This window comes from Pseudoliparis swirei, chromosome 1 (assembly GCF_029220125.1).
Source record: "Pseudoliparis swirei isolate HS2019 ecotype Mariana Trench chromosome 1, NWPU_hadal_v1, whole genome shotgun sequence".
Lineage (NCBI taxonomy): Eukaryota > Metazoa > Chordata > Actinopteri > Perciformes > Liparidae > Pseudoliparis > Pseudoliparis swirei.
In genome coordinates, this window is record NC_079388.1 from 3,299,810 (window position 1) to 3,549,682 (window position 249,873).

General features: G+C 44.4%; 18 protein-coding genes, 2 long non-coding RNA genes and 1 pseudogene across 31 annotated transcripts; 4 read left to right on the plus strand and 17 right to left on the minus strand.

Annotated features, from left to right (window-relative positions):
* Positions 1-7,960: 7,960 nt before the first annotated feature.
* On the minus strand, positions 7,961-14,782 carry ak2 (adenylate kinase 2). Its single transcript, XM_056419021.1, has 7 exons — positions 14,604-14,782; positions 12,950-13,075; positions 12,294-12,404; positions 11,089-11,183; positions 10,016-10,088; positions 9,407-9,626; positions 7,961-8,133 (listed from the first exon to the last, which is right to left on the minus strand). Exons 1-7 carry the CDS (start codon positions 14,700-14,702, stop codon positions 8,126-8,128), a joined length of 732 nt encoding a protein of 243 aa, XP_056274996.1. The 5' UTR covers positions 14,703-14,782; the 3' UTR covers positions 7,961-8,125.
* A 686-nt stretch (positions 14,783-15,468) lies between these two features.
* illr4 (immune-related, lectin-like receptor 4) lies at positions 15,469-19,572 on the plus strand. Of its 2 annotated transcripts, XM_056433385.1 has the most exons (8): positions 15,469-15,532; positions 15,913-15,981; positions 16,976-17,110; positions 17,262-17,327; positions 17,468-17,530; positions 17,728-17,879; positions 19,034-19,158; positions 19,246-19,572. In XM_056433385.1, exons 1-8 carry the CDS (start codon positions 15,469-15,471, stop codon positions 19,421-19,423), a joined length of 852 nt encoding a protein of 283 aa, XP_056289360.1. In that variant the 3' UTR covers positions 19,424-19,572. The 2 variants fall into 2 exon arrangements, with proteins under 2 accessions (XP_056289360.1, XP_056289408.1); XM_056433433.1 differs by lacking the exon at positions 17,468-17,530.
* An 831-nt stretch (positions 19,573-20,403) lies between these two features.
* On the minus strand, positions 20,404-57,602 carry LOC130205516 (uncharacterized). Of its 5 annotated transcripts, none has more exons than XM_056433129.1 (50): positions 57,534-57,602; positions 56,570-56,683; positions 55,731-55,890; positions 55,401-55,593; positions 54,674-54,745; positions 52,436-54,335; positions 52,240-52,332; positions 51,877-51,990; positions 50,383-50,539; positions 49,900-50,092; positions 49,127-49,198; positions 46,882-48,676; positions 46,383-46,460; positions 45,548-46,051; positions 45,334-45,404; positions 44,886-45,050; positions 44,260-44,420; positions 43,336-43,495; positions 43,041-43,232; positions 42,005-42,164; positions 41,059-41,111; positions 40,894-40,940; positions 40,240-40,420; positions 38,676-38,861; positions 36,614-36,764; positions 35,907-35,977; positions 33,753-33,851; positions 32,593-32,825; positions 32,302-32,482; positions 32,029-32,046; positions 31,740-31,934; positions 31,360-31,510; positions 31,039-31,154; positions 30,066-30,206; positions 29,805-29,955; positions 29,539-29,711; positions 28,735-28,870; positions 28,291-28,413; positions 27,069-27,191; positions 26,916-26,953; positions 26,067-26,184; positions 25,778-25,890; positions 24,290-24,422; positions 23,863-24,167; positions 23,638-23,779; positions 23,421-23,554; positions 22,197-22,311; positions 21,816-22,064; positions 21,224-21,347; positions 20,404-20,738 (listed from the first exon to the last, which is right to left on the minus strand). In XM_056433129.1, the coding sequence occupies exons 2-50, from the start codon at positions 56,676-56,678 to the stop codon at positions 20,528-20,530; spliced, it is 10,560 nt and encodes a 3,519-aa protein (XP_056289104.1). In that variant the 5' UTR covers positions 56,679-56,683; positions 57,534-57,602; the 3' UTR covers positions 20,404-20,527. The 5 variants fall into 5 exon arrangements, with proteins under 5 accessions (XP_056289104.1, XP_056288954.1, XP_056289169.1 ...); XM_056432979.1 differs by having other exon boundaries at positions 26,916-26,974; XM_056433194.1 differs by lacking the exon at positions 49,127-49,198 and having other exon boundaries at positions 26,916-26,974.
* Positions 57,603-57,903: 301 nt separating this feature from the next.
* On the minus strand, positions 57,904-78,454 carry LOC130192687 (zinc finger MYM-type protein 4-like). 2 transcript variants are annotated; one of them, XM_056412802.1, is made up of 28 exons: positions 78,241-78,454; positions 78,035-78,097; positions 73,218-73,974; positions 72,786-72,917; positions 72,496-72,536; positions 71,530-71,682; positions 71,024-71,262; positions 70,324-70,540; positions 69,453-69,656; positions 68,210-68,360; positions 67,975-68,090; positions 67,628-67,810; positions 66,906-67,056; positions 66,656-66,828; positions 66,438-66,582; positions 65,505-65,576; positions 65,375-65,406; positions 64,645-64,783; positions 63,906-64,018; positions 62,803-63,025; positions 62,099-62,281; positions 61,890-61,993; positions 61,441-61,603; positions 61,043-61,194; positions 60,641-60,755; positions 60,258-60,506; positions 59,472-59,598; positions 57,904-59,198 (listed from the first exon to the last, which is right to left on the minus strand). In XM_056412802.1, exons 2-28 carry the CDS (start codon positions 78,065-78,067, stop codon positions 58,949-58,951), a joined length of 4,617 nt encoding a protein of 1,538 aa, XP_056268777.1. In that variant the 5' UTR covers positions 78,068-78,097; positions 78,241-78,454; the 3' UTR covers positions 57,904-58,948. The 2 variants fall into 2 exon arrangements, with proteins under 2 accessions (XP_056268777.1, XP_056268769.1); XM_056412794.1 differs by having other exon boundaries at positions 78,035-78,454.
* An 8,417-nt stretch (positions 78,455-86,871) lies between these two features.
* sfpq (splicing factor proline/glutamine-rich) lies at positions 86,872-105,197 on the minus strand. 2 transcript variants are annotated; one of them, XM_056416050.1, is made up of 12 exons: positions 104,249-105,197; positions 103,476-103,664; positions 102,959-103,260; positions 102,775-102,870; positions 102,168-102,364; positions 101,962-102,046; positions 101,701-101,812; positions 101,491-101,593; positions 100,962-101,059; positions 87,347-87,395; positions 87,150-87,236; positions 86,872-87,003 (listed from the first exon to the last, which is right to left on the minus strand). In XM_056416050.1, the coding sequence occupies exons 1-10, from the start codon at positions 105,089-105,091 to the stop codon at positions 87,369-87,371; spliced, it is 2,052 nt and encodes a 683-aa protein (XP_056272025.1). In that variant the 5' UTR covers positions 105,092-105,197; the 3' UTR covers positions 86,872-87,003; positions 87,150-87,236; positions 87,347-87,368. The 2 variants fall into 2 exon arrangements, with proteins under 2 accessions (XP_056272025.1, XP_056271963.1); XM_056415988.1 differs by having other exon boundaries at positions 87,347-98,248.
* A 1,043-nt stretch (positions 105,198-106,240) lies between these two features.
* Positions 106,241-123,075, minus strand: lypla2 (lysophospholipase 2). Its single transcript, XM_056415615.1, has 10 exons — positions 123,035-123,075; positions 114,925-115,018; positions 111,427-111,458; positions 110,231-110,296; positions 109,949-109,996; positions 109,731-109,801; positions 108,964-109,037; positions 108,745-108,846; positions 108,468-108,638; positions 106,241-108,392 (listed from the first exon to the last, which is right to left on the minus strand). Exons 2-10 carry the CDS (start codon positions 115,000-115,002, stop codon positions 108,342-108,344), a joined length of 693 nt encoding a protein of 230 aa, XP_056271590.1. The 5' UTR covers positions 115,003-115,018; positions 123,035-123,075; the 3' UTR covers positions 106,241-108,341.
* A 957-nt stretch (positions 123,076-124,032) lies between these two features.
* pithd1 (PITH (C-terminal proteasome-interacting domain of thioredoxin-like) domain containing 1) lies at positions 124,033-127,952 on the minus strand. Its single transcript, XM_056413152.1, has 6 exons — positions 127,676-127,952; positions 126,749-126,792; positions 126,360-126,437; positions 126,166-126,270; positions 125,523-125,631; positions 124,033-124,737 (listed from the first exon to the last, which is right to left on the minus strand). The coding sequence occupies exons 1-6, from the start codon at positions 127,859-127,861 to the stop codon at positions 124,636-124,638; spliced, it is 624 nt and encodes a 207-aa protein (XP_056269127.1). The 5' UTR covers positions 127,862-127,952; the 3' UTR covers positions 124,033-124,635.
* Positions 127,953-130,073: 2,121 nt separating this feature from the next.
* Positions 130,074-143,137, minus strand: eloa (elongin A). The gene is made up of 12 exons (XM_056417264.1): positions 142,980-143,137; positions 140,310-140,366; positions 139,923-140,032; positions 137,854-138,398; positions 136,131-136,486; positions 135,585-135,696; positions 134,672-134,824; positions 134,141-134,238; positions 133,393-133,573; positions 133,169-133,298; positions 131,978-132,167; positions 130,074-131,885 (listed from the first exon to the last, which is right to left on the minus strand). The coding sequence occupies exons 1-12, from the start codon at positions 143,049-143,051 to the stop codon at positions 131,871-131,873; spliced, it is 2,019 nt and encodes a 672-aa protein (XP_056273239.1). The 5' UTR covers positions 143,052-143,137; the 3' UTR covers positions 130,074-131,870.
* Positions 143,138-144,654: 1,517 nt separating this feature from the next.
* Positions 144,655-160,029, plus strand: klhl43 (kelch-like family member 43). Of its 2 annotated transcripts, none has more exons than XM_056418908.1 (7): positions 144,655-144,889; positions 152,957-153,524; positions 154,825-154,973; positions 155,378-155,724; positions 157,058-157,357; positions 157,437-157,612; positions 158,080-160,029. In XM_056418908.1, the coding sequence occupies exons 2-7, from the start codon at positions 153,172-153,174 to the stop codon at positions 158,804-158,806; spliced, it is 2,052 nt and encodes a 683-aa protein (XP_056274883.1). In that variant the 5' UTR covers positions 144,655-144,889; positions 152,957-153,171; the 3' UTR covers positions 158,807-160,029. The 2 variants fall into 2 exon arrangements, with proteins under 2 accessions (XP_056274883.1, XP_056274890.1); XM_056418915.1 differs by lacking the exon at positions 144,655-144,889 and adding an exon at positions 149,219-151,021.
* A 1,509-nt stretch (positions 160,030-161,538) lies between these two features.
* rpl11 (ribosomal protein L11) lies at positions 161,539-164,329 on the minus strand. Its single transcript, XM_056411674.1, has 5 exons — positions 164,162-164,329; positions 163,638-163,744; positions 163,182-163,313; positions 161,839-161,949; positions 161,539-161,618 (listed from the first exon to the last, which is right to left on the minus strand). The coding sequence occupies exons 1-5, from the start codon at positions 164,283-164,285 to the stop codon at positions 161,589-161,591; spliced, it is 504 nt and encodes a 167-aa protein (XP_056267649.1). The 5' UTR covers positions 164,286-164,329; the 3' UTR covers positions 161,539-161,588.
* A 5,771-nt stretch (positions 164,330-170,100) lies between these two features.
* Positions 170,101-174,523, minus strand: LOC130192479 (elongation factor 1-alpha-like). The gene is made up of 8 exons (XM_056412541.1): positions 174,505-174,523; positions 173,896-174,046; positions 173,005-173,184; positions 172,631-172,927; positions 172,389-172,539; positions 172,052-172,308; positions 171,243-171,477; positions 170,101-170,471 (listed from the first exon to the last, which is right to left on the minus strand). The coding sequence occupies exons 2-8, from the start codon at positions 174,037-174,039 to the stop codon at positions 170,347-170,349; spliced, it is 1,389 nt and encodes a 462-aa protein (XP_056268516.1). The 5' UTR covers positions 174,040-174,046; positions 174,505-174,523; the 3' UTR covers positions 170,101-170,346.
* Positions 174,524-174,930: 407 nt separating this feature from the next.
* On the minus strand, positions 174,931-183,234 carry LOC130194378 (elongation factor 1-alpha). The gene is made up of 7 exons (XM_056415373.1): positions 183,049-183,234; positions 182,113-182,292; positions 181,749-182,045; positions 181,490-181,640; positions 179,629-179,885; positions 179,018-179,252; positions 174,931-175,301 (listed from the first exon to the last, which is right to left on the minus strand). Exons 1-7 carry the CDS (start codon positions 183,190-183,192, stop codon positions 175,177-175,179), a joined length of 1,389 nt encoding a protein of 462 aa, XP_056271348.1. The 5' UTR covers positions 183,193-183,234; the 3' UTR covers positions 174,931-175,176.
* Positions 176,069-177,262, minus strand: LOC130194390 (uncharacterized). Its single transcript, XR_008831836.1, has 2 exons — positions 176,778-177,262; positions 176,069-176,424 (listed from the first exon to the last, which is right to left on the minus strand). It is a non-coding gene; the product is annotated as an uncharacterized LOC130194390 (long non-coding RNA).
* Positions 179,854-189,159, plus strand: LOC130194396 (uncharacterized). The gene is made up of 2 exons (XR_008831837.1): positions 179,854-180,216; positions 188,922-189,159. It is a non-coding gene; the product is annotated as an uncharacterized LOC130194396 (long non-coding RNA).
* On the minus strand, positions 184,075-187,399 carry LOC130194387 (elongation factor 1-alpha). Its single transcript, XM_056415385.1, has 8 exons — positions 187,299-187,399; positions 186,360-186,514; positions 185,854-186,033; positions 185,477-185,773; positions 185,235-185,385; positions 184,897-185,153; positions 184,581-184,815; positions 184,075-184,480 (listed from the first exon to the last, which is right to left on the minus strand). Exons 2-8 carry the CDS (start codon positions 186,501-186,503, stop codon positions 184,359-184,361), a joined length of 1,386 nt encoding a protein of 461 aa, XP_056271360.1. The 5' UTR covers positions 186,504-186,514; positions 187,299-187,399; the 3' UTR covers positions 184,075-184,358.
* A 2,901-nt stretch (positions 189,160-192,060) lies between the features above and the next one.
* On the minus strand, positions 192,061-206,624 carry si:ch1073-513e17.1 (sialin). 4 transcript variants are annotated; one of them, XM_056415103.1, is made up of 12 exons: positions 206,407-206,624; positions 204,258-204,333; positions 203,858-204,013; positions 202,847-203,064; positions 201,786-202,019; positions 201,313-201,487; positions 199,528-199,646; positions 197,679-197,840; positions 196,663-196,795; positions 195,148-195,295; positions 194,593-194,675; positions 192,061-193,390 (listed from the first exon to the last, which is right to left on the minus strand). In XM_056415103.1, the coding sequence occupies exons 3-12, from the start codon at positions 203,940-203,942 to the stop codon at positions 193,254-193,256; spliced, it is 1,494 nt and encodes a 497-aa protein (XP_056271078.1). In that variant the 5' UTR covers positions 203,943-204,013; positions 204,258-204,333; positions 206,407-206,624; the 3' UTR covers positions 192,061-193,253. The 4 variants fall into 4 exon arrangements, with proteins under 4 accessions (XP_056271078.1, XP_056271070.1, XP_056271092.1 ...); XM_056415095.1 differs by having other exon boundaries at positions 194,593-194,683; XM_056415117.1 differs by lacking the exons at positions 204,258-204,333; positions 206,407-206,624 and adding an exon at positions 203,212-203,286 and having other exon boundaries at positions 194,593-194,683; positions 203,858-203,876.
* Positions 206,625-206,718: 94 nt separating this feature from the next.
* On the plus strand, positions 206,719-208,196 carry mycbp (MYC binding protein). Its single transcript, XM_056415129.1, has 5 exons — positions 206,719-206,999; positions 207,295-207,367; positions 207,504-207,552; positions 207,793-207,922; positions 208,007-208,196. The coding sequence occupies exons 1-5, from the start codon at positions 206,784-206,786 to the stop codon at positions 208,049-208,051; spliced, it is 513 nt and encodes a 170-aa protein (XP_056271104.1). The 5' UTR covers positions 206,719-206,783; the 3' UTR covers positions 208,052-208,196.
* A 5,343-nt stretch (positions 208,197-213,539) lies between these two features.
* LOC130210102 (gap junction alpha-9 protein-like) lies at positions 213,540-218,522 on the minus strand (annotated as a pseudogene).
* Positions 218,523-218,604: 82 nt separating this feature from the next.
* Positions 218,605-223,695, minus strand: LOC130210011 (serine/arginine-rich splicing factor 10-like). Its single transcript, XM_056440030.1, has 6 exons — positions 223,562-223,695; positions 222,289-222,395; positions 221,166-221,267; positions 220,316-220,487; positions 220,181-220,234; positions 218,605-219,912 (listed from the first exon to the last, which is right to left on the minus strand). The coding sequence occupies exons 1-6, from the start codon at positions 223,624-223,626 to the stop codon at positions 219,702-219,704; spliced, it is 711 nt and encodes a 236-aa protein (XP_056296005.1). The 5' UTR covers positions 223,627-223,695; the 3' UTR covers positions 218,605-219,701.
* Positions 223,696-224,428: 733 nt separating this feature from the next.
* On the minus strand, positions 224,429-225,291 carry LOC130195719 (fatty acid-binding protein, liver-like). The gene is given in 5 exon segments (XM_056417401.1): positions 224,429-224,479; positions 224,601-224,690; positions 224,954-225,064; positions 225,066-225,127; positions 225,225-225,291. Coding segments are annotated over 5 exon segments (381 nt in total).
* Positions 225,292-225,469: 178 nt separating this feature from the next.
* On the minus strand, positions 225,470-241,683 carry LOC130196188 (Na(+)/H(+) exchanger beta-like). The gene is made up of 12 exons (XM_056418092.1): positions 241,124-241,683; positions 233,413-233,873; positions 232,557-232,807; positions 231,332-231,549; positions 231,056-231,252; positions 229,837-229,926; positions 229,628-229,698; positions 229,204-229,377; positions 227,761-227,875; positions 227,556-227,654; positions 227,277-227,349; positions 225,470-226,908 (listed from the first exon to the last, which is right to left on the minus strand). The coding sequence occupies exons 1-12, from the start codon at positions 241,425-241,427 to the stop codon at positions 226,583-226,585; spliced, it is 2,379 nt and encodes a 792-aa protein (XP_056274067.1). The 5' UTR covers positions 241,428-241,683; the 3' UTR covers positions 225,470-226,582.
* Between the last annotated feature and the right edge of the window lie 8,190 nt (positions 241,684-249,873).

Below are 249,873 nucleotides of genomic sequence, written 5' to 3' on the forward strand. Positions count from 1 at the left end.
AAATGGGCCCTGTGGTAAGTTTAATTTGTTAACTATAATTTGAAATATTCATATTAAATCAATGGTTTATTATACTGATATATTAACCCGTAAGAAGCTGTCTTATAAAACATATATACACTTAACTGTTGTTGCTGCGATATCAATGCTCTGAATGAATAAAGAAAACATTTAATATTAACCTTTAATACAATAAAGCTTTTATTTTAAAGTAAAATGTGAATCCCAAACGTAACTTGAGTTGCTAAACGTGGTGTAAGGAAGAAACTGTATTTCATGAAGTGAAGTAGAAGTAAGTACTGGATGAATGTACATAAGTAATACATAAGTGCAGTACTCCATAGTGGTACAGTGACGCACTGCAGGTACCACGTCACATAACCACCGTTATGTTTCTCCTCATTCTTCCCAACTCATTATTTATTAAGTGTCCCGAGGCCGAGAACTTTACCGCTGTTGTTGATTCCGGGGAAGTTCTTCTTCTTCTTCTTTCCCTTCTCGCCGCTGAATCGATGTGTCGCAACATGTTTTATACAAATAAACCAAACGCACAAGAGACATAAACACTTGTGTTCAAACACAGCTTACTGCAGCCACACGGAAGCAACAACATCACCGAGGAACACCGCTGTGTCCTCTCAGTGTTCTCATAAGGATCTACTACTCTGGGTGAAGTGTGACTGACGACACAGAGACACAGACACAGATCTACAGATCTACAGAGAGACACAGAGACAGAGACACAGAGGCACAAAGACACAGAGACACAGAGTCACAGAGTCACAGAGACAGAGCCACAGAGAGCCACAGAGAGACAGAGACAGAGACACAGAGGCACAAAGACACAGAGTCACAGAGACAGAGACACAGATCTACAGATCCACAGAGAGACACAGAGACAGAGACACAGAGGCACAAAGACACAGAGAGACAGAGCCACAGATCTACAGAGAGACACAGACACAGATCTACAGATCTACAGATCCACAGAGAGACAGAGACAGAGACACAGATCTACAGATCCACAGAGAGACAGAGACAGAGACACAGATCTACAGATCCACAGAGAGACACAGACACAGATCTACAGATCTACAGATCCACAGAGAGACAGAGACAGAGACACAGATCTACAGATCCACAGAGAGACAGAGACAGAGACACAGATCTACAGATCCACAGAGAGACACAGACACAGAGAGACAGAGACAGAGACACAGAGGCACAAAGACACAGAGTCACAGACAGAGATACAAAGACACAGAGACACATACACAGATCCACAGAGACACAAAGACACACAGACACACAGAGACACAGAGATACAAAGACACAGATCCACAGAGAGACAGAGACACAGAGAGTCTTATGAGGCCGACTGAAACCATGAGAGCCGGGGGCCGAACAGGTGCTCCCCTCATCAACACTGGAGCTAATAATGTAGTGGGTGTGTGTGTATGTGTTTGTGTATGTGTGTGTGTGTGTATTTATGTGTGTGTGTGTGTGGGGAGCAATGAGCTAGTTAAACCAGGACCCTCTTGTAAAGACGCACCTGTGTCTAATTCTCATTCTTCTCCACTTCAAAAAAGATTTGAAATTTAAAAAAAGACAAATGTGCTGCTTGATTAGATGAATAATAAAACTTCTTGTTTTACCAGCCGGAAGAAGTTTTCAGATGATATATTCTGAATCTTGAACTTAAAATGTACACAAGTACAACTTTCTACTGGTCTCATTTTAATCCTGAGGCCTCAGGAGACAAGACAGTCGGCCAGAAGATCGGCTATTCATCGTTAACGGTTATCACGAGAAATCAGACCAATTGGTTTACGGCGAGTTCACTGGAAACCTCTTCAGCTCAGACTCCAGCGGGGTCTCCAGCTCCTGCTGCTCCACCTGTACCCCCCGAGAGAACCAGAACCAGAACCAGAACCAGGACCAGGACCGCTCGGGGACACATCACAGGCCTCGCTGCGGTAAACTAGAGGTTTCCTAAAAGGGACTCTGGTGCTTTTCTCCTCTGGGACCGCAAAAAAGGAAAAAAGGAAAGTTCTGCACTGGCAAACTATCAGGTAACGCCCACTTATTGAACAGCACTGCAGTAACGGGAGCACAGACGCAGGTAGTTACCACGAGAAGTATTCTGCATACCGACTGTATTACACGTAAAACACTGACGGCTTGACGTGCTTCAAACAGCCGTTTTCAGGGGGAACAAAAATCCTCAAACCTCTGCAGTCGGATCGTAACCCTTTAACGAGAGGCTCGCATAAATGTTGCTGAAGATGCTCTTTCAGAAGCTCTGGGGAGGAGGCCAGCGTGACGGGGACGCAGGGAACCGATTTCTATCTTCATCTGTACGAGTTGCCGATGTCCAGAGGCCGTCGAGACCGCGGAGGGACCCTCGTCTCCACGGCAGCCGATGTTCTCGAGGATTCAGTTGTTTCAGCTGGAGGAGCCGTGGTTCTGCTCGGCCCGCAGCACGGGCTGCACATCCTCATTGTTATGAGAGGCTCAATGTTCCTTCTCTTAGACGCAGAGAGATCAAGCGGAACGTCACTTTAGAGGAACTCTGTGGGAACGTTTGGTCCGGGAAGAGAAAGAACAAAAAACACACACACACACACATGGAGATGCACAGCGTTCAAGTGCGTCAGAGGAAGTCAGGGCTCCTTCCAGTGAGCAGACGGACCGGCTGAGTCACACAGATTATATATCGCGGCTGATGAACCGGGTTCTAATGACACACGGAGAACCACGTGTTGACGCTCGGCGCGCCGGGTGACCTCGCCGCCACCTCCTCCCACGCAAATTAGGAACGAACGTTTAATTAAATCGCTCGAAGAGGCCACGCCTTCTGTCTTTCGTCATCCTTCAGAGACCTCACGTCAAAGGGTGGTGGGAGTAATATAATAAGGGAGAGTGAGAACCAGAACTTAAGGAGGAACTCAACCCCAGAGTTTAGGCCGATGGTCCTGAGCCACTTCCACCTGTCGGGTTATTCAGAACAATCACAGAACAAAACGTTTCTCTTTCCTGTGGCCTCGACATCGAGCCGTTAGTCGTCCCTCCACGTAGCTCATGCTCATGATCACCACGAGCATGCTGAAAAGTGGACCGATGAAACTAAATGCGAAAGAACATCTGCAGAGAAAGAAACTGAAAACAAAACCGTTAGCTTCAGCCAGCAGACTGTTAGCTTAGCTTAGCGCAAAGACTGTAAACCGCTAGCTGGTTCTATCCAAAAGTAATCCAATCTAGCGAACAGCACCGTAACAACAACAGGACGCTAGATCTCCTGTCTTTTATCCATACAGGCCTTTATGCTAAGCTAAGCTAACCAACTGCTGACTGTAGTTATATACCGTCAGAAAATACTGAAATGGTGATATTAATGAGATTCACACCATGTTTGTTGTGTTGCTTTGTACAAAGAAGATGTTCTGAGTGTAATACATGTTCACAGTGGCCCAATAAGTTAATGGCGGACTCACAAAAATGAAAATAATGACGTGTAGGCCTACACTTAAAACCTTTTTGTTCAAAAGAAGAATCAACAGCCTGAACGCGGCCCGAGGAGAGATGAAGTTACCGTCACGCAGAACATGAAGTACTTTTTGTTCAGTCAATATTTCACACGTCGACACATGAAACACTTTACGAACAGCAGCCGGGCGCCCACGTACAAAACGCTGCGCCGCGTTACTTGGGAGGCAAAGAGGTCGATGTGAGGGGGCGGCGAGGTGAGAGCAGGGACAATGGAGGCAGCTCCGTGGAACAACACTGCGTCAACTACACGGCCAGGAATCCAGCTCTCAGACTGGAGACCACACCGTCTCTGTGTGTGTGTGTGTGTGTGTGTGTGTGTGTGTCTGTGCCATTTGCATAATCCTCTTCCCTAGAAATTCATCCAAACATTTGGTTAAGTGTTGCTCACCATAAAACGTTGGCTTCCCTGTGTGTGCGTGTGTGTGTGTGTGTGTGTGTGTGTGTGTGTGTGTGTGTGTGAGAATATGTTTTTATCTATTGATGATGTTTGCACAACATTTTCCGAGGAAACGAACCACACGGTTGGACAATGTCTACGTCACAGGAACTGTGTTCTTGGCTGGTTTTAGTTATCATGAAGTAAGCAGATGTAAAGCTGCTATAATCAATATAATAAACAAACAAGAGGCTGAGAACATGTGAACAAGACCTGAGAAGACCTTTGAGGCTCCCTACTGCTACTACTACTTATACCACTGCTACTGCTACTACTACTATTATTACTAATATTACTACTATTACTACTACTACTATTATTGCTAATATTACTACTATTACTACTACTACTATTATTACTAATATTACTACTATTACTACTACTACTATTATTACTAATATTACTACTATTACTACTACTATTATTACTAATATTACTACGATTACTACTACTATTATTACTAATATTACTACTATTACTACTACTATTATTGCTAATATTACTACGATTACTACTACTACTATTATTACTAATATTACTACTATTACTACTACTATTATTGCTAATATTACTACTATTACTACTACTACTATTATTACTAATATTACTACTATTACTACTACTACTATTATTACTAATATTACTACTATTACTACTACTATTATTACTAATATTACTACTATTACTACTACTACTATTATTACTACTATTACTATTATTACTATTATTACTACTACTACTATTACTACTATTACTACTACTATTATTACTACTATTACTACTATTACTACTATTACTACTACTCCTATTATTACTACTATTACTATTACTACTATTACTACTATTACTACTACTATTATTATGACTATTATTACTACTACTATTACTACTTCTGTACTTAACTGTAGGGTTGCACAGTTGAGCAAACAGTGACTTTACACCATTGGCTTTAACTAAATTCAACATGTTCTCTCTTCCTCTTTCAAAGGTTTGGATGTTGTCACAAAAACAGTGAAAGATGCAAGTTGACGGTCTTCACCTGAAGCCCACCATGATAACCACGACAACCACGACAACCACGACCTCCTCCGGACGAGGCAACGGTCTAACCCCAGTGACCAGAGAGAGAGAGAGGTGATTGGACCTTACATCTGTTAAATCCGTTCAGGGTCACCTTCCAACTGAATGCCGTTTGCTGCTTTTGTTTGGCTACAGTCATATGAGGGGGTTCAGATCCCAGAGGTGATGCAGGGTCGCCCTCACATCTGAACTCCCCTGTCAGAGGAGCTGTACCTGTGGGACCTTGTGGTTTGGTTTTCTTTGCTCAGCTTCAGTGGATAGAGGAGGAGACGAGGTGTCGATACAGACGCCAGGGTGTGAGGTTAGTTTAGAGTCCAGCTCTCAAACAGCTCTTCAGTGTTCTATGTTCTCCAATCAATAACGTAGTTCTCAGAGCGATGCCGACAATCAGAACACTGGGAGCTTTTGACTGGTCGTAGTGGGATAAGTGCGGTGACATTAACGACGGCTCAGACAGCACGCTCACCAGCAGGGCTTTCCCCCACTGCAAGTGAATGCATCATCAATGTTATCAGACACACCTGGACTTCATACTATGACGTGTCAAAATGTGATAAAAAGGTTTATTAATGTGAACAATGTATTCTTGTTTTCACATGAATGCATAACTAATGGAACATGTATGATGAGGATGCATTATAAACGCATAGTGACCGATGGACGATGTCATACTGACAATCTGTGGTGAGACGTCTCCCTTATGGCAGACTGTCTATCAATATGATTATGATTGGTTCTCTCTCTCCCAGGGAGCAGCAGCTGGGTGGAGTTTACCGTCAGTCGTGTAATAACATCGACCTTTCCTTTTAGAATGAGGTCATAGCTCCAAAACAAACATAAGAACCATTACTTGCCATTTCCCTCAGTTATGCTTGTTTTCTTAGAAATACACTGACAACATCCCCCACATCCAGCCCCGTGGAGACAGAGCATCGTACCTCAGGGACTACAACTGTACTACACATCCAGCCCCGTGGAGACAGAGCATCGTACCTCAGGGACTACAACTGTACTACACATCCAGCCCCGTGGAGACAGAGGAGCTCAGAGGGATGACAACTCCCAACTTCACAGCCTGGAGCACCTCCTCAGAGCCCTGCAGCATTCAGCTACTGCTCCTCCAACACACATGTAAAGGCGAGACGTTAGGATGCTGGAGGCCACGCCTCATGCACGCCGAGAGACATCATGACAATAAATAAAAATATATCAACAAACACAAAACAACACACAAATGGTGACTTGGACAATGACTGGACAAGCTGCTGACGCTGTAGACATTTAGTTTTTAGAGTTGAGGATGATGCAGCGGACACCGGCTCGTTTCCTCCCCGTCATGCAATACGGAGAGACCGGAGATGACAGTCCGGTTCCGGTCGTTCCGACTCGACCCTCCGGTGACCGTCACGCTCGTTTATAACCACAGACGCGTCATGGCGGTAACCCTCTGAAGCGGCATCGCCTCTCTCTCTCTCTCTCTAACTGCCGCACGTCTCGCCACTTACCGCAGAGCACCGGCTCTTGTCGACGGGAGATGCGTCCGGCTCCTCTCCGTGACGCCGGAGGTAGAAACACACCTCGGCTCTCGCGCTCAGGTGACGCTCCCCGCAGGTGACCGCGGCCCTTTTCACGTTCTTGCGCCTCGCGAGCGCAGAAAAACTCCAAGTTAAATCTCCGCAGCTCGCCTCGTTCCCCTCTCTACCCTCTGACGTCATGGAGGAAAGCCCCGGTCGGTGACGTGACGCCGGCCACCATGCGGAAACCCCACCCCGTGTCGTCACCGCCCCTCAGGACCTTCAGCTGGCGTTTACGGTGATAATAAAAAACATAAACTCAAGACGCGTTCATGGGAACCCGGAGACAAGGAAACCAAGAGGGAAGGGTTTTGTTTTGGTAGTGAAGGAAACAAAGGGCATTGTGTTCCACTCCAGGTCGCCATTGTTTCATCACAATCATATCTGAGAGCCCTCTGATGGTTGTCATAAGTCCACCTATTAGTCTGATGTCACCCCGTCTGCTCAGACATGTCCTCAAGTACTGAGTTACTAAAGTACAAGTATGCAAGTACAGGTTTGAGGTACTTTTACTTTACTATTCCATTTTTTCCTCTGGTCACATTTCACAGGGAAATTCTGAAATGTGTTCTCTATTATTTAACAGCTTCAGTTAACATTACAGATTACTGAAGAAAGAACAGAAATCAAATTATACAACTTCAGAAATGTACAGTCTAATCTAAATAATGACTGAATGGTCAAACTCAAACAATAAAGCTTTCCAAAGTAGAGTTTTCTTCACAGGGTCCCAGAACAGAGGCTGGAACCACTGGACAGAAGAGTATTTAAAACTTGACTCCACCTGGAGCAGCTACAACATCAACATGCTGCTTATGAGTAATTATATCACTAATGGTGATGATTTTCTGCAAAACACTCGTTTACTGTAAATTAAAGTCATTCTAAAATCTCCCTTCACCTCTAATTGAGAAGGAACAACTGTAGGTAATGGACGTTAACAATGCACTTAATGCAACTTCTGAATTTAGTCATGCAGTAAAGTAAATGAAAATTATTTCCAAGCCATTTGATGCATTTGTCTTTGACTATAAAATCTAAAACCGACTTTATTTAACAGATGTTTGACTCATCTGCTGTGATTTTTTTAATGTATATGACCCCCACATTATTATTTTTCTCCCATTTGGGTTTCATGTCTTTTTAAATGTTCCACACAAGCTGTATTCATCTGGTTAAAGACCCAAACCAACACTTCTTTATTTACCGGGGCAACGTCAGCCATCCTGACGTCATTTGACTGAAACAGAAGAAAACCCAACAGGTATATTAAGACTTCTCATCTCCAAACGAAAAGAAACAAAAGCTGCACAGAACGGGATGATTGTACTGTAGGAAAGCATGATTTATTCAAAGGAGCAACACAAGCCCCACAGCAACCTCCAAAGCCTAAGGACTCCTCCATCTTCTGAAGCCCCTCCCCCTTCCTCTGTCCACCCACCGAGCTTTTGGCAAATCCAAGCCGTCACTTGGGGCAGGACAGCTTTCAACCAGCTGGAAGAGAACAGGAGAGAGAGAAGTTGTGGGTGAATTAGAGAAACTTAAACACGACGAATAACATTATTTTAGGGTGAACGCAACGGCAAGGTTTCCCCAGGTGTCTAAATCTAAACATTCACAGCTTTCAATGAGCAATAAATACACAATAAACAAATAAATCAGTGAACACAAGATGGAATATCTTTCCTTTCTTTTTGAAAAAGGAAAATATGGCAAAGGAAATTGTCTCGTTGGGCTGAAATCTGGCTCCTGGGCCTCCCTGAACATCTGCTGTTGTTTTCCATCAACAACCCAGAGAGAATACAAACACACAAGTATTCAAGGGGAAAGGTGCAGGTGACACGGCGGGCACGCAAGAAGTTTCCACTGAACAGCAGCAGCAGCAGGTGACCAGAGCAGAGGCACCGATAGGTCAAGAGGACGCGGGGATCGACTCAGATGGTGATGATGGAAACATGTCTATGGAACAAAGTGCGATGGCACTGTGGGTCAGAGAGAAGGTCCAGGACACGCCCTCGGGGAGCAGCAGGACCTAAAGCCTCGACTCAGAAGGAAACTTCAGGAACACTTTGGAAGTCACGTGCACGACGACGATGAAAGTTTGAAAACAACTGAACTAACATTTCATATTCTTCTATAATTAACTAGTAGCCAAGCTGCAAATGTTGGCTTTGAGGTTTCATTAAGTGGCATTTCCTCCGTCCCGTCTTTTAGATAATTAAAGGTAACCCCAGGCATCGGGTTCTTTTCAAACACGCAAAGGGACGTTGGCAGTTTTACGACACTCCAAAAACAAAACCGCTTTCTCTCTCAGCGCCACAGATTTAAGGTCAAAACGGACGTGCATTGTCCAACTGGCCGGTCTAATGTATTTCTACCTTCGAGGGAATTCAAAGAGCAGGACATGCAGCTGAAGGGAGGAAGAGGAGAGACTCGGAGGGAAAAGGGCAAAGTCATCGATTAAACAAGAGCGAAGCGGTCCCGCAAAGGGCAACGAGACACACAGAGCGTCTATGTGACCGACCGGCTAAATGTCACGAAAAGGCTAAAGCATCGATTGTTTTGCGTCTACGCCAGAACAACAACAACAACTTGAAACCGTTCTGTTTCTACAACAGGGATCTCTCTGGTGGACCAGTCCAGCTCTTGAGCTGCCACAGGGCAACACGTTGCAGCCTCTGACCTTCGATGGACTCTCGTGTGACCTCCAGCCTCGAAGAGGAGAAAGAGGAAGGTGTTTGTTAAATGAAGAACACTCGGTCTTTACAGGCGACGGCCCGGGCGGGGATTTCCGTGGCGTCGGCGAAGGCGGCCACGATGGAGGCGAAGACGAGGTCGGGGCTCTGGGCGGCGTTGACGGCCGCGTGCAGCCCCCGGGCGCTGTAGTAGTCGACCAGCGGCACCGTCTGCCGGTGGTAGGCCTCCAGGCGAGAGTTAAGCGTCTTCTCGTTGTCGTCGCTGCGCCGCATGAGCGGCTCGCCGGTCAGCTGAGGGGGAGGAGCAGAGGAGACGGAGAGGAGGGAGAGAGAAAGAAAACAGAGAGGATAAAGTAAGAAAACAGAGGAGAGAGTAAGAAAACAGAGAGGCCAGGACCCTGAGCTGCCCCCCCCCCCCTCTATCTTTTCTCACTTTCTCTTCTCTTATGTCCAAAATAAGGGAAAACTTCTTCTCGACTCCTTTGAAGTTTTTCCAGATTAAATCAAATGAACTTAATAGAAACACCTCACCGTATTAAATGAGTAAACACTAATACATTCACATGGAGTCAACAGGCACTTCAGTCTGAAGGTGGCTGGTTGTTCAGCGTCGCCATGACGCCAGGTCGCTGGCACTCGAGCCACAAGTGGTTTTAAGGGCCGATGGTGAAGCTACTCACGTCGTCCTTCATGGCCTCTTTGGGGGGGTTGAACTCCTCGTGGTACGAGCGGCCGCTCGGCTGATGGATCAGTCTGAGGAGACAGAAGAGGAGTCGGAGAACACATCAAGGGCGACGAAGGGCGGCCGTCCAGTGACTCACTGCTCGACCGTCCTCTTCACGTCCCACATGACACCCTCGGCCTCCTCGCCCTCACAAACAGGACCCCGGCGGACAAAAAGACGCCTCTTTGAAAACTGCTTCAGTCTAACGGGAATTAAGAAAAGATTTCACACGGTTTCCTAAAGCGCCGACACGAAGGACTGAACACAAACGTCTGGCTGCAGTGACGAGCTGACAGACAGCACCACTTGTTTCTGTTTCTTCCAGAAGGTCAACACACACACACACAAACATGTCGTGAGTCGGAGTGTCCAGCTAACAGAAAGCACCGTGTGGATTTACCGATCGTGGCCTTTGAGCTTACATTTTGCTTTTATGAACTCTGGTGTGGCAGAAATATGAATTAAAACATCAAAATAATGTTCAGGTAGAACTGCATGACCTCAGACAGCCCGCAACACTTTTGGGGTTTCTAGCACCGAAAAGTGAGATCACCTTTCTTAATGATGACAATAAAGCTTGACCATAAAACCCTGAGTGTGTGTGTGTGTGTGTGTCACTAATAAGCTGGATCTCCATTCCAATACACACACGTTTCCCTTTGGAGACTCGTGATGAAGTATCATTTAAAAATCTAGCGAGGTGTTCGGACACGTGGCGTCTTTAAGGATTCGACCCGCCGGCTGCAGGACGCTCTCGACCCCCTCCGGCCTTCCCGGTTAAACCGCACACTTCCATGCGTGCGCGCACACACCAGTTCTTGTCCTCCAGAGCAACATCAACAGACCCGGCTTCATCTCAGTTACACGCTGCTGTACTTCTGACTCTGACACACTGACACACACACGCACACACACGCTCCTCAGCCTGAAGGGGAACTCATAAACTACTGTTTTGCCCGGCAAATAAAAAATCTGATTGAATCCCCCCTTCAATACTTGGACCATTCCTTCCTCCCAGGCTCCTCCTACCTGCCACAGATCCTGCGGACCAACAGAGAGTCGTCGACGGCGAACTCGATCACCGAGTCCAGGTTCTCGTGTCTCTTGTCCAACAAGTCGTCCAGCTGCAACGCACAGACACGGGAATTACTCGTACGACGTGACTGACGTTCACTACCAGGCCCTCTTAACCTTCCTGTGACCTTCAAATGTACTAACAGCTTTTACCCTTGGGGTCAATTTGACCCCAGCAATTAAAACCTCCAGAAAATTAGAATTCATATTTTCCCCAAGTTCAGGTGTGAGGTACTTTATGGTTGTTTGTTGACTACCTAAATAGCCCTTTAAATAAAAAGCCCCCCCCATACATCCAGACTATTTGTTCACGACGATGGCGAAATATGCAGATCACCATTAAAGTCTCACTGATTGACCTCAAATTGGAAAGATATATCTTTTTGGTGTTTTAATGGCTTTATATTACTTCCAAGTACATATTTTTTATATCAAATTGACCCCAAAGAACCGATGCGTACAAGTTGTGTTCAGGACATTGAAAACATATCATGTGAATTTTATGTTTACCCAGTCATCCCCAATAAATGAAGAGAAAAGTCATGAAATGTGAAGCAAAAAAGCTGATGTCAATAATTTGTTTAGAGATGTTAAACATTGAATGGGGTCAAATTGACCCCAAAGGTCACAGGAGGGTTAACAATATTATGACGAATAATACAATTCTGAATGGTTAAATTATAACTAGAACGGGCACTCGGTAGAGCGCATACCTTCACATATCACAAGATTGGGCATTGAATTATGAACATTTTGGCATTAGTTGCATGCCAATTGGATAAAAATTGACCGTGCTATAGTAAAAAGAAGAATTTGACCTTTTCATGACCTTGACCTTGATCTTTGACCCGATCGATCCCAACATCTAATCAAATGGTCCCCGGATAATAACCAATCATCCCACCAAATTTCATGCGATTCAGTTTAATACTTTTTGAGTTATGCGAATAACACGCATACAAATAAATGGCGATCAAAACATAACCTTCCACATTTTCAATGCGAAGGTAAAAATACCGACAGGGTGTATGCATCAGTTTTGTTAAATGTGCCCACAAGACAGAAACGTCCTAAAACAAGGTCTACAAGGTATTCGTGCTGCGCTCCATCTGGATTAAATCATCTCCTCCGTACGGTTGTGTGCGTCACATGACACCAACCATCTCCGCCTGCTTGACCGTGCGAGGGAACCCGTCCAGCAGGAAGCCCTTCCTGCAGGGCGCCGTGTCCAGGTTCTTCTCTATGAGCTCCACCACCATCTCATCGCTGACCTGCACAACAAAAGACCATTTTATTAAATGATGACATCATGCTGTATAGAAGAAGACTTGAAACCAGAGACTGGGACATAAACTCATGTTTACAATGTTTACTGAGGGAATACATCAAGAGAAGTAGAGTCACTATATAGACTTCTATACAACCAGAGGAGTCGCCCCCTGGTGGTCAGGAGAGAGAATGCAGCTTCAACACATGAAGCATAGACTTCTATACAACCAGAGGAGTCGCCCCCTGGTGGTCAGGAGAGAGAATGCAGCTTCAACACATGAAGCATAGACTTCTATACAACCAGAGGAGTCGCCCCCTGTGTATTTTCCATGCAGAAGCAGAAACGGTGTTACTTTACTCCGTATATGGCCGAGCTCCGTCTTAGAAGGAATGCATTTCCTCCTCAGGGAGATTTGCTCTGCCGTCTACACTTGTTGCTCCGCATGTTTGTGTTCAAGACATTTTCAGCCGAACATGAAGGCTCGGCCTCCAGAAGAGGTCAAAGGGCACGGAGAGAGACACGGAGAGAGAGCGTGAGGAGCGTTACCAGCTTGCCGGCGTCCATGGTGCTCTTGAGCTTCTTGCCGAGCTCCGAGCCCGAGGCCACCATGGCCCTCAGCATGTCTCCGGTGGCCAGGTGGCAAACGCAGTACTGCTCCGCCAGCCGAGGGGCCTGCGGGGGAGGAGGAGGAAGAGGAGGATTATTTTATCATTAAAAGAGTTACATGATCACCACCGACCAGACGGGAGAGCCAACCGCCTGCGGTGTCGGCCGTCAGAACCAGTTTGTGTATTTTGGCTGCGAGACCAGGAGCAGAGATGTACCAGCCACCTTTCTGGTTTGATCGGTTGTCATGACGACATCTCGATTTATTAGGAAGGAACGCCGCTCCACTAATGGAGGTGGAAGCTCAGTGCATACAAGTTAAGATATGAGGACGAGTTACAGCACAGGTTGTGGAATTAGAGGACACACCTTAAAAATGTTCTCTGAACACGATTTAAATAACCGAATAGAAACTTCAATTTTCTGCATACATGCAAGACGGCATTAAAATAAGGACTACTCTGAAAGTTAGGACAAATATGTCGTCGAACAAAAGTAGTTGACGGGCCTAAATTCAGGATGAGATGATTCATCTCAACCAAGTGCAAAGACAGTTCACTTGAATACAAGACACACACACACGAGTAAGAGATTCCTGACATAACTTTATTATATATATATAGAAAATTGAAGAACAATAGTTGCCAATTTCATTTTGAAGACTGATGACGTGAATCTTCAGAACACTTAGTACAGGGGATTACCACAGAGCACTTTACTGAGATCTCAAGACTCCAACCAGCTCTGGTGTAAAAGAAACAAAGACACCACACACACACACACACCATCATCATCATCATCATCATGTGATGATGTCTCACACACACACACTGAAGGAGGTCATGGTGAGACTTATTATTTCAGCTGGAAATCTCGATCCCATCAGCACAGTGTTCCTTCAAGGAGGAGCTCGTTCTCTAGTTATCTTAAGATGTTCTACAGATGTGTAGATCATTACATTTATATACGTTTAGAACATCACACAATGCATCAAACAGCTTTACAATAGAGGGTGCTACACCCACTTCAGCCCATTCAGAGGAGACCGGCTCGTCCACCTGAAGCTCTGGTCTGACTGGATCCCAGTGACTTTCCACCTGCACATAGCTGTCAAACTACGAGTGATCACACAACGGAGCAAAGAACCCTCACACCTGAGGTGCAGGAACCAGGCACTCAAAATAGGGTCAAATGTACAGATACAGATTGATGCCTTCTTGTATTAAATCAACTTCACATGGTGGAGACAGCTCTTACTGGACAGACAGACACTCACACACAGACAGACAGACAGACTCACACACACACACACAGACAGACTCACACACACACAGACAGACAGACAGACAGACAGACAGACAGACAGACAGGCGCTCACTTTAAGCTTTTAAAGTAGCTCATGTCAGAGTGAACCCAGAGGAACATGCATATCCCTCCATGAAGGGTCCCCAAGACTCGCGCGGCTGTCACAGTTCATTATGAAGCGGACACACCATCAACAGTCCCGACCGGAACCAGGGGACCTGGAGCCGGGCGGTTAGCATTAGCACTGAGCCACGCGCTAACGGCTAGCTCCGTTAGCTCCCCCTCTCACCTGAGTCCCCTTGCCGGCTCCGGGTGGCCCGAGCAGGATGGCACGGATCCCCTCGTGCACGTCGGCTATCGCCTCCTTGAGTCGCGCGCTGGGGGCCATGTCTAGAGCAGGAGACCACCGCGGCGGGAACTTTCGTGAAGACTGTCCGTCGCGTCCCGGTGACACTTCAGCGAAGTTCACACAGAAAGGGAAACGCCTCCGTCTCTTTTTTCTGTTAACACCGGTTAAGCCCCGCCCCTGATAGAAAGTACGGCGTTCTGATTGGCCGCCCAACTGTTCTGTCAGAAATTGAACGCGTTGATTGGCTGTCATCTGAGTGACGCTACGTTGTGTAATATCCGAAAGGACATATTGACTCTGAATCAAATTATTATTCAAGGTTCAACTATTGAGAAATATGATGACAAGAGGTGGAAAGTTTATTTTTTGATGTTGGAAAGAGTGTTTGAGTTTAATATTTATTGGCAACAATTATTTATCTTTCCTAAAAATGAAACTGCTTTTATATTACATTATGCAATAATTGTTCCCCTGCAACACATTTTAGTTGACTTTAACAACTATAGGATGGTATGTTTAGTATTACTACATAACACGTCTTCATAAGTCTAACTTGTATTGTTATTAACACTTCCATTTTGTTTAATGGTGACTAATACAAAGTAAAGTAATGATGGGAGTTTCTAGTTTCTTTCCTTTTTCTGGCATTTTTTAAAAACCATTTTCTTCCAAAACAACAGTTACAACACAGACTGTAGCCACATCACTTCCTATATGAAATACTCAAACAAGACACAAAAAGAAGAAGATCAAATCCCGACTTCCCCGTTACATCTTTTAAGTCACTGATGATCACAGCGGTAACATGTCTGAGGCTGAGGTCGTGTACTCTGAAGTCAAGTTCCAGAGTCAGAGGGGAAACACTGATGGTGAGAACCTTTATTATTGTTTATTATTATCTTTATTTAAAAGGGACCATGTACAGTTTAAAAATAAATGTCATCATTTGATGCTCTTTACCAGATTGTAGCTTCAGCTCATTTGCATATGTGGTCCCTTGACAGACAATAATAAACATAAACAATAACAAACATAAAACAATAACAAACAGTCCAGGATGAGACGCACTACAACTGTATATGTGGTAAGAAGAACACAGAATACACACAATGCAAAGCTACAGTGCATTATAAGTAAGTAATACATATTATTAAAAGTAAGTAATTAAAAACATCTGTCCGTCTTTTCCTTGACAGAGTGGAAGTGGAATATGAATGTTTGAATTGAAACAGAATGTTTGGTGTTGCAGGGCCGGCCTCCTCCCCTCAGAGCTCTGAGGTCCGGGTCTCGGGCCCTCAGCCATCCTCAAAGCTGCCTGGTGGGTGCAATGAAAAACAAATTTTATGAGGATATTTGTTGTCATATAGTGAAAACGTGTATTCTTCAACACAGAGCGAGTGCTCGGTCGTGGAAAACAAAAACTGTATTAAAAGTAGAAAAATAAAAACTTACTTTCTTTGAAAATATGTGTGCAACCACATGTCGAACAGTGAAACCACAATGTGGATTCTTCCTTTGAAATGTTGCGTCCTCATGTGACTTTGAGCTTTGAACCCACATTCAATGTCTGCACTTTAAATACGCAGTAATATCAGGAGAATACGTCACATGTGAGAGGTTAAAAGGACCAAACCGTGATCTTTAAATACATAGTCACTTTACATCAGATATATAAATTATTACATTTGAGATGCAGTGAAGGGAAAGTTCTCTACGGCCGTGTGAACAGACTTCAGTGTGACCACACGCCACTGCAAAGACGCTTCTTCCTGTTGAGACACTGAGCTGCTTGAGAGGAGAGGAAACAAGGAAACAACCCTGAAGAGGAGCCACAGTACAACAGTGTGTCTGTGATGACATGAGGAATCATGTGTGTATATATTATACATGTCACACAGCTACAGGGAGAAACTCAGGGTTAAGTGTCTTGCTCAAGGACATGTCAACCAAGGCGGGGATTGAACCGTCAACCTCCTGATTGACGACCTGCTAACCACTGACCCACAGTCGCCCATATATATATATTATAACTATATTGTTCCATTGTTATTCCTTTGATGGATTTACATTTGTTTACCTAAACAGCGTTTTTAGTCTTCAATTACTTATTTAATTTCTTTCCTATATTTTACATTTATCAAAATATATTTCTCTTATTGCGAAGTCCACAATACAATTTTTTATTAGAAAAAAAATACTTCATGCGCAAACATGAACTCGTCTATATGTTACGATATAATATACTACATGGTTTCATATGATGAGAGCCTGAATGACAGAAACCAGGACGCTGTACTCTGGTGTTCCAACAGCTTCTCAACAACAACAACAACAACAGCCGGCATCGAGCGGACGGTCCAAATCCAGGCCGGAGAGAGCGACCTTCGTGACCTTCGTGGTCCTCGGCGTCCTCGTGGCGGCGGCCATCGTCGCCCTCGGCCTGACCTGTGAGTCTGGACATTCAGCCTGGCACACTTGTTTAGGACCTGGAGCTCTCCAGATCAAGACCCACCACACAGCTGATCCTGGATCGATTTCCTCCTGATGAACAAACTGCTGCGATGCGATCTTTACTTTTACCTCCTTTGTTTTAATCAGGTTATCAAATGATGCATCTCCAAAAGCTGACGGATGAGCTCGATGCTGTGGAAAGAAATCTCACCGGTGAGCTTCATCGTACCTGGTGCTCTGCATATCAATACCCATCATTGAGTTCATCTTCAAATGATTTTCTTCTGATGAACACGGCTTCTGTTATACAAGTTATAATTAATTTGTTCTTCGTTTCTTTAAAAAAAAATCAGTTTATAAAGAAATTCTCCAAAATGTGATGGATAAGCTTGAGGGACAGGGAGACAAAGCCACAGGTGAGCTCCTTCATCAGCTGCTCCGTCACTTTACTCTGTTACGTTTCCATCTGGTATCCAGATGTGAGGAATGGAAATGTAACGCAGTGTCCACATCTTATACTGTGAGGTAAAACTATGCAACACATCACGTTTGCATCTTCTGATGATGATAAACGTGTGTGTGTGTGTGTGTGTGTGTGTGATCTCTTCTCAAGAGGACTCATGTGCAGAGTGTGAAGACGGCTGGGAGCAGCGTGGAGCAGAGTGCTATTATTTCTCCAACAACCAGTTGACCTGGGAGCAGAGCCGTCGAGCATGTGGCTGTCGAGGAGGAGCTCTGGTCCGCATCGGCAACAGAGCGGAGCAGGTACGGCACGGAGTGACGTCATCACGTCCTCTCATTGTCTTGAAAAGATATTCAGTGCAGAACAGGTTGATCGCAGCCACAATAAGCTATTTTTTTGCCAAATATTAGTTGTTATTTGTATTCTGAGAAAGTGATTGAAAACTTGAATTAGTTTTTGTCTGATGGAGCAACATGTTTAAATTAAAAGTGAGTGCAAAGTAATTCTATAAAAAAAAAAAGCAGATGCAGGAGTCACAAAACTTTGTTATTTCAATAATATTTCAGCATGCTTGTTTAAAGATAGATTGCCTACATTTAATACAATTAATTAAAAACCCGACGTCCAAAATGTATATATATATATATACCTACACACACATTTCAAAATAAAATTATTCTATTTAAAGGATAATGAAAAAAGCAGGGTTGTCATATTTTGTTTGGCTGTAAAAATACTTTACAGTGAATAATTGGAGTAAACTCATGAGCAAGAACAGCTGATGTGACGTCATCTTGTCAGCTGCTGTTCCAATCCTCTGGAGTCTGGACTCCAAGGACCAAACTCCAAAGTCTGGACTCGGTGTACTTGGTATTGATAACTGGCCGTAGTTTCTTTTGTCACGTGACTTGGGGGCGGGACTTGATAGTAACTCGTTTTGCACCGGAAACGGTCCCTCGAGTGACGTCAGTCAGCGTGGTGAGGAGTTCACGGTTGACTCTTGCGCAAGAAAATTTCACAACGGTTTACTTCTCGGTCCACATCGTAGCCAGGTCTTTACTTATTTAACTTTTAAATGTCTTGTTTTAAATTAGAAATGTCCCGTCTTAATGTTTTTATACATGTTTTACCTGTCGCTGATGAGTCGCCAACTTAATTGCGTTGTATGTTTTTACAATGACAATAAACTTCCTTACGTCACTTTTCAAAGAAACATTAATCTGCATTGTCCTGGCATTGTTTAGTAATTTTTTTATTATTATTATAATTCCTACCCCATTTTACCTTTTCTATCCAGATTCAACATTCTTAAATTCTATTTAGTAAATACCAAATAAAATAAATAAAATGCCGAGAAGCACTTTTTCAAGATTTCCCAAACTTTCTCCAGTCTTGTAAATTGTATTTTTTTAAACTCCTCAACCCGTTTCATGACCTTGTGTTTTCCCCCTTAAAGGAATACCTGGCGGGGCAGCTGAGAGGGAAAGGGAACCAGCCTGATGACTTGTTCTGGATCGGACTGACGGACTCCGAGCAGGAGGGGGCGTGGCTGTGGACCGACGGCTCCCCGCTGGACTGGAGGTGTGGTGACCACCATCGCCGGGTCAATGCACTTTATCAAAGTCACTGGTTCTATTGAACCACTTCTTTCTGTCCCCAACATCTCAGTGAGTCCTTCTGGAGCCGCTCGGAGCCGGACAACTTCCTCGGGAAGGAGGACTGTGCAGCGACAAAGGTTCAAGCCGCCGGAGGCAACGTGCGGCGCTGGGTCGGCCTGCCCTGCGGAGCGGCGAACGGACACATCTGTGACAAACCGGCACGAACCAGACGCTCCGAGTGCGTCTGAAGAGGCGGAGAGAGCTTGAGGTGAAATGTACCGGAGAGCATCGACATGCACGTGAGCGTCACAAACGAGCCGCGCAGGAGGGATCCGTCAACGTCTTCTTATTTATGAGATGTGACAAAATAAAATAAAAAACAATAATTACTTTTCAATGTTTGTTTTTTCTTTTTAGTGAATCTCGAGCGTCGACTGAGAAAACCAAAGACTTGATCGTAAAAACAATAGTTACATTATTCTCAGGCACTGGAACACGGCTCAGGAGGTCAGAAGGTCAGGGGGTCAGAAGGTCAGGAGGAGGAGTCAGGTCAGGAGGGCCGAGGAGGAGTCAGAAGGTCAGGAGGTCAGAAGAGTCAGAGGGTTAGGTCAGAAGAGGAGTCAGAAGGTTAGAGGAGGTGTCAGAAGGTCAGAAGGTCAGAGGAGGAGTCAGAAGGTTAGAGGAGGTGTCAGAAGGTCAGAAGGTCAGAGGAGGAGTCAGAAGGTTAGAGGAGGTGTCAGAAGGTCAGAAGGTTAGGAGGTCAGGAGATCAGAGGAGTCAGAAGGTTAGGAGGTCAGAGGAGGAGTCAGAAGGTTAGGAGGTCAGAGGAGTCAGAAGGTTAGGAGGTCAGGAGATCAGAGGAGGAGTCAGAAGGTTAGGAGGTCAGAGGAGGAGTCAGAAGGTTAGAGGAGGTGTCAGAAGGTCAGGAGGTCAGTAGGTTAGGTCAGAAGGTCACCTTTTCTTCTCCCTTTGTATTGAATCCTTAAAGTCCTCTCTTGTAAATTTGTCAAATCAAAATAATTCTATTCATCTAAAAAAGAAGAAAAAAAGAACTGAAGAGGCAGCAGCTGCTTCCACGTGTTATGCAAGTGGAATTTTTTTTGTAAAGTTAAACAAACGAGAACGTCCCGATGAAAGAGGGAAGGAACCGAGCGGCTGGATTGGCTCCTTCCCTCCTTAGGAACGAGGATGAATTCAGACGACAGAAATCCTGAAACATGGACGTGAGAACATTTAAATATCCGATCTCAATCAAGCGGAATGTATTTCCCTTTGTACAAATCCTTAAAAAGACAAAATTTAACAGTTCTCTCAGAAGAAAAGAACAAAAAGAAGAAGAAACATGTCCATTGTCATTGCTCCTCCTCCTCCTCCTCCTCTTCCTCCTGTCGGGGCGCGGCTCCTCCATCCGGATCCCGCAGCTCTCGGAGGGCCATGATCCGGACCAGCATGGCCTCCATGGTGCCGGCGTCCAGCGGGGCGCAGCAGAACCACACGGCGCTGCTGGACACGCAGCCGCGGGCCGGCAGCAGGTAGAACCGGTCGGGGCGCGGCCGCACCGCGCTGGAGGGAGAGAGAGAGAGAGGGAGAGAGAGAGGGGGAGAGAGAGGGAGAGAGGAGAGAGAGAGGGGGGGGAGAGAGAGGGAGAGAGGGAGGGAGGGAGAGGGAGAGAGAGAGAGAGAGAGAGAGAGAGGGGAGAGAGAGAGGGGGGAGAGAGAGGGAGAGAGAGAGAGGGGGGGGGGAGAGAGATGGAGAGAGAGGGAGAGAGAGAGAGAGACAGAGAAAGGGAGAGGAAGAGACAGAGAACGAGAGAGAGGGGGAGAGAAAGAGAGATGGAGAGAGAGAGATAAAGAGAGGGAGAGAGAGAGACAGAGAGGGAGAGAGAGAGAGATTAAAGATGAAGGACGAGTGGAGACCCACAGCGTGAGGACACGAGACACGTCTCCTCGTCTCCTAGAGGCTCACTCAGAGACACGTCTCCTCGTCTCCTAGAGGCTCACTCAGAGACACGTCTCCTCGTCTCCTAGAGGCTCGTCTCTACAACGCACCACTTGGAGAGGTAGAACTCGTAGAGGCGGACCGGGCAGCGCAGAGGGTTCTCCGTGTTCTCCGTCATCTCCAGAACCTTCTGCTTACTCCGGTCTCGCTTACGCTTCTTGGCAGGAACTCCGTCTGCAACACACACACACACACACACACACAAACGCACACAATACATACACACACACAACAAATACACAGATACACACACACACGCACACACACCTTGTGTTAGTGCAGCATAGCATCCCCACGGCGTGTGACCAGGATGTTGACGCCTTCATCCTGGTTTCACTTCATTTGGTTTCCACAGTGTTTCCCTGACAACTCATTTACTGCATCAACAATAACTAATAATCAATAAAAACTAATAATCAATAATAACTAATAATCAATATTAACTAATAGTCAATAAAAACTAATAATCAATAACTAATAATCAATAAAAACTAATAATCAATAATAACTAATAATCAATAATAACTATTATAGATACACAATCGTTTCTCTGACGGTCTCGTGTACTCGTGCAGGTTGTTAGCATGTTAGCATGTTGGCTTCAAGCGGTTTCATTTCCTGCTCGCCAACTGCCCCCCGTACCCGTCTCTGCCCGGTCCGTGGGGGTCGGCGGGTGGAGGCGCAGGAAGGTGGTCTTGGTGTTGTCGGGGTCGGTCTTGGTGCAGCGCATGACGTGGGCGAAGGACAGCTGGCGGTGCTGCTCCACCGTGGTGAAGCCAAAGTACTTGCAGCAGAAGAAGAGCAGCGTGTTGAGCAGCACGATGGGGGAGTACGCGCCCAGCTGCTTGCAGTCCCACAGGAAGCCCTCCTCCACTCGGGAGTGGATGTAACCTGGAGAGAGGGGGAGAGGGAGAGAGAGGGGGGAGAGAGAGAGAGAGAGAGAGAGAGAGAGAGAGGGAGAGAGGCCTGTTGGGTACCTGGCCGCTCAGAGGTCAGACTGACCTGAACATCTCGGTGACTCACCTCCGCCTGCAGTCGAGGGTTTGGAGGTCTTGAGCATCCTGGTGAATCTGGTGACGAACTTGTTGTAGGTCAGATCGCTGAAGATGTTCTCCAGACGGCCGTTATCGAACAGGTGCTGAGGAGAAACGACAACATGACAGTCAGGCACAACAACAACAACAACAACCACCACCACCGTGTGACCAGACACATTGTTGCTGCACCCTCAGTCTGCAGAGGCCGAATTCAATTCAGTTTATTTTGCCCAATATCACAAATTACGAATTTGCCCCAGAGGGCTTTACAGTCTGTACACATAGACATCCCTGACCTTTGACCTTTGACCTCACATCGGCTCAGGAACAACAAGAAAACAGAAAAAAGTCTTTCAGGGGAAAAAAAAGTAAGAACCTTTCAGGAGAGCAACAGAGGAGGATCCCTCTCCTGGATAGACAGAACAATAGACGTCATGTGACCACCCTGACCCACCCTGACCCCCATCACATGCACTCTTCCATGGATGAGAAGTGAAACTAGAGATATAATGAGTCTCATTCCGTTTATAGGATGGTGGATAATAGGGATGCACCGATCTGATCGGCGCCGATCCATATCGGCCGATATTCCCATTATCGGTTTTGATCGGCGTTCTCAAAACGGCCGATCAGATGACGTAACATCTGCGAGAACTATCAGACGTTTCAATCGCGGCGCACCTCAACGGAGACTATGCGCCCGGCGAGGGCCGCAGAGTGAGAGGTCCACGAGGGGATCCTCACCACCGAGCGGCGTCTGAAATCCCCTACAATAGCAATCAAACTATTTTAATGTATCAATTAGGACATTTTTCAAAGTAAAAGTCCTAAATGTTTAAAGAAATCTGTAATTTCTTTAATGTTTGAGGTGCTTTATATATGTATTTCCTCATAGTCCTAGGCAATAATGCTACACAATAAATAGAATGCTTCAATCAACACCGTGATCGGTGATCGGTATTATCGGATCGGCAGATACTGATTTCAGTGATCGGCACAAAAAACCTGATCGGTGCATCTCTAGTGGATAACATCTTCCACCCCTTGGGTTTCATCACACCTCAAAGTTTAACTACATTTCTCCCTGCCCCTCCCCAAAAAGGACTTAAACGCCCCCCAAAAAGATCAAGAGGGTCCCCATGTGAACCCAGATGTGTGTGTGACAGGTGAGTGTGTGAGTGTGTGTGTGTGTGCGTGTGGCTCGTCTTGCCTGCTGAATGCCCAGACACAGGTAGAACAGGTGGTCGGGGGAGTACGGCGCTCCGTCCGGTCGCTTCACTTCTCCGATGAAGCAGCGGAGGCCGTCGCTCAGCTCGCTGGCGGAGCAGCGGAGGACATCTTTGTCTAAAGGAAAGAGCCCAAAACCCGTTAGGACCGGCTCTTCCTCCCGTTAACAACGGCGTGTAAACAAAGGGAGAACGACGTACAGGGGAGGAGGTGTGTTTGCGTTTCCCTCCACCGGCTCCATCGCTTCCAGGCGTCGACGCCACACTGACTCTTCAGTTTGCGGCGCCTCCTCGACGCGGCCTCCTCCGGAGCCGCTCGGGGCGAGCGCTGCGGTCGAGGAGCCTTCGGCGAAGAGGAGAGACGAGGTTACGCAACAGGCGGGCGAGCGCACGGCCGCCACGCTGGTTCCCCGGGGGCGTCGTTACCTTGTTCTTGTTGTGGACTTTCCCCGAGGCGTGTTGTGAGGGAGGAGGGGCCGACTCAGGGCCCGGCGGGCTGGAGGGATCCCCGCTCTTCTCCGGAGGAGGAGGAGGAGCTGGTTCATTGTGGGTGTGTGGTCGGCCCGGCGATCTCGAGGGATCCCCGCTCGTCTCCAGAGGAGTAAGAGGAGGAGCTGGACGCGTTTCTTCGAGGGTGTGTGGTCGGCTGGCGTCAGAGGAAGAGTCGTCCTGGGTTCTGAACGTGGGCCGACGGTCTGAATCCAAGTCATCGCTCCAGTTTCTGCCGTGGTCTGTAAGTATTGAGATAAGCAGTAGATATAGATCAATATATGAAATACAGAGCTCGATGATGAAGCTCTTCCTCAATCACAACGGCATCAACTCTGCCCTTCATCTTCATCACGCCGCTCACCCGACGGCGCCGGGCTCTCTGGTCTTCGTCCCCGCGTCGTCGCTCCGCCCGCGCTCTTCATCTCGGACGTGAAGCCGAGCTCTTCCTCCGCCGGGTTCACGGTCGGGGTGGGAAGGAACACCGGCACCGGCAGCTGAGGCAGGGACAGGAAGACAAGTGTGTGAAAACAACAACAACAACAACAACCAGACGTTCTTTTTAGGACTTTTAATATTTGCTTTCACAGAACAATTCTCAAGAGAGACAAAGAGAGACTCCAGAAGATGAACACTGATGGAAACAGAGTCGTCGTGTTTGAGTTTTCCGACCCGCTTGTGAAAGCTGTGGTGCTGCTCCTTCTTAACTAGTGATATTATGGTCTGGGTTATTATGGTCTGGGTTATTATGGTCTGGGTCATTATGGTCTGGGTTATTATGGTCTGGACGGCCTCTCAGGGTGTTCACACCGAAAGCTACGCGTTTATTTTGCGTGACGAGATCCCATCCAAAGTCAACGTACAAACGCATTTTGCTGCAATAGACGCAACAATGTTCAGGGCGAGTTTGGGGCGATTTGGGCGACACGATTTTCACCCCAAGTTGAAATATTTCAACTTTGAGTCGATAATTTCGCAACTCGTGCCGATCAACTCTTGAGTTCCTTCGCGCGTCACCGCCGTCCCGCCGCTGTTGAATCAGAAAACTTATCATTGCGGTTTGCGGGCACCCGGAGCTTTTTAATACCTCGTATGAGTACCTGACTCGCAGAGGATAAAACGGGCACGGTGATGTCATGTATAAATATATATATATATATTCAAAAATGTTATGAACCCAAACACGAGGGCGTTAAATGTTCCGCTCTCCTAGCGCTGGAAGCGGAAGTCCTTCAGACGTAACAGTAACTTCATCGGTGAAAGTCACCGAGCTGTGTGAGCCTACGGGTGATGTCATGTATAAATATATAAATATATATATTTATATGATATTAATGTATGAACCCAAACACGAGGGCGTTTGATGTTCAGACGTTTGTGGGACGTCCTCAACACGTATGAAGCAGAACTAGTGGTTAGTTCTTCATGGTGGATGAAGGAGATGATAACTGTTTCCACTGAGATAAGCCCCGCCCCTCACAGAGCGTTGCAACGTTTTTGGTGTGAACACGCCAAATAGCTCCGCGAGTGAACACACGCGATTTGGGCGACGCGACAAATGGTGTTGCTTTTGGTGTGAACGTAGCGTTACAGTCGCAACCACACATCTAGATGCCCCCAAATGCCACGTACTGTCCCTTTAAGGAAAGGACACCAGCACAGGGAGAGCGAGACTCTGTTCTTAACCCCGTGTCGTTCTAGATACCTGAGCTTCTGATTGAAGTCTCTTCACAGTTCTTCCGACGGCGTAACATGAATAATAACAAAGTGCCATTTCAGGAGATCCATGCATGTAAAGAACGAGAGCTCCTGCTATGCGTCTGATCAGGGCTGGAGGGGTGTGCGTACGTACCGGTAGGGGCAGGCACAGCGGCACCGGTGTGTACTGGCTGTACATGCTCATGGGCAGAGGAACGTACAGCGGCACTGGGATGGGCAGCACGATGACTTTAGGGCCAACGGTGTCTACAAAGGAAGCAGAAGCAGAGCCCTTAGTCCTAGAAGGAGGGCACTCGTCATGTATTCCACCATGATGGACCTTGCTGGTATTTGGCTGAACGTACCCAGAGGGCACCTGGAGAACTTTCACTGCATCACAAGGAGGACAAAAAAGCACGTACAAGTCCTGCTGTTGTTCGTACCTGTCTGTGTCTCGGTGTCGACGGTCTGCGGCGCACAGGAGACGCCTTTGTTGTGGACCAGCGGGGTGCACAGAACCGACTTGTTCTTCAGCTCCCTGGAGACCGTTTGAACTCCGGCCTGAAGAACACGGGCGGTCACAACATGAGCGGAGGAGGAGGAGGAGGAAGAGGTAGAGGAGGAGGCGGAGAAAGAGGAGGAAGAGGCAGAGGAGGAAGAGGTAGAGGAGGCAGAGGAGGAGGAGGAAGAGGTAGAGGAGGAGGAGGAAGAGGCAGAGGAGGAGGAGGAGGAGGTAGAGGAGGAGGAAGAGGTAGAGGAGGAGGAGGAAGAGGCAGAGGAGGAGGAGGAGGAGGAGGATAGCTGTTGGAGCTATTTAACTTGGCATTTGTATTTAGTTTTATTGTAAAGTAATATTGATTAATAATTGACAATTTATGTTATATTTTGATACGTTAGAAGAGCTTTTTTCTTATGATATTTTTAGTTTAGTTCGTTGTGATTGTTGTTTAAATATATTTAGTTTTTTGACTGGTTCCCTGATTGGGTAACACTGGGGTTACATGAAGGTGTGGGTAGCTTCAGGACCAGCATGCACCTGGGTGGCCGATGGTTTTTTACCAGCACACGAGAGGCAGTGTCAACATTTTGTTTGTTCTTTTTGTTTGTTTGTAAATAAATGATCAGAATAAGGGAATAATAATGGACATTACTTTCTTTTGGCTGCGTCAACTCCAAAACCCCCACGGTGCGTCAGAGGCAATTAGATTTATATATTGATTTGATTTATTGGACAAATGGCCACAACAGAAGTAACAAACAGAGGGATGATAAACGCACGGAGGGAGACTTACATGTCCAACGACCTTTATTTGAATGTCCGGCTCAGAGTCTGTGGAGACATGACTCGAGTCTATTGAAGATAATCAAAGATAAAATTCAAGATCAAAACATCGTATAGACGAACGTGTATAAATCAGTGTCTGGCTTCTCTACAGGATGCATACCGAGCTGTGTATCCTTGGCGGAGGCACTGCGGTACTTAGCCAACGCGCTAGCGAGCGACATGACGTTAGCGATGATGGGCGAGGAGGTCTCCACAGTCTCTGAAGAGCTAGGAGGAGGAGACACTGGAGGAAGGAGACGAAGGAGGAGTCACCAGGAGGGATTGAACATCTCATACCAGAGAAACAAAAACATAGTAGTATAGTATAAATATTAGGGCTGTCAATCGATTACAAAAAATTAACTAATTAATCGCACATTTTGAAATTCATTAATCGCGATTAAAGGTTAAAAGTAAAAAGTTCATTCTTTTTAAAGACCAAACTTCACACAGAGCTGTGTTTTCAAAGAGGCTCCTACCTATAAAGTGCCAGCGAGGTATTTAATATTGTGGATGATAAATTGTTTCTTCAGTGAAACATCAGATTCGTAAAAAAAAAAAAAGTATATTGAGACCCCATTGGTCCTGTCATCTTTAACACTGAACAGCAGCAGAACCAGTGAACTTGGTGACTGACTGACATTCACATATGTCACGTTAACCCTCTGGAGGCTGGGGGCATTTTATACATTTTACAAAAACATGTAAATTCACCTTTTAAAGTCTTTTGCATATGACACATACCCACGTGTTATACATCAAACATTCCAGAACAATCTCAGCTCTATTCAATGAGGCTCAGTTGTCCTCGCGCCGTGTTCTCTGCTCTCTGACTGACAGGCTGCTATAGAGCCTCACCTGTGAGGTGGGAGGTCCTTTGTGATTTACTGAGTGTTCAATGGTTGTTTTTTCCCCAAAATGTTGACAGACAAACGGATTGACCAATGACGGTGAAGGTTTCGTGTGACGAGTTATTTCCGCGCCGCGTCACCCGACACGTCGCCCTCCGTTCCTCTGTGTATCGGAGGGGGAGACGGGAGGAAGGAGGCGCAGGAGGAAACCCGACTGATTCATCCACGAGTTAAACTGATTTCTGATCCTTATTTTCGCGGAGAAATAATTGTTTTAAAAACGGAAACAGTGTCAAACCGTACTGCCGCGGTTTGACACTCGGTTTGAGTGTAAAAACTTCAACGAACACCGGAAGTAAACAAAGTTGCGTTAAAATATTTTAGTGCGTTAACGCGGCCAAATTAATCGCATAGATTAACGCGTTAACGCTGACAGCCCTAATAAATATATATCTCAAAATGTCTAACTGTTCCACAGCATGGGGTTCATACCGAGCTGTGTATCCTTGGCAGAGGCTCTGCGGTGTTTAGCCAGAGCGCTAGCCAGCGACATGACGTTAGCGATGATGGGAGAGGAGGAATCCACTGTCTCTGAAGAGCTAGGAGGAGGAGACACTGGAGGAAGGAGACGAAGGAGGAGTCACCGATTGATCTCACGGCATCTTAATACTCGGGTTACTGTAAACCGGCGGCTCAGACGGACAGTGACTTAGTGGAGACAGATGTGTCCCTCAGGACTTAATGGAGAGCAAAGACGGAGCAGAAAGAGAGAATATTAGATGCATCAGGTGGAAACAAACACACTCCTGATGAGTCATCAAGTCACTGTCACAAAGTGTAAACGATGTGTAAATAAGACAACAAGACTCCTGATGTTCTAGACGTGGAGCACCACGTCGGACGTCAACAGAGTTGAGGGAAATAAAACGAGCATACCGGTGTGGACCGTCTGGACCTTTTGATTGCAGAAGTGGAGGAGACACCTCAGGAAGCAGAAGTGCTTGACCTCGCCCTGCATGGGGAGACTCTGCCTCAGCTTCCCGTGGTGACCGCAGGTGTCACACGGTGCCACCTGAGGGGCAGCAGAGAGGAACTGTGTGGTCAGCATACAGAGGAACCCCATGGCTGCCATTAAGGGGAGGAGCTTATTTAGGAGTCTGACAACTTCAGCTGCATCTGACGATTGTTTTAATTGTTGGTTTATCTGCTGATTATTCAGAGTTCATACACATGTTGCTGGATTAAAGGACTTTAAACCAAATGTCCATGACCAAACATGTGAAATCTTGGCGTATACATGAGTATAACCTTAATGAGAGACAATAATTTGATTAAAAGAATAAATGTGGATAAATGTTTCTTCTTTTAATCAAACTACATTTAAATATTTTATTAATACTCTAATGTGCACTCGCTGCTGTGATCCTGAAATGTCCCAACTGTAAAGGAATATCTAATCTAAATTAAAATATGAATATAACAAATTTTCAAGACTTTTTCAAAACATTTGGGATTTAAATTTCTTCAAGGACTTTTCCAGGCCAGGAAATAAACATTTTAAAATTCCAGAACTTTTCCAGGTTTTCCACGACGTACAAACCCTGATTATTGAATTAACAAATGACTTGGTCTATCACCATTTCTGAGAGCCAAACGTGTCCAAAACGTCGTTCACATGAGAAGCCGTGAGCTACAGGAATCAGCCGATAAGACCCCCCCCCCCCCCGTGGCTCTACTCACGCGGCTGAGCAGCATGTTGTAGTTCAGGCTGCAGTCCTCCGAGCAGAACTCCCGGGTGGTGCCTTCGTACTTCGCCGTGACGCGCGTCTTGGAGACGCTCAGGCAGTACGCACACGAGCCGCAGTGCTCCCCCCACTCCTGCTTCAGCTCCTGGCGAAAGAGCATCTTGCAGCCTGGGGGAGGAGCCAGAGGAGGGTTAGGGTGTGTGGAGGCTCGGTATCCGATGACGACGAGACGATCGGGGGGGGGGGGGGGGGTCCTCTTACTGTTGCTGCAGAAGAAGCACACTTTGCCTTCGACCTTCTTCACGTCTCTCATGATCTTTTCATTCTCGCAGTATTCACACTTAGCCGTGATGTTGTTGTCCGTTTTAAACTTTTGAGAACAGGCCAGGCTACACACAAAATGGATCTGGTCCTGCACACAAACACACACACACCCACACCCACAATTAAAGAAACAGTACATTGCATGATATTTCATCCTTCCAATGTTAAGTGACACAACACATAATAAAACACACACACCTGTTTCTGGATGACTTTGGGCGTCGCCTTTATAAAGCGCCGACACTGGGCGCATGGCAGCTTCTCGGGCGGTTTGAGGAGGTCGCGTTGGCTCTGCTCTGCTCTGCAGCTCGCGGACGCATTCGTGTATTTCTGGTTCTCCTGCGGCACAAAACATTAAAAAAAGGTTTTGAGCGTGTATAATATAAACAGGGTATGTAGTCTCTCATATGACGTGGACATAAAGTATGTGAAGTCCGTGACACAGTGTGGCTCGATTAGGTTTCACCAGGACTAGTGTAGCTGCGTGGCCTCCTCTGGGGTCAAGAGGGTCAGAGGTCAAACAGCTGACTAGCACGAGTTTGTTTCCATCCCTTCGAGTTTAATTGTGGATTATTTGCTTTAATTTAAGTTAAACGTCCATCATCCATCCCCACTGTTTTCTAATGTTGTTCTGCATTTCTCCTTTACACTACAGAATGCCATTCTTCATCCGAGGGGAGCTCCAACCTCGTCAAAACCTCTCAAAGAAGGACAAAGTTTTAAAATGAAAAGACCAAAACAAACAATAAGAATCCACTTCCTGTCCCTCTGCAGCCCAGAGCCCACTCCTACTGAAGACGTCAAGGCTTTAAAACCGGCTACTCCTCCAACATGTCGTTCTTAAACTCTTTAGAAGAAAGCCACCGTGGAGCGCTGCAGAGCGTCACTCAAACAGGAGTTAAAGGTTTGATGGTGTCTGTGGATTACGACACGTCAGAGCACTGGGAGTATCTGACTGAATGTGGGATTGACTCAAAAGGAACTGCTGTCCATGGCCCACTGGGCCTTGTAGTGCATCAACATGGTGGGACGGGTCAGAACTACATTCCTGTTAGCAGAACGTAGTGCAGAACATTCAAGCTCCTCCTTCCCTAAATTCTAACTTAACTCAATACCCAATATTCTGCTAAAGCACAGGCTACAATTGAGAGTTGTCGTATGTTGTATTTACCTTAAAGGACATGGCACAGGTTAGAGTGCAAAAGTTTGTGAGGGAGGCGTCTGCCATGGCGAGGTGGCAGGCCGGTAACGTGGTCTGACCACATTGGTCACACGCCAACGGAGCACCTGAGGAGGTTTGAGGAGACGTTAGGGACGAGGCATTCAGGGACATCACGTCATGAACCACTTCGGCAAGGCTGAGGAGGAAGAGGCGACCAACTCCTCGGCATTAAAACAACAGCAGGTGACGTGAGCTTCCATCTACACTTGATTCATGGAGGGCTGGCGTAAATATTGAGAGAGAGAGAGAGAGAGAGATTGAGAGAGGCACCTGACGCGCTCATGGCCTGGATCTTGAAGGCCATCACACAGCTGCTGGAGCAGAAGAGCTCCACGGCGTCCTCGCCGGTCTTGTTCTCCAACATGTCCGCCATTGAGCGGGAGGCGCGGCACATGGCGCACGGCTGCGGCGCTTTGATTTTCTGCGTCAGAAAAAACAGCACAGAGAAAATATAAGGTGAGCTCACGAACTCCGTGAGAGAGGAAGAGGAAGAGGAGATTTCTTTAGGTGGTTGGAAGGTGAGTAGGAGGCACCACTGGGAGGATTTATACGTTCTCTGTGATATGGTCATTAGAGCCAACCCGAAAGAGTCCCGTACGCCGGTTCTCTCAGAACAACCTGTGGACCCGTGTGACCCGAGCCGCCCTCACCTGTTTGAATTGGGCCAGACACTCGGCGCCGCACAGCTTCTTGCTGCCGTCGGCCGTCTTGAGCGCGAGCGGCGCGTCGCAGCCGGAGCGGCAGTTCTCGCAGACGGACAACTTGTTCAGGGCGCAGAAGCGGAGGAAACACGGGTCGCTGCAGATCTTGTGGACGACTTCCTGCTGGATGACCTCCCGTTTGCTCTGCGGGAGAGACGACATGTCGGTTCAGAGGTCAGCCCTCGCATGAGGAACGGCGAGGGGAGCAGGTCCTGTGTTCTACTTCTGTTCTGCTTACTACTTTATATCCTGTCATCTGACGTGGGAGAGACAGGAGGAGGAGTCAGACTCGTCTCACTGTGTAGCCACACCGCGAGATAAAGATTTTAGTTGTTTTTTATGCAATAGATATTCAAAGTTTGTAACTATAACTCTGGATTAAAAAGGATTGAGATCATTTGTTTCTTATAATCAGTAAACAGCCATTACCCCAAAACAGTAGTTATTTCAAAAGATGTTCATGGTTTTTAATTCTTCAGTGTTTAATGGGATCCGTTCCCTCGTCACTCACGATGCAATATCTTCTGCACATGCTGCATTGAGACTGCGGCGCCACGGGCACCAGGGGCATTTTGGTGGACGCGATGCTCATGTAGTGGGAGGACGACAGGCAGGCGGCGCTGCAGAAGTCCTTCGCCGTGCCCGCGTCGTCCACCGGGGCCTGGACGGCGCCCTGAGGCTGCGTGATCTCCCTGAGAGGAGGAAGCGTGAGATCAGGTCAAAGGAACGTGTAGATGCAGCTGTAATATAGTTAAAATCAATTCAAGAGAGACGTCGTTGGGACGACTCTGGGATGACTCACTGGAGGCAGTAGTGGCAGGACTTGTTGACTGGCTTCGCCTGGTAGAACCTCAGCAGGCAGGGGATGGCGCAGAAGATGTCGGCATGGCCCTTCCTCTGGTAGCCGCTGTCTCCTTCCACCAGGAGGCGTTTGCAGTTGGAGCACGCCAACGGGTTCAGGCGGGCGCCGGTGGGCGCCGGAGACGTGGAGGAGTCCGCCGTCACGGAGAAGACCGAACCGATCTTCAAGTCCTCCTGTCGGGGAACCAGGCGGTGAGATGATGCACGGGGGGGGGGGGGGGGGGGTCTGCTGTACATGTCTGCTCGTGTGACCACTCAGTGATGACATCATCCGCAGTGCTTTCCACTGAGGTCATCCTGGACCAGAGGAATTCTCAGTCGACTAACATTCAGGAGAACTCAGGTAACAGGATGTTTGGCTCTTCAATGTGATGATGTCATTTCAGGGAACACCGTCCTGGAGCACGAGGGGCATTCAAGTGCTTGTACTGGCTAATAAAGCATGAAATAGCTATATATACACTACCGTTCAAAAGTTTGGTGTGATCCAGACAATTTCGTGTCTTCCATGAAAACTCACTTTTATTTATCAAATGAATTGAAAATTGAATAGAAAATATAGTCAAGACATTGACAAGGTTAGAAATAATGATTCATATTTGAAGTATTCATTTTGTTCTTCAAACTTCAAGCTCAAAGGAAGGCCAGTTGTATAGCTTATATCACCAGCATAACTGTTTTCAGCTGTGCTAACATAATTGCACAAGGGTTTTCTAATCAGATATTAGTCTTCTAAGGCGATTAGCAAACACAATGTACCATTAGAACACTGGAGTGATAGTTGCTGTAAATGGGCCTCTATACACCTATGGAGATATTTCATAAGAAACCAGACGTTTCCACCTAGAATAGTCATTTTCCACATTAACAATGTAGAGAGTGTATTTTTGATTAATGTTATCGTGATTGAAAAAACAGTGCTTTTCTTTGAAAAATAAAGACATTTCTCAGTAACCCCAAACTTTTGAACGGTAGTGTATATATAAATATAAATATGTATAATATAATATATAAATAAATATAATATATATACACATATATATATAAATATATATACATAAATAAATAATATATACATATATACTGTATATAACGTCCTACCTTCGCCAGGTCATCTTCTGCCTTCAGCTCATCTTTGATGCCCTCTGTGCAAATGGAGAGATTCTGGTCGTACTCCTCGTCAACGGGCTCTTCTTTGATCTTGAGGAGCGAGGAGAGAGACACACATGAGCTAATGAACATTTACAAGTCTGTGTCGAGGACTGGGGCAACTGGCGTGCAATTCATGTTATTGACTCTATATTGATATTACCAACCAGGGCTCCAGACTGCGACCAAATGGTCGCATTTTGCGCCTAAAATTAGACACAGTGCGAGTAAATTTTTCATCAACTCGCGCATGCGCGACCAGTAAATTAGCAGATTTCTTTTTTTTGTTATTAAATATTTTTGTTGTTTACAAACTTGTTCTACACTTCAGCCCACTATAGTTAGCGGTAATGCCTGAATGACTGGTTTGCTGACCGACATTAACTCCAGAAGAAGAAGAAAGGAGACGAAAACCGAAGAAGAAGAAGGCTGGCCTGTGTGTGTGGGGGGGGGGCTAATGTGTGAAAAGAGGCGCACCGCAGCGGAGACGCAACGAGGGCGAGGGCCGCAGAGTGAGAGGTCCACGAGGGGATCCTCACCACCGAGCGGCGTCCCCGTCCCCCGAGTTGAATCTCTGGGTCAACTCAGCCGACTCTCACATGTCTGCCCCTAGAGACTGATGTTCACGGTAAACGCATTCGATCTGGAGCGCGCGAGGATTTTGATAACGTTAGCGGAAAGATTTAAGTGACAACATCCGGTTTTGCAAAGTTAGCGGAAAGAACCACGTGAAACAACATCCGTTTATCAAAATAAGATGTCGACAAATCATACACTAACATATAAAAGTAAACAATGAACTGATGTTGTATCTTTATAGATAGTTTCTGAGATTTAGCTTAAATTATGCTAACATTAAAAATGTTTACTGTACCAAGGAAGAGTTTATAAAAATTAGTCAGTCTTTTGTATGTTAAGAAAAGTCCTGTATATAGATTTCCCCAAGAGTTCCAGGAAATGAATGATGCAGATGTGTTCCATACATATCTGAAATCCCCTACAATAGCAATCAAACAATTTTAATGTATCAATTAGGACATTGTTTAAAGAAATCGGTAATTTCTTTAATGTTTGAGTTGCTTTATATATGTATTTCCTCATAGTCCTAGGCAATAATGCTACACAATAAATAGAATGCTTCAATCAACACCGTGATCGGTGATTGGTATTATCGGATCGGCAGATACTGATTTCAGTGATCGGTGATCGGTATTATCGGTGATCGGCAGATACTGATTTCAGTGATCGGTGATCGGTATTATCGGTGATCGGCAGATACTGATTTCAGTGATCGGCACCAAAACCTGATCGGTGCATCTCTAGAAACCAACAAATGTTTTGATTGGCCACATCAAGTGCAACATGCACATGCTCAAGGTATGTTTTCTCTTCAAATATGTTTAAACTCAATACAGTAACTTCTGAAGAGTTCTCTGTTGTGAATGTTTTGCAGTTCATGAAGGCAAACAGGCATAAGATTGTATATTGTCAAATTATTTATCAGTAATACAGTAAAAATGATGGGAAAACTTTGCAAGTCGATTTATAGTGTGTCAGGGTTTTTCCTGCAGAGAAAATTTGGGCGCGCCTAAGCCGTTTTCCCGAGCGCCTATGACAAATCCCGAGCGCCTAAGGCAAAAAAAAGTCTGCGTTGAAAAAACAAAAAACAACTGTGTTCATCAGGTTCATGTCAGCGAATATGTTCTCAATAGTATGTTTCAAGGAGGTGTGCTCACCTGTGTGCGCGTATCACGGCAGAGCGGCCAGCTGCTGATCACGCACTCAATAGCTCGACTGCATGAATAGAAGGTGCGCGCATAGCGCGCAAAAAAATTTTTTGGGACCACCCAAGACCCATTTTGACCCAGGAAAAAGTGCGCCCCTAAATTTTCTGCTGCGCCCCTAACATTTTAAGTTAGGAGCGACTGTGCTCCTAGTTAAAAAAGTTAGTCTGGAGCCCTGCCAACTCTATATTAATACTACTTCAAAGGAATAACGTCTGTCAGGTTGCTTTACTGTGTATCAAATGCAGAAATCTGATACAAGCTGCGATATAAAATGGTGCCGTGACTTATGAGTGAGGGCGTGATGACACGTCATACTCACACAGGGCAGATACGGCAGCGCTGGCTTCACTTCCTTGACGTCCATCTCTTCAGACGCTGCGCTCTTCATTTCTATAAAGACATGTTCAAAATGTGTCAGAGAGACGGTTTATTTCCGAGACGGAGTACGCCTCCACTTGGTCATGTGGACTTATGACACCAATAACGATGTCACCGGAAAGATATTCCTTCAGTGATCCCGTCCGTGCTCTTCTTTTTAACCGCGATTATTTCACAGATCTTTGAACTGCGAGCTTTTCAGGGACAGAATTGGTGATTTTGAAGTCTTGCTTTACTTAAACATCCTAAATTTATCTGAGAATATTGGTAATAGCAGTGGTAGAAGAAGAAGGCAACACACACACAAACGTCTATTACGAGTAAAACGGTCACTCTAAAAGTCCTGCATTGACGTGTTTACATCGAGTGAAAAGTGAGACCCACAGAGTGTTTATTTCTGTTCAAATTGGAGTTTCCATTCTATTATAATTCTGTATGTCATGGCGCGTGTGTTGCTGAGGACCAGAGGAAGAAGTTGTCACTAGGGGGATGTTTGTATGTTTGTATTCAGGGTTCTTGAGAAGAAGGAAGAGATAGGAACATGAGACAACAAGTCTCTGGTTTTATTGTCATTACTTAGCAGATGCATACGCAGGCAGTGAAGAGTAAAGGGTAGAGAGACAGATTAGTATGAAAGAGTTGGTCTACCTGACACGGTGGAGGACTGAGCGTTGTGCACCAGCATGCATCTGATGCTGCAGAAGAAGTCCAACGTGCCCTCGTTGTTTTTATTTTCCACCATGTCTGACAACCGGTGGGGCGTCCGGCACATGGGGCACGGGCGAGACGCCTCCACTCCCTGAGGAGGTAGAACAGAGGGAAGCCGTGTGAGGTCCTGGCTGTCGTCAGGCGGGAGTCTCCATGAACACTGGCCCTTACATGATCCAACATCATTATTGATTTTATCAAACACTTACCACGTACACTTGGCAAGGCTTCATAGTACAAAAACACAGGAACAAAAACAATATCATAATCGAATGATAATCATTCTTCCACCAAGCAGAATGTAGTAACTCAAAGCTGCTAAAAGATTGGGGTGATTATTAATATGTATTTTGTACTGTGGACCAGCTCCAATCACTTCATTTAATGTCTTTCCAGAACATATTCACGAAAAACCAATCATTAATGAGTATGTTCCATATTTAAAAAACAAAAAGACACTTTTCTTGTCTCTCACACACACATGTGTATGTATGCATGTATATATGCACACATACATGTGTATGTATGCATGTATATATGCATACATACATGCATGCATACCAGGGGCGTTGTTGGGGGGGCATTCTGTTTTTAATTTTTTCTCCCCCTTCAAATTACAATCCAATAGCATGTCATCATACTTATATTAATAATGCCCGGGCACTAGGACCTTGGGGAGGATGCTCTGCCAAGTAACGTCTCATCAACAACCGCCAGGATTACAGCCAATGAGGTCAGCTCAAAATAAATGATGGACTGAGTGACCTGTAAGTCCAGGTAGTTTCAGTATGTGATGTTATCGAGTGTTACCTGCTTACATCCAGCAAACGAAAGGGAATAACTTACAAACGTTCTCCAGTGAGCGAGACTGAACGAGCGAATTCGAAATACCACAAATAACTATCGACTTCTCTCTATTCTTTGCATTAATATACATCTCTTGTATTTTGAAACAGCAATATCAGTCCCTACAGAATGTTATTCTTTATAATGAGTTAATGCTCGTGAAAACTAAATGTCATAATATCCCTCGTGACGCTATTGTACCGGTAAATCATCCATTTCAATGAGCAGAGGGATATGAGAAGCTTCTTTCGGAGCGATGGCAGCTCCGCCCAGTCAGAGCAGAGAAGCAGGGCTGAAGGTGTGATGGAGGTTAGTGGTCTTCAGGCCTTCTAATGTTCTACTGTGGTAGAAATGTATCGGCATTTGTTGTTAGGCCAGGAGGCAGACGGGCAACTTTCTTGTATGCATTGAACTTTTGAAGGAGTTTGATCCTTTCCCTTCATATACAGGACTGTCTCAGAAAATTAGAATATTGTGATAAAGTTCTTTATTTTCTGTAATGCAATTAAAAAAACAAAAATGTCATGCATTCTGGATTCATTACAAATCAACTGAAATATTGCAAGCCTTTTATTCTTTTAATATTGCTGATTATGGCTTACAGCTTAAGAAAACTCTAAAATCCTATCTCATAAAATTTTAATATTTCCTCAGACCAAGTAAAAAAAAAGATTTATAACAGCTGAGTGTTTGTCAAGGCTCAGGAAACCCTTGCAGGTGTTTCGAGTTAATTAGACAATTCAAGTGATTTGTTTAATACCCTACTAGTATACTTTTTCATGATATTCTAATATTTAGAAATAGGATATTTGAGTTTTCTTAAGCTGTAAGCCATAATCAGCAATATTAAAAGAATAAAAGGCTTGCAATATTTCAGTTGATTTGTAATGAATCCAGAATGCATGACATTTTTGTTTTTTTAATTGCATTACAGAAAATAAAGAACTTCATCACAATATTCTAATTTTCTGAGACAGTCCTGTATATGCCTCCCTCAAACGCTACCTATAGCTCGCCAACATCTCAGAATGAGATGGTTGAGTTGTGTTCTGCCTGTGCAGACCCCCACAGCTGGGCGGCCGACGGTGTATTGGCAGTACGAGAGGTCGTACACGGTGTTGATGTGGAAGTTGTAGATGTGGCGTTCTGGTTTCACCTCTTTGAACTTGACCAGACATTCCTCGCTGCAGAGCGTCTTGCCGCCGTCCTCCGCCTTCAGCGTGTAGCGCGCGTCGAGGCCGACGGGGCCGCAGACGCAGCAGGTGACCACCGGCAGCTTGCTGAGCCGGTGGTAGTGGAGGAAGCAGGCGTCGCTGCACAGCCGCTGCGTGTGGAATTTGCACTGAGGACGACAAAGGAGTGGACCGAGTGAAACGATTATTTAAAGAACAAGCAGTGATGCTCATTATGTTCATACTTTACTTAGAGACGGATTTAAGTCGTCCATTTAACCCCGAATGGACTACCAGCCCAGAGTCCCTGAACACCACACGGTTACAACGGATGACGGGCTCCATCTTAAAGGACGACTCCACCCTGTGCACAGGGAGCTGCAACTTCCTCCTCTAGACCACAGGTGTCAAACACAAGGCCCGCGGGCCAAAGACGGCCCGCCGCATCATTTTACGTGGCCCCTGACGGCTTGAAAGATGTGTGATCCCCTTTTCTTAAAGAAATTGAAGACAAATTTCCTGTGCTTTTATTTTGAAGGTTTCAAATTAAATGGATTTATGTTGTAATATAAGAGACATGTTCTCATGTACAATATTTCTACACTGAAATAAACAATAATCAAATGCAAAGAGAGTTATTTAACAATATGTTCGAGGAGTTTATAAAGTGTTTCCGGCCCTTTAAGAGGGCGGTCATGATGCTGATGTGGCCCACGGTGAAAATGAGTTTGACACCCCTGCTCTAGACGAAGTGTTTAGATCCACGGTGCAGAACAACGTATAAAAACAGCTTTCGTCCAGCAGCCGTCACTCAGGTGAACATATGAGTAACTAGAACGGGCACTCGGTAGAGTGCATACCTTCGCATATCACAAGATTGGGCATTGAATTTTGAACATTTTGGCATTAGTTGCATGCCAATTGGATAAAAATTGACCGTGCTATGGTAAAAAGAAGATTTTGACCTTTCCATGACCTTGACCTTTGACCCAATCAATCCCAAAATCTAATCAAATGGTCCCCGGATAATATCCAATCATCCCACCAAATTTCATGCGATTCGGTTTAAAACTTGTTTTCTTCTGCGAATAACACGCGTACAAATAAATAAATAAATACACGGCGATCAAAACATTACCTTCCGCATTTTCAATGCGAAGGTAATAACATGATGTGTGGCTTTGTGACCTCTTATCATCTCGTCTGTTGTTGATTGTGATGCGAGTCGAGATGAATGCTTCACTTTCCAGATAAAGTAACCTGAGCCTGAGCTTACTGACATTAATGTTCGTTTCAATGCGAGTCACACTGGCATGTTTCTATATTATTTCTTAAGCTTTAATTTGAGTCAATTGGAACCACAACCCCCAACATGTGTAATACATGTGAGACAGTTGAAGAATAGTCCGGTTTTGCTGTATAAACTGTACGGTGTATTTGGAAGGCCTCGAGATGAAAAATATAGACAACCTTTTACATCCAGACAACTTTAAAAAGACACAACGAGAAGTCTAAAAAAACAGTCAGTGTCTTGTTTTTCTTTCTTACATTGCAAAACTTGGCGCACATCCTGCACTTTGAGCGGAGGTCTGGAGCCGGGTGTTTGGCGGCGGCGGCTGCGTTCCTCTTGGAGTTGACGGAAGCGAGGCAGGCGTCGCCGCACAGTTCCCTCATCGCTCCAGAGTCGTCCACCGGAGCCAGGATCACGCTGCAAGGCCGCTCGATCACCCTGAGGAGAGGAGGGGAGGAGAGGAGAGGAGAGGGTCACCGTTGGCACTAGATGTCGACTAAATCTTTCCCAAAAACACACATAGGTGATCTCAACGTTTGTGTTTGTCAACAAAACCCCAAAGATGTTCAGTTTATGATCACATGACACGAAGAAAAGATCATTCTCACAAATGAGAAACTGGAAGAAGAAATGTTTTTTTTGTTGAAAAATGACCCAAAAACTAAACTTGGTCACTGCCATGTGTATATATTTAGTTTCCTCTGTATATTTAGTATTGTGTTTTATTTTCTATTAATGCTCTAATGTGCACCCGCTGCAGTGATCCTGAAACGTCCCCACTGTGGGACTAATAAAGGAATATCTAATCTAATAGGTTTAACCGGCCGTCGGAATCGACGCAGATCGTGAACGTGGTTAAATAACGTGACCGCGATGCATTCTGGGTTGCAAACGGAACATGCTGGACTTACTGGAAGCAGTTGTAGCAGCTCTTGGTGACTGGCGTGACGTCGGGATGCTTCACCCGGAAGAAAGATCCATGAAAAGAAAAGCGTGAGCAGGAACATCATGTCTGCCGTATGGAGCGCAGGGAACTCGTTTTCAACTTGTTTTCATTCACTGGATGAAATACTCACAGCAGACACGTTTTGCCTCGTTTGCTTGGCTCTTTTCTTCTTCTTCGACTCCTCTGTGAAGGGAGGAAGAAGAAGAGCGGTCGGATTTAGGTAAACGACGACTTCATCGTCTCTAATACGAAGCATTTATAAGCTGCGTAAACATTTCACAAGCGGTTTGTAACACCCAGTAACTGTCAGCACAAAGTGATCAATGGATTTGTGCTTGAAGACATGTTGGTGTCTAAACGCATTAATTAACTAGAACGGGCACTCGGTAGAGCGCATACCTTCACATATCACAAGATTGGGCATTGAATTATGAACATTTTGGCATTAGTTGCATGCCAATTGGATAGAAATTGACCGCGCTATGGTTAAAAGATTTTGACCTTTTCATGACCTTGACCTTTGACCTTTAACCCGATCGATCCCAACATCTAATCAAATGGTCCCCGGATAATAAGCAATCATCCCACCAGATTTCATGCAATTCGGTTTAATACTTTTTGAGTTATGCGAATAACACGCACGCACGCATACAAATAACACGGCGATCAAAACATCACCTTCCGCATTTTCAATGCGAAGGTAATTAATACTTCAATCTGCTTAAAACTACATACGGAGTGTTAGAAACATTTTATTACATGTGTATAAACTGCTGATGAAAGCCAAATAGAAGCAGGGAAACATTTCCTCTTTGCTGCGTCAGCATCTATTTTGAGGCCTATTGCACGATGAATGTTTCAACGCCCCGTTGGTCCGTGTCGTCTCTGATGTGTTCTCACAGGTGTGAGGACTCTGGTAAATGGTGTGCAGGTGTTTCATTACCAGCAGATGCACAGCCCCCCCCCCCACCCCCCACACACATACAAAAGAGGAGGACAGAGGGGAGTGAACAGAGTAGGAAGGATCTCCAGAGGAGGAACAGAGACATCTTTTTTCTAAACTATCTGTCGGGTACCTAGAAAGTCCAGTCCGCCGGCGGGCCGCAGCTTGTAGGACGTCACGCAGAACCTGGTGCAGAAGAGCCGCACCACGTTCTCGCCGCTTTTCAAAGCCACCATGTCCGAAACCGGCAGAGACGCGGGGCACATGGTGCACAGGTGGGGCGTCAAGATACTCTGCACAGCAACAGAGAGAAGGACACGGAACGTAAGACCGGAGGAAGCGTGGGGATCCGATTGAATGCAGCAGACAGGGGGGGGGGGGGGGACCAGAATCAATGATACATGTATTATACTAACAAAGCCATGCTTGTGTAGCATCATCAGGAATATCGTACAGCTTATTCCTCTGCGCCAAATAAAGATATTTTCTATCCACTGACTGACGTGTTCCTCCGAATATAATAGAGACGTCCGTTTCATCTCGGGGGCTATTTCTGTGCCCTGAAATAAAAACGTCCCTTTGAGCTGGATTTGTAAGTGTGCCGTTATGAAATGCAGTGCCAGAAGTATTCAAGACCGTTAAACACGACATACGTCAAATCATTTGAGCTTGAAGAGTCGAACAGAGTATTTATTAGGTCGGTGACTGGTTTTGCCTTTTTACTGAGGAACTTTTCATTTTGTGGTTTCTTTGCTTCGCTCAGGACAGGAAAGGTTTATCTTTCAAGAATATTCAACCCTATTCCCATAGTGATACTGTGCTGGTTATCATAATATCTATATATTAACGCTATATCTATATTTTGATATCTACAGTATTTCCAGTTTCATGTTTCTGGTACATTGCCCGAGAATTTAGAAATAAACTTCAGTGGAACCAAACTGAAGATGATGAACGGTACATGACTCAGGTTCATGACGCCATCGCCTCTCCACCTGTAACTGGACAGAGACTAAAGACTGAGGATGAAACCTCTTGGAGTCCCGGTCCTCGGGCACTACACCATGATTTTGGACCTGTACGATGTGTACGCAGCGTTTCCATAACCAAGCCGGACTGTCTTTCCGTCTTTGACACCCTAAGTGACGTTCATCTTGAGACCTCAGCACCTCTTTGAGCTGGTCCAGACATTCCTGGCTGCAGACGGTCTTGTCCTCCTCGAGCTTCAGCTTCAGCGGTTCGTGGCAAAAAGTGGCGCCGCAGTGCTCGCAGTCGGCCATGTTGTCCCTGCGGAAGTCGCCCAGGCAGGAGTTGCCGCAGAACGTGTGGACGGATTCGTTCAGAGTCAACTGGCACATGGTCTGAGGAGGAGGAGGAGGAGGAGGAGGATGAAGGGGCAGTGAGTGCATGGAGTAGGTTGTAGCTTGAATGAACACGTTTTAGAATGTGTCGTCTTTTGCTGACCGTGCAGGCGGCGTTGCACCGGCTGCAGAGCCGCCGGGGCGCCTGGGTGGACACGGCGTCGGACTTGAAGGACAGCAGACAGGCGGGGCTGCAGAAGTCCTTCATGGTCCCCTTGACGTCCACTGCAGCCATGATGAGGTCCAGAGGCTGAGCGATGGCCCTGAGAGGACGAGGAGAACGCATTCAGACATGTTTTGAATACATTGCTTTACTAAGATAACGCTCAGTGTGTCGGGTGAAAGTTCAAAATAAACTGGAGGGCAATCCGGGCTCTTTCAAATCTTTGAACAACGAGGAAGAACATATTAAAAAGACTTTATTACAGTGGCTCAACTATTAAAAAAGGCCTTGTGTAATAACGATGATGAGGTTAGAAACTTCACATGTTTTCACAGATTAAAAACACTGGTACCGATGCTGACTTGATTTGATGATGTCACCTTAAAGATGTACTTATGTCAGACTCGAGATGTGCGAATGTGCCGTTTGCTGTGGTTTTTCTAATTATTTTATATCTATTTGTTGTCGTTCTTTACCCTTTTATTTCTCCTTTCCCTTTGTATTGTATCCTAATCTTTGTAAAAATCAAAATAAATATTTAAAAAAAGAAACCACATGTTTTCTGTCATTTTCTCTGTTTTTCTTACAGGCCATGTTAAAGATCTCTGGGTTCTTATCTTCCATGTATTTGTTATGCCATCATGCCGCGTCACTATCCGGGTCATGTGATCGGCTCCCATTGGCCACAGCCGATTGGTGCGTTTGTTAATGCCCTGGTGAAGACATACCGAGGTGTAAACACAGAGGCTCTATTCGGGATTCTGCCACTATAATAAAAAGACTTTTGAACATTTCCTTATTGTTTTTCCTTAATTACTTGCTGACTACTTCAACAAATAGAAGATGTGTTTTCCTCAGGCTCACTTGAGGCAGCGGTGGCACGTCTTGGGGACCGGTTTGTTGACGGGGAACATTTCGAAGAGGCAGCTTTTGGAGCAGAAGATGTCCGTGAAGCCTTTCTTCTGGAAGGCCGTCTGGCCCTTCCTCATGGTCTTCCTGCAGCGGGAGCAGTTCATCTCCGTCGCCTGAGGAACACACACATTACGGGATTGATCTTTGTTGGTCGGGTAAGGTTTATGCAAATTAAGTCAAGCAATTGCCTATTGTTACGACCAAATGAGTGAATACAGCAAGATTCACACGTGTGTTTCAGATTGCACATAAGAAGGCGACATAACTGAGAATAAAAACAATCCATTATATGTTGATCACTCAGGAAAAATAAAAGTAAATCTTCAAAAAAGGTCAATATAACTTTATATTCATATAAAATGCTTGTTGTACAGAGGAACTTATTCGTCCTTTGACCCTCTAAAGTGAGATCTGAATGAAGCTTCATAGACTGTTTGATAATCCAGACGGCATTCCCTCAGACGGTTTCATCTTTTTACATGTTGTCATCCATAGAACGTGACTGAACACTTAATACTCAACACTTGTGTGAGTGCGGTGATCACTGGGTGAACAGCACCTTCTTTGTGTTGCCTCACCTTTGCGTCGCTCGGCTTGTCTTTGCATTTCGTGAATCTTGAGGATGTTCGACTACGGCCGTCATCTTGGATGGGCGGCGACCCGACAGTGTTACACTGGGACGATAACTGGGACGATAACTGGGACGATAACTGCGACACCTGGACCGGAGCCAGAAACTTCTCCTGGGGGAAAAAACAACAACGACAAGGAAAAACAACATTGACACTCAGGAAATAAACGTGACGGTGGTTTCGCGAAAGATTAAACTTTGATAAAAGGAAAAATCCAATATTCTGGTCATTTATCATTTCTGGTCTTTTTATAAATAAATAAAAAAGAACAATAAATGAACAACGTCTCAGCAGCCATGATGAAGCAGAAGAGGGTTGTGGTTGCCAAAAATTTGAATATTCAGTATTATTTTTTCGACTGGTTTTTAAATTTGATGTAAAATGTGATACTCACAATGTCCAATTTGGGGATTAATATCTTCACTTCTTTCATTCCAGTCACAGCAGCTGATGATTTCTTCTTTTCTAGAAAGAATGAAGTATGGGTGTAAAAACACATTTTTGTTATGCAGGTGGCCAAAGTTTAAATTTATTTTGACATAATCCAGATGGATTAGGACACAATTCTGCTGACTTTCGTGTTTCCCAGGTGACTTCAGTGAACCGACCTTCCACTGGAGCCCCCAGATGCATTTGATCTTCTTCCTCCACACTGTTCTCTGTGTCGGTGTCCATGGTCTCTTCGCAGTCCGGGACACCGGGGCTCTGGTCGGGCGAGCCGTCCTCCTTCCAAGCATCACGGCTGCCGTTGTCCTGCTCCGTCACCTCCGGTGTCCGAGGCGTTGCTGCTGAACCGCTCGGGTCACCATCTCCTTCATATCCCTCGTTCCTGACATCCTCATCCGTGTCCGCGTCAAAGTCCACGTTCATATCTTCGTCGCCATCGCTGAAGGACACGCGTGTCGTGTCTTCATTGCCTCGAGTCGGCGTTCCCTCCGGTGCGTCGACAGCGCGGCTCGGAGGCGGTTCCTCCTTCTCGGAAGTCGCCTCTTCGTGTTGCGCCTCCTCGTCCAGCTCAGATTCCTCCGTCTCAGTCTCTTGCCTCTTCCTCCGGCCTCGGCGACGTTTCTTAGACAAAGACCCTCGAGCTTTTCTTTTGGTTATGGGAGAAGCTGGAGCAGAAACAGGTCGAGTCATGTGAGAAGAGGATCAAACATTTACCTCTCCATTTGGTTCTATTGGGGTTCTTATAAATCCATAATCACTTTTTAAAAAAAAATCTTTTTCACTGTTCACCAGGTGGCAGATGAGTTTGACTCTCAGTAAGTTTAACATAACTTGAATATATCTTTAAACTTTCACAGCTCAAACGGCAGCTGGCCATGGAGAGTAATCTTGTGCCAGTGGAGGAAAATGTCGTAATGCTTTATTACCAGCTTGAATGCCACTGAACATGTAAACCTACTGTAAACACAGGTCATTGAGGAGGAGGAGAGTACATACTGCTTTCGGGTTCTCCATTGTCCTCCTCAGCGTCACCTTTCACACGGTTGTCCTGCTCAAAATCCGGCTCCAATTCATCTTCAAAAGGAAAGCAAGAAAACATTTACGTCACGGTGATATGCCTTCAATTAACTTGAAGGAAGCAACACAAAAACTTGTATAATTAATGTTATATTACAATCTGATTTGAATCATGCAGTTTAGATAGATCATTCCATTGGCCTTTTGTCGAGTAAAACATACTTCAATGTGCAGGTTAGACTATTTTAGTTGAGCGTTGACATTTTCTGCCAAAGAAACACAGAAATGTGCCAGAAAGAGGCAGAGAAGAAGAAGAAGAAGAAGGCCGCTGGCAAGTAAACATGGATGTAAACACAAGTTCCGATATGTAAAATAAAAGAAAGGTCTGCGAATATTGCATTTTTCGAGTAACTCTCAATGCAAAAAAGAGATAATAATAAGAGAGTTTCACACCTTTAACTTTTAACTAAACACTCACCTGGAATCTCAATTTCTTCGAAAGATTTCCCTTCGAGCCGCTTCAGAGATCCGTCCTGCAGCGCCGACAGCAACTCAGAGATTTTTGCAATGTCGCCGGCCGCCTCCGGAGTCCGGTAATACTCCCTGTCGGTCGGAAGGTCCCGCCCCACAAGCTTGGCCAGCCGCTCCAGATTGTCGCCCGTGAGGCCGAGAATCTGGAAAAATCTCTCAATGTGCCTGAGGAAATACAGCGAGCGCAGCGGCGCCTTGTTCTTCGCGCCGCAGCGAGTCACGTAGGTGAGGGTGCACCGGTGTCCGTGGTAGACGCTCGTGCACGAGGCCTCCGGGACCCCGAATAAGAAGGGGTTGTTTTTATGCACGCAGCATTCTCCTCTCTTGCTCACGAGCAGCGTTATGGCAGCGAGCAGTTCAGGGGTCAACGCCACGGTCACCTTTTGGCCCCTGTTGCTCTCCAGGTTGATCCTCACTGTGGCTTCGGAAAGGATTTGCTCCAACGGCGACCGGCCGCCGCCGGCGGCGGGGTCGCGATCCTGAAGGTCGGCCCGGATCCCCTTTTCGAACGACTCGAGCGTTGCGCGTGAAACTTGGGCGATGTTCCTGTTCAAGACGAACACCTGCGCCGCGGTCACCCTGAGAAGCGCGCTGTAGACCGGAGGGCTTCCGTACAGCGTCAGGCTTTCCACCGCCGACGCTGCGGTCTTCTCCATGCACCGATGTAGAAGCTGCACGTCGCGTATGAACGGTGCGGTCGGCGTGTTGCCCTTCGATTCCGACGGACGGACGGCGGCCCATTCTTTCGCGCACAACTTCATGAAAGTATCCGCATCGTTTATCGCCTTGCTGCCGGCGTTCTCTTGCCAAGCTCTGGCAAAGTTGATCTCGCTGATTTTCTTGAGCGAATTCCCCATAATCCTCAGGAAGCTTGGTTTCTCGCAGGACTTTGTCTTCTCGTTGTAGCCGGCGATCTCTCTCACGGCTTCGACAACTTTGCCGAAGTTTTGAAGTTTCACGGCGTCTTCGAAGCTACACATCGACTTCTTCCTCAACGCCAACAGGAGCCGTCCCATGTGCCTCAGCCTGAGTTTGATCAATTCCAAATTGTTGGCTTGCGTGTCTCTCCTGGGGTACACGCACTGTGCCAGCCGCAGTAACAAGGAGTCGTTCAAGACCGCGGCTGAGATCTCATCTTTCTTCAGTGAGCTCAACATCGTCCTCACATCCAGTGAGAGGTTTTGGGGGTTTGACTCCGCAGCAGCAACCAGATTTAAGACTCTAGTCTTCACCGATGGAGGTTTGGAGAGCATCTTGGTCGGACACCTCCGCATGTGCCGCCACAGTTCCTTACGATAGAGCATGCTTTTACAATACAGACAGGTCGCGAATGCTTTCGCAGTGGTGAGCACGTTTGAGTTTATTCTTTTCACTTTCAGCTCTCCGCAGCGAGTCTGCAGAACCTCTTGATTGTGCCGGTTATTCCCCCTGCTTCGTAACATCTCCAGGTACCGTTTTCGCTCTTTCGAATTCTTGCGTATCTTCAATATCGCAGCGATATCGGGCTCTTCATTTCTATGTGTTAAAAGGTGACGGGAAATTTTGGACTGCGGTTGCCCGCAAACGTAACAGTAATTTTTGTTGGTGAGGTAGTGGTCGTTGACCTCTTCATCAGAGGTAAAGTCATCAGGAGTGTAGTCAGACTCGACCTCCTGCTTGATCCATGAGGCGTCGATGGGTTGCTGCTCAAACATCAGCTCGTCGTTGCCCCTTCCAGAAGGTACGTTGTCTTCTTCATCAGCCTGCAATACAGGACAAACCAATGCTTAATTAGTAAACATCCCAGGTAGGCCATACTGCAGCAGTTTCTAAACTTCCAGAAACATCTCTAAGAGCCCAGATCCTAGACATTACCATCCCAGTTCTGATGGTAAGTTTGTGAATATCGGCATCGAGAAAAACAATCGCCAAAAGCCTGATAACAATCTTCACCGGCATTGGAAACTCACAGCCGAAAACACGAGCACCCAATAACAAACATCATGTTGGGATTGGCAGATCAAAAGATAAGTGCACTTTTTTTTTGACAGAAAGTTTCTTAATTGCGAAAGAAAAATGGAAATAAATGGTTTACTGCAGCTACAATGGAGACAACAGTGACGTCGTAAAGGGTACAGAGATCTTCCAGAACAGTCATGCCTAACCCTCCAACACCACATGGTTAATGAGGGAAACACAAGAAAAACACCTACACGTTCACACTGCGGTGAAAATGCAGCGGCATTTAGGTCTCCTCGTGATGCGTTCAGGTCCTCACTGCGTTCCTGAAAAGGTTATGGAGTCGTGAGAAGAAATGTAAAAACACAACAAGATGTTTTTTCCTGCACAGAGTACTAGTTACTAGTCCAAGTTGTCTGCATGACTACACCCTGCAGTGGTGAGAAACCCCTTTTGCATCAGCGTAATAGTTTTTTAGGTACACCTATACACTCTAATAGAGTGCTATGACGTACCGTACTCTGACAGCACACGCTCAGTTTTTGCTGACAATACTTTATATTTTCTAGCGTCATTATTGATGTGCTGTATTATAGCTATTCTGAAGCTTGAGATCGCTATCTAGTGAGATGAGAAGGTACTGCCAAATGAATAGATTGAATTAGTCATTTTCTTTAACTAAATGTGCTCAATAATTCATAAAAACAATGTTTAGCCACAAAGTGTGTGGTGAAGAAATATGACCCTGAATACATTTGTATTCATTCGAGCTGACAGACATCACACAATTACATCCAAGTTTATGTTTCCCGCAAGTTAAAGCCCAAGAGAAGCTTGAGTGGCTTTTTGTTGCACTGGACGTCATAACATTGAGATCATTTTATAATATTTGTTCATAAACAGAGGGCAGAAAAGTAAGAACATTTGTAGACACGTCTGCAATAGTTGAATAATTCATGACATATCGAAAAATACCCTTTAGTCAAAAACAAGACGCATAATATAGACCGATTCTTTTCTAACTTACCCCAGAGCGCCACGGGTAAGCGCAGTCCCCGTAGTTGTAGGTGATTTCCTCGTCTGGAGATATTTCTGTCATTGCAAAAAGGCACAAGTGTGGTTTTCCCTCATAGACAACTTTCTTCATCTCACAGTTGGGACTTATGTGATTATCATTTACAAGTCGTCCAAGGGTCTCGTCATCGTCCGCAGCATCAACGCTGCAGACAGAAATCACACTGAGGTTGGTGGTGGTGACAGATTGTTAGATATTTAGCAGTTTAGACGAGGCACACAACATTTTACAGGGTGGTGAAAAGTTTGACGAGGTGGCATCAATCTTAAAGTTTCCCCACGAACAAAAGTCAATATCGGTCATTTAAAAAAAATCCTCCTATCAATAAATAAATACATTTAAATTAATTAAATAAATAATTCCCCTCCTTTCATGAAGTATCAGAAGAAGAAGAAGAAGAAGAAGAAGAAGAAGAAGAAGAAGAAGAAAACTCACCGCCAGCTTCTTCCATCCCACGAGAAGTCAAACAAATAGTCATTCAGAGTGTCGCCATCCTTTTTTCTCCTGGTATCTTTGGGGGAGAAGATTTTCCCCTGATACTCAACAACAAAGGCGGACGCTTCAATGGATTCACGGGTAAACACACCTCTCCCTATAAGAGCAAGAATAGAAACACGGTCCAATTATTGAGCAACCGTTGATAGCTCTTGATCTCGTGCACATGTCTCTCAGGCTGTGTTTACATTGACATACGCTATGTCCAAATATACACTACCGTTCAAAAGTTTGGTTCACTTAGAAATGTCCTTATTCTTCAAAGTAAAGCACTGTTTTTTCAATGAAGATAACATTAAATGAATCATAAACACTCTCTCTACATAGTTAATAAGATAAGATAAGATATATACTTTATTAATCCCCAAGGGGAAATTAGTTCTCTGCATTTAACCCATCCTTAGTTATTAAGGAGCAGTGGGCTGCAGTGATGCGCCCGGGAAGCAACTGGGGGTTCAGTGCCTTGCTCAAGGACACTTCGACTTGCAACAACTAATGGGGAGAGCCGGGATCGAACCGACAACCTTGGGGTTGCAGGACGACCCCCTTACCCCACTGAGCTACAGCCGCCCCATGTGGTAAATGACTATTTTCTGGTGTGTAATGAAGTCTCCACAGAGGTGTGTAGAGGCCCATCTCCAGTGTTCTAATGGTACATTGTGTTATCGCCTTAGAAGACTAACAGAGGGGTAGAAAACCCTTGAAAACCCTTTTCATGTGAGCACAGCTGAAAACAGTTATGCTGCTGAGAGAAGCTATAAAACTGGCCTTCCTTTGAGCGACAAGTTTGAAGAACAACATTAATATTTACAATAAAAATCATTATTTCTAACATTGTCAAAGTCCCTAAACTTTTGAATGGTAGTGTAAATAAATCCTGTATGCGGGTTATCCTGGTTATGCTCATTAAATCGTGAACTGTATGATGTTTACATGAGCACAGAGAAATCAATTGTTCAAATCCCCGTTTCTACATGACAAGTACGAGCAACCCGGGTACTGTATTACTCTATTGCGCGAGATTGGTGCAACGGGAAGTATTAGTAAAACACATCTCATCGCCAAAGAAACCTTGTTGGGTGACCAACAGCCGAATGGCCTGATGCCTCTCTTTCACACATAAACACACGATTGGCAACACAGCGTTGCTACTCTCATAACACTGTCTTCCACTTTGACCGCTGTCAGACTGTAACTGTCACTAGTGGGTGAAGATACGGAGCCTTTTCTGATAGAAACCCAAACTCTCTATATTTGTTGGCAGGGTTCAATAAATGCAGTTGCAGGACTCCAGCTAGCATATTCAGGTTAACGGGAGAAGGACTTGTCCTGGTTTCTGAAAACAGGATATGGTGTTCACGGATAATTAATGTCCATGTAAAAATCACTGAGACTACCTGTTTCGTGAAGTCACAGAGAATCAAAGAGACAGACCTTTATAGGGGTCCATCAGCCTTTCCTCCAGGAAGGGTTTGTCTCGGTGAGCCTTTATGTGCTCCACGGCATCCTGCTCAGGAGTCAGTTGCAAGTCTTCTTGTTCTGCAGCATCTGGAAAAGTTATCCGAAAGAAAGTACAAATTTAATGGCTAACATTGGTATCAGACACGTCCTGTTTTTATTTTGTAAAACTGAAGCCTTTGTTCAAGTTGTGTTGAACCAATCAGTTTAGTCTAGTCAGTAATTATAGTTTCTCACTTACACTTCCGTTTATTCACTGCATTTGTATCATCTCATCCCGTTTCTTGTAATTTCATTTCAGTAATAAATATCAGCCTCTGCAAAAGTAATGTAACATACCGCTCTGCTGCAGTAAAAGATCTGATTCTTCATCGTCCTCCTCAGCATCGTGGTTTTCAGGGTTGCCCTGCTCCACATCTGGCTCCAATTCATCTTAAATGATCAGGAAGATAAAGTCTGCGTTCAGTTGTAGTTCAAGAAAAAATGTTCTCGTTTTAGAACCACTGGCTGGTCGGACAATGTATGAGCCACGTACCCTCAATCTCCATTTCCTCCAGAGAGTGTCCTTTGAATTTTTCAAGAGAACCTTTTTCCATTGCCAGGAGAAGTTTTGAAATTTTGGCAAGTTCCACAGCTGCCTCCGGCCGCCGATAATAGTCCCTGTCAGCCCGGATGTTATGGCCCAACAGTTTAGCCAGGTGATCGAGCTCGTCGTTCTCCAGGTTGAGAATCTGGAAGACTCTCGCGATGTGCTTGTGGAGATGCATTGGCCGGAAATGCTCTGGGTTCTTTAATTGACACAGACTAGAAAAAACCCTGATGCAGTTTTCTCCGTGGAAGAGGCTCGTGGGAGACGAGTTTGGCTTTGCGAACAAGAAAGGGTTGTCTTTGTGTACGCCGCACACCTCCCTCTTGCTCACGAGCAGAGTTATTGCGTTGACGAGTTCAGAGGTCAGCAGAATAGCGACGTTTTGGCCGGACCTGCTCTGAATGTTTATCCTGATGAAGTGCTTGGACAACACTTGCGTGGAGTCTTCTCTCTGCTGGAATGTCTTCAGTGTCATTTTGGAGACCTCCGATTCACATTTGCTTAGGACCGACACCTGTGCAAGAGTCACTCTGCAAAGTGCTTTGTAGACCTCCAGGTTTTCATGCTTCTCCAGGCCTTCGATGGCAGAAGCGGATGTTGCTTCCAGGTACCTGTAGAACGCCTGAACATCACGCGTGAACGGTATGGTGGACGGGTTGCTTAATTTCCGTCCGCCCAGCGAAGCGAGGGCCGAGTGGGAGACGAGCCGAGACCATTCTCTGTCACACAGTTTCACGAACGTCTTTGTGTCCCTTATCATCTCGTCACTGCAATCGACTCCGGTGAGGACAATTCCGCACATTTTCTTCAGTGAATGTCCCAACTTCAAAGCCAAACTGGGCTTGTTGTAGCTCCGCATCTTTTCATTGAAACCGGTGACGTCTTTGACTGCCTCAACTACCTTGTAGAAGTGTTTGGGTCTGATAGCATTTTTGATGCTAAATATTGACATTTTGCGAAGTGCTAACAAAAGCCTTCCCATTTCTCGCAGCTGCTGTCTGATGTACTCTTGCTTGCTCGGATGATCTCTGTACTTATTGCATAGGTACCGCGCCAGCTGCATTAGAAGGAAATCATTTTGGACCGCAGATGCAATCTCATCTGCTTTCATACTTGAGAACATCTTCCGCACGTCGGACGGAAGTTCTTTGCAAAATGGTGACTCTGCAAGAGCAATCTCGCCTAAGACTCGCGTCCTTCCGCCTGTTGCAGTGTCCGACTTTGTCTTAGAAGGACATCTGGACACATGCCTCCATATATCCTTACGTCCAAACATGCCTTTACAATGTAGACAGTGGGAAAACGTTTTAGCACTGACCGCCGTGACTTTTGATCGCCTCCTCAGTTTTAACTCTCCGCTGTTGTTCTTCAACACTTCTAGATTATGTTGGTAATTTCCCCTGTTACGTAATTCGTTCATTATCCTTTTTCGTTCCTTGGAGGCTACGGGTAATGCAAAGGCTTCTGCGATTTCAGGCACTTCCTCAGAATGTATTAAAAGATGACGAATAACTTTAGAAAAGCTTTTCCCGCAAATGTAACAATAATTTTTGGGGCTAGTCTGTTTGGGTTTTGGTATGGCCTCGCTGGGTCTGTATACTTCATCAGTTCCTGAAGCAGCCTCGTCTTCCCACCGGTTGTGTGAGGTATCGTCTGGTTGCTGCATTAAGGTCCCCGTCATCTCTTTAGAAGAGCCGAAATCTGCCAAAGGTGAATTGTCGCTGAAGTCGATTTGACTGTTGATATCGATTAAACCATAATTGCCATGACTTGCTCCACTGTCGGGTACTTCCTTGTCATCATCAGAGCAGGAATTTTTAAAGCCGGAAGGTGACCGGTACTCACACTGAAAATACAGTACCGAAAAGATTTTTTTTAAACATACAGTACATAACTTTATACACACAGAACTAGAATTATCACTCAAGTCAGTCAGTCCAAAAGCTCATCTCTTTATCCCAATTGAAAGTTCTGTGAACTTTTTCATAACTAGCATATGAATAAAAAAAAAAACGTGTTGTCGGGTCATAGTGACCTTTGACCTCCAAGATCTAATCAGCACATTCCTGAGTCCAAGTAGTTGCTTTTGCCAAATGAATGGAGTGTGCATATGTTGCTAATACAGCAGTACAGTCTCATTTGCTAAAGTGGCTCGACAGTCAGTGTAAATGGTCTTTTACATACCCTTACAGTCCTTGGTGTTGATGCAGTAGCATACAAGTCTGAGTATGAAGTACTGGATCCATCAAAGGACGCCTATAAGTGAAATACAACAAACAAGTTGTGAAAATGTGACGCTTGGATCTTTGTGCAGAGCAAAGTGCATATTTGAGTCACTTTTAGAATTGTTATATAATATTTCCTTGATTAATGTACTATGCTGGGGATAACAGTTCAACATCAAATAAATAATAACGACATTTATTTATCACATGAATTAATAAAGAACAAAATCTAATAAAAACGTGTAATTGTAGATGTTTCCCATTAAAAATAATTCTGTTTTTATAATTTAATGTTATGTCATCCGGATTCTCTCCAAAACATTTTTTTATTGCATTTCATTTGTGTCATTCTATAAATTAATGTTTTAAGATGCACACCATTTCCCCCAAAGACCATTTTATTTTCATGTAGAAGGATGATTAAATGATAATAGATCCCCTGCGGTGACGAGTGGCAATGAGTTGTCAGCATAGCTACAGCCAGTCTTGATTTTAGCACTGTAACATCTTAAACTTTAAATACAGAGCGGTAGACCTGGAAATGGTCTAATGTCAAACCGTACATCGAAAACATTGCATATACACTTCGTGGCCAGTTTATTATATTTGATATATTATAAAATAGGCAAGTGATAAATTCAAATACCAAAATGAAAACCAAGGCTCCTTCTTTCGCGCCAACTTACCCCGGAGCGCCACGGGTAAGAACAGTCCCCGTAGTTGTAAGTAATCTCCTCGCCAGGAGATATTTCTGTCACTGCAAACAGGCACAAGTGTGGTTTTCCCTCATAGACCATTGTCTTAATTTCACAGTTGGGACTTGTGTGATCGTCATTCACGAGTCGTCCAAGGGCCCCGTCCTCATTTGAGGCATCGACACTGCAAACAAAACACAATTAAAGACATAAAGCGCTCTTAAAATGATTCAAATTTATTAACACAATGTTTTTTAAGAAAAAAACATGGTGAAGTGCGGAGAACCAGAATTAAACAGAGCTCTCTCTGACTAAACTTACCACCACTGTGCTCCTTCCCATGAAAACTCAAACAAATACTTGTTCAGATTATAACTACATTCCATTGTCGGCATTGTGTCTTTATGACAAAAGACATTCCCCCGATACTCAACAACAAATGTGGATGGTTCAATGGCCTTGTAGGTGAACAATCCTCTCCCTAGAAAAACAAAAATTAACATGAAAATACTGTTCCAGTGTAATGACTTAATTGCATAACGATTGCACAAATTAGATATACGTTATACATATAAAATATAAAAACATTGACAAATTAAGGATAACTTGTTTCCACTGTGGTCCTCTTTCCATAAGCCAAAGATAATAATATAAAAATATTCCAAATAATCACATAAGCTACATTAACAAAAACAATACATCTAGCCATATACAGCTACAGAGCAAGGTAAAAGCACGGTACATAAATATACTAGATTTCATTACACTCTCCCGCTGCCACGTAACATGGTCCTTGTTTTACTCTCACCAAACAAATCTCAATAAAAGAGATATTGGGAGACAAATATTCTCTTGGACCTCAAAATAAACAATACAAAATATTCCCTCAGTCTGCCTTGTTACTGTACATTTTCCTAGAATGTCTTTCTTTTAAGTCATAAAAGGACTGTATTATACTTATTAACAAATAGAAATGACTGTATATCTCCATATACATTTAATTTGACCATCTTTGCTTCAGAAATCGTCACTGGAAGGCTCTTATTTCAATCCAAACTAATGGCTTTGTTAATTGTTCACATCTTCATATCACATCATCTGACTTGTTGTCAAGTAATACCAGATAACCCTTCATTGTCTGCCATCAGAAATGTACTTACCTTTAAAGGAGTCTACAACCCTTTCCTTCAGAAAGTGTTTATCTCTACAAGCAAGTATGTGCTCCAGGGCATCTTGCTCTGGGGTCAGTTGCCTGCTCTTCTTCTCCATGACAGCTGGAACATTTTCACAATACACCAAATTAGTTTGGGTGACACGAAAACTGCTGAGCACTGTATTCAAACAGTGTGCTCTTTGTAAATATATAGCAGAAAATTTTCAGTTTTTGCTGAATTTACTTGCTGATCTACACGTACCACACTGCTTACATAGGATAATTAGCCAACAAAGACACCGTGGAGCTGTTAGGTTTGTTTACATATATAAAGACACTGACACAAACAAATAGTATTAGGTATGTGATAAATAGAAAGGTTTGAGTAATATATCTTGGTTAGTTGAACGACAAAATAACATTAAAGTAAATCTCCGAGGCAGCCTGTGCAAAAGCTCACTACTTTTATTTCATTAAGTGTCTTTTTTGTGCTGCCACCATAGATGTCCAGATTACATCTTTCTCCGTATTACAATTACAGAGGCAACATTGTACGACTTGTACGAACAGAAATGAAGTAAAACGTACCTCTCTAGTCAGGAAAGACATGTCAAATAAAATAATATTTCCTATCTGCATTGGGTGCCAATTCACTAGAATAAGGCTGGCTGTGAGTACTTAAGAAACTTAATGTGGGCATAAATAGAGATTAGTTCAACTATGACCAAAGCAAAGAAAAACTCCTGGCTGTGTTGGCTGTCTAATTGTCTTTCTATTAAACCAGTTTTGTTAAGATAAAGTTGTATCTGACTGTTGGTTGCTTTCTAGTGTAGCCTACACATGCTTTTCTAGCATGCTAACACTAACTAGCAAGTGGTGAGTAAGCTAGCAGTGCTTTGCCAACACTTTTCCATCTGCTTTTGACTTAAATCCATGTGCTTCCAGTCAATTCATATTTTAAACGTGTTTACCTTCGATTTAATGCACCAAAGTAGAAGCAAGAAGAGGTGCAGATGTAGCTAGATGGGAGCCATCTTTTCTTTCTGTCTTCTTTCCCCGTGAAGGCGACGCTGGGATATCTTGGGCGAGTGACGGGACCTCCAGCCAATCACTGACCGGAACGTCACTCAGTGGCTCTGGAAGCAGCCAATCGGCGGCCGTCGATGTCTCTTCCGGGATCAGATGAATGGCGGTGCGGGAGGACAGTGAAACACACGGATCTACTCGCCTGCGTGGTTTACGGGGACACACAGAGCAACGCGCCATCACCTCAACGGCCCTCACATTCAAGACAACACACATGCTGAAACATTCAACTCAAACCCTGTTTCTGTTCTCATGAAATGTTTTGAATTATTTTATTTTTTTTAAACATACAATAGAAAATATTCAGAAGATTGGCAGCCATACGAAGGAGTGGGAGTTAATATAACCAAGATGTACATAAATGGTATGTAGGCTACTTGGTGTTGATAGGACAGAGTGATGGTGATGCAAAAGTCAGTGTCAGAGGAGGCTTGGATGAAACAGCATGTGAAAAATGAAGTCAACACAACACATTAATTATTTTCTTCATTTCAGCGTGTTTAACAAAAGTGCTAAAATGTAGCTTAAATGTATACACATGATATCCCAAACTGTTTTAATCCAAATATTTGGACACTCAATCTGTTGATTTCTACTGGTGAGGCAGAAGGAAGTGGAGAAAACGGTTTGATTCTTTAATTTAACATGAAAGACAAAAAGCAGGTGTCACTCGTGAATCTCACAATCAAGTGACAAGATCTAAAGTCAGATTGTCTGATGAATTAAAATATGTTGTGTAAATGCAATGTTACAATGGCAAGTTGGGCAATGAATTATACAAGTAGATATAAAAGGAACGAGTGACGTCACACTTTGACATGATCAAATCAGTGATTTTTGTTATGAAGTCTACTTCCTAAATATCCTCAGGGTATAAAAGCAGCAACAGATATTGGGTCTGGAAATAAATGTGTTCTGTGACCTACAATCCTGTTATTGATACATTATTAAAAATCAAACCTTATTGCAGGTTTATCAATGATGGTCGACGATATATCACAGAAAGCGGTTTTTAGTTTGTGTTTTCGGGTCTTTTACTCACACCAACAGAATTAAGAGAATATGTGGTCGTCAACAGTCTGAATGCAGAGTTCTGTATCCCAGTACCAAACTACCTACACAACACGTGCTCGAGGAAGTAGGACTTTCTTTGCACTTCTGCACATTGTAGTTATGCATATGATATATTGATGTTGTCCATTTCTGTTCTTGGGCCATGTCAAAATGAACATCTCCGTTTATCTACAAACATTTACACGACTAGCTGCTACGCCGATAAAAAGGTAACTTCTGCTCCTCATCACTCCGAATCCCCGTCTTCCTCCTCGTCGGGTGGTATGAACAGAGGGTCCGCAGAGGTCTTCTGCCTCTTCCCTTCAGCTTTCCTCTTCCCCAGATGCAGTTCTCTGATGGTGAGGATGCGGACGAGCATGCCCTCCATGGTGCTGTCGTCCAGAGGGGCGAAGGAGAACCACAGGGGGCTGTTGGGGACGCAGCAGCGCTCGGGGTGAAGGTAGAACAGGTTGGTGCGCTGCTTGACCGAGTCCGAGCTGGAAGGAAGACAGTTGGTAATGTCACCGTGGCGACCAGTGGCTTGTGGAGAACAACATGCAGCACTGAGTTACATTGTAGACTTTGATATAAACATAATAAAGGGAACTTGACACAGCTAAGCAGTCGGCAAATTAGAATCTTTATCAAAAATGGACATCCAGATGGTGTCAGTATTCGCCTCAGACACATTTCTACATGTATCAAAGGGAAGTTTCACAGTTTTTCAAGTCTGTTTTTTGATAAGTAGTTCAGTGCGCTGGTATACGCACCACTTGGAGAGGTAGAACTCGTAGAGTCTGACTGGACAGCGGAGAGGGTTCTCCGTGTTCTCGATCATCTCGAGAACATCCTCTTTGCTCTCCTCCTCCCGACGCTTCTTAGCGGGAACCTCTGGATCTGAGGGGGACACAAACTCTTTTACACCGTTCCTGGGATGGAACCATCTCACTGTTCAAGTTTGTAAAAGCCCAATTTAACATTGTTTTAAATACTGTAGATTAACACCACATTATGAAAGGGTATTCCTGTAGTGCATGTACAGCAAATCAGTTGCCAGTGAGAATTATTTTGTTTTTAATAAAGAATTCACGGTTCAGACAACTTTGCAAAAAACAATAGGATAATTGGACTTTTCAATAGTTTATAAGACATATGAAGAAAACAAGCTTTTATTCAGATTCAGGCTCTCAAAAATAGACAAAGTCATGGAGTGCCCTCAAATTGGAGGGTTGACACGGCAACGGCCTGAGACCTTAGCTGCATGTCAGCCCCCCCCCCCCCTCCAGTCTGTCTCTACACCGTCAAATAAAAGCAAACATGCCACAAACATTATCTTAAAGTGAACTACACAAATTAAGCATATGCTACTGCATAGGTTTATCTTCAAGTAACATAATAGGTCAGATATTTGAGATCTGAAGTGATGATAATAAACGTAATATCATATGTCAGTGCTCTGGTGCAGTGCATTCTTGCATGCCGTAACATATGTGATCACTACGTCTTGTTACGCAACTAAAAGGGTTCCTGACCCCGCCCCTCAGCCACATGGGTACCTGTCTCTGCCTCGTTTATGGATAACGGCGGGTAGAAGCGCAGGAAGGTGGTCTTGGTGTTGTCGGGGTCGGTCTTGGTGCAGCGCATGACGTGGGCGAAGGACAGCTGGCGGTGCTGCTCCACCGTGGTGAAGCCAAAGTACTTGCAGCAGAAGAAGAGCAGCGTGTTGAGCAGCACGATGGGGGAGTACGCGCCCAGCTGCTTGCAGTCCCACAGGAAGCCCTCCTCCACTCGGGAGTGGATGTAACCTGGAGAGAGGGGGAGAGGGAGAGAGAGGGGGAGAGAGAGAGAGAGAGAGAGAGAGAGAGAGAGGGAGGGTAGAAACTGACCGGAAGACAAACTGATCGATTGACAGAGTAAAATGTGTGTATGTTTAACTCACCACTGGCTGTGATTGAGGGTTTGAAATCTCTGAGCAGATTATTGAACTCGGTGGAGAACTTGTTGTAGAAGCGATCCGTGAATATGTTCTCCAATCGGCCGTTCTCAAACAGGTACTGCAGAGAGAGGAAAGGTCACGCCACGAGATGAATGAGAATAGCTGCTACTGATTTCACTTCAGTGTATTTCCTGCACCGCCTCCCTCCGGTAATGTCTCATACTGTTCACTGATTGCTTTCAGCTGTGTTAAGTTACTGCTACTGCAAACTGGACCTTTCCTGCTGTGGCCGCTTCACATTTTAACTTCTCCGCTGGTGAGCGGGCGTGGAGAGACTCCCCCGTGTGCGCTCCATGTGCTCACACGGCCCTGGAGCGTGTCGTGTTTGCGTGTGAAGCGTCTTGCCTGCTGGATGCCGAGGCAGAGGTAGAACAGGCTGTCGGGGCAGTAGGGCTCTCCGTTGGGCCGCTTCAGCTCCGTGATGAAGCAGCAGAGGCCGTAGCTCAGCTCGGCGGTGGTGGAGCCGAGAACATCCTCCTTCAGCTCCATGGGCCGAGCTGACGGCAAGAGACGAGTAGTCCAGATTATTACGGTGTGAAACAATGTCAAACCGTACACAAAAACTACCAATAGAAACTTCCACAACTCTCGAGCCTGAAGGAAAGAAGGAGGATTTACAACAGATGTTAAGGGATTTGCCTTTTTGTTCCCTTTCAATGTATTTAGTTTCCCCCTTTTTCTACTGTTGGGAGGGTATAATATGAGATGATCTAGGGTCAGCTCTGGTGGTTGGATGGACTCACAGCCGAAGCGGGGCTTCTCCAGGTTGGACTGAGTTTGCCTCCACTGGATCCATCGCTTCCAGGCGTCAACTCCGTATTGGCTCTCCAGCTTTGGGACGTCTGGAGCCTTGATGGCGGCTTTTAGAGTCGGCGCTTCGGCTGCCTTAGACGGCCGCTGACGACCCTGAGGAGGAGACGGGAACCAAACTGGTTTAATGGAAAGACAATCACACAGATTACAGCCCAACGCAGCCAGGGGCTTTTCTTTTCTTGGGTCATAGGTGCAACACTAATATCTATTTACGCCCACATGAAGTTTCTTAAATACACTCAGCCAACCTGGTTTGATTGAATTGGCAACCAATGCAGATAGGACATTTTATTCCCATTGTCCTAACTCTCAATTTCCTATTTTGCAAGTACAATCAGATGTGGTCCTGAATGCATCTCATCTCATTTCCCACAGTCACCTTCTTTCCTCGGGCTTTCCTGTGAGCTTGTCGGCGGCGCGTGGCTGCAGGCGGAGGCAGGCTCAGGGATTGCTCTCTCAACCGGGACATCCTCTCCAGAGTTTCTGGCAGCGACATCACATGAAACATGAGACCGAGCGCTCCGAAGTATCTCAACGATTAAACTAAACCTCTTTAAACGCGCGGTCGACGGCATCTCGTCTTCTCACCAACAGCGAAGTCAGCTTCGAGGTCCATGGGGGGCGGAGGGGCTGACGGCGGGGGTTCGGAGTCAGGCTCGGCGGTAGCGCCCGCGGGGAGGTCCAGCATGGCGGAGGGGCCGTCCTCCCAGTTGTTGAGGAAACTGTCCAAGTCGTCCGTGTCCAAGTCGTCGCTGAAGTCGCTGCCGTGGTCTATGAGAGAAACGCGGGAGGAGCTCGTCATCCAGCGGAATGGTGAGAAAAATAAAAGACAAAACCTACGACATAAAAACATTCGTGGGGAATAACTTGATGCCACATTGAGAACCCACACACACACACACACTCACTCACTCACTCAGCCAGAGACGCTCCGTCAAATGAACACGCGTCGCTGGCTTCTGGAGGAAAACACCAGGACAGCATTTTCTTAAAGAGATCCTACGAACCGCCTCAGGATTGGTTGTTATGAGCCCGTCTAGAGCCTAGCGGGTCAGGGTAAGATCCGTTGGGCCTCAGAGCGATGTCTCACATGAATTGATGACATGCGGACCAAACCCTCCGACTGGACAAACACACTGGTGTTCTGGTTCTACTCTCTTCGCCAGAGACTAGGAGAACTCTGAAGTGTCAAACAAGCTATATCTGAGCTTCTCTTTGATGGACTGATTGTCCGGTTTCCATCTCTTTTTTCCGAAATGACCTTAAATAGTAAAAAATAGAGTTTGTCTCACTGCCCGGAGCGGCCGCTTCTGGTTTCTCCTTCTCCGATACTTTCTTCTCCTTCGGCCCCTTCCCTTTGTCGGTCTTCTCATTCTGTTCCGCGACCATCTCGGCCATGAGGATGATTTCGGCCTCGAAGGGGTCCGACGGGATCTTCTGCTTGATCTCCTGGATGGTTTCCATGATGCGCTCAGCGCTGTCCATGGTCACGGGGAGGAACACGGGTACGGGCACCTGGGGGGGGAGTCAGAGGAGGAGTATGTCAACCAATGGGGATCCGGTATGATGACAGCGTTGTAATCCTACTTGACTGATGACATCACAGAAAGTAAAGATCTGGTGCAATTAATTTAAAAAAATTTAAAAACATGACTCTGGAATAGAATAGACTTGACGGTATTGATAAAGCATAAGAAGTTAAGAAGAGACGGATTATGGGGACAAATGCTTCAATTTCTGGTTTGTTTGTTTATGTTTTTGTTTGTTTTGTATATATATATATATATATATAAGGCTCTTCGGAACAAGTTTTCAAGCAATCATAGGTTAGGGCACTTATAAGCTCGATAACTTCAGCCTTAACCCTTTCGGTCAGCCACATGTATCTTTCTTCTTTTTTTTAAATTGCTGATGGTTGTATATTTTGCTGATAAAAAAACAAACTCATTCATTCTTCCTTCTTCCCGCTCCTTCCTCTTCCTCCTCCTCCCTCTTCCTCCCACTCCTCCTCCCTCCTCCTTCTTCTTCCCTCCTCCACACACGTCACTTTAACATGCACTTTAACTTGAGGCCTCCTCCACACACATGCCACTTTATTTGCATGCACTTTAACTTAAACACACGCCACGCGTAACATACACTTTTAACTAAAACACACCACTTGAAGCACACACCCAAACACTTTCACATTATTTGTTGTCTTTCTGTCGTGTTGATTGTTGTTTGTTTGTCATGTCCAAATGTTGCACCTTCCACCAAAAAAAATTCCTCGTTTGTGTAAACATTCCTGGCAATAAAACTGTTTCTGATTCTGATTCTGATCACGAGATGATCCGATGCCACACTTCAGAGAATCAAACACCGACACCAGAGGCGGGTGGAGGGTGTGACGTACCGGGAGCGGCAGGCCCAGAGCTTTGGGAACAAACTGGCTGTACATGTTCATGGGCACCGGGATATACACCGGCACCGGGACCGGAACCACCAGGATCCTAGGGTACACGTCGTCTATTGAGAGGGAGACACACGTTCTGAAGTGGTGAAGACGACAACTGTGTTTCAACACCAGAGAGTCTTGAGTCCATTGTCATCCGCTTATTCCGGGGTCGGGTCGCAGGGGCAGCAGACTCAACTGGTTGACCCAGACTCCCCACTCGCCCGCAACATTTTCCAGCTCATTCTGGGGGATCCCGAGGTGTTCCCAGGCCAGCCGGGAAATGTAATCCCTCCAGCGTGTCCTGGGTCTTCCCCGGGGTCTCCTCCCAGAGTCTTGAGTCGAGATATGTAAATACAGAATGGAAACTTCACGGGACATCAGTGACTGAGGAAATGACTGTAAACAACAACTTATTGCACAATATGTTCAAGCGGGAAATATTAGATACACCACCGCACAACGATGTTACCATAGAAATAATAATAACTTTATTTATATAGCCCCTTTAAAAACAGAGTTTACAAATTGCTCTACAGAGAATCAAGGGAAATGGAATATAAAAATACTAAATAAAGAACATCGGGCAAACTAAATTAGGCGAATCAAAGAACTGCATAACAGGACGACATCCCTTCAAAGCAGCTCTATAGGAATGGGCTTTAAGAGCCGAGTTGAACCCGGGTGTCTGGCTGTTTACCCGTCTGCGCTCCGGCGTCGGCGGTCTGCGTCTGACAGGAGACGCCTTTGTTCTGCACCAGCGGTTTGCAGAGCACCGCCTTGTTCTTCAGGATCTTTGGGGCGGGCGGAGGAGCGTCTGCATCGGTTTGGATGCTGATCTGAAAACAGACAAAAAGGAGATGAACGGTCACGACTCAAACATAAATAAACTTAACAGAAGAGATCCTCGTCGTGGTGGAAACATAGGGAATGGTTCCGACTGTCTTCCTTTTCTGGCATTTATTCTTTTGAATCTTATTCTTTTCGGGCAAAAACGATTTAAAATAAAATCATATATTTGGTGTCTGGATAATACTCTTTTCTTCTTTTTTTAAATTATTGCAGGACAGAAAAACCTAGAAAGAACAGGTGACCCTAAACCTTTGAACGCCACAGTGTGTGTGTGTACGTGCGTGTGTATATATCTAAATTTACATACTTATGACCATGTGATATTTCAGTTTTTCTTTTGTAATAAATTTACAAACATTTCTACATGTCTGTTTTTTGCTGTCCAGATGGGGTGCTGAGTGACATTCATGAGAAATAAAAAGAACTTTTTTGAGCAAATGGCTGCAATGAAACAAAGAGTGAAAAATGTAAAGGGGTCTGAATACTTTCCGTACCCGCTATACTGTGCATATATGTTATACATGTTACATGTTATAAAATGTTAGTGTAAATAAAGTATATAAAACAAAACAACTTACATGTTCACATGTCTTTGGTTGACAGGCGGTGCCTGTGGAGACAACGAGTATGAAACCGTCAGTCGCCTGTCGCTGACGAGCGTGCAGCACGTTGTTCTGTTCTTATGTCTGACATGCAGCTCATAATCACCTGAGGCGTTTGATTTCCTCGTCTGAGGGGCAGCGAGCGAGATGACGTTGCCAATGACCGGCGTGGGCTCCTCTGCATCGCGTTCAAAAACAAGAACAATAAATAATCTTCTTTATCCTTTTAATGTTTTTTTTTTTTTACTAAAAGAAATGAGGCGCATTATGCAAACAAACGGGCATTTAAAGGGTGGTTGTGATCAGGATTGAAATCAAGTGAGAAATAATATGAAAAAAATAATGTCATGGCATTTTTGTCCTCCAATGACATCAGAGCGACTTTAAAAAGGGAAGTGTGGTGGTTGAAGTGTCAGGATTAAACACTGCAGTACAGGAACAATGCACTTACAACGGCACCGCAACACCAGCTATCTTTGACTTTGTCCTTTAACTCCCACGTCAAACTAATCTGTATTTCATCTCCGTAACATTTAATAAATCAGACACATCTCGACTCAGAAACACTGGTTCAGGCCTTTGTTACTTCTAGACTCGATTACTGCAGCTCCTTATCGTCAGGCTGCTCTAAGACGTCCCCTAGGTCCCTCCGGGTGATCCGTATGTGTAAAGTAAACAGGGTTCTTACACATGTTGATCAATGGATTTCAACGACTTTTCCAGGACTTTAAACCAAATGTCCATGACCAAACTGAAATCTCGGTATAAACATGAACAATGTAGAACATGTTACGTATTGAGAGCGTACGCCGGCTTATATTTTGAGCGTCTTTCTTTAAAAAACATATTAATTATTTCACACTCGCCGTGAATGAACATGTGATTATAACAACATTTCCATGACTTTTCCAAAACTTTTATGATTTAAGTTTTTTTCCATGACTTTTCCAGGCCTAGAAAATGACCACTTCTCCAGGTTTTCCATGACCGTGCGAACCCTGAGTTATGTAAATTTGTAATTTGTGAGGATTGAACCCACCTGTGATGACGTCGCCCTGCAGGGCCACGGTGTCGCAGCAGAAGTGCAGCAGACAGCTCAGGTCACAGAAGTGTTTGATTTCCCCCAGCAGGGGCAGACTCTGCTTCAGTTTCCCTTTGAGGCCGCAGGTGTCACACTTCGCCACCTGAGAGGACGAACAGAACCTTCAGATCGGCGCCATCGCGCGTTTTTATTTCTTCCCCCGGAGGCTCGCTTACGTGGCAGAAGAGCACGGTGTATTTGGACCGGCAGTCCTCGGAGCAGAAGTCCTCCGTGGCGCCTCCGTACTGAGCCGTCACCAGCCTCTTGGACATGCTGTGGCAGTAGACGCAGGAGTGGCAGTGACTCCCCCAGTTCTTCGTCAGGTCGTGTCTGTAGAGGAGCTGACAGCCTGGGGGAGAGAGAGCGGGTCGTTTAAATGACGTTCGACACGACGCGCGGACGAGCGGACGCTTCCCACCGGCTCACCGTCGCTGCAGAAGAAGCAGTCGCGGTTGTTGATCCTCTTGGCGTCTCTGGTGATCTTTTCGACCTTGCAGTAATCACACAGGCTCGTGATGAAGTTGTCCTTCTTGAACTCGTGAGCACAGTCCATGCCGCAGAAGAAAACTAACTTGTCCTACACACACACACACACACACACAAACACAACAACAATGAATCCAGTGCTGAGCAATGTTTTTATGGCCAATGCACCTGTTCAACAAGCACAAACATGGAGTAAACATGCCGAAAAGAGAAATTTACAACAGAACTGTCTTTATATATGTCATATTTCCTCAACGCTCAAGACAATGTGCATCAACTCCCTTGGCGTCTGCATTCACAAACAAATAATGATTTATTGTGTATTTTTTGTTGTTGTCTAGTATTTTCCCTCGAGTTTCTTCGATGAGTCGAACTTCACTGCAGAGACACTTACGTTTCAGTGGTTTTAACACAAAAAAAGAAGAAAAAAGGCTGTTTTCACCCCCGTAGAAACTAAATATTTATTTATTTTAAGAGAGAAAAACAAGGAACAAAACTTGTTTTTAATCCTCCAAATAATGATTTCATTGTCTAGTTTTTAGTTCACAATATTTCTCCACGTTGACTGTCCAGACATCCGGGACGAATGGCAGACGCTCGTCTGCGTCTATATGCTTCTCTATTGTGGCAAGCAAAGAGAAACGGATCAAACCCCAGCACACCTTGACCTGGAGGAGTTCCGGTTTGAAGGCGATGTTGCTCTCACACTGGAAGCACCTCAGTCTCCGCGGCCCTTTGGTGATGTCTTGCCGGGGTTGGGTGGGAGTGACACTCTGGACCAGGGAGGAGCCGATCGGCAGCTTGGTGAAGACGTTCACCTGCTTCTGGGACTTCTTGAACTTTTCCTACGGCACGGGAAAACACGGCACTCGATTCAGAAACCGCTGCGAAGGAGGGAACAGTTTCCCGTGCGACGGGAAGTGTGTGTTCTCGACAAAAGAGGACGCTCTGCGACACACGTTGATTTGAGCTGCGTTCGCCCCCGACGGTGCCGGTTGACCCTCGTTACCTGAAAAGTCATGACACAAGGGAGGGTGCAGAAGTTCCTGATGGAGGTGTCGGACATGGCCAGGTGGTAGGCCGGCACCGTGTTTTTACCACAACTGTCACAATTCAAGCGAGCGCCTGGGGGGGGGAAAGAAACAACGTGTTTTCTCTCCATGTGTTTCATAACAATGAAACACACCGTCACAATGCAGTGAGGAATGCCAACAGTAGAGGTCCGTGGCGGGAACTACATGTACCTGATGCGCTGACAGTCTGGACCTTGAACGCCATCACGCAGCTGCTGCTGCAGAAGAGGTTCACGGAGTCGTCGCTGTTTTTGTTGTCGACCATCTTGACCAGCGAGTGGCTGGTGCGGCACATGGTGCACGGCTTGGATATCTTCCTATTCTAGGAGGTCAGAAAGTAAATACGGAGACGTGAGTTTCTTCGTAATCGTCGTGTACATCGCGTTCACTGAATAGGTTAGAACTCTGGTTTCTGCATCGTCAGAACGGGGCAATTGACCCGCTAGTTGGTTTCATCCGGCGGTGGCAGCTGACTGTCAGCTAAGTCCCGCCCCTTTAACACAGACTGGGCATTCCTAACGTAGCATCAGCTAGCTCGGGCTAGCGGTCCGACAACTAGCCACATCTTGTGCAATCTTTTGAGACGCTCTTCGTCTTCGGGCCGGTCGCGTGGTTGACGACGGGTCATTTACAATCGAGGCAATACAAACTGCCGCATGACGTTCGAGAGGCGGCGCGGCGCTGAGCAACTCCACCACGGAACAGAGAGAACGGGACTCGACTCGCGGCCGACCCGGTCCAGTTGCAGTTTCACATCCACGTCCGTCTGAGCGTCACTTTGTCATTCTCATCCCGTTAGATGTCGGTGAGAAACTTAGCGTATGATCGGTGGACTTTGTGAGGGCTCAGTGAACTTTGACCACCAAATTCTAATTCAGCTCATCCTCGAGTGCACGTAGAGGTGAGACACCTCTTCCACGGGAACGAGGCGGACGTGGAGTTCTGCTCTGCAGGGAAGTTCCCTTTCATATCACGGCTCAGTCACGGCTACACTATCACTCCAAGAGCGCACAGTATTTATGAATTGTTCAACACCGCCTGTATCAGTCTGACCCCAACTAGGGTTTATTACCTTTGCATTGAAAATGCGGAAGGTTATGTTTTGATCGCGGTGTATTTATTTATTTATTTGTATGCGTGTTACTCGCATAACTAAAAAAGTATTAAACCGAATCGCATGAAATTTGGTGGGATGATTGGTTATTATCCGGGGACCATTTGATTAGATTTTGGGATCGATCGGGTCAAAGTCATGAAAAGGTCAAAATCTTCTTTTTACCATAGCGCGGTCAATTTATATCCAATTGGCATGCAACTAATGCCAACATGTTCATAATCCAATGCCCAATCTTGTGATATGTGAAGGTATGCGCTCTACCGAGTGCCCGTTCTAGTTTGTTGTTGTTGTTGTTACCTCTTTGTACTTGGCCAGACACTCTGCGTTGCACAGGGTCTTGTTGCTGTCCTCCAGCTTCAGCATCAGCGGCCGGCTGTGGCAGTAGGAGCCGCAGTGGGCGCAGCCGGCCATGGACAGGTTGTTCACGCTGCGGAAGCGGTTGAAGCAGGCGTCGCTGCAGATCTTGTGGACGGCGCCGCTCAGGACCACCTCGTGTTTGCTCTGCGGGAGACGGAACCGCCGCGGAGTGTTATTTCAGAGGTCGGCCCTCTCGGAGGGGGGGGGGGGGGGGGGAAGTGTCGCTTACGGGGGCGACGAGGGGAGCAGGTTGTGTGTACTACTTGTGTACTACTTGTGTTCTGCTGAATACTTTATGTACCGTCATCTGACGATGCAGAACAAGTACAAGAAAAGTGTGGACGGTGTCCTTCAGCCCGTGAAACTGAATTATTCTGATGAATCAAATGCTGAAAACTATATTTATTATTTCTTATTTAAGTGGCACATGGTTTTCAATAGCTTTACAGGTGAAGTTCATAACTGGGTATATCATCATTGTGTGGCTACTCTTCAGAGAAGAAGTTTTTAGTTTTACAGGTCAAATAATTAGTTGACAGATAATTAATCTATGTTGATAAATCAATTAATCGTTTTAATTCTTCTCATTTGAATTATTCTTTTCTGCTTCTCCTTGGTTCAGATCACTGTAAACTGAATATCTGCAGGTTGTTTACTGTTGGTTGGCAACAGAAAAGACTGAAGATTTCCCCTTTATCGAAATGTTTTGACATTTTAGAGACCAAACTTGTAATCAGTGAATCCAGAACTATAATTGGCAGATTAATCTATGACGATAATACAACGTGCTTCCCCGCTCCGGTGGACTTACGATGCAGACTCTTGTGCACATGCTGCAGAGCGACTTGGGGCCCGATGGATGCGGTGGTGATGTTGTTGTTATTGTTGTTTTGTTGGGGGCGATCGTCTTGAAGTTGGTGATGTTTCTCCCGGAGTTGAAGGAGCTCAGGCACTTCTGGCTGCAGAACTCCTTCATGGTGCCTTTGATGTCCGGAGCCAGAATGACGTCCTGAGGCCGCGTGATCAACCTGGGGGGGGGGGGGGGGGGGGCGTAAACAACACGTCAGGACGCACTAAAGAGTTCATCTGGGTCATGAATTCATCACAACATCTTGATTTATCTGCAGTAAATCACTCTCAATTGTCTTAATATCTTGGGAGGAGCGTCTTTATTAAAAAAGAATATGACACAACTAAAAGTGATACGGACGGAGCGCTTCATTCGACACCCGTCGTGGGAATGGAAGCCGTGTGTTTGAGCGAGCTGCTCGCCGTCACGCCGCACGGCGCTCACACAGCGATCGACCCGACACCGTCAGTTCGGTCGGGACGTCTCCGCGTTCAGGCGAGCCAATCACAAGGCGGGGAACGTCTGACCGGAGAAGGTTCGAATGAGACGACTCGGCAGCGGCGGCATTGACCCGGATACGCCGTCGAGCGCACGCATCCGGCCCACCTCTCAGCACCGACACAGGTTTGGAACGATGGTGCTCGTTTGGAGTTGAACTCACTTCTGGCAGTTGTTGCAGATCTTCGTGACGCCGCCTCTGGTCGAAGGGAGCGACGTGGTGAGGCAGATGGTGGAGCAGAAGAGCGCCGACGAGCCCTTCCGCTGGAACGCCGTCTGGCCCTTCATCAGGCTCTTCTTGCAGTGGCAACAGGACATGTGCAGCGACGGGCCGACGACGGGCCGCGGCGGCCTGTCGGGCGCCGGCAGCACCGAGAACACCGATCCGATCCTCAGGTCCACCTGCCGAGAACACAGCGGAGACACACGGGGGTGAGGAGGCGGGCCACGGATTCTGGGCCCTTCAAATGCTGATGGAAGGACTTTTTGTTTTGAGAAAGTTGGGGTCCAATTTTAAATCAAGGCATAGACACTCACAGATGTTCTCTGAGTCAGTGGTCATTTCGGTGGAAGACAAAACGTTGTTACTTTGACTTAATGCTGTTTTGGAACTTTTTTTTACAATTTAGTTTTCTATGTAAGCTTCAGCGAGTGTCAGTGTCGTCCCACCTGTTCAGTGTCCGGCTCGTCCTTCACGCTTGCCGTCATTGCAGAAGGTAGCAGCGCGTGGTCGTACTCCTCGTCGATGGGCTCGTCTTTCACTTTGACCAAAGGCGGCGACGGGGACGACTTGGCCGTCTGCGTGGCGACGCGGACGCTTTCCTACAACGGGACAGACACGTGGGCGTTGGCGTGTTGACTTCCTCGCAGATGAACATCCCAAACTATATTTTTCTCCAATTTACAGTCAGTGTCTAATCTGGGTATCTACAGATTAAAGGTCTTAAAAAGTAGGATGTGAGCCAGAGCCTTCAGGTATCAAGCTCCTCCTCTTTTATGGACCAGCTCCACCTTCAGTCCTGGAGGCAGACACCGTCCCCTCATGGAGACTTAAGACTTTCCTCTTGATGGTCTGATAGTTAGACCTGAACCAGGTTCACCTGGTCCAGACCTAGAGATGCTGCTAGAGGCTGAGAGGCTGAGGGGGACGCTTAGGATACACTGAGCACCTCTCCTCTCCTCTCTCTCCTTATGGATGAAATTAAATCTCTCCATCACACATGACTAACTCTGCTTCCTCCCCAGAGTCTTTGTGACTTCACGTCTCACAGGGTCCATCGGACCAGGCTGGGTTTGATGCCTCCTGCCTGGTGGGCCGACCTCCTGTCATGGCTCTGCTGATGCCCCCCCCCCTCCCCCCCTTTATGGATCATGGACTGCAAACTACTACCAACTATTCACACACTCTGTCATACTCATTGAATGTGTTTAACACATGACATCTATTGTTCTGTCCATCCTGGAGAGGGGTCCTCCTCTGTTGCTCTCCTCAAGGGTTCTTACCTTTTTTCTATTTTTTCCTGATGCGATGTGAGGTCAAAGGTCAGGTGTGTCGTATGTGTACAGATCTTAAGGCCCGCTGAGGCAAATTCGTGATCTCGTGCTGTATAAAATAAATTAAATTGAGTTAACTACCTTCATCCCGTTCATCGCTGGTGATGATGAGCCGTCCCTTCCTACGGACACAAAGGAAAGTAAAGAAATGACATGCAGAACATAATCAGTGATATAAAAATTACAGATGAAATAAGATTGTCGATAATTAGACAATAACAAAAACATTTACTTGTAATAGCTGGATGTGAGTAAGCAGTAGTGATTTCTAGTGTCCTGGGTTGTAAATCACACTATATGCTAGTGTGATCTGAGCGTTAAAATCTACTAAATCTGTGGGTCTGTCTCTCATCCTAAGAGATCTTTGTCACCTGTGTCGGCCGCGGCTTCAGGCGACGGAGACGAGCCGGACAAAGCCTCCTTCTCCTTCTCCTCCTCAGGTGGGGATAATATCGCGGGTTTCACATCCTCCTCCGCAGAGTCACTGTCCTCCGTCACCGAGGCTGCGTGGGAACATTTGAGATAGAGATGAAGGAATGTTATTCTAGGTCTCAAAAAGGGCTCAAGTTCAGACCTTAAAGACAAATCATTGATGGTGAAACTCTTTACCGTTGCAATTCTTTATTAAGTATTTAGTAATCTGCATGGATGGGATGCTCCGTGTTGAAAAAGGCATGCACAGCTACCTCAAGTAGACATGTACCTAACTTACATGAAGCAAGCAGTATTAATCAGTAATCAGTATGTACTCATTACGTGTCTATTTTGGGCTCCGCAATTAATGTTTATAAATGTTTCCTTACACCGAGGACCCTCTGGGTTGGACGGGACGTTCCCAGAGTTCACACCGGAAGGCGAGCGGCTGCCGTCCGTCTCACTGCCCGGCTGCTCCTCGCTCATCTGAGCTTCCTGCTCCACCTGGTCCACGGTGCCGATGTCCATCATCTCGTCGAGGTCATCCACCACAGAGACCCTCAATGCACCGTCGGCCTCCTCCTCCTCCTCCTCCTTCTTCTCCTCCTCCTCCTTCTCCTCCTTCTTCTCCTCCTCCTCCTTCTCCTCCTCCTCATCATCATCCTTCTCCTTCTCCTCCTGGGTGTCGACGCACTCCGTCGTGTCCATGTTCGTGTTCTCGAGCTCCTCGGAGGTCGTGTGCAAATGCGAGTCCTCGCTGGCATCCGGTCCTGTAGGACTGTCCCCCAAGGAGCGGTCGTCCTTTACTGCCACGTGTCCTTCGTTGGACTCAAACTCCTCCTCTGTTTTCACCTCAAACTCCTCCTCTGTTTTCACCTGAAACTCCTCCTCTGTTTTCACCTCAAACTCCTCCTCGGTTGTCACCCCGACCTCCTCCTCCTCCTCTTTTTCAGACTCCGAGACGCTCCCCGGCTTACCGCCGCGGTCCAAAGCGGCGCCGACTGTCTCTTCCTCGGGTTCGCGGTCCTCTCCATGTTCAGAGAGCCTGGGAGACGCCTCGCCCACACGGTCCGGGTCTCCAACGTCCACCGACGGTCCCGGCTCGGAGACGGCTTCCCTGGACTCTCCGTCGGTCCCCTCCGTTACCTGGAAGACAAGAAACAGTTTGCACTTTGCACAACGCCGAGACTCAGACTTTCTCTCTTGTGCTACTGAAAAGAACAACCCCTACAAATACAACCCCCACATGTCAGGGTGGAGATGTAAACAGTTTCAATGTGTTTTCAGACTAAAGTTTGCTCTCTACTGGATATTGAGTAGAGATGTTCATTTACTTGCCCACTGTTAGACAGGATAAATACACTTGGAAATATAAATTTCAACTTGTCATTCTCTTTTATTTTTCCAGACTTCTGACACTTTATTAAGTACCTATTATACTTTAATGTAATACAAGTCAACCATAATTTCTACTGTAATCCACATTGTTGAGGTTGCAGTTGGTGATGATGTCGTGGACTGCATTGGGTTGAATTCCCCTGTGTGCGTGTAAACGGAGTCAGTAAGACATGAGGAACACCACACAGAGTAATGCCATACATATATATATATGTATGCATGTATGTGTATATATATATATGCATGTGTGTATATATATATATATATGTGTGTGTGTGTATGTATATATATATATATATTGTTTTTTATTTTCTGTTATTTTATATTTATTTTCTGATTTATTTGATATTAATTTAGGATAGAAATATATAAGCATTTTTTGCTTCTACCTATACCTTTTCGGTCTTTCTGTTTTGTATATTATATAGAATAATATTTTATTGTATTGTATTTGATTGACTGAATAAAATACACAATACAAACACCTCAATAGTCAACATCTAGTTACTTAAAGGGTACCTGTAGTGCAAAACAACAACGTGCTACATCCATTCGGTGCATCAAATAAATCATATTTACCCCGCCGCTATTGTCAACAAGTCACGCATAGCCCGAGGATTTACATTTCTTTGTCAACATTCCGAGTCCGTGGGCGCAGCCATTTTGCTAGTTATTTACTCCAGCTCAAAGCTAACTATGACGTTGAGTCGTTGAAAGGAATTCAGCCAATCCGGAGCCACTTCTACACGCGTTGCTTCTTGGGATAGATCGGTGGCCTCAAGAATTACACAATCTATATCAGGGGTGCTCAATACGTCGATCGTGGCGACCTGCCAGTCGATCGCGGCGTAGTATTGGTAGATCGCATGACATAAAAAACCCCCCTGTCACTTTCTCTATAGCGCCACATTACAGCAGAAGCATGTCATTTCTGTCTCTCGTGTTGCGTTGACAGTCCTCTGCCCGCCGTCTGCGGCGCGGAGCTCCGACACCGGTTTGCGCGCATCGGGACGGACGGAGCAAAGAAAAGTCACTAGCACCCCGAACATGTGGGCCGAACATTGCATCAATGAAAGACATCTCCAGCGCTGGCTTATGCGCGATGTAGCTATCAAGCTCACGCTTTTGTGTGAAGCAGATGAGGTCTAATGACACTATATCATCGGACATAAGTTCGTGCTCTTTACAACAAATGCACTCTGTCTGTTTTTTGTGGCACACATTTCCACAACTGCACCAAACGTCCGCCGACTTGCGTGCACGGTCCGCACGGTGAAGCATCTGGACCGGCGGTCCTTCGCATCAACTTCATCAGAATCATCGCTATCATCGCTGTCACAATTCACTAAATGGGGATAGTCTGCTTTTAAAGGTTCAAACAAGTATCCAGTTGCTGAATCAGACAATCTTTCATCGTCCATATTATCAATCTCTCAGCATTTGTTTGCGAGCGCTCGACGTTGTTTATATTGGTATCTGAACACATCCGCTGTGGCTGGCTGTCGATCTCTCAACGATCTGACGTCACACCACCCGCGACATATTCAAGCTCCAGTGCAATGTCGCATGTCGGAGTTGAGGACTTTGAACAGCCTAAACTACGTATTGTTATTGAATACTGGACCGTCAGTGCATGAATAACCTTTAGAAACACATTATCTTTTGATCTGGCTACATATTCGCTTTCACTACAGGTACCCTTTAAACACCTTTTTGAACAATGGGAATCAAGTGAACATTGTTATCTTATTGTAGAATTCACGGAGGAGCCGTTTTATTGGACTGTATTCGATGTACAGGTGTACCTAATAAAGTGGCTGCTGCGTGGGAATTTGGGCATTTTTTAGTTTGATGCGGTTTGGAAGTATTCTGGACGTTCAACTGTAGAACTAGAAGAAAGCAGCTGGCTACAGAGAGAGCCCTTTGTCTCCACGCAGCCTTTCTGCACAGACGTGGCTCAATCCTGCAGTTGCTGTTCCACATTCCTCCCGGCAGACGCTTCCACCTGTACAGAGCCGCTGGTTCTGGTACCAGTAGAACGTTTCTGCTGCTCGCGGTACCGACAGATGTCCTCCTTGGCCAATGGAACTCGTTATGCCCCTTTGGTGCCTACAGTTAACATTCACACTCCAATGTGCTTTACCTCAAGCATGTCTGGTCTCCCAGGGTTACCTGGAGTCTTTCCACATGCTGAGGGCTCATCGATGAACCAGCAACACCAGGAAGAGTCGAGGGACCTCTTGACAGTCCAGAACACCTTCCTCTCTTTTACACAGACATGAAATGTCTCGGTACTTCTTTCTGGCTCGGGCTTGACTTCTTATTCTCTCCAGTTCTTTCTCGTTGCCCTCTTCTCCCTCTCACTTAGTTCATCGACACTCTCCTTCTTTCCAGCCTCTCCGTCTTGTTTTCCATTTGTCCCTCTCGTTCTCAAGACACTTTCTTCTTCCGTCCGGGTCAGCATCACGACGTTTCTGATATCTCCTCGCTATCTCAGCTCCGTTTGAGCTCATTCTTGAAAAAGACTATTCAAAATGTTCCCTTACACGCTTTAATTGGCGGTCCAGGTAAATTATTGATATTACTATTATAAATATATTACTATATTACTACACTATGACAGAGTGGACAAGCTTGACAATATTAAACTATACACATAATGATGAAAAATTACGAAATTTAAAAGTGTAAATACTTTGCAACTAGCCACTGTTTCAGCCGCCATTGAAGAAAGACAAAATGGTGGTTATGATGCCACTGAAAACATCAGAGGGTTTCCTCAAGGGGCCGTTAACCCACAATGACAGGGGGGACAGCGATTTCAGGGACACGTGCAAAATGTTCAACGAACCACGTCTGTTCTATGAAAATAGAATACGCATGATAAAAATGACTCATTTAATCAAATAAATTATAATGTTGTAATATAAAGTATCATTTAACTACTTATTACACACATTGTAGTGAGAGCAGTGTGTGGAGTATGCACAAATCACATACATCCAATGAAGAGTTTATGATATAGAATTGGAAACACATTTCTTAATGTCCGTCTCGAAATGGAAAAAGGGGTTTTAGGTTTGCTGCTTCTGCGGCTTGGACTTTGCTGCAGCGTGATTTGGGTCTCACCGGTTCCCTTTGGGTGTTTTTAGAATTAGATTGAAGGAGTTGGAGGTAGGTGCATCTGGTTGTAGTTGGGTTTTGACTGAGGTATGTGCACCTGTGTGAACTGGGATATGGTGACTTGAGTGTTAGTTTGGGTTTTCACTCATGCTGTGATCTAAAAAATAATATTGTTTCCTTTTTTTATTGTTTGTCACTATTTGATGTTGTATGTCTGAAACTTTGTTTAAGTGCTACTCCCATCTCGGCCAGGACTCTCTTGTAAAGGAGATTTCTTCCTCTCAATGAAGCTTTTCCTGGTTAAATAAATGCACAATTTAAATTCATAAAATGACGTATCATTGTACTGATGTGTGCACGTGTGCCCATTTACAGTAAGACCTCAAGAGTTTCATTATTCTGCTTCATGTTCCTGATGGCAGTGATTCTGATAAGGACACCAAATGCCCTTCATACGGATATTGACATCATATTAGAGTGAAACACTGGTTGCAAAAAACATTACCTGACATTATCAAACACGGTCTGTCACTATTTCCCTTGTGCAAAGCTTCAAAACAAACAGGTCAGCTTGTTGCTGATATAGCAGCCCTGCTCATGCAGTGGAAACACACAGCGGCTCTGCTGCACGGTTTATCCAGCAGCTACAACCTAACGGGAGGCTAGAAACGAGAGTTTTGATTACCTCCGTCTGAGTCGCTTCCTCGGAGTCAGCCATGTTACGGTGCCGCGTTATTAATCACATGACCTGGAAACAAGAGAAGAGCTAGCTGTTAGCTCACCAGTTGCTAAGCTAACACTAGTATGCACAACTCTCCGCTTGTCCCGTAAACTCGCTCCGGTTCGCGAGCCGTTATCGCGTCACTATCTCCACGTGAGCAAACAGCTCACCGCTTTGCTGGATTAATAACGTGTGTATTTGTTCGATATTCCAATGTCTTCGCTCGGCGCCGTTACAAGCGATGTATAAAACCGTCACAACGTGCAGATCATACGGCGCCAGCGACTTGGACGGGCGACGGTTGATTGGTTGCCAGCCGTTGGTCTCCGTCGCCAACTTCCGTCGTGGCCGCCATGTTTTTTTCTTTCAAAATCGGATGCAGTTGGGAGTTTTGCTTCTGAAATACGACTCGGTGCTTTTAAAAATAGACTCTGCAGTTGTGAAAATGTGTTTATTGTGGTTCCTCAAACTAGCGCGACACACTTTAATCTCGTTGCAGTGCTCGCAGATTCGAGCGGATATTCACTTTTCTTTCTTCTTCGTTGTATTTTTTTGGCGGTTGGCAAATCAGCGTTGGCGCCACCAACTGGACTGGAGGGCGGAAATAATCGATAATGCGGGAAAGAAAAAAGACGTCTAGATTATGTTTTGCAACTTTAAAAACAAGTTAATAATGTCACACAGTATATATTGCTAGCTGCTTTCCACAAAATATCTGAGTGAAAAGTCTTAATTATTGACTGATGAAGGGGATTCTCTTGAATTTTCTCTTGTATTTATGAAAATAAAGTAACACTTGTGTTTTCTTTTTTGATTTGATGTATGATTGACTTAGTCCTACAAGAACCAATTTATTTTGGTTCTGTGCTTTAATTATTGTCTTTACATGTGTGTGTACGTGTGTGTTTACAAAAAGAGAAATATAAATATAATATTATTACCTCCAACATTACTAATGCAGTATTCAGATTTGTCAAAAAAAGTAAAAGTAGCATACCACAGCGTAATAGTCGATTACAAGTCTTATAAGTATGGTACTTGGACAACTTTTGGGTAATTTCTATCACAATAATAATGTTTCAAAATAAGATAAAATTACATTGATTGAAGTCAAAACTCTTTAAAATCGTTTGGACCAGGACCGATAGACCTAGTATCCTTTGTGCATTGTGGACATTCACTATGTGTCTCTTTATCCTGCAGTAACACCTGAAGAGCTCACAGTCCTTCTGAATGGTGCTGATTCGCTGTAGATATCCCATAATATATCCTAGAGTGATACTACGATAAGTAACACATGAGGAAAGCACTTTAAGTAATACACACAACACCTTAATCCTAATGAAGTGGAATATTAGTGTAGATTATCCATTGCCCACGTATAATAATATAACAATGAAATCACAACTGACAAAGAAAAAAGGAAGAAAAAAATCATTCAGCATCATCACCATCATCATCATCATCAGTATCAGTATCGTCATCATTAACATCATCACAGCCGCGCTGATCCCACATGAATAACTAAAACTATGAAATATCCACCACAGTGTCCAAACTGCTCAGGATGAATAATACAATGAAACAACTCCCGTTAAGGACTTGTCAACGAGTAAATATCTCTTGTTTCAAGTAATCCCTTTTATGAATAATTCAAGCGTAAGCAGTTTTTTGTCCGGGGGAAGCCGCAACATAGTAGCTTAGAACTCACTGTGTGAGGGATAAATAGAAAAGTCTAAATTATTTGGTTCCTATTGTTCTCCCTCCAGGAGCACTCAAACATAGAATATTAATTTATATTAATTGGGATAGGTGCTGACTATTTTACTAACCTAAAATGTTATGTGATTATTATCTTACACCAACCTTTACCAATTTCCCCAAGGAAGTTTTGTAAACCAAATTAAATTTGAATCCTGTGGTTTTCTTTTTTATCAATCCGCAAATGCTAAAACGTTACTGAAGTCAAATTAATGTCAGTAGCCAACATGATTTGAATGCCAGCTTTGTTATTAACTTTTAATAACTAACAACTAGAATACGTTGTTGATGGAGCTTTTCCTCCAAGGTGTCCTGGAGGAGTATCTGTAATTTAACTGATTACAATATGTTGTAATTGAATTACACAACACTGCACACCACATGACAGCTACACCCACAGGTTGTTATCATGACAACGGACACCTGCACCTGTACCTGTGTAGATCTTTTCTAGTCTACCGACCAATCAAAGAGCTTTAACACTACATGTCATTCACAACCATTGTATACACTGATGTCAGGCTACAATGCCACCTGCCCACCAGGACCCATCCGGACCCATCAAAACCACCAGGAACCATCAGGACCGACCAGGACCCATCAGGAACCATCAAGACCTACCAGGACTATCAGGATCCATCAAAACCATTATAACCATCAGGACCCATTAGGACCCATCCGGACCCATCAAAACCATCAGGACCCATCAGGAACCATCAGGAACCATCAAGACCCACCAGGACCACCAGGACCATCCGGACCCATCAAAACCCATCAAAACCATTAGGACCCATCAGGAACCATCAGGAACCATCAAGACCCACCAGGACCCATCAGAACCCATCAGGACCATCAGGAACCATCATGACCCATCAAGACCCACCAGGACCCATCAGAACCCATCAGGACCCATCAGGACCCATCAAAACTATCAGGACCTTCAGGATCCACAGCTGTTATATGAGGAGGTGTTTCACCTGCTCGGTGATGAGAGAGAGACCATGGTTTGAATGAGAAAACATTCATAATTTTAGAACACCGGCTTATTTACACATATATATAAAAAACTAGCTTATTAATCTGTGTGTCTCCATGTTTTTCATTCGTCTCCCGGGTTCATTGCATCGACTCTGAGCTGATTTAAAGACTCACATATGAATCTGGCCAGGAGGAAGTGGACATCCGGACATGACACATGTGATCTCACACCTGGGCGACGACGACAGTCCCCGATTCTCAGGTTTCAGACTTTGGAGCCTGAGGGGAGGAACTATCTCTGATGCTGATACAGGAGCCTTGATGAGATGAGACACGCTCAAATGCCTCTAGGACGCCGTTCTAGTGGAGAAAACGAGATAAAGTGCCACGTGGGGGACCTTCAAGGGGCGATAGCGCGACAAAGTGTCCTCTGGGGTGGCTGTAAGATTACAAATGTCCGTCCACCAGTGCACAGCATCATAAGTAAAGTCCCACACTGATGTCGAGGGGTGAGGTCTCACTCACAGTGGCCTTTACGTTTCATCCCAAAGCTGTTGGATGGGGTTGAGGCCAGAGCTCTCCATCAAGGCCCCCCCCCCCCACACACACACACACACACACACACTTGGAGGAAGCCTATTGTCTAAAATATACTTTTCTTTCTGCAGCATCAGGATTTCTCTCCATCTGATAGAAGGAATGTAGCACCGAGCATAAAAAACATCCCCAGACCCCAAATACACAAGACGTGTGCGGGGCTGTCCACACACGAATGGCCATGAGTTGCAACAGGGAGTCTCAGTGGTAGGAAAGTGTCTTTGGCGCCCCCTGCAGGAGCTTCAGGGAAGTGACCCGACTGTCCAACTCGTCCATGAAGCTTTCGTCCACTGACCCGCTGTCCAGCTCCACCCCTTCAGCCTCTGTGGGCAGGAACACGTGAAGCTGAGTGCGAGCTGGCCCGGCGGCGCCGGTGGAGGTGGAGGCGGCCATAGGGGGGCGTTCACTGCAGCTCGGGAGACAAGGCCTCCCAACGACAGACAAAGCCTCCCCCTGAGACGACCAGTTGCGATACGGCACCGCCAAAGGTCGAAGGTCACTCCGTGGCTTCTCTGCACTCAGGGCGGCGTTGTGCGAATGGCGCCTCGCCGGCCGCGGCTTGGCGCCGGGCTGGATGGCCCGGGAGAAGTGAATGAAGGCCGGGCGGCTGCAGCTCGGAAGCTGCTGGCTGGTCCCGGGCGGGCGGCGGGTCTTGAAGGGGAGCGGGTCTGATGACTTGGTGAAGGGAGGAGGAGGAGGAGGAGGAGGAGGTGAGGGTCTCCTGGTCACACCACCGGGGCCACGGAGGCCGGAGAACCCCTCCAACAGGACGCTGTCGTCGGGGGGGAGAGACGGCCCGCTGAAGGAAGGGAGGGTTTCAGTTGGAAGAAACATTTTGAGGAGTATATGTTGAGACCAAGCCACGCTGTGCGAGGCCGAGCTTCCTAGGTATGCTGGATGTTCCTAAAACCATAAAGTATGGACTTCCTCTCGGCCAATCACAAGGACGACTTTTCCATGTCAGCCATCTTTGTTGAGCACTCCGCACAGAGGACAGCTGGACAGTTAGAGGCTAATGCGAAGGTATTTGATCATAAAGTAATGTCTCATTTTATATTTTTGACCTGATGACGGCGCTTGATGGAAAGTAAAGATCACCCACAATCTTTACTCTTCATCCTCAGGGGACGAACATGAAGGTCCAAATCAATCGACACGATAACCGTCGAGCCGTTTGTCAACCTGTTGGTCTGGATCCATGAGAGTCTGGATCCCATGTAGACCCCCATCGAGAGTCGCTTTGACGTCCTCTGATGGTTATTCAAAACCTGTTCTGCTTGGGTGATCGACTTAGTGTGTGTGTGTGTGTGTGTTTGAGAGCCTCAAGCGTGTGTGTTATTGTCTGTTTACATTCAAGGCGTATTGTCATAACACGCGTTTACACTTTCTTGTCCAGGGTCAGAGGGTTGAGATTTAGCAGTTAGCTTAGCGTAACGACTGGAACCCGCCTGCATGCATCTGTACAAGTGGAACAACATCTGGCCTTCAGGCTGTCGACCATAACGGGTTCATTTGAGCCCAGACCTCATCACTATCTGTTGCCTGAAGGAGACGTCTGTGTGGGTTTCTCCTCTGGAGCTAAACGGGACAACAAATTGCATTTTATTGCGCAACCATAATGTAGAATAATAATAACCGTAATGAAGTAACCGAGTTAATGAGCTTTAGATGTGCCGTGAGCCTCGGTAACTATCGGTAACGATGCTCAGCCGGCTCCTCGAGCTTTACGACCAGCGACGTGCGAGTGATGTCATCCTCTGGAGAGAAGAGAGAAAGAGAGGCGTGTCCCCGAAAAGAGAACAAACTATTCCTTTGATCTGATTTGATTTGATATGATTTGATTTGATTCCTGAGGCAGAGCCTCCACTCCGAAGACGGGGTGGCAGCTGAAGCCATCAAATCATGTTTATTACATCATGATGTTTTCACATCGGACACATTAAGACCTCATTATATTGTTATATGTAAATATGTATGTAAGTATATATATACACGACCGTTCAAAAGTTTGGGATCACCCAGACAATTTCGTGTTTTCCATGAAAACTCACACTTTTATTCATCAAATGAGTTGCAAAATGTATAGAAAATATAGTCAAGACATTGACAAGGTTAGAAATAATGATTTGTATTTGAAGTATTAATTTTTTTCTTCAAACTTTGCTTTCGTCAAAGAATGCTCCTTTTGCAGCAATTACAGCATTGCAGACCTTTGGCATTCTAGCTGTTAATTTGTTGAGGTAATCTGTTGAAATGTCACCCCACGCTTCCTGAAGCACCTGCCACAAGTTGGATTGGCTTGATGGGCACTTCTTGCGGACCATACGGTCAAGCTGCTCCCACAACAGCTCAATGGGGTTGAGATCTGGTGACTGTGCTGGCCACTCCATTACAGACAGCAGCTGCCTGCTTCTTCCCTCAAGAGTTCTTGCACAATGTGGAGGTGTGCTTTGGGTCATTGTCCTGTTGGAGGAGGAAATTGGCTCCAATCAAGCGCTGCCCACAGGGTATGGCATGGCGTTGCAAAATGGAGTGATAGCCTTCCTTATTTAAAATCCCTTTTACCTGGTACAAATCTCCCACTTTACCAGCACCAAAGCAGCCCCAGACCATCACATTACCTCCATCATGCTTGACAGATGGTGTCAGGCACTCTTCCAGCATCTTTTCACCTGTTCTGCGTCTCACAAATGTTCTTCTGTGTGATCCAAACACCTCAAACTTGGATTCATCTGTCCATAACACCTTTTTCCAATCTTCCTCTGTCCAATGCCTGTGTTCTTTTGCCCATCCCAATCTTTTCTTTTGATTGGCCAGTCTCAGATATGGCTTTTTCTTTGCCACTCTGCCTAGAAGGCCAGCATCCCGGAGTCGCCTCTTCACTGTCGACGTTGACACTGGCGTTTTGCGGGTACCATTTAAAGAAGCTGCCAGTTGAGGACCTGTGAGGAGTCTGTTTCTCAAACTAGAGACTCTAATGTACTTGTCTTCTTGTTGAGTTGTGCACCGGGGCCTCCCACTTCTCTTTCTGCTCTGGTTAGAGCCCGTTTGTGCTGTTCTCTGAAGGGAGTAGTACACACCGCTGGAGGACATTTTCAGTTTCTTTGCAATTTCTCGCATGGAATAGCCTTCATTTCTAAGAACAAGAATAGACTGGCGAGTTTCACATGAAAGTTCTTTTTTTCTGGCCATTTTGAGAGTTATCGAACCCACAAATGTGATGCTCCAGATCAGGGATTCCCAAAGTGTGGTGCGCGCACCCCCAGGGGTGCGCGAGCTGTCTCTAGGGGGTGCGCGAGAGGAAAAATGTAATGGTGGTCTAATGGTGTAATAATTAATATTAAACATTCTCAGGGCTCTCAAGTGTCACGCATTGAGCGTGAGACTCACTGCATTTCGGTCTTAACTCCCGCACTCCCGCCACACATCGTATTTCTCACGCTGAAAAAAACTCTGCCGGTCTGCGCGCATCGGGACGGAGCAAAGAAAAAGTCACCCCCCCCCCCGTCAACAACTCTTCTCGGAGAAAAGAGAAAGAAAAAGTCACTCGTAAGGTGTGGGGGATTGGGGGTGCGTGAACCCAGTCGGGATGTAGAAGGGGGTGCGTGGCCTAAAAAGTTTGGGAACCGCTGCTCCAGATAATCAACTAGCTCAAAGGAAGGCCAGTTGTATAGCTTCTCTCATCAGCAAAACAGTTTTCAGCTGTGCTAACATAATTGCACAAGGGTTTTCAAGGGTTTTCTAATCATCCATTAGTCTTCTAAGGCGATGAGCAAACACAATGTACCATTAGAACACTGGAGTGATAGTTGATGGAAATGGGCCTCTATACACCTCTGGAGATATTTCATTAGAAACCAGACGTTTCCACCTAGAATAGTCATTTACCACATTAACAATGTATAGAGTGTATTTCTGATTGATTTAATGTTATCTTCATTGAAAAAAACAATGCTTTTCTTTGAAAAATAAGGACATTTCTAAGTGATCCCAAACTTTTGAACGGTAGTGTATATATATATATATATATATATATATATATATATATAAATAGAGATGTAAAAATGTATTCTGACACATTTCAGGGTCCGAGGTGACGTCAATGTCCTTTTTCTATTTAATCATGATTCAGTACCTGGTGAACTGGACCCAGCTGGGCCTTCAGCTAAGTTCTGGTGTGCAGCTCACCTGAGAGGAGCCGTGCTGCTCCGCCTGCGAGGCCCCTTTGCTGTCGCTGCCAGAGAGGGCAGCCTCACGGGGGTCCAGGTCCCCCTGGCTCCTCCGGCTGCGGGTGGAGGGTGCACAGAGCTGGGGAGCAGGTAGGTCTGGACCAAAGCTCTGGTCTCCCTCCCATGCCACCGTCCACTGGTGTCCAAACCCAGGCTGAGCACGGCCGACGGGGGTGCAGCTCTAGCGGCGCCACTCATTGGGTTCTGACTTTGTGTCACACCTGTGTGTGTGGGGGGGGGGGGGGGTGGAGTTACCTGAAGTTGTCCTCCGACAGGGAGACTAGAAGCGGGTTTCTCCTGCCACACATGGACACACCACCGAGACGAGCCCGGTAGATCTGGATCTGAGAGCCTGCGGGACATGTGGGGGGGTCCAATGGTGGAGGGGATTATACGGCTCCATCAATGATGCACGGCCATTAGTGATGCATGGCTGGAGCTGGTCAGGTGGACACCACCTACTTTGCCTCCGCCCCCTCAGGTCAGCTTACAGCCAGAGGGAGCAGGTGGTGCACAATAAATACTATATTATACACTTTAGTAGAATCTGGGTTCCGTGGACTTTATGGACCTCCCACAGCTCTGGTCGCAAATAGTTACTGGGTTGGGTTTTCGGTACTGTACTTTCCAAGGACCCTCGTATCGTAATGCGGAATAAGCATAACGCTTACTACCAATTTCACTCTGAAGTATATGTATTCTAAAATATTAGAATGTTTGATAGTGATAACATTTTAATATCTCTTTATTATCCCAAAACAAAGTGACTGAAGTTTATTCCACCTGTTTATCTTTAAGGTGGACAGACGGATTACTGAGTGAGTACCGGCAGCAGCTCAGACGCCCAACGGTCAGCCTCCTTCAGTCGGCTCCTCTGTATCGCCTTGCTTCCTCCTTCCTCGGGGGCTGGACCGCATCCAGGACCGACAGCCAAACCCGAGTGAGACCCAGCAGCAGAAACATTGCACCTCCACCTGAACTGTCGTTGGACTGGTTTCAGAGCAGTGAGGGGTTCTGAGGTCGACTCATTGAAGAGGATGAAGAGCGTCAGTAGGTCTTCATCAAGTGAACCGGTCCTCGTGTTTAGATCAACTCTCCACAAACTGCAACTTGAATTTAACTTAATATATAAAACTATGCTCTAAAAATATTTGTTCTACTTCATAACCTTACACATGTTAATGTAATCATATAAAAAGAAAACATTCACATTGTAATAAATACAAAAAACAAAAGTTAGTTATATATAAATATGTTTTATTATTGGAAACAAAACATCGTGTCCCTCTGGACCACGAGCTGCTCGTCCTCCTGCAGGACGCTCCTGGTACTGCTCCTCCTCCTCCTCCTCCTCCTCCACGTGCCGCCCTGAGAGGAGAAGCAGGAAGCAACGCGTCACCAAACTGAAACGACGGCTCCGTGCAGCGGCACATTATGAAATCCAAAGCATTGTTTCGCCATTAGAGTTAAACACGTCACATCCACGTCTGGCTAATGAACGGAGGAGCACTGACGTGGAGGCCGGCCACGGCTGGTCAGCGCAGGGCGGTCCACGAGTCTCCTGCAGCTCCTCCACTTTTATCAATAAGTCTTCATTTTACCTGCAAAAGGGGCGGAAACAAAAAGGAAATGTGAGCGGATATTTAACGTCCACAACAATCTGGTTCTGCTGCGTCGCCCGACGTCTCGGCGAGGACGCGGTGGTTCTTACCCCGGATTAGTGGCGAGGATGCTCAGCCTCCGTCAGCGGGTCGAGGCTCCTGTGGCGAGAGACAAACTATGAGAGTCTGGCAGTGAGCTGGACAGCAGAGCTCTACCGGTGCTTTGGTTTTATACACACACACACACACACACACACTATGGAGGTCAGCACCTTTAAGAACAAATAAAACAAAGACTATGCATGGTGTTTGTGTGCAGTGACTGATTATTTAAAAGAAAACTAAAACGTTTGCAGTGGAAATACAGGTCATGATGTTATAAAGCCAACATGCATTAAGTAAGTGTGAGGGGTACAGATGTGTGTGTGTGTGTGTGATCACGTCCCGGTTGGACAGGTTTTTTGGAGGCGTCTCCGCTGACGTACATTGTTGGAGACGAGACAAACTCATGACACCGTTCGGATCATTGCAAACCTCGGGGAGGGCAACGGTTACAACGTGGAGCTTCGTACTGACACATCGGGGCCGCTGCTGCAAACAGTTAAATACAGAGCCCCAACGGCGCTGGGAGCTGCACCGTGGAGCTCGTGGAGGAGGATACCTGGTTCTGTGTCGGCCGTGCAGACTTTGGGCAGAGCCCTTTTAGACGAGGCCGTCAAGGGGCCAAAAGGGTGGTTCTGGCATCACACTCGGGGGGGGGGGGGGGGGGGACGTCACTGCGGCCAATCGGGGCCGAGGACGTGGTGAGAAAATGGATCACAGTGCAGACGGTCACATCGCGATGCGCCCCCAGGGCTGGACATGGCATGGTTCCCTCTCGGTCGAGGAGAACCACCACGGTTCCTTACAGCTCAACGAGGCGGACCAAAGGAAAATGCCAGTGGGGGGGGGGGGGGGGCTGGATTTTCACTGGCGGGACAGACCGGTCAGGCTCAGACAGGAAGAGACTAAATTAAATATGAGTGGCGAGAGGTACCGAGAGGGAAGGAAAGCAGTTAGGAGTCTGGCACCGATGCAAAATGTTACAAGTCGCTCCGATTTCCTCCTTCCTTTCCAGAGGATGTGAAACAAGCGTCTGTAACAGGTCAAAGCATCTCTGCCCTACTCACCAGCTCGCCTGAAATCAACCAGCATTTAGATCACGAGTTTTCAAAGTTCGTACATTCCTCCCCCCGACCCACAGCCCCATTTTGTTCAGAGCCGTCTATGTCGAGGGCTTTTATTGTGAAAGGTAAGAAATGGAAGTAGTTAAAGAGTAATATTCACACTCCATGTTAAAGTACTACGGTGTGTGAACTTTAAGGCTTTCACGGCGACAACAAATATGGCTGCGCAACACAAGAACACTTCCACTCAGATTATGTGCTAAGATCGTCTTTGAGTGAAGGAACCACATTTCCCATGAGGCTTTGCAGGATGTGAACAGAGGTATAATGTTGGCACCATTAAGCCGATTAATCCAGTTGCAGCTCTGGTTTTATCCTTTTGTGAAGAAAGCCGTCGCTGCATCACGAAGAAAACTTTAACATGTGATCACAGAGTTATGGAGTTTAAGAAGTAACTCTTACTGTGATTTATGCATTTATTAATAGACGGTAAATTGTGCCTACATCAAAAGGAGATATCCTTTTGAATCCAAACAAATATATCACGTCTGATTCTTTCTCCATTTAGAGGACAGACTGGTAGTAACTGATGCGCAGGTGAAGCCACTTCAGGAGATGCAGGAAATCAAAGTTTATGAAGAGAAGTTATAGGGAAATGTTACTTGTAAATGTGTGTGCATATAAATATTTGCTTTAAAATAAAGAGAAAGGCAAAAATAAAAATAATCCACACCAAACACTAAGTCTCCTTGGCTGTGAGCCAAGGATCAAACCGCTTGGAGCTGTGGACGAACAGGTTCTACAGCCACACCCAGAGCGACCCGGTCAGCGTGGGCCGCTCCACGTCCCGACAGTACCATGACAGATCCGTGCCATAGCTTCAAACAATTATTAATATATATATATATAGAGAGAATTTTTTGTCTTTACAATGGTTCAGTAAACCACGTTAGGACTGGTGTCCGTTAAAATCAATTTATAAGAGACAACCGGTTAGCCTACACACGTGTGCCGTTTGCGTAAAGGCCAAAAGCAACTTAACGTAGTAGAAAGATTAAACTAGTTGGTGTACTTTGTTTATCGGACACGGCTGCTGGAGCAGCACAAAGACACAGAGGGAAACTCTTACAGCATTAGTGGAAAAGCCATCTATGAGTTGGGCTTCCTGTGATCGACACTTTTCTGTTCCTCGTTGCACACAACCTGCCTGACACCAACGCTAACCACAAGGGCTACAAAAAAATAAAAAAGGTGATAAAAATCCCCAAAGAACACAAACCGAGTGAAGAGAACCAATTTTTTGCAACGCCGTACAAGATTTAAGCTGTTTAACGCGTAGAAAAAACAAAACAAAACTCAGATGTCCATACGTGGTACCTTTCGCGCATGCATACAGCGAAGCCAAAGTACTACAACCACACACACACACACACACACACACTGCACGGGCTATAACGCTGCGCCGCACTCCCCACTCGGAGGTCTGAAGAACAGGGATCTGCACTGTGATGCCATTGGTTGCCCGTGTGATGCCAGAAGCCCTGTGGAGCGCCGCTGTGGAGCAGCGGCGCGGTGCGAGAGGACAGAGAGAAGAGTTAAGTCATGGGAGAAGAACGGTGCATCTTGTATAATAAACATGGATGGACACTTACCTTGCTGGTTCCAGCGGCTCTGTGTAAGCATACCTCTCCGGCTGCAGTGCAAACAAGTCCGGGCTTTACTGTCCACTGACTTCTGCAGAACTACTCATCAATGTAACCCAACCGCAGAGAGGAGCCTCTATTGTGGACCGGGCAGCCCGTCTGTGACAACCTGGCTGACGGCAGCTAACACACCCTCTCATTTACCAAAAAAGACATGAAACGCACACACACACAAACACAACACGCCAGCCTCTCTTCAGCCGGTTAGGGCGCACGGGACTTCCTGCCTCAGGTAGGTTGGTGAATAGGAGGTCGGTCAGGTCTACAAGTGTTCACACCACTGGTCTTCAGGGGCTTTCCACAAAGAGAGAAGTGGTGAGGCCGTTCAACAGATCTGGACTAGGAGTTTCTCTTTAGACATGGTGTCAAAGCTTTGCTATGAATCACTACAATTTATATATAGATATATATTGAATGAAGAAGTGTAATTGTCAACCCATTCCTGCAATTCAACTGTTGTGAACCTCTAATATAGTCATGCTGCGTTCACACCAAAAGCGTGGCCAATTTTTCGCAGGAGTAGATCCCAAAGTCAACGTGCAGAAGCGAATGGTTGCGAATGATGCAAATCCTTCGGCCGACGGCGACTTGCGAAAGCCAATCAGTCGAGCTGCTCCGCCGTTGGTGAATCTAACTGCTGCTCTAATGGAGCTGGAAGAGGAAGTCATCCAGACGTAGAGGTGAAAGTCACCGAGCTGCGTGAGCCTACAGGTGATGTCATGAATAAATATATATATTAATGTTATGAACCCAGACACGAGGGCATTAGATGTTCAGTCGTTTGTGGAACGTCGTCAACAAGTATGAAGCAGAACTAGTGGTTAGTTATCCCGTGGCGGATGAAGGAAATGATAACAGTTTCCACGGAGATAAGCTCCGCCCCCGCTAAGGCACATTTGAAGCGAAAAGCCACAATTAGTCGGGCGAGTTTGAGAATATTCGTAACGCTTTAGTGTGAACGCAGCATGACTAGTCTGTTATGTGTGTGACTGCCTTTCAATAAACTTCGACAAAGAACGTGCAAAAAATAAAACGTCTTAACGTCTTTTTAAGCACACAAAGATATCTAATGTTCTGCGATAGGTCCCGTCCCGGTTCTGGACTTATAATATAAAAATGTGGGTTTTCACAATGTGTTGGCCATGGGCGGACACCCTGTTCTAATATGAAATATTTCAACTGTGTAGTTTATTAAATGTGCTTGCAGCTTTCATCAAAAGAAATAGACTATAAACTTAAAAATATATAAATGTCACTGTTACGGTTTGCTTTCCATTTTTAACTCCAGTCTTGTGCAAGACAGAAGGCCAACTTCACAAGCCACAGATCGAGCTACAGAGACGCCTCCTGCTGTGATAACAAAGATAAGAGGATGCCATTCGGTCCACGAGACTGAGTTTCATTAATATACGCGAAGAAGCCACAGACTTTGAATCTCTTGGTTTGGAAAGCTCCTTCTCATAGTCCAACACCTTTAAAGATGGCCAAACCTGTTAAAGAAAAACAAATTGTACACAACACACAGACATAACATTGCATGTTTTAAGTTACACTTTGGTCACGTCAATAAAGAATTGCACTACTTTGCAGGAGTTTCAGACGCTCTGTGGAGAACATCCTTCTGACTGGAAAGCCCTCCAGACTTGTGTCATACATGATACACAAAAGGACATCACGGATTTAAGGTTGTGAGCTACTTCAAGTACTTAACACTTGTATATCAAATTGTATTACCACTAGCTTCTATTCAAGGAAATGGAGTTTAACATCTGGAAAAGAGCAGAAATACCAAAGAGGGTTTGTTGTTACGTATAATTCTCCTGGTGAATCTTCATAAAGTCTTGACAAATCTGTCTTTCTACACTTTTGAAGTGATTGAACCATGATTTCAGTTATTCATGAACATATAAAGAAAATAGGCCATCTAGAACGAGCCATCCTAAAATCATCAGGAATAATCCTCAAGGTTGAACTTGGGAAGGTAAATAAAAAACATCTGGCTTGATGATGGATTATTATATATATTTTCAATGTTTTAAGCACCAGCATTGGTCCATAAACCCAAGCTGTGAACTAGTTTCAGAACAGGGGAGTCACGAGAATCGAGAATTCGGTACATAAACTGCCTAAATCCTGAACGTGTACTCCCTTTCCTACAGTACCAGAGGTCGATTGAGGGCTCAAGACTAATGGTGCCCAAGGACAATAGAAAATGTCCCTAAAAATGTTCCATTGTTAACAAACCTAGCAAACTGAAGAGCTTGCTAACGTAAAGTAACAGCGCTAGCGGCTATCGGAGGTTGCACAGTTACGTCTTTGCGCTCAAGCTAAATTCAGTAAAATGGGTGTATTGGGCAATGGTATATTATAACTGAGATCACATCTAACATTTGTTTTGCTAAAAAGAAATTTACGATAAAGCTGGATATTGAAATTAATTTTAAGAAAGATTTTTTGTAGGTACTGGAACTGTAATAAGAGTATGTTGAAGTACGTCTTTGCTTATTACTTGGCATCGTGGAATTGGTTTTGACCATTACTTTTCTAGTATTATGAAATATATTTATGAATAGATAAACAGAAAAGCTGATTTAACCAACTAATACCGATCAGGTGCTTTAGAACCAAATGCTCTGGCAGTCCCAGAACAGAAGTGCATTGATGCAACTACAGCATGCCTTCAAAAATATATGAGCAAATGTGAAATTGATGACTATACTTAAAAGTTGTCGGCATTTGCTGATGCCAAACACCACTTTCAGAAAAGTAGGAGTTTTGCCTTTTAAACATTTACACGTAGGCTACACAGAACTATTTGGAAATGTTTCTGAAAATCCATGAAGTTGCATATGCTCGTTATCTACAGGGTAAGAACATTTTTCGACTGCCACAAAGCTAGATCGGCATCATTCCCGAGTCCACGCTATACAGCCACAAATTCCGTCAGTCCACAATCTTTAAAGCTGGTCAAACCTGTTAAAGAAAAAAATGTACATAACACAAACACACGCATCATTACAGATGAACACTCCATGACATCCAATTCCATCACAAGTATCTGGAGGTCTCTTGCGGGGTTCTCGGATGCCACATCGACATGGGGATTTACTTGCAATACTTTCTAAAGGAAAAATGTGAAGGACACATGGTAGCCAAATATTATATTATTGGCCTCTGGGAAAAATAGAATGTGTGGAAGCCTTGAAAGGCTTTTGGTAGTTTCAATGAAAAAATGGCTCAAATGTTTAGTAATTGGATGACAAGATGGTACAAATTAACATTCTGCATAGTTTGCTGTGACTAGTTTGAAATGTTGGTGGGATGAGAGCCCTAGAAACGACAGCAACATATACTCAGGAATTGTTAACTCTCTGAACACCTGCTTTTCAGAGATGCAAGGGGTTGCTACGCAATTAAGAATATAATATAGGAATAGTAAGAGCCGAACAATATTGGCGTGAGTGGCTGATGTTGCGTTTAAGTGGAAGAGTATGGTGGAAGCAACTAAATGTACCATTTCATGTTCCTAAAGGTCTTCCTCTGCACCAAGGACCAGTCGTGTGTTATTTAAGGTAATTACATTTTAACATTACGTAGTTCTACAATGTCTCATTGAATGTTGTTGGGGATGGGGCAATGAGAAGGATTATGGTATGCATTTATACAAATTTTTTAGTCATGAGGAATTTGTTTTTATTTCAAAGGGTTATATTTGTTGTTATTGTGCAGGTACATTATCATACTGCGCACAAGAGGAACACAAGTCATAGTAAAGGTTGTTGATGTATTGCATACTTTGTTTTGGAAGATATGAGACAAAATAGAAGACCAAAGGATGCAATGTTGTCATCCAGTTGTGGTCCACTGGGTATCCAAAGACAGAAGATGGACACTTGGTTGAGCGCAACACAAGTGGCTCCACTTATTGTTCTTACTAGTCGACAAAATGTAGTATTAAAACTCTACTTCAACAGCCCACCGGATGTCTATGGAGCTCATGCCAGGAAACACAGAATTTACAAAGAGCTTCATCCATAGATATAAAATAGGAGTAGAACGGACATTAAACGGCTTTGTGGTAATTTGATGACAAGAAAAACGTGGTTAGCTCTCCAATTCCCCCGCGCTCTAATGCTACTCCAGGGACAGAAACCAGGTCCTCTGGCAATAGCAATGTGGCTGAACTAAAAAAAAGAAAAATAGTGTTAAATGTTTTCTAAAAGTTATTATTTCTACACGTTTGTGTTTAGGTACGTGGATATATGTAGACGTCTGGCTCGGTGAAATGATGAGACTTCTTTTTATGTATTTATTTTCCTGTACTAGGTGGGTGTACCTATGGGAGGGGTGGCTTTGTCGTCAGTTTGTATATGTAAACAAAAATTTGGGGGGAAATGGAAATATCAGTTAAATTACATTTTTACCGTGTTATGTACTGGTCAATATTTCCAAATAAGAATATACATTTAACCCTCCTGTTACATTCAAATTTACTAAAATCTTTTAACCGTGCGGCCAATTTCACCCCAGCAAATTAAACATTTAGAAAATGATTAGAATTAATATTGTTTCCCAAGTTTAACCCTTGTGTTGCCTTCGGGTCAATTTGACCCGATTCAATGTTTAACCTCCTGTTACCTTTATATTTACTAACATATTTTACCCTTGAGGTCAATATGACCCCAGCTATTAAAATCTCCAGAGAATTATTAGAATTAATATTGTTTTCCAAGTTTAAGTGTGAGGTACTTTATGTTTGTTTGTTGACTCCCGAAAGAACACCGACATTAAACATTGAATCGGGTCAAATTGACCCGAAGGCGACAGGAGGGTTAAGTGTCAGGTACTTTATGTTCGTTTGTTGACTACCTAAATAGCCCTTTAAATTAAAAAAAAAGTTGATTTTTCATATGTTTTACACAGCTCGTGGTCAAATTGATCCCAAAGATTAAAAAAAGTTACTACTCTACTGCAAAATATGACCTCAGTTGTCCCACTTGGCTGCCCATCCTGTTACGGGGATTTGAATGAGAATGTCCGTTCTACTCTTATTTCTCGGGCTTCATCTTTAAAATTCGCCATTTTTAAAGCAGTCAAGTGAAACTATTATTCTTAAGCATGAAACCAAATGTGCTAAATCTGCAAAGTTGTAATTAATACAAGGATACTTACACTCACTTCCACAGCCCATCCCATCTTCTCCTACCACACAACTCTGAGAAACGCTTGCAGAGGCAAGCCAGTCTCCACTTGATGCCAGTCAGAACTCCTCAGGGAGGTACTGGCTCGATTCATTGGGAGGGGCCGGATTGGGCCGCAGTACAAATGTCAATTTCAAACAGCAGGGTTTAGACTTCTTTCCTTTGATAATTATAAAACATTAATTTGCCATTTTCTTTTAATAGCAGGCCTCCATTTACTGCGTTCAGTTACGATCTTTGATCCAAATATCAATGGAAGGCCCGTCATCAATTATTATGCCCATTTATGCTTTTGTTTCTTGCTTTGAAGCCTCTGCATCCTGTATAATCTCGTAGGAAATTGTATATTGTTGATAGTCTTAGGTCACTTGTGTCTCGTAATATGGCCACAGATGACATTCATGCAACTAAAGCTAACATGTCTCCGAAAGGCAGAAACGGGTGCTGGTCAATGGGCTCCTGTTGAATTAACCCAATGAAAGAAAGTAGTGCAAAGCAGTGCTTCAAAGTGAAGCTAGATCTGAGGAAGATGAAAGCACAGTGTCCTCCGGCTGAACCCGAGTGGCAGTAACGCTCGTCAATCAATTAAATAGAAATAACTTCTTCCAGCCGTGTTGGTTTGTGCATCCAGCCACATGAGAAGGCATCCATGAGACAATTAGAATTCAGTGGAAAACAAAACAAGATGCTTAAAAAAAAGAAAAGAGATCCTACTGCAGCACGAGCCACATCGATGCCGTTCACCTTTCAGGACCAACTCAGGATTCCTTGTCTTCTTAGGTCCAGCACAGCGAATACTTTGTCACAGTACAACTTGTGCAAGTGAGGGATTTACATCTTTTTACATGGCTTGCTGGCTCATGATACTCAAATATCATGCTCAATAAAAACCATGAATAGTTTTGATTTAAACAAGAACTGCAAATAGTTGGTCACATTAACTTTTTTGAGGGGGTAAAATATGCAATGGTAGCCATTTTCATTCTAGACCACAATGCAAGTTTGCAAGTCCAACCGAGCCCGTTGCCAGTCATGCACAGGCAGGTTTACTCTTGTATGGTAATTTGGTTCAAATAAAAGTTTGTCAATCGAGTAAAGACCTCCTTTTGTGTCCATTCAAGATACAAGCCGTTAACATCCGTTGTACCCACAATTAAGTCCATAAGTGAACTGAATACGACTACGTTTACATGCAGGTTGGGACAGGGCTGTCCGTCTGAGGCTGGGGGAAACAATCGCCTCACGTCCTCAATCCGTGAACATGCGACAGAAACAAAGATGGCAGACTACCGGCACTGTAAGTCCATGCTAGTAATGTTTTGCCGCATCAATAGGAACAAGAAAGATGTTGAAATAAACAGGCATCAAATATGCTTTTGAAGAAATAATGATGTAGTATTGTTTGATTACCAGCAAAGGAAAACATCTTATTCTCTGGTATTGGCAAGTATGTTGTGTTCAAGCATGGATAGGTGTTCTTCCTTTTTTTTTTTATTGAGGGGGGAAATAACAGTTTAACGATATCAGTACATATGTATACACAGCCCAACTCGTTCCAGAGTACCTGGTACCATTGAACTGCTAGCCGTCTATCCTGTAACTCTGCCAGTCTACACATGGCCCACATGTAGACGAGTACATGGGTCAGTCTGACATACATTCTTAGTCTCACTGCCAAAAGCAGAACTTAGACTTGAAGCACAATGATGTCCAGTGACATTGTGAAATATGAAAACAAAGACCATCAAAAGGCCCGATGTACAAATCAAGAGCTGGGGTGGATTTTGGAATTGTGATAAAAGCAAGGTGCTATTTTGTACTGCATGTAAAGGTAGTCAATACTCTCCAAACACACACCTCAGACAAACTAATGTGGCCAATGCGTCACTGACCAGACGATGTCCGTCACGAGAAGAACGAGTCCATTTGGCCACGCAGCTTTCTTAAAGGATCTATGCATTGTATTTCTGCTTTCCTGAAGCGTTACTGTAACAGCATTTACCGAATGCCAATGAATAAAAGTTGGTTAACAGACTCAGTGCAGCCACGTCAGTATGACAATTTGCTTAATCACGTTTCAAAAAGGGGGGAAGAGACACCTCCATTTTGACTGAGCAGCATTTGTGGAAAGAAACAGCAAAAAGATTTAATGGAGTCTTGGGTTGGTTCACCATCTGAGGGCTTCTAGCAGTCAGTACCGTAAAAAAAAAAACGAGTTATCGAGAATGCCGCTGGTCATTTGAATTTGATTGGACGAAGAGAAGGCAGAGGCCTTTGCAGCGAGCAAATGCTTTTAACATCATTTCATACACGTCGCAGAACAAAAGAAGTCCGGACGGCGGCAACGAGAACACATAGACCCTTTAAGAAACTAAGGTGGCGGATGTATCCACAATTAGAAACAGCCAAATGTTGGTACTTGGTTGTTTTTACTGTACGTCTCAACTTTGGAATGAATGCTAAAATTTGTCCTGATACAACCAATTGCTCTTTATTATAATACATGCTTACTCCAAATGTATGGCACAAAACACAGCCATGAGAAAATTGTTACAGTTATCAGTTGACGGCGACTCAGAGCATAATACATCTAGAAAACAAAATTATACATGGATCAGAAAGAACTAAAGATCCCATCTTTCCAAACTACCAACAATACAAAATAAAAAGAGGGAAATATTGACTTAAGTCATGAAATGAGTAAATTGGAGGCTAAAATGCAGCAACAATTTCAACTTAAATACAATAAATGCGTCTCAACAGGTTTGTTGTAGAGAATTTATACAAAATGGTGCTGCTGGGAGCATCAAAGAGCAGCGTTTCTGTTTTTAAAAGCGGGCTTTCTTAGCCGGGCCATCAAACTCCTCGCGGACCCTGCCGAACCCTGGGTTACCAGGACCCATTCCCCGAGGACCGCCCTGGGCGAAGCGCTCGTTGCGCTGCTGTGGGGGTCAATTTGCCAGGCGGATAGGAAGGGAGGGACGGGACGGTATGGTTCAGTGCGCAAGCACAGTTCATGTCCATGTGGAAGTGGATTTTTTTTTTTTTTTTAAAGGTATGGCAATAGAGGCGATTCGTTTTATATTGTGAGATTTTACAACACAACCAGCAGGAGACGCATCCGGAGAAACCGTTCGTTCCAATATGAAGGTCCACAGGTGCCACAGGTTACATACGGAAAAGGAAGAGAGGGTAATGCTTTCGTTAGTCATTGCCTACCTAGGATGGACTCTCCAGTGCATGCCAAGACTAGCCTCGCTCTCTTTGGTCCGGCATCTTGAAAATGCTTCCTGACCACCACGTCAAGGTCAGTGCCTATTGCAACAGACAAACCTCACAATGGAGAATTTATAATATGAACATAGTAAAAACATTTATGTAATATATATATTTTTTAAATGGTATATTCTTTGTGGAGGCAGAAGTCTTGTTTCCTTTAAAAAAAGTGCTTAAAAAAGGTATGTAAATGCTGTGCCATTGCAACAAAGTCTGACTGAATTAAGTTTCATCATTTCTTGGGCAGAAATGATGGCGAGTTTCTCTCCTGTCCAGGCCTCACAGCATCTCTCCTGCACTGCATTCATAAAATGGACAAAATTCAACTAATGATCCCAAGTGGGACAAAAATCTGAACTATAGCGACTTTAGAAGGAATACATGTGTTGAATATATATCGGCACAGGATAAAGTAAACATTTCACAACATTCAGCATAACCATTTCTCCAACAAGAGCATTTTGTTGAACCAAAAAGTACATTTAGGCCAATCCAGACCCGCGCTGTGAAACTAGAACAGTGGGAGAGGATGAAAGTCTCAAAACAAAACGCCAACAGAGGCAGCTTTGATTCACGAGACTACAATGATGGTACATACAAAATATACTTATGAATATATACATTAGGGCCGCACAATATATGGTATATTTAAAGTCACTGCAGTGTCTCTGGCTAATACTTTCAAATAACAGGAAAAATACAGCTAAAATTATCTCCATTCCCTTTGTGTTTAATTCAATGTCCAATTTGTAGTGGTAAAAAAAATGTAATTATTAGAGTAGTATTGCACTAATTTGAGTAGCAATATAGTAGATATTAAAACACAGTATTGATATATTCTAAAAACTATTATAATTGCAAATATAAAAGTCTAAATAACAATTGCTTTGTCTGCATGTGTTTTTTTTGGTGGAGTCATGGATGAAGTTGCCAGAAGTTGTCTGGGAGTTGGTCAAAAGATGCATGACTGAACTGGGATGGACATAGTAAACAAACTGGAAAGTTGGGGGGGAAAAATTACACAACTCCACACATTATGGCAATGACATTGTATTGTGACTTGTGTCCTGATTACGTCGCATCTTTGGTGTATTTATCACATAATATCAATACTCAACGCCCGTGATGACATGTTGTCCTCACATCGTGCGGCCCTAATGTACATCAATCTGCAGCGCAGACCTTTTTCATTGAGCTTTACGTTCATCGACTGTAAACTTCAAAGTATCGACGCCCCATGGATTGTTAAAATAATGCACCGCCAACAAAACACCGCCAAACTTGAGCCTCAAATTATTTTCAGTTCATAGATAATAATGCCTTCTCTACAATGACATTATGGAAAAAGGGTGCAATAAAATCGAAGAGACTAAATAATTACAGCACACTATTATTAGCATGATTAAAGTTGGATTTGTCAAAAGCTAAATAAGTGAATACAAACGTTGTACATAGAAAGTCAACGCTGGATTAAAAAGGTTATACATTATGGAAATGGTTTTCATTCATTTCACCTACAAAGTTAACATGTTTAACCGCTCAACTAATCAGAAACCAACATAACATTGGTACAATTCTGCCAGATAATAGCCCAGTGTTCTCCAATATCATCCTGATCGCAGGTGGTCGCAACGCTTCGCCTGCCCCCGTCAGTTAATCCTGCTGTATTATAGAAGTTTATCGTTTAAGATTGAATGCTTTATACCGTCAGCCTGCACTAAAGGCATTATGAATGCTCAGTTACCCAAACAAAAGACGAAGAAAGGGTAAAAGTTGCTGGTCCAGAAGATGAACTACACCACTACTTCAGGTCTCAATTGGCTTGTAGCACATGATTACACAGGATTTCACACTGCCACCCAAAATACAACTCCCGTTCATCTCATGACAGATGACACAAACCGATAGCACGGCATGAAACAAAAAAAGGTATGTAAAGCTAGATGAGACCATTTACTGGGAAGAAAAAATAAACCTCGAAAAAATGTGCCTGTCCAGCTCACGTGAGACAGGTCTTGCAATAGCAGTCCACTGCGCAAGCGGTGCCATAAGAGTGAGCCGAGCCACTGAGGTCTGTCTAGAGCTGTCAGAACAGTTTATGGTTTAGTGCAGGTTGACGGTTTGGGAGCGATAACACTAAAAGGCAACTGAGGGGGCGTGGCTTACCATTGAAAACCACTATCAGGCAGGCAGCACATTTGTCACATTCAACAGCCAGCAAGCTGCCCGTAGACAGCTGGGAGCACACATTATTCACCACTTCCCACCCCGCTTGGCCAGCTGGCCTCTGTGTTAACAGATCAGCTGGGGAGTCTCTCCAAAAACAGGAAAGTCAAACTACATCAACTACTGTTGGATCCAAAATGCGGGATACATTACCATTTCGTTGCCCATCGGGCCTCCTGCGGCTGGTCCCATGCCCTTCTGGCCCTCAAAGCCCATGGGGAACTTCTGGTTGGCTCCACCGAAGGGCATATCTGACAAAAGCATTAGCAAGTCAAATACATGCAGGACCCTTTACATCAACGCGCGAGACAAACTTGTAATGCTTAGTTAGACGAGATATATACACAACTGTGATGCATCGATGCAGCTATCGGGCTAATAGCGACTTAAATTGGTTTCCCTGGTGAAAACAAGGTGATCTAATTAATTAGAGTGTATGTTCATATACTTTAAATATACTGGAATTTTCTGAGAAATAAAAGACACGTTATTTTCCACACAGTGCCAGTGTCTCATTTCATATGAAGTCACTCAACACCGAAGAGGAGACCACCTGCAGTATTTAACACAAATGAACACAATAGCGAACAGTTATGCAGTCGATTATTAAAGCCCTCCAAAAATTATCCTGCACTAAATTTAACCTCAAGAAAAAAATTCTAATTACTGAACAAGAACTTACCACCACCACCACCACCGCCACCGCCGCCGCCGCCGCCACCACCACCTCCTCCTCCACCCATGCCCAAAGCTTGACCGGGATTCATTCTCATTTCTCTGTCGCGCTGTATTAAATAAAAAAAGAAAGGAAATTAATATTAAAAACCGAAATATCTTGCTATACTGCATATGTGTGCGATAGTCTTGTATTTTGTGGTTCAGTTTAACTCACATCCATGTAGTTGCCCATCCTGTAGTTCTCCTCACGCTGGCGGCGCATCTGTTCCTCCATCTCCCTCTTGCGAATCATCTCTTCTTCCCGCCGGCGGCGCTCTTCCTCTTGTCTGTTTACACAGAAGCAAAACATTAGTCATTGGATCCAGTTTAGTATTAAAAATAAATGGGGAAGAAGTTGAGGTGTTTATGAGAGGATGCCCGAATGAACCACATCTGCCCCAGTTGACAACCAAACTGAATCCTAATAGATAAACACCTGATCTGCATCTCCTTTCTCTTCTGCATCTCCTGACTGTGCACCTCCTCCATGCGTCGTAGCTCCTCCTGTCTCCTAAGCAGATCTGAAAGAAAACCAACACAATCAATTAATTGTGACACTTGCATACCAAAACAGGATTTGTTATGTCATAAATAACAGAAATATATTCCTCTTGTAAAAAGCAACAACACACGTAAACTTGCCTTGTCTGAGCAGGTTGGCCTGGTGCTCATGGAACGCATCCTCCATCTCGCTCTCCAGCTTCTCACGGGCCTCGCGCATGTTCTTCTCCACCTGCTGCCTCTGCTGCTTCTCCATGTCATCCAGGGACTTCCAGCGCTTGGAGTACTCGTATTCGAAGGTGCCAGGACGAGCAAAACGAGGAGGTTCCTCACGCTCTCTGTGGACACAAGATACAGATAGTTAAGGTTATTGAATCCACACTATAGACTTGTGCAGTTCTGCCCTCTGGTAGAAATATGAGCTATTTCAGAAATTATAAGGAAATGAATGTTCAAATGCCAATCTTGTGTTTTCAACCCGTCTATTCAGCTTCATACAGTGCGCAACATGGGTATTGGTGCCAATAGCCATTGATGGGATCAACATGCAGCAGACAACATCCTCGCTCTCAGCTGCAATACCTGAACCGTAACCACCCCATCAGCTTCTCACAAAACCAGTACTTGTAGCACATAAAACTTTGGATAAAAGCGTCTGTTAAATGACATGTAATGTAATGTAATAAAACAACTAAACTTATCCTCACAAAAAAAGGCAAATGGATGGGACAGCCAGTAGTTTGCTTACGCTTGATATCTGGGGTTCTTCTGTGCCAGCTTCTCTGGAAGACCATCTTCATCATCAAACTGCTCCAGAGGCTCGACCACGACTGGTCGTGGTGATCTAAAAAGGGTGAAACGAGCAACGGTGAATAAGCAACGGCTTCACACTCGATGCACACATGACCGTTATGAACTTCTGCTTTACTTACGTGGTGAGCAGGTAGACGCCCTCGTTGCACCGATCTAGGGCCTTTCTGGCCGCAGGTTTGGAGGCGAACTCGACAATGCCCCTGCCTGTGGAGCGTCCGCGGTCATCTACGATGACGATGGACCTTTCCACCATTCCGAACTGCGAGAAAGCTTCTTCCAGGAGCTCGTTGGACACAAACGGAGACAGATTCTTCACGGACAGAGCGGCAGAGTGTGTGGCAAAGCGGACGCGCAGGGGTCTGCTTTTCATCGGTGTGTCGTCCAACTCGGCTTTTGCGATTTCTGCAAGTGCGCGAGACTCCTACAAGAAACCAAATGTTACTCTTTTCAATCTCAAATGTTTATTGATTTACAAAAAACATTGAGTTTATTATCATGTTTAAATCAGAAAATATAAACGCGTTCATTGCATTCCTGACCTAATGGTAATGCAAAACTGGATGTCAAACTGGACCTCAAATTATTTAGTATCCTCAACTGTAAAACGTGGGTACATTTAAGGATGTGATGGCTTACCAATCGGATGAAACCAAAGCCTTTGATTTTGTTGATGAAGACCTCGCTGGGCTCTCCATATTTGGCAAACAGCTTCTTGAAATCGTCCTCTGTGATGTCGTTGGGCAGGTTACCGATAAACAGGCGACAGCGCTGCGTGTACGTCTTCTCACCGGGTTTCAGCAGCATGGAGAGCGTTGCCTTGAACGCCTGTCAAATAGCAAAAAATACCTTCAAATTATACTGGAAAACACAGCTAAATGTTATAACGGGGATAAAAACAATTAAAAAGACTGAAATGCTATCTCACGCTCAATTTAACAATAACTTCTTTGTTCGTATGCGTGCGCAGACACGCACCATTCAAATATCCCTTTGCCCATCCCCCATTTAATGTCCGTGTATAAAATAAAGCATGACCTCCATTTTCAAATGTTAGCCAATTCTCGACCAACTAGCCGACACGCGCAAGAAAGCCAGTGCTAATTGGTTTAAAAAGTTTAAAACAACCGTACATAGATTTATTTTATCCGTAAATTTGTGAGACTGATTTTTAGACAAGATGGCGGATAGCTAAAAGCGGAAAAAACAGGGTGTGCGCCATTTCAGTCACCGCTTGTGCCGCCATTAGGGGCGGGCCAAGCCATCAACAGAACGCGAGACAACTCCGACCGCTCGGCACGCATTGGGTTTCAAAATCGAACGCCATGCTAGTTTAGAATAAGCTAACGTCAGCTAACAACAGTTTGAGTGTCGACGCAATTCCAGACACAACAAAACAATTAAAAACAGACCTTTTCGTGGGTCCCATCGAACACGGATGGATTCTTTGGGGTGATTTTCTCTGGCTCGTGCCTGGGCCTCATTGGCGGTGGGCCCATCCGATGGCCTTGATAAGGGTGGTTGTTTCTCATGCCTTGGTGTGGCCCAGACTTATGGCCTTGGTGAGGGCTCGCCTTCTGGGCCTGTTGGGGAGCCGACTTGGGGCTGGGTTGTGGAGGCGGCTTCTGCACGTTGGCATTTCCAATCGGTGACTTCAGCTGCTGGTTCTGATTCTGATTTTGATTCTGAGTTTGGTTCTGATTCTGAGTTTGGTTCTGATTATTTGGATTCTGATTCTGCTTCTGAGTTGGATTCTGAGTTGGATTCTGAGTTGGATTCTGAGTTGGATTCTGATTCTGGTCCTTGTCCTTGTCCTTGTTCGGCTGGTTAGCTGGAGGGGAGGCCAGGATGTTGGGTTTTGGAACAGGTGCCTCAATCTTCGCCGGAGTCACAGGGGTTGTCGGTTTCGGCTGCTCCACCGGGGGAGTCGCCACTGCCGGTTTCTTCTCCTGCTGCATCGGGCCCTTCATGGTGAGAGCCGGACCGGGAGTTGGCGGAGGAATAATTGGCAGCGACGGTTGTGGCTTCTGGGGAGTCTGTGGTCCTTGGTTGAAGTTATTGTTTGTACCCCTCCGATTTTGGTTCTGAATCTGGAAAGGATGGTTTCTGAAATGTGGGTTTCCCATTAGCCCAGCACCCCGCATTGGCCCACCGGGTCCGCCGAGTCCGCCGAGTCCGCCGGGCCCAATGCCCCCTCTGCGTTGCTGGAAATTATTCATCCCGAGGCCTCCACGATTATTGTTAAATCGAGACATCAATTCTTCTATCAGCGAAAACTATAATTAAAATGCTCAAAACGTTATAAATTGCTGCGCAACAGCGGTAGTCAGCCGGTGTCTGCAGTTCGAGCTCCTCAAAATGGCGACTAACGGTTGTGTTTAACGGAGCCTTTCTTCCTCCGGGGAGTCAGCACCACCCCGATGCGCTGATTGGTCCGCTGCTCGGCAGGAGGAGCCACCGGGGCGTTCAGGGTCTTTTGAAGGAGCCAGTAGGTTTCGATCACAATCGGGTATCAGTTAATTTATTGAGGAAAATATAATGCGGTGGCTGTGGACAAACATTGTCTTTAAAAAAATAAACAAAATCTGAAAACATTAGATTACTAATTTAAATGTATTGTTCGTTCATTTTTGTTGTCCCTGTATTAAAATATATGTGTTGCTATTTAAACTGTTATTTTTGGCCTGAACCTGAGCAGTAATTTATCTAGATGCATTTTCTTTATTGAAATAAATTGTATAAAAAAGTACAGCCAAAATATTCTGTCCACAAACCGATTTCCAAAAAAAGAACGGTTCTACATTAACAAATGGTTAAAAAAAGAGCTATTTAGCCTATATCTAAAGAAGACAAAGGGCCTCACAGTAATCCTCGCCAATCAGCATATGCAGATTTGACACTAATCTGAGTTTTAATTAAGTGTTTTGCCATTTAAACTCATCAACTGTTGCTAACCTTTTAGGTAAATGTTGATTGATGTAGTTCCAGAAATGTGCCAATTGGATAGAACGTATAGGCAAGTCTACTGAGATAAGATTATACGTCAATTTAAAAAGGGGTTGAACCATTTGACCCAGTTAGTTGACATTGTAAGGTATTTATGCTTTGTATACAATTTATATTATAAGACATAAGTCACACATTTAAAGGTTTCAGGTTTGACCCAAATAAATGTAAATACTTGAACCTTCATGAGCACTTCCACTTTGATTACAATTTAATTAACACAAGTGTGTTTCTATTTTTAAGTCTTTAAGTTAACATGTTGAAGTGGCTCTGAGCACCGCATGAATAATGAATATGAAATAAACATTAAGACTTGATTTTTAAAAACAATGACTTGTTCCTACCATTTTTCAAAAGGCTTTCATATTCCTCATACACATTTTTTCCTTTGCCAAAAAGATGCTTCCATCACATGGGCTTTTTATTGTCATTTATTCTGCATAGGGTAGTTTTGAAAACCAACAAAAAACAAAAACAAAAAGACCACTAAGTCTCCCCTAAACATGTTTTTTTCTTCTTTTTTTGTAATGCTCATCATTAGACACAAAAAAGGAATGAGATGAAAACAGTGACGAAACACAATGAACATAAGTCCAATAAACAAAACACGTATGTAAAAACATAACCAATGACGACGTACAACCCAGGAGGAAACACAAAACACAGAGGCTGGAAAATGTTGGAATAACAAAGAAAAAAAAGATGAGGATGGTGTCAAAGAGGAGAAACATAAACTGCATGAAGAGAAGCAGAGCTGCATCAGAGATCCAGTGAAAACATAGAAGGACTCGAGGAAGTCAGCGAGACATTCATTGATTTGTTCACAATCAAAACCGATGTCCTTCTCTCCACCAATCAGGATGAAGAACAGCCGTACAGAACATATCATTAGAGCAACATTAACATTCACAAAAGGAAAATGAAGAACACCCGATATATATATTTTCAAGCACACACACTAATCATCAGTTACATTTCTATGTTCAAGGATCACACATTGTTAAAGATTATTTTTTTTAAATTATTACTTGTAAAATCACCCTTCGGTTTGAGTTGGAAACGCTTCTTGCCGAAGCCCTCCGGGTGTATAGCCGTTGTATTTTAAAGTGGGGAGCATCGGGGTCACTTGGAGTCTGACCTTTCATGTTCTATTAGTTGCTAAAGAGGGTAATATTTTCTGACCTTTTGTGAGGAACAAATGGTCTGAAGCGTAAAAACTCAGATCTGCTGTGGTGTCGTGGAAGAAGCAGGTTTATATCCCGGAGTTTAAAAACCACTGAGATTAATTAATGGGGGAGGGGATTGAACGGGGAAGATGATTTTGAGAGGAAAAGTCGGTGGGAGGAACAGTGAAGCGACTCGTCTGAGCATCTAGAGCATTTGATTTCATGCAACTCAGACATCTGTAAGCCTACACGCCTTTGTTTAAAAAAAGAATAACATCAACTGGTAATTTCCCAGAAAGCATGCCGTAAAGCAGGAAGAGGTGACGAACATGCAGGCGAGGACATTTTGAAATAAAACAGCACGGGGCGGCAATAGCATCGATGGTTAAGTTTTCTTTTATTACAATTGGATTTTCTTCATGTACTTCAAAGATGTTTTATCACACTCGTGAAAAAAAGAAAAGAAATGAGAGGCCCTTGTGAATGTTGGTACTTTGATTTAACAAAGAAGGGGGGAAGAAGAAAAAATAGGGGGTTTATCTGTGAGTAGATAACCCGATCCGAGACCCGGACGGGCTGCGGTGTACGTGTCATGAGGTGGCATGCGCTGGGATGGATGGGTTGCTAGGTAACCAGCTCTAAAAACCAGCACTCGCTGTACCTGGTCAGAGTCCTGTGGGGCTGGAGGGAAACCAGTCAGACTGACAGTCGGTCTAGTCGGACGTTTTTTAACCAATCTGATTGAATTTTGACGCCATCCGATGTGGCGGTTGAACCAAAGCAGCCCAGAGAGGCGATGGTCTGACCGCGCCTTCGTACGACCGCACCAGAAACACGTCTACCTGCTTGTTGGTTTCCACCTGGAGTCCTACAGACTGACGCAGCGATGGAGGCGTGAACGGCGTGAGAGCGCGGGACAGCAAAATGAAACTGGAGTGGAGAAAAGCTGAGGTTAGGGGGGGAGGCATTTGAAATATTACCAAAGGGAATGTATAGTGCGAGTCAGTGTTTCTCCCTCCGAAAGGCTTAAGACTTGTGAGTGCGAGCGCTTAGTTGTGAGAATCAAACCAGTGGTTTCCTTTGCGCCGGTATGAGCCTTGCTGGACTGCGTGGAGGAGCACGCGCGTGTTGTTGGTCTGCGTGGGTCGAATCTTTCGTGTTATCGAATGTGTGCGTGGTTTTCATGCGTGTGTTTAACATCTTGCCGATGTGTGTGTGGGAAGTAGAGGAGGGGATGGGGGGTCGCTCATGGCTGTTTCCTGTGGGAGAATGGCGGAGCAAAGGGTGAGAGGTCAGTGTCTCGGGGAGAGAGGTCACAGTGGGGATGACGAGGTCAGATTCGGGGCAAATACTGCTCGATGAATTCCTTTACCGTCGCCATCTCCTGCAAGAGAGCAAAGAAGGTGTTGGTACGGGGGACGAGTCCAACACACACACACGCACGCACACACACACACACCTGAGGACAGGAGCTGTGAGAGAGCCCTGGGTAGGTTTTGAAGGTGACCAGCTGAGGGTTGACGATGAATTTGAGTTTTTGGGACGTCATGGCGCCAAATTGCGCCGGTATCATGGCGTCCATCTCGCCGTGGCACTGCAGGATCGGGATGTTCTTATGGCCACTGGACGCCTGCAGGACCGACGCAACACCGACTTAAATAAACTCCAATCTTAAGGCAGCCTGTTAGACATTTAACCAAGATCCATACCCCCCCCGACTGAAACCCTGACTGTACCGATGGGAAACTCCTGTGGAGGGGAAGCCAGCAGCTGAGAGCCACAACGCCAGCCAGCTGATGCTGGCAGGTCAAGGCGGTGTACAAGGACAAGGCGCCGCCCTGAGGAGGGAAGCAGGAAGCAGAGAAAGAGAGAGAGCGAGAGAGAAAGAGAGAGAGAGTGAGACACGTTTAACGTGTGACGCTTCTCCCGACACGATGCTGAGACGCGAGTCCTACCTGTGAGAAGCCTCCCAGCATGATGCGGTGGGGGGGGATCCCGTTCTTGACCTCGTGGTCGATTATGGCCTTGACTGAAGGAGAGCAGGGTGTGTGTTACTTAACGTCAGGGTTCACACACATGTGGACCAATAGGTGTCCAGGACTTTAAACCACATGTCCATGACCAAACATTTAGTGAGATCTCGTTGTAAACATTAAAAAAGTGAGAAAATGTCGTATTTAAACCAACAATGAGAATTCCAGCATAGAGTAAAATCTTGAATGACACAAATGAATGCGAGGCAATAGCTTGATTAAAAGAATACACATTTATATAAATAATTATAATAAAATTAAAAAACGTGCGCCGCGAGCGTATGCCGGTTTATATTTTGAGCGTCTTTCCTTCAAAAACAGAATATTTATTTCAAACTCTGCGTAAACAAACATGTGAATAAAACACATTTTCATGACTTTACCAAAACTTTTGGGATTTAATTTGTTTCAAGGACTTTTTCAGGCCTGGAAATAACCATTTAAAAATTAGTTCCATGACTTTTCCAGGTTTTCCATCACCGTATAAACCCTGTAACATGTAATGCGGCTGTCATCTTTTATAATGACCACCAGGAGGCGCCTCCCTGACCACCAGGAGGCACCTTTCTGACCACCAGGAGGCGCCTCACATCTTCAATACATTTGAGGCTGTGAGGAGGTCAAACATCAGAACTCGGGGCCTGAAGTGAATCAGCGTAAATCTGATGTCATCATAAACATTCACTCACTGCTGTCGGCGGCCTTCTTGATTCCAGACTCGTCCTCCTGGCAGTCGGGGCTGAGACCCATGAGGTCGAACCTGCACAGAGAGGCGGCGGGTTTGAGGGAAATCGATAAATACAAGCGCGGTATTGTCGATGCCTGCTCGCGGTTTCCAGGGAAACAAAGGCAGCCAGTGTGGGGCGATAAAAATAAAAGTCCCGTCTGTTTCACGGCGCCAACTCACCATGCGGGCATCATGGCCTTCATGTTGAGTGTGACAGGGATCGGGGGCCTGCGGGGGGGGGGGGGGAGGAGAACGTGACACGTCAGTGTAGGAAACAAATGTTGGCGCATTGATTTATTCACTCGATAAGACCGACGATTACAGATTACTGGGTTCAGGCTGATTCTGAAGCACTGGGCTGCTCCACCACACCAAGAACAACACATCAGCTTTCCTCCGCTGCGGGCAGGCGGCGGTCTTCGGTGTGATAAAACACGACAGGAGTTGGAGGAACACACTTACGCGTGGGGGCAGATGAATTTAACGTGAGGCAGCCGGATCTCCGTCAGAGAGTCGGCCCACCCGTGCCTGATGAGAAACAGAGAGAAAGAGGCTCTTTGTGTCTCATCACAACAACGGAGTGTGTTGTTGTTGTTGAGTGTGTGGCCTCAACCACAGGTTCAATTAGGTACTCGACGCCCAGCAGAGGGGATATTTTTGATCTCACACAGATTTAACAGCTGATTAAGTGACTCAGCCGGTCTAAGAGCTTTTTGAATTAGTCATTCATTGCGTCGTTAGCGGTGAATTATATGAGATTCAACGACGTGACTGAGGACATCAATTAGCCGCATTTACGCTCGGCGCCACTTCAGGTATTTCGGGCGGTTCGAACAATCTGATATTTTTTCTAAAAATGTATAAAGCCAAATGTAAATTTAAGACGCCTCTAGCCAGGATGTCAGAAGTACCGAGGTCACGAAGCTCAACATCTAAGACCAGATGCAAAAAAACAAAACGGGATGAATATATTAAAATATTACACATTTCATTTGTTATGTTCTGCATTCAGAGCCCCCTCCACTCAGAGATGAGTTACTCTCCACTGTGCAGTGTTCTCACAACCACACACAGCGCTCACGTCGGTACGGGTCAAATTCATCTTCATCAGCGGATGATTAATAAAACGATGTATTCTGTAATCTGTGTATTGATATAAAAAAGGCACCGCGTTGCTATTTACTGACTTTCATTGACTACTTCTAAACCACAGTTTGCCGGAAGCTTCAAGGAGACGACGTTTCTCATCGAGAGAGAAGGACTCTCCGTGTGCACGCAGCAGCAGCTCAGAGGCAAACATGGCGGCCGTGTCATTATTTTACACATGTATGAAAAGTTACTTTGAAACATCGTCTTCCAGTATCCTTTTTTAATTTTTATATTTGATAAAAAGGCCAAATCTATCTCAACGCAAGCAGCCGGACAAGAACATTTCCTGAATTTAAATAATAAGATATTGTTGTTTTTCATTATACTATTCTACTAATACATTTTAGTTCGTACCAAAAAAAGTCCAAAGGTTTATCGTCATGAAAAGTGATGAAGAAAGTATAGACGCGCTTCATTGTTCAAATATACGATCGACGTGTGACAAATAACGAATACAGAAAACAGGCGTGTTTAATCTTTCACTGAATAAAGAGTCAAACATCACTCACCCAGAGTCTCCTAACCCATGAAGGAAGATCACCTGCAGCAGATATATGATAAAGGAAAAGAAAGAAAACTTATTAGAACTGTCTCTTTAGATATTAGGACTCTAAATAATTAAATTATACCCAAAGAAACCAAAAATGTGGATTCAAAGACATTGAGAATGTTCTGATCCATCACAGCTGGAGGGAAGAGCCCACGATAAAACCCTCTAGAAGACAACTCCCCCCATTATGTCTCGTAGTACACAAAGTACACAAAGTACGACGTGAGTGCTGCATGCTTGTTTCCAAACGGGGGAAACCGAGGCCCATCTCAAATTCTTGCCGACATAAGTTCTCCCTGCTCGTTCCCACACACTCCCCGCGGAGAAACCATGAAAGGGAATAAGGATCTAGAGAGCTTTGATCCCGCTGTTGAACAAATGTGAAACGCCGCCTTTCATTTATCCTCTCGGAGCGAGCCGAGCGTCTACTGTCCTCGCCTCACATCCTGCTCCAGGTGTGGCCTCCCACCATGAAGGAAGAGGGGTTGTTGTTGTTGTTGTTGTTGTGTAGTGCAAAGCGCTGAATGTTTCTAAATCCTCGTTCATTATTCTCAGCAAAGGTCCAACGTTTTATTTTTTATGGCCTGGTAATTTACAGGTATATCTAAAAAATCAGATTGAGGAGTTTGTGATGAAATATAATAGAGATGCACCGATCAGGTTTTTGGTGCCGATCACCGATCACTGATATTAGTACCTGCCGATCACCGATAATACCGATCACCGATCACTGAAATCTACCTGCCGATCCGATAATACCGATCACGGTGTTGATTGAAGCATTCTATTTATTGTGTAGCATTATTGCCTAGGACTATGAGGAAATAAATATATAAAGGAACTCAAACATTAAAGAAATTACAGATTTCTTTAAACATTTAGGACTTTTACTTTGAAAAATGTCCTAATTGACACATTAAAATTGTTTGATTGCTATTGTATGTGATTTCAGATATGTATGGAACACATCTGCATCATTCATTTCCTGGAACTCTTGGGGAAATCTATATACAGGACTTTTCTTAACATACAAAAGTCTGACTTATTTTTATAAACTCTTCCTTGGTACAGTAAAAATGTTTTAATGTTAGCATAATTTAAGCTAAATCTCAGAAACGATCTCTAAAGATACAAAATCAGTTAATTGTTTACTTTTATATGTTAGTGTTTGATTTGTCGACATCTTATTTTGATAAACGGATGTTGTTTCACGTGGTTCTTTCCGCTAACTTTGCAAAACCGGATGTTGTCACATAAATCCTTCCGCTGACTTTATCAAAACCCTCTTTGCTCCCGATCGAATGCGTTTACCGTGAGCATCAGTCTATAGGGGCTCAGACATGTGAGAGTCGGCTGAGTCGTCCCAGAGATTCAACTCGGGGGACGGGGACGCCGCTCGGTGGTGAGGATCCCCTCTGACCTCTCACTCTGCGGCCCTCGCCGGGCGCATCGTCTCCGTTGCGATGCGCCGCGATTGAAACGTCTCTGATAGTTTTTCTCGCAGATGTTACGTCATCTGATCGGCCGTTTTGAGAACGCCGATCAAAACCGATAATGGGAATATCGGCCGATATGGATCGACGCCGATCAGATCGGTGCATCCCTAAAATATAAGCATTGTGTACACTTGATTGTAATCAAATTAAATCAAGCTTTTCAGGAAGCTTTACGAATAAAGGGAGACTATTTTCGTTTTTTTAATGTAGCCTTATTTTAGCTTGTGAGAGAAGAAAGGATGATCAGATTAAATCCAGGAAATCCAGATTGAGTCACAGATCAATGATAATAATTTAAAAAATAACAACTTTATTTATATAGCACCTTTAAAAACAATGTTTACAAAGTGCTCCACAGAGAGTCAAAGCAAAACAAGTGGAATAGCAAGAAACCAATATTACAATTTAAAGTATATATTCAAATTAAAAATTAAATTAAAAATAAGAATAAATTAATATATATATACTTAAATATAATATATATATAAATATAATATACTGAAATAATACTTCATAATACGATGAAACAGGATTTATTAGGTTAACTATGGAAAGCTATTACATCGAGTACTTTCTTCCATCTGGCCGTAGCTTTAGTCATCGTGACCTCTAATAAACTATATGAGTCAGACTTTAGCAGATTTCACATATTCGTGGCGGGGCGGCAATTTATCTTTACAATTCTTTTAAATCTTTTCCAGAAAACCTATTTTTTCATTACAAAAAAAATCGTAATGTTATAGATTGATGAAACTCAATCAAGAGTGATCTAATAAAGTAATAACTTCGTCAAGATAATGAGGAAGAATGTTGCTGGCTGTTAATATTCCACATTTATTAAAATGCGATCTATGGACATGACAATGCATCATGCTGGAGATATTTAAACGCTCATCTTGTTGAGTTGTTAATGATGATAAATGTTTAGCTGTTCCTCAAACGTATTTTCAAATATGATTTTGTCAGCCTTTAAATACAACCAACCAAATCAATTTAATGTTAGTTTTTTTCAAATGATTGCCTTTGTACCAGATTATAATTCCACTTTAACGAGTCGATCCATTACAATTAGTGAAAGGCAAATAAAAAGAAGTCAAACTCAATCTGGATTTACGAGGAAAGGCCGATTAAGAAATGTGTAAACAAAAACCCAACACCTGCTCAGCTCGCTTATCATGTGCAATATGAGAAACATTACTATTACTATCTGTGAAAATGTGCAATATTCTAATCTGTGCAATATCCCCATTGACAGTGGGTATGGAAAGTATTCAGACCCCTTTACATGTTTCACTCTGTTTCATTGCAGCTGTTTGCTAAAATAAAAAAAGTTCATTTTATTTCTCATTAATGTAACTCAGCAGCCCATCTGGACAGAAAAAAACAGATTGCAAATTTATTAAAAAAGAATAACAGAGTGCTGAGTGACATTAATGAGAAATAAAAGGAACTTTTTTGATTTTAGCAAATGGCTGCAATGAAACAAAGAGTGAAACATTTAGAGGGGTCTGAATACTTTCTGTACCAACTGTAACTCTCCCCCTTTCCCCTCTTTTCTTTTCACAAGCTGGGAGCAGCACTCAGGGCTAGCCTGTTTCCAAAACTGTATTTAATAGTGTACAAACTACCACCTTATGTATTGTGTGTTTTTATATTTTTCTTATTGTTGTGTGTTTTTACCTCTGTTGACTCGGAGAGCCCTGCACAATAACTCCAATGTGTCTGGACTGTTGGTCGAAACACGAATGGCAAATAAAATCCTTGAAACGAGTCTCCGGCATTCTCAGAAGCCAAAAGGTATTTTGGTTTTCATATTTAAATAAAGAACGGCTGATCTATTTTTAATCCCAGTTCCTCCATGAAACACGACCACGGGGAACCTTCCGTTTGATGAAAAGTGACACCCACTTTCGCCCTAAACTGCCCGGTGACCGTAAGACGCGCCCCACAGTTCCACTCACCGCCGCGGTCTCCTTCTCCATCCCAGATATCGTCACGGCCTCGTCGAGTAGCGGCACAGACATGTTGTTGCCACACATACACTGTGAAGAAGTGCTGGAGACAGAAGAGAGGACAGGAAGAAGAAGAAAAGGTCAACCGAGTGCAGACGTACATCAAATATGCTGTCATGAGCCCAACAAAGAGCTTTTATTTCACTCAATACATTTCAAACTAGAATGGGCACTCGGTAGAGCGCATACCTTCGCATATCACAAGATTGGGCATTGAATTATGAACATTTTGGCATTAGTTGCATGCCAATTGGATAGAAATTGACCGTGCTATGGTAAAAAAGAAGATTATGACCTTTTCATGACCTTGACCTTTGACCCGATTGATCCCAAAATCTAATCAAATGGTCCCCGGATAATAACCAATCATCCCACCAAATTTCATACAATTCTAGAAGATTTTGACGTTTTCATGACCTTGACCTTTGACCCGATCAATCCCCAAATCTAATCAAATGGTCCCCGGACAATGACCAATTATCGCACCAAATTTCATGCGATTCGGTTTAATACTTTTTGTGTTATGCGAGGAACACGCATACAAATAAATAAATAAATGGCGATCAAAACATTACCTTCCGCATTTTCAATGCAAAGGTAACTATTTAAGCAATTTGCAAAAACCGCCACATGATGTCAAGAGTTTCCAGAAGCTCGGTATTCACCACGAGACCGTTCGCATGACGGAGGAGGAACATGAGGAATCCACTCGGAGATCAGACTCCACGCCTGTCATCGCTGTGGTTCTGAAGCATTCATGATGGGCTTTAATAATGCAAATGAATATCGGTTTACTCAAATGATGCAGACAACTTTACTTTAAGGATCTGGAGCGACTGCAAAGGTCCAGATGAGAAGAGAGAGAACCTCTCCAACAAAGATCAATGTTCACTTCGCTTATCGCCCGGAGCAATAAACTGGGCCGTGAGCAGCCGCGACATCTTGATGGAAGAAGTGGGATTTTTTTAAAGCGGGGGTCAATGAAGTTTTTGTTGGAATGCCATTAGCTCCGCGACAATTACTTTTATGAGCCAATACTCAGTTCTCAGTTCATCTTTCACGGTGCAATTTGAAATATATCCAAGACCACGGGGGATCCCGTCTCCCTCGCTCCGCCCAGCCAACAGAACCCTCAGCATGTCCAGTCGGATTAGAGCCGACCCACCACCACGTCGACCGAATAGAAACGGCACTTCAGAAGTCTCATGTTCGGGTTGAGGTCATTTCAAAACAGCGCACCGTAAGTTTCGTCTTCTATCTTCAGAAAAGGATTTGAGTGAGAGCGTCGAGTGATCCCGAAAACGATATAAAGACGATCGTTTGGATGAGGAAAAAGCCGAGTTGATTAATCATCCAATGGTTATCACGGTCTGTTATTGTTACCTTCGCATTGAAAATGCGGAAGGTTATGTTTTGATCGCCGTGTATTTATTTATTTATTTGTATGCGTGTTACTCGCATAACACAAAACGTTTTAAACCGAATCGCATGCAATTTGGTGGGATGATTGGTTATTATCCGGGGACCATTTGATTAGATTTTGGGATCAATCGGGTCAAAGGTCAAGGTCAAGGAAAGGTCAAAATCTTCTTTTTACCATAGCACGGTCAATTTCTATCCAATTGGCATGCAACTAATGCCAACATGTTCATAATTCAATGCCCAATCTTGTGATATACGAAGGTATGCGCTCTACCAAGTGCCCATTCTAGTTGCTTTATACATTTGAAGGAAAACTCTTTGGGGAGAAAGCGAGCAGACATGACTTGTCCTCTTACATCACGTGTCATTCAGCAGACGCTTTTATCCAAAGTTCAACCATGAGTACAAATATGTACATGCTTGCTGTAAAATAGCTGTTTTACATATTGTAGCTCAACCCATCGCCGTAATAATGTGCTGACGGTTTTTCCATATAAAGGTTTATTCCACAAATATATCGATATAGATAAATCATTTCTAAAACTGTAATCAAAGTCTCTCGTGCTCCCAGTCTCACAGTACTAGTGCCAGTTCATTGGGTCTTTAACAGTGTTCATACATGTTCATCAACGGGGCCGTGAACAGTGACATCCTGCCGATAGCGAGAGTTTATAAAATGCTCTAGCGGCGCCGATCAATTGGTATCAAGATTATTGATAAGATGCTCCGCTTGTGTAAAAATCAATAGAGAACATATATATATAGTTTATGTTGGGCTCTATTGACGGCTCCTTTTCATCACCAATAACTGTACTGTATACAATTCTCTTTTGTTGTGATATAAAAATGTGTTATTGCAATTATTTTCCTTCATACAAACCGGGTTGACAAAAATAAAGTTAAAATCCACGATGCATTCAAAGTTTGGAATAAGTGGCGCTCGTCGTCAGGGGAGGACATTCACATATTTTTTGGGGGGCACAAAATTATCCTCACTGACTGAAGGGGGGGGGGGGGAGGATTTAAAAATAAATTAGGGGCAAGTTGTTCAAAAATAATAAATGTACTTATTTAAGCTTACAGGATATGAGAAATTGTTATCAAATGGCAATAATAAGACTATTAGGCAATAATAAGACTATTAGGTAATGATAAGACTATTAGGTAATCATAAGACTATTAGGCAATGATAAGACTATTAGGCAATGATAAGACTATTAGGTAATAATAAGACTATTAGGCAATAATAAGACTATTAGCTAATGATAAGTGTCAGTGCGGTTACATGCAATCGAATTATTGGCTTAGTCGGACTGAAATCGAATTATCCGTTTCATGTAAACACCTTAGTCGGACTATGTGCGGTCCGACTTCGGTCCGATTAACACCCCTGGATAGCTCGGTCCGATCCAGTTGATAATTCGACTCTCGCGGCATGTAACTCTGAATTCGATTAGGAACTGGACTTTGCGTCTTTGCGCATGCTCGAGATCCCGCCGCCCTCCCTCCCTACCTCCCATGTCGTGACCCGGAAGTCGAAAGAGACGATAAATTAAATTCTCCGTGTACCTTCGGCGACGGCGTCTTCTCTCCGTTATCAACTCAGCCAATTGCGCCATTTGCATTCGCTGTACTCCTATTAACACCATGGAAGAATAGTAGAGGGATGTAGCTTCGCCTTGCTCTCTGTTCGCCATCTTTCTAGAAATGTTGTTGTTGGTAGTGGTGAAGAGGTCAAGCGGAAATGGCTGTATCACCACGAGTTGTAATGAAAACAGCGCCGCCTATCGTATCGGATGTGACATGCTTTCGGCCAATGATTCGAATTACTCACTGCCATGTATATTGGGATAATAGCAGATCCCCCAAAAGATAGCATAGTCCGACTAAAGCAAGATTTGAATTATACCATCATGTAAACGCACTGACTATTAGGCAATGATAAGACTATTAGGTAATAATAAGACTATTAGGCAATAATAAGACTATTAGGCAAAAATAAGACTATTAGGCAATAATAAGACTATTAGGCAATAATAAGACTATTAGGTAATAAGACTATTAGGCAATAATAAGACTATTCGGCAATAATAAGACTATTAGGTAATAATAAGATTAGGCAGTAGTCTACAGATTCAAAGTGTTTTCTTAGATTTTTTAACAAAATAAAAAAAATTAAAAAAGTAATCAGACGATCACATTAAATTATTTTCATATTTCTTTGTGATTATTTGTTGTTATTACATTTTTTAAACAACTATTATTAATTATAACTTATTTCCTTTATAATTAAAATTATATGTCTTGATTTTTCTACGTAGTACAAGCAATAGAGATCGGACACACAACAAAGAACACAACAAAACACGATTAAATTATCAAATTCTGGGGGCTTGTTTGCCTCCTCTCCTCGTGATATCAGGGGCACAGCTGTATTTCTTGGGGCGGTTTTGCCCTTTGCCCTGGTGTGTTTCTGACACTGCTCGTCGTAAACAGGTTACATGCAGACGCAAATAATGGAAAGTGCCATCCGTCCCGTAGTTTAGGAGGACTAAATGTGTTTAAGTGACAACGACCAGCCCTCGTGACCTCCGGCTGGGTAACAGCCAGCAACAACAGGGCTGAACATACCACTTATATGCAAAAAGAAACCCGCATAATGAAGCTGCTGCTGAGCCTAAAAACAGCCGTCACAAGGTGTCAGCAAGTCACCAGATTCATTAACTAAATGAAACGCATCCCCCCCCCCCCCCTCCACCGCCCGGTAGCAGACGGCCATCCCCTCTGTGGCTCCGCCATCGATCGCAAATCAGATTTACAGTAACGCGGAGCAGTAAAAGCCTTAATGCCCTTTAGCTTTCAATCGACGTTGGAAAGAAAGAGGCACGGCGGGACGGGCGGGTCGAGGCGCCGCACAATTGGTAAACAGGCGACGGGGAGACGGGGAAATGTCTGAAAGACGACGGTTAATGTTTAAACCTCGAGCGGGATGACGCTCCACGGGTGTTAAAATTCCTCCGCCGTTATGGGCAGTGTTGCCAGGTCCGCGGTTTTCCCGCGGAATTGGGCTACTTTTGAAGTGTTGCCGCGGGTTGAATTTGTTGTCCGCTGGTTCGGGTAGACCTATTTTGCATGCAAATTACATGAATATCTTTAAATAAAAATCCATTTTAAAATGAAATAATTTATTTATACCCAAATCCTACCAAACTGACTCCAGATCAGCACGTACACGGCGACACATCCGCGCACACAGTTGAGCACCCCCCCCCCCCCGTCGACAACGCTCGCAGTGGGTCACTTTCCTATCTCAGGGGGGCATCATGAAGGAGTTATGGGCATATTTTGAGTTCTGATATTGGGCTGGTTTTTGGGCTGGTTTTATTGGCCATTGGGCTTGTTTTGTCACACAGACCTGGCAACCCTGGTTATGGGCGAGCCGGCGCTGCTCTGCTGCGCTCAGTGTTTGCTCTCTGGCGGGTACCAAAGTGTCATCTGAAAGTCCGATTCACAGCTGAAATAAACGTGGAGGTGGAGACTCAAGCGGCCCAACGTGGGGACAAACGAAGGCGATTTTGGCCTCTCATGCGGCGCCGTGATAAATGAGGATTAGTTCAATAATAAATGGGCGAGGTGAAGCACCAGGAGTCGTCTCTTTCAGTGCTGTGTGCAACGTTCCACTAGCAATCTTTAAGCAGCAAAAAGGAAATTTTCCACATGTATAATGTCACATTTACTCCAGTCGCTTTACGTACAAATCTTGTATTTTACTTGATTATTTCCATTTAAACTGTTTGCAGATTTAAAAAAAAAAGGTTAAATTACCCAATAGGTTACAGTAAGGAAATATAAATGAATGTATTGGAGTTTATTTTCTTCTTTCCTCTCCCATGAGTTACGTCATAAGCCTTCATATTCACCTCGTGACCCGTTGGAGGGGCCGGAGCCCTATGTTGGGAGTCACTCGCAGCTACAACACCAAAATGCACTCGATCAATCAACATTACCTTCGCATTGAAAATGCGGAAGGTAATGTTGATTGATCGCCGTGTATTTATTTATTTATTTGTATGCGTGTTCCTCGCATAACTCAAAAAGTATTAAACCGAATCGCATGAAATTTGGTGGGATGATTGGTTATTATCCGGGGACCATTTGATTAGATTTTGGGATTGATTGGGTCAAAGGTCAAGGTCACGAAAGGGTCAAAAACCTCTTGAATCGGATGAAATTTGGTGGGATGATTGGTTATTATCCGGGGACCATTTGATCAGATTTTGGGATCGATCGGGTCAAAGGTCAAGGTCATGAAAAGGTCAAAATCTTCTTTCTACCATAGCACGGTCAATTTTTATCCAATTGGCATGCAACTAATGCCAACATTTTCATAATTCAATGCCCAATCTTGTGATATGCGAAGGTATGCGCTCTACCGAGTGCCCATTCTAGTTAATACTCTAACAATATCAGATATAATGAAATATCCGCAAGAAGAGTACATTTTCTGCAGAAGAAAGACGTGTACTAGTACACTTATAATAATAGTGCTATACCTTTAATTAAGAGAGATTTGTTGTCGGTTTGATTGGCACCAAGTGAAGAGAGATGAGCTCTCTGTCCACCATCTGAATGCTTTGACACAAACTACATGTGATGAGATTTATATGTGCATCACCAGACGGATATTCACTGTCATCAAATTATAATTCAGTGTGAAAACCATTTGCATTTTCACAAAATGTCATGTAGCTGCAATACGTCCCGGAGCGGGAGCCGACTGAGCCACTTAGAGGCCGAACGACAAGCAGGCCTCCCTGGAGGCCGCACAGGAGCAGCAGACAATCTGTTCCAACGAGCTCTAGAAACACGGGCAGAACACGCAAAAAAGAGGCCATTAATCTCGTTAATACTCTTTTGTTTTGCTCCTCCACCTGCTGTGGTCCAGCAGATTCACAGCGACCTGTAGCCCTCAGTACCAGCCGAGAAGAAGAAGAAAACGTGTGGGTTTTTTAAAAACTCCAAGAAACAATGGCTCGCTCTCTCTGCTTCTGGAGGAGGCTGCCGGTTATAAATAGTCTCACACCGAGTGCACCGCGTTCAGTCCAGGCTGGGTACGAAAAACTACTCAAATCAGGACTTGTTTCAATTCAATGTCATTTATAAGCTCACCCTGCATTCTAAAACCTAAATGGACGCAGCAAAGACGATGAACTTTCCACAGCCCTTTACTGGTAATGACACATATTTAAACGGTGGATGAAAATGCAGCAACTTCAGTTGGCAGAAGCCTCCAAGACTTCTTGTAGAACTGCTGAATATTGTTTATTTGATCTTCTAATTATATTCAGGCCTCTGCTGATATCAAAGGCTTCAGTAAGGCTGTGACTGGGATGATTATTTACATTTTCTGTTAATGTTTTTGATTAATTGCATCTCTGAGCCTGTAGTAAGATATCAAAATGACTTTATTCGAAATGTATGTAGAATATATAAAAGATGAAAATCCTCACATTGGCATTATGAAAATTGTCTGAATTAATGTCTGTAGGTAGAATTATTGTTTCACCTCTAGATTGTCTTTCCATTTTAGTCATTAACAAACAAAAAAAGGCCAAATATTTCCTGGTTATAGCTGTTAAAATGGATTAAATGTTTGTCGTTTGCTAATTTTTATAATGTTACACCTTTTTATTGACACTTTCTGCTTAATACACAACAGTAGACAAATAAAACATCTGCTTTCTTTATACATTTAACAAATATACCGTTGGTGTCCGACAGGGAAACTTTTGTTGTCAAATCAAAATTAAGTCTAAAAGAGTAGCGCTGTAGTCGGCGCGCGCGCATCTGTGTGCTTTATGGGACGTCAAACGACTGAACGCGCGCGCACACACCAGGCTGCTGCATTCAGACATCTATTTGCTCAATGGCTCCGGATGGCTGCAAACAGGATGATATGCGGCAGTGAGTGACAGGCGGCCCCCGCCTCCGTGTTCCACACACACACACGCGCGCACGCACACACACGCACGCACGCACACGCGCACACGCCTGCGGCTGATGGAGGTTAACAGCTTGGCTACTGGTGTAGAAACACACCGCAGGCGAGAGAGAAAAGTCAAAACTGCGAGGCGTAAAACGATTGTGTACAAATTAAAATACATTGTAGTTTGAACCGGTTGGCGGAGCAGAGGAAGTAGACAATGAATGGCTGGAGCGCAGCGGCGTGAGTCGACCCTTCCTCCTCGGCAGTGATGGCATCCAGCGGCGCAAAGCTTCCGTTGCCCCGAAAAACACAACGACTAACTCACAACCTGCGCGGTCGGCTTTCATCTCGGTTGATCTGGCCGCACACACACAGGCACGCGCACACACACAGCTACCCACTAACCAGTGGTAGTGGCGCTGCTAGCTAAGGTTGGGCGCGCTCACACAAACGGTATTGTCTTCTGCCGGTGTCTGTCTACGTCTACCTCGGGTTCACGCTGCGAATCAAACGCGGACCTCCAACCCGGGCCGTTTTTTAGAAGACACTTTAAGGAATACAATGTTCTAATAATAATGAGTTTGGACCGGGTTAAAGTGGTTTATATTTACACTCACGGCCCGCTAGCTAATATAAATGTACTACACTTACCGCTTGCTGTCCGAGTTCGCGACGGAACGGAACTTCCGGTACTGGACGCACACAGGCGGGGGGCGGAGTCAGAGCGTGGTGACGTCATCTATAGCAACGCCCTTCGCTCGTAGGTCGCATACGATCTTATTCTCTTATGATTTCTATATATGTAATGTAAATATAACAAAACCATAATACATATATATATAAATACACAGTGGTTGAAGTAAAGTATATTTACTCATTAACTATATGTTACTTCAATTTCAATGAAGATTTTGCCACAGAAATGTTTAATTTTTGTATATTAAACGGACATTCAAGAAAGTATGTCACACATGGGAACTGTACTGCAGAACTTTAATTAAATGGTTTCATCTGAGGTGCTGACAGCATTGAAACACCCTATTAATGACTTATGTGGATGATCATATTAGAGTAGAGGTGGATGACAGAGTTCTCCATATATAACTTGTTGATACTAATATATATATGTATGTACCACCAGAAGAAAGTAAGGGTTGACCCAATTGTATAAACTGACAATTAAATGTATATTCATGTAAGCAATATTAGTATTTTATTTCAAATCAGAAAAAAATGTGAGCTAATAAAAGTAAAATGTAATGGTTCTAATTATATGTTGACTCTAAATATCTACATTAACAACCATAACATAACATATTGTATGTATCTTAAGCATAAAACAAATAATTCTTCGATATTGCATTATTTCTTAAATAACCTGTTTGCATTTCAGTGTTATCGTGGAGGAATCACACCTCAGTCTGTTTGCATACCTCCACTGCAGGAAGCGCTGGATTTGGTCCAAGCCGGAGTCTCAATACTGCATACACACATCCCATCTACTATTATGGTACTAATATTACGCAACATGCAGCTCCTGGGAACTCATCTCATCACAGAGGAAAACCGAGGAAAGACAAATAAGAGCATATTGGCCGAGAGAGACCCATAAGATAATAAACCACCAGGTGGCAGAGAGAATCCAGCACTTCAATAATGTAGCTTTATTGGAAATATGTTCATCTCTAGGCATTTAAGAAAGTTCTTGTGGATCCAGTGTGTATTTTATTTTTTTTAATCTTTCTCACTGCAGAGCAAATTAAGTTTCATACCTAAAAATTCTTGCGTTAAGCCAACCACGAATCCAGAGTCTAAACACAGCGACCTTTTAGTGGTTTAATCATTCAAAGAGTGACATCACTCGGTTTACTTCCAGCCCGCTGTGTTTTATTTGAAAGCAGCTGTCCCTTTATTGAAGGGGGGGATATCTGGAAACATGTTAAACTAATAACAGACTTTATCCAAGTGTCAAATGTTACATGCATTTCATTTTTAAGCTTTTTTCCGCACATTAACCATTGACTCCTAATTGCCATAGAAAACAGAGCAACAACATGGCACTTCAAGACTCATCTGGAGCTCTCTGGTCTTCAGAGTACGGCACCCAAGTCCCCGGTCAAGCCTGAACCAGCCGGCCGCTACGCAGCCTGGAATTCCTCCTCTAACCCTTTTTTTTTGTCAATGACAAGCCATCAGAGGGCACAGAAGCCCTCTCTTCCGCTCTCTTCTCCTTCCGACTCTCTGAAGCTTCTTCAGGAAATGAAGTTGGTTTGTGGGATGACGCTCTCTACTTTGTGATCTGCGGGGTTGGCCGACGCCTCGTAGTTGCAGATCGTCACTTCATGTCTGTGGGCCTAAAGTGAAAGAGACGGGTCAACTTCCCACAAAGGCAAACATTCGAAGATATATAAGAAAAGTGCTTCAGTTTGAATCTATTAAGTAAAAAGAAAAGCAGGCCTAACGAGGAGAAAACAGCTGGTTATACACAATGCTCATTTGTTCGACTTTAGTTTTCAAAAACTCAATGAGAGAGTGGCAGGAATTCTAAAAAGTTGACCGTATCAGTGCTACAATCACACAACAACCCCTGTGTCTGAAACGTGAAGCGTATGCTTCACGTGTACAAGCTGCATTCTCTCTCCTGACCACCAGGGGGTGACTCCTCTGGTTGTATAGAAGTCTATGCTTCATGTGTTAAAGCTGCATTCTCTCTCCTGAGCACCAGGGGGCGACTCCTCTGGTTGTATAGAAGTCTATGCTTCATGTGTTATGGCTGCATTCTCTCTTCTGTCCACCAGGGGGCGACTCCTCTGGTTGTATAGAAGTCTATGTTCCATGTGTTAAAGCTGCATTCTCTCTCCTGACCACCAGGGGGCGACTCCTCTGGTCTTATAGAAGTCGATATAGTAACGTATAAAGTATAGTATTATTAAAACCCAGTTAGGTCCACCTAGATAGAACTAAAAGAACAGCCCTGAAATAAACCCTCCCAACATGAAGGGTTTATTGCTCCTTTTTTTTAAGAGGCGTTTGATTCCACTGAACGGTCATTGGGGAGGATGTCACGTCCCTCATTGACATCTAGAGCATTATAGAATATAAAGACAAAAAGAGACAGACTCCTGTAACGCAGACTGACCTCGGAGAATTCTCCCCTCAGACCGATGTAGTAGACCCGGGTGCTCTCCGATCCAAAGTTCTTGGAGATGTGGATGGAGAGGTGCTGCACGTTGGAAAACCGGGCGATCCTGAGAAATGTGCCACACAACGGGAGAGATTGAGACAGCAGCTCGGAGGCCAACAGGTGAGTTGCTTCCACTTGTGTTTTGAACGCTTCACGCCGTCAAGCATCGAACGAACGAGCCACGTTGCGTCATCGCTTCTCCGTCTTATTAATCACAAACTAATCTGAAATCCTCGGAAAATTGTCTGCGGGGGATTTCACAATAAAAAACGCGACAAGTTTGATTTCTCTCTTAAAAGATACAATGTTCAACATTTGTGCCAATTAACACTTTTTTATGTACGATCAACAGCATATTTTGGATGTACCGACAACTAAAACTAAAAGGAAACTATGGGACAAGCATGCAGTAATTAACGAATTAGACCAATAAAATGTGGCTTTTTAAACTGCAGATATATTGAATGCACCACTAACTGGCATCATGTCATCAGAAGGCTGGTGGGAAATGTCGATTTGGGAACCTGATGGGTCTACAGGCACAAAGTGTATCGGGGATAAACAAATACAACAACTACAAAGCAGTTGCTGCTCTCACTTAGTGGGATACTCCAGCTCAGCGACAGGGTCTCTGTTGAGTCTGAACGCCTGCTCGGGTTCTCTGCCGGTGTCGTCGAAGGACATGTGGGGGATGTTCTTGTACCTGGAAGGAAAGAAACAAAAAATAAAAACTAGTGCTCGCTCTAGAGAGATAAAAAACTTTAAAATGCGTCTCCAACGCGAGACACTCACAGTCGGACCTCAGCTGGGTGAGAGTCGTCATTTTCCCCAGAGATGATGATGCCCTTCAGCTTCACGCTGCCTGTGAAACTGAAAGAGATGACACAGAGTTTATTTTAGCCACCATCTTTAATGAGACGGGGCAGAATCCCAAAGAGACGCTACCGAGACAAAACGACAATGACGGGGTGAACGGCATGAAGCAAGAGATGAACGCTGAATTATGAAAGTAGAACCAGCTGGAATTACATGGGGAAATCTGTTAATTCGGGAGAAAAGGTTAAAGTTCAGGCATAGGAGACATAGATGTTTATTCTTTTAATCTAAACTATTGTCTCTCATTTATTTGTGTCATTTAAGGTAATATACTGTATGCTTTGGAGGAGGATTTAAGGACTTACGGGATGTTGAACAGCAGCTCTTCATCTGCGTCACTCTCGACATACTTAAAGAAAACACAAACAAAAGTGACTTCCCTCACAATAATTAGAGCAGCAAGAAACCAAAGACCCTAATCTATCAGATTGGGGTATTGGTTTGACTGGTTTGACTGGTTTTAGGGCCACATAGACACTAGTATGAGAAATTAGTACTGGGCAATATTTACCACCATTTTGTAGAGAAAACTATTAATCAGTGGATCAAGAAAATAATATGCCAAATAGTCAATATCAAATATGATTATAACAAACAGCAGTTCAATTATTTGAATGTAGTTTTGCCACCAATCGCAACAGTGTGACATACCAAAATATCAAATACTAATATTAACATCATGTTTATGATTTCAACAATGGGGGGAATAATAATTCCTTTCAATAAAAGCGTAAAAAAATGTTTTTATATGTACAATAAACATAAAGTAGTTGTTCTGCAAAATAAAAGTCCCCTGCGAGTTAAATATTATTACATATCACACTCCAGTAGTTGTTATGATAAGTGGCTTAGGTAAAAGTTGAAACGAATATTTCCATATGGTGTTTTTTTGTCTAATAAGTGTGGTGAATCAACAGTAATATATGTCCCTCTGAACTGTAGGAGCATTACAAACTAAAGTACAAGCATCTCAAACATATAAACCAACTTAAGTAAAGTAGCTATTAACTAGCTAACGTTAGTGGAGTAGAGAATTAATTCCATCACTGGATTTCAACCCCAAATAGTAAAGTAACGACGGGACTGCAGCCTCGTGTCCTCCAGCAGGAACACCAAACACACATGTTGGATTTACTAACTGCGCAGACCGTCGTGGGACCGCCGCAGACCCTCTCGAGATCCCCGGGGCCCACGACGTGACAGCCGGGGTGGCGGCTCCGCGCGGTCCTTACCGTGTCCCGCTCCCTCCGCCGGTCCCACGGCTTGAACACCAGCTTGCCGTCCCCTTCTCTGCTCTCGTTCAGGCACTGCATCTTCTCCAGGTCGATGCGCCCGTACAGCCCGTACTCCAGGCCCCTCTCCGCGGGCTCGTGCTCCCCCTCGCACCCGTGCGCGTGACCGTGTCCGTGCCCGGACATCTTGGAGCTTGAAAACGCCGCTTTCCGTCACAGTTCACTCGGAGAATAACAACCTGCCGCTCATCCGGTGTGTTTACAGAAAGTAAACCAGCGCGATCAGCAAGTTTAACTTCCGGCTGTCAAGCGAGTAGGCGTTATAAATGTACTTCCGGTTTGAGATTTTTCAGAATAAAATAAGTTGTTTGTCTAAAAATGGTATTACGGACAAATGCGTTTATTAAATCAGGTAAGATATTCCTAATATGGGGAAATAGTTAATCATATAAATGTCTGAAATTAGATCAGGCAAACAAGTATTAGAAAATAAACTGTTGTTGGTAGAATTTTGTGAAATTAAACCTGATTTTAAAACTTTTGGAAAGAAAATTAATGTTGAAAATATATTCCCTGCGATAAATTATATTACCGTGAACAAAAGATAATTGTTTTATTCGTTTTTATTTATGACTTACTAGTTTTTCCGAAGTTTGAACGACTAGATCCCACGACGCTTTTAAGTGCAGGCAGTCATTTTATTTTGAAAGGGAATGAAATCATCCTCTTCGACGCTATGGCCCATGCATTTTGCGGAGCAGCAGGTTGTACAGAAGCCCAGGACGGACAAACCAATGAATGGCTGTGCAGAGCTTTCGCGTTCCGTTTTACGTTACCTGAACAGCTATATAACATACACATATACATATAATATATATATATAAATATGATATAGTATATAAGTAATATATAAATATAATATGTATAAAATGGATATGTATAAAATATAAAAACATATATATAAAGTAGGGCTGTGAAACGATTAAAAATTTTAATCGGATTAATCACAGGTTTTTGTGGATTAATCATGATTAATCACATATTACCGATATTCTCGGTATATTTTGTGAGAACATAGAAATTTATGACAAAAGACGGATATATACATTTATACATTCTTCTATACAATGGTGCTGCAACTCAGCAGTTATTTAGCAGTTTTCTTCCATATGGAACATTAATACATCTTCATCCTAAACAGAATGTTTAACCCTCCTGTTACCTTTCGGGTCAATTTGACCCCAGTCAATGTTTAATGTCGGTGTTCTTTGGGGTCAATTTGACCCCAGGGTGTTTTTCACTGTGTCAAACATATCAGAAATATCAACTTTTTTATTTATTTAAAGGGCTATTTAGGTAGTCAACAAACAAACATAAAGTACCTCACACTTAAACTTGGGAAGCAATATTAATTCTAATAATTTTCTGGAGGTTTTAATTGCTGGGGTCAAATTGACCCCGAGGGTAAAATATGTTCGTAAATGTAAAGGTAACAGGAGGGTTAAACAGAACATTTTTCTCTTGTTTGTCAACCATTAACTCCACCATGATACAATCTAAAGGTGGACAGATTGACAAGTGACTTCTTTTTGCTCGGTCCCGATGCGCGCGCACGGAGCTCTGTGGCGCGCCAGACGGAGATCGATAAGTGTTAACGCAACGCGTAGAGACAGAAATGACATGCTGCTGTGGAGATACGATCAACAACAGACGTTTAGTTTAATAAAAGAACAAAGACGTGCTATAGAGAACATGTCAGGGGGCGGGCCAATCTTTTTAATGTCATGCGATCTACCGACACTACGCCGCGATCGACTGGCAGGTCGCGATCGACGTGTTGAGACCCTGATCTACAGGAAGTAAAAGTCGTAACAAGGTTTCCGTAGGTGAACCTGCGGAAGGATCATTACCGATGAACAGACCGTCTGCATGAGAGCGGACAGAGTTCAGATTGAAGGTGTATTGGAAGCTCATTTTGCAAGTGACTTTTTTTTTCGTCCCGACGACCAACAACAGACAGATTGGAAGCTCATTCTGCGCATGCGTTAAATGCGTTAAAAAAAAAAAAACTAGTTAAAGCTTGAATTAACGCGTTATTTTTCACAGCACTAATATAAAGTATAATATATAATACTATATATTTTAAAATGTTATATATATATATAAATCATATATTGTATAGACAGATATTTATAAATATACATACACATTATACTTACATGCATATATCATACATACATAAAATATGTATACTTATATATGTATACATATACAAATACCTAACTCCTAAATTCTTAGCCAGCTTTTAATTTATTTTAAAAAACAGAAACTACAACCACTAAAAAGATTCCCATCTATTAGGATCCTGGACGTTTATGACAATATATTTGAAACAAAGGAAAAACACAAAATGTAATTTTAATAGGAATTAAATGCCACAGTACATGATTTAAGAGAACATAGGATGTAAACAATATTGTATTACCAAGAGAATATTCTCAAGGGACAGTTTTTCCATAGTACCTGACAACCTGCAGACTTTTTTACATTGTTCCGTATTTTCGAGAGAAAATGTTTTTCTCCCGTTCAACAGAAAGCACAGAGTATTATGTAGTTTGTTTTTCTTGATAAAACAGCGCCACACAAAAAAAGATTTCTTCACACAGTCTTTAAGGGCAAAAAGTCAATTTTAATAAAAATGACCATATAACATTTATTAAAATCTAATAAAATTACAATTTGTAATCTACTTCATTTGGGGCCCATGTTGTGGGGTTACCGGCCCCAGTGTTTAAAATAAATACATCTCATCATTGTTGTAGATTGAAACTGCAGACGTCCTATTGACCTTCTTCCTTATTGTCGTGTTTCCTAGTTCCTTTTCTTCTCTTCAGCATTCACTCACAGTGAAGCAGATATATAAACGGGGACACACACATTCAACAGCAGGAAAAACATGATCTGAAGCCACAGCGGGGTCAAAACGGGTCTACAAAGTGTTGTGTGTTGTTCACTGATATCATAAAAAAAATAAAAATAAAAATCATGTCTAGATATGCATGTGTTTGTTTGTTTTCTTTTAAAAGCAGTCTTTAACCAGCCAGTTGTTGTTGTTTTTGTCTCGGCTGACATGCACCATGCAAGCCATGAAGTTAAAATGAAAATAAAAGTGTGGAATGGTTTTCCTCACGTATCGATCAGTTGCTCAGAAGTAAAAAGTGACAAACAACTATTGTTTGAATACAAATTAAAAAAGAATCAGTACTTTTTCTGTCACATCAAGAGAAATTCTAGATTTTTTTCAAAAGTTTGAGACGATTCACGCCGCTCTCATAACGAAGCTACAGCCAGTATCCGGCTGATGTAGCATAACGTAGCATAGCATAACAACTGTCTACGGCTAGCATGGGAGCACAATCCACTGACCACATCTAAAGCTCACTGATAAACACCGTGGGTCTAACTTCAAAACATTTGTAGTTTCTTAGACAATCTGGTCCTGGCTTAAAGCTAGCTTGTTCCAAACACCCCCATAAAACACTGTATTGTTGTTTTTACACACGATGAGATGAGGTTCAAGCAAACAAGATAAAAACATGTTAATGAGCATTGAGGTTACCTTTGGACAGATTCAGGCTAGCCGTTTCCCCTGTTTACAGTCTTTATGCTATGCTATGCTATGCTAACTGGCTCCTGTCTCCAGCTACATATTAAGCGAACCGAGGTGACGTCAGCCTTCTGGTCTGACTGTAAATAAGCGGGGTAAAGAGGGTCAACCTTTTCCTTATAAAATGTCTGCTATAAAACAAGAGAAAGTAACATAATGTGTGTGTGTCTCTTGTTTCCTGTAAAATGTTAATTTTCTTAACACCGATGCCACACCCAATAACCATGATTTAAACACTTATTCAAAGACCCCCTTCCCCTAAAAAAACGATGGCGCCACTTAAAATAAAACTCATTAAAAAAAATCCACCATTTTTCCACCAACACTGAAAAGTTCAAATGATTCGTTTGGGGTTAAAGTTGATGGTGTGTGTGTGTGGGGGTGGGTGGGGGGGGATGACGGGGTCTCCAGTAAAATGTCGCTAAAAATTTAAATTAAAAACACAGTTGGAATCCATAAAATACATTCAGTCTCATTCACACTATCGGCGGGAGAATCTGTTCTTGAAAGCTTTGATAGTTTTGGCCATCATGGGGGCGATTTCTGTGAAGGGGAACAAACGCTTGTGTGAGATTTACACCAACATTTTCTAAATTGTGGCTCTCTTTTTGACCCTAAATTTCACACACACTTACTTTTAACCTGTGGTTTGTCCCGGGCGACAGGCCCTCCTCCTCCTCCCCCTCCCCTCCTCCTCCTCCTCCTCCTCCTGCTGCTGCGCCACCACCTGGTGCGAAGGAGCGAGACGAGCCGGGAGAAGGGTCGAGTTGGGAGGAAGAGGAGCGACTCAGTGCACCAGAGTAGTCTGTGGTAGCTGGTCTTATTCTGAAGGGCACAGGAAGACACAAACAGTCTGACACTGTGCTCAGTGTAAGTTAAACGGCCGAGCGGGAAAAACTAAATCAAATCTATCGGGGTTGCAACTAAAGATGACGTTTATTATTGATGGCTAATGATTTTGTCAATTAGTTGTACAGTAAACCTCCACAATTGAGAAGCTGAGAAGGGATAATCTAAAATGTACTATTTCTGTAAATTACATGAACAATTTATGAACCATCAAAAATAAATTATGTTGATTGACTAATCAGTTAAATCACTAACTGAACACTTACTTCTCTACATATTTTTTGAAAGAAAAAACTATGAAAACATGTTTAAATGGTTAAACAATGCTGTCTTTATAAATGATGATATTAAAGGATTTAAATATGCACATTTAATTGCCCAGTGTGAGTGTCATTACTCAACAGTACGTGGATATCTTTCCTGATATCAGATTTATAATTAGACATATGATTACTTTTAAAAGCCCCATGAACAATAAGACCCATTAACTCCCTGATGAATGTAAATACACCCTATGCAAACATGAATACATCTTTGTAGAAGGTCATCTATATAATGTTTATTCCATCTCTACTTGTCCACTCTGAAACCAAACTCAAACCTAAACCCTAGACGTGAACTACGTTGTGGGAAAAACAACAGTTTTAGTCGGGCTGTGACCTCAGAGGTCACAGAATGGTTTGACCTTTGTTTACATCTCCATATGTTAAATGACCTCTGAAGTGGTCTCGGAGTCTTGCGTGTTTCTCCTCTGGCAGGAGGCGGGACCTTCAAGAAGCACCTTGGTAACATGACTTGTGATTTAAAATCTGCTCCTTCTTGCAAGAATAAATGACCCGAATGATGACTTTACACTTGGTGTTGATCAGAATGTTTCTAACAATATAATTACATTTCATGAAACCTTTTAATCTTTGAAAAACATCCAAATAATGTCCAACTATTGCAAATATTTATTAATTTTTTGGGATACTGACTTGATGGGCGCGGCGGCGGCGGTGGAGCTGGCTGACGAGCCGCTGATGGTGCCGAACTTCTCCTGTCGGCGGCGGACGTCACGTGGCGGCTTAGCGACAGAATTCACAAACGCCATCTTGACCTGGCGCCCTGCGGACGCAACGCGCACGTTTAAAACGCCAACCCTCGAGACACGAAACCTCCGTCTGTTACGTTTCAACGAGGAACCGGCGGCGACTCCCACCTTTTGGCTTGTTGGCGTGGGCGGAGGAGATGTTCTGCGTGAGCATCCTCAGGCGCTCCTCGCGCTCGTCGTGCAGCCTCAGGTACATCTCCCGCCACGACTCGTACTCCTGAGGCGTCTCGCGCTTAAAGTCCCGCTGACAGTGGCGCATCCACAGCTCGTCAGACTCCTCCGTGAACCACTGGAGAGGAGGAGAAGAAGGTGAAGGAGAAGAATGTGAAGGAAAGGAGAAGAAGGAGAAGAAGAAGGAGGAGAAGCAGAAGGAAAGTAGAAGAAGAAGTAGGAGGAGGAGAAGAAGAAGAAGCAGGAGAAGAAAAAGAAGGAGGAGGAGAAGAAGAATGTGAAGGAAAGGAGAAGAAGAAGGAGGAGAAGAAGAAGAAGAAGCAGAAGAAGTAGGAGGAGGAGAAGAACAACAAGAAGAAGCAGGAGAAGAAGAAGAAGCAGAAGAAGAACAACAAGAAGAAGCAGAAGGAGAAGAAAAAGGAGGAGGAGAAGCAGAAGAAGAAGTAGAAGGAGGAGGAGAAGAAGCAGAAGAAGCAGAAGGAGGAGGAGAAGAAGAAGAAGAAGAAGAAGAAGCAGAAGGAGGAGGAGAAGCAGAAGAAGAAGGAGAAGAAGAAGAGTCAACAACTGTGGTGGTCCGCCTGTATTTGCTTCCTCTCTTCCTGTGTGTCATGGCGGTGAGGTCAGCTGATCATTTGACCGTTTCTATCTGGACATTAACAGCAGGAGCTCGCCGTGCGGCCGTCACCTGGTTGCTCTGCTCGATGCGGTACAGCTGCTCCGGCGTGCAGCGCTCCAGCACCGGCTCCAAGATCTCGAACGGCACTCCTCCGACCTCGGCGATGGCTGAAAAGAGCACAGTGCGTTTGTTTTAGCCACCTTGAGACAGCGGGCGGGCGGGCGGGGCCGGACGAGTACATATTGACTCAAAAAACATTGGTGACTGTTTTATCTTTTATGATTTGTGGCGAGCCCCGCCCCTCTGAGTGCTTATTCAGCAGCTGCATCTGAGGGGCAACTTCAATGCATTCATTTATTTATTTAAATATATATGTTATATCACATGATCAAAAGTTAACACATACTTTAATGATCTGTTAAAGCATCAAGTTATATGATCATGTTCTATTTGCATGTTCTATTCAACTCAGGACAAAACAATGTCATATTTTTGGTTAAAAAATCTTTTTGGGGAATATTCCAAGCAAATATTGATATCTGTGATTGTTCTTCATTAAATATTCAGATTTCTCTAGCTCCGCCCCCCTTCTTCACTCACAGTCGATGTTGTTCTGCAGCACCCGGATGCACTGCTCGTACAGAGTCATCATCTTGGGCAGGTAGGCGGCCTTTGATCCCGAGTACACCACCATCTTGGAGTTGAAGCGCTTCCCCGTGAACCCGGAGTCCTCCTCGTCGTTGCAGACGGGAACTGAGAGCAAAAGCGAGGGAGCGGCAGAGCGGCAGTCAGACGGGGCCACTCGCGGCGGGGCAGGACGAACGTTTTACAGACAGGGCGACACACAAAAAACATCACAAACTCGTTCGAACATGTCGGAGAAACAGTTTGGTATTCGACAGCCAGATCCTGAGTGGAGGAGAAGGCCCCGGGCCTCGGAGGTGCACGGCTGCACAGATAGTCACGTCAGGCAGTCAGAGACAGAAAGTCATGTGTTCACATTTACTTTATGCACTGAAATGGCCTAAGTCAACGAAAGCGGATCTTACTGAGGGTTTGCATTAGCAGTGACTGCAATACGGCAGAAAGAGTCAGGCAGTGAGAGTCAGGCAGCCAGAGTCAGGCAGTCGGAGTGAAAGCTCAGCAGAAAACCACTCACAGAATTAGACTTCTCAAGGCAATGAGTGTAAATTTCATTTTCAATCAGGGTCTGAAGTCTTCGTCCTGTATATGTGGAATTGTAAAAAGCATTTGGGGTCCTTTAACCTCCCTCCTCCCTGTTAAACAAACCACATGTCAGGTCCCTGGAGACAGCAGCGCACGCTGGTCATACCTTCTGAAGGAGGAAACGTGTGAGGGGAGTGAAACGGCTTCTCCAAGTAAAGATTAGAAATACATCACAAGAGGATCGTGTTGACCGTACGATGAGTTCTTGGGCGCTACGACAGCACAGTTCCTTTGACGGCCATCGGTGTCGTAACCAAGACGTTCAGCGGGTGAGGGGGGGCGTTACCTTTCCGTCTCTGAGGGGACAGCGGCGTGACGTCCAGGGAGGGCAGGGGTCTGTAATTGGGCTGGATGGCCGGCAGCGGGATCTCAGGAAGCATCGCAACGACCTCCACCGCCTGCGAATAACGTCGACAAAAGCAGCTTTTCAAACTAAAGGTTTCATGTGCAACGGAGGAGCAATCACAGGACACGATGAGTTAAAGGAATGGTTCTGGGCCATAAGCTTAACGCCGTCTTTCAGGCTGTCGGGTCCAAAAATGTCCACCACTATAAGAGGGAGAGTACCACACAGACGGGCTTCAGTGGAACTCCAGCCTCTAAACTCTGTGGAAACAACACCACAGACTAATGTTGCCGTTGTGGAGAAGAATACATGTGTCCATAAAGACCTTCAGTTTAGAGCTGCGACCATGAGTCAGCTGGGGGAACGGAGGATACATCGATAAATGTTTCTCGTCATGTCTCGCTGGCTGCAGCTCCTTCACTTCTTATTTCAGGTTTCGTTTTACGGACCAAACTCTAAACCCAAACCCTCCGCCGCCGTTCTTACCCGCTTGCGTTTTTCCCCCGTTGCCGAATTTGAGCCCGAATGCGTCCTCTTGGAACTCTGAGTGCCGTTGGCCTTGCTCCCTTTGGAGGAAGAGGAGGAGGAGATGGGGGGGGCAGGCGGAGGGGTGTGTGAACGATGGGAGGACGCCGTGGAGGAGGAGGAGTGAGGCGGCCGACTGTGTGACGAGGATGGCGGCGGCGGCGGCGGTGGTGTAGGTGTTGGCGGCGGCGGCTTCTTCTTCTTCTTGACGGGCGTGGGGGCGTCGTATGTGAGGAAGGACTCGAAGGACATGGTGGGGGTCTCAAAGTCATCTCCCAGCTCCTTGGGCAGGGACTCCTTCGGCACTCGCGGCCGCCCTGGGAACACGAGAGGAGAAACGTTTAGTCCTCGTAACGCCGACAGGGATGAACCTCTGTTTTAGTTTGGTTTGTCACGTGTTCGCTGCGTTACAAACGGGCTGCAACAGAATTTCGTTGCGTATCCCCGAGTTGCATCATGACAACAAAGTTTTAAAAAGCACCGTTAGCCGGGATTTAGCTGGTGGTTTGGGCTCCCGTTGATCGTTTTAACCCCGGCCTCCGATTGGTTGTTATCCAGCTCTCTCAACAACACCCACACACCGAGCCGTCGTCCAATCAGAAACAAGAGACTAGCTAGCACGTCAACTTTAGCAACTGAACCAACTAACGAAGTTGACTTAATTTGACTGTTTATAAAGACGCTGGATAGAAAGCACTCAGAGCGTAAACACAACTCCATCAACAGACTCTCGCCCTACACCACCATCTGAAGGTTGATATGATCCTGATTTCGGAAGGAGCGTCATCGATTTTGGGAAACTCTGGATTAAAAACGCCGGCTAATTCATTCTCAGCTAATGGAAAAGCGTTGAAATTATTACTTTCCAGGACATTTAACTCCCTTTCAGCACACGACTAACGACATGTTGGCTCGAAATATTGTTTCACTTCCAGTAAAAAAAACGACCGTAATTGATTCCCGCTTCACTCCAGCTGTGTGCTACGTTGACACAGAGCAGCAGCTCGTGTCTGAGGGTCCAGCCTCTTGCTGCTGTGTGAAGCTCTTTGTTTCCTGTCACTGACTGAAACAGGTTGTCTCTCCACTCGCACAGGAAGTCTCTGGGACATTCGTCTCTCGGCCCGATGAAAGACAAACATGGGTTCTGGTGCACAGAGCGGCACAAACACTCATCTGATTAAAAAAAATTTGTAACTATTTGCAATAGTTGGACATTATTTGGATATTTTTCAAGGATTAAAAGGTTTCATGAAATGTGATTGTATTGTAAGCTACAGTTCCAACCAGTGATAATGAACTCTGCTTTCCAAACATAAGCAGGTGCATTATTTTTGTTGGCCGTGGTATTAATTATTATAATTTTTTTTACAGTTTATATTGAGAGAAACATTAAAGCGAAGGTCTTAGGTCAGTTTGAACTATTGAATCGTTCTATTGAGACAAACTGATCTCAACATCGTCATAAATCCACCGTGTATACTTCTGCATCTTCGCCCCTGCTTTCCCTTTTTTATTTCCTCCTAATTAGCAATAACTATCTTATTCCACGCTGTCTGACAGTCTGTATATGTTTTTAGTTCCAGCTCTTTTTTGAAGATGTATATGTTCAGACGGTTTCCCTAAATCGCCTTAAATCCGTCTATGAGCTCCTAAAAGAGAACAAACTTCCATCCAACACGCTCACCGTCGTCTCCTCCCTTCTTCTTCTCCTCCCTCTTGCTCTCGTGTGCGGTGGACTTCCTGCTGTGCTTGGCGGACTTTGCCACCGGGCTCTCTCGGTCCGCGCTGCGGCTCTTCCCCTCGGCGTCTCCTCCTTGGGCGCTGCCCGTCTGCGCGTGGCGTTGCCGCCGCTCCTCGTCCCTGTCCCTATCGTGGTGGTGGTTTTTGTTGGGTTCTTTATTTGGTTTGGCGAGGCGGGCCTCTTTGCGAAGAGGAGGAGGACTAGGCTCGGGTTCGGGGCTCTCGTACTCGTCCGACTGGTAGCCTCCTCGCTGCGGAGGGCTGTAGTGCTTGTGTTGAGGGGGTGAGGGCGAGTAGTTTGTGTGATAGCCTCTCTCTACCTCCACCTCCTCCTCCTCCTCCTCCTCTTCTTCCATGTAGGACGGCTCTTCCTCAGGGGAGGGCTCCCTGGTGCGTCTATGGCCGCCTACAACACCACCTCCACCACCACCCGCCTCTGGGCCTCGAGAGTGTGTGTGTGACCGCGGTGCCTCTTTCACGTTGGCGGCTCTGAGAGGAGAAAGAGAGGAGGAAACACACTGGTTACTTTTTTTTTTCTTTCTGATTAGAGTTTTACACACAAAACATGAAGTTTAACGACCCGACAATGTTGATGTGCCCGTTACAGGTTAACCGTTATAACTCAGTTATAACAGTCTGGAAAGCTCGTCGGGATAATCCATCGATCCCAAACACTCAACCGTAACCGTCAAGTCAAACATGATTTCATAGGAAAAGATCTAAAAAACTAAGAAAAATATATATAAATACAAATAATTGTAAATTAATAAATCAATTGGGAACTTGGGAAAATAATCGCAAATTAAAATAAAACGAAGCAGTTGGAAAAATACTTTGAATTCACATCCAACATGGGAAACGGGGCGGAGCTAAGAAGCCACCAGAAGCAAGGGGGGGGGGGCTTCTTAAACCGTCCAGGTAGAGCGACACGCAGGAGAGAAACGTCGACAAGTCCAGAGAGGCAGCCGTGTTTCCACCTCATTCTAATTCATGAAGCTTGTGCTTTGTCATATGGATCGTCTCATGACTTGGAGAGAACCTACCTAAATGAAAAAGAGGGGGGAAGAAGAGCACGTTTGTGTGGTCTGAGTGGAATTCCAGTTTTAAAATCTGTGTAGACGGATCCATTTCCTCTCAAGTGGGAAATTGCAAAAATCCAAAAGGACGTAACTTGAAAGTAACCGTTGTGAAACACGGCAAGAGGCAGAGCCGATGTGAGATGATGTGAAATACGGCATTAAAAGCAATGTGTGCCGTCGCTCCTCTGCGGGTCTCCAGCTCCCTCTGCGCTGCGGAGCTCTTACTGGTTCCCAGCCTGGGAGTCGGGGAACCTCACAGGGCTCCACTGCAAGACTATTAGGCAGGAAGAACAAAAACCTTTCGGCTACTTCAATTGCTCTAATATTTTATCTCCCTTGTTATCAACCAGATCATTTGACCACTTCAAGCCTTCAAGGACAGAACACGGGGGAAAGCCACATGTTTAAAATCTACTTTCCAATATGGCCCAGACTTTTACCCCCATATTGATTTGATTTTAAAGTAATTCTGTATTTTTTACAGCAGCATTATTGCATAACAGCGGAAGTTTCTTAACGAACACGGCCATCATGTCAACGCTCGGATTTACAAAGTTGAGATTGATGACCTCATCACCCTCGCCACAAGTGTCTTTATTTATTGGTATTTGTATCCTTGTAACATTGAGACTCTTTCCAGCTTCGTACCGCTGCGCAACAATTCCACGCGAAGCAAATAAGGTTCAGTTTCTTCTTATTTTTGTGAACCTAAAGGACGAGCTGAACAGGAACTAAGGCTGAGTTTCAAGAGAGGTGAAATATTGATTCCCTGTCCCTGGAGTTTGAATGTAACTTGTAATTGATCCCACATTGTGTGCTGAGGAACGTCGCTGATTGACAGATGTTACATCTCCGCTGTCTAAGCTCAGAGCAGGACGCACACGGCGGACTGGGGCATCTCCACGACTCCGAGGCTCAGGTATGCACGACCTACCTGTCTGACTGAGGAACCAGTTTCTTCCATTTGGCCACGAGGCCCTTCGCCATCTCCCCTGCCAGCTGGTGCTTCCTAAAGGAATTGACATTCTTCCCCACTCCGGTTTCCTGCAACAGAAAGCGAAACAAAGTCCAAACATTTGACAGCGATCGTTCATTTCTTTGAGCGTCCGAGCCCGTTGGGTCATTTCATTCAACAACACCAGGCGAGGCTGAGGAGCTCTTTAGATTTTGTGTTAGCCAAGCTCAGCTTCTGGTACACCACGACTGTCTGGATGAGTCGGTGTTAATGAATGCCTTGCAAAAGAGCTTTTCCTCAGACGTGCTCATCTCCTGGTGCTGTCGGTTTCATTGGCGGACATTCCCGAGTCAACGGGGCTCTTACCACCAGGATGTCCACGGTCATGGGAAGCTCTCCGAGTCTTTTCAACGTCTTCAGGAGCTGGAAATCAAAAGAAGATATCATATATTGAAGATGGTTCTGGTGTCATATTCAACACATTTTCAGTGGATCTTTAATGAACCCAAAACAATCATATAAGCACATTTCTGTGACTTTTCCAAAAACTGTCTTGTATCCATGAACACTGTTTAAAAAATAAATAATAATAAGTCTTGTATCTTATTCTTAAAGAATTGTTTGTCAGGGGTTTACAGCTGCATCCCACGGTGTTCCTCAGAGGATGGAGTTGGCTCAGTTGTCATGGAGGACCACCTGTTACCACACAGTAGAAGTTCAACGCCAAGGGTCACGTGACGACAACTGAGCCATCACCATGGCGATAGAGCAGACTCCATCTGCTAAATCAGAGCAAGAGGACGCGGTTGACGAAGTGACAGAAAAAGTCATGAGATCAACCTCAGTAGAAAAGGGACTTTAAATATAATATCCAATGTTTTTACAGGAAAGTAATGGAGTATCGTTGAGTCAATTAAATAACAAACTACTATGAGAAAAATGATATCAATAGTGTGACGTCAAGTTGAAGTGAGAGAGAATCTAGAGGTGGTTATCCTGTGTGGAGACAGCAGAAGAGGTGAACCAGCAGTGGTTGTGATTATAATAAATCATAATAAAGAAGGGGTGGATGAGTCATACTTTAGTGTACCTGTAGCTGTATCATGGGTGTTGTCACTAAAAACAAATCTGCTGGTTGATTACTGAATTCTAAAGCACAGTGGCGTCACTGTGTGCATGCACATGGTGTGTGCACAGGTTTCATGTTCAGCCACTGGAGGATTTACATGCACATATTCTCACACGTGGACAAGCTTTGTTCACGTTACCAGCTTTTGAATGAACCCCCTGACCCAAAGAAATGACACCTGGCGGTTGAGGAGCTGTTTCATTTTCATATAAATTGCCATATTATGACATGTGAATGAAACAGCAGTGTGTGATACACACTGGAAACAGCAGCCAGCCCTGCGCCATGAAGTCTGAATGATAACGTGGCCTAACGGGGCCGGGCTGGAGTCAAATAAACAAAAGAAGAAGAAAAAGAAAATGTTCCCCGAGCTGTTATTTCTTCGTTTCTTATAAATAAAAGATGTACTTCTCAAAACGGGACTACAGCCCTCGTGGAGCCTGTCACACGGAGCACGGCTGCTTTGTTTTGGGAGGTTCCACCTGAGCAGTGAACGTAAACAAAGAAGGGTCGGACACTGTCAATTATCATGTATCCGCTTCTAGTTTTCAACATGTTTGTAGTATTTCTATGATGACAATGCAGCGGTGGGAAGCAGCTGCGTTGGCCGACACGAGAGAAGGCATTTGAACGTTACAGGCCTGGAGTCGGCGGAGCGTTTACTGTCATCACTTTCCGCACTAGCGTCAGTTAGCTCGATGGCTAACGGCTACTCTGGCCAGCGAGTGTCGCCGGAAGACAAATTACGTTGTGGTTATTGTTAATGTTTTCATAACAGTCTATGAGCGGTTACGAAACCAAGCTGACATGGGTTAACATTAGCTGGAGGATAGCGTAAAAGAAGTACGTTATAACTACTTAAAACCCCTTAATTATCTTGACGTCTCTCGTGATGCCTTCGTATGTAATCGGACATGCCGCGATTTCTAAAGTGAGCACGAATGAATCAAATCCAATGTTGAGCAATGTATTGTCTTGACATGGGTCCTTCCTGAGTATCATGATACTTAGAACTTTGAATTTACGGTATGCTGTAACACTAGCAGTGAGATGTACGTATCTGTAATACGATTAATGTATTTTGCTTCCGTGAAACATAAGGAACACATTGTATTTAATCTGGTTACTCTCAGCTATATCAGAGTGCAAATCACTATTTTCATAGTTGAAAAAGATCACGAAGCTAAATCAACAAAAACACACTAAATTACCTTGAAAATTCCAAAGGAACGGCTATTTACAACAAAAAAAGTCAAACATTATTCTAATAATATTATAAATGTAATTATATATTTGAGTGTTTAATGGGATATGGAAAAGATGAGTACAATTGACCTGTTATTAATATGGGATATTAATGGAAAAGACTGTGTCCCTTTTAGTTTCGTTTAGGGGAATGGGGAAATGCAAATCATGTCCGATTCTGTTGATGAATGCATTTCACTTGATATTCAAGAACATTGTGCTAAAACAAGTCAGTGAGTTGATACTGTATATTTAATTTCAACCTTTAGAGACAAATTGTGATTAATTGAATCATTAATTTTCATTCCTGTGTTGTTGGTTTACTTGACGGTTGTCACAAGTTGCCAACACTTGATTGGACTGATCTATTAATTCATCAATAACACAATAACTACGGGAAATGGCCGTAGCTTCAAAACTACCATCGTTCGTATTTCCGACCCCACACAAAGCAGCTGAATGGTCGTTAACGTAAAAGATTGCCAGGAAAACGAGTCCTCAGAGCGGCCCCTGAATGCAGCATTTAAAATAGCGTAGCGACTTTCGCAGAGCTGCGGTGGCCGCTGGCTTCGTTTCGGGCCGCCGGAGACGAACCGTCACATTTCGGGAGACGGTCGGTGCTACACACCAAACCTGTCCGCCTCCGCCTGTTCAGTCGTTACCTTTCGAGGCTCCGGATTCTCCAGGAGCCGCGACTGGAGTCTATCCACTGCTTCCAGCAGTTCCTCCGCCATGTTTACTGCTGGTACCCTGTCGCCCGGAAACTACTTCATCCCGATTCAACGGAGAAAGGGTGAAAAAAACGGAGAGGTTCCGCTTAACCCAGAGGACGCTGCGGTGAACCGGAGGCGGCACGGCTGGCGGAAATATTAATAAAAATCATCATATTTATTTAATCACAATAAAGCAACGATTGATACATTAGGAATTAAATTATTTAGAGCAATGAGGAAATCCGAAGTTGGTACACGATGAGAAGAGTCACGAAAGACGGAACTACGTCACAGCACAGCTGACGGAGCACGCAGCGGAGCGGACTGGCTGACGTCAGTGAAAACGCTGAATAAGCATGGAGTAGTTTACGATGTGACCTGTTGGCACGGTGTCATCTTTCATACAGAGAAGTACACTATAAGTGTACAACAGCAGTGGTGGAAAGTAACTATAGAAATGTACTCAAGTACTGTTGTGAGGTACTTATACTTTACATTTTCAGATCATTTATATGTAATTTCAAGCACAGTTTAGAGACAAATATATTACATTATTACATTACATGTCATTTAGCAGACGCTTTTATCCAAAGCGACTTACAATAAGTGCATTTCAACCTAGAGTACAAACTAAGAACAACAAGAATACAGAAAGTAACATTTCCTCAACATAGTCGAACTATAAAAGTACCATATATATATACATTTTTATTAACTACTTTTATTTGATAACTTATGGTAGACTTTACTTTGCAGAGTCTGATTTATAATACAAAATGTAATCAACAAATATGCTGATAGGTTGAGAATTATGTGCTGAGTACAGTTTTGTGGAACTTGATTATTTCCATGTTATGCTAATTTATACCACCACTCTACTGTGTTTTAGAGTGATAGGTTGTACTTTTTACTGCACTACATTTATTTGTTTATAATTCTTTTACACCAAACATATTACTCATTAACTATGATGTATTTTCACAGATTGAACAATCCAATATTAGTTTAAGTAGTTAGAATTGGTGAAAAAAACAATTACATGAATATATAATACAACAATAAAAGTCATCAGGCAATTCGGCAGAAGGAATTGATACCTTTTGTAAAAATGTATGATTATACTTTTAATTTCAGGATATTTTAACATTGTTGGTATTGGTACTTTTACTCAAGTAAAGGATCTCAATACTTCTTCCACCACTGTTGGTTAACAGTTGTAGTAACTCTAGTAATCCTCTAGTAACTACGGCAACCTGTGTTCCCTCTTGAAAAACACATTAGATAATTAACTCTAACTCTTCTCATGCAGATACCCGGAGAGAGTTTATCCTCTTTTGTTGGTGTACGAGAGGAATGAGTGAGATTAGCTATCCAAAAAAAAGAAAGCAGACACACGGCCAAATCTAAAACCCGACACCCAGAAGCCATGAGGGATGAGGGCGCGGCGGGTGAAGGTGGGGTTGGGTGTGTAAAGGAGCCGGCCTCTGATGGGATATTTTGGGAGGGGAGGGCGACGACGCAGAGTGCCTGTATTTGGAGATGGAGGTGGATGTTGGAGGAGGTGGGAAGTGAAAGAAGAGGCTCTGTTGTGAGCGCCATGGAGGCGTGGTTGGATTATTTAGGTGGGGTGTGTGTGTGTGTGGGGGGGGGTGGCATTGAGTCATACCCTGATTTTCACACACACACATACACACACACACACACAGCCCTCTGATAGAGGACAGACGGATGAAGCACAGAGGAGCCTGTTAGAGAACGACAACAATAAAGACAAGTTAGCACGTAAGAGAGAGTTTAAAGAGAGAAGCTGAGAGAGCAACCGGGAGGGAAGAAGAGCCGGAACCAGGAGGGAGAAAGAGGTAAAAATAAACATTATACACCTAACTGTGCTGCCTCGTTGGGACGAGAAGAGCTCGTCACCTGAAGGAACCAAAGTTTGACGTCTTGTGTTCTCCACTGACTATCATCCTCAGAGGTTTCATTAGAGGCAAACCGACAGAACCCCCCAGGGAAGTACATTTATTGAAGCATTGTGCTTAAGTACACTTTGAGGTATTTGTGCTTTACTTTAAACTTCTACTACATTTAGGAGGGACATGTTGTACTTTTTGCGTCACCGCATTTATCTGACAGCTGGAGTTATAGTTACTCTGAAGATGTTACAAACAAAACACATACATTCATAGAATATCAAACTATCCAACAGTATAAAAATAAGTTAATATTAGCTCCACCGCTAGCCGGAACGTTGAAATGCTGTTTGTGTGTTAATGTTAATGTCTTCAGTTGTAATAGTCAGATAATATATGACATTAGTATTATGCCCAACAGGTGCTTTTAGAGTGTTTTTACAGAGTGTTATTGAAGTAAAATATACTATATGACGACCACCACTGGGAACCCCATATTAATTAATACATTGAATGACGTATTTGTATTAATTAGTAATGTATACGTATATTTATATTTAATGCTGAATGGAAACGATGTGCAGAAGTTGCCAGTGTCCGTGTGGATATTACTACTCTGCAGGGGGAGGGGGTGTCCTTCTCTTTCCAGTCCTTAGCAGTAGAACACACACAAAATACACACACAAAGTGCATGATGTGTGTGTCGGCACCTATAAATACACGCAGAGATAGACGAGGAATTCAGCTGCAGCCACAGAACGAGAGAAGAGTCGGGGGGGCGCGCAGGGGGGCGTTTTGTGTGTGTTGGTGCACGAAATAACAGAAACACTTGGATATTTCCATTGTATTTTGGATTATTGCAGAATTAAACTCTGGCAAACATGTGTGATACTTACTTCTGTTCAGCCAGGTAATGTTGAACAATGAACATCACTTAAAGGATTTTTTATGAGCGTGAATACAATCGGAAGGAGTGAGAAGCTAATGTTAGGCCGTAAGAGAGCTCGGTCACATGACTTCAACGTCACTGAGCTTCAGGCTGCCGTGTTCCAGTGATGATGTTTTCATGTTTGTTAAGACACGTAAAAGCCTTCACGTTCTCCAGAGTTTATCACGGGTCATTCTTGAAGGGCTGAGCGTCAAAGCAGCTGTAATCAATATTTTGACAACCCCAAAGGGAGCTATCGCCTCGATAGGATCAACTATACTGCGTCTTTTTGTTTTGAATTCAAAGCAACTGTTTTAGTTTTATCCTGCCGCTCTCATATTGTATTCTTTGGCCGCAGCTATTTTCATTAAAAAAAGCCCTTGTGAAAGCCCAGCGTTCACTACAGCTCAGCATCGAGCAGCAGCCTGACCCCGGTAGCAACTAGCCGGGAGACATCGTGGAGCATTTAGCCGCTAGCCAGACAGTTATCCTCCTCTGGAGTTGGTGGAGAACTCAAACAGAGCTAAAAGTGAGAAATGTGGACGTACAACCATGAGGTGGACACTAACACGACTCCTAGTGGTGATGTAGCTGCTTTATGCGTAACTGCACGCTAACATAGTCGTCAACTTAAAACATGCTAGGCCTACTGTTTCGCCTTTCACAAGTAGACAAATAAATCAGCTACCACAGGTTTAAAAGGAGGAGTTTTCAATTTTTGCGAATGCAATTATTTGCTTTGTAGGAGAGAGTTAAGTGTGTAGAATTATATTAGCATGTAGGCAGAGCGGCTTAGCTTAGCTTAGCTTAAAGACTGGAAGCAGCTGGCCCTGCCCGGACTTAAAAAGTAGACCTGTGCCCAAACGCAATCACGGGAATAAACAGACACTACGTGAGCTGGAATCATAGCAATGTGCTTGTTGCTCACAGTTAAACACTTAAACAACAGCTCTGACCGAAGCTCCACTTCTCTTCATGTCAGCCGTCTTCTTCACTCAGTGAAGCGTCAAACACTCGGAGCAGATTCACACGCCGAGGTCGGCGTCTAAAAATACACCGAAGGGCCCCGAGTGCTAAGATTACTGACCGCCCTTCTCCTTTACTCACGCACTAAACATCATATTTTTCTGTTTGAGTTGACACACACACACACACACACCTGACAACCACGGAGGAATCTGAAATTACTTGTAATTGTCTTCATTCGCATCGAGGAACAGTTTCAATACACTCAGCAAACACATGGTACGTGACCGGGTTGCCACCACGGGAGGTTCAGGATGTGGAAATGTCCATCTGCAAATTGAAGCGGCACACCTGCGATCGACCCACAGATGGATGATTTGCATTGAAATCTTTCATAAATACCTTTAAGTTAAGTACCTTGCTTCATGTGGATTACTGCATTTTAGTCTCAGGCCTTTAATGTTAAGGTTTCTGTACATTCTGTTTGGGAATTTAAAAACATAATTGAGAAACTCATACCACCTTGTCACCACGTAACTGTGTTTGGTGTCTGTCCCCAAATACAACATACACACATACACAAATACTTGAAAACACAGTAAAATACAGTAGAAATACACGAGCTGTGTGACTAAGAATAGGTTATCTTGAGCGTTCATTTGAAATGATTCAAGTGGGAGTGCAGGAGTTAAAACCTGTTGTACCTGTAATCAGTGTCACAGGTCATTATACAGACATGATGAGGAATTTGAGTACTTATAAAAAAAGCATTACCACATTAACTGGAAGGTGTGACGACCTATGACACCATGTTCCCTCTGGGCTGCGGTGCTGTTATTAGTGCCAGTGGATCTGTCAGTGAGGATGATGATGATGGTGGTGGTTGTTGGGGGCTGGTGGTGTGTGTGAGTGTGTGTGTGTCCTCATATGACACAACAGCTGCTGCCCCGTCCGGTCTCGGCCCCCCCGAGCCAATCGATGCTATTTAAAAAGAGCCAAGTTCAGACGGTGAGTGAATGAGGAGGAAGAGGAGGAGGAGGAGGAGGAGCGGAGGGCCACGAACATGTCTGTGGTCAGAAGCACTCGCGGTGGCATTATAAGCATCGGCAGCATTATTCCAGAGGGCCGCTGGGTGAGGTCATGAAAGAGGTCACACACAGAGATGTGACATGGTCAGAAGGTATTTAACTATAGAGACAGTACGGCTTTAGTTTAAGAAAAGTAATGGAAAAAATCAATTAGTCTCAGCGTCACTCGTCTTTAATGTGTCCACAAATATTTGTACGTTTCATGAGTGTGAAGTTCAAGAAACTTTCAAAGTACATAAATGATCATAGAATGTCTAATTTAAGTTACATAACACACCGTGGAGCGTTGAGGGGAACTGAATATCATGCTGGGGGTCAGTGGTCAGCAGGTCTGTCTTTCCATCAGGGGGTTGGTGGTTCAATCCCCGCCCTGGTAGATTTGTCCTTGAGCAAGACACTTAACCCTGACCTGCTCCCTGTAGCTGTCTCTACGGTTTATAAATGTAACATGAGTGTAAGTTGTTTTGGATAAAAGTATAATATTAATAATAGTGCATAATCACCTGAAAAAGTTGGTGTTTTTGTGAGGAGACATTTAAATAATCACATAATGAGCAGGTCCACTTCACGGAGCTGGCGGCCATGTTGCTACGGTAGCCCAGAGCAGACAAACCAGATACTGGCTCTGATGGGAACATCTTTAGTTCTGCAGATCATCAAACTGATCCTAAAATAACTCGCCGATCATTAAACAAAGTATTGGACAAACTGCATAAAGTCGCTAGATGAAGAGTCAGAGGATCCCCAAAGTGATTGGACTCATCCTCTGGGGACCAGATTCGTGAAATCCATCCAACAGCGGCTGAGTTATTTCATTCTGGACCGGAGCGGCGGAGCGACCGCCCGGCAGGCAAAAGATCGGTGTGAATACAAGACGTGAAAAAGGCAACGATGAGAAGCTTCAGCTGAATCTAACAATAACCGGTAATAACAGGACATTGAACACCACGCAGGCCGACGGGGGACAGCTCAGGTCGTAGCAGACGTGTGTGAGTCAGTGACTGGATGAATCCTCTTCAGCTTCTGTCACTACAGTTTAAACTAGAATGGACACTCGGTAGAGCGCATACCTTCACATATCACAAGATTGGGCATTGCATTATGAACATTTTGGCATTAGTTGCATGCCAATTGGATACAAATTGACCGTGCTATGGTAAAAAGAAGATTTTGACCTTTTCATGACCTTGACCTTTGACCCAATCGACCCCAAAATCTAATCAAATGGTCCCCGGATAATAAACAATCATCCCACCAAATGTCATGCGATTCGGTTTAATACTTTTTTAGTTATGTGAGTAACACGCATACAAATAAATATATACACGGCGATCAAAACATAACCTTCCGCATTTTCAATGCGAAGGTAATTAACGATAAGAAAATTACTTCAGAAGTCAAACCTCAATTTTAATTTGCAGCCGCAGCAGTGTTGTTGTTGTTTAGAAGCATGTATTTGAGTTTGAGGTTTTTTTTCCGATCAGCAAAATATACAACCACCAGTAATTTAAAGAGAAGAAGAAAGATATATGTGGCTGGCCGAAAGGGTTAAGGCTGAAGCTATCTAGCTTATAAGAGCCCTAACCTTTTAACATTACATTACATGTCATTTGGCTGACGCTTTTATCCAAAGCGACTTACAATACTGTTACATTCATTCACCGTAGACACAGCTACAGGGAGCAACTCAGGGTTAAGTGTCTTGCTCAAGGACACATCGACTAGGGCGGGGATTGAACCTCCAACCCACTGATTGAAAGACGGACCTGCTACCCACTCACCCATAGTCACCACAAGAGAGTAAAATCAGAAAATGACAATTTATTTTTAGAAATCTTAACGGAAATAAACAGGATCAGTTTTGTAATACATCAAAGATGCTATTTTTAATCCATTTCTAATGGATGAAGCCTTGGCCTGGAGGAGGGGTCATCAGGTGGTCCCCAACCTTCTTAGAGTGTTTCAACCCTTAACCACAACACTCTCCAGTTGGCGGGTCAGCAGTGATTGGCCAGGTCACTGCCCCCCTCCTCCAGGCTTCCAGCTCGTGTCCTCTCTCTTATGCCAGAGCCAACAGGAGGCTCTCTCTGCCGCTTCTCCCCACCTACGAACGGCTGTTTTCCTCACGTGGCCTCTTAGTCCAACCCTTGTCATCAGATTCCAGGCTGATTGAGCTGGGAATCCTCGACTACCCACTTCCACTGTCATCAGCCATGTTGTCCACCCCTTGTCCCGGCAGTCCTGGACCAGTTGTTGGTACTTCATTTTCGTTCTCTCTGCCGCCTCCTCACAGTTCTCTTCCCACGGGACTGTTAGTTCCACCAGGATGATCTTCTTACCCTCTAGGGACCACATGATGATATCTGGTCTCAGGGTTGTGGACAGTACCGCCTCTGGGAAGTGGAGTTTCCTCCCCAGATCGACCTCCAAAACCCATCCCTGGGCTGACTGCAGGAGATTCTGCTTGGCTTGGCTTTGGACAGCTGGTCTCTGACCCTCTTTTACAAAGGCGATGGTACTCAACAGTGGCTTTGTTTTGGCTGGACGTTTCTTTCTCCTCTCTTGCTCCAGGGTGTCTGCGAGCTGTGCCAACACCTTGTCATGGCGCCACCTATACCTCCCCTGGGTCAATGCTGTTTTGCACCCTGATAGGATGTGCGCCATTGTCCTTTACCGCCACACAACCTGCACAGTGGGTCCCTCATTCCCCACCTGTGCAAGTTGACTGGGGTCGGTAGGGTGTCGTACACTGCTCGGAGCATAAAGGAGATACGGAACGGCTCCAACCGCCACATCTCACTCCACGTGATGGTTCTTTTGGGAAGGTTCCACCTTGTCCAGGCACCTTGAGTTGCAAGCTCGATGGATTTAGCTCTTCTTCCTTCTTCCTCAAGGTTTCGGACTTCATCCTGGATCATGGTCCTCTTTTCCCTGGGAGTGGACTTTGACCACTGCTGGAAATGGAATGTTCCTAGACCCTGCCTTCCAGTGCAAAGGTTCCCGATGGTATCTTTGGTCCTCAGAGAAGATTCTGCCTGGTTAACTGCAGTGCTGGTGGCCCACTTTCTGCCGGATCTTGTTCTTATTCCTGCTTCCCTGGTGAGTTGGTCTTCGGAGTCCCTATATGTGAGGGAAAGTCTACACTTGGCAACTTTAAACTCCTCCACAACTGAGGACAGGGGAAGCCGGAGCTGACCCGACCTTATGTAGAGCCCCACTGATGTCAAACTGATGTGATTGGCACTTCGTAGATGGTGAGAAGCCACATAAGTCTTTGGAGTAGGCCATGTTGGTAGAGCCAGCACTTATATTTCCCAGGCAGGCCAGACTTGTCAATTTTGTTCAACCATTCTTCAACTTGTTTTAAAATGCTGGAGATGCTGTTTTTGTCTGACAGGGAATCATCATACCACTTCCCTTCCAATAATCATCATCTAACGTAGATATCAAAGTTGTCTCTTACTAAATGTCGTGTTGTCGTTATGGCTTCGCTTAAACAACTTTTTCCAAAGAGCCTAATAAATATATGTAAATAAATATAAAACAAAAACAAAACAAACAAACACGAATTTCAAGCATTTGTCCCCATAAATGGCTTTATCAATACCATCAAGTCTATTCTTCTTCTTTTTATTGAATTGTGCCAGATTTGTTCTTTCTTTGATGTCATCAGTTAATATTTATCATATTTTGTGGACCTAAAAACAAAAACATTCCTCACATATGTTGCCAATAGGGGGAAATCTCCACGCGCTCATCACCTTTAATATTATACATTTCGCTCGAGTTCTGACACGATAAATGACCTCTTACGGTTTTGTCTCACGGCTGGTTTTTGTTGTTGTTGTTGTTTCATTGTTCGAATTCCAAACAAACTTGTTCGCAATTCCACAGTTAGTGTGTGACTCGCTGTGTCTTTAAGAGCACGACGCTGAGCTAAAACAGATGGAAACACTTGCCAGGGTTGACTTTGAGACTCCTCTTTCTCTTTAATAACTCAAGATCTGAAGAAGATCAAAGGGAAATGTCAAAACCTCGTAGGAGCGGTGAAGAGCGCCTCTTGTAAAAGTGGAAGAATGAAAAGTAAACACAGTGTGTCATGTGTCACATTTCCATGTCTAATCTGTTTCTGTGGACACTATATTCTCTTTTTATCGGTGTCAAAGTGTTATCACTCTGTCTCTGTTGAAGCCACGTTGATTAAGAAAGTCAAAAACGAGAGAACAAAAAAATCAGCCAACATTTATTCAATGAATCCAAAAGAATGACTAAAGTTAGACAAACATTCAAACTGTGACTTATTACTTATGTGCTTCTACGCCAAATATGTGAGTAAATAAAGCCTTTTGGTTTATGCAACATTGTCTTAAATGTGAACTCAGAAGTCGGAATAGATATTATGACATGGGAGTGAACACAGTTTATTGAATGAATGAATACACTGGTGGCCTTCAAGAAGCAACGTGGCTGTGTTTTTCCATAAAGTCCCGTAGTGCTAAACTGGACCTTTAAAGGGCCGGTTACACGACAGCCAACGGGTTTCTATTGATGAATGTAAAGACCCATAAAATAAAGATGCAACCTTTTCATATTCAATTCAATTCAATATATTTTGTATAGCCCATTTTCACAAATTACAAATTTGCCTCACAGGGCTTTACAATCTGTACACATAGACATCCCTGACCTTTGACCTTTGACCTCAAATCGGATCAGGAACAACCTTCAGGAGAGAACAGAGGAGGATCCCTCTCCAGGATGGACAGAACAATAGATGTCATGTGACCAGATGAACAATATATGTCATGTGACCAGAAGGAATCATTACATAGTTACAACACATTCAATGAGTATGACAGAGTGTATGAATAGTTGGTAGTAGGCATGGACCACGATCCAGACCTCCGTGATCCATCAGGCAGATGGAGGTAGAGAGGCGGAGTGGGCGGGGCATCAGACCCAGGCAGGTCCAATGGACCCTATGAGACGCTATATGACAAGTCAATCTTTGTCTTTTCCTTCTTTGTGTTTCAGGCGCTGTGTGCCGTGTGCAAACAAAACCACCAACAAACAAACAATCCCAAACCAGTCGAACCATTTCCAACTTCCATCAGAGACGAGGACTTCAGCTCCGAGGCCGAGTGTCCAGAAACCTTCAAGAATTCATTTCTGCTGACCAACCTGCCTAGAGGTCAACTCAGGGACCCATCTTACCTCCTGTAGGAAACAGGTCAGCGTGACGTAACCTCATGCTGAAACCCAAAAGAGATCTCAACGGTCAAACGATGGCGCCCAAAAAGAAGGCCTCCCGCCAGAAGAAGCCCGCCGTGGAAGCCGTCCCTGAGGTCGCCGTCCCTGAGGTCGCCGCGGTGCAGCTGAAGGTGGAGAGCCGCGGCGACGGGGTGGTGGTGATGGAGAGCGGCGTGAAGAAGATCGAGCAGATGGCGGCGCTGGACATCGCTCAGCTGAACAGCCTCAATCTGCCGCTGCCGCTGCCGGTCATCACGCCCGGGGAGCGCGGCCTCGGCCTGGGCAGCGAGCTGACGCGCCCGCTGCACGGCAACGCGCTGCTGGAGGAGCTCAGCAAGATGCGGCAGGAGAAGTGGGTCAAAGGACTTCCTGTAGCGCTTCGTAGTGGATGCTATGCACTTACAGGATGATGCAGTTAGGATACGACCACAGAGCGTGATACAAGAACTATACAACGACCATGTGATACACGCACGAGTCGTCACCATACCAGATTACGACTTCGATACGATACCTGACATAAATATCACCATACTTACGATACGATACCTGCCATAAATATCACGATACTTACGATACGATACCTGCCATAAATATCAAGATACTTACGATACTTACGATACGATACCTGCCATAAATATCACGATACTTACGATACTTATGGTACGATACCTGCCATAAATATCACCATACTTACGATACGATACCTGCCATAAATATCAAGATACTTACGATACTTACGATACGATACCTGCCATAAATATCACCATACTTACGATACTTATGGTACGATACCTGCCATAAATATCACCATACTTACGATACGATACCTGCCATAAATATCAACATACTTACGATACTTACAATACGATACCTGCCATAAATATCACCATACTTACGATACGATACTTGCCATAAATATCACGATACTTACGATACTTACAATACGATACCTGCCATAAATATCAACATACTTACGATACGATACCTGCCATAAATATCACGATACTTACGATACGATACCTGCCATAAATATCACCATACTTACGATACTTACAATACGATACCTGCCATAAATATCAACATACTTACAATACGATACCTGCCATAAATATCAACATACTTACAATACGATATCTGCCATAAATATCACGATACTTACGATACGATACCTGTCATAAATATCAAGATACTTACGATACGATACCTGCCATAAATATCACGATACTTACGATACTTACAATACGATACCTGCCATAAATATCACCATACTTACGATACGATACCTGCCATAAATATGACCATACTTACGATACTTACAATACGATATACACGAATACATTTACATGACTAGACGATACAGTACAAGAGACAACATAGGGCTACAGTTATAATACACTTACCATACGCTTCAATAACAATATGCTGAAATGACAATATAATCACGATGTAATACAATTACAATGTAATGCAATCATGATACAGTTGTGATATAATGCAATTAGGATACATTTATTTTAAAATACTTTACATTAAGGATCTGCACAATTGTCCGCGGTACAACATCATAACGTGAGTTATTGTCTCATGTGTGTCCTCCTCCTCCTGCTCTCCTCCTGCTCTCCTCCTCCTGCTCTCCTCCTCCTCCTCAGGTTCCTGACGGACCTGGAGTTGGCCTGCAAGACGAAGGCCTTCGACGTCCACAAGCTGGTGATCTCCTCCATCAGTCAGTACTTCAGGGAGATTCTGGCCAAAGACCCGGGCATGAAGCGCCTGGAGCTGCCCTCCCTCTCACCTCTAGGTACACAATGGAGTTCATGTTGAGGAGCCACGGTATTACATAATGTCTACAATATCTGAACTTCAAATTAAGATTCCAAAGCTTGTAATATCATATTATAAATTGAGGAAGATTAGTCGATTCACAGACTTCACCAATCAGCTCGACAATTGTGAAGCCAAATTTAACATGTTTGAGTGTTGTGATGGCCTCTAGTCCCTATTCTACAGGCCGAATGATGAATGAATTGAGAAAAAAATCAGATTAATACTTAAAGAAATATTAGTTGCACATGCAAAACAACGTGCTGTTTGACTCAGCGTCATAAAGCCTCAATTGGTGCATTGAGGAGATCAAACGTAGGAAAGATATCTGTTTTCAGGACTTGAGTGTCCCACAATCAAACGTCCCCCCTCCGCCTGCAGGCCTGGCCAATGTCATCACCTTCGCCTACCTGGGCCGCGTCCACATGTCCCTGTACACCATCGGCTGCACCGTCTCGGCCGCCGCCACCCTGCAGATCCCTCAGCTGCTCAAGATGTGCATGGACTTCCTGCTGGCGGAGCTCAACGTGCAGACCTGCGTCTACATCTGGAACATCGCGTCCGCCTACGGCCTGACTTCGGTGAGCGCCGCCGCGCGCCGCTTCGTCCTGGAGAACTTTGTGCAGTTCGCGGACACGGCGCTCTTCACCCAGCTGACCCTGGAGCAGATCTCCGACTTCCTGCAGGACGAAGCGCTGCTGATGCCTTCAGAGGTCACTGCCTTCCAGGTCAGAGGTCAAACTTTATCTCCTAACTGAGGAGAAGTGCTCGGTCCTCTAGGAGGCGACAGGATTCCAGTAACTGTACGACCCCTCTGGGCCTTCCTGCTATTTTCATCCAGGCCCTAAAAACAGACCCCAGAGCAGCTGCTCAAAGCATAACACAGACCCATGCAGCAGTGAGAGCAGAACGCCTGAGAGTATCATGCAGTATGCAGGAAGAGAGCGTGTGTATTCATATGACACTCTGTCATAAATAGACGGACAGCTGAGAGAAGCAGCGATCGCTGTATTTATAAACAGGACCACATGTGAGTCTGTGATCCCATTTCAGGTTGTGATTTCATTTAGATTTGACTTTTGTCACTTTTGTTTTGATCAAGTTTATAAATAAATGCCTTTGGTTAGATTTTGTTTTTTTATTAGATCATTTACTTATTTTAATTTGCTGCCTTGGGTGATTCCCAAAACCAACAAAAATGGTAAAATGTTAACAGACGAGTAAACATATAACTGAATTTAATAAGTAGCTTGTTAAATAATTAAAAGAAATATTAAGCGTTATAATTTCTATCTACCCTCTAGTCAGTTTGTTGAAAAAAAAGGCCTTTCAGTATTTTGTTCCCCTTTATCATAGAAGTTGAAGGAATGAATTAAAAGTGTTTTACTTTTCTTTTATTTCCACTAGCTCAAGTTATTAAATATTTTTGGCTTTTAAAACAAATATTTCCTATTGTCCTCCTAATAACATCATTCATGTCTCTACACATTAATCACCTTTTCTTTTTACCTTGGGTTTACTGAAAAGTGTTATGTAAAGATATAAAGATATTTATTTTATAACACATGGCATTTAGCTATGTAATATATATATATATATATATATATATATATATAAATAAATATATAAATATATATAAATAAATACTAAATATATATATAAAGAAAAAATATATATACAAATATATATATACAGTATATATATAAATATAAAGATATATCTAAATATAAATGTATATGTAAATAAATAAATAAATATTAAAAACATACATCAATAAATATAAATATATATAAATAATTATATATATAACTAATTATATATCTACAAAAAATATATATATATATATATAATTAAATATATATATGACTAAATATATAAATAAATAAATATATATATATAAATATATATAAATATATATAAATACATATATTAAAAACATATATCAATAGATATATATATACATATGTATGAATAATTAAATATAGATATATATAAAGAATTATATATATACATAAATAAATATATATATATATTTATATTATCTGTAAACTCTCCCTCCAGTTGGCCATGAGGTGGCTCGACTTCGACGCCTCTCGTCAGCCTCACGCCGCCGAGCTGCTGTCACACATCCGCTTTGAGACGATCCCCGCCAGTGAGCTGGTGAGCCAGATCCAGCCGGTGCCCCGCATGATGATGGACCCGCACTGCCACCGCCTGCTGGTGGACGCCATGAACTACCACCTGCTGCCCTTCCAGCAGAACACCCTGCAGTCCCGACACACGCAGGTCCGGGCCGCGCAGCCGACTCTGCTCACCGTCGGCGGGCGGCCGTCGCTCACCGAGAGGGCTCTCAGTCGGGAGGTCGGTGCTTTGGCGTCGTGTCGTCTCTATCCACCACCTGAGTAAAAACCCTCACTGACCTTTGACCTCTGTGATCCAGGTGATGTGGAGGGACCCTCGAGAAGGAGCGGCCACCTGGCGTCACCTCACCCAGCTGCCGGCGAAGAGCTTCAACCAGTGTGTGGCCGTGATGGACGGCTTCCTGTACGTGGCCGGAGGGGAGGACCAGAACGACGCGCGCAACCAGGCCAAGCACGCCGTCAACACCCTCAGCAGGTAGCAGGGTGCTGCTGTTTAGGCCTCACAAGACATAGCTATGTCCGACATCGGCACAGTAAACCACAGAGGCCGCTATCATTCCCAAATATGCAGGTTCATAATCTGACTACGCCTAAATTAATAGGGGAACATGCACCATGTAATACAAAGTCTTACATCTAGATTTTGAGAAGCAGGGTTTCAAGGTCAGGGGTCATCACTGGGGTCATCACTGGGGTTTGGGTGTCAAGGTCAGGGGTCATCACTGGGGTCTGGGTGTCAAGGTCAAGGGTCATCACTGGGGTCTGGGTGTCAAGGTCAGGGGTCATCACTGGGGTCTCGGTGTCAAGGTCAGGGGTCATCACTGGGGTCTGGGTGTCAGAGTGAGGGGTCATCACTGGGGTCTGAGTGTCAAGGTCAGGGGTCATTACTGGGGTCTGGGGTTCCCCTCTGAAGGTGACCCCTCTGACCTTTACCTCCAACAGATATGACCCTCGCTTCAACACCTGGTTCCACCTGGCCAGCATGCGACAGCACCGCACCCACTTCTCCCTGGCGGCCAGCGGCGGCCGCCTGTTCGCCATCGGCGGGCGCAACGTGGAGGGCCTGCTGGCCACCACCGAGAGCTACCTGCCGTCCTCCAACGCCTGGCAGATGCGCGCCCCCATGGTCGTGCCCCGCTGCTGCCACTCCAGCGCCACCCTGCCCTCCGGAGACATCCTGGTGACGGGCGGGTACATCAACTGCGCCTACTCGCGCTCCGTGGCGTGCTACAACCTGGACGCCGACGCCTGGAGCGAGAAGAGCCCCATGGAGACGCCCCGCGGCTGGCACTGCTCCGCCGCCCTGGGAGGGAAGGTGTACGTGGCGGGAGGGAGCCAGCTGGGGCCCGGCAGCAAGCGCGTGGACGTGCTCTCCGTGGAGGTCTTCTCCCCGGAGAGCGGCGGCTGGAGCCGGGCCGCCCCGCTCCTCCTCGGCGTGAGCACCGCCGGCCTCTCGCCGCTGGCCGACAAGCTGTACCTGCTGGGCGGCTGGAACGAGGCGGAGAAGCGCTACAAGGCGGCGGTGCAGAAGTACGACCCGGCCACGGACAGCTGGTCCGTGGCGGAGGATCTGCCCGAGCCCACGGTGGGCGTGTCCTGCTGCACCCTGACCCTGCCGCCGCGCCACGCGCCGCGCCGCCAGCTGCACCGCAACACGCCGAATTTTTAAAAATCGAAAAGACAGTAAAGTAGAAAACATTGCAAGGTAGAGGATGTTTTTCTTTTCTTTTCCCGTAGCATTATTTAAATAAATTATATTGTAGAAATACTTACAATTTAAATAACGAATACATATATATTTACATATTTATAAAAATGTAACTAAAATATTGATAACAATGAAATCACTGACATGTGGACCTTTTCCATTGATCCTCAATGCTTAACCTAAAGGGATTTGGGGTATTTAATAATCATATTTACTTGACATCTGACCTCCACTGTTATTCAAGAGAAAGACTCAAATCTAAAATACAGAAATATGAAGTGTCCATGTGCTGGTTTTGCAAAAAGGAAATAAAAAGAGAGCGAGAGTGATCCAAAGTGATCTCAGGAGGTTTTACATCCACGCAAACTGAGAAGAAAAGCGTGAGGAAGGGATGAATTATCGTGGAGCAGGTGGAGGTAGAGAGGATGATGGAGGAGGAGGAGGAGCGATGAAGACGGGAACAAAGGCCGTCTGCGCTCGAGTGTGTTGAAAAAACTTTGAAAGGTTTGTGAACAACGATGCATCTCAAAAGAGTGTGTGGCATTCAACTGTGACGATGTGTGTGTGTGTGTTTGTGTGTGTGTGTGTGTGTGTGTGTGAGCGACAGACGAGTGAATGGCAGGAATATGAGCCAATTCTGACAGATTGTAATAATCAGGATTTCTCACCAGTAAATTTGATGTGAGTAACGAACACACGCCGGCTTCTTCTTTAATGTCTCTGATGTTTGTCAGAAGAAGTGAAGCTCAACTGTAACCTGTATTTAAAAACAGATGTAGTACTTCAATATATGAATATTATATGAGTGCAATGCGAAAGGGATTCTGAGGTGAACACAAGAGAAAGGCTGAATTAAAACAACGTGCAGAAATGTGCATTAAAGCAGAAAATTAAGAATATTTATTCAAAATCTATTTGAAAAATCCAACAATTTCAAACAAACCCGCCTGTTTGTTTTAAAACATTTGAAGATCCGACGGATCTTAATTTTTACTGAAACTAAGAAACTACCAACTGAAGAGCCAGTGAGACGCCAGCGGGTGGAAAGAAGCTGCACATTGACGAGTTATGGATGGATATTGTTTTAACGAGGTGAATCGGGCTCATTTGATTGGATGAATCCCTCCGCGTTACCGGACGAGCCCCTGGTGGTTCCACTGAATAAAGCCAAAGTGATCGAAACGTCTCGTCTCATGTCCTGATTTCTACTTCACGTCAGACCAGCTGGGAAATGTAGTCTCACAGAATCTGCAAGAAGCATCCTCAGAGGTCAGAGGTCACGTTTAGATCAAATGGAGCTATAAAGGGCTCATGACTGTCCGTTAGGAGGATGAACTAACGTGCGGTGGGGAAGGACTCGCATCCCAAAATACAATCTTACTTCATGTTCTTGCTCGTTTAACTTAAGTGTTAAAATATGAAGTTCTCCTGCAGTGAGTCCATTCACAAATATATCACTGATGCAATCAAGGGCAAGACACACCTGTTGTAGGTGGAGCCAATTATGTAATAATATAGTCATGTCCTTTACTGCTTATGGATCTCACTTTATATGCTCCAAGATTTTTTTTTTTTTTACATTTATGCAAAGTAATTAAGCAGTCCAATGGAAGTAGGAAGATAAACATGAAGCATGGTGTGTAGGGCCCATTGGGCCTGGCTGTGTCTGAAGCCTGCTGCCATGGCCCCCCCCCTCCCCTCCATGTCTCCTGGTGGAGGTCTGGATCGTTTACCTCAGATGTGGAAAGTTACCAGTTAGTCCGATTTCATATCAAGATGTTCCTGATTTTTCCATCACATGTCATTTAGCAGACTCTTTTATCCAAAGGGACTTAAAAGATTTTAAAGGTTGTTTTCCCCTACAAGTCAACTTGAAGCCTGCCTGCAAACTCATGAGGGGTGAAAAAGGTAACGGGGGGGGGGGGGACGGACTATTTTGTCACCACACCACATCCACGTTGTTCGAACTTCGGTCATTTTATTGTTCCGACCACAAATCTAATAATCATTTTAATAGATCCTCCGTTCCAACCAAGTCAGTGATCGGGCCCTATAATGATAGTAATAACAAATATACGTTGTCATATATAATATGGTTAAAGTTATTCATGAACCAACTTACTTTTCTTTGGCCTGAACAAGTCTACAAGTCTTGTGCTCTGAGCCTCGAGTCTGTTCTGCCTCTACCTGGTTCTCACAATCTTCTTACCATACCTGCCGTAAATATGATACTGATACAATACCAAAAAAACGATATACCATAAATAAGACACTGGTAAATTTATCTATAATAGTAATAAATAAAACATATGTATGGTTCACTTTTTACCAACTTTATCAACACTTAACTGGCAGTAATATTGGTATTAATACAGCAAGATATTCATGAAACTTCATGGTGCCATCATGGCATTGATGATACACTATGAGGCCTTCAGTCTGTATCTGACCAGATGATAGAGTTCATCAGGATGAGCAGCTGTAGAGTTACACAACTTTACAGACTGACATTTTTTTTTTAAGCCGAAGACTCAAAAGCTCCTCCACCTCTCGCTGCGCTCACAGCGACACGGAGCAGCGTGTGCGGATCTACACGAGTCACGTGGATGACCTATTTTGATTTCAAAACGGCGAAGTTCACTGAAAGGTGACAAGTCTGCAGTATGAAGAAGCCTGAGTAACTACGCCAGACAGAGCTTTCTTTTTCCCATTTTATTTGTTACAAACAACGAAAGGTGGTCCTTTACTTGCCGGGGAGGATGATACCATCATACTGAAAGAAAGAATAAAAGAATATTAGATTTTAAGACAAAAAATAAAAACATGAAACCAAAAGAGTCGATATTAAGCGAGAGAATGCCGTAAATCTAATTAAATCATGACATAGCTTACAACTCTGTCAAAAACATTTGGGGTAACTTTTATATCAACTTCTAGTAAAACCTGGAGAGCCAGTAGAAAATGTCCAGGCGTCTCAGGATGCCAACACTCACTTTCTGCTGGAACCAGCGCATGGCCTCCTCTCTGCGGATGCGGTGCCTGAAACCGATGCGGCCTCGTTTCCGCTTCTTGTCGGCGATGCTGAAGCCGGGTCGGCCCAGAACCTGAACACGAGAGACGGGACAGCAGGTCAGAAACGCTTCAGCACCGTCTGACGAACACGAGCAGCGTCACTGAAGTCTGGCCTCTGGACTTCAATTAAAAAATAAATCATCTCTTTACATGTGAGAAGCTGCAACTAAGAAATTACTTTAAATCTTTAGAGCAGCGATTCCCAAAGTGTACTGCAGGTGGGCCGCGAGAGGTCATTTACAATAAATAAATAAAATATTTTTAATTTTCAATTTTGAAAAGTTTGAAATTAATATACAAATATTTATGATTTAAATGACGTGTTATTCTTTTATCTGACCTATTTTTCTGACCGCCAAACAAAACAATGTCAAATGGGGCGCCCTCTTGTAGGATTAGTTTATGTTTTGATCAGAGTTGTGATCAGCGCCGCCGCTCCCATAGCGCGCACTACACGCTGCGCGTAGGGCACCAAGTCCTGAGGGGGCGCCACAAAATAGGCAACTCAAAAAATCCTCAGTTATAATAATGCCGATATTATTTCAGTCTAGAAATATTAGGCGCCTTTTAGGCATGTATATCACAAAACAGGCAGAACAAGAGTTATATTTAATCGCTCAGCACCCCCCCCCCGTTAACCCGTCTCGGGTCGCATCGCTCTGCCGTGATGCGCGCCGACACATCCGCGCACACAGGTGAACACTCTCACTAGCACACCCCCCGTCGTCGTCAACGCGTCGTCAACGCTGGTTGTGATTAAAGGCTTGGGTGGGTCGCAGAAGATTTTCAGATTTCAAATTGGGCCGCGGCATTCTTGAGTTTGGGAAACGCTGCTTTAGAGGATACATTATTTAAATGATGAAGAGATGAAGAGACAAAACTGTTTATATTTGGCCATGTATTCTTTTGATATCTATATCTTTGAACTTTACTAATATAAAATATTCACCAAAAAACCAGACAAACAGCCTTTATCTGATCTTCTGTTGCTGAGGAAGAAGTGCCGGGTGTAAGTCAACGACCTATACGTAAAATAAACTGAATCATCTTAATGTGTAACGCACAAATCACGTCACTTTACAGTCGACCCTTAACAAAACCATCAATGTAACGTGGCAAATATTCAGCAATAAATTATTCTTACTTCATAAAACACCTCATTCTCTGTATGGACTTCATCACTTCTCGACTATTTCAACAAAAACTCATTTCTGCGTGGGTCCATATTTTACAGCGGGAGAGAAACTGGTTTTGGGCCACTCACCACGTAGAAGTCCAGTCCGTAGATGCCGATGCTGGGGTCATACTTGATACCCAGATCGATGTGTTCCTGGATACCAAAGCCGAAGTTTCCGGTATTTGAGAAGTTGCTCTTCCTCAACTCGTACTCACGCACCTGGAACATGAAGCAACCGTAAGCTACATCGTCACACAATTGATAACACGAATGTGAAAAAACCAGAGCGTGACATAGAAAAGAGTTGATCATGCTAGATCTAACAGTCAACAAACAAGCCAGAGTACAAGAAAATATAGTTTTTAAAATGACAAACTATAAACTTTCTACGTTCATGCGACATTGAAAGTACAAAGTCCAACACCAACATTATCCTTCATTCAATCCACATTTTAAAGCTGCAGCAAAGTCACAAGCCAATGAAGAACCAGTGAAACACTGAACTAGTGGGACATGAATCAGAAGTAAACACGGCTTTCTGACCTTGAGTCCTTTCTCCAGGATCTCTTCTGCTTTGGCTCCACGGACGGTGCAGTGGACAGCAATCTTTTCATTTCTGCGGATACCGAAGGATCGCACAGTGTAGCGGGCTGAGAAACAGAAAACGGGACAGAAATGTCAAACACGATTACTTTTATGCTTCGACAACTTAATAAATCCTTTATTGATCCCCGTGGGGGAATTCTTCTCTGCATCTGACCCATCCTGAGTTATTCAGGAGGAGTGGGCTGCAGTGAAGCACCATGGGAGCGACTGGGGGTTCAGCGTCTTGCTCAAGGACACTTTGACGGGCAACTAATGGGGAGAGCGGGGATCGAACCGACGACATTGTAGTTACAGAGCATCAGCAGACCACCGCGACCGTTCCCCACTCTTAAGTCAGAGTAATGTGTATAAATAAGCTTTTCTCATGGTGTTGAATAGACATCTCAAAAGTCTTAAATTCTACACTTCCACAGCTCAAAGTCTGTCGCCCCCCCCCCCCCCCCACACACACACACACTCACCCTTAGAGAAGACGGGGGTCTGGCCGGTGAGCTGCTCCAGCACCTTGGCAGCTCGGGTCAGTCTGTCTCCGCTCTCACCGACGCAGATATTCAGGCAGAGCTTGCGGATGCGAAGCTCTCTCATGGGGTTCTCCTTCTTCTCGCCCAGTTCCTGCGGGGCAGAAGACGAACGGTTCACACGAGGAAGTCACACGAGACTAAATGACTGCAGGAGAGTTGGGGCGCCGCGTCAGCCGCGGCTGCCACCGCCGTGACTTCAGGACAGCGCCGGTGTTACGGTTCAACCTGAGTCCCTGTTAACTGGCGACCTTCGGTCGAATGCGTCTGTTGTTGTCGTAGTTACGGCAGATGTTGATAATAGCAGGAGAACACGCAGCTGTCCTCGCGAATGCCGCATTGTTTAGTTCTACAATGCAATGAGAAACCTTCTCGTGTCGTGTCTGGTCTGAACATACCGGAGGAGACGATGGAGAAGAGAAAGCGTCCAGCGACTTGAAGCGTCGCGTGTTGTTTATGGTTGAAACAGGAAGTTAGCAAACTGCCCTTCCTTTGAAATACATTTGGTCAAATAAATAAACACTTAATCAACATACAATTGGGAGTCTGTTTTGTGCAAACATGTATCACGTAGCATAACTCTGTAGTACAAAAACCACAACAACAAATATATATAAAGATGTTACGGGATTCGAACTCATGTCTTTGGGAGGAAAAAAGTTTAACTGACGGGGATCTGACCACTAGGCCAAGAGCGACACGATTTACTCTGTTCGCACAATTAAATAACCTGCACTGCGGTCACTGGTCACCACGAGAGGCAGAGAACCACCAGATCAACTTGTGACCAACACACTGCCGACCACCATGGAGCATGTTGACGTGAACGAAGGAGCACTCTACAATAGTGATGGCTTCTCAAACTAATATTCAGCCGTTTCAATTAAAAACGTCTTTAAAGGGCTGCACATTAATGAGGAAATGTTTGTGTTGTTGTCATGAGGTAAACATACACAATGTGGACAATAATGCCAGACATGGTCGTATGAATATCCAAACATTACACCCATATGTGATTGTTTACCATCTGTCCATAGACCATGGGCATTGACCACATTAAGTTTGTCATATTTACTTTGCCTTATTGTGTCTGTGATTTATGCCACTTAAATAAAGTAAATAAGTGACCTGTACTGTTTGACTTCTGTGTTGTTGGCTGGCCACACAATTAAGAATTCAACCAGCCAAGAACACAGAGAGGTCAAACAGTTCAGGTCACTTCTTGAGTTTACTTTAAATATGACAGATGGTAAACAATCACATATGGGTGTAATGTTTGTACATGTATGACCATTTCTGGCCTAAACATTGCGGCATTCGCGAGGACAGCTGCGTGTTCTCCTGCTATTATCAACATCTGCCGTAACTACGACAACAACAGACGCATTCGACCGAAGGTCGCCAGTTAACAGGGACTCAGGTTGAACCGTAACACCGGCTAGACAGATATCAGTGGCCATTTCAACACCACCGGTAAGCTTCAGGTTAAAAGTCACACGTTAATGATAAAGTCTATAAAACCACAAGTCCAGCCCCTGCTCTCCTCCGTCTCTACATCTCAATAACAGTCTGGGAGCAACACATGCCGTGAGGACATGTCCGGACATATCCGCGCCGCTACTGCTGTTAGCAGTCAGATACAAACGTTACGTGTCCGGAGGTATTTACACTTTTAGACAACTAGAAAAACAATACAAACATGCTTGCTGTGTAGGCTTAGAGTAATTATACAACTGCAACGTTGTCCTTAACGGCTGAATATTACTACAATCGTACGAGAACCGCATATCCCAGGAGCTAGCCCGTTAGCATCACTAGCTTGTTTTGGGTTAAACTGCCTTCCGTTTCATTTGGTACAGAAATAAGCTTCTATGTTAATTATTCATGTTAGAGTTTGAGTCTCTGTACGTAAAAGAGCACTTAAGATGGCCCAACCGCTCCGATGATTGTAGATTTCAACTACAACTTCGTGTGTGATCACCATCGTACGGTGTGAGAGAGTACTCACCGCCATGTTGGATCACAAAGAGGATGAGGCGTTTCCGGCGAAAGATATTTATAGAGAAGTGTTCCCTGCAAATTACCTCGGGGAGAAATCGCGGGGAAACGTAAAGGTTCCGGGATACGGAGCGAAAAGCAACAACGAGTACATTATTTTAATGTCAATCGGAATTAAACAGCTTTGAATTGTTTATTTAGTTTCAATTATTTTCTTTACATCTTTTATTTGTTAATGAGTAGAGTTCAATCGATAAGCTGATTTTAGAATATACGATTAATAATCAATTGATGAAGATACAATTATTATTATTATTATTAATAATAATAACAATAATAAAGAATGTCCATTGTCTCAATAATCACGAATTTCACCATTTGCTCCTTAATTCAATCAATAATAATAGTTTAATTTAATTTAATATTTTTCTTGTTTGGGACCTTTGCACAAGCAAAATGCGACCATGATCTCTGGGAAATTGCTATCCTATTTGTACATTTAGTAAAAGACAAAGTCATTGGGAAAATAATAATTGGATTAATTTGTCACAAAACAGTCCTTAATTGTAGACTTGTTTATTTCCTTTTCACAACATCAGCTTTTGCCATATGTCTCTTTAATACACTTCCTTACTTATTGCACCACAACAATGAGGCACTGACTTTCATTGAAGACCTTTAATTAATTAGGAAGGAATATATTCCTTTAATCTACAAGAGATGGCATTAAATTGAGTCGTAAAAACACACAAAAATACGAAACACTTTACATTAAAACAAAAGATATCAAATACACCAAAGAAAGTACATTAAAAAGAAAATGTATGAACAAAGGACTTGCACCGAGATAATATAAGTCTCATCTGAAATAAGAAACAAGGTTTCTATAAGGTTTTGTCTATAAGGTTTTGTCTTTTTGAAAAGAACTACAAGAATAAAGTTTCCTGTTCAAACATTTCTGAAACAGTCTGCATACAACGTAAACATGAGGATAATTAGATTCCTTTCACACTATACATTGTTTAAAACCTTCTTAATAACCATGGAATAATGATATTTTATATAATTCAATTAATTTAGTCTAGGCCAAAATCACAGATTACAAACTTTTTTCAGAGGACTTTTTTTAATGAAGTACATCACCTAAAAACAGCCTTCTTTATGAAGAGTTAATACGTTGTAAATAATAGTTTTTATTGATTATCCTTCAATCATTTATTAAAGATTTAGCATAAATCAGTTACAAAGAACACATTTGGTTTTGAAAAATCCATTTTTGTTTGTTAACGCAGTATTTTATGTTGGTACTCATCAAGTCTGCAGTTAGAAATGTCGATACTCATAAAGGGTCCAGATCGTCTGAAGCCATGTTCTCAATATAATTGGTCAAACCACTCCAAGAGATCCTTCCACAACCTTCTTAAGGTAACGTATTCAGAGCTGGAAAAGATTCAACTCGACGAGTAAGTCGAAAGTAAAAGTACCAACATGTAAAATAATAATTACAAGTAGAAGTTATTCAAATAAAAGTCAAAGTGCTACACAAAATTACACCTGTGGCTGATATGATACATAACATTATTAACGCCAATGCATTGACATGTAAGGAACACAGTCACAGTGGCTGAGGTTCGTTAGGTGGTTCCTAACCTGGGGGCCGGGGCCCTCCACAGGGTCACACCCTTTAATGGGACAGTAAAGAAGAAGAACAAATAAAATACCCTCTATACATTGTTAATGTGGTAAATGACTATTCTAGGTGGAAACGTCTGGTTTCTAATGAAATATCTCCAGAGGTGTATAGAGGCCCATTTCCATCAACGATCACTCCAGTGTTCTAATGGTACATTGTGTTTGCTAATCGCCTTAGAAGACTAATGTCTGATTAGAAAACCCTTGTGCAATTATGTTAGCACAGCTGAAAACAGTTATGCTGGTGATATAAGCTATACAACTGGCCTTCCTTCCTTGAAGTTTGAAGAACAAAATTAATACTTCAAATATTAATCATTATTTCTAACCTTGTCAATGTCTTGACTATATTTTCTATTCAATTTTCAATTCATTTGATAAATAAAATGAGTTTTCATGGAAGACACGGAATTGTCTGGATGACCCCAAACTTTTGAACGGTAGTGTATATATATATATATATATTTATATATATATCCACACACACAACTCAAAATAAAATTATTATATGCAGGGCTCTCAAGTTTTGAAGACAGGCAAGAGTAACATTTCCATCAGCACTTTTTTTCTGATTGGCTATTGTGTAGCCCATTTCTTTTTTTTGATTGGCTGATCATTGGCTCCTCACAGCAGAACTCCAGGGGAGCGCTTGATTCCTCCACGGTGAGGGCAGCGCGGCCAGCTCATGTTTGCGCGCTGCGGCACATTAAAACATTAAATAGTCGAGTTTTTTTCAGCGTGAGAAATACGATGTGTGGCGGGAGTGCGTGACTTAAGACCGAAATGCGTGAGTCTCACGCTCAATGCGTGACACTTGAGAGCCCTGTTATATGTAACAGGGTTGTCATATCTTGTTTGACTGTAAAAAAATATTTACAGTGAATAATTGGAGTAAACTCATGAGCAAGAACAGTTTATGTGGTGACGTCATCAAATCAGCTGCTGTTCCAATCACAGAAAAACCGTCCTCCTGAGTTTGGACTCCCAAGTCCAGACTCCAAAAGAACACAAGGCTGTACTAAGTGTACTTGGAATTGAGAAACGGCTTTGGTCTTTTGGTCGAGGGAGCCAGAGTGACGCTTACGATGTTGGGCAACAAAACACATGTGACCCCTGCAGCGCTCTATTCCACCCACTTCAGAGTTAGTATGAGGAACTGTAGAGTATTCTGAAACTGGGCACTTCGCAGATGGTGGAAAAACAGGCTTCCGGACGCGCGTGGATTAAGTTATCAACATTTAATGGCAGGAAGTGTAAATCAAACATTCAAAGCGCTCTTCCTCGTGTCCAGGCTGCCGGCTCCCGGCTTCCCCCGGGAGCACAGCCATCTCCCTCGGGGCTTACCTGTGAAAGAGGCCGGTCTCTCTGAGATGCGGAGTTTTCTCTCACCGGTCGAAACGTCACTTCCGGTCCTGTCGCTAAAGTATTTTCACAATAAGATTCCCGTCTTGTTTTTGACTGCATTAAAAGTCACCTTCACAATAAAAGTCTCTTGTTATTGTAAGTCACTTCACGGAATTCAACCAGCTTCGTCAATCTATAATACTAACATACAGTCACTCTCATGCAACATACATTAATTCTTGCCATTTACATTTGCATAGAGTAAACATTACCCCTATGCTTCATAATACATTAATAACAATATCAATATTCTCCTTAATATTGTCTTTTATAATATCTTTCTATATGTATTCATTTAAAACATAAGACCTCTGCAGATGTTATCAAAATAAACTATTACAACTTAACAGAACTAAGGTAATAATGCCTCTGGTGCTCTAAACTCAATGTTCAGGGTCATCCTTCAGACCAGACTCTGTACAACATTCAGAAGTATTCTTTTCCCTCTGATGTTTACAGTAAAGGGTCTTTAGAAACCCGGGGAGAATGTGCAAAGATTAGCCAGCGAGCTAAAACTTAGCGATGCTGCATGGATCTGGCACTGGTAAATATATAATATATATAATGAATTCCACTCCATTTATTGGCAAGACCCACCCTGTGAGTCGATTGGTTAAGGTTAGGCGTTGACCTTGAGTCGTCAGATTAATCCGCGGCCAGGTTTCTTCATAACGTTAGTAGTTGCGAAGGTTATGTTACTACGTTAGCTACACACTGTTGGCCCCGAGGGGAGCTGAACAGAAGCAAAGCACTCAGAAGCATGAACGACACAAAAGAAACATTCTTCATTCCAATGTTTAAGGTTTTTATTGTTTTGGTTTCAACTGAATTATGATCATAGCTTCCCCCCTAAGAGGCGCAGGCCTTGCTTTCCTGCGGAAGCTTTTCCGATGGGTTTTGATGAGCATGAGCCAGTCCTTGAGGAGAGAGCTCAGAGGAGACGGCGTCGGGGGGCGAGGAGGAAGGAGGGACGTGGCGGGCCGATGATGCTGCTGCTGGACGGGGGATCTTTGATGGACGTCCTGCAGGAGAATTCATTTCTTCTTGTCGGCCTTCTGTGCGGACTTGGTGACCTTGCCGCCGGAGGGGAGCTTCTTCTCCACGGACTTGATGACGCCGACGGCCACGGTCTGCCTCATGTCGCGCACGGCGAAGCGACCTGGGAGGAGAGAGAAGCGGCAATGAGAGGCTGAAAAGGGTCTTCTCTGTGTTTAAGGTGCAGCTGGTGGGAGCGGTGAATATACAGTGCACACTACATTAAAGATCAATAGTTTTATCAAAGTTATGAAGTACGAAAAAACCCTGTTTACAGTTAGAATGGGAACATATTTTCATTAAATGTGTTTCCTTCCTCCACATTTGGTCACGTTACTGATGAATTTGTTTCGTATCATTAAAAGCCTATAGAATGTTTAAATTAATTATTTCCCTATGTGATACAGAAAAGCTATTTTAACATAGTTCTGAGATAGCAACGTGGGCTCACTGCTTTCCTCCTGACTGACGGACCAAGTTAAAGCTGGGGTTGGAAATCTTGAAGAACTACTAAGATTATGCTAGAATTGAAAAATGATCCAATGGAGAGAAAAAAAACAGCCCAGTGTCGCCAACTTGTTCTCATTGAAAGTTGCCTGAAAAACTCGATCCAGAAGCTGCTCAATCCAGACAGAAAGAGGCAGAGTTGTCCGCTCAGGACTCCCTCCGAAGCCACGCCCCCCAAAATTATGATTACTGTAAGAATTTGGTGACGTTTGCAAAGGCAAAACACGTGCAGGTAGACAGGCAGGTAGACTTCCTACCCAATCATTACATTGAATGACATGATAACAACAAAGAAGAAGACGCAGTGTTTGATCGATAGTTGGGCATAAGAACAAACCCATTCTCTACGACAGCAGTGGGCCGAACAATTTAACCAGCTTGAACTCACCCAGTGGAGCGTAGTCACTGAAGCTCTCCACACACATGGGCTTCGATGGGGTCATCTTGGCGATGCATGCGTCCCCAGACTTGACGAACTTGGGGTTGTCCTCGATCTTCTTGCCGGAGCGACGGTCGACCTTCTCGATGAGCTCGCTGAACTTGCAGGCGATGTGAGCGGTGTGGCAATCCAGCACGGGGGTGTAACCCTGGGAGATCTGACCGGGGTGGTTCAGGACGATGACCTGAAAACCATGAGGAGAGGAGAGTTCTCTATTCAGCATTCAGGTCAGGCTTTTTAGATGAACACAAGCTGCAGTTCCTGCTAGTGGCCAGCAGAGGTCCCCAGATGTTTACGGTTACCTGAGCTGCAATCATTCATACACCTCATTAGAGTCACTATAAAATGACATTTTGAAAGTATATTGCTTCATTCATTAATCTGTTATTTGTGTGAAAGATATTCATTGAAACAGGAAATTTAGAAAGGTAGAAAAAATAGCAGAAGATGGAAGGAGAGGGCAGGATGGTGAATAATCATATCATTGTAAGTTGGGGTTTGATGTGATACAATAGATACAATGTTGAAAGGGTCTTGGTGTAACGGTAAAGCAAAATACTTTAGCTGTTATTGAAGGAAAGATGCACCAGGAATATGTTCCTTCATTAAAACAAAAGACTTCAATGAACATGAAGTCACGTTTTAATGTGATTACTGAATCTCTATATTCACTACAAGACTGTCCCATCTGAAGATGCAAGCCCAGATGCTCGTCCGTTTATTCTTTTATTAAACTTGCTGTCCCGTGTCAGACTCACCTGGGCTTTGAAGCTTTCAGCTCCCATGGGCGGGTCGTTCTTGCTGTCTCCGGCCACGTTGCCGCGGCGGATGTCCTTGACCGACACGTTCTTGATGTTGAAGCCCACGTTGTCTCCGGGCTCGGCTTGGAGCAGAGACTCGTGGTGCATCTCCACGGACTTCACCTCGGTGGACAGGTTGCAGGGAGCGAAGGTCACGACCATGCCGGGCTTGATGATGCCGGTCTCCACGCGGCCGACGGGGACGGTTCCGATACCTGAGGCAGACAGAGTGTGAGCTGTGTGATTGCCAGTCTGTGAAGTCCAGGCTGTGGGACACATCTGTGACACTTCTTACCCCCGATCTTGTAGACGTCCTGCAGGGGCAGACGCAGGGGTTTGTTGGTGGGGCGAGATGGCGGCTGGATGGCATCCAGAGCCTCCAGCAGTGTGACGCCATTCGAAGTTCCCTCCTTGCGCTCAACCTTCCATCCCTTGAACCAGGTCATCTACAGACATATTTAGAGGAAGGAATGATTAGTCCGTGTCTAATCCTCCAAATCGACAATTTACAGAACCAAAAAGGTTAAAGCGCCTCACATTGCTGCTGGGCTCAACCATGTTGTCGCCGTGCCACCCAGAGATGGGGACAAAGGCGACGGCGGCGGGGTTGTAGCCGATCTTCTTGATGTAGGCGCTCACTTCCTTTTGGATTTCCTCGAAACGGGTTTGGCTGTAAGGGGGCTCGGTGGAGTCCATCTTGTTGACTCCGACGATGAGCTGCTTCACGCCGAGGGTGTAGGCCAGCAGGGCGTGCTCGCGGGTCTGGCCGTTCTTGGAGATGCCGGCTTCGAACTCACCAACACCGGCAGCAACGACCAACACGGCGCAGTCAGCCTGAAATGGGAGGCGGTTATTCATTTTGGCATACATAAATATATAAAGAAAATACGTGTTAAGGCAGCGGTCTGTACCTGAGAGGTACCGGTGATCATGTTCTTGATGAAGTCCCTGTGTCCGGGGGCATCGATGATGGTCACGTAATACTTGGGGGTCTCAAACTTCCACAGAGCGATGTCGATGGTGATGCCACGCTCGCGCTCGGCCTTCAGCTTGTCCAGCACCCAGGCGTACTTGAAGGAGCCCTTGCCCATCTGTGAGGGTTGAAGTGGAGTGGGGAAAACAGGGAGTGTAAATGATTTAAAGAAATTAGAACATTTACATCTAGCTGATCTGATTCTGTGTGGACTAAATGTAGATATTTGAGTATTCATTATAATTCAAACTGTCCAGGTTTCAAGATATTTATGGCCATGAGCACAACAATTACAGAGAAGCAGTTTTTTTTAAAGTACAAGTATAAACATAATGAGAATTAAAGACGTAAAATAATTGACTGAAGTTAAGATATAAATATAAAATACAGTAAAACACATTTGTAGTCAATAGTATTGCAACTATTACGAGAATAACTTCCTTTATTTCAGTGTCCATTCGGTAAAATTGGTTGTGCTTGTGTTTGGAGAAAGCAATTACTTCATAATGTATTTGACGCTAAGCTACATGCTAACCGCCCGGGTCACGTGACACTTCGATGTCTACGTTATGGACGTCTTTCTGAAGGACCGGCATATCACAGTCAGTGCAAGTATTTCAACAGCAGAAGGCATCGCTGCCAAGGAGCAGTCAACACAATGAGAGCCACCACACCTGTTACTCATCTCAGGTGTGATTGTGTTAAGCCCCGCCCCCTTGCGAGGGCGCGCACAAATTCAGCTCTCAGAGTGGACACGCTTTCGCCGCCATCTTGCCTCTGGACTTTTAAGTCTTTAACGGTTATAGAAGAAAAACACACAGCTGCTCACCTCGGAGGCTTCCTTCTCGAACTTCTCGATGGTTCTCTTGTCGATTCCTCCGCATTTGTAGATCAGGTGACCGGTGGAGGTGGACTTGCCGGAGTCGACATGGCCGATGACCACGATGTTGATGTGGATCTTTTCCCTTGCCATTGTTGTCCTGTGTTAAAAGCATTTCAAGAGAAAATAATTGGCAAAATAAAGAATGCCAAACGCAGTATTCGTTTCTCTGTGGGCGGAGCCTGATGGGCTTATTGTTTGAGGTGGCCCTTTTTTTTTTTTAAGACCCGACTTTTGGATTTTAAATCTGTAACAAATCAAAAGGTTTAATAAAAAAAGAAAAGATTAGATGTTTCGTAATACATTATAACCTGAAGAGTAAATAGTTGCAGTGAACCATAAGAAACCACAAGACCCAACAGGCTTCAGGTTCTCCGACTTTCTGCTATGGGAAGCATCAGAGACTAAAACGTAGAGAGCGAAGTAGTCATCGAGATTCAACCTCTGGACACCAAACCCAGGGTTCAGTAGTCAAAACCCCACTTCTGTTCTCATTTCATTTATCCAATTGGCTTCTGCTGCTACTTCCTGACTTCCTTCGTATCTGTCGAGCCTCACCTGGTTGTCGGTCTCCTGCTCTCGCTATCCACACCTTCCCTCGCTGCTGTCTCGGTAAAAAAGGGACTTTGTAAAAAGTGATCGGTGCATTAAGCCTTCCTCCACCCTGCCCCTCCTCGTCTCACAAGTAGATGCTGATGCCAAGAGCACGCCTGCAACAAGTTTTGCCGGTCTGTTCTTGTTTGTGATGCTTTATATAACACACCTTGTGACTTTAGTCCGCCTCACCTTGTGTGCCTGGACATGAGGGCACACAAGGTAAAAGACATGAGAAAAGGCCTAAATATTGACCAATTATCAGTGTGTTTTGACACCAGTGTTGTGTGTGTGTGTGTGTGTGTTAGAAGCTCCTGGAGGAAGTGCTACTTCAGTTTCGCCATCACTTAATTCTTGAAATGTAATAAAACACAAAAGAAACATTCTTCATTCCAATGTTTAAGGTTTTTATTGTTTTGGTTTCAACTGAATTATGATCATAGCTTCCCCCCTAAGAGGCGCAGGCCTTGCTTTCCTGCGGAAGCTTTTCCGATGGGTTTTGATGAGCATGAGCCAGTCCTTGAGGAGAGAGCTCAGAGGAGACGGCGTCGGGGGGCGAGGAGGAAGGAGGGACGTGGCGGGCCGATGATGCTGCTGCTGGACGGGGGATCTTTGATGGACGTCCTGCAGGAGAATTCATTTCTTCTTGTCGGCCTTCTGTGCGGACTTGGTGACCTTGCCGCCGGAGGGGAGCTTCTTCTCCACGGACTTGATGACGCCGACGGCCACGGTCTGCCTCATGTCGCGCACGGCGAAGCGACCTGGGAGGAGAGAGAAGCGGCAACGAGGGGCTGAAACGGGTCTTCTCTGTGTTAATAATAGATTCATCATTAGAGGGTGAGGGCATGTGTTAGTGTGATTACATCAATGAGTTCCCTCTGTGATAATAAAAAGATATTTTCAATGCTTAACCCAAGTTGGTATTAGTCATGTACTAAATACACAACAGGAATTCATAAAAGAGGCTTTAGCTCCAGACCCATCGGCCTTTTACCCAATCAACCGTCTAAATATAGTTCTGAGTCTAAACATTTAAGAGTAGACAGAAGACTTTCCTCTTAGTCTTCTAGTTCGGGCTGCATCAGGTTCACCTGGTCCAGACCTAGAGATGCTGCTCTAGGCTGATGGGCTGCTGGGGGACGTTTAGGATACACTGAGCTCCTATCTCCTCTCCTCTCTCGCCTTATGGATGAATGTACATCCCTTCATGATGAAAATAGGACCAATATACCATTATATACATTTGTTTGCCCTGTTTTTGTATATAAGGCTATGCTTCTTGTGTTAAAGCTGCATTCTTTCTCCTGACCACCAGGGTCGACTCCTCTGGTTGCAGGGTGTCTACAGGAATAAACCAGTGAAATTTAAGACTTTTTAAGACTTTTTAAGACCACATCTAAATAAAATTTAAGACCTAATTTACGATGGAAATATACATGAATCTAAATTAATTAATTCAAAGTAAACACACTGATGTCTGTTCAAAATTAACAGTATGGTGTAATGCAAAAGGATAACACAAATGTCATTGCTGTTGTAAATTATATTTATTAATACATTTTCAGAACATTTAAGTCCCATGAACAAATGTCTCTAAAATTAAGTAAATATATTTAAAAAATACATGCAACATAGTTCCTTTTGAACAAAAAAATCCATAAAATAACAAATAACATTTCCAGCTGCTTTTAAAATGCAAATTCATTTACATAATAGAATGTATGTGTGTGTGGGTGAGTGAGTGTGAGTTCTCATGTCTCTATGTGATGGATGTTTGTGCACAGGTTCATGTCTACTCCTGAGCTTTTGTGAATATACTAGGAAAACAATCCTTTTCAAACTGTATTAATATAAAAACTTCCAGTTGACATTTGGTCCATTCTCCTGGAAAAAAGAAAGAAAAAAGGCAGACATTAGACAAACAACAGTCACCACATCTCTTATGACACCACCACTTCAGATTAATGTCAGACTGGATAAATATGAATGAATACTATTTTTACAAATTAAGCAACGTGAGCCATCCCTTGAGCCTAGTGAACACTATGGAGACATATTGACAGGTAAACACCACTCTACTTACTACCATTCTAAAACTATTTTTAATTAGTCTAATTAATGTGTAGTGCGCCTATGCATAGCTGTTATTAACTTGACACATGAGTAAAGCTTAACTATATGAAACACATACTCATATACAAGAGGATAGTTAATACATATATTTATGTTAGACTTACTTTGAGGTGCTGAAGTAGGTCCTGGGCGTGTCATGGCCCATGAGCTCCACAGGATCCTGACTGGACCTGGTCATGTCACCAATAGCGCACATGAAGTCCAGCTGTCTGCTCGCGGTGGTCTGGTCCAGAGTCTCGTGGAACAGAATGAAGAACGCACTGCTGCGTTGGTCTTCGGTGATGAGTTCTTTGTTGCAAGGCGCTGGATTTCCTCCGGTGACCTCCAGCGTTGTAGTTGACGTCGTTGCGGGCGGCGGAGCAGGAGCTTGCGGCAGAGCAGCAGCTAGCGGCGGAGCAGGAGCTAGCCCCGCGGGCGGCCTTCGCTAGTCTCTGTGCTTCTTGCTCTGCACGTGAGATTCCACCGCTGGAAAGTCTCGCGACACATAACGCAGATTCAGAAGCATTTCACCCACCATGACCAGAAACACTCGTTCTTTTCAAGCCGTTGTTGAACTTGCATCCTGCCATGTTTTCTAAAGTAGCCGATGCTTCACGTTGTAGGGATTGATAGGACCGAATACGCGGTGCTCACCCGCAGCGCGCATCACGGCAGAGCTTCGATGCCGGCGCGCATCGCTCTGTCGCGAGCCGAGAATTGTTTGCGGGGGGGGATTTCACCCTGTTATAGGGGAAACACTGGAGTTGATAAGCGTGTCTTCTTGTCTGATCAATACGCAACTGTGAGGTGCGCGAATGGACCGAGCGGACAGCTGCTGATCACTCAACAGCCCGACCTGTATAAATAGACGGTGCAAGCGCGCCAACATATTTTTTGGGAGCACCGAAGACCCATTTTGACCCAGGAAAACCCCTGGACATGACACCCAAAAAAATTTAAGACCAATCCAATCTGAATTTAAGACAATTTAAGACTTTTTAAGGCCTTATTTTTAGGAAAAGCAATTTAAGACTTTTTAAGGACCCGCGGACACCCTGTGGTTGTATAGAAGTCTATGCTTCATGTGTTAAAGCTGCATTCTCTCTCCTGACCACCAGGTTTGACTCCTCTGGTTGTATAGAAGTCTATGCTTCATGTGTTAAAGATGCATTCTCTCTCCTGACCACCAGGGTCGACTACTCTGGTTGTATAGAAGTCTATGCTTCATGTGTTAAAGCTGCATTCTCTCTCCTGACCACCAGGGGGCGACTCCTCTGGTTGTATAGAAGTCTATGCTTCATGTGTTAAAGATGCATCCTCTCTCCTGACCACCAGGGTCGACTCCTCTGGTTGTATAGAAGTCTATGCTTCATGTGTTAAAGATGCATTCTCTCGGCTAACCACCAGGGTCGACTTCTCTGGTTGTATAGAAGTCTATGCATCATGTGTTAAAGCTGCATTCTCTCTCCTGACCACTAGGGGGCGACTCCTCTGGTTGTATAGAAGTCTATGCTTCATGTGTTAAAGATGCATTCTCTCTCCTGACCACCAGGTTTGACTCCTCTGGTTGTATAGAAGTCTATGCTTCATGTGTTTAAGATGCATTCTCTCTCCTGACCACCAGGGTCGACTTCTCTGGTTGTATAGAAGTCTATGCTTCATGTGTTAAAGATGCATTCTCTCTCCTGACCACCAGGGTCAACTCCTCTGGTTGTATAGAAGTCTATGCTTCATGTGTTAAAGATGCATTCTCTCTCCTGACCACCAGGGTCAACTCCTCTGGTTGTATAGAAGTCTATGCTTCATGTGTTAAAGATGCATTCTCTCTCCTGACCACCAGGTTTGACTCCTCTGGTTGTATAGAAGTCTATGCTTCATGTGTTAAAGCTGCATTCTCTCTCCTGACCACTAGGGGGCGACTCCTCTGGTTGTATAGAAGTCTATGCTTCATGTGTTAAAGATGCATTCTCTCTCCTGACCACCAGGGTCGACTCCTCTGGTTGTATAGAAGTCTATGCTTCATGTGTTAAAGATGCATTCTCTCTCCTGACCATCAGGGTCGACTCCTCTGGTTGTATAGAAGTCTATGCTTCATGTGTTAAAGATGCATTCTCTCTCCTGACCACCAGGGTCGACTTCTCTGGTTGTATAGAAGTCTATGCTTCATGTGATGACGCAACTTGAACAGAGACAAATTCTATGACGGGATCGTTTCGCCAGTTTACGAGCCAATTTCAAACCGAGAAAAAGCAAAGACATCGTCCTGTGATAGATTGTGCATTTTGGCCTCTTTGGCTCGCCACCTAAACTTTTAACCAAACTCTGACTTATTATGAGCCCAACAAGAACCCAGTGCTTTGCTCACCCAGCGGGGGGTACTGGGAGAAGCTCTCCACACACATGGGTTTTCCCGGCACCATGGTGATGATGGCGGCGTCTCCGGACTTCAGAGCCTTGGGGTTGTCCTCGAGCTTCTTGCCGGAGCGACGGTCGATCTTCTCCTTGAGCTCGCTGAACTTGCAGGCGATGTGAGCGGTGTGGCAGTCCAGCACGGGGGCGTAACCCTGGGAGATCTGACCAGGGTGGTTCAGGATGATGACCTGCGGATGAGAGAGTCGTGCCGGGGGGAGGGGGGGGGATAAGGGTCAAAAGAGCGACATACGCTGATGTGGACCGGTTGGTGCTGGACGGTAGACTAGCGTCGTTCAACGGGGGACACCAAACCGTCCATTCAAGCCTAAATTAACGGGAGAAATGCAAATTAAGAAACAGTTTGGTAGACTTTTTAAAAAAGTGATAAAGAAACAGAACGAGAGGAGAATGGACATCAAACTTTTTGCTGTGGTCATTTGACTCGTTCAAAACAAAACGCTGATTACCGCCCTTTGTTTTCTGCTTCACGTTGAATCCCTGGGGGACGAATTTATCACATAACCACAGAGAATCTTTTTTTTTTCCCCGTTCGCCGAGACTCACCTGGGCGGTGAAGTTGTCGGCGGCCATGGGCGGGTCGTTCTTGCTGTCTCCGGCCACGTTGCCGCGGCGGATCTCCTTGACCGACACGTTCTTGATGTTGAAGCCCACGTTGTCTCCGGGCATGGCCTCGGTCAGAGACTCGTGGTGCATCTCCACGGACTTCACCTCGGTGGTCAGGTTGGGGGGCGCGAAGGTGACGACCATGCCGGGCTTCAGGAGGCCGGTCTCCACGCGGCCGACGGGGACGGTTCCGATGCCTGAGAGAGAAAGTTCATAAGCGCGCCTTTCAGTCGCCAACTCAGCCACGCCGCCATCTCAGCCACGCCGCCATCTTTTGATCCGTTTGGATTTCTATCACAGAGTTTGAAACGTGAATGCCGTGAACGAAAACATGGGCGCGGCTCAACTGTAAACTTCTACGATCCGGTCGGTCGGGTTTCCTCGACGAGGCCTGTCCGGACCTGTGACGAGCCGTCCGGCGCCACTCCCAGTGATGTTGTTCACATCAAGAGGACCGTATCACACCAGTGTTCCCGGTTACCCCGCGAGATGCTGCCTTTGCCGCCGCAACGTTCTCCAACATCCCAGGTGAGCGACCCCGACCCGCTTCGTTCGGCTTCGATTTTTTTTCGTTTCTGTTTCCGGCTTTAGATCGAATTATTTCTAGTAATTGGAGACATTGTGAGTAAAAAAAAGAAGAAGTGTTGTTGGCAGCCAGCCACATGTTTTGATTTTGACGGGTGAATTAAAACTCGGATAGTGTGCGCGACACGGCGGGGCCTCGTGCATGTGTATGGACTTCTTTTTTATTATCGTTCTGGCATTTGTCTGTGCGTCTTCATTCAGAAGTCACGGAGCCTCGCGGGATATTTGGGCAACTTTTGGCGTGCGGGTGGGAGTGGCGGCATCGCCGGAGAACGGCTGTCAGCTGTAAAAGCAACGAGGAGGAGGAGGAAGAGGAGTGCTTTCTGCTCCGTCTTGTTTTGAGAGAGCTCTTTTTTGCCCTTTTTAAGGCTTGATTTATGATCACCGTGGGCAAAAGAGAGAGAGACTCGTTCTGCATCTTACAGTAAGACTTCCATCAGAGGAGAAAGGTGTTATATACAGAACATGTGCATATATATATATATATATATATATATATACACACTACCATTCAAAAGTTTGGGGTCATCCAGACAATTTCGTGTCTTCCATGAAAACTCACTTTTATTTATCAAATGAATTGAAAATTGAATAGAAAATATAGTCAAGACATTGACAAGGTTAGAAATAATGATTCATATTTGAAGTATTAATTTTGTTCTTCAAACTTCAAGCTCAAAGGAAGGCCAGTTGTATAGCTTATATCACCAGCATAACTGTTTTCAGCTGTGCTAACATAATTGCACAAGGGTTTTCTAATCAGATATTAGTCTTATAAGGCGATTAGCAAACACAATGTACCATCAGAACATTGGAGTGATAGTTGATGGAAATGGGCCTCTATACACCTATGGAGATATTTCATTAGAAGCCAGACACTTCCACCTTGAATATTAATTTACCACATTAACAATGTATAGAGTGTATTTTTGATTAATGTTATCTTTATTGAAAAAACAGTGCTTGTCTTTGAAAAATAAAGACATTTCTAAGTGACCCCAAACTTTTGAACGGTAGTGTATATATATATATATATGGTTGGTTTAACTGATGTTCTGTTACTGTTGTGCGAGTAAAGATACCCACAGCACTTCATTCAGACTCAGATTGAGATTACGACCACGGCGTCTCATGTTGGTATTCAGGCCGACGTGTCGAAGCTCATTTAAAGGTGTGGAAAGTAGCGCCCGTTTTCCACGCGACACCATTTCCTCACCGCCAATCTTGTAGACGTCCTGCAGGGGCAGGCGCAGGGCCTTGTCTGTGGGGCGGGAGGGGGGCAGGATGGAGTCCAGAGCTTCAAGCAGGGTGACGCCGCTGGCGCCGCCCTCCTTGCGCTCCACCTTCCAACCCTTGAACCAGCCCATCTGAGACGGAGACGGTGAGAAGGGAGAGCAGCGATTGGTTCAAGAGGATCACTCGCTGTCGTAGCTTTGACGCGAGGCGGGCCGGAGCGTCGCGTGTGAGCGCCTCACCTTGTCGCTGGCCTCCAGCATGTTGTCTCCGTGCCAGCCGGAGATGGGGACGAAGGCGACGGCGGCGGGGTTGTAGCCGATCTTCTTGATGTAGGTGCTCACTTCCTTGGTGATTTCCTCGAAGCGCTTCTGGCTGTAAGGGGGCTCGGTGGAGTCCATCTTGTTGACTCCGACGATGAGCTGCTTCACGCCGAGGGTGTAGGCCAGCAGGGCGTGCTCGCGGGTCTGGCCGTTCTTGGAGATGCCGGCTTCGAACTCACCAACACCGGCAGCAACGACCAACATGGCGCAGTCAGCCTGAAATAGGGGAGGCGGTTATTAGTTTTAATACAGACAAATACGTGTTAAAGGCAGCGGTCTGTACCTGAGAGGTACCAGTGATCATGTTCTTGATGAAGTCCCTGTGTCCGGGGGCATCGATGATGGTCACGTAATACCTGGTGGTCTCAAACTTCCACAGAGCGATGTCGATGGTGATGCCACGCTCACGCTCGGCCTTCAGCTTGTCCAGCACCCAGGCGTACTTGAAGGAGCCCTTGCCCATCTGTGAGGGTTGAAGCGACACAAATAAGAGCAGGAAGTGAAATAGGCGTATGAATATATGAACAGGTGTTAATCAGCCACATCAATCACAGTATCAGTCCTTAAAGCTAACTGTTGGTGACGATATTGTTTCGATATTACAGTTTTTCTGTAGCGTAGACCATTTCTATACCCATTTCCACACGTTTCAGTCGATACACTTACAATATTGAGGTTTGTTTCCCCGGTCCTATAGTTGTCATACAGATCCCCTAGTTTAGAAGCACATACTTTATGTGAAACGTGTGGAAATGGGTATAGAAATGCTATTATCATATGTTTGAAGCTGCAAATCAATAAAATACATTTTATATTAATTACTTTATGTCGTAACTTCAAAAGTATCGGGCCTTTACATTTTTCTGTAGTTTAAAGCCTGTTTTTTCTTTGACAAAAAAGTGTTGTGCGTGTTCAGTGGATCTAAAACACGGTCATGTATATAGATTTCTACTTTACTATTTAATGCATTGAGGGAATACAGGTTATAGTACTGTGGAAATACAGATGTCATTGATTAATTTAGGTTGTTTTTAAATGTTTACAATTAACATTATAATTTGATGTTAACAGGTACATTTATTGGTACCAGTCTTTATTATTTTGAGTTATAACATGTGAGCAGCTTCCTCCATCTTCACTGCCCTCATAGCATCATACAGAGCACTTAAGTGATTTATTTATACAGTAGAACAGGCTGGTGTCTCTTAAAGGAACAGACCTCGGCTGCTTCCTTCTCGAACTTCTCGATGGTTCTCTTGTCGATTCCTCCGCACTTGTAGATCAGGTGACCGGTGGAGGTGGACTTGCCGGAGTCGACATGGCCGATGACCACGATGTTGATGTGGAACTTTTCCTTTCCCATTGTTTAACTGGACATGGGGAGCAAATCATGACTTTATACCGACATGTTCGGTGCAATGTGCCCCTCATAATATTGTCGTGTACGTGGCATACGGTCATAACTGCGCCCGCCTCGCCCTGTATAGTGAATTAAGTGTTGAGACATCTCTACATGTAACGTCACCAACTTCACACGTTGGTCTTTTCAGAAGCAGTTAGTCGGCGCGCGTGCCCGCGACCGGAAAAGCGCCACTGGTGAGTCACGCGCCATGTGCTCCGCCTGCCTCCATGTTGCGCCGGGACTGCAGAGCCGCCATGTTACCGACTGATGAAAGCGCGCGACCCGACATGCAGTGGGTGCGCGTTCACGCCGGTACAGAGAAAAAAGGACCACCATGACTGGTAGAAAACTAAACCAAGGTTCACAATTAAATTTTTTAAATCAGAGCATACCGACCCCATTAAGAGAGCCGAGAAGCCCACATGCTATGCAGCGTTTGGATATAAGCAGGTGAAGGTGAGCCGGCATGTTTACCTTTACCATGAATAGCCTTCATTTTAAAAAGCAGTTAGGATTCAGACCGTTTTCAGGATGACAATCGTATTTCCAATAGTCCCGACTCAATACATGTTAGTTATCGGCTTAAAAGAGGACACGTTACCAACCTGTGCCCAGCAGAAAGACGTTTAGAGCGGAGAAAAAAAGGATAGAATGTGATCAGTTCAGAGTATTTATACTGAAGAGGGGGCTGTATGCTCCGGTGCTGTCAGACTAGAATAAGGGGGTGCCATTGGCTGTGGCGGCATAATTCCTATCGAGACGATTGGACGACAAGTGCACCAGCAGACAAGATAGCATGGTCAGAAACATACAGGCTGCAACAGTGAAGGACAGACAAGCGGATTTCAATTTTTTCAAAGACATTTATTTATTAGTTACCAGCAGCTTTCTTTCCAATTAAATGTGGCATTTTTGAAACAACATTTCCAACTTAAACTTAACTGAGAAGCGGCATAGTTCTTTTTCCTGCGGAAACTTTTGCGATGGGTTTTAATCAGCATAAGCCAGTCCTTGAGCAGAGAGCTGTGCCATAAAGAAGATGATCCAGGGTAAGGGCAGGACAGAGAGGAAGGAGTGGCCCGCTGCTGCCGGCACACATCTTGTTGCTGGATGTCCTGCACGACCGTTCATTTCTTCTTCTGGGCCTTCTCGGCAGCCTTGGTTGTCTTTCCGGAAACCTCCTTGTAGTCGACAGTCTTGATGACGCCGACGGCCACCGTCTGCCTCATGTCACGCACGGCAAAACGACCTGGAATAAGAAAAGAGGGTTGAGCAATTGAATTCTTGCATCTGATCATGCCAATTTTGCATTTGTGTAATTGTTTACATGGAAGGTTTAGAGTACATACCGAGGGGAGGGTAGCTGGCGAAGGGCTCCACAACCATGGGCTTCTGTGGGAGCAGTTTGATGATGGCTGCATCTCCAGTCTTGACGAACTTGGGTGCATCTTCAAGCTTCTTGCCGGAACGACGGTCAATCTTTTCAATGAGCTCGCTGAACTTGCAGGCAATGTGAGCGGTGTGGCAATCCAGCACGGGGGCGTAACCCTGGGAGATCTGACCGGGGTGATTCAGGATGATGACCTGTGGAAACATTTTGATTTAGAACTACCAAAATGCAACTTTACCCAAAAACTGGAAGCAATTCTAGTTCACAATCCTGACCTGGGCGTTGAAGGTGTCAGCTCCCTTGGGTGGGTCGTTCTTGCTGTCTCCAGCCACGTATCCACGACGGATTTCCTTGACCGACACGTTCTTGATGTTGAATCCAACGTTGTCACCGGGCATGGCTTCGAGCAGAGACTCGTGGTGCATCTCCACGGACTTTACCTCGGTGGTCAGGTTGCAGGGAGCGAAGGTGACGACCATGCCGGGCTTGATGATGCCGGTCTCAACACGACCAACGGGTACTGTTCCAATACCTGAGAAAATATTGGTGGTTATATCTTTAAAAACAAAGGTTTTTAAAGGTATAACATTAACAGAAATTATTTAGTTTTTACCTCCGATCTTGTAGACGTCCTGCAGGGGCAGACGCAGGGGCTTTTCGGTGGGACGAGATGGCGGCTGGATGGCATCCAGAGCCTCCAGCAGTGTGACGCCATTCGAAGTTCCCTCCTTGCGCTCAACCTTCCATCCCTTGAACCAGGTCATCTACAGACATATTTAGAGGAAGGAATGATTAGTCCGTGTCTAATCCTCCAAATCGACAATTTACAGAACAAAAAAGGTTAAAGCGCCTTACATTGCTGCTGGGCTCAACCATGTTGTCGCCGTGCCACCCAGAGATGGGGACAAAGGCGACGGCGGCGGGGTTGTAGCCGATCTTCTTGATGTAGGTGCTCACTTCCTTTTGGATTTCCTCGAAACGGGTTTGGCTGTAAGGGGGCTCGGTGGAGTCCATCTTGTTGACTCCGACGATGAGCTGCTTCACGCCGAGGGTGTAGGCCAGCAGGGCGTGCTCGCGGGTCTGGCCGTTCTTGGAGATGCCGGCTTCGAACTCACCAACACCGGCAGCAACGACCAACACGGCGCAGTCAGCCTGAAATGGGGGAGGCGGTTATTCATTTTGGCATACATAAATATATAAAGAGAATATGTGTTAAAGGCAGCGGTCTGTACCTGAGAGGTACCGGTGATCATGTTCTTGATGAAGTCCCTGTGTCCGGGGGCATCGATGATGGTCACGTAATACCTGGGGGTCCCAAACTTCCACAGAGCGATGTCGATGGTGATGCCACGCTCACGCTCGGCCTTCAGCTTGTCCAGCACCCAGGCGTACTTGAAGGAGCCCTTGCCCATCTGTGAGGGAGGATATTCATACTTAGCCATTGTATGCTTGTATTCTGAAAGTGAAACTTTTAAATTATTTTTATAACATTGATTACATAATAAAACTATTAATATGTGCATTTGGTGACATGTAGGCTAAATATGTGCCCAGCAGCCTTGTTCCTGTACTGAATGAAGTGCACAGTCATCATGATGCTGCTCGCTAAGCCCCACCCCTGCGTGCGCGCACACGAGCACATCGCTACATTCTCGATGGCACGCTGACTCCGCCATCTTGGCTCTGGACTGAAGTCTGTAACGGTTATAAATAAAGTGGGAAAACACAAGCTGCTCACCTCGCTGGCTTCCTTCTCGAACTTCTCGATGGTTCTCTTGTCGATGCCTCCGCATTTGTAGATCAAATGTCCGGTGGAGGTGGACTTGCCGGAGTCGACATGGCCAATGACCACGATGTTGATGTGGATCTTTTCCTTTCCCATTGTTGTAGTTTCTGTCACGAAAAGGGGAAAAAACCCAATAAGCGTTTGATTCTTAAAGCGCGTGGCCGTTTATTGGCCTACCGGTAACTACTCAGCCACGTAGTGCGGCAATGAGCCGTTAATTAAACCATGACAACCCGGGCACAGTGCGACACGAACACTAGCTTGACGTTAGCTCGTCGTATTTTAAACCAGTGGATTAAAAACTCACATTTATATTTAAAAAACCCGCTCTGCGTGTTAACCCGTTAGCTGACCGCTAACGCTGCGGGGCTGGAGCAGCTAGCAGGCGGTGGCTGCCGCTAGGCCTCAAGCCAGTTTAGACACGTGTTACTAAAGGCCACGTCGTGTTTCACTTACAAAGACTTCCAAATACACAGCAGCTATTTAATCCAGCCTCTTAACACTTGATAATACATGAAGTTGTTTTATGAGGCGTGGTATAAAAAAAAATAATCCGGCCGTCCCAGCGTTAAGGCTTCTCTTTCTAGTCCCTTCTTTGTTCCTCTCTGCTCCCTCCGCTGGTTGAACAACTTAAATATAAAACGCGCACTAACGTCACACATCGTACCAACCGGGTTGGGGAGACTAGCTTCCCATTAAATGTACCGTTAACTCCGAATAAACTCCACAGGTTTGAGTAGAAGTTACATAACCGAAAAGGCAAAGTCAAAGGTCCAACATTGAAAAAACTCGACGAAAAAATAAAAAGCTGAATTTTATCAACGTTACAAACCAAACGACAGATAAAGGCCCGATTGGAGCCCCCGAGTACGACTCAAAATGTGAGCTTACCGGTGTTTCTGGGTTATTCACGGCCGACGCTGCTGCCCCTAGCCAGGTAACAGAAAGAGGAAGACAAGGGGTTGGCCTGTCGGTTTTATACGGGATGGGAGGCGGCCTGACTCCCCCCCCCCAGCGGAGACCTCGCTAATCACACACATTCCTGCAAAAAACGTCAGCACGCAACCGGATGAACGGCGTGAGACATGCGGGACGTCTGTGGAGCTCAACACGAGCCACGATGACACACACGCTGCAGCAGGGGATGATCGAAGTGATAGTTCAGAAACACATGGGAAGAAGCATTGTGCTTCATCAATAGGAAGTATAATCACCAATAAGCGTCGGGTACAAGTTTTATAATATTAAAAAAGAAATTACTGATATTGTACAGTTATTATTTATATACACAAATGTTGCACTTACATACTATTTGGTGGACAGTGTGTGTTTTTAAATATAATAAGACGTGATAGATATTTATGACATATCAGTTCAAGTTTATAGTTTGTTTGATTTCATGTTTGGTTAGAAACATGATCCTCTGTGTTTGTGGTGGTGGTGGTGGTGGGGGGGGGGGGGGTCCATCAGTAATATTTGAAAGGAAATGCAAATAAACAACTATTCCCCCCCCATCCACCACCCCCTGAACTCCCTTTCACCTACTGGTTGTACTGGGACAGCTCTTCAGCCTGAAAAGATTATCCAAATTCGACAATTTGCATTCAAACAGAACCCAGGGCCCGAAAAGATGAACTCATGCTGTCTTCGAGACACCTTATCCGTCCGGTCCTTTATATTCACATCAGAATCATTTGATTGAATTAAACGCTGATGTTCTCAGGCTGCAGTGTATCTTCAGGGTCAGCTGACGCCTTGAGATCCTTCCAAACTGCTCTTCTTTGTCCACTTGGCAGTGATTTTCATCAATTTATTCTCCTCTGAACCACTCGCCATCTTTAAAGCAGCTAAGGCGTCCACTTAATTAGGATTTTTTTTGGACTTATCTGGGAGAGGTTATTAACTTATCAGAAAAACGGCCTGCTCGGTGCCTTGAATGCTCCTCGGAGAGGTCAGGAGGTCAGATTGTGCCTCTTCCTCCATCACAGTGTCTCGCATGTTGCCCATTTCAGAGGCAGCTGGTGTTCCCTGCCCCCCCCCCCCCCCACACACACACACACACACACACACTCGACTCTCTCACCAGTTCAGGTAACAGCCGCTCAGATTCGGCTGCTGCTGCTGTCACCCAGCGGAGAGCGGAGCGGCCATAAGGGTGAGGGAGGGTGATGGGGGGTGATGGGGGGTGGGGGAGAGGCAAACGATAGAACTAGAATTTAGAAATGTAGAAAAAAAGCAGAAGATGGAAGGAGAGGGCAGGATGGTGAATAATCTGTCTGTGTGTGATGAGTCACCGGCTGTGACGGGTCGTTATTGTAATTAGAGAAGTGAACATTTGTGCATGATTGAGACCAGAACCTGCTGTTTGTTAGTACAGATGGATGGAGGTGTGGAGGCTGGAGGGGTGGAGGGGTGGGGGGGAGGGGGGTGTAGCAGGGCTAAATGTATTTTATGTGAAAACCCTAGTTGTCAATAGACAAACACTAAACATGTCCCCCTTTACCTCCCGTTCAGCCACAGCAGCATCGAGGTCGGCCACTGGAGCTGGAGGGATGAGGCCCAGCGGCGTTGGATGGGGTTGGTGGTCGGGGGTCCCAAGCTTGCCTCCATCAAACTGGGAAGAAGCCCCTCTTCGCGGACCAAGCTTGGGAAGCAACACATCAACTAAATTAGATTAGATTATTTTGTGTGAAAAAAAAGGAATCCTAAAAAAAACACCACATTAAAGAGGAGAAACACTCCTACAGGTGAACATGGGATAAATTAATTTGAAAGGGTCATAGATTAAGGCGGGGGGGAAGCGCTGACCTCAGGTACAGTGCACACACATACAGGCAAACAGAGAACCTTTCACCGTGTACTGTCTTATATCATAATCTATTGACATATACTAGCCATATGAATACATTATGATCTCCAGTTTAAAGCACATTTTGCCTTCAGAGTCGTCTTCATCTGCCAGTTTTAAGCGCCGTGACTTGGTGTCCGTGAAGAAGGACAGGAAGTCTCTCCGATTCTGATCAATGCCAATATTAAAAAACAAACCGGCATTCATGTCACAGGAAAGAGTTTAATGTAACTCCATCTAAATATCATGGTCACCCGGTTAATGCAAATACCACCTGAGACAGGGCGAGACAGTTCATGCAAATAAAGCGTATTTGCAACACACAGACAGTTTCACATCTGCTCGTTTCATACTTGAAAACAAAGTATTCCACATCGTCTGCATTGGTTCCACAGAGTGTTGAGGAGAAGTGGTCACATGCAGATCATAGCCTCTCAGGTAGGTTTGATGCACCTTCTGGCTTTTATTCAAATTCTATTCAACCCCCTCTGACTCAGATTGCCCCCTCAAGCCAAGAGTGGGAAATCTGAGTCCAGCCAAGTGATTTCACCCACATGGCGGTCCTTTAGATGGAGCTTCTGTGCCTCTGTAAACCTGGTGTGATAGTAGACTATGAAAATAAACTTGATTTAAAAAAAGAAATGTGTCAGTGTTTGTGTTTTTTGCTCCAAATGCAAGTCAGGTAAATAGTATTCTAAGTATTTCATGAAACATTAAGCCTGAAAGAAAACTAGTTAAAACCACATTGTTTAAAATGTAGAGATTTTATTTTGAAAATTATCTTTGTTTTGAAACAATTGAGCATTCTAGTGCTGACTAAAGTGTCCAGGATGTCTTGGAAAAGTATGTGATAAACAAATCATGCAACTCTAATATTATTATTTGTTGTACAGGTATGTGGTTATACATTTTAATCAGATAACATACATTAAAATAACAGAGAAAGTTTATCAAAGTATCCCTGAAGGCCCATATGAGGCTCCAGGAGGTAACGTTCAGTCAGTTTCTCCTGATTCCATAACCTCTCCATTAGTCCTGGCTCAGCTATGAGAGAGATCACTTATTTTGCCCCATATACTCTGGAGTTGTGGAAGTGAATTATAGATTGAGGTAAATGGATGAATATATAAAATTATCCCAAGTGAGGCAACAGTGATAATAAGTAGCCTACAAGAGAAAAAGGACTTTGTAATCCATAGATTTATTTATCCAAATGAAATAAGAAAATAAAAAGAGCCAAACACATGACAGATAATAAACAACGGAGGTAGTGAATTGATGACGCCTCCTCATAATAGTGTGTTTTACACGTGAGGTGGATACTGGCCCCCCTCCAGTAAAACCACCGCAGTCATCAAAGGGGATTAGCACAATGCTAACGGGCCGAGCACAGCGCGCTGCAAAAGGAGGGGGCAGATGACTCTCGTGACACACACTACCCGTTTCGTCCTGACAACATCCGGGTCATTCATCGAAAAATGTGATGCAAGCTCTAACGCCGCCCTTGAAACAAGAGCTACGCCCATGGATCCTTAAAGAGACAGGACACCAGTTGATGGAGTTCAGCAGTTAGTTTAAAGTTTGGACATGTACTCAGGAAATTGTACTTATGTATTTGTTCCTGAGTACTTAAGTACTTAAGTATTTCAAATAAAAACTCAATGAAGTAAAATATAATTAGTGTTGTTTTTATTAGTGTTCAATTGAAATTGCTGGGATTCTTATTATTATTCCGCTTTTTATTTTTCCACTTTGATCGCATATTGGGGGTACGCATCATATCCCAAAACTCACCAAATGGGTGCCCTTTGTTTTGGTTTGAGCACCTGCCCCCCAACATGTCTGTGCACGTGGCTGGTGACTGTGCAGGAGGAGGTGTGCACTGTGTGAATGCCTGACTAATCTAACACATAATATTGTTTCTTGGTCAATGCAAAGACATTTAACTGTTGCTGTTTAATGCAGTATACATGGCCCTGAATGTAAAACGATGAAAGGATGCATGTTTTTAATTTGTAGCATCAGGTGCGGAGGGCTCTTCGGGATCGTCTTCCGTTGGTGTTTCGAACGTGTCTGCGCGGCAAGAGGTTGGTTGATGCACTGTGTGATCAATGTCCAGCTAATCATACACATTGTGATGCCTTGATAGGTCGGGATCAGATTGTGAGACGTTGGTGCACAACTCAAGACGACAAGCATTTATGCATTTTACATTTCATTAACATGATGTAATTTACATGCATGATGAACAAGTTTTTTTGAAAATCAATAATGACTTATATATAAATAGGTGCATTGTTATACAGTACATTAAACCACCCAACTGTATAAAAAAAAAAAATCGACTAGGCCAGCAGAGCCGGGATTGAACCACCGACCCTCTGATTGAAAGACGTACCTGCTAACCACCGACCCCTAGTCGTCCACTTGTATACTGTAAGTCCACTTTCTTGGTCATATTTTATTACTAAAGTAACTTTCTGAAAAAAGTAGTTTAGCTTGTAATTTGTTTTTTTTAAATTGTGGTATTACTACTTTTGCTCAAGTGGAGGATGTTAATACTTATTCCACCACTGGAAGTATACACAGGTAGTATAAAGTACCAACTATTTTGAATAATACCTGTTATTCAAAAGGTTTAATGTACATGTTGACAGCCCAGTTGCTAGTATTTAGTTTATGTGCCATTTAGTGGCCGAAAAGAAACATTACTTATCCAGGAGCAGCCTAAAATAATTTGAGTGGTGATTATTTTTATTATTATCTGTCAGTTGAATAATTATGTTCAAACACAGAGGCTCCATATCCATTCATATCCCACATATGTTTATTTTTGCTCAGTAAGACAGACGTGATTCTTCCCACTAAAAAATATAAATTAAGACACATTTCATATATTTTGTAAAACCTCACACATTTCCAAAGCCCAGAGAAGGTGAACACATTATTGCATCTGTTTAAAAACGTATATATATTTACAATTGCAGTTTACAGAAGGCGTGAGAGAAAGACCGGTTGAGTCGTGTGTTTATAAAAACAACCGTTATCGTTGTAACTGTGAGATTTAAGTCTCGGTTCATGGCACTTTAACAACAACATATCACAATCTTGGCAAGAGAAGGTGCTTTGGTTCTTTTCTGGATTAGACTAAAGAAACAAGTATTTCTAAAGATTAAAAAAATCTCCGAGAAAGAATATTTAGCAAAAATATTGGTACCGTTATCACATATAAGGCTCTTTTTGTATTTTATGATGAAAGTGCTTCTTTGGTTCCCGCTAGTCTGCGGGTCAGGAAAGAGACGCCGCTGTGAACAAGGCGGCTGAAAGGTGAATAAAACTTTAAAAGACTTATGGAATATAATCGCTCCCGTTTACAGCTCGGGAAAAAAACAATAAACATTCAACACAAGTAAACAAATTGATTTGTTCACATTCAATCTGAGGTGCCGCATAGTCCATATAGTCATATGTAAAATGCAAGAATAAGTGGTTGTGATGTAAGTATTTGTCTTAACAGCTGGATCTAAAACAAGGCTGCTGTGAGCTTCGACAACAATAAACTATTCACATTTTCCTGATTGAATATCCAGCAGGCTTTTGTTCTTTTTCTCCTGGAAAAATATGACAAACTACTATAATGAGCATCTCTTTGCTGGAAAAGTTACTCAAATAAATTCAAATGCTCACAAACTCTCCACCAGGATGTTATAGATTAAAAAACCTAATAAGAATCCCAAACATTCAGATTATTCCTGCTCAAACGTTCCCGGTCCCCTAATATAAAATCTGTTCTCCACTGATAATGATGTCCGTACACCTCTCACACGCTTTATATTGGACCCCTGTGAATACCGCGTCGATGTTTCCTCTCGTGTTCATACATTTAAAGAGGTATTAATCTCCGTCCCAACTGTGGATAGAAGCTGTCCTGCGTCGGCCACTTCTGTTAGTGACAGATATTCTGGATTCACGTGGAGATGGACCCGCTCCGGTCTTGCTCAGCCTCCGCGCCGTCGTCCAGGGCGCCGGCCCACGGCTGGATCTTCCCGCTGCCGAACACTGTGTAGACGAGCGCCCCGGCGACGTTGAGCCCGGCTGCCAACCAGAACACCTTCCTCCAGCCCGCCATGGTGCGCTGACAACGGGAGGAGAGGGGAGGGCGTTACTATATGTATATATATGTGTGTATATACATTATGTATATATATGTGTGTGTATATATATGTAGATATATGTGTGTATATATATAAACATATATATACACACATATATATACATGTGTATATAATATATATATATACACATGTATATATATGTGTGTATATATATGTGTGTATATATATATATATATGTGTGTATATATATATGTGTGTATATATGTATGTATATATGTGTGTATATATGTGTGTATGTATCTATATATGTGTGTATATACAGGACTGTCTCAGAAAATTAGAATATTGTGATGAAGTTCTTTATTTTCTGTAATGCAATTCAAAAAACAAAAATGTCATGCATTCTGGATTCATTACAAATCAACTGAAATATTGCAAGCCTTTTATTCTTTTAATATTGCTGATTATGGCTTACAGCTTAAGAAAACTCAAATATCCTATCTCTAAATATTAGAATATCATGAAAAAGTATACTAGTAGGGTATTAAACAAATCACTTGAATTGTCTAATTAACTCGAAACACCTGCAAGGGTTTCCTGAGCCTTGACAAACACTCAGCTGTTATAAATCTTTTTTTACTTGGTCTGAGGAAATATTAAAATTTTATGAGATAGGATTTTAGAGTTTTCTTAAGCTGTAAAAAATAATCAGCAATATTAAAAGAATAAAAGGCTTGCAATATTTCAGTTGATTTGTAATGAATCCAGAATGCATGACATTTTGTAGTTTAAATTGCATTACAGAAAATAAAGAACTTTATCACAATATTCTAATTTTCTGAGACAGTCCTGTATATGTGTATATATGTGTGTATATATATATATGTGTGTATATATATGTATATATATATATGTGTGTATATATACATGTATATATATGTGTGTATATATGTATATATATGTATATATGTGTATATGTATATATATGTATATATATATACATATATGTATATGTATATATATGTATATATATATATATATATGCTTTAATTCAATGTAAATGAAAACATATCTTTTTGTTGTTGTTTTTTAAATATATAATATTAAGGATCAGCCGTTTAATGCTTCGGCCAACAGTCGTCCCTTAAAGGCCTCGAGCCTCACATATTTCTTGTGACCCAATCATGCACTTTTTACAGAGATGCATTTTCATGAGACTTACATCCTCCGTAAAGTATCCGGTAGCGATGGGTGCCAAGATTCCAGGGATGGTCCCGAATGTGTTGGTGATTCCCAGAAGGAGTCCTGCGTACCTGCAGAAGAGAGGAGGTGCTCTGAGGTCAGGGGTCATACATGTTGATGGATGTCCAGGACTTTAAACCAAATGTACGTGACCAAACATTTTGTGAAATCTCCGTGTATACACAAGTATATACCTTAATGACACAATTGAATGAGAGACAATAGTTTGATCAAAAGAATAACTATTTATACAAATACTTACTTTTTTTAATCAAACTGCTAAAATGAACATATGAATATAATAAATGTCCATGACTTTTTGAAAATATATATTTTTTTCAAGGACTTTTCCAGGCCTGGTAATAACCATTTTGAAATTCCATGATTTTTCCAGGTTTTCCATGACCGTACGAACCCTGTGAGGTATTATAAACAAAAGACATTCCTAAGATTTAAAATAAACCAAATGGTGTTTACACAGGTAAGGCACGCAGCGGTCGGCTGATCGTCACTATTCCTACATGGTGACACCCACCGTGGGGCGATGTCGATCTGGTTCATGTAGACTCCGGAGGCGGTGGTCCCTCCGATGGTCATGGAGAGGGTGAGGAAGGTGACGGTGAGGACGTGGCTGCAGCCGGCGTACGCCACGGCCACGAGGAAAGCTGCGGCGGCCAGCAGGCCTGCAGAGAAGACGTGGATGGGGAAGGAGGAGAGGGAAACCAGCACACGTTGAGAAACCATCACTGGTGTTACTGGTTCTCTTTCTGTCTGCAGCCAACCGTCACTGTGAATAAAACGTACGCCGCTCTGTTCGCTGACTGCACATCTGATACTTGTCATCTTTTCATGACTGGATCTCAACCAGGCGAGGGCAGCATCTCTCCACCACACCGCTGCCACGTCGGTTTGTTTGTTTTGGTATTTGGATCGTCTTTGTGGAGGACAAGTAAACATGTAATTTCCTTCAGTGAATGTAGTAATGCTGATTATTTAGTGGTGGAAAACTTGACTTATGTAAAAGGAGGCGGTCTATGAAGAAAAGCCAATGCTGAATAGCCTTGAACATACATTCTCTCTCCTGACCACCAGGGGGCTCCTCTGGTTGTATAGAAGTCTATGCTTCATGTGTTAGAGCTGCATTCTCTCTCCTGGCCACCAGGGAGCGACACCTCTGGTTGTATAGAAGTCGATGCTTCATGTATTAAAGCTGCATTCTCTCTCCTGGCCACCAGGGGGCGAAGCCTCTGGTTGTATAGAAGTCTATGCTTCATGTATTAAAGCTGCATTCTCTCTCAGTAAACATTGTAAACATGAGTTTATGTCTCAGTCTCTAGTTTCAAGTCTTCCTCTATACAGCATGATGTCATAATTTAGTAATGTTTTCTCCCATTTAGAGTTAAAAAAAGCAGGTGGGGGCGGGGCTACTTTGTGATTGACAGGTCGCCGCCACAGCGTTGTCCATTCTGGGAGTTGTCTGTGTGTTCGTCTTACAACTTAAACCCTTTCCTCGTGTGTGTGTTCACTTTATCTTCAAGTTAATTGTAACATTTTGGTCGCCTACAAACGTCTCGTTCAACTCTTGATGTGTCACTTCTGGTTGCAGAGAAAAACAAGACCGGCCGAATTGCAGGATGAGGCTTCACGGATGGGGGACTACGTCCACTTCTTACACACATGGAACAATACTCCTACAGTAAACACACACCGCATTTAAACATGAACTTATACATTTTAATATATACTGAAAAGTTATCCCGTATCATCCCCGTTGTTCTGCCAAAAGTCTGTCTGATTATTCCAAGATGCATTAAATATTATGAGCCATTAGACACATCTAATAGACTCCAAAACAACTTGAATAAAAAGACTAGGTGTCTAAAAAGAATGTCAAAATGTATTATTAACGGCAGTCGCTCCAACGTGCGTAGAAGCTCCCACTAGACTCCATGCCCTGCTTCACCGTCACAATGTCCCTTCAAACGTTGTCTCTTGAGAACATGTTGCTCCTCGATACCAGGCGGCCTCTGCGTGGGGGAGTTTCTCTTACCTACGAGTGTGAAGAGCTTGCGTACGACGGTGATGCTGAACACCTTCCTCTCGATGAGGCCGTCGGCCGCGACGCCCGACAGCGTGGAGAACAGCCAGGCGCCGAGGTACGGCAGAGCGGAGAGGAACCCGTTCTGAGCGGAGATGTTACGGAGAACATCATCACAAACATGAAGCGGAGAGTTGAGGAGGCCGATTCTCTCATTTCCCTCCACCTCATCGCTCTATCACCACTTTCTCTCTGCACTTACTTCCACAATTCAGTGTCACTGCTGTTGTTCTTGTTTTTATATTGTAAATTACATATTGCTATTCTGTTGTGTTCAATGTCTTCTTTATATTTATGTAATTTATTTATACATTTGTAAATTACACGTTGCTATTCTGTTGTCTTCAATGTCTTCTTTATATTATTTATTTATATATTTGTAAATTACACGTTGCTATTTTGTTGTCTTCAATGTCTTCTTTATATTTATATTATTTATTTATACATTTGTAAATTACACGTTGCTATTCTGTTGTCTTCAATGTCTTCTTTATATTATTTATTTATATATTTGTAAATTACACGTTGCTATTGTGTTGTCTTCAATGTCTTCTTTATATTTATATTATTTATCTATATATTTGTAAATTACACGTATGTACGATGAGAGCGTATACGTATAACCGGAGACAAATGACATGTATGTGTACATGGCCAATAAAGCAGATTTTGATGTCGCTATGGTAACTGCGAGGCTAAAGCCAGCGGCTGGTTAGCTTAGCTTAGCATAAAGACTAGCCTCTGTCCAAAGGTAAAGCTCTAAAGCTGAAGTGGATGTGGACATTATTTCAAAGAGCAGGTTCAGACCTTAACACACGGCTTGTTATGGAGTTTAAAGGAAGTGTGTTTCATTACGTCACACAGTACAGCTGGAGTCGTAGCACACACACCTGGCAGAGATCTGAGCGCACCTTTATAGATTGCGAGCTTTGAGGCGAAACAGAGGAACACATGAATGTAAAGCTCACGGATTTGATGTCGAAGTGCATGATGTCGTTCATGTACGTGGGCAGGGAGGTGAGCATGGTGTAGTAGGACCAGTTGGAGCACATCTGGGTGACGATGATGGCCCACAGGGGGACCGACAGCAGCATGGGCAGCACGGGGACGGACCAGCCGTGACCGGTGCCCTGCAGATCAAAGACACGACCGTGAGAACACGCTACGCTCACCTCTCTGGCCCCCAGCAGCAGAGAGGACGGAGGGAAAGCCTCAGTGATCCTCTTTGGATCCGTGATGGAGGAGCAGAAGTCTGTTTGTCTTTCTGTCAGATTCATCTTGAGTCTATAACATTCTACCAAATATATAAACAGCTAGAGAGGGGACACGAAGAAGAAGAAGAAGGTGAAGGTGAAGGAAAGGAGAAGAAGGAGAAGAAGAAGAAGGAGGAGAAGAAGGAGAAGGTGAAGGAAAGGAGAAGAAGGAGGAGGAGAAGAAGAAGGAGAAGAAGAAGGAGGAGAAGGAGAAGAAGGAAAGGAGAAGAAGAAGGAGAAGGAAAGGAGAAGAAGAAGAAGGAGGATGAGAAGAAGAAGGAGAAGGTGAAGGAAAGGAGAAGGAGAAGGTGAAGGAAAAGAGAAAAGAAGGAGGAGGAGAAGAAGGAGGAGGAGGATGAGAAGAAGAAGGAGAAGGTGAAGGAAAGAAGAAGAAGGAGGAGGAGGAGAAGAAGAAGAATGAGGAGGAGGAGAAGAAGAAGGAGAAGGAGAAGGTGAAGGAAAGAAGAAGAAGGAGGAGGAGGAGAAGAAGAAGAATGAGGAGGAGGAGAAGAAGAAGAAGAAGGTGAAGGAAAGGAGGAGGAGAAGAAGAAGAAGAATGAGGAGGATGAGAAGAAGAAGAAGGAGAATGTGAAGGAAAGGAGAAGAAGGAGGAGGAGGAGAAGAAGAAGGAGGAGAAGGTGAAGAAGAAGGTGAATGTGAAGGAAAGGAGAAGAAGGAGAAGAAGAAGGAGGATGAGAAGAAGAAGAAGAAGAAGGAGAAGGCGGTTTGGTCTCAGGCTTCTCACGTGCAGAGTTTATTTCACGGGTTTAAAGGTGAAATGAACATAAAACAGAAGAAAAGAAATAACAATTAAATCATCAAAATAATTTTAAAGCCATATTTTTGGTGGAAATGACGGATTCTAATTTACCTTTTGCTTTTCTTGACATGAAGTCAAAAATATGGTGCGTTTGGTCATTGGTGAGTGAACAAAATGAGGCGCACAGATGAAGTTACAAATATAGAGCGACTGTGGGTCAACCCGGGGGTTGGCGGTTCAATCCCCGCCCTAGTCGATGTGCCCTTGAGCAAGCTCCTGAATGTCTCCCTGTAGCTGTGTCTACGGTGTGTGAATGTCACATGATCGTGATGAAATGAAAACATAAACAAATCACCTCTGATGCCTCATATGAAACATCCATATTCACCAGAGACACTTTGTAAACGTCTTATTGCAGCACACGCTGACAAAACAGACAGAGCAGTCACATGCTCAGGAAGTCAGAGAGGGACAGAGCAGTCAGGGAAACAGGAAGTCAGAGAGGGACAGAGGGAACCCTCAGTTCAAGCTCACAGCTGGAGAATTTCCCAATACATTATAATTAATCCAAAACTCCCGTCTCACACACAGCTGGATGGAGCCTGGTCATCAGGCTCAAACTAACTGGTTCATTCCTATCCAACATTGAAAGAGTTTCATGTGGTAACAACAAAGAGGAAGCTGCAGTAAAGCAGAGCACCTCGTTCTTCCAGGTCCTCATTTTTCAAACTATTACGTCTTTAGTCATTTCTAATCACGTGGTAGGAATAAAAAGTCGAAAAAAAGTCAATAAAAAGTGTTCACCTGAGCCCCGATGGAGTTGATGATGTAATCTCTCTCCTCTTTGCTGATTCGACGGTGCGTGCGAGGGTCGTCGGCCACAAACGCAAACCAGAAGACCGCCCACAGACACCCAGCCCCCCCTGGGAGAGAGAGAGAGGGAGTTATAAGACATGGTGGTGAACAACGAGAGCAGAGATGCTCGTGTTCAGGCGTCTCAATCAAACCGCTCCTCGTGCACATTTATAAAACCAATCCGAGGAAAAGTGATATTATCACGATCATGACACAAAGAGATGTAACGCTCTAACTTCAGGTCGCAAAGTGAGATAAATACCTCACATTGTTTCGTGGTGGAAAGTACCAAGTACATTTACTCTTTAATCTTGAGATGCTTTACATCTGCTCCGTTATACTTCTAGTGCGCTACAACTCAGAGGAGAACGTGGATCTGTCTGCCCCCTCCCTCTGGAACTCTGGATTTAAATGTGCATTTAGCTTGGGATGAAAGTTATTTTACTTTGTCTCTCACTATTTTCATATTTCTTGTTGCTTCTATTGTTTACGCTATACAAATAAAATGTATTTTTTAGAATATTGGCATAGTGAAATCTTTTAAAATACAAAATAAAGTGGAAGTTCTTTAACTTTGACTGTCTGTGTTTGTTTATAATTGACGTCTTGAATGAAACCTGAAACAAGCAACTGTCTACATGTTCTGTCATCTGCACTGTGAGTCACAGAGAGTGTGTGTGTGCACGCGTGTGTGTGTGAGAGTCTGACAGCATCTGCCTGCAACTCAGCCATCCGCAATTACGTCGAATCTCCAGGTGAGATTTCACAAACTTTGACGAACCACAGTGGTCCTAAATCGAACTTGATCATTTTGTCACGTACGCCGCACTCGCAATTTTCACACACTTTATCTAAAGAAAGTTCTCAAATCTAAATTCTCAAAAACAAAAGTAGTTTTAAATTTGGTCCCCGGAAACGGTTTAGGTATAACTTGTTGAGATCAGACTTCTGATGGGGACATTCCCACGCGAGTACATCAAGTAGTTAGAACCAGCTCCAACATTAGAGACGCCTGTGAATGCATCAACAACTAGAACGGGCACTCGGTAGAGCGCATACCTTCGCATATCACATGATTGGGCATTGAATTATGAACATTTTGGCATTAGTTGCATGCCAATTGGATAAAAATTGACAGCGCTGTGGTAAAAAGAAGATTTTGACCTGTTCATGACCTTGACCTTGACCTTTGACCCGATCAATCCCAACATCTAATCAAATGGTCCCCGGATAATAACCAATCATCCAACCAAATTGCATGCGATTCGGTTCAATACTTTTTGTGTTATGCGAGGAACACGCATAAAAAATAAATAAATAAATAAATAAATACACGGCGATCAAAACATAACCTTCCGCATTTTCAATGCGAAGGTAAATATTATCCAGTCAAATAACATGGAGGCTTCTACCAGGGGCCCTTTTAAAAAAGTAACAATTAAAAATCTTAAGTAGTAAAAGTACAAAAGTATTGAAATGACTTTTGTAACTTTAAGTTCATTCTGATTTCAATACTTTTACTTCAGTAGGATTCTGAATGCAGGACGATTATTTATAACAGAACATTTCTACACTGTGGTTTTACTACTTAGATCAGAAGTTCTTCCACCGCTGCTTTTGTGTCGCCGTAGTATTCTACAAATCACCGTAACTGACTCCCCCGTGTGGAATAAAGCACCAAGTATCATTTAATCACATCAACGTCTTTCATATTCATCATTTATATTCCCTCACCGCAGAGGTAGAAGACAGCGGGCCAGCCCAATGTCTGGCAGAGGTAGCCGGTGAGCGGCAGAGTCACGAAGGCCCCGAAGTTGCCCCCGGCCCCCGACAGGGTCATCAGGCGAGAGCGCTCCAGAGGAGGAGCCCACCGAGCCCACATGGACATCATGGCGGGGAACGTCACGCCCTGGAGAGACGGAGGGGCGGGCAGCAGTTTATTAGCCAGACGATTAATCGAAGACTCAAGACGATAACTGGCAGATGAATCTTCAGAAACATCTCTGAACATTGAATTGATACTGTGTAAAAGCAGTGACACGGAAACTAATCCGGAGCGGCCTCAATCAGAGTCAATCACACAGATGGATCAACAAATAAATGTCCCTTGTTCTATTATTGCTGTTAAATTCCTTTGTAACTGAGACAGAACCCTCCCCTCCCACATACACACACACACACACACACACAACTCAACACACTCCTACCTCCACAAAGCCTTCCAACGCTCGCAGTGCAAACAGCCAGTAAGAGCCCATCTTGGCGGCCAGAGGGGTGAGCAGCGTGAGGGCAGCGGTGCCCAGCACTCCCAGACCCAGGAAGACACTCCCCCCGTAGTGGTCCGACAGGTAGCCACCCGGGATCTGCGTGCACAGGTAGCCGAAGAAAAAGGCCCCCAGCATCCAGCCCTGAGTCTCCGAGTCCCACGGGTACTGGGGGATCTAGGACAAGAGGACGGGAGGGTTGTTGGCATTCAGGCCGCCCACACATTTACATCTGATGTGAGGTCTGGTGAGTTAGTAATGGAAATAATACTGCACTTATAGTTGCTGCAGGTTTGAATATCATATACTATATTCAATAAAATCATCTTGTGTTTGGGCTGGCTAGAGCCTATTCTGTGAAACTCATCATTAAACTTTCTGAAAGCATGAGTTACGGGTATCTCATGTCATTATTTTAAGCTTCTCATCCGAAGCCTTTGAAAAGGAGTTAGAAATAATAATTTAAATGATTGTTTCCTCAATTAAGCATTTAATCATTTGGTAAATAGTGAGAACTAAAAATATAGTTATGGATACATTTTCTGACTATCAACTTAATCAATCACTTTTAATGTGGGATTGTGTGCTCTTCGTTCTTATTGTTCTTATCTATTGTTTTATTGGAATTTTAGTTATTTCTATTGTATAGCTTCTGGGATGTTTTAATTATGTGATGTAAAGTGTCTTTGAGTACTTTGAAAAGCGCAAGATCAATTTAACGCATTATTATCCATTATTATTATAATTCCACATGTTTTCACCACCTGGAAAAGGGAATATAGGTCGTGTACAATGTGTTTTTATAATAATATAATCTAAAAGGGTCAAAGAGGAAAGAATTAAGATCCACTTTCAAATATCAGGCAAAGCCCCTTTTATCTATAAAAAGTATCAGTATTTTAGTTTAAAGTCCCCGGTGTCTCTTATCTTTTAAAACTAAACACATGTTATAAAATGTATAAGAATCAAGTGTAAGGAAAGTAAATGTATGAACTGTTTGTTACCCCCTGATGTTGAGGGAAAGGGTCACTGGTGTTGTCCGACCCGGCTGGCAACGGACAGGCGTAGATCACGGAGCGGTTCTGGGACGGCTCGGGGTCGGTACTGTTCACCATGGCTACCATGGCAACGCTGAGGTTCACACGGAGACCGTAGACCACGGCGAACCCCGAGAACATCAGGAAGGCCAGGTTGAGGCGAGCCGAGCAGCACTGGGGGGGGACTGTGCACAAGGAAAACAAGGAGGGTCTCGTCACGGTGGAACACATCCACGTGTTCCTCTTTTGGAACATGTACCGTAATCTCAATGAGACAAACAATCATATTAATAAAATAAATAATCATATTAGGCAGTGAAGGGTCAGCTCACTGCCTCTTTGTCTTTATTTCTGCAGCATCATCCAGTCTACTGAAGGCATTTGATGGCCAGCTGCCTCTTTAAGAACTCACATAACAGGAAAGAAAATATATAACCAGAGGTGCTTGTATAATAATTAACATAATAAAGGGAATAACATGTTGTGCTTTTACGCAAAACACAGACATGCATCGACATGTGGAGAAAGTGCAGCGACACAAGCAGAGAAATGCATGTTGTGCGTGTTCAGAAAATTATTTTAAAAGATTGATTAATGTCTTTGTTTGCACCAGAAGTGTTAAATACAAATATAAACACAGCTGCAACGATTCACCGAAAATATATCTGATTATTATTTAATGTAAAATAAAATCACCCCAAAAATGTCTTGCATATTTACAGGCTAAGTTGAATATTTGTAGGTTTTGGACTGCTGGTTGGACCTGACGAGGTATTTCATGACATCATCTTGGGATCTGGGAAATAATTAATATGAACTCTGGAAATAACTGTTAGTTGCAGTTTTAAAGACAAATACTATTGAAAGAAGTTTGAACTTTTCTTGAGAGTTTCGCCGCGTTTGCAAACCCCCAAATATTAATCAAAACACGTTTCCCCGCGACAAAGATACCACACACACACACACACACACACACACCTGCATCGCTCTGGATGAGGGGTTCAACGTCCTCGCTCTCGTCCAGAGGGGCCGAGTTGATGGAGAGGCCGTTTGGTTGCGGCATGGCGCTCGGCTCACCAGGGAATTATTAAGTCGGATTGATGATGTCACTGAGCCATGGTGTCCCTGAAATACCTGCCGGACGGAAGAAGAAGAAAAAAGGTATTTATCAAGAGACGTGGAAAAATACAAACGATGATGAACGGGGAGAATGTTAGAGCAACACATGACGCAGACGGGTGGAGATTAAAGATAGTCGCCACGGCACATCAGCAGGTTCTGAGAGAATGCCTGATAACACTTGTACACACAAACACACACACACACACACACACACAGACGCGATGTCGGAAAAGTTTCACCAAGGCTGCAAACTTACTGAAGCGCAGAATGGATCGAATGCAGAGCAAGGTGGAGCAATGATGATGATGAGGATGATGAAGCTCAGCGGAAATCTGTGAACAAGAAATAAAAAAGATCACACAACAACAACAACAACAACATATATGTATACTGCGCCATCTTCAACTGTGGGAAATCATCAGGAATATTTTCACTATTTTCTGACATTTAATAGACAAAATGATTCATCAATAATGGAAATAATCGTTTGTTTCAGCTTCATATAATTGATCAGAGTAATAACTCTTTACATTAAGTGCTATTACATCATCTAGAGTGGATTTGTCGATAGAGGGAATCGATATAACTGCTGAGTCGCTGTTTAAAGTTTCACTTCTCACACTTGCTGCTGTTTAGCTTTGACTGGCAGAAAGTGTGCCGCCTCATGATGTTGCTTGGAGCAGAACATTTTTTTTTTAGGAACTGAGCCCAATCCACTCGTCTGCAGCGTCTCAATCCTGTTTTGTGGGTTTCAAAAGGCCGAGAACTTGTCACGACAGCAGCAGATATAGTTTTCAGCCAAGGCCTGAGGTCATCCCGTCAATAAACAGTCACGTGATCCTTTGATCGTCCCTTCGTCTGTCCAGGCAATCTCAATGAGCGTCACATTTCAGGTCAATACATATCGCCCGAGGAACATCGACGACTCAAAACTTTGATCCTAACTTTACCTAATTATGCTGCGTACAGCGGCTGAGTGACTGTACTTTCAGGACATTGATGTGGATTCATCTAATGATTGTTTCCTCAATGAAACATTTAACCATTTGCTCTGTAAGATGTTGGGAAATAGTGAGAACTCAAACTATAGTTAAAGATTCATTTTCTGACTATCAACTTGTAGAAAGACAAAAAGCTTCTAAAAATGCTTTTCCTCCTCATATTGTTCTCTCCTTTATTTTACTTTTTTCTTCTTCTCAAATTCCTCTTTATGTTTCCCTTTAATATTTCTGGATTTTGTCGGTATTGTTGCATTTTCTGTGTATTTTAAAGTACTTTGCAAATGTCATTTTTAACGATCTGACACAAATAAACATTATTATTCTGATGACACAGATGTTCTTTTTTTATGTTTTTACAGATTCTTTACATGCCCTTACATAAATTGCCCTCCGTGGCAGATTTGTCTGTATAACACATCATATGTGTTTTATCGTTCCCATGTGACGTCGACTGAAAGTGAGTGTGTGTGTATATGCGAGCCTATCATGAGATCCTCAAAAAAACCAGCTAATTTCATTTACTTTTTTCTCAAACAATGAAAGCATTATAACAGGAAAATGTCTCTTTTCTGCCTCCTTGTCCGGGGGGAACTGAGGATAAAAAGGTTTATTACAATGGAAACCTTTTACGTTTCCAAGTTGCATTTTTAATTCCCATTGTCAAAACATCTAAATAAATCAGGGCTTAAACCTGCATCATATTACTATACATACAGTCAATTAACTGGAATAAGATTGTTATAATTGAGATAAAGTAGAGCAATAAACACAAGTTGCCAAAGTAATGTTATTAGGTTGTTATTTCCAAGCAAAAGTGGACAATAATGGCAAGACACAGAGACAGGTGGGGGACTGGTAGGTCAACCAACGCCTCACTCCACTAAACAACTCCACAACATTGACCAATGTGGCTAAATAATGTCAAATTTCATTTACTGTACATTCACAAAGTGGAAATTATAATGCCGCAAACTAAAAACACATCTTTTCCGACTATACTTAAAGTTTGGCTTTCTTGAAGAGACGTTACTTTCTTGATTCTTGTTGTGATGAGTTTGTCCTCAAGGTTGAATTTATTTATTTGAAGTCGCTTTGGATAAAAGCTTCATCTAAATGATACAGTAATGTAATGCGAAATGTCTTATGTGTAGCTAAATGACATAACTACAACGTGTGCTGTCTTTAAGGCATAACATTATTATTGTACCATGTTTAAGCTAGTTTAACTGAAGTGCCCTGTGCATAACATAACATAACCCGGCCGTGCTCCATGATCGTGAGCACAACACTCAGAACCTGAACCTGTGACACCGCCTAGCTTCTTCATTCACGCGCTATAACCGCTCTATTCACGTTTAACGACAACTTTTAAGAATATTTGGACGAATTCGGAATACATCTTACCTTGTGAAGTAGTTTTAAAACGAAAGACACGTGACGTTAAGAATTCATGACGGTGCAAGTGAATGAAACAAGCAACGTAGCATATCACTGTGTTACCCATGTATCTTCATCTCTGCCGGTGTTGTGTCACATGAGCAGAGCTCTGCGGGACCGCAGCTCTTTAACGGACCGGACCGGCTCCGCCTGCTTAAATTACCCGGTTAAGACGGTGCTGATGTTTTGTAAATCGACTCTCTGGATGTGACATCCGAGCACGTGACCAACGGCTGGCCCGCCCCCCCTGTGGCTCAAACTACAGCGGTTTGGTTCGACTAAAAATAAATAATAATAATAATAAACATTTCTAAACTTATTTTCAAGGCTGTTCAGCATCATGTATGTCTTTAACTAGGCTGTTTGTCAAATTTAAGCTAATACATTTCATTTCCGGCAACCGTTTTTTCGCGTTGTTATGGCAACCTGTCCACCTCCTGTATGTTGAAACAAACCATAGAACCGACAGACAAACGTCACTAAATCTCCACCACAAGCCAGCACGTTGTCACGCATCTGTACGTTATACAACCGTCGTCGCACCCATGGCACATTACAGAGTGAGTATTTGGTGACCTACTTTCTGCAGCTGTTCGTTATATGTACTCGCTAAATGTTATACGCTAGCTAGTGCTGGTGTGTGCTAGCTTGCTAACTAGCTAGCATCATAACAATGCGGTGAGGAAGCTAACATTAAGCCATTAAGGGCAGTGACACGCTTTAACAGGCGTGTCGTTATCAACCGGTTATTCATATCCGTGGAGATTAAACCAACCAGACGGGTTTTTCTAGCTTAGTTGTGTTAACTTAACGTGATGTGAGAGCGTGAAGTCAAATATGTGTCTCGTGTTTCAGGCCTCAGACTCGAAGCGAGAACAATTTAGAAGATATCTCGAACAATCGGGAGTCCTTGACAGTATAACGAGCGGTATGTGCACAAGAAACATGTCACACTAATTGTGCACATCATGCAAGGTGTTGAACCCACCACGCATGCGCGTGGGTTACACTGATATCTCTGCTTGCGCCTCTTCTTCTTGACCGTTTCGTTTCTCCACTTTCAGTTTTAGTGGCACTTTACGAAGAGACCGACAAGCCCGACAATGCCCTGGAGTATCCTTTCGTCACGTGGGCAGCGTGATGGATCTCTTCAGGGGGTTACACACGTGATGCTGTGCGACTGTCAAGATGAACGTCTGCAGGGATCCCCGGAGGAAACTTTTAAATTCCTGTGCTAGATCACTGTCACTGTTGTTGCTCATTACCAAGCTTGACCCATCTGTCTTGGTGAAGATGAAATATGTATGTGCATGACAAAGTAGAGATCCGCACGTTGACCTTAACCCCCGGCAGTTTCATAAAGGTCCATCTCGGCGGCGCTGGTCCAGAGCCAGCGGATGCTGAGGCTCTTCGCATGGAGATGGTTGACCTGCAGCAGAAATGCAACCTTCTCGTGGGGGAGAACAAAGAGCTCAGAAACAGGGTGAGGTGCTGTTAGAAGTTAACATTTACAGATAACCAGAGCTGTGACCTCTAACCTGACCTCTGCCTTAATATCATCTCCCAGCTGCTGCAGTACGAACCATCAACTGAGGAGGGGTCAGCAGAATAGAACGGAGGGGTTTTGTCGTTGCTGTCTGGGTTAAAACATCAAAACAATATTTATATAAGGGATGTACAGTGAATACAAAATCACTATTTTTATTGTTGTTTCAAGCACTTTTCCTGTCATAAATAAAAATGTTTTTTCAACCTCTCGATGTCCGAAATGTACAATTGTTCCTCGGTTTTCAATCACAGGATTCTACTCACATCAGAAATAAATACATACAAAATACTAATTCAATTCAATTCAGTTTATTTGTATAGCCCAATTTCACAAATTACAAATTTGTCTCGGAGTGCTTTACAATCTGTACACATAGACATCCTTGCCCCAAAACCTCACATCGGACCAGGAAAAACTCCCAAATAACCCTTCAGGGGGGAAAAAAGGGAAGAAACCTTCAGGAGAGCAACAGAGGAGGATCCCTCTCCAGGATGGACAGATGCAATAGATGTCATGTGACCAGAAGGACAGATTTAGAGTTTAAATACATTCAATGAATATGACAGTGTATGAATAGTTCATAGTAGGCTTATTCCACGATGGAGACCTCCATGATCCATCAGGCAGATGGCGGTGGGGAGGAGGAGTGGGCGGAGTCTCAACAGTGGGCGGAGTCTCAACAGGGCAGTGGCGTAGTCAGGAGCAGGAATTCCATGACCCAGACCTCGATGATCCATCAGGCAGATAGGATCTATGCCGTCTCATAGGGTCCGATGACCCCATGAGACGTGAAGTCAAAAGGACTCCGGGGAGAAAGCAGAGTTAGTAACGTGTGATTGAGAGATGAAAATTCATCCCTAAGGAGAGAAAAAAGAGGAGATAGGTACTCAGTGCATCCTAAACGTCCCCCGGCAGCTATAAGCCTATAGCAGCATATCAAGGGGCTGGACCAGGTGAACCTGATTCAGCCCTAACTATAAGCTCTGTCAAAGAGGAAGGTCTTAAGTCTACTCTTAAACGAGGTGACTGTGTCTGCCTCCCGGACTGAAGGTGGAAACTGGTTCCATAGAAGAGGAGCTTGATAACTAAAGGCTCTGGCTCCCATTCTACTTTTTAAGACTCTAGGAACTACAAGTAGTCCCGCATTTAGTGAGCGCAGCTCTCTAGTGGGGCAATATGGTACTACAAGCTCCTTAAGATATGATGGTGCATCACCAATCAAGGCTTTGTACGTTAAGAAGAATTTTAAAAGTGATTCTTGATTTTACTGGGAGCCAGTGCAGAGCAGCTAGTGCAGGAGTGATGTGATCTCTTTTCTTAGTTTTAGCGAGAACACGAGCTGCAGCATTCTGGATCAACTGGAGGGACCTAAGAGACTTATTAGAGCAGCCTGATAATAAGGAGTTGACCTAAGAGACTTATTAGAGCAGCCTGATAATAAGGAGTTGCAGTAATCCAGTCTCGAAGTAACGTACGCGTGAACCAATTTTTCTGCATCTTTTTGAGACAAGATGTGCCTGATTTTTGAAATATTACATAGATGAAAGAATGCAGTCCTTGAGATTTGCTTTACGTGGGAGTTAAAGGACAAGTCCCGATCAAAGATAACGCCAAGATTCTTTACAGTGGTGTTGGATGCCAGGGCAATGCCGTCTACAGAAACCACATCACCAGATAATTGATCTCTGAGGTGCTCAGGGCCGATTAAAATTACTTCGGTTTTGTCTGAGTTTAACATCAAGAAGTTGCAGGTCATCCATATTTTTATGTCTTTAAGACATGCTTGAATTTTACCGAGCTGGTTGCTCTCCTCTGGTTTTATCGATAAATATAGTTGAGTATCATCTGCATAACAATGAAAGTTTATGGAGTGTTTCCTGATAATATTGCCCAAAGGAAGCATGTATAAGGTAAATAAAATTGGTCCAAGCACAGAACCTTGTGGAACTCCGTGATTAACGTTGGTGGTTATCGAGGCGTCATCGTTTACAAATACAAATTGAGATCGATCTGATAAATAGGATTTAAACCAAATTAGTGCCGTGCCTAAAATGCCAATCGACTGCTCCAGTCTCTGTAACAGGATGTCATGGTCAATGGTGTCGAATGCAGCACTAAGGTCTAACAAGACCAGTACAGAGATGAGTCCTTTATCTGATGCCATTAAGAGGTCATTTGTAATTTTCACCAGTGCCGTCTCGGTGCTGTGGTGTTTTCTAAATCCTAATTGATATTTCTCAAATAAACGATTATGATGTAGAAAGTCGCACAACTGATTTGCGACCACTTTCTCAAGGATCTTGGAGAGGAAGGGGAGGTTAGAGATCGGTCTGTAGTTAGCCAACACCTCTGGATCCAGAGTGGGCTTCTTCAGGAGAGGTTTAATAACAGTCATTTTGAAGGAGTGTGGTATGTGGCCTGTTAGCAGAGACACATTGATAATATCTAATAGAGAGCTGCCAATTAAAGGCAAAATGTCTTTAAGCAGCCTCGTCGGGATGGGGTCCAAGAGACAGGTAGACGTGTTAGAAGTAGAAACTGTTGACGATAATTGGTCACGGTTGATGGGAGAAAAGCCCTCCAAATATACACCAGGGCATACAGCGGTTTCCAAGGCCATTCCACTTGAGAACAGATAGGCACTGGTTAAGGGCAAGAGATTATTAATCTTGTCCCTAATAGTTAAAATCTTTTCATTAAAGAAGTTCATAAAGTCATTACCACTGAGGTTTATAGGAATGCTCGGCTCCACAGAGCTGTGACTCTCTGTCAGCCTGGCTACAGTGCTAAAGAGAAACCTCAGGTTATTCTTATTTTTCTCTATTACTGATGAGTAATAGGCTGCTCTGGCATTACGGAGGGCCTTCTTATAAGTTTTAAGACTATCTCGCCAAACTAAGCGGGATTCCTCGAGATTAGTTGAACGCCATATGCTTTCAAGCTTTCGTGACGTTTGCTTCAGTTTGCGGGTCTGAGGGTTATACCAGGGAGCAAACCTCCTCTTCCTCACTGTCTTCTTCTTCAGAGGGGCTATCGAGTCCAGTGTCATTCTCAGTGAGCCTGTGGCACTGTCAACAAGATGATCAATCTGGGACGGACTAAAGTTAGACCAGGAGTCCTCTGTTATATTGAGACGTGGTATAGAATCAAATGTAGAAGGAATCGCTTCTTTAAATTTAGCTACAGCACTGTCAGTTAGACATCTGGTGTAGAAACTTTTGACTAACGGAGTACACTCCGGTAGTATAAATTTAAAAGTTATGAGGTTGTGGTCTGACAGAAGAGGATTCTGTGGGAAGACCTTCACATGCTCAATGTCAACGCCATAAGTAAGAACAAGATCAAGCGTATGGCCAAAGCTGTGAGTGGGTTTCTGTACTCTCTGACAGAAGCCAATCGAGTCCAACAAGGAGATGAATGCAGCACTAAGGCAATCATTATCAACATCCACATGGATATTAAAATCTCCTACAATAATAACTTTATCAGTTTTAAGAACCAAACTTGATATAAATTCTGAGAATTCAGATATAAACTCTGAATATGGACCTGGTGGCCGGTACAGAATCACAAATAGAATTGGCTGTAGTGTTTTCCAGGTTGGATGTGAAAGACTAAGAACAAGGCTTTCAAATGAGGTGTAGTGTAATTTTGGTTGAGGATTAATTAATAGGCTCGATTCAAAGATGGCTGCTACTCCACCTCCTCGACCGGTGCCTCGAGGAATGTGAGTATTAATATGACTTGGAGGAGTCGATTCATTCAGGCAGACATATTCTTCATGGCTCAGCCAGGTTTCAGTTAGGCAACATAAATCAATGTGATTATCTGATATTAAATCATTTAGATCAGTTCAGTCGGCTGTCGATGGAGACGCCCAGGTACTTGTACCTGAACAGTTCCTGTGGGGGGCTCAACATCATGACCACCGTTCCCAGAGCACACGCCCAGGGAGGTGAGGCGACGGGTCGGTAGTCGTTGAGGAGGCCAGTGCTGACTTTTTTCTTTGGGACCAGGACCAGGCCACGGCGTCCACAGCACTCCCCAGAGCTGGGTGGCGCAGTGTTTGGGACCCCTGGGGCTGTGCTATCAGAGGACTCTCATGCTCGTTGTGCCCAGCTGATCACAGAGAGGGGGGGGTGGAGGACATTTGTTATTGAGGGCTCGGTGGGAGGTGTGATGTGGAGAGGAGAGGGGGGGCTGTGAACCTACCTATAAAAACAGTTCAGCTCGTTGGCCCTCTCAGAGCCCCCTGGCTCTCCCTCCCCACCTTGAAGCTTATCTTATTCATCATGCAGACCACACCTCACTGTTGTTGTTCAGCTGCTGGGCTCTTCCAGCTTCCTTAGTAGGAGTCCTGCTGTTCCTGAGCTTCACCCTTGCTGGGCTGCGCTGGCTTTTCATGCTCCAGACTTGTTAAGAAGCGCTCAGGTCCCTGGTGATCCAGGGCTTGTTGTTGGGAAAGCACAGTGATCGATGGGATGGTTCACAGAACTTGATGTATTCCGTGATGCAGTCGGTCATACTGTTGATGTCCTCCCCGTGCGGGGAGTAACACAGCTTTAGATGACAGAGATCTAATATTTAGGAGACCACATTTAATAGTCCTGTTTTGTTGCACTGCTGAAATAATGGTGTTAACTTGTATAAGGTTATTGTGTACGACTCCTCTTCTGCTTACTTTTGATTTATTTAATTGAAGTGGCCGTGGGACAGACACAGTCTCTACTCTAAAGTCATGGGTGGGTAACTGCTCGAATGGAAGAGCAGAGAAGGGTGTTAAACTACAACTCTGCTCCCGGTTCCTGATCTGAACCCTGGGTTGTCATGGATTAAGTCCGGTGATCAACTTGGTCATATTCGCAGAAATGAGACGCGCTCCGTCCAACGTGGGATGGATGCCGTCTCTCCTCATCAGATCAGGCTTTCCCGAGAAAGTCTTCCAGTTGTCTACGTAGCCCACATTATTCGCTGGGCACCACCTCGACAGCCAGCGGTTGAAAGACGACATTCGGCTAAACAATTCGTCTGTCTGCAAATTTCGGAGAGGGCCAGAGAAAATTACGGTGTCCGACAACGTCTTGGCATAAGCACACACCGATTCCACATTAATTTTAGTGACTTCCGAGCGGCGGGCTCGGGCGTCATTACCACCGGCGTGTATTACAATCTGACTGTATCTCCGCTTGTCCTTAGCCAGCAGCTTCAAACAAGACTCCACGTCGCCCGCTCTGGCCCCCGGGAGGCACACGACTGTGGTCCGCGGCTTCGCTATTTTCACGTTCCTGACTATCGAGCTCCCGATAACCAGGGTGTGCTCCTCAGCGGGTGTGTCGCTGAGCAGGGAAAACTGGTTCGAAACGTGAAGTGATTGGTGCACAGCGGGCTTCTGTATAGACTTACTACTCCTGCGAACTAATAATAATATATCTTTTAAAATGGCCTTTAATTGATATCATCTGCATTACCGAGTCAGAAGTTGTCATACAAAAGCAATCGTTGAGTTTGCTGCCCATGTGCCCGGAGAGAAATTAAAGTCTGATAAATGATAGCACATTAAACACCATTTTTATTTATTCATGTCTCCATAACAGCTCGTAGATATTCAGCACTTATTTCCCATCAGAGGCATCTTTACGTTTCGTGTTCTCGCTGAAGAACTCCGGGAATGCAATCGGACGGCGTCAACGATTTAAAAGTATCCGGTTACGTAACAGTTCGTTGTGACCTCATATAACATTATGGATTCGTGCTTCAGTTTTCCATTCCCCTCTAATCACACAGCTGATGCGTACAGTCGGATCATTAAATGTCCACCCGAGTCTCAGTTAATATACCCACACCCCGCCCATCGCGGTCTGCTCACATGGCAAATTCAGAAAAGTGAACGTTGGGTTGCAGATTTATTAGCAAAAAAAAAGTTACTCTTTAGAATCAAGAGCGTCGTCCCCATAGCAACGAGTATCAAAGGCCCTTTGAGTTTGTTTTAATGTTTGAAGAGCTCTAAATGAAGGAAACTTGGTCCCCACACCTGGCGAGTGAGCGCGGTGGGTTTATATCTGCAGGTCCGTCGGGGCCCTTCTGCTGCCGCCGCTGCTCGCCGCCGACACGCGGCGGTTCGGCGAGGAGGCGACGGGGCTGCCGTTGCTCTACCGGCTGTGTCGGGACACCGAGCTCAGCTCCCCCGCCGAGTCCGGGCTCTGAGACCGGCTCGGCCTCTTCCTGTCCGACTTGGAGAACATCCTCGCTCGGGGTTCCGCGCAGCTTCACGCCGTCGTTGTTGCCGGGGTAACGGCCCCCGCGGTACGAGCAGTTCCACGGTGGACTGGTCCTCCGAGGCTTCCTCGCGAAGCCCGACATCGCCGTATCCGCCACGGGGAGGGTGGGGTACTCGGAGCCAGAGCACCCCGTGACCTCTCGGCGGGGCGAAGACGGCTCCTCCTCCGGCTCGTCCGCAGGAGAACGCGTCTCGCTGCTCGTGTTGTTGGAGTTGCCGTTCCCTCCCGTGGGGCTTGGCACTCCCTCCTCGCCGTCCGGCTTCGGGCCGGGGTCCCCTAGAATCGGCACGAAGGCCGAGGAGGCGCCGAGCAGAGGGTAGGCGGGCCCGTTGCCCTGCTTCTCCAACAGCAGCGTATACCCGCAGGGCGCCGTGGGGACGGCGGACGTGCCCGCGGCGACCCGACGCGCCACCGAGTTCTTGATGATGATGATGATATGATGATGATATATACTTTATTAATCCCCAAGGGGAAATTTGTCGTAACAGTAGCAGCACCAATAAACTAAACACAAGAATAAAAAATAAATATAAAAAACAGGGATGAAAGATATAGAAGTATACAAAGTAAAATATATATGTATATATACAACATATATGCATACACAATACTAATGACAAATTAAATTAAATATAAAAATATTAAATATAGACAGTGTGCAAAATGCAAAGTGTGTGTATATGTGTAGTGTAAATGAAATGTGTATGTGTGTAGTGTAAATAAACAGATGAAAAATAGCCTCTTGGCTAACTGGCACATTTACTGCAATGTTTTTATCAATGTGCACTGTCCCTTATTAAATAAACCATTTAAAAAAAATAAAAATAAAAATGTGTGAAGTGCAGATCAACATAGTGTAAATATGAAGTTATGATTGTAGTTATTGCACTATGATCTGGCAAGAGGTGATCTGTTATAGAGCCTCATAGCCGTCGGCAGGAATGTTCTCCTGTATCTGTCCTTGTGGCAGCGGAGCGTGAGGAGACTTGCCGACGTAGTCCTCGTCCAGGTCGGCCTTCGGGTGCGGGTCGTCGTCGAGGATGCCCCTCTTGAGCTTCTTGAAGCCCAGGTGCATGACCTCCAGGAGGCTGAAGACGAGCGAGATGCAGGCGATGCCCTGCATGAACACCATGAACACCGTCTTCTCCGTGGGCCGCGACACGAAGCAGTCCACCACGTTGGGGCACGGCTGCCGCTCGCACTTGTAGAGCGGGTCCAGCCGGTGTCCGTACAGGACGTACTGACACACCATGAAGCCCACCTCCACCAGCGAGCGCGTGACGACGTGGACCAGGTAGGTCCGCAGCAGGGAGCCCCTCAGCGGCGCCTTGTCCAGCTTCCCTTGTAGACCAGGGAGGGCGAGGACACGAAGATGACCTGCAGCACCCAGTAGCGGACGAGGGAGATGGGGAAGGCCTGGTCGTAGCAGACGTTGCGGCAGCCCGGCTGGTCCGTGTTGCACACAAAGTCGGACTGCTCGTCGTTCCACACGCCCTCCGCCGCCACGCCCAGCACCAGCATGCGGAAGATGAACAGGATGGTCAGCCAGATCTTGCCCACCATGGTGGAGTGGATGTGCACCTCCGCCAAGATCACACCCAGGAAGTTCCAGTCGCCCATGTTTCACATTGGCGGCGCTGTAGCGGACGAAGGAACACAAAAGTTACTTCATTTTCATTTCTGTATTTATTTGAGCAGGGACCGTACACATCAATCAACCCAGGGGTAAATGTGTCAACGTTAGCTAGAAGGCTAAATGTCAGCTGTAGTCCCTGTGGCCGGATATGACAGCCGTCACTAATGGAGAGAAAGATTATCACAGAAACATAATATAAAACTTACAGGTTACGATCAGATACTGGGCTCACCAAACATCATAAAAAACAATACTGCTACTCTGTGAGTTTTGTTTAATAAATTCACAAAGTGGGAGAGGAGCCATATCATAAGGAACTTTAAAAACTCCACACATATTGGAGAATTTAGTGAGGTTATCCCAGCTCAGGAGACCGTGTTTAGTTAGAATGGCACAGTGGTGATAACTCCTGGGCTTGAAGAGTTTATGGAGGATTTTGATTGATTTGAGAGTTGTGCTGCTGGCTTGAGCCCATCTGGTTAAGCAGTAAGTCAGATATGGGATGATAAATGCATTAAAGTACATCTTTGCAGTATCTATGGTTAAATTATTTCTTATCCTTGAAATTAAATAAATGGAATCTGACAACCGTTGCCACGTTTTTTTACCTGCTTCTTAAAAGAAAGGTTTGAATCGAGGTGGATACCTAGGTTTTTATATTCAGGCACCATCTGGAGCCGCTCACCAGAGACGGAGACGTCCGGCACAAAAACATGCAGACCATCTTTTTCACATGCAGGTGTAGACAGGAATCTGAGAGCCCTTCAGAGACATGGACCATGCATCAGTGAGTTAAAGTGCAGCCTGGACTTAGATCATTGTGTCATGAGCGTACGTTTGAATATCACACCCCTTACAAACACTGGGGAGGTCATTTATATACAGGCTGAATAACAATGGTCCCAAAATCGAGCCCTGAGGGACACCCACTTCATATCCCAGCGTAGGCGATACTCTAAATGGGACGTTTTCCTAATCAGGATTTTGTGGTGAAGTGTCGAAAGCCTTCCTGAGGTCAAGGAATACTGCTCCTACTCCTCCTTATGATTGCTGATGAAGATTAAAGCCTGGATTGAAGGCGATACAAATCTGAGTGTTGTTTTACTCTTGCTACTTTATAAGTACTTCTCTGGTAGTTCTTACTTTTAAGATCAAAGTTTGAATGCAAGACACACAAGTATTTTGGTACTGCTACAAATCTAAGTTATGCTTGCTGACGGCATTTAATAGCATTGTTTTACTCTGATAGTTCTTATGTACTTTTAAGATTTAAGTTTGAATGCAAGACTCGAGTATTTGCACACTTTGGGACTGGATTAAAGTTAATAATTAAACTTCACTGCCGAGAACAAGGTTTTTAAATCAAGAAACCAGTTACAACACATTAAAGTGCCTAAATATGAATCTTAAATTGTTGCATGAGGTATTTTCATGTGTTCTTATTCCTGTGTGAAGTACACAACATTCAGCTGCATCCAAATGAAACCATATATTGTTAAAATCTGCAATTACCTCAAATAATCAAATATAAAGCAATAATTGTATTGGTGTTATTTCACAAGTTAATAAATCATGCTCCACGTGAAGCCGATACAATGAGCCCACTGACTGTGATATGCTTTTTAAAATAAGCCGACTTACCGCTCCTCTTGGATATGAAACGCAGCATTAAAAGTCCTTTTGGCCCGAGCGCTGCTGGTGCTGATGGGACTCGATCCTACGAGCGCTCCGTGTGTGGGGCAGACGAGCCCCGCCGGCTCCGCAACTTATAGCCGGTGATTGATCGATACCGCCGCGCTGCCTGGTGCCATTCCCCTCGCAGCGCTACGAGCTGCTGGTCGTCGGGGGTGACACACGGTGCCATGAACACGGGCCTGCCACACGGTTGCAGTTGAACCCTAAATGACCCTGGACTGGTGCGATGGGCATCTTAGAAGGTGGATTATTATCATCAAAGCCAAGAAGAGGACCGGTATCCATGGCCTCAATCTCAACCCAGTTAAAAACAGCCAGATGTGCAGCACAGCAGCCACTTTAAAGCGTCATGTGGCCTAAAGAAAGTCCTTTTAAAGAGGACTCGGCAGCTTCTAGGAAGAGAGGTTGCAGCATATTTGATTAAAATTATTGCCGTTACAATTAATTTCTTCAAATTCTTTGCTTCGTCCAGATCGGAACAAACCTAAAACTTTGACGGTATCATCGTTCTACGAGAATCTTTACACTTTTCTACAATAAAAAAAGCTGATAAAAGGATTGCGTGTTTGTTTCTGTCAGTTGACTCACAGATCCAGGAGCAGTTTTAGGTGAACCGGCACCACAGAGTGTTAAGTACTGAGCCTCTCTGGGAGTCATGTACTGCAGCATCCTGGTTCAGAAGGCTCTGGATCCAGAAGCCAACTCTTAACTGTATTCCAGATGGAGTATTTCACATTAAGCCTCCATTGTTTTTTCTCTCTTCAATACAGCGATCAATGGGACACGTCTAATTTCATCCATGGTCGCTTCCTCACCGCATATCTAATTTAAGTTCCTCCCAGTTACCGATCCATTAAAAGTAAATCGATGCTCCCGGCCGGACCAGTCCCCGCGCAGATAACTGCACACCGGGATCCAACGTATTCTTGTTTACTCCGTTCCCTCTCCTTGAAGTCCCCAAATAAAAGTTTCATCTTCAGCGGTTTACAAAGTGACGTCACACACAGTTTCCTCTTACTAAATGTGATCCATTTATTACTCAAAATAAGAGTCGTCTTCCTACTAAAAAAAGGTAGAAGATGAGAAGAGAATAAACATGCAGTGACGACATTCGTTCTGAAAAAAATAAACGGCAACACGGTCGTGCAAACACCAACGAGAGCACGTCGCCGCTCTCACCACGGAAGTTTGGAGAAAGTTACAAAAATAAAACAATAAAAACACCATTAAAAATAAAAAGAAGAAATTCTAATCGTACAGAAATCACCACACAAATGAAACAGATTAATGTAAATTTGTAACAGTTTGTGGTTAAAGCCGACAACATCGTACGCAGCAGTGTTCCTGTGTGTTTTAGTCTCAATACTCGACACGACTGCTCGTCTCTTTCCAACAGACCACATGCGTCACATCGTTTTTTTAGGTTATTCTCCCGGGCGGCCATTGACTCATTTTCTTAGCATGAAAAGGCCTCCACCCCTCCCCCATTGTGTAGAGCTGCGGGGCACAGCAGTGCATCTAAAAATACAGTCTGCTGTTGTGTCAGTACAGGTGTTCGATGTGACAGAATATTAGTTTTCACAGAGTAAAATAAATATACACAACGGTGGCTGAAAGAAGGGAAGAAAAAAAAACATGGAAACTCTCTGGAAGAAGGTCGCCGGTGGATTCAAACGTACGCGATTCGACATAAAACATACACAAACGCTGGTGTGGTTCGCTAACAGATTCGTTTTAAAATACTGAATGTTATTTGTTTTGCAAAAACGGATGCATACGGTTTAGAAAACAGAAACCTCAGTAAACTCGTATAAAAAAAGACGACTATTCCTGGCCGACTACCACCGAACACAGAAACCCCCGACTGGTTCATACGTCTAAATCAGGAAATCTCACCAATACTATCGGATAAAACCAAGCAAAGGAACCGGCGCTGTTCTTCTTCTTGAAATGGAGCTGCGAAAAACAAGCTTTCTAGAAATGCTTCAGTGGACGTTACATTCATGTCAAAACAAACACTTCTGGCCAGACGCACCAGCTCCGGCGAATCTGACGACGGATAGAAAGGAAAGGAGGGGGGGGGGGGAGAGGAGCAGGTACTTTTCTAGCGGCCTCCCGACTTGCGTCCGGCCCAGGATCGGGAACGAGACCGAGACCGAGATTTGGACGCGGAGCGGGACGGCGTGTGTGTCCGGCACACTTCCTCCTCGACGTAATGGGAAGTGGAAGCCGGGTTGGCGGCTTCTCGCAGAGACACGGATTTGGAGCGGGAGCGAGATCGCCCTCTGGACTCTCTCCGAGGCCTCTGTCTGTATCTGAACACACACACACACACACACACACACACACACACACAGCAGACCACTTAGATTCTGGGGCACTCAACATGAACGTATGCCAAGAATATCATTCTTTTTCTGACTCAATTATCGAAACAATTTCCCTACAACAGACTGCCTGAGTGGATTTGAACAGCAACACACTGTCGCTTTTGACCCAGCCCTCCAATCACAGCACAGTAGGGGGGCGGGACATAGAGCCCACCCCAAAGACACGAGCAAGTGTGTTCCATCGTGGTCATACCTTTCATCCTCGCGGCTCCTGCTTCTTCCTCCTCCATACACCCGACCACGGGACCTGAAGGCAGACAACAAAAGGTTCACGCCCCCTTTCCAACACACATGTATGACGCTGCCAAAGGCGAGAAGGGAAACTCACTCGCGGGGACTCTCGGACCGCCTGCGGTGGCGATCGTGAGAAGGGCTGCGCGACCGGTGCCGGTCGTAGCTGCGGCTGCGCGAGCGTCGGCGCCGGCCGTCCCGATCGTGGTCGTCGTGGCGAGAGGATCTGCCCGGAGAACTTCGCTCCTTCGTCTTCATCTGATTCGGTGCTACATTTTAAAGTACAAAAGTTATAACAAGTGAGCACTAAACATTGACGCAACTTAGCAGCGTTTTGATTTTCCTGTGTTATATTTTGGTGTAGAGTACATTAAAAAAAATATTAAATCGTGCTTTCTGAAAGCGTACGCCTCTAGAGGTGAATTTAGGGATGAATACATAAATCAGGGTTCTTACACATGTTGACCAGTGGATTTCCAGGACTTTAAACCAAATTTCCATGACCAAACTGAAATCTCGGTCTAAACATGAACAATTTAGAACATTTTGCGTATTGAGAACGTACGCCGGCTTACATTTTAAGCGTCTTTCTTGAAAAAACATAATTATTTCAAACTCGGCGTGAATGAACATGTGATTATAACACATTTCCATGACTTTTCCAAAACTTTTAGGATTTAAGTTTTTTCCATGACTTTCCCAGGCCTGGAAATGACAGTTTTAAAATTCCATGACTTTTCCAGGTTTTCCATGACCGTACGAACCCTGATAAATGGAACGGGAAACACCTGCAGAACACATCCCGCGGTTTAAATATTTTCTCTTGCATGTTGCTGTCAAACGTCATGCATCTCACTGCCACGGCTTCATCGGACTAAAAACACTGGGTGACTGACTCGGACCGTAACCGGTTGAACGATTAAGTTGAAAAAGGCGTCAGCACTTACTCTTCCGGTCCCCCTGGGCAAACTGGATTTCAATCTGCCGGCCACAAACCCACTTCCGGTCCAGGCTGTGAAGGGCGTCTTCTGCGTCACGCACATCCTCAAATGTGCTGGGTGGTTAAGGGTTTTTGTTTGCTCGTGGTAAGGCCACACAAATTCAAAGAAGGTTTTTGATTGTTGTTGTTGTTTTTTGTACACTCAGAGGGGCGAAGTACCCCTCGCATCAACAGTCTGAACGTAAAGGCTCTGTCGCTCACACCCTGCATGTTACATTTAAGGAAAGAAGGGTTCAGAGCACTCATCAATCATCTTTAGTTTGTGTGTCCTGATGATTCAGAGGACAAGACGGTTCACAGCGAGCAGACATTTGTATTATTTGATGTGGCATTGCAAATGAAGAAACAACAAACAAATACACATGCTGATTTTTTTTGGGAGAGATAAAAGAGGAAGCATGTTTTTTTCTCTCAAACACATCAATTAATTGTCTGAGGGATCATGGACGACAAAATATATATGAACAAATCACAGAACATTTGATAGATTTAACGACTTTGATTATTATTAAATATGTCATCGATGTCACAGTGAAAGCTTATTTTGGTGTGTCAAATTTGCGGATTCGTCTTGTGAGGATACAAAATAATTCAGACGTGTTACCTTTGCCCATGCTTGACTTTGACCTTCATCTTGACCTTTACACTCTTTAATCGACTCCCACAGGGACTCGGGTTTCCTGCTTGCCTTTTCCTCTTAAACCTCTTTTCTTTTCCCAATTCTTTGCCGCCATATCCGAGCTTTGTCTTTGTTCCCTTTTCCTCTTCATGCTTTACTTTATCTTGTCAACCTTTTCCCTCCCTCTGATCCTGAAGGTCTGTGTGACTTGTCTTTACTTCTACTCTACACGGGTCTTTGTTACTCTTTGTGGGTGGTTTCACAACTGGATGCTTTTACATTTTCTGAAGCAATAACAGAGAAATATGCGCATTAGATAGTCAGTCAAATTAAGTGCAAGAAAGAAAGAAAAAAACACATCACAAAAGCATATCTTCTCTGCTGAAAAGAAATGTAAATTGTTTCATTAGCAGGAGCAAACACACATGGTAACAACTCATTGGGAAAGGATATTGAATGTATGCAAATCCTCTTGATCGACGTGTATAGAAGTCAAGCGGGATGTAGACATCCACTATCGGCCCATAGCGGCCAAACTCACGCCGTATATCCTCAGGCCTGAACACCGTAAATACAAGTATGACTCAACTGACCATCACGGGCAACTCTACCTACATCATCAACCAGGAGCAACAGCTGGGAGGGCAGCCGATGAGGTCGATAAAAGAAAAGGGACAGTTCACCACAAAACAGTCAGACTTATTTGACTAGAGATCTGAACCACCTGCTACAGTCTCTGGTTTATTTGATGAAGTGTGGTAGTTGTTGAACATGTTTTACTATTCCATAGGTCGTAAATCTGTCAGGTTTTGGGGTGAACTGACTCTTTAAGATACGCACACTATTGTTTGGTCAACATGCAATTCAATTTAAAACTCAATAACTAGACATAAGCACTGCGGGTCAATGTGTTACCACGATGAAGAGAACATGAGGATTAAGATTAGCACCCACATCATTTTGCAAACATTCTCACACACTGTTAAACCTACGTGTCTTATCTTCCTTTAATTTGCACAAAAAAAACTTTCCCTTTTTTACATTTTCTCGTTAAAGTCAATTATATTTTTACAAGCACATTGCACTCACTACACATTACTATAAATAATCTAATGTTGGTGTTATTGTTAAACATCTTTTGTGAGAACAAGTGACGTTAAGCAGGGAGTTTTAAACTCTTTGATGTGTATCTATGTTTATTTGGCACTTTAATTATAACTGGTTAGTGCAGCGCATTTACGTGTAGCTGTGACGTCATAATGCGACACTTAGCTGCCGTCATAACGAACTATATAGAGCCAAATAATTAATCAGCTAATATTTAAGTTAAGACGGTTAACTGTGACCGGACGTCAGCTAGTCTTGGTAAAAAGAGAAGTCCAAACATCTTAAATAATTAATAAAATAATCCACTGACATATTGAATTAGCAGGATAACGCCGCTACGTCAGCGATCATGAAAACGTGCGCAATGCAAACAAAGAAACGTCGCCAACGCATTACACGTTAATTAAGACACAGTTGTATTACAGACATGAGTGTGTGTGTGACTGTAGGAGCTGCAGCCGACACATATTTCAAACTTAGAGCGCCTCTGCACGCTGCTGTAACGGAACTAGATGTAGCGGCTAAGCTAGTTCAGCTAACGTTAGCTCGCGCTAATGTGCGACGGCTCGCGCTCGTGAAGGGTCAGTGGTGCTCACCGGGCCGGAGAGCGGACTCACCTGGACTCATCGGAGATGTTTCTGACGAACAAAGACGTGTTTGGGGGCCTCATGTATTTGGCCATAAAGTTACACTCACTCAGTAGAAGAAAAGCCTTTTGGTAAAGGAGAATCTACAGTGAAGATATGTTGCGCATGCGCACTTGGAAATCATTCTGCTTCTTCCTCTCCAACATAAATCGGGTAATAAACACTCACAGCACCCCCTGCCGTTTGAGCCTAACGCCTGCAGCTTATATATATATATATAAAATATATATTATATTATAATAATATATATATATATATATACATATACATATATTATATATAATATATAAATATATATATATGTTACATAGAATTGATAAAATATATATAGTATATATATATAAATATACTATATATAGTATATATATATATATAGTCTAATGTTACTGTTATACATGTTTGATGTTGTGCTCATTGTATCTACTGTTGGGTCATTTAATCTACAACAATGCATGCATCTTAAAAGATCCCCATATGTATGCATCTCGTAATTTTTTTTGCAGGTTGGTGACCATGCAATATTTCAGCTGATCCAAGATTGTTTAACACAAGTTTATTTTGCCTCAAAAGGAGGAGAATTCTCTCAATAATTAATCCCCCGGAGACGCATGTTTTATTGGAGAGGAAAGGGAGGAAACAAACATGACCTGTCTCACACTGAGAAAGTACAAGCACTTAACCTGAGTTAATGTAGGTTGCTCAGTTACTCATCAATAAAAACAAACTTGTTGCTTTATTATTATTATTATTATTTTTTTTAAAGGTTTACGTTTATTTTCCAGGATGTCGTTTGCACACGGCCCCTCTGCCCGAGACAGAGAAGTTCTCGAGGCCGCGTCAGACGCGCTTGCTCCGGCTGGTGAACGTGAGCGGGCCGGCAGTGATGGTCTGGAACAGTGGACACAAACACATCATGACAATTGTAAAAAATAACTCACGAATTATTTCTAGCACTGAATTTCTCTAAATCGCAGCAGTAAAAAAAGAAGACAAAATAATCCAATCTGACCTCAACCATGTCGTCCCCTTGCATCTCACGGACCGAGGTGAACTTTTCAGTCTCCGCGATCAGCTTCCCGTCCTCCTCTCTGACGATGCACTGACCGAAACACATTTCACGGGACACAAGTTTACCCCCTTTAGCCAAGAAATAAAGTATCGTGCCTGTGCATCAAATGTCAACATAAAAAAGTGGAGTTTAAAACTGTTTTCTAGCATGCACAAATCATAAAGAAATTGTAGGAAGTGAGATGTTCATGTCTTTTTGTATTTATTTTGTACTTTTTCACAGGACTGGAGCTTGATGCGGACATGGGTCCCTTGTCGGGGTCAAACTGTGGCCCCTAAAGGCTGCAACTCTACCTTAAACTTCCGGCCGTCCGCAGCGGTCATCTCGGACTCCTTGCCCAGTCTGAACGAGTGCACCTTGGTGCAGATGGGGGTCTTCATGGTGTAGGTGAAGTCTTGGCCCTTCTTGCTCGATCACCAGCACCGGTTTGACTTCCTTTCGCATCTTGATGACCATTTCAGGAGCACCTTGAAAGAATGCATAATTATATTTAAAGAAGGACGAAAAAAAAGTAAAGATGCACAATGCAAATACATCCTTTTAAATATATGAACATGTTCTTACCTACTACTTTCAAGAACCCCTCGAGGTTCTCCTCAGAATAAACTTTCCAGGTGCCGCTGAAGTCCATGTCTGCTGCTCGTCGCTTGCCCGGGGGTGTGCGTCCTCCCGGTTGCCCCCGGCCCCATCACACCCAGCCGCCGGTTGGCATGCCGGGGACCTCGAACTCCCTGTTATTTGGACTGTCTTTTCCAGTGAGAGCCAGGATCTGAAGCGATGATGCAATGACACCAGATAACCAGGAGGGATGGATTTCTCTTTTTTTATTATGATAAAAAAAAGAATATCACAGGACTTAAGCAATGACACATTCTTTATTTGACACAGGAATTAAAGCTCTTCTTCATTTTTTTGGTCCTTCTTCTTCAAAATAGAAAAATACTTCAACTGGATAAGACACAGAAAGCAAATATACGTTTTAAGGCAAACACGTGCAGGCAGCAGGAAGCTCAGGTGTGCTCGGCGGGCAGTGCCCGGGAACCCGGATGTGTGGTCACACCACAAAACATCCACCATTACTGCGGGAATGTTACAGAGGACCACCCAACAGTCACGTGACACACCGTCCGGCCGGTAGCACCGGGCCGGGTCCCTGAGAAAACACCGGTCCGTCACGCAGCCGTGTGACGTTCACGGACCTCGGTATTTGAACATTCTTGGAACCCCAGATTTGTGCTTTCTGGTTCACAGCCGGATCAATATTAATATCAAGCTTTAATTTTCATAATGAGAAACACATATCTATATAATTGTTTATATTGGGGCATCATCAGACTTATCTTTGGTAGTTCTGGGAGCGACGTCTTGTTACTAAATAGTATAAATATATAGTATTATCACATTATATCTTTAGTACTGCACTTTGAGGCTGTAAGCTCCGCCCATCCGGTGCTTCAAGTGCGTTAAAAACAAGTGCTTTGTGTTTGTTGTTGTTCCATTTGATGGAAGTCTGCTTGTTAAGACATTAAATATACTGAAATGGTAAAAATGCCTCATAGTGCATGCTTTGGTAATAAATAAAATAAATAAATATACACTTTTATTAATCCCCAAGGGGAAATTAGTTCTCTGCATTTAACCCATCCTTAGTTATTAAGGAGCAGTAGGCTGCGGTGAAGCAACTCGGGGTTCAGTGCCTTGCTCAAGGACACTTCGACTTGCAGCTAATTGGGAGAGCGGGGATCGAACCCACGACCTCGCGGTTGAAGGACGGCCCTCTTACCCCACTGAGCTAAAGCCACCCCATACATGATATAAAACCCTCAAAAACATAACAACACGATTTGCACATCACACAAACAGGACATGCTCCTTCACAATATCAAGCTTTGCTCCGGCTCATTGGAACTGTAAATGCTTCATCACAAGATCTCCTCCTCCTCCTCCTCCTCCCCCTCCTCCTTGTTGTTGTTTGGACCGGGGTCACTAAGGCAGCGGGACAGCTTCTGTTGCTCCTGCTCCTCCTGCTCCTCCTGCTCCTGCTGCTCCTGCTGCTCCTGCTGCTCCTGCTGCTCCTGCTCCTGCTGCTCCTGCTGCTCCTGGTCCTGCTGCTCCTGGTCCGGCCCTCTGGCTCCGGGCCTCGGGGAGGATTCGCTCAGCAGGCCGACGGTATCGGGGGGGCCGGGACGCGGCTGTGCCGTGCGGCCCCGGGGGCTCTCGGCGTCATCGTACGTGTAAACCCGGTGCTCTGGAGGACACACACACACACGCACATACACACACACACACACAGTTAGCGCCCACATCGCCTGAACGCCGTTTTCACCGTGGCCGTTGCCACGAGGGGCGGCCGTAGGAAGGCGCCCAACAGCGTAATATTTAGCACCTTTTTAAATGAGCTCCTCCGGGTACCAGCCGCAGCATCATGATGCAGTAATAGAACACATTATGCTTAATGATGTATAATTGTAGTTTAGCTGTTATGCCCTCACGTCAAATCACTGTAACTGGGACTTCTTCTCCCTTTTGAACACAGACACGTTAAATAAAGATCATTTCGGGGCTTCGCTGTGACTCTGAAGCTGCGTGAACGGGGGTCCAGGTCTCCATCCTCACCTGGCTCGAAGCAGACTTTCCTCACGGCCGGAGCTTCCTGGCGGTTTGCCGGCACTGTGAGGTAGTGACTCATCTGTGAACGAGACGCCAACAGGAACGACTTAATGCCAACCAACGGATATAAAAGACATAAACCGGCATGTTGAAGGACATGTGGGCGTCATTCAGCTTCTTAATGCCAGTGAATGGGGTAAATAATGATCAAAGAATGAACGAGCCGGGGAAACAGCACTGAATCTATAATTAAGGACCGCATTCTAGAAGCATCTTCAAACTCACCCTCCTCTCCATCTCCACGCGCTGCTTCCTGAAGCGGACTTCGCTCACGTGGTCCTCAAAGGGGTCGATCAGCAGGTCGTGGCGGCTGTAGGAGCGAAGCTGGGGAGAGAAAGACAAACTGAAAACAGGAAGGCGGGCAGCAAGAAACAGCGACTTTGTGACCAGATGAAAACGCTGTAAGCCCCGCCCCCCACAGACTTCCTACCCTCTGCCTGGTGTTCTGCAGGTGTCCTCGCAGAACCTTCCGGATCTCCTGCTCACGGCTCTTGGAGATGCTTGGGATCGCCCGTCCTCGGGCCGACTCCCTGGGCTGGATGTTTCTGCGGAGACACGTCTCAACGTCTCATCACGACTATACGGTTGGCCTATAACCTCGTGGTCCGGGTGTGATGATGTATTTAAATAGTCTTCAGAGGGAAGACTTGTGTGGTAATTCACACGGGAAAAGGGAAATCAGAAATAAATACAATTTGGCGAGTTTGGGAACCGCTGATCGATATTACGGCCTAAAGTGACCCGTGTTCTTCGTCCAGTCCAAAAATCAAAATACTCATAATAATTAATATTTCTTTGCCAGGTCGATTTTCACAGAAAATGACGTTGCTTGGTATTTTTGGTGTTTCACAATAAATATAGCGAAAGAAAAGTACTGCAAAAAAGTAATTGTACATAAAAAGATTGATCATATATCTGTGATTAATTTGGTAAAGATCTGTACAATAAGTGCAATGTGCCGAGTTAATGGACCATATTAGGTCAGGTGATATTTTGGAACCATTTAAATCATATTGAACAGGTCGGTTCACCCAAAAATTAATAATTTATAAAACATACATTAAGAAAATCAATAAATATATATTTTTATAAATGTAACAACAATAAATAACGACAAAGAAATAAGAATATAATTTAATAAGATTGTCTGATTTATGTTTTCCGTTTGTTCAAAAAATCTGAGAAAACACTTTAAACCTGTAGACTACTGCCTAAAAGGGATTGATCACACCAGGAGGAGGAAAAAGGAGGTTTTGGGTTCACGATATATATGTAAATGGAAAGAGTCTGGCGAATACCACCATCTATTCCGCGAATTGCATCTCGCTGACGAGCGCTTTCTGTTCTGCTGAGCCGGAGTCTGGCTATGTGGGACATTGACGAGCGGTGCGACGCCGCGCCTCGCGCTTAAAAGTTGAGAAGATTTTAAACTTTTATTCGCGCCTAAAAACGCGACGCGCGGCATTAAAAAGGCCGTAGTACCGTGGGAAAACAATGGTCTAGCTAGCGACACGTTTTTGGTGTGATCGGCCCCAATAGTCTCATTATTGCCATCTCTATGACGATATCTCATATACTGTAAGCCTAAATTAGTATATTTATTATTTGTTTAAAAAGGTTAAATGTTATTTCACAAGTTTCAAAAAGTGCCCCAATTTCTTTTTAAATGCCCTGGATTTCAGTCAGTGGGGGAAAAACTGCTCCCTAAAAAACATGTGACTGTCCTCCCCTGACGTGAACGCATGCGGTCAGCTACGGTCGGTTGGGAGAAAGTACAGCAACAACCACTTCTGGGACCCAAACTCAGGAGGAACCGAGCGGAACCGAGCGGAACCGAGAGGAGAGGCGGTCCCCCCCGCGGCGCGTTACTCACTGCATGGAGACGGAGGACGCCGGCGCGGGCGGCCGGGCGGCGCCGCCGCTCTCCACCAGCATCATGGCCTGCTTCATCTCCATCTTGTTGTAGAAGGAGATGAGCTGCGGCTCGGTGGAGCGCTCGCCCGCGATCAGCCACCTCTTCACGTAGGTCTTGTTGAAGCGGTTCAGCCTGAGAGAGAGCACCCGTGAGCTGATAGGGGCTTCAGTGATGGACAACAACAACAACAACAACAGAGGGGTTCTAATCTGGAAGAACGAGGAAATAAACTGCCCTCCTGGTCTTTTAGTCAACTTCGATCATCACGTTTCTATTTTACATCCTCACAACTCATCACAAGTGGAGACAAGTGGCATTTCCACTAACGGCTCATGTGTCTTGGTGTCTCCTCCCCGCGAGAGACAGAAGAGGTGAATCATACTTGTCTTTCCAGTGGTGATGTCCGTAATGGCCACAGACGTCTTCGATTCCCGTGAGGAGATGATCCAGGAACTGGAGACAAAAGCGCTCGTTACAGGCCGTTGATGTGTTGTCGTCTTAATGATGAACAACACACACACACACATGGGATTTGAAACACACACGTTGAACGTCGTGCTTCCACTGAAGAGATTAAAGTGTCGGTCCCACCTGTATGTGAATCTCCTCGTTAATGGACCCGTTGCTCTCATTATTCCTCTCCACGGCCAGGACCTTCACCAGAAGCCGGATCGTCATTCCCTGGAGACACAAACAGGAAGTGAGGTCATGTTTAACGTGGATTTGTGCGTGACTTGTGTGTTCATGTGTTAATATTAGGGCTGTCAGCGTTAACGCGTTAATCTATGCGATTAATTTGGCCGCGTTAACGCACTAAAATATTTTAACGCAATTAACGCAACTTTGTTTACTTCCGGTGTGCGTTGAAGTTTTTACACTGTTTCCGTTTTTAAAACAATTATTTCTCCGCGAAAATAAGGAGCAGAATTTTAAAAAACTTTTATCGCGATTAATAAATTTCAAAATGTGCGATTAATTAGTTACTTTTTTTTAATCGATTGACAGCCCTAGTTAATATGTAAACCCAAACCGTGACCCGCGTTCTCCAGACTTTCACTCATGTGAAAGGACTTTTATCTCTAGTGGTGTTTGACTCAGAGAACGTCTCTTTGGTGGTTTCATAGAACTTCAGGGATTTATTGTAATGCATCTTTATATATATATATATATATATATATATATATATATATATACACACACATATATATATATATACACAAAAATAAATATATATATATATACATATATACACAAAAATAAATATATTTATTTATATACACTAAAAACTTTAACTTCTATGTAATTTTACATTTTTATCAACTGTTTTACTGCTATCTCTTGAAAACTTTTATGAATTATAATATTAACATATTTAGGGTCCGAGCGACAGACGAAGTCTGTCCGAGAGGACCCTATTGAAATTGTTAGGGGTATTATTCTTCTTCTTCTTCCGCTTTTTATTTTTGAACATTGGGGGCATATTGGGGGTACCTATCATACCCCAAAACTCACCAAATTTGGCAAGCTTGTCCTCCTATTATTATTATTATTATTATTAATATAATTTTGGGCTATTCAGACATTTTTACTGGGTTATTATATACGTGTGTATGTGAAAATAAATGAATAGAGAAGTTGTTATTACAATTGGTTGCCATAGAGATCAATAAGTTACTGGATACTTACATGGAGGACACATATTTTAAATGATTTTATTCACAATAAAAGAAAGAACTAAATTCCTGGTTGCTTGATTAAACATTTATAACTTTAAAGCTGAACACAATACTGAAACGCAAAAGTTTCTCACCTGCACAATGATGGTGAAGAAGATGACGGTGATGATGGCCGTGAGGAACATGCTCTTCATCTCGTTCTCCTGCAGCAGGAACCCCAGCGAGAAGGCGATGGCGCCTCGCAGGCCACTGTGGGCCAGGATGATCTGGTCCTTTATGGTCAATTTGACGATGCGGAATTTATTTACAATGTACGTGAGGCCGATGACTCCTGGGGAGCACACAGGACACGGCATGAAGAAGAGCGCCGCCCTCCGGGGGGGAAGTGTAGCGCGGTGGACGGCCCTCACCCAGCACCCTGGACACCAGACACAGGACCACGGTGACGATGACGAAGGTCCAGTTCCAGGCGTAAGGACCCGCCACCGTGGACATGCCGAGGAAGATAAAGATGAGCGTCTCGCTCACGCTGCTCCACATCTTCATCAAGTATTTGATTGTCGAGTAAGACGTGTGGGAGACGTTGGCCTCCACGTACGGCCGCATCGTCACGCCGCAGGCGATCAACCTGTTAGGGGAAGGTAGACGTTCTCACATGGACAGTTTTCCTGTGGAGGTTTTTGTGGATGTGTTTTCTTTTCTTTTTCTATTTTAATGCAGTATGTCACAATTAGAATGCTGGTCATGACCATACTATATATATATATATATTAGTGCTGTAAAAAATAACGCGTTAACTCAGTTAATTAAATTACAGGTTTAACTAGTTATTTTTTTAAACGCATTTAACGCATGCGCAGAATGAGCTTCCAATCCGTCTGTTGTTGGTCGTCTCTAACCAGCAGCATGTCATTCTGTCTCTAGTGTCGCGTTAACACGACTCCGATCTCCGTCTCGCGCGCCGCAGAGCTCGGATGCCGGCGCACATCGGGACGAAAAAAAGGCACTTGCACCCCCCCCCCGTCAACAACTCTTCTCGGAGCCTGTCTTGAGAGCCCTGTAAATGTATACATGTGATTAATCATGATTAATCCACAGAAACCTGTGATTAACCTGATTACAAATTTTAATTGTTTCACAGCCCTAATATATATATAAAAACGTACTATATATACATAAATAATATATCAATATATAAATAATATATATATATATTATTTATAAATAATAAGTATAACAATATATATACATAATATATATATGAATACTATATATATAAAAATAATATATATAAATAAATAAATATAGATAAATAATATATATATATATACATATTATATATGTATATATATATATATATAAATAATCAAGATAAATAATATATTTATATGAATACAAATTATATAAATTATTAATTAAAATTATATAAACGGCTAGCTTGGCATAAAGATTGTAAACAGAATTTTCTGCAATGGTAAAAAACAATAATTCATTCAAAGCTCATTAACATCTTGTTTTCTTTACTCTGGACAAAAAGTGTTAAAACGACAACTTGTGGTTTTGTGATGGTTGTGTGTCGCCATGACGATGAACCAGTGTTGTAAATGTCTCTATGGAGAAGCGTCCAGCACTCACGACATGATGCCCGACAGGTGGAAGACCTCCGCGGAGAGGTAGGCCATGTAGCTGTAGAGGAACACGAACAGCGGCTCGATGACGCGCGTGTGCGAGGTGAAGCGGGAGGTGAAGGCGCCCAGCAGCCCGTAGATGGCGCCCACCAAGATGCCGCCCAGAGAAACCACGAAGAAGCAGGCGATGCCGAGGAAGGCGTCGGCCACGGTCACCGTGCCCGCGTGAGAGAACTCCTCGAACAGGTGGTACAGAACCTGAGGGAGGAACAGGTGGACCGAGAGGGTTGATTTAAAGGATTGACAGCTCAGCTCTGCACCTGGTCACGTCTACTTCCTCTTCATTCTTTCTATCTCTCTCTTTCTTTCCTATTGTACTCACGATCTCACTTCTTTCATTTCTACTTCCCTCCCTCCCTTTCCTCTTTGATCTATTCATTTCTTCCATACTATTCTTTATTTCCTTCATTCCTTTCTTTCTTTCTTTACTCACTATCTCGCTTTATTTATTTTTATTACTTCTTTCCCTCCCTCATTTTCCTCTTTAATTTCTTCCATACTAATCCTTCCTTCCTTCCTTTTGTACTCAGCATCTCACTTCCTCGCTTCTTTCATTTCTTCTTTACATCCACCCTTCTTTTCCTCTTAAATCTGTTAATTTCTTCCATACTATTCTTCCTTCCTTCCGTCCTTGTAAATCATATATTAAATATATCATACTTTATCAAATTGATTGCATTAATCTCTGATCGTTTACAATAACCATCAATAACCAGCAGTCAGATGAACGCAGCGGAGAAAGAAGAACAATGTACATCTCATATATAGATATAGATATGTATATATCTATCCCCCCGGCTCACCACGGTGACGGCGTCGTTGAGCAGCGACTCCCCGAACACGAGGATGTACAGCAGCTCGTTGATGTGGATCTCCTCGAACACGGCCAGCACGGCCACGGGGTCCACGGCCGACACGATGGTGCTGAACAGCAGGCAGGAGAGCAGGTCCACGCCGGCCAGCTGGGCGCCTTCGATCCGACACACGACGTAGATCATGCCGCCGATGAAGAAGACGTTCCACAGCGTGCCCACCACGGCGAACACCAAGATGGTGCCCATGTTCTCCGTGAAGGCCCGGGTGGGCAGGAAGAAGCCGGCGTCGAGGATGATGGGGGGCAGCAGGTAGAGGAAGAAGAGCTCGGTGTTGAGCACGGGCGCCTCCTCCCAGATGGCTCGGATGATGACGCCCATCGGCAGGCCGACGCCGATCAGCAGGCAGCTCTCGGGCACCACGCTGGACACCCGGGGGAGGATGCGGAAACCTGCGGAGAGGAAACCCGGCTTCAGAGTCTGCTCCCCGGGTTATGACTTCACTTTCATTAGAGGCGCTTTCGTCTTTCTGGTTCCAGGTCAGCGTCTGTTCGTGTTTCAATGTCACGTAGAAATGTCCTTATTTTTCAAAACACTGTTTTTATCAATGAAGATAACATTAAATGAATCATAAACACACTCTCTACATAGTTAATGTGTAAATGACTATTCTCTTGTGTTTAATGAAGTCTCTACAGAGGTGTGTAGAGGCCCATCTCCAGTGTTATAGTGGTAACTTGTGTTATCGCCTTAGAAGACTAGTTGAGGGGTAGAAAACCCTTGAAAACCCTTTTTATGTGAGCGCAGCTGAAAACAGTTATGCTGGTGAGAAAAGCGATAAAACTGGCCTTCCTTTGAGCCACAAGAACAACATTAATATTTACAATAAAAATCATTATTTATAACCTCAATGTCTTGACGATATTTTATATTAATTTTAAATTCATTTGATGAATACAAGTGAGTTTTCATGGAAAACAACATTGTCTGGGTGAGCCCAAACTTTTGAATATAGCCGATACTTTCACATGTTAATAAATACCGAAGAGTATTTCATATTAATAAAGATGGAGGATGAATCATGCTATCTCTCTTTTTCACTCATAAAATCGGCATTTAGAGGTGTTATACTCAGAAGCCTAATTCATTTGGGGCCAGGAGTTATTTTTCAAAAGTGCTGAAACATTTGATTCGAGACAAAAAGGCTCAAAGAATCAAAAACTGAAGTTTTTATCCTCATTTCGTATCATTGCAAAAAAGAACATCTTTCGATTTTGGACTGTCGGTTGGACTAAAAACCAGCAGCATGAGCCCGTGACCCCGGGCGCTGAGACAGTGTACTGAAATAAAGAGTCCAATAAATGCACAAGAACATGTTTGATGACTTCAGTCTGGTATCGGTGAATAAATCTGATCCAACAGGCCATCACACAAGCACTTTACTAGAACCTACACTTAGGGACCGCCGTGAGGCCGTGAATAACAACTAGGTCCACTTAGTCGGCCGCACGACCTCATGAAATATAAATCACGTTGCAGCCGGGTGAACAAACGCTCCGCTTGTCCGGACCAACAGAAAACATCCGCGTGGGATGAACTCAACGCGCATTTGAACGCTCGGCCTTTATTGGGCGTGACTGAAACGAGAGAAACCATCGTCGAAGTCTTCCGTTTCCCATTCGTGAGAGACGTGAGAACACGGCGGCCCGGTGGACCGGCGCTCAGCAGAACTCGCTGCTCTGTCTGTTTCACGTTTGTCTCTCGGCTGAATGAGACCCTGACACGCGGCCTCCCGGCCATGTGACCTCGGAGTCGAGGCTGCTCTCTACAACGCTTCTTCTTCTTCTAGGCGCCGTTTGAGGCGGCCAGTGTTCCCGTGTGGGTGGGTGTGCACACACACACACACACACACACACACACACACACACACACACACACACACACACACACACACACACACACACACACACACACACACACACACACACACACACACACACACACACACACACACACACACACACACACACACACACACACACACGTTATCGAGCAGTGCATTAGGACAGGAAGTTGGTCGGTCCCTTGTGGACAACAGCCGGAGAGCGCAGATAAGAAGCCACAGCGCTTTCCTCAGCCAATCAGAATCACCCCTGTACCCGGTGGTTACACTCCCAAAATGTTACTTCAACAATTAAAGGGAATCAATCAAATGTGATATTTTGTGATTTTTTTTAATGCTCTGTAAAGTCGATGACTGTAGAAATATAGCATTAAATATAACATTAAAACAACACCGACAGTATGAATACACAGAGTAATAAAACAAATTATGCATAATAATATTAATAATAACGATGAAGTAATCGGGTCAAACGAACCACAAGAACAACTAATAAAAGGAGTGAGAGTTACATGTAAGTTCAAAGGCAACAATGACTTATTATAAATCTCCACAGAGACATTTAATCTCTCCAATTATCGTGAGCAGCTACTGTGAAACACCAGCCGGCTGCGTTTAAACTCCAATCCTCAACAGGCGTCCACAGACGAGACGTTTGTGTGAGCGAACAGGACTGAACTGTTTCTGTCTGGAAGGAGCAGCAGACACACCGAGACCTCCAGCAAGAAAGAACAACTTGTATTTGTGTCTATAAAGCTTGTTGTATTTCTCGTTGTAGTTTATATATTTGTGTAACTATTGTCTCTTGGACTAAAGACTATCTTGTATCTCTGGATGTTGTAAATGTGGATGACTGAGTGGAAGTTACTGGGAGAAACAGCATGCAGCACTTCTACAGTACAATATATATGAAATGCTTTGTATGAATTGAAAATAAATATAATGTTGCTTGGAATGTATTTTTGACGTTTGATGAATATTGTGTACACGTCTACTGTAGGATCCATTAGTCTGTGTATCATATGAGTGAGGAGCGCATCTCAGGTTGACCACGGGTGTCAGTGTGTGTCAGTGTGGCAGGTAGTTTATACATGGGGCACAGGTGCAACTGACAGAGGTAATGATGTGTGGGTGACGGGGAGATCACACGGTTATTACCTCAAGCAACACACACACAGTCTGGTCAGTCGTGAAATGAAATCAAACGGGAACCTCACACAAAAGTAAGTGTGAGTAACTTATAAGAAGGCCCTCCGTAATGCCAGAGCAGCCTATTACTCATCAGTAAGAGAGAAAAATAAGAACAACCCCAGGTTTCTCTTCAGCACTGTAGCCAGGCTGACAGTCACAGCTCTGTGGAGCCGAGTATTCCTATAGACCTCAGTGGTAATGACTTTATGAACTTGTTTAATGAAAAGATTTTAACTATTAGGGACAAGATTAATAATCTCTTGCCCTTAACCAGTGCCAATCTGTCCTCAAGTGGAATGGCCTTGGAAACCGCTGTATGCCCTGGTGTATATTTGGAGGGCTTTTCTCCCATCAACCGTGACCAATTATCTTCAACGGTTTCTACTTCTAACACATCTACCTGTCTCTTGGACCCCATCCCGACGAGGCTGCTTAAAGACGTTTTGCCTTTAATTGGCAGCTCTCTATTAGATATTATCAATGTGTCTCTGCTAACAGGCCACGTACCACACTCCTTCAAGGTGGCTGTTATTAAACCTCTCCTGAAGAAGCCCACTCTGGATCCAGAGGTGTTGGCTAACTACAGACCGATCTCTAACCTCCCCTTCCTCTCCAAGATCCTTGAGAAAGTGGTCGCAAATCAGTTGTGTGACTTTCTACATCATAATAGTTTATTTGAGGAGTTTCAGTCAGGATTTAGAAAACACCACAGCACCGAGACAGCACTGGTGAAAATTACAAATGACCTCTTAATGGCAGCAGATAAAGGACTCCTCTCTGTCCTGGTCTTGTTAGACCTTAGTGCTGCATTCGACACCATTGACCATGACATCCTGTTACAGAGACTGGAGCAGTCGATTGGCATTTCAGGCACGGCACTAATTTGGTTTAAATCCTATTTATCAGATCGATCTCAATTTGTATTTGTAAACGATGATGCCTCGATAACCACTAACGTTAATCACGGAGTTCCACAAGGTTCTGTGCTTGGACCAATTTTATTTACCTGATACATGCTGCTCTAATAAGTCTCTTAGGTCAACTCCTTATTATCAGGCTGCTCTAATAAGTCTCTTAGGTCCCTCCAGTTGATCCAGAATGCTGCAGCTCGTGTTCTCACTAAAACTAAGAAAAGAGATCACATCACTCCTGCACTAGCTGCTCTGCACTGGCTCCCAGTAAAATCAAGAATCACTTTTAAAATTATTCTCTTAACGTACAAAGCCTTGATTGGTGATGCACCATCATATCTTAAGGAGCTTGTAGTACCATATTGCCCCACTAGAGAGCTGCGCTCACTAAATGCGGGACTACTTGTAGTTCCTAGAGTCTTAAAAAGTAGAATTGGGAGCCAGAGCCTTTAGTTATCAAGCTCCTCTTTATGGAACCAGCTTCCACCTTCAGTCTGGGAGGCAGACACAGTCACCTCGCTTAAGAGTCGACTTAAGACTTCCTCTTTGACAGAGCTTATAGTTAGGGCTGAATCAGGTTCACCTGGTCCAGCCCCTTGATATGCTGCTATAGGCTTATAGCTGCCGGGGACGTTTTAGGATGCACTGAGTACCTATCTCCTCTTTTTCTCTCCTTAGGGATGAATTTTCATCTCTCAATCACACGTTACTAACTCTGCTTTCTCCCGGAGTCCTTGACTTCACGCCTCATCGGGTCATCGGACCCTATGAGACGGCATATATCCTATCTGCTGATGGATCGTCGAGGTCTGGGTCGTGGAATTCCTGCTACCAACTACGCCACTGCCCTGTTGAGACTCCGCCCACTGTTGAGACTCCGCCCACTCCTCCTCCCCACCGCCATCTGCCTGATGGATCGTGGAGGTCTCCATCGTGGAATAAGCCTACTATGAACTATTCATACACTCTGTCACATTCATTGAATGTATTTAAACTCTAAATATGTCCTTCTGGTCACATGACATCTATTGTTCTGTCCATCCTGGAGAGAGATCCTCCTCTGTTGCTCTCCTGAAGGTTTCTTCCCTTTTTTTCCCCCCTGAAGGGTTATTTGGGAGTTTTTCCTGGTCCGATGTGAGGTTTTGGGGCAGGGATGTCTATTTGTACAGATTGTAAAGCACTCTGAGACAAATTTGTAATTTGTGAAATTGGGCTATACAAATAAACTGAATTGAATTGAAAAGACACAAAGACACACAGCCAAAGAGCCGAGGACAGAAATCACTACACATATATATATACACATATGTATATATATACATATATATATACACATATATTTATATATATACACATATATTTATATATATATACATATATACACACACACACATATATGTATATATATACACACACACACACACACATATATATATTAGTGCTGTGAAAAATAACGCGTTAACTCAGTTAATTCAATTACAGGTTTAACTAGTTGTTTTTTTTAACGCATTTAACGCATGCGCAGAATGAGCTTCCAATCCGTCTGTTGTTGGTCGTCGGGACGAAAAAAAAGTCACTTGCAAAATGAGCTTCCAATACACCACTTCAATCTGAACTCCGTCCGCTCTCATGCAGACGGTCTGTTCATCGGTAATGATCCTTCCGCAGGTTCACCTCCGGAAACCTTGTGACGACTTTTACTTCCTGTAGATCAGGGTCTCAACACGTCGATCGCGACCTGCCAGTCGATCGCGCGTAGTGTCGGTAGATCGCATGACATTAAAAGATTGGCCCGCCCCTGACATGTTCTCTAGAGCACGTCTTTGTTCTTTTATTAAACTAAACGTCTGTTGTTGATCGTATCTCCACAGCAGCATGTCATTTCTGTCTCTTCGCGTTGCGTTAACACTTATCGATCTCCGTCTCGCGCCGCAGAGCTCCGTGGCGCGCATCGACCGAGCAAAAAAAAGTCACTTGTCAATCTGTCCACCTGTCCGGGCCGGTGAGGTTTCAGCTTTGCAGCGGTGTCCCGCCGTTCCTTTCATCACGGCCCAGTTCATGAAGAAAACCCACACAGTCAGTTTGCCTCAGCAGCTGCTAGAGGAAGACTAGAGGCCTTTAGATTGTATCATGGTGGAGTTAAAGGTTGACAAACAAGAGAAAATGTTCTGTTTAACCCTCCTGTTACCTTTACATTTACTAACATATTTTACCCTCGGGTCAATTTGACCCCAGCAATTAAAACCTCCAGAAAATTATTAGAATTAATATTGCTTCCCAAGTTTAAGTGTGAGGTACTTTATGTTTGTTTGTTGACTACCTAAATAGCCCTTTAAATAAATAATAAAGTTGATATTTCTTATATGTTTGACACAGTGAAAACCAGCCTGGGGTCAAATTGACCCCAAAGAACACCGACATTAAACATTGAATGGGGTCAAATTGACCCGAAAGGTAACAGGAGGGTTAAACATTCTGTTTAGGATGAAGATGTATTAATGTTCCATATGGAAGAAAACTGCTAAATAACTGCTGAGTTGCAGCACCATTGTATAGAAGAATGTATAAATGTATATATCCGTCTTTTGTCATAAATCTCTATGTTCTCACAAAATATACCGAGAATATCGGTAATATGTGATTAATCATGATTAATCCACAAAAACCTGTGATTAACCCGATTAAAAATTTTAATCGTTTCACAGCCCTAATATATATATATATATATACAGGACTGTCTCAGAAAATTAGAATATTGTGATAAAGTTCTTTATTTTCTGTAATGCAATTAAAAAAACAAAAATGTCATGCATTCTGGATTCATTACAAATCAACTGAAATATTGCAAGCCTTTTATTCTTTTAATATTGCTGATTATGGCTTACAGCTTAAGAAAACTCTAAAATCCTATCTCATAAAATTTTAATATTTCCTCAGACCAAGTAAAAAAAGAAGATTTATAACAGCTGAGTGTTTGTCAAGGCTCAGGAAACCCTTGCAGGTGTTTCGAGTTAATTAGACAATTCAAGTGATTTGTTTAATACCCTACTAGTATACTTTTTCATGATATTCTAATATTTAGAGATAGGATATTTGAGTTTTCTTAAGCTGTAAACCATAATCAGCAATAAATCAGAATAAAAGGCTTGCAATATTTCAGTTGATTTGTAATGAATCCAGAATGCATGACATTTTTGTTTTTTAAATTGCATTACAGAAAATAAAGAACTTCATCACAATATTCTAATTTTCTGAGACAGTCCTGTATATATATATATATATATATATATATATATATATATATATGGAGTTTAGGACATCCTTCACCAACACAATGAAGCGCTGTGACTGCAGTAATCTGAGGGGATAACATGAGTTTTGTTCTGTAAAGAATACGAATAATTCAAACTTCGTCTTAGCTGCAGAGACATGTGAACAAACTCACACCAAACTACATCCCACTAACTGAACTAAATATGTAAACGTCCCTTCACACCTTCAGCACACCCTGAGGACGTGATGCTCACCCCCACTGGAGGATAACTGGCAGCTGGTTGTTCCTATATTCACGTCCACAGCCTCGTGTGTGTCTGATGTCATCATGACATCTCCTCTCTCCTGACCTGCAGGTCATCCGGTACCACACACCATTTGACTCACTTGTAACCTAGGTAACCAGCTTCCCCGGTCCACTCACCTAGTTTCATGAGCAGCACCAGGAGGATCAACAGCGCGATCTCAAACGGCTTCCTCACGTGGTCGTAGTTGAGCTCGAGCACGGGGAAAGCCTTCTTGACGGTGGAGTTGGCGGGGTGATGGGGGTGATGGGGGTCCTCCGGGGTCTCCCCCGCGGACCCGTCTCTCCGCGTCTCGTTGTGTCCAACGTCGAGACTCGTGGAGGCGACGCCCGCGCACACGAGCAGCGACGCGCACACGAAGCCCGTTAGAAGCGGGCCGCCGGCGTCAGCGCTCCTCCGGGCGGCGGCACGAAGCTGCGCCATGTTCGGGGGGCTTTCTGACAGCCGACCCGCCGCTCAGCACCGGAGCCGACGAAGATGGAGATAAGGAGCCCGGCGCGAGACGGGGACGCGCGCACTCTCCCGCGGCATGGTCAAACACCGCATAGGAGGATAAGCGATGCCGCCGTCATGGGTGGTGATTATTGTGATAAATAAATATGGCTTCTTATTTGATTTGAAAGCTTCTTCGTCGTTTCCCTGAGTGTTTCAGAGCCGTTATTCTCTCTCTAAACCAAACGCTCAGAACTTCTAGTCAACAGGCAGAAATCTCTCACGCTTTTTTCCCTCTCTCTCTAACTTCTAACAGGGCGGCTCACCCAAACCAGGAGAAACAGCGACCCCTGCTGGAGCGGCGGGCCACAGCGGCCTGCAGCGTCTGTGGCTGGAAGTACTTCAAATACTGTGCTTGGATACCATTTGGAGGTACTTGTATTAGCTCAAGAACTAATTACGTCTGTAAAATTCAAAATCAATATAGAAGACTATATATATATATATATATATATATAGTCTTCTATATTGAAATATATATATATATATACACTACCGTTCAAAAGTTTGGGATCACTTAGAAATGTCCTTATTTCTCAAAGAAAAGCATTGGTTTTTTCAATGAAGATAACATTAAATCAATCAGAAATACACTCTATACATTGTTAATGTGGTAAATGACTATTCTAGGTGGAAACGTCTGGTTTCTAATGAAATATCTCCATAGGTGTATAGAGGCCCATTTCCATCAACGATTACTCCAGTGTTCTAATGGTACATTGTGTTTGCTAATCGCCTTAGAAGACTAATGGATGATTAGAAAACCCTTGTGCAATTATGTTAGCACAGCTGAAAACTGTTTTGCTGATGAGAGAAGCTATAAAACTGGCCTTCCTTTGAGCTAGTTGATTATCTGGAGCATCACAGTTGTGGGTTCGATAAGACTCTCAAAATGGCCAGAAAAAAAGAACTTTCATGTGAAATTCGCCAGTCTATTCTTGTTCTTAGAAATGAAGGCTATTCCATGCGAGAAATTGCAAAGAAACTGAAAATGTCCTACAGGGGTGTGTACTACTCCCTTCAGAGAACAGCACAAACGGGCTCTAACCAGAGCAGAAAGAGAAGTGGGAGGCCCCGGTGCACAACTCAGCAAGAAGACAAGTACATTAGAGTCTCTAGTTTGAGAAATAGACGCGTCACAGGTCCTCAAGTGGCAGCTTCTTTAAATGGTACCCGCAAAACGCCAGTGTCAACGTCGACATTATTATGAGATAAAAAGTCATAATTAATGTCTAACAATGAAAGAACATGTCCACGTTCTCCTCTCCACAAAGCACTTCCCTCTCTGACTTCACTCCGCATGAGCCGCTCCATTCAGACTGTGCAGCCTTCCGACAACTTCACCCAACTCTTCCACACGGATGAAGCCTGACCCCTCGGCCGCTTCAACGTTTACAGAAACCTCTCTGAGAACACGCAGATGTCAAATCTGTGAACGTATTTATTTGAGATTTACATCTATGTGGTTGACATATAGTTGCATTCACTGCTTGCAGCACTTTGTCAACAAGAAATGAAGAATAACAGGGAGATGAAACCGGATGTAATGGTTTTCTTATTTATTTCTAACTTCATGTAAAATAATATAAATAGATTGCTCTGTAAAATTGGGATTGGGAAATAAATATATCTGAATACGTCTCAATATATATATTTTAAATGTGTTACACTGATGTTTCACGGTGTCACACTGATCTGCTTAAAAAACTAAATAAGAGGCTATTACTACAGGCTCACTTATATATATATCTCTCTAACTTATATATAAGTATATATATAAGTAATATATTTATATATATATATATAATATATATAATATATATATGTATATGTATATATATACTTACACACATATATATACACACATATAAGTGATATATATATTTATATATATCACCTATATATACAAGCATATAAGTGATGCATACACATATAAATATATATTTAGATATAAATGTGTGTGGGTGATATATACACACATACATACATGCATATATATTAGGGCTGTCAATCGATTAAAAAAATTAACTAATTAATCGCGATTAATCGCGATTAATTAATCGCGATTAATCGCGCTTAAAAGTGTTTTCCTTCTTTTTAAAGACAAAACTTCACACAGAGCTGTTTTCAAAGAGGCTCCTACATATACAGTGCCAGCGAGGTATTTAATATCGTGGATGATAAATTGTTTCTTCAGTGAAACATCAGATTAGTAAAAAAAAAAAAGTATATTGAGACCCCATTGGTTCTGTCATCTTTAACACTGAACACAGCAGAACCAGTGGCCTTGGTAACTGACTGACATTCACATATGTCACGTTCACACTCTCTGGAGGCTGGGGGCATTTTATACATTTTACAAAATAAATTAAATTCACCGTTTAAAGTCTTTCGCATGTGACACACCCACGTGTTATACATCAAACATTCCAGAACAATCTCAGCTGAAATAAGGCTCATTGTCCTCGCGCTGTGTTCTCTGGTTCTCTGACTGACAGGCTGCTAAATGAGCCTTACCTGTGAGGTGGGAGGTCCTTTGTGATTTACTGAGTGTTCATTGGTTGTTTTTACCGAAACGGATTGACAAATCATGGTGAAGATTTCGTGTGACGAGTTCTTTCCGCGCCGCGTCACCCGACGCGTCGCCCCTTCGTTCCTCTGTGTATCAGAGGGGGAGACGGGAGGAAGGAGAGCAGGAGGAAACCCGACTGATTCATCCACGAGTTAAACTGATTTCTGCTCCTTATTTTCGCGGAGAAATAATTGTTTTAAAAACGGAAACAGTGTCAAACCGTACTGCCGCGGTTTAAAAAAAAAAAAAAAAAAAAATGTGCGTTAATTGCGTTAAAATATTTTAGTGCGTTAACACGGCCAAATTAATCGCATAGATTAACGCGTTAACGCTGACAGCCCTAATATATATATATATATAATATATAATGTACGTATATGAGATTTAAAAAAAGATAAATTGTTTGACTACTTAATAATAACTCAACAATAACTCGCATTCTTCCCCCTGGAAATTTTTTCCTTCACCACCACAAACACAAACTTCCTCAAACCTTCTGCAACATACACGACACAACAAGCCGTCACTGTCACCGCCCACAGAGCGGCTCACCGCTCTCAGGCAGCTGGACGCCTCAGACGGACCCTCTCTGCCATCTGCCTGGCGCTGTACAGGGACACCCCCATCCCCGCCGCCGCCATGGCGATGGGGTCGATGAGGCTGCTCTGTGGCTGCACCCGGACCTCACCCGAGACCTGCCTCTGCACACAGGGGGCTGATGGACAGCAGTTACACACACTGGTCTGACCTGAGAGCAGCTGTCGTACGCACCTGCCTTTTACACGGAAGCTAAACACGTCTCAACATCTGCTGCACGAACACGTGGGACAGATGTTCATGTTCCTCTCAGGATGAATTCACTCTGCTGACTTTACATCCAGTGACGTCATCGGTTCAGTCGCACAACTAAAGATGGTCCCATGAGCCTCAGCTGCACTTTGTGTTCACTGCTAATTAGCAACTTAGTTCAGGTTGAAGTGCAATGTTGACCATGAGCTTAGCATGTTAGCGTGTTAGCATCAGTGTTCAGCCTCAGCGTGGCTGGAGGCTCTGAGTCGGCTTCCTTCATACTTGGCACCGACGGTGGAAACGGTCAAGCCCAGATCTGTCACGCCGTGCCTCCTCCACTCGGTCACGTCTGATTAGCACTTCACTTCAATGGCTCTTATTTTGGTATTTTTGGAGGCTTGGCTTTCTTGAAGAAACGTCACCTGATTGTTGTTGATCTGAGTTTGTACTCGTGGTCGAAATGCTCTCATTGTAAGTCGCTTTGGATAAAAAAAGTCTGCTCCTGTGACTATTCCCAGCTGAATGCACGGTGGCCCCGTGGGACAGAGTGTTGACCCCCCCCCCCCCTGCCTCGGTTCTGCCTCTCTGTGTCTTATTGCGTCACGATGCCACTGTGTATAGACTTTTATTTATATAAAATGTCAAGACTTTGGGTCCCTGAAGAAAAGTCTTCCCAGGTTATGTAACGTAAACCCCCCACGAGACACGCTGCATCGGCTCCCTGTGAATATATTCATAGACTCCCTTCAGTCAAAGCATTTATAAAAACAGAATATACGAAGAAAATCGGTTAAATGTGTTTAGTGTGACCCACCTGGAGGAGGCGGAAGTATGCTGGAGTCAGCCTCCCGAGTCTCGTGATCATTTCTGCTGCCGGAGCTCCTCAGACCAGCCTGCAGGCTTCCTGCAGGGCACGAAGAACCCTCAGCACCTCTCCACAGGTGATGCTCACGATGTGGCTGCAGTATTCCAACACTTGTGTGGATGAGTAAGGATTACATATCATATCCTGAACCTTTTGATCTGGGACTCCTCTCAGATCACCTTTACGTGAATATACATTTAAGGATTTCCAGATGTTAAACTACAGTAAGTGCATTCAGTCAAAATGTTCTTATATTCCCATTTCTGTTTTATTTATTATGTTATGGCCCCTGAGATTCACCTCGAGGCCCCTCTGGAGGATCTCGACCCCTCAAACCAGGGCACTTAAAAAACAAAGACTGTAATTTTTAACATTTGGCTGTTTAGATCTGGAAGTAACTGAGCCTCATCAGAGAGACACAGGTTGGTTATTTACTTTTGGGGATAACAGAAAATGAAAGCTAGAAGCAAAAGGAAGTAAATCTCAAAATACTTAATATTTTATACTTTTCCTCATCAGTCGTCCCACTTCTTCTTCTGCAAGTCTGACTCCAGTCCACTCACTACTCAAGCAGCCTCTCCTGCAGCAGAACTGTCGTCTCCATGTTGGACCATTTAATACAGATTTTATTCCTCTGCGTTAAATATTCCTGTTAATAACCTTCAGTGCACAGAAGACACTTTCATTATGTGTAACACATTTCTTAAAGACAATAAAGTTGTTCATTTCCAGCAAAAACATCTCATCCTCACTGATGAAGCATTCAAGGGTTTAAAAAACTTAAAACAATCAACAATTTAAATGTCTTTGTTTAAAATGTCTTTAAAATGTGAAGATAAAACAAAGCTGAGTATTGTTCAAGTTATCAAATAATCAAAGTTATCGGTCAACGCTCATCCTCACCTTCATCAACGGCTCCAGCAGACAGGCACGCAGACAGTGAAGAAGGACAGACAGGCAGACAGAAGGGAAGAAGGGCAGACAGACATGCACACAGACAGACAGAAGGGCAGACAGACATGCACACAGACAGACAGAAGGGCAGACAGACATGCACACAGACAGACAGAAGGGCAGACAGACATGCACACAGACAGACAGAAGGGCAGACAGACATGCACACAGACAGACAGAAGGGCAGACAGTGAAGCCCCCTCAGCAGCCTGAACAAACAGCAGCAGCCTGTCGTACTGAAGAGGACTCCTGTGAACGTCCCAGACTGACAGGGCTCAACACACACACACACACACACACACACACACACAAAGCCTCATGGAGGCCCTGTGAGGTCATGAGGCCCCGTGAGGCCTCATGACGGCCCCGTGAGGTCATGAGGCCCCGTGAGGTCACATGACGGCTGCGTGAGGTCTCATGACGGCCCCGTGAGGTCATGACGGCCATGTGAGGTCATGAGGCCCTGTAAGGTCATGACGGCCCCGTGAGGCCTCATGACGGCCCCGTGAGGCCCCATGACGGCCCCGTGAGGCCTCATGACGGCCCCGTGAGGTCTCATGACGGCCATGTGAGGTCATGAGGCCCTGTGAGGTCATGAGGCCCCGTGAGGTCATGACGGCCCCGTGAGGTCATGACGGCCCCGTGAGGTCTCATGACGGCCATGTGAGGTCATAAGGCCCTGTGAGGTCATGAGGCCCCGTGAGGTCATGAGGCCCTGTGAGGTCATGAGGCCCCGTGAGGTCATGACGGCCCGTGAGGTCATGAGGCCCGTGAAGTCATGACGGCCCCGTGAGGCCTCATGACGGCTATGTGAGGTCATAAGGCCCTGTGAGGTCATGAGGCCCCGTGAGGTCATGAGGCCCTGTGAGGTCATGAGGCCCGTGAGGTCTCATGACGGCCATGTGAGGTCATGAGGCCCTGTGAGGTCATGAGGCCCCGTGAGGTCATGACGGCCCCGTGAGGTCATGACGGCCCCGTGAGGTCTCATGACGGCCATGTGAGGTCATAAGGCCCTGTGAGGTCATGAGGCCCCGTGAGGTCATGAGGCCCTGTGAGGTCATGAGGCCCCGTGAGGTCATGACGGCCCCGTGAGGTCATGAGGCCCCGTGAAGTCATGACGGCCCCGTGAGGCCTCATGACGGCCATGTGAGGTCATAAGGCCCTGTGAGGTCATGAGGCCCCGTGAGGTCATGAGGCCCTGTGAGGTCATGACGGCCCCGTGAGGTCATGACGGCCCCGTGAGGTCTCATGACGGCCATGTGAGGTCATAAGGCCCTGTGAGGTCATGACGGCCCCGTGAGGCCTCATGACGGCCCGTGAGGTCATGACGGCCCCGTGAGGTCATGACGGCCCCGTGAGGTCATGACGGCCCGTGAGGTCTCATGAGGCCCCATGAGGCCATGAGGCCCCGTGAGGCCATGAGGCCCCGTGAGGTCATGAGGCCCCGTGAGGTCATGAGGCCCCGTGAGGCCATGAGGCCCCATGAGGCCATGAGGCCCCGTGAGGTCATGAGGCCCCGTGAGGTCATGAGGCCCCGTGAGGTCATGAGGCCCCGTAAGGTCATGAGGCCCTGTGAGGTCATGAGGCCCCGTAAGGTCATGACGGCCATGTGAGGTCATGAGGCCCCGTGAGGTCATGAGGCCCCGTAAGGTCATGAGGCCCCGTGAGGTCATGAGGCCCCGTAAGGTCATGACGGCCATGTGAGGTCATGAGGCCCCGTGAGGTCATGACGGCCATGTGAGGTCATGAGGCCCCGTGAGGTCATGAGGCCCCGTGAGGCCATGAGGCCCCGTGAGGTCATGACGGCCATGTGAGGTCATGAGGCCCCGTGAGGTCATGAGGCCCTGTGAGGTCATGAGGCCCCGTGAGGTCATGACGGCCATGTGAGGTCATGAGGCCCCGTGAGGCCATGAGGCCCCGTGAGGCCATGAGGCCCCGTGAGGCCATGAGGCCCTGTGAGGTCATGAGGCCCCGTGAGGTCATGACGGCCATGTGAGGTCATGAGGCCCCGTGAGGCCATGAGGCCCCGTGAGGTCATGAGGCCCCGTGAGGTCATGAGGCCCCGTGAGGTCATGACGCCCCGTGAGGCCATGAGGCCCCGTGAGGTCATGAGGCCCCGTGAGGTCTCATGACGGCCATGTGAGGTCATAAGGCCCCGTGAGGTCATGAGGCCCCGTGAGGTCATGACGGCCATGTGAGGTCATGACGGCCATGTGAGGTCATAAGGCCCCGTGAGGTCATGAGGCCATGTGAGGTCATGAGGCCCCGTGAGGTCATGAGGCCCCGTGAGGTCATGACGGCCCCGTGAGGTCTCATGACGGCCATGTGAGGTCATAAGGCCCCGTGAGGTCATGAGGCCCCGTGAGGTCATGAGGCCCTGTGAGGTCATGAGGCCCCGTGAGGTCATGAGGCCCTGTGAGGTCATGAGGCCCTGTGAGGTCATGAGGCCCCGTGAGGTCATGAGGCCCCGTGAGGTCATGAGGCCCCGTGAGGTCATGAGGCCCCGTGAGGCCATGAGGCCCCGTGAGGTCATGAGGCCCCGTGAGGTCATGAGGCCCCGTGAGGTCATGAGGCCCCGTAAGGTCATGACGGCCATGTGAGGTCATGAGGCCCCGTGAGGTCATGAGGCCCCGTAAGGTCATGAGCCCCTGTGAGGTCATGAGGCCCCGTAAGGTCATGACGGCCATGTGAGGTCATGAGGCCCCGTGAGGCCATGAGGCCCCGTGAGGTCATGACGGCCATGTGAGGTCATGAGGCCCCGTGAGGTCATGAGGCCCCGTGAGGCCATGAGGCCCCGTGAGGCCATGAGGCCCCGTGAGGTCATGAGGCCCCGTGAGGTCATGAGGCCCCGTGAGGTCATGAGGCCCCGTGAGGCCATGAGGCCCCGTGAGGTCATGAGGCCCCGTGAGGTCATGAGGCCCTGTGAGGTCATGAGGCCCTGTGAGGTCATGAGGCCCCGTGAGGCCATGAGGCCCCGTGAGGTCATGAGGCCCCGTAAGGTCATGAGGCCCGTGGAGGTCATGAGCCCCTGTGAGGTCATGAGGCCCCGTGAGGTCATGAGGCCCTGTGAGGTCATGAGGCCCCGTGAGGCCATGAGGCCCTGTGAGGTCATGAGGCCCCGTGAGGTCATGACGGCCATGTGAGGTCATGAGGCCCCGTGAGGTCATGAGGCCCCGTGAGGCCATGAGGCCCCGTGA

Excerpts from the sequence above, each read along its gene's own strand:
- ak2 (XM_056419021.1), bottom strand. The coding sequence starts at position 14,702 with ATGGCCCCCAGCGCGCGACTCAAGGAGGCGATAGCCGACGTGCACGAG. Across the intron at positions 13,076-14,603 it reads GAGCCGGCAAGGGGACTCAG|GCCCCTCGGCTGGCGGAGCA; the intron begins GTGAGAGGGGGA and ends CCTCCCCCGCAG. Across the intron at positions 11,184-12,293 it reads CGGTCAAGCAGGCGGAGATG|CTGGACGACTTGTTGGACAA; the intron begins GTTGGTGTCATG and ends TGTGCGTTGCAG.
- illr4 (XM_056433385.1), top strand. The coding sequence starts at position 15,469 with ATGTCTGAGGCTGAGGTCGTGTACTCTGAAGTCAAGTTCCAGAGTCAG. Across the intron at positions 15,533-15,912 it reads TCAGAGGGGAAACACTGATG|GGCCGGCCTCCTCCCCTCAG; the intron begins GTGAGAACCTTT and ends TTGGTGTTGCAG. Across the intron at positions 17,328-17,467 it reads TGTGGAAAGAAATCTCACCG|TTTATAAAGAAATTCTCCAA; the intron begins GTGAGCTTCATC and ends AAAAAAAATCAG.
- LOC130205516 (XM_056432979.1), bottom strand. The coding sequence starts at position 56,678 with ATGGAGAAGAAGAGCAGGCAACTGACCCCAGAGCAAGATGCCCTGGAG. Across the intron at positions 54,336-54,673 it reads CAACACCAAGGACTGTAAGG|TGTGAGTACCGGTCACCTTC; the intron begins GTATGTAAAAGA and ends CTGTATTTTCAG. Across the intron at positions 21,348-21,815 it reads CACGGACCGGGCAGAGACGG|ACGGAGTTCCTGCCAAGAAG; the intron begins GTACGGGGGGCA and ends TGTGTGTTGCAG.
- LOC130192687 (XM_056412802.1), bottom strand. The coding sequence starts at position 78,067 with ATGGCTGACTCCGAGGAAGCGACTCAGACGGAG. Across the intron at positions 63,026-63,905 it reads CTCTGGGCCTGCCGCTCCCG|GTGCCCGTACCCGTGTTCCT; the intron begins GTACGTCACACC and ends CTCCCCCCCCAG. Across the intron at positions 59,599-60,257 it reads CATAAACGAGGCAGAGACAG|ATCCAGAGGTTCCCGCTAAG; the intron begins GTACCCATGTGG and ends TGTCCCCCTCAG.
- sfpq (XM_056415988.1), bottom strand. The coding sequence starts at position 105,091 with ATGTCTCGATTTAACAATAATCGTGGAGGCCTCGGGATGAATAATTTC. Across the intron at positions 103,665-104,248 it reads TCGATGGGACCCACGAAAAG|GCGTTCAAGGCAACGCTCTC; the intron begins GTCTGTTTTTAA and ends GCTATTTGACAG. Across the intron at positions 101,060-101,490 it reads TGGCGGTGGTGGTGGTGGTG|ATATGCCCTTCGGTGGAGCC; the intron begins GTAAGTTCTTGT and ends TGCTTTTGTCAG.
- lypla2 (XM_056415615.1), bottom strand. The coding sequence starts at position 115,002 with ATGTGTGGCAACAACATGTCTGTGCCGCTACTCGACGAGGCCGTGACG. Across the intron at positions 111,459-114,924 it reads TGGAGAAGGAGACCGCGGCG|GTGATCTTCCTTCATGGGTT; the intron begins GTGAGTGGAACT and ends TATCTGCTGCAG. Across the intron at positions 110,297-111,426 it reads CATGGGTTAGGAGACTCTGG|GCACGGGTGGGCCGACTCTC; the intron begins GTGAGTGATGTT and ends GTTTCTCATCAG.
- pithd1 (XM_056413152.1), bottom strand. The coding sequence starts at position 127,861 with ATGTCCGGGCACGGACACGGTCACGCGCACGGGTGCGAGGGGGAGCAC. Across the intron at positions 126,793-127,675 it reads GGCGGAGGGAGCGGGACACG|TATGTCGAGAGTGACGCAGA; the intron begins GTAAGGACCGCG and ends GTTTTCTTTAAG. Across the intron at positions 124,738-125,522 it reads TGAGGGGAGAATTCTCCGAG|GCCCACAGACATGAAGTGAC; the intron begins GTCAGTCTGCGT and ends CTTTCACTTTAG.
- eloa (XM_056417264.1), bottom strand. The coding sequence starts at position 143,051 with ATGGCGGAGGAACTGCTGGAAGCAGTGGATAGACTCCAGTCGCGGCTC. Across the intron at positions 134,239-134,671 it reads GCTGCAGAACAACATCGACT|CCATCGCCGAGGTCGGAGGA; the intron begins GTGAGTGAAGAA and ends TGCTCTTTTCAG. Across the intron at positions 133,299-133,392 it reads CCACGCCAACAAGCCAAAAG|GGCGCCAGGTCAAGATGGCG; the intron begins GTGGGAGTCGCC and ends TTGCGTCCGCAG.
- klhl43 (XM_056418908.1), top strand. The coding sequence starts at position 153,172 with ATGCTGAAACCCAAAAGAGATCTCAACGGTCAAACGATGGCGCCCAAA. Across the intron at positions 155,725-157,057 it reads CAGAGGTCACTGCCTTCCAG|TTGGCCATGAGGTGGCTCGA; the intron begins GTCAGAGGTCAA and ends CTCTCCCTCCAG. Across the intron at positions 157,613-158,079 it reads GCCGTCAACACCCTCAGCAG|ATATGACCCTCGCTTCAACA; the intron begins GTAGCAGGGTGC and ends TACCTCCAACAG.
- rpl11 (XM_056411674.1), bottom strand. The coding sequence starts at position 164,285 with ATGAGAGAGCTTCGCATCCGCAAGCTCTGCCTGAATATCTGCGTCGGT. Across the intron at positions 163,745-164,161 it reads GACCCCCGTCTTCTCTAAGG|CCCGCTACACTGTGCGATCC; the intron begins GTGAGTGTGTGT and ends TCTGTTTCTCAG. Across the intron at positions 161,619-161,838 it reads TGCGCTGGTTCCAGCAGAAA|TATGATGGTATCATCCTCCC; the intron begins GTGAGTGTTGGC and ends TCTTTCTTTCAG.
- LOC130192479 (XM_056412541.1), bottom strand. The coding sequence starts at position 174,039 with ATGGCAAGGGAAAAGATCCACATCAACATCGTGGTCATCGGCCATGTC. Across the intron at positions 173,185-173,895 it reads TCGAGAAGGAAGCCTCCGAG|ATGGGCAAGGGCTCCTTCAA; the intron begins GTGAGCAGCTGT and ends CAACCCTCACAG. Across the intron at positions 170,472-171,242 it reads CAGTGACTACGCTCCACTGG|GTCGCTTCGCCGTGCGCGAC; the intron begins GTGAGTTCAAGC and ends CTCTCCTCCCAG.
- LOC130194378 (XM_056415373.1), bottom strand. The coding sequence starts at position 183,192 with ATGGGAAAGGAAAAGTTCCACATCAACATCGTGGTCATCGGCCATGTC. Across the intron at positions 182,046-182,112 it reads TGATCACTGGTACCTCTCAG|GCTGACTGCGCCATGTTGGT; the intron begins GTACAGACCGCT and ends CCCCTATTTCAG. Across the intron at positions 181,641-181,748 it reads TGCTGGAGGCCAGCGACAAG|ATGGGCTGGTTCAAGGGTTG; the intron begins GTGAGGCGCTCA and ends TCTCCGTCTCAG.
- LOC130194387 (XM_056415385.1), bottom strand. The coding sequence starts at position 186,503 with ATGGGAAAGGAAAAGATCCACATCAACATCGTGGTCATTGGCCATGTC. Across the intron at positions 185,386-185,476 it reads TGGTTGAGCCCAGCAGCAAT|ATGACCTGGTTCAAGGGATG; the intron begins GTAAGGCGCTTT and ends ATATGTCTGTAG. Across the intron at positions 184,481-184,580 it reads CGCCAGCTACCCTCCCCTCG|GTCGTTTTGCCGTGCGTGAC; the intron begins GTATGTACTCTA and ends TTCTTATTCCAG.
- si:ch1073-513e17.1 (XM_056415095.1), bottom strand. The coding sequence starts at position 203,942 with ATGCCGCAACCAAACGGCCTCTCCATCAACTCGGCCCCTCTGGACGAG. Across the intron at positions 201,488-201,785 it reads CGTTGGAAGGCTTTGTGGAG|GGCGTGACGTTCCCCGCCAT; the intron begins GTAGGAGTGTGT and ends CCGTCTCTCCAG. Across the intron at positions 195,296-196,662 it reads CAAGCTCTTCACACTCGTAG|GCCTGCTGGCCGCCGCAGCT; the intron begins GTAAGAGAAACT and ends TCTTCTCTGCAG.
- mycbp (XM_056415129.1), top strand. The coding sequence starts at position 206,784 with ATGTCTTTAACTAGGCTGTTTGTCAAATTTAAGCTAATACATTTCATT. Across the intron at positions 207,000-207,294 it reads CACCCATGGCACATTACAGA|GCCTCAGACTCGAAGCGAGA; the intron begins GTGAGTATTTGG and ends CTCGTGTTTCAG. Across the intron at positions 207,553-207,792 it reads AAGCCCGACAATGCCCTGGA|TTTCATAAAGGTCCATCTCG; the intron begins GTATCCTTTCGT and ends AACCCCCGGCAG.
- LOC130210011 (XM_056440030.1), bottom strand. The coding sequence starts at position 223,626 with ATGGCCAAATACATGAGGCCCCCAAACACGTCTTTGTTCGTCAGAAAC. Across the intron at positions 222,396-223,561 it reads AACATCTCCGATGAGTCCAG|GCCTGAGGATATACGGCGTG; the intron begins GTGAGTCCGCTC and ends TACGGTGTTCAG. Across the intron at positions 220,488-221,165 it reads TGCCCAGGGGGACCGGAAGA|CACCGAATCAGATGAAGACG; the intron begins GTAAGTGCTGAC and ends TTTAAAATGTAG.
- LOC130196188 (XM_056418092.1), bottom strand. The coding sequence starts at position 241,427 with ATGGCGCAGCTTCGTGCCGCCGCCCGGAGGAGCGCTGACGCCGGCGGC. Across the intron at positions 232,808-233,412 it reads TCAACGACGCCGTCACCGTG|GTTCTGTACCACCTGTTCGA; the intron begins GTGAGCCGGGGG and ends TTCCTCCCTCAG. Across the intron at positions 227,655-227,760 it reads TGCAGAACACCAGGCAGAGG|CTTCGCTCCTACAGCCGCCA; the intron begins GTAGGAAGTCTG and ends TTCTCTCCCCAG.